This window comes from Planococcus citri, chromosome 3, assembly GCF_950023065.1.
Source record: "Planococcus citri chromosome 3, ihPlaCitr1.1, whole genome shotgun sequence".
Taxonomy (NCBI): domain Eukaryota; kingdom Metazoa; phylum Arthropoda; class Insecta; order Hemiptera; family Pseudococcidae; genus Planococcus; species Planococcus citri.
Genome location: NC_088679.1, coordinates 71,168,357 through 71,451,653, shown reverse-complemented (window position 1 = coordinate 71,451,653; position 283,297 = coordinate 71,168,357). Strand labels below are relative to the sequence as shown.

Here is a 283,297-nt window from a genome sequence, read left to right as displayed (position 1 = left end):
ACCATGAGGGTACTGATCAATGGTATGATTTTGGACCTTTTTCATCTATTTGGGGTCATATTATGCCCCTCCAAAAAAATGACCTTTCTGTAGAAATGAGATTGGAAGGTTGAATCATGCGAAAGGCACTTTGGGTACATCCTCTCAATATACTGCGAGAATTTGGACCCTCTAGGTCAATTTGGAGAGGCTGTAGGCTGTCTGAAAAATTGAAAAATGAGTAAAATAGACCAAAAATCCACTTTTTGACCCTGGAGAGAGGTCAAATAGGGTTGGAAGGTTGAAACCTGCAATAATCCCTCATGGGACACTCTCTCATTATATGCTGAAAATTTGGACCTTCTAGATCAATTTTAGGGGTGGGGAGGGGGTCAAAAATTGGGGTCAAATGTGGGTTTTCCCACCTTAAACGGAGTGGGGATGACCTAGGAAGCTGAAATTTGGATATGTTGATCACAATGGAAACACTGACCAGTAGTATGATTTTGGACTCTTTTCATCTATTTGGGGTCATATTATGCCCCTCCAAAAAAATGACCTTTCTGTAATTTTCAACTTTGACCCTTCAAACTAGAGGGATCAATTCTAGGTCCTAAAAAAACCCTATTCCCCAAGTTTGAGTTGATTTGATCAATTAGAGCAGGTTCCAGGTCATAAAATTTAAAAATCTCAATCGTGCTGAAACTTATAAAAATAAATAAATAAATATATACAACTATATAAAAACTGACACACCGGGAATCGCCTAGTTTGAGCTCAAAATGTCGAGAACTATTAAAATGTTTGACCCCAGACCTTTTTATCCAAAGTTGGGCCTACCGCAATAGCCATCATTTTTTACAAAAATTTGGCTAAAAAACATGCATCCTTGAAAATTACAATGTAAAGGATGACTTGATACGAGACGTACCTAAGATGGCCCGGTAGGCTATAAACTTTTTCTTTCGACAACAGTTTGTCAGTTTGTCTTTTATTACGGAGTAGGAGAGAATCGTTAAGGATGAATTAAGATCGTAAAATTACTTCAACGGTCAAAAATCAAGAATCAGAGCGACGTAAATGGAAAATCATTGCAAGAGGTTAAAATTTGACGGGTTCAAATTCTCAGCCACTGAACTTGAAATATTGAAGCTGGAGGCTCCAGATTAAGTTCAAAAATGGTAGAAATCGACTCTAGAATCGGCTTGAGAATAGAAACTAATTTTCAAACTTTTCACCTATAGGTAATTTATTTTTTTATTTTTTTGATGAAAAATCGGCGTACAAAAGGCTAGGAAAACCTTTAATCATAGATTGAAAAATGAACTCTAGTACTCTCTAAATTTAAAGCAGTCAAATTTCACTGCTTAGCAGTCACGACATTTTGCCTTTTTAAAGCAGTAGTTTTTTTTACTACAAAACAGTGAAAAAAACTACTGCTTTAAAAAGGCAAAATGTCGTGACTGCTAAGCAGTGAAATTGACTGTTTCAAATTTAGAGAGTAGGTAACTGAAAATTTGGTTCTGAGATATGTGCAAGACGAATTTAAAACTGACTCACTGTTATCCTTCGGCCAACATTTGGAATTCCTGATATCGCCGACTCCCCCGACATAATTTTCGTCACAAAAACATCCGGTATTATTGACGAATTGAACGCATTTGTGATCGCAAATATCATTTTTTGAGTCGCATTCTTCGAAATGATACCGCACATGAAACAATAAATTGATATGTAGGTAAATTACGTACATCTAAAATAAAATATGTAGGTACCTACCAAATAAGCTATATCGAGTCGAAAAAATATGCGTTTTTTATATTTACCTACCTTGACATAAAGCATCGAATTCTGAACAACACAAAGGTCCATCAGGAGTCTTGAAACAAGCTATTTGAGAAGCTTTTAGAGTATTATCGTTGGAATATCCGTCTGCAAAAAGATTTTGATCAAGTATACTTTTAAAAAAAGTATCAACTAGGTACCTAAGACCAAGGTGTCTAAACGATCCTTGTACAGTATTCCTGAGTTGATACATATACGTATCTACCTACGTACCTCTACCTACACGTAGGTGGACGATTATTAGCTCTTATAAGGTTACTCACCATTTAAACAGCCGCTTTTTTCATCAGAACAATCGAAGCAATTACAGAAACCGTCACAAGTGAGATTGAAATCCAAACATCTTAATCCATCGTCACATAAATATTTTCCTTTACCTAACGAGCAATCTTTCACGTTGACTTCATCACCTGATAAAAAGGAAATAATGTTAGATTTTTGAATGGTTTCTAGAAAGGAATTTCAATATTTTTACTGATTTACCGCAGTTGTATTCGTCGCCGATTTTAGAACAATCATGAAGGGTATTACATCGAACTGTAGCATTCTTACAATCAATGAAAGACATACGGCCACCGTAACCATTCGAAAACGATTTTCCGCAGTTGAATTCCCCCACGCCACAGTTTTCCTTTAATCAGAATAGGTATAGTTATGAAAATAGGTACATAAAAGAAACCGCAGCTCAGCTGTAAGTGCAATTAACCTTATTCGTGCAGGGGGTAAACAATGTTCATATTATTTCATGAAATTGGAAAAAGTTAATGTCCAACAAAAAAACGAGTTTTTCTTGAATTTTTAGTTCTGCGATTTTTTCAATTTTAAAGCAGACAAAAAGGTTTTAAGGGTGGAGAGGAACTTTATGAAGGCATTTTTATTTATCTATAGCCATCTAGGTATCGATAAATAGGTACACAAGCTACAAAATCACCGCGACATTACAATCTCATTTGAATTTCGAAAGACTATCTTGTGCTGAAATTTGGATCGAATTAAATTCCAAGAGAAATCCTCGAAAAACAGCACAGTCTGACCCGCCTCCCCGCCACCAAAATTTCAGCGGTCCAATTTGATTTTTTGATGAAATTTGACAATCATTTTCGGCGATTTATTAGTACTTATTCAGTAAACGTGAGATGATGATTAGTCCTGAAACCAATATAAAGTCCTCAAAACCAAAGTTCACTATTTCGAGCCATTGGAAGCCTCCAGCTGAAAAATCAATTGGGGTAGGTAAAATTTTGGTCAAGGAGGTTTCAGAACTCGTCATGCTTTCTCAAAAAAAAAAAAATCATGTTCCTCGTTCCTGTTCATATCGAAGGCCGGAAGGCGAACACCGCCATTTCCTTTGTATTTTTAAACAATGGTGTCCGACCACGTGGCTGTTTTTGTTGCTGCGGCCTTCATTACTTTATATAGATCTATAATTAAATTTACTTTATCACAACTGGATTCATCACTGGTACCAGTAAACGTCGAGCTACCAACACAGTCGATTTCTCCATCACAAATTAATTGATTGCTGATGTACGTTCCATTTGGACAACGGAAGGTTTTGTATTCCAAATCAACGCAGTGTACCTGTTTTCAGCATAAAACGAAGTCACTTGATGCAAGGAATACAAAGTACTTACTTACATATAGGAAAACTGAGTCAAATGACAAATTAGACCGAGTGGATATAATCAAACGTTTCTATAAAGTTCAAACTTACCTCGACAAAAGTGCAAATTAAGATGAATATTAGCTTTGAAACGCGCTTCATTTCTCACAGAATTACACACGCGAAAAATACTAAAATCATGCTTAAAATTTAGTAATCACGAACATAGGTCTCTACTTTGGGAACTGACAATTTGACAGTTGGACTGAACAGGGTAGGAACAAATTTTGCTACAAGAAAATGTTGATCCTCCAGTGCCACGTCCTCAAATTCAAGTGATGATGACTGCTGAACTGCCTCTAAACGTTTCAAGCATAGACTATAGAGTTATTATCTTGATTACAAAAAGAAATTCTCTCCACTAATGGAGCTTTTTATCAAAAACTTGAAAAAAATTCAATTCTTGACGAACTTTTAAAAGTTTAAAATAAATATTAAAATTTGGTAATATACCTAATTTGATGTGGAAAGCTAAAATTAGTTTATATTCTACTTTGATCTGAGGCTGACCTTCTGAATCCATTTTTTTTGGATAAAATGGCCTGAAAAAAAGGACCCGAATGTAATTAAAAACCTATAATCAAGTATAAGGTTAAGGCCTCAAAAGGAAATCACTCCAAATTTGATCAGAAATGCAATTTTTGGAAAGAGCAGGGTCCGAAATCCGCATAAACAAAATTTCAGTGCTCAGATTTTATTTTTTGATTGTTGACAAATTTTTAAAACTCCAAATATGGCGATTTTATTCCACAATTTTCAGCCGTGCTGGAGCCTCCGGCATCCTTTTTGGTTATTCCAGAAACATGTTTTTTTTTTGTCGAGAGAATTTTTCTCTTTGAAACAACAAAGTTTAGGTAATATGTACTAATACTCGTAAGTCTTATAGCCTATAATTATAGGTATGATTGGGAGCTCCTTGACGGACCTTGACTATTATTGATAGGTAAATTTCTAGGTAGGTTGGTGCCAGGCAGCTAAGAACTCAAAATGGATATTTTCAAATTACAAAAATTACTTCTAACGAAATAAAATAAATACTCACATACTCAATTTTACTATCTCATAGGTTTATTTTTGAAACAACTGAGATCTTCAATATCAATCTACAGTCATCGACAAATGTTCCCCAATAAACTAAATGGTTAGCTACTATCACAGTTTAAAAGCCATTATTTTCCAAAAATCAAACTTTATTTCAAATCAGTCGCCTACCTATGGGACCCTTTTATTCGATTTTGTCTCAAAAAATGAAAAATTTGTCGTTTTTCAGCAGATTTACCTACATTGAAAAGTCCGACTTTTTCGATAAAAATATGCTAAAAAGTTTCATTTTTTTTGCCAAAAATCATTAAAAACTGTTGATTTTTGCAAAATTTCCTAAAAACCGCATTTCCCCCCAAAATTGCTTTTAAGTCTCGTTTTCCCGTCAAAATTATCAAAATGTTTCTTTCATTTCAGAAATTGAAAAAAAATAAAAAATTTTCATTTTTATGTTAAAAATCAATTTTTGAGATTTTTTTCAATTGAAAATAGGTGGAAGACATTTTTTTTCAATTTTTGACATGAAAGAAACATTTTGATAATTTTGACAAAAAAAAAACTAAAAAGAAACCTGTAAAGCAATTTTGGAAAATAAATGAGGCTTTTTGTGATTTTTTTTTGCAAAAAACGACAATTTTTAATGATTTTCGGCAAAAAAATTGAAATTTTCATCATATTTTTTTGATCGAAAAAGTGGTACTAATATGGTATTATGATCTAAAATGAGAATTATTTTTAGCTGAATCGGAATAAAATAGGTTTTTGGGGGAAAAAGCTAGAGTTCCTGCTAGCAGAGTGCAAAATCGCTAGACTTCCCACTAATAGCTAGATTGAAAATATCTGGCGATTTTCCTGAACCAAAATCGCTAGGAATAGCTTGAAAATCGCTAAAACGGCAACACTGAAAGTAGGTATGGTTCAAGTTGCGAATGGTTGAGAATTGATACCTCCCTATAAATTATAATTATTTCAAAGCTCGAAAAAAAATGGTGAAGAGTATTGTAATTAAAGGCCACAGCCTAAAATAGACAACTTGCGTTAATGACTTAAGAGTTAAGACATAGGTATTGATCAAATTGATGTATTCAAATAGGTAACACTATTTTAATCGAAGATGGTGAATCAAAGGTCATCACACATCAGATATATTATATTCCCTATAGGTACCTAGGTACTTGTAATATTTGTGAATAAAGTGTTTACTGCTCAGCATCCACGAATATTTACATCATTAAGATGGAGCTAAGATTATTATAAATGATGTTTATTAGACACCACTTACCAACACTGTCCATATTTTCTGCCTCTTTCACGGGTGTCCCTAATACCAAACACGGCGGCAGAAATGTAATACACAAAGCTCTTTTTCAACGAGAAGCATTATCGATGCCACGGAAGACCGATTAAAATGCCCAAATGTACCATAATAATTAAAAACAATTACTTTAATATTACGTTATCAGCACAATTTATCCACTTAGTAAAGTGGACAAAAAATGGGAAAGAGGGGAAGAGGGGGACCTCTCCTGCCTATACATCTGTATGATTTTACTCATATAGTTAACCTAGCACCAACAAGCTGGATATATCGAAGCAAAGTGAAGATGCTCTCATACACCAAACACCGTGATGGTATACATAGCTTGGTGCGCGAGCGGAAGTCATAATAGTTCCCACTTACCTACACTTCCAGTTACAGGGTGCCCAGAAATATCGGGTACCCCTAAAAAAGTTTTCTAACTAAATACTTTGGTTGGTCACAGTGAATGATAATAATGATAACACATGATTGGTTGTTGGACTGGAGAGATAACATTCCACCAATCATATATGCATCTATTTCACGTTGCCAACCTACATTTTTAATGAAACACTTTCTTAGGGGTACCCGATATTTCTGGGCACCCTGTACGTATAGAGAGAATTATACAAATAACTACTAATGTAGAGAGGCCATATCTCACCATATCAACATTACTTTAGGTATTGGAAAAATTTCAAAATTTATTCAATTATCAATTAAGGATTAATATTCTTATTGTTACCTACAAATTAAAAAGAAAATTATACAATAAGTACATAAAAAAGCTAATATTAAAGACCTAGGTAAGATAAGTAGGTACAGTTGGGAAAATTACTAGAAAATGAGTACTTAGGTACTTATTAATTTTTTAAAAAAATATTTTTGAATAAAGAATTCAAACCATGAGAATGAAAATGTTGAATAAGTAAAGAGAAATGCTGTTTTTTGGCTAAATATGAGACAATTTTTCGACACTAATAAATGTGAATATAATCTCAAATGACTGTGACCATAAAATTTTTTGGTCGAGGGGTGCTCTTTTAAATAGTCTTGTCCTGTCAATTCCAAGTACATATTTAGTTTCAATTAATTCGAGCGGTTCAGTTCCTCTGGAACTGGAAGTAGTTGTCATAAGGGAGAGTTGTTCAGACAGAGATGAGTAAATTTTTTGTATTCAGGAATATTAGGTGGTATGTACCTAAAGAGGTGAAATTCTTGAAGCAGCAGACCTTTAATCAAATTGTCAGTTTCGATAAAGTAATCGGTCAGATGATTTTAAAACATATCAGAATTGTAATTATTGAGATAACGCCGGAGTAGAAACCCGCACATGACAACGATACTCGAAATTTTCAACGTTTCTGTTCTGATGTTGGAACCCGTATTGTAGATCTTAGTTGGTCTCATAAATGTAGTCTCATTCAAGCACGTGTAGTTCAACAAACCTTTACTCAAAGACGGACGAGTTAAGCATAATCCAGCGCAAGATGCTGGACAAGGATTCCGAATCTGTAAGAACCGAAAACAATAAAATTTTAGTATTCAATTTGTAAGTCGATATTGTTAAATGTTAGGTAAAATATTGTGCTTGTGCTACTGAAACTTGCTCGGTACCTACTTTTGTAAATTGAAGGTGGGGATTATACACGTATAACATTTTTGGCCTGTATTCGCTACCTTTCCTAAATTTGTAATTTTCCCCGTATTTTTTTGGAACCGGAAACCGCGCCGCAAGAGTATTAGTTCTATTTTCTATACTGCAGATTCTTCTATCAAAAGTTCCATCCGGGTCCGGCACAATGAAAAAAAATTCTTCTTCATAATAAATGCCCATGTCCCAATACAAGTAATCTGAACCATGAGTAAATTCTGATTCCCAGTAATATAGTTTGAACTTCAGTGGCCTAACCTGTAAAGTCATACGTCACTACGTCAGACATGTAATAGGTATTATTTCACGCAGATTTATAATTTCCTTCCTTCGAAATGCTTGAAATATTTACAATTTTATCGAGATACTTACTTATCATACTTTAACTAGGTATACCTACCTCTTTCTTTCCTCCGTTAAAATTTACAGAATGTATAATATTATCATCATAATGCGTACGCCAGTATATTCTTTCAGTCAGCTCATCAACTGTCATCATATCTAGTTTAAGATAGTTTGTTTTCAATAAAGTAGGACTGAAATTAAATATTGAAATCTGATCTGATCCATCCATTGAAGACTTCATTAGTTTCGAACGATCATCCGAAACCCAGAACATTAATCTGTAATGAAATCAAGTTGGTGATGAATTAATGATAGACATTTATAGGTAGGTACTACTTAGGTAGCTAAGGATGGCGGTTTCCGAGCATTTCCCCGAATACATTTTATCGAATGGAAAAACCCCGAATTGACATTTTTCCAATGACCAATTTTTCCGAATCCATCCATTCCGAACACCATTATCTAATGCGCAAAATTGGATAGAATAAGTTCAGTTTTATTATGTAGGTATCAATATTATTTTTATTCATTAATTTTTTTTCACGCAAATAAATTGCGAAAAATACCAGTTTTTTTTTTATGTTGGTCAAACTTCTTGAAGAGTCTAGTTTTTTTGTACACATTACAAAAAAAAACTTTACTTATTTAAAATCAAAATTGCCAAAAAGTTTGTCTTTTTTTTGTCATAAAAAATCCGTTTTACTAACCCAAGTCGAGAGGCCAGATTGATGAATTGCGCTCCGCCAGATTTCATCTGCTCACATATACGACAGTCATTCGAACAAACTAATATGAAGTTGTACGTGGCGAAATATATATTATGAGTGATCCAATCGACAGCAAGTGAATTGATTTTTGTAGAAATTTCTTCTGCAGATGATGCATAAAAATCAACAGAATGAGCAAAAAATGAACGAAACAAAAAAATGATAATGATAACTTAAAAAAGTGATACAATACCAGTTCCGACTTTCATGATTTCGTGAGTTTCGTTCTTGGTAATGGACGTTTTGAATACGGACGTATACGGAACTGCATCTTTAATAGTAATAGTTTGATTCTCTTTACCGGGAGGAGCATCCGGGTAGCTGTGTACATGATAAACATGATCTTGAAATGCAGTAAGCGCAGTTGCCCAAAAACCAAAATTGTCGGGGTAATTTTTAACCGTGAAATTCGTATTGGTAAAAAGATTTAATGCTTGAATGTGGTTATCTGACAAGAACACCAACAGCTTCTCCTTTGCAGCTGAGAAAAAATATATGGATACCAATTTTTTTATTAAATCTGGGTGCATCACTGACTTTGCGATAACATTTTCAAAATACATTTATTCAATTACCTCCATTTAAAGATTTCTAAATTAGGTAAGGTATGGGTTTTAAAGCACTTGGGCATGATTTAACGATTAAAATTTCAATTCGATTTCAATGAGCTAAGTTATTGAAATACGTTACTTACCGTTATTGCTTGGAAAACATTCGGCATTCTTGGTACCAGGAACTCCTACATAATTTTCATCACAGATGCATCCAGTTTTATTTCCTAATTGAACGCATTTGTGGGCACAAATTTCGTTCGAGTCACATTCTTTGGATAAAAAAAAAAGAAAAAGAAAGGAAGAAAAGATAAGTATGTAGAAATAGGGGCAAAACAAACACCTACAAAATGAATTCGATGCGACATAACCCAAGTTTAATTAAATTAATTATTATTCGGTAGGTTAAATAGGTACCTTGACACGTGGAATCAAATTCTGAACAACAAATAGGTCCTTTGGGAGTGTTGAAACAAGCCTGATGAGAAGCCTCCATTGAGATTAAGTCTGCGTATCCATCTGTATAATCAGATTTTCCTCCGTAAGGACGAAATATGAACCAGGATAAGGTTTAAGGTACAAACAATAGATAAGTAATTGTAATACAAGTACTTAGGTACTCGAACTTGCCATGTGAGCATCCGCTTTTTTCATCGGAGCAATCAAAACAATTACAAACACCATCGCAAGTGTGACTAAAATCCAAGCATCTTAATCCATCCTGGCATAAATATTTTCCATTACGTAATTCACAGTCGTAGGTGTCAACTTCATCACCTGCGAACAAAATAATAAGTAGAATGAGAATCTGACTCGCGTGATTTTCAATTCCATAAGACGCCATGGTAATTTTAATTTTGTTCATTCTCTAATGAAATACAAACTGCACAATACGTAGTTTGCTAACTGTGACATAAAATCGATGAAAAACGACCACGAAATCGAAAAGCACATATACATTATACAAGTATACCTAGTTTCCGACATTCATCGATCTTTTTTTGGATTTTTGGAGGCCTCAAATGTGAAATTTGGTGATAGCTTTTGAAAATTATAATTTTAAGAGGCTAAAAAATGGAGGTGTTTTGTAAAAAGATTATTTTTTGGCTTTTAAACTTGATTTTTTTTTTAGAAATTTTCATCTTGATCCAGATTAAAGAAAAGAAAACAAGCCCGAGCGAAGGCGAGGGCAAAAGCAAAAGCTTTCAAAAATTTATGTTTTGAAAAATAAAAAATTTCTGAATGTTCCCAGTTAATACTTCAATATTCAATTGGTAGGTAACTAGGTATTGTAATGACTACCAGATTAATTGATAAATAACACTTTCAATTAATAAACTTTAATTAACAAAGCACAAACTTATGAAAAAGGTATAAGTATAAGATTAGCATAGGTGAAACTATTAGGAAGACTGATCAAATGATCCAATGTTTAGGTAGTATTTATATGGAACTTTTGGGTGAAGGGCTTTCAAGTAGCGTTGACAATAAGTGATCGGAGCTGATACATAAGTTGCAACTTGCAAGTTATTAAAGAGTTGGATTATAGCATAATCTATTTGAAGCGCCGTATGTACGTTTTACTGGAGTTGGCTTTGGTGTATAGGCATGAGCGGATTGCTTATAGTTCAGACAGTTTATGGCTCAGTCAGTTTATGGTTTAGGTGGTTTATCAATTGGATCATTTGCGGATATTATGGAATAAGTTCAATTGGATCATTTGCGGATATTTTCGTCATTACAGTATTCATGTTGAAATTCAAGTTGAAATTTTTAAAATTTTCACTTTTCTTCAATTCAGACCTTCTTGGTAACTGCCGAGTAAGAATCGCCCATTTGCCAGCTTTTTTCCAATTCCCGAACGTCTAGGGTGGGTGGGAACCTCCTCTCCCAACCTTTTCACCCCGTGTTATTTATTTCAAAAATTAAAAAATTAATTTTTTCCCAGCTCATTTACTTACCGCAGTTTTCTTCATCTATCGCATCATCGCATTCTGGTCTCGTATTGCATCGAGCAGTAACATTTATGCATTTGTTAAAAGTACAGCTCAACTTTCCTGGGCCACAACGAACCTTTCAATAAAATTACATATTCAAAATAGAATAAGTTCACGATTTCATATGTACATAAATTAAGAAAACGAAACGAACGTAATCATTAAGGCCTTCATCTGAAGTATTCGAGCTTATTGCTTTACCTACTACATTCCCTCTGCGTATCTACATTTGAGGAGGTTAGTGACAAAGTTAGACAAACGCCACTTCCAAAAAAATCGAGTTAGGTATTGATTCTTATATAGGATTTTTAACGCTCTTTTCATTGCCGAGGTCCGTTACTTAAAAAATAGTTCATAAAAGGGTACAAAACTCAGTCAAAGTTTTGCCTCAAAAACTTTGAACGCGTATTTCACCCTTTTATGGACTATTTTGTGAGAAACGGACCTCGGCAATGAAAAGAGCATTAAAAATCCCGTAAGAGTCAATACCCAACTTCATCCACACTTCACAGTAAGGTAGAAAATTCAGCGCTGCATATTTTTGTACTAGATAAAAAACCTCAATTTTCTCGAAACTAACTTCATGGCGTTTGTCTAACTTTGTCACCAACCTCCTCATTTTCAAACACTTGCACTGGTAGATATGCGAATTCGCCCTCAAAAATCATCCAACTGTCCAGGAAATAAATCCGTCGACAAATATAATTTAATTAGGTAGGTATACATAAAAGAATCACTGAATGCCTCATTTATTTACCGTGTAGTGTGCACACAGTGAAGAATGCTCATCATTTCCGTCGTTGATACAATCTGTTTTGTTATCACAGACCAAATGGTCACTGATATACGTTCCATTACGACAACGAAAAGTTTTGTACTCCAAATCATTGCAGTAAATCTGGATAAAATGAAAAACACAGGCTGAAAAACGAATACTTTTACTATCTAAGTTAGTACCTACTTACTACATACATATAAATGTACAAGGTGGACAGAAATATCATGAACCCCTAAAAAAGTTTTCTGCTAAATATTTGTTTGTCACAGTGAATATGATAATAATGATAGCATATGATTGGTTGTTGGACTGAAATGATAACTTTCCACTAAATCTATTTCACGTCGCCAACCTATTTTTTTAATGAAACACTTTCTCTGGGGTTCACGATATTTTTCTGTCCACCCTGTATAACGGACAGTGGTGGTAGCTTGGAATTCTCCCGTGTGTAGCACCATCTGAATTTATTGAGTAAAAAAAAGTCCCAATTTTTTACGCGTGTAGCACCAGTTTTTAACCTTAAACTACTACCCCCCTCCCTCCCAAACTGAGCGTAACAATGTGGATTACAGTGATGGACTGGGTCGGTTTGGGGCCCCTGGCGGATGCACCGAATGGGAGGCCCCAAACATTTTTCTCTTCCCACTCAAGAATCTTTCTCGTTCTGTTTTTTTTTTACCCCAGGTTTGGAAACTTGAATGTGTGTTGTGCGATTTATTTTTGTTCTTGTCTTTCTATTCAATAGGTATTTATTAATAGCAAAAATATGAGATTTTTTCTTGGGGGGGGGGGCGGACAAAAAATTTACAATAAGAAAAAAATACCAATTTTACCGAATAAAATCCAAAATGACAGGTTTTCAAACAGAAACAAAAGATGAAACGACAATTTCGTCAATTGACATAATTCGCCTTTGGGCTTATGAAAAATTCATATTTTCCCTTTTGAATTCATGGAAGATTCAAAAATGGATTTTTTTGGTTTAGAGAAGAGATAGAAATTGACTCGAGTAAAGTGAAGGCAAAAGCTTTTAATAATTCGTATTTCGAGAGGTAAAAAAAACGATCTTTTTTGAAAATTTGTTCACTTTTTTAGCTCAAAATTTTAGAACTTGAATGAAGCTGTTGTTGAAAAATGTCAAATTTGAAAATGCAAAGCAAGCAGGCCCAGAGCGGAGTGAGAGCAAAAAGTGCGAATTTCACTATCTTATAACCTGAAAGGCTCTTTACAACTTTTTTATTCCCATAACAACTTTCTAAATCGTAGAGTAAGAAATGAAATTGATCAAAACAAAATTGTTTTTTTCAACGGACTATTCATCTCTGTAATGATTTTTATCGTTGCGATAATCTGAAAAAAAATTAAAATTAATTCACACTTCGTTCAATTTTCAAATAAAGCAGAAAGTCATAAACTCACAATAGGTAATTTTGTCCATTTATTTGAAGTAGGTAGGTACTATCGACCCTCTTGGTCAAAATTGGATTATGGCTCTTGACGCTTGAATTTTGAAAACGGATTTTGTCCTCTCATTTTTGAAGCTAGACAACACCTTCAAATAACATTTTTTTTTAGTCTACCCTGCAGTTGTATCCAAAGTATTTCTATCCACTAATCGGTCCAGGGCAATTTGAATTTTTTAGAGAAATTTAAAAACTCGCCGGAGGCTCCAAAAAAGGTCAAATCGAGACTGCTTTTGAATCGATAGGTATCGTGTAGATATAGGCATGCTAGGCGATATCTGGTCGAAAACCAATTCTCAAAAAATATATAAAAGCTTATATAAATTTCTATAATGCATGGTTTTAAAAAGAAGAATCATTTTATAGAAAAATTAATTCAAAAAGGAATCATTATAGTATGGATGGCCCTGATCTATTTTGTGATGCCCGTCTCAATTCATTTTTCAAGGGGAAGGCGGTATTCTACAAAATGAGTTATCGAAAATTATCAAAAAATGAACGAAATTCATAGCACTCTACTCACACCGACTGTTTAAACATTACTTATGTGAAGTTAAGACTTTAGCTTAAAAAAATTCGCAAATACTTACCTACCTACATAATGTTATTTATTAATCAATTATCGCATTAAGCCGTGCATATGTAACGAGTAGCCGGTAATAGCAGTGTAACAAACTTACCCAACTAATGCACAAGAACAAAACGATCGCAATTAGGTTAATTTTATCGCCCATTTTACTAATACCTAATTTATGAAAGTATATAAGCAGGCATTCAAGAAAAAAATGCTCTCATATTGCACAGAATGAAAACTTTTTCATCATTGGTACTTAAGGTTATTTATTTAAATTAACTTTTATGAACGTTTTCGCAGAATTATCATAATTACTCGCGAAAAAAGTATACCTATGAATTTTAAAATACGTCACCATTACGTGATAAGTATTCACTGAATCACTGATAAAAAAAATTCTGTTTAGGCTGAAATTGAATTAAGTTAATTTAATTTCAACCTAGAATTGAATTTCCACGTTTTCAGCGAATATACTTCCTTACAAAAAATACTAGTTTTTTTGGCGCAGGCGCGAAATGCATAATTACACCATACATGACTAAGTAGGTACCTACCTAACGCTAGTAGATGACGCATAAAAATAGTCGAGCTACAAATTTTTTAGTGGTGTAGAGCAGGGCGGCTGTTCCCGAAATATTTTTGCCTCCGCAATCGACATAATCGAACGCAATAAACGTAAAAGATAGCGTCGTTTGTGTCGCCAGAAAGCAACCGTGTTGGGCTTGGGCGTAATGTGCGTTATTTTAATTTTTGAGTAACAATTATGTTTATAAACCCTATTGACAATTTTACTAGCAGAATGCTAGCATTAGTAGCACCCACCTAGCATGAGTAGCAGGAAACTAGCATGATACTAGCGTTATGCTAGCATGAAATGAACTGGCATAACATGCTAGCAAAATGCCAGCTTATTACTAGCACGATACAAACTAGCAAGAAGTATGCTAGCAATGAGCTAGCTACACGCTAGCAACATAACTACCGAATGAAGCTAGCATTTCCCGCTAGCAAAATGCTATCATATATCTGATATGAGATGAGCTAGCACACTGCATGCTAGCAATATGCTAGTTAAACCCTTGCACCTTAATTACCAAGTGATGCTAGCACTTCATACTAGCATGATGCTATCATATCGCTAGCATGAGGTGAGCTAGCAAAATGTATGCGAGCAATGTGCTAGTTAAACCCTTGCCTCATAATTACCTAGTAATGCCAGTTGTCCCTGCTAGCATGATGCTATCATATTGCTAATGTGAGATTATCTAGCAAAATGTATGCTAGGGATATGCTAGTTAAAACCCAGCACCATAATTATCGAGTGATCCCAGCAGCTCCTGCTAGCAAAATTCTACCATAATACTAGCCTGAGATGAGCTAGCACAATGTATGCTAGCAACATGCTAGTTATATCCTAGCGTCATAATTACCGAGCGATGCTGGCAGTTTCTCCTAGCATTAAGCTACCATGTTGCTAGCATGATATGAGCTAGTAAAAAGTACGCTAGCCAGACACTAGTTAATCCTAGCAGAATACTAGCATGGTGCTAGCATGGAATCAACTAGCAGATTACCAGTTAGAATGGTGTTAGCACTTTGCCAGCAGACATTTTATTGAAAAATTCATCCTAGCATAGAACTGGTGTGGTGCTAGCATGAAGTGAAGTGGTGAACTAGCAAAAGATAGGCCAGCAATTTGCTGGTTTCATGCTAGCAGCATAACCACTGAGTAAAGCTAGCAGTCACTACTAGCATATTTCTAGTGCATTGCTAGCACCCTGTAATGGTGCTAGCATGAGGTGAACTAGCAAAAGGCATGCTAGCAATCTGCTAGTTACATGCTAGAAAGACAATCACTGGTAACTTGCACTAGTCTACTGCTAGCGCTATTCTCACATTGGTAAAGCTAGCAGTCAAAGTACTGGCATGGTGCTGGATTCTTGTTAAACGACTTCTTATCCAGGTGCTAGCAGTCAAGTGCTAGCATAATGCTAGCAACTTGCTAGCGTTGTTCTTTATCATGATACATTTAACTTCTCTTAGATGAAGTATGTAGTCAAATCGAATATAAGCTCAATGCAGTTTCTTGTTTAAATTAAGAAGAGTGAAGTTGGCAAACTAATCACTCAGTTTATACTAGCACAAGATGCTAGTGCAATGCTAGTTCTAAACTAGCATTGTAGGGCAATTGCCCATTTTTGGATATTTTTGGGAAACATACCATAATTAAAAATACCATATTCTTTTATAAAGAAATTAATACACTTCTAGCATTATACTTATTATACACATGCTAGCATAAGCTAGCAAAAAGCTAGCAAGATCATGCTAGCACCAGTAGCACCATTTTGAACACCTACACTAGCATATCTGCTAGCAAACGGATGCTAGCATAATGCTGGTCCTCCTGCTTGAATTATGCCAATTGTATGCCAGCATATGCTAGAAATATGCTAGCATGACTATGCTAGCATCAATAGCACCATTTTGAACACCTCTACTAGCATATCTGCTAGCAAACCATCGTTAGCATAATGCTAGAAAAATGCTGCTAGCGTGGTGCTAGTACCATTTTCCTAGCATTGTGCTAGCAACAGTTTGCTAGCAGATATGCTAGGAAAGGTGTTCAAAATGGTGCAACCAGTGCTAGCATGGTCATGCTAGCACTGTTGCTAGCATTCTGCCACTTGAAATTGTCAATAGGGAAAGCCCAATTAACAAATAAAATGTATATTTTTTTTCAAGATAACGCCAACAATTTGCAACGCTTATTACGTCGATTGCGGCGATTGCGGCGATTGCGGAGGCAAAAATATTTTGGGAATAGCCGCCCAGAGCACTGCACGAATGATTAAAAATACTCTGCGATGACACGTCGCCTTTGTATGATACAGATACATATGTATAAGTATACTCATAAATAGTCCTCTCGTACAGCAGGTTTATCGCGCCATCGTATTTTCGCCATCGTGATACATAGTATAATTATGTATTGCCGATGAGTTCGACGATGTACTCGGCGATTATCGTCGGCCAATTTTTCAGAATTGCCATGTGAAAATAAAAAAATCGCCCTGGAAGGCTCAAATATCAGCTTCAGCAGCTGAAAATTACACCGTGGGCTAGTCTTATCATATGTATTGAAATGCCCAAAGAATATTGAAGGTTTCGGTATGCGACCTGCGCCGATTATATTTGGCCAATTTTTCAAAGTTGCTTTTTGAAAATCGAAAAATTGCTCTGAAAAATCGAAATATCAACTTCTGCAGCTGAAAATGTTGTGGTAGACTATGTTCGATGTCCTCTATCCAATGGTGCAAGAATCATTTAAATCGGTGCATGTCACTGTGGGCAACTTCCTTGTCAGCAGCAATACAAAATTCTGAAAAGTTATTTAAAATTTTGTTATTTAGAGACGATGTGAATTCTGAAAATTTATTGAAAACTTTATGAAATTGTAGTAATGCGGAATTCGGGAAATTGATTTAAAATTTTTGTAAATTTTAAAACAATGCAAACTATGAAAAACAACTAGAAATTTCTTAATTTAGAGGCAATACAAGCTTAGAAATTATTCTGAAATTTTGTAATTTGAAAGATATGAAAACACTGAAAATTGAAAAACAATTATTTTGAAGCAATGAGAGTTTTGAAAATATTATTTGTGATGCGCTCTGTGAGAAGGTGACCAAAGTCGGAAAAGTAAATTCCGTGCTACAGCAAGAAACAGTTGAGAAATTGAAAAATGTCAAGTTTCAGGTTACACTGAAAACATTGTTCTAGACACTTTTAGTTTTCCGCATTTACCGGACGAACCGTACGTCCTAGCAAAAATCTGATGGCATTATGCTGAAAGAGAATTAAATTCTCTACAATTTCGTTTATGTGAAATCTTTGTAGGACGCTCGGTTTCCAAACTGCACGCCTTTAAAGTTTGAGTAAAAAAAAGTTGGTTTTTTTACTAAAAAAAAAGTTGCAGCAACATTTTTTTACTCTAACTTCAAAGGTGTACAGTTTTGAAACCAAGCGTCCTACAAAAATTTCACATAAATGAAATTGTAGAGAATTTAATTCTCTTTCAGCATAATGCCATCAGATTTTTGCTAGGACGTACGGTTCGTCCGGTAAATGCGGAAAACTAAAAGACTGAAAATTTTTCGATTTTTATTTCAGTGAGCTTTTATGAGCTTTTAGAAACTAATTTTTTTGGTTCAAACTCATCAAAATTTTCGTAAAGGATAGGGCTTTCACCCCCTGTATTTTTTTTTTTCAAAATTGTTAGCGGTATTGTTGTAGCGAGGTTTCGAAAAATGGTGTAATGTTGTGATTTTGCTGCTGTCCTAAACTAATTTGCATGCTACTGTATGCACTACTTTTGTATGTAATAGCGGTTATGCTAAGCATGCTTAGCTTTCTAGTTAAATTTCTTTCCCGCCAAGACCTTAATAATAAGTAGGTAGGTAGGTTCCTAATTCGCGAACAAAAAACAAGAACACAGATTTATTTCAATCAGCTATTTTATTCGATGTAATATTTCTACGCATACAAGTGTAAATTAAACCCTTGGATGAAGTTGATGGACGAAGTAAGCATAAATCAGAGCAAGATACTCCGTTGCATGGATTTGTAACCTGAAAAAAAAAAATGAAAATCGGTTTTTATGATTAAGTACATAAATATTTTAGGAAATTAAAAGAAAGTAAATTAATGGTTTTGGTCTTCGAGTAAGTATTCTTAAACAAATAAATAATAAAATGGTATCCAGAATGGCCAAACGGGCGTACAATAATATGCAACTTGCAAGATCAATATTCTGGTCATTCAAATTACCTACGTGTTCCTGTCAAAGAAATATCATTAATACCAATTTATATTTCTTGAATTCGGTTCGTTGTCCAGAAGGTTAATTTTTATCCATATCCTTTATAAGATAGTAAGTATACCTAAGTATATTAATTCATATAGGTATGGGAAGTTGAAATGTAAGTAGGTATTTGAAAGAAAATCTCGCAAACCTAATTTAGCCATAAGTACGAATAACCAACATACCTTACTTCGTTGAAGCAGGGAATTATAAGCGTACAAATATTTTACTGAAGAGGCATTTCTATCAACTGTAAGAATATCAAAATCATTCGATAGATTATCAAGTTCATCGATCCTTCTTTTGAAACGATAAATTGTATTGTGGCCAGCTCTAGTGTAGTACACAGTATTTTCAAATACAGCAAAAGTAAAACAATCTTTTTCGAGGGTGTATAAATTCCAAATACTCTGTAACATAATTACAAAATTTTACGAGAGGTTAAGTAGTATAAGTATACCTACGTATAATTATAATCAGCTAGGTACCTTTTGCACAAAAGAATTAGATAGGTAGGTATCTCTAACAACAGAGAAGAGAGATACATACCTACTTTACTTACCCATGCCAAATTCGAAAAAAATTTGAACCAGATAAAGCTACCAACATCGAAAGAGTAGCAATGCAAAAATGCATAATCACCCAAAATTTTAGCTTTTAGGTGCTGAATGCATTTCCCAATTCTTGATGAATTTTTTAAAACCCAATTTATCCCAAAAAAGAGAAAAAAAAACAAAATTTTACCAAGTTGACCAGAAAGGTTCTAAAATGATCTCCAGTTGATTTGGCATATCAAAAATAAGGCATAAACTTCATGAAACCACTTTCAATCGACTCAAAGGGTTGAAATTAGAGGCCAAAGTCAATTTTAATTTTTAGCTTTGGGTAAAATTTTGTGAAACTCGATCAACATTCAAAATTTGCCGGAGTTTCCAAAATTGTTCAAAACAGTTCAAAACCGTTTCCACTCAATTTGAAGAGTCTACATAGTCTACATTCGTTTCAGCTTTATAGGCTAATTCAGTGAGATTTTGATTTTTCCTATTTTTGGTACAAATTTGATTCTCATAAATTCACCAAAAATTTTAAAATCAATTTTAGCCACTAAAATTTTGGCTGATGATGCATTTTATTTAAGTACATACCTACTTTTTTGGTTTAGATTAGTCCGGTCCAAAGATTTATCTTCCGATTGGGATACCTTCATCATACATAGGTAGGTATGTAAATCAATTCAAAATCAAATTTTAATTAAGAAACCCTACTTGCTGAAAGCACCCTCTCTCCAATGCGACCATAGAAAAAATTTAGCTGAATCTCGGTAGGTATACCTCGGCAATGATAACTGAGAAGTATTTTATAAATTATTTTCCAACTCACTCTTGAACTAGGATGGATGTAGAAATTCATTGATTTTACATCCGCACCTTCATGCTCAGGTAACGAAAGATGAATCCAGTACAAATTATCAGTCAATTCATCAGCCATAGACGAAATTAATTTTGGACCGAGTTCTTTAACCAAGATACTCTCACTGCTTCCATCCATTGCAGCTTTCATTATGACGTCATTGTCGATCCAAAACATGAGACTAAAATCATAAGTAGGTACCTAGGTGAATTCATCTGTTCGCTGAATTTAGGCGAGAATCATTTCTTTTAAAATGAGTTCGTAGAATAAAAATAATTTTTAGCAAAGATTCTTGCATGAAAAAAAAAAAACAACAACAAAACACTCACCCAAATTTTGGAGCCAAACTAACCGAGGAACATGACGAAGTACAATTTTTAAGTTGAGTGCAAAATTCGCCATTATTAACGCAAACCGATAATGATGAATTAGTCGTGAAATAAATATTATTGGTGATCCAATCAACTGCTATTGATGTAACTTTTGAATCTAAAAATATAAGGTTAGGTAGTACTCGTAAGTAATACTCAATTATATGTAGTAATGAGTAAGATTAGAAAGAATGATTCTGTTGTACGAGAATGGTGATCGTTCTTCGTTTTCTTCCTTTTTTTTAAATGAATAGGTAGGTATTTCAGGTATTTGGATATTCCTTCTAATTAAATTAAATAAATGAAAATAAATACCTACTTAATTTTACTATCTCATATGTTTTTTTTGAAACCACCGAGATCTTCAATATTAATCCAAAGCCACCGACAAAAGTTGCACAATAAACGAAATGATGAGCTGCTGTCAGAGCTGTACAATCCACTCCAGTTTGCAGAGTAGATGTTTTGTTGCTGCTGAAGAAAAACATTTTTATTTCGTCATCGGTTGAATAAATTAGTAAGTTTTTGAACGACACTGAAAATTTGGGAAAATAAGTTACTTAGATACTTAATCGTTTCATGAAGGTCATTAAATTCGTAAAAGCAGATCAGTAGACTGTAAGCAAAGCAGTTAAGCACTAATAAGAAGGGGAATTGTTCATATCATGCGTTGCAACAAGCATCTAGGTATATAGGTCCTATCGAATATTTCAGATAGCTTTAAAAAAGTACCTACTTACTCACCGCTGTTATAACATTTATCATTATTCACTCCATTAACGCCACGAATGTGATAATTTTCATCATTTAAGCACCTGAAAGTCAAACTATTCCCATAGTAGAAGCATTTCTGACCACACGGATCATACGATAAGGTATCTTCAAACATACATACAACACATGCAAATTCATAAATTATTACTCATCACTCCTAATTTAATTAGGCTAGGTAGGTACTTAATAAAGTAGGTAGGTATTTATGATAAAAAAAAAAATTGAAAACAAGTTGATCGAGTCTTGGAAATGCTCACCTCTACATTTGAAATCAGCCTGAGAGTGTGAAAAACTTTTGTAAAAATCAGAAACTTTGTATATACCCGAAGAGCAACCATTTGAACATGCCTCGCAAAGGTATTCATCTGCAAGGACAAAATTTTCAATAAATTAATATTAAAATTAAAATCTATTTTAATATTAAATTTTGACCAATCACATTATTTTTATTTTTATTTTATTTTTTTTACCATATATGGAACAGCCATGCCATTCATCTGAGCAGTCGAAGCAATTACAGACTCCGTCGCAAATGAATTTGAAATCAAGACATTTCAATTTATCTTGACACAGGAATCTATTCTGTTGCAAATGACACTGTTCGATGTTGGTTTCGTGGCCTGGTTATGAAAAAATCAAAAATTCAATTTTTTAAATCACATTGTAAAATTTTAGCACCTGTTTAATTTATTAATTCGTCCTCCACTTACCACAGTGTAATTCATCTGATCCATCTAAGCAATCCTTTCTCGTATCACAACGAACTTTTATATCTTTGCACGAACCATCGCTTAGGCATTTGAATTTCGCTGTTCCACAACTGTACTAAAAATTAATTTATATCAGGTCACAAAACTGTTTGATCAGCATTTCGTCAATAAAGCTTTACTCTTATAATCAGTTAGGTATAGATACCAGGTCACATCCGTACGCTTCATCGCTGTCATCAGTACACTGCGAAAACCCATCACAAAATGAACCGCCATTCAGGTAAACCCGATCTTTTTCGCAAAATAAATTCGCTGGATCAAGATGACTTGAAAATACCTGGGACAAAGTAGACATAAATATTACATTATTAGTGTGCGTAGCACACTATTGGTTTCGTTCCGAAAGTTGAAAAATTCTTTGGCTCGAATGTTCTCTTAGAGGAATGGGCCGATTTTTTTGAATCTTTCGTAGGTAGGTGAGGCATAACTTGAGGGAGGGAATGTCGTAATTATAATTGCAATTACTCAATTAGCTTCTTGAGTAATTGCAATTAATTATGAAAATTTGTACCAAAAAAAGAATAAAAAAGGGAAAAGGGCCATATCAAAAGGGAAGCCGACAAAAGCGAAGCCGACTTTAAATTTTCAAAATTGAACAATGAGAAAGGTATCAAAAGCGGCGCCGACAGTCAGTTAAATTTCTAAATTTATGTAACTCCACAGGGGTGATTTTTCGGAAATTAAACAATGGGAAATGTTCTTACAACCCCATGCGGTGTTACATAAATTTGGAAATTTAACTGACTGTCGGCGCCGCTTTTGATACCTTTCTCATTGTTCAATTTTGAAAATTTAAAGTCGGCTTCACTTGTGTCGGCTTCCCTTTTGATATGGCCTTTCCCTTTGTGTTCGCTTATCTGCCGGTTTTTATTGAATTGAGCGAACACAACGGGTGGTAAAAATTTAATTTTGAAGAGCATGTTGCGGCTCCACGTGGAGCTAAACTTTAAATTTTCAAAATTGAACAATGAGAAAGGTATCAAAAGGGAAGCCGACATCGGTTTTAAAATGTAACACTGCAGGGGTCCTAAAATATTCTTATCTACAGTGTTATCTTTCCCATTGTTCAATTTTAGACTAGATGCCGAAAGCAGGTGGTTACCCTTTCGGAATGAAAACCCACCAGTCATTTGTGAAACACCTGCAGGTGTTTCATTTACACACGTAGATGCTGAAAGCAGGTGGTTACCCTTTCAGAATCAAAACCTCCAGTCATTTGTGATTTTGCTGTGCTCCCAAGAGGTTATCTCAATCTCTCAGTACTGCAGTGCTTATGCTTTCCTGATATATCGTGTTGTGCTCCGGAGCTTTCAGAATAGCATAGCATAGTGTATTCGGAATCGCGTTGTGCTTTTTTTTTCAAAATCGTGTTGTGCTTTTTTTTGAAATCGCGTTGTGCTTTTTTTTCAAAATCGAGTTTTTTTTTAAAATCACGTTGTGCTTTTTTTTCAAAGTTCGCGTTGCGCTTCTTTTTTAAAATCGCGTTGTGCTTTTTTTTTCAAAATCGAGTTGTTTTTTTTTAAAATCACATTGTGCTTTTTTTTCAAAGTTCACGTTGCGCTTCTTTTTTAAAATCGCGTTGTGCTTTTTTTTAAAAATTGTGTTGTGCTTTTTTTTCGAAATCTAGTGCTTTTCAATTCCTAAAATTTGCATTGTGTTTTTTTTCAAAGTTCGCGTTTGCTTCTTTTTCTGAAATTGCATGGTGCTTTTTTTCGAAAACGCGTTGTGCTTTTTTTCTAAAATTCGCGTTGTTTTTTTATTTTGAAGTTCGCGTTGTGCTTTTTTTTCAAAATCGCGTTGTGCTTTTTTTTCGAAATTGTGTGGTGCTTTTTTTCGAAATTGCGTTGTGATTCTTTTTGAAGTTCACATTGTGCTTTTTTTTTCAAAATCGCGTTGTGCTTTTTTTTAAAATCTCGTTGTGTTTTTTTTTCAAAATCGCGTTGTGCTTTTTTTCTAAAATGGTGTGGTGCTTTTTTTCAAAATTTTGTTGTGCCATGATTTTTGAAGTTCGCGTTGTGCTTTTTTTTCAAAGTTCGCATTGCGCTTTTTTTTAAAAATCACGTTGTGCTTTTTTTTCAAAATTCGCGTTGTGCTTTTTTTTTTAAAATCGCGTTGTGCTTTTTTTTTAAATCTCGTGGTGCTTTTTTTTTCAAAATCGCGTTATGCTTTTTTTCCAAAATGGTGTGGTGCTTTTTTTTCAAAATTTTGTTGTGCCTTTTTTTTGAAGTTCGCGTTGTGCTTTCTTTTCAAAGTTTGCGTTGGGCTTTTTTTTTAAAAATCACATTGTGCTTTTTTTCCAAAATTCCCCTTGTCCTTTTTTTAAAAAAAAATTGCGTTGTGCTTTTTTTCTAAAATTTGCGTTGTGCTTTTTTCCCTAAAATTTGCGTTGTGTTCTTTTTTTTTGAAGTTCGCGTTGTGCTTTTTTTTTCAAAATCGCATTGTGCTTTTTTTCAAAATTTTGTTGTGCCTTTTTTTTCAAAGTTCGCGTTGCGCTTTTTTTTCAAAATCACGTGCTTTTTTTCCAAAATTTGCGTTGTTTTTTTTTTTAAAATCACGTGCTTTTTTTCCAAAATTTGCGTTGTTTTTTTTTTAAAAAATCGCGTTGTGCTTTTTTTCTAAAATTCGCGTTGTGCTTTTTTTTAAAATCTCGTTGTGCTTTTTTTTCAAAATTGCGTTATGCTTTTTTTCCAAAATCGCATTATGCTTTTTTTCCAAAATGGTGTGGTGCTTTTTTTCAAAATTTTGTTGTGCCTTTTTTTTCAAAGTTCGCGTTGCGCTTTTTTTTAAAAATCACCTGCTTTTTTTCCAAAATTTGCGTTGTTTTTTTTTTTTTTTTAAAATCGCGTTGTGCTTTTTTTCTAAAATTCGCGTTGTGCTTTTTTTCCTAAAATTCGCGTTGTGTTCTTTTTTTTTGAAGTTCTCGTCGTGCTTTTTTTTAAAAATCGCGTTGTGCTTCTAGTTCTGAAATTGCGTGGTGCTTTTTTTGAAATCGCGTTGTGCTTTTTTTTCAAAATCGCGTTGTGCGTTTTTTTTCAAAATAGCTCTGTGCTTTTTTTCCAAAATTTGCTTTGTGCTTTTTTTCAATGTTTGCGTTGTGCTTTTTAAAATGAAAATTGCGTTGTTTTTTTTTGAAATCGCATTGTGTTTTTTTCCAACGCTCGAGTTGTTTTTTTTCAACGTTCACATTGTGCTTTTTTTTCTGAAATTGTATTGTACTTTTTTTTCCAAAATTGCGTGGTGTTTTTTTTTCAAAATCGCGTTCAAAATCTTGTTGTGCTTTTTTTTTGAAGTTTGCGTTGTGCTTTTTTTCGACGTTTGCATTGTGCTTTTTTTTTGAAATAGCGTTGTGCTTTTTTTCGAAATCGCGGTGTTTTTTTTCCAAAATCCGCATTGTGCTTTTTTAAAAAGTTGGCCTTGTGCTTTTTTCAGAATTCACGTTGAGCTTTTTTTCAAAGTTTGCATTGTGCTTTTTTTTCAAAATCGCGTTGTGCCTTTTTTTTCAAAATCATGTTGTGCTTTTTTTTCCTAGTCCTCATTGTGCTTTTTTTTTTTGAAGTTCACGTTGTGCTTTTTTTCCAAAATCGTGTTGTGCTTTTTTTTCAAAATCATGTTTTTTTTCAAAATCGCATTGTGCTTTTTTTTGAAATCGCGTTGTGCTTTTTTTCAAAGGTCGCTTTTTTTTCAAAATCGCGTTGTGCTTTTTTCCGAAATTGTGTTGTGCTTTTTTTCCAAAATTGCGTGGTGCTTTTTTTTCAAAATCGTGTTCAAAATCGCGTTGTGCTTTTTTTTTGAAGTTCGCGTTCTGTTTTTTTTTCAACATTTGCGTTGTGCTTTTTTTTCCGAAGTCGCATTGTGCTTTTTTTCAAAGTTGGCCTTGTGCTTTTTTGAGAATTCGCGTTGATCTTTTTTCAAAGTTCGCACTGTGCTTTTTTTCAAAATTGCGTTGTGCTTTTTTTTTCAAAATTGTGTTGTGCTTTTTTTTCGAAATCGCGTTGTGCTTTTTTTAAACTAAAATTCGCGTTGTGCCTTTTTTCAAAATCGCGTTGTGCTTTTTTTAAAATCATCATTGCGTTCTGCTTTCAAAATCCCAATTGCTTTTTTCCAAAGTTGCTTTGTGCTTTTTTTGAAAATCGTATTGTGCTTTTTTTCTCGAAATCACGTTGTGCGTTTTTTTTAAAATCATGATTGCGTTCTGCTTTCAAAATCCCAATCGCTTTTTTTCAATGTTGCATTGTGCTTTTTTTGAAAATCGTGATGTGCTTTTTTTTCATAATCGTATTGTGATTTTTTTTTAAATCATGATTGCGTTCTGCTTTCAAAATTCCAATCGTTTTTTTTAAAAAGTTGCGTTATGCTTTTTTTTCAAAATCGTATTTTGATTTTTTTCGGAATCTTGTTCTATTTTTGAAATTTGCGTTGTGATTTTTTTCTAAATCGCATTGTGCTTATTATTTTGAAGTCGCATTGTGCTTTTTTCGAAGTTGCGCCTTTTTTTGAAATTTTGTTATGCTTCTTTTCCAAAATTGCATTGCGCTTTCCAAACTAAAGAAGCTACGCACACTGTTACAGCTGCGCTTGGCGCAGCTGTCTAGTTTAAAGGTTTTTTTTTCAGTTGGTAGGTAGGGCAACCTTTGAGACCAAAAACTGCAGTGAGACAATCTATCTCGAATAAATATTTTTTTTTTCGAACATTACTCAGTATTCATCCTTTGTAAATTATGTGTTCCGAAAAAGGAAATAACAGGTAGAATATTTTGGCTCACTCTGTAAGGAGCAGATATGCCCTCCGTAGAGAGGTAGGACAATAACCTCTCGTCGGAGGTTATATTGTAACCCCTCTTTCGAAGAAGTTTAACGTACTTCTCCTACATTTCTGGAGCCCAAGGTAACGTGTACGAATATCTCCGAGCGTAGGTCGCTCCATTGCTCCAAGCTCGGATACATATCCTTGAACTTTTGCCTATATAACCCATTGCACAGACCATCTCGAGGATTCTGATTTTTGGCGAAAAACTTAGTGTAATGAATCTCTGACAGTCTGCTTCATAGTACGGGCACCGAACGCTGTATCGTTTCAAAATCGCAAAAGAGTGCAACCGGCAAGATATAAAAATTTGGCAATATATAGTCGAAAGTAGACCTTTCCCCGATCCCGAAACCACCATTACATTTTTGAGATCGGATTGCAAAACCATTTCAGGGGTTCCCAAAGTTGTGAAAATTGTCTATTTTTTTCCTACATATTTTGGCTTATGAGTCTTCACAGAATATAGGTAGGGAACGATTCTGGGCTTAAAACACTCGTAAAGGACCACCCTTCAAATAGCTACTCATAAAAAACCTCGCTCAGTGATTCTCAACCCTTCAGTGGTTCCCAAAAAGGGAATTTTCGAAATTTCTTTTTTCAAGTCGCGCGATCAATCGAGTATTACTCGGAGGGTAATTGCGCAGCTGAAAAATGATCTCAGTAAAAAGTTTGGGCATTTCATGAGGATTTCAAATATGGGTCAGTTTTTGCCCTAGCGTTGATAGGGGTTGAAATAAGAGGGGTTGAAGGGGAAAAAACATGGTTTTATGCAATAACAAAAAATTTCTAATTTCGTTTTGTACAAGCTTATATCGTTTCTTATACTTAATATATTGTAATTTCTTACCCCTGTGAGTGATTTCGTCACTTTCATCCCCTAAATTCCGTGAAACATGAAATTTTTCAAATTGAAAAAAAATCTGAAAATTGAAAATTCATCATTCTGTTTGAGTATACATAGCCGGATAGCGTTGAAATGCCCTTTACCTTTATTTTTACCAAAGAGCATCCCCCTCAATTTTGAAACAATGCTATAGATCGACGATATTGGCGTGGTTTTAAAATACTTCGAACCTTGAGATCAGAAATTTCCCAAAATCCGAAATTCATTCTGCAAACTAATTTCAATACGTTACAAAGTCGACAGCAGGTGAATTTCAAATCGGTTTGGAGCCTCCGTCGACTTTTTGAAAATTACTGGAGCCTCCAGCAGATTTTTGAAACTGGAAATTTCCCAAAATTTCATCAAATGGAGATGGAAATTTTGATTTTTTCCCTCATTTTTGGCCTAAATTGGATTTTCAAAAATTCACCAAAAATCGAAAAACGCACTTTAGCACTTGAAATTTTGACAGGTGATAAATTTTTGCTTGATCTTTCGATCTACCTTTGTACAGTTTAAAAAATGTTGTGCAAGTCCTATGTTGGAACACAAAATCTGCGATTTCGGCTGACCTATCAATCAGAATGGCCGCCATTTTGTAAGTAAGGCCACTTTTTTTTTTTAGTACAAGGGATAGAAATGTTCCTTAGAACTCCCCCTTTAAGAAAAAAGTTGCCCCGGAGCATCGCCGGGGGGTGCAATTTATCCTTAAGTGGGCTCCCCGACTGTTTTCGATTTTTGGTGAATTTTTGAAAATCCAATTTAGGCCAAAAATGAGGGAAAAAACAAAATTTTACCAAATTGATCAAGAAAGCTGAAATTTGGGATATACCCTATTTTCGACATGCCAAATCGATTGGAAACTGTTTCAAACCGTGTTGAGCAGTTCTGGAGTCTCCAGCAGATTTTTGAAACTCGAAATTCCCACAAAATTTCATCAAATGGAGTTGGAAAGCCGAAATTGATTCTGCACCCTAATTTCAATACGCTACGAAGTCAGCATCAGGGGGATTTCAAGTCGTTTTGGAGCATCCATCGATTTTTTGAAAATTACTGGAGGCTCCATCAGATTTTTGAAACTTTAAATTTTCACAGAATTTCATCAAATGGAGATGGAAAGCTGAAATTTACTCTACACTCCAATTTTAACACCCTCTGAAGACGACTTCAGGTGGGTTCAAATCATTTTGGAGCCTCCATCGACTGTTTTAAAATTACTGGAGCCTCCAGCAGATTTTTGAAACTTGAAATTCCCGAAAAATGTTACCAAATGGAGTGGGCAAGCTGAAATTTACTTCGCAAACTAATTTCAATACGATATGAAGTCTACTACATGGTGGTTTCAAATGGGTTTGAAGCTTCCAGCTACTTCTTGGGAATTTCAATTTTCCAAAAAACACCATACGACCTCTCAAAAAGTGGGTGGAGGCTCCAAAACGACTTGAAATCCACCAGCAGACGACTTCGTAACGTATTGAAATTAGTTTGCAGAATGAATTTCGGATTTTGGGAAATTTCTGATCTCAAGGTTCGAAGTATTTTAAAACCACGCCAATATCGTCGATCTATAGCATTGTTTCAAAATTGAGGGGGATGCTCTTTGGTAAAAATAAAGGTAAAGGGCATTTCAACGCTATCCGGCTATGTATACTCAAACAGAATGATGAATTTTCAATTTTCAGATTTTTTTTCAATTTGAAAAATTTCATGTTTCACGGAATTTAGGGGATGAAAGTGACGAAATCACTCACAGGGGTAAGAAATTACAATATATTAAGTATAAGAAACGATATAAGCTTGTACAAAACGAAATTAGAAATTTTTTGTTATTGCATAAAACCATGTTTTTTCCCCTTCAACCCCTCTTATTTCAACCCCTATCAACGCTAGGGCAAAAACTGACCCATATTTGAAATCCTCATGAAATGCCCAAACTTTTTACTGAGATCATTTTTCAGCTGCGCAATTACCCTCCGAGTAATACTCGATTGATCGCGCGACTTGAAAAAAGAAATTTCGAAAATTCCCTTTTTGGGAACCACTGAAGGGTTGAGAATCACTGAGCGAGGTTTTTTATGAGTAGCTATTTGAAGGGTGGTCCTTTACGAGTGTTTTAAGCCCAGAATCGTTTCCCTACCTATATTCTGTGAAGACTCATAAGCCAAAATATGTAGGAAAAAAATAGACAATTTTCACAACTTTGGGAACCCCTGAAATGGTTTTGCAATCCGATCTCAAAAATGTAATGGTGGTTTCGGGATCGGGGAAAGGTCTACTTTCGACTATATATTGCCAAATTTTTATATCTTGCCGGTTGCACTCTTTTTGGAATTTTCGTTTCGGTGCCCGTACTATCACAGGCTGGACTTAGAAATATTTTCCAAAAAGTGAAATGTAACGTAAAATCTCTCACTAAGTATGAGCCCCCTTAAGGATGGTTCTGTGCTTTGTTTCGGTAATCGCGAGTGCTAATTCGATGTTCGGTTCCTACCCTCAGTAAATTATTGCCGATTAATCCCTTAAGGATCTAATCCGCTAGCTTTTTGATGTAACCCACTGCGAGGTTAAATTGTATTTGAACATTAATCACGTTAATGTCGATTGATTAATGGAATTTTGGAGAAGACCTCATTCGATCCGGATCTTGAGGAATTCGACCCCTGGCAATGTGTATCTAAAACCAATACCCTGCGATGTGCTTAGTATTAGTAGCACCCCGATGAGCAGGGAATGTGTACAGTGTTGAGGCAGAAGATGTACCCTAAATCCTGTCTGGGTTGCGTTCGCCCGATCAAATTAAGGTAAAATGAATCATCCCCTTTATTTGATATGCTTAATCTTATTTAAGTTTTAACTAACTTTTTGAGAAATAACTATAACTACAAAATCTGCTTAACTACTAGTTTAGTGTAGCATTAGGTTAATTTTAATTATGCCTATTTTAAATTAATTATGACTTCGAACCCCATAATTAATACAAGTCCTCAATTGTTTTATAACCAACATTATAATTTATAGAACAATTGTCTCGTGTTTTATTTCCACATGTTAATAAGAAATTGTATGTGTATAAAGGGTATTCGTATCGATCAGTACAAGCACCTATTGAGCTAGCATGGTGCCTGAAAATAATCCCTTAGGAATATTTATCAGAAAATCTCTAGGTAGAAAGTATTATTATAAACCCACCAGATTGTCTTTCTCATCTACCTCACCTAACCCCGATCTATCCGAGTATCACTCTATCAACTTAAGATATATTTTATGTTGGGTAAAAGAAATTTCACCTTGAATTGACTTTTTTTTTTTTTTTTTTTTTTTTTTTTAGAATCCTAAAATTGTAAATAGGTAAGAAAAAAAATTTATGAAAAAAAAACAGGTCAAGGTAAATTTATCTCAAATAATTTGTTCAGAGCAAAAATATCTTTACTATGATTATTTCAATAAGTTTGGACATGTTTCGAGAAGTGGGTAAAGTACCCAGTAGATACCATATGGGTGCTTATAATTATTTCTCTATTAATTTTTTTTTCACATTTCCCAAAAATCTAGATACAATATTTTGGGGAAATATCAGTAAAAAAATACATTTTAGCGAATAACTACGTAAATTCCTTAGATAGATAGGTACCTAAGTATATTACCTGCTTATATTATTACCAATCAAATAAAATTACAGAAGGAATAATTTCATTACTCACCCCAATATCAGCGACGAAAAAATCGAAGAAAATCAGCCATTTCACGACATTGGAACTGAACATTTCATTCAACACGAACCGATGATTTCTTTTACAGAAATTCATAAACTGTACCTACTATTCGTAATGAAAAAGTTTCAAGAACCTCTAAAAACAAATCGTTAGGTAGGTACTTGAATGATTAGATATCTCGCCGAATAATTAGTGCCAATAAGTAAACATTGATATAAAATCTATACAACGAAATGGCTTCATCGTCATAAGTAGGTATTATTATCTCATCCGAAAAATTACAAGAAATCCATGTAATCTTATACGATGAAATATTAGAGTGATTCATTCATTTATTTCAGTCACTTCGTCTTTTGAAGATGGCGGAATCATAACATGACATCCATTTCTCAGATTTGGGTCTCAGCTTCTGAAACGGTGGAATTTTCCACGAATCCAGGCTATAACCAGATAATCGTAAGCAAGGGAACTACGTACATATGTAGATAATGCTGCAAAAATAATTAATCGATCGTAAAATTTATTATCGACTCGTTAAAAAAAACTTTGACGTCATTTTCTCACGATTTAGAATCAATTTGTATTAAGCTTACTTGCAAATTAGGTAATTCAATTGTTCTAATCGCAAAAGAATGGTCAGAATAGAACACGAGAGTAATTGTGTATAATAAGCAGGTACACAGCTTCGTGATTGAAGTTCGATTATTACCGCAGGAATTTTCAGAATTTGAAAAAAAGAGAGATGAGGGGAGAAGAGGTGAATTTTCATTGTAAATTAATAATGATTTAAAAAAAAACACACGCGTGATCTGAGTGTTGGCGTTTACTATTAATTGGTTATGAGAACGATTAAAGAGTGCAGATGGAAATGTGTTATCAGGTATATTAGTAGGTCTAGGTACGATTTATGGGTATATACATACACAATATACAGTATAGGTACACTGTACAGATTGTTGAATATAAACACGATCAATTAACATTCATATGCATTTAATTTAGGTATTTAAAAATTACGAACACAATAAATGAAGAACCTAAAAAGGTCTAAGTAGATAATTAAATATAATTTCGGTACTGAAAACATTCGACCAAAATGTGATCTTCCTCCCAACATTCCTGAACCTACTTTTTAGAATTGTCATCATAAAAAAAAATATAAAGTCGTTCATAATCTTAAAGAATCGCGAATATTACATAAATTAGAACAAAAAATACAAAACAAAATACAAAAGAACTCAATTCAAATTTTCAAGAATTCTGCCCTATGCTACTATAGTGATAATAATTGCTGTTATCTAGCTCGTAATGGGTGTCACTGGGTCCACTAGGTGTCGTCCTTAGATCTTCTAGTACAGGTTGAGTGTCGTTTCTGGGCTCACCAGGTCTCGTCCTTAGATCTTCTAATACAGGCATCAGTCTCTTGAATAAAAAGTAACCGAATACAATGATAAATAACGTTGATAGGCTCAATAAAATAATTATTACTAATAGTAACGGTAACAGCCAAGTATCGAGCAAGGTTCTTGTACTCGAAGCACTATCGTTTTCATCTCCAGACTGTAAAACAGTTTGAGGTTTTTTTGGTTTCGAATTTGAAATTTTATTAGACCTGGATCTCTTATTATGAGTGTGTTTCGCCGTGAAATGTTGTTCTTCGTTTAACAAAACTTCAGCTGAAATTGGTGGAATCTTCATTTGACACCAAAAAGGCTCAGTAATACTCGTATTTGACCAGTCGGTAGTATTCTCGCAAATAATACAGGAGTGATTTAGACCTCTTGAATGGGAGGCTGGCTTTTGCAGACATAAATCAAAACAGAAAGATTCGTTACACGGATTCGGTATCTGAAAATGTAATTAATTTCGAATTATTTTAAATTATTTTAAGTATGTGGCGATATTAAAAAAAAAAAAAAAAATAGACGATTCTGACATTTGAACTCTTACCTTTGTACGTTGAAGCAAAGGATTGTAAACGAATATGTTTTTTATAGTTGAATCTAGATCGGTAATATAAATTTCAGACGATCGACGAACTTTTTTTGCGACAAAGATGCTGCCATTGTCGCGTATTGAAAAAAATACGCTGTTTTCGAAAATTGAAAATGATGCGATATTTTCGTACGAATTTGGTGACCATTTCTGATTCTGTAGAAAATTAATTAAGTCGATAAGAAAGTATTGTCTTATGGTCATAGGTTAGTCTGATTAAATTTTAATGATGAAATATAGGCATAATTAATAGGTAAGGTACCTACTTGGCTACTTACTATTTTTTTATGATCAGGATATGCAAAATTAAATAATTTCATGAACTGGATTTCCTTTTCGTATGAATTGAACCAATAAATGCTGTTTGTCGGTTCGTCGACTTGTAGTAGAGAAATTGGAGACGAGTCTTTGAATATTTCGCTTATTCTGACGCCGTCCATGGTTGATTTAAAAATTCGATTATTTTCAATCCAAAACATCCACCTGCGGACAAATATTCCCAAAGCGAAGTTATAGATATGGGATGAATAATGATTGGACTCTTACAATAAAGTACAAAAAATAAGAACCCAAAATTTTACCTGATAATTCTGAAAAGAAGTTTTGAAAATTTTCCAAAAATAAATTTTTGGTTTCCAAGTCAATTTTTTACCCCATTTGATATCTACCTGAATCTGATATGGACGAAAATCAGTTTTTCTGCTATTTCAACCTCCAAGAGCGATATGTTTTAATGTATCGAGATTTTCTTGGGTTACCAGCAGATAAAAAAAAATGCAACATGAGCTATAAATAGGTAGGTACCTATTATAGCTTGCTTTTCCCAGAAACCCCATTTTCGTATATCTACACACTTCGATGCTAAAGAGTGTAAGTAGTTCCCTTATTAGAATGATAAATACGAGTAAATAATTCGTGACTGTAACTATGTAGGTAGGTACCTATATACTCACCCAAATCTTGGCGCTAAAATGATGGAATATACTTCTGCAGATCTTGATAGTAACCGTGAGCAAATTTTGCCACCCTCATCACATACGAATATAGAAGATAACGCCGAGAAATAAATGTTTGATGTAAGCCAATCTGCTGATAAAGATTCTACTATCGAATCTGAACAAAAATAAGCTGGATTGATTAGGACTTCAGAGGCAATTGATGCGATGTAATATAGCAGAGATTTAATATCAGACTACCACCTACGTAATGTAGATGAGATAAATACGGGACCATATAAGTAAATATATTTTACTCACCTAATTTGAGCAACTGGTTGACTGTTTTATTTTCTGAACTAATTGAAGTCTTGAAAATTTGCCCAGTTTTGTTGCTAGTGGTTGCAAAATAAACGTTGAATTGAGACGCGGATATCGCTGTACAGTTGACACTTTGTTGAAGAACGTATGTTAAATTTGTGGTCAAATTCAACACCTTTATTTGATTTGAGGTTGAATAAATCAAAATATTTTCATATTGAACTGCAATAAACATAAAATAATAATGATAGGTAGGTATAGATAAAATTCATACTTCGCGATGAATTTCTTACACATGAAATTCTAGGATACAGGGTCTCCAATAATATCGGGCATAGTTATGTATGTAGTTGGTGAGCATTTTCAAAGCCATATTACATAAATGTACCAACCTACCTTGATTCGATGCTGCTAACTCATGAAAATTCTCGCCAACTATGCCCTCTATATTATTGGGGACCTTGAAAGCAGAAGTAGGTACCTACTTATTTCCATATTCAGCTTACCGTCATTGTAACACTTCCCATAGTGATTGGATTTTGTTTCGGACGTTTCGGATTTGTAATTCTCATCACAAAGGCACCTTTCTTGGTTGGAATGCGGCTTATACTGGATGCATTTGTGCTCACAGCGAGTCTGTGGATTGCTGCATCCTGCAACAATAATATAAAAACGAAATTAAAAAAAAAATCTGCTGAAGTGTAGTTAGTAGCCTAGTAGGTAGGTACTTATTTGTGATAGAAAAACAATGACATGGGAAAATGAAATGATTGCGTAAATTTTGTTAGAAAACATCAAGTTCTTTCGAAGGCTGTGAATACTTATATGTATCTATAAAAACAGGTAAGTGTATCCCAGAAATGGGCTATAATAAATGTACCTCACCTACCTACACCTCTTTTTATACTTACAAGTGAGCGTTTTGAAATCACTCTCCGACTACGGGGTTTTCATTGTTTCATAAAACATGTTTTTTTTTTTTTTTAGAGAAAAATGAATTACCTAATGTAAATAATTCTTTTAATTTAACTCTCTCACAATTATCAACAACTATTGATTTATGATCATTCTGGAGGCTCCAGCAAATTTCTAATTTTCTCTGAAAATTTAAAATCACACTGGAAGGATTTAAAATGAACTTTGCCACCGATAACTTTGGTCATCAGTGCTTATTGAGTACCCTCTTGACCGTTTTAAGGGTAGAGGCACCAAATATGGACCACTTTTTTTTGCAGGATTGCCACTTGAAAACTATAGTGGGTAGAAACCTCCACAAAGGCTTAAAATGAAGTTCCATCCTTCCACTAACACTGTACAAAACTTCAGGGGTGAAGGTCAACTTTAAATATGTTTTTTCTATTGTTGAGTGATGAGTGTCAAAATGACAGTTTGAAATTTTGGACGCCTAATATGGACCTTGGACCACCTATAAAATTTCAAAATAAACATACTTTCACATTTTTAAAAGGTCATATTTATTTGAAGAAATGGACAAAAACACTTATTCTCAGCAGTTCAGGTTTATTTTGAATATATTTTTTTAAATTGTTGAATGATGAGTGTCAAAATGACAGCTCAAAATTTTGGACACCTCATATGGACCACCTAAAGAATAATTTCAAAATAAACATATTTTTACGTTTCAAAACATCATTATTTATTAGTAGAAATGAACAAAAAAAAGTTTTTCAAGCATTCCCCTACTCAGCAGCTGTAAAAAATGAGTAAAAAATTCAATATCACAGGTGGTCCATTAGGGTGGCCCTTAAAAAAAATTTCGGAATTTTTTTTGGGACACCCCCTAGTTTGGTGCTGTTTTATGAGAAAATAACGTACACAAATTTTTAGCTCAATCAATGCATATTAACTCGTGCCGCACGCCCCTTTTTGAAATGTAAGCATCAGACGCGCGAGTTCAGGATTTCTCCACGATAACGCGTGGGGAATTAGACTCCTTGTACCCCGGTCCTTTATCTCTTACATGTTGTAAGTTGGTTGTTGATTCCAGGTAGTTTATCAAGTTCTTTATTGGGTGTATGCATGCATAGGAGGGAAGAGGGATATGCCCTTGAAGATCAGTGTTTGGTTTTTCCCACTATAGAGATCAGTTTGCTGCCAAAAATTGCCAAATAGGCCTAGTACTATTACTTTTTGTCCATTATTCCCAAAAAGGCTTGAAGTCCATTCTGTTAATTTAGCATAAAAAAAAATGTTGCTACATAAAAAGTTTCGCTTTTGAGCTGAGAATTGCTACGAAGTCCTGCTTTTTCCTGAAATTAGTGTCGCAGTATCGGTTTCTATCAAAATGGCAAAAAAGCTCGCATTTTACCAAAATTATGTAGAATTTTCTTTTTTTGCCAAAATCTGCTAAGAATTGTGATGTTTTTTGCATCAAAAAGCTCCCACTCTTTTCCAATAAATTGTTCTAATGTGCAGTTTTTTTGCAAAAAATCCCTAACTAACAAGCCATTTTTTTGCTGAAATAATATTCAAAAGTCTCACTATTATTCTCAGAAATCACAAAATTTTCAATTTTTAATCCAAAATTGCCAAAAAATACCTCCTTGGCAGTACCTAATTGCCAAAGAGTCTCACTTTTTCCTAAAATTATTGAGTTTCATTCTGACATTTTGATTAAAAGCGAAAAGTTCTAGTTTTTTTGGTGATTTTTTTGTGCATTAAAATGTATTGCACATGTTTTGTCACTTTTTTGGTTACTTTTTCGAGTTTTTTGGGTTACTAATAAATGAATGCTGGATTGGCCTTTTTTTTTTGGAAAAAATGAGTACGAGCCCTGCAATTTAAAAAAAGTATTGATTAAATTTTAAAAATAATTGCTGATATTAGAAAAACCCATTCTTTTGAAGTAGGTAGTTCTATTTTTTGAATTATAAATTTTCCAAAACGCTTGCTTTCAGTTCGCTTGAGCCATTCAAATTGAAAAATTATATAAAATAATACATAAAATCAAAAAAAAAATCGAATTAGTATTGTATTTTTTTTTTCAAACAGTATCACTCCCTTTTTTAAAATTTTTATACCCATCGATTGGGTTAAAATCATGAGTTTTGTCTCAAGAATTACAAATATTGTCGGCAAAATGACATGAACACCTCACCCCACACAGCATGACTTTGATCATCCTCTAGTTAGGACAAACACGAACGTTTAAGATTGAAAAAACAAGTTGAAGTTGAGGCGCGTTAATAGCCTAGGCAAATAGCGGGAAAAAATGGGTGAACCCAGACATAATTGGGATCAAAGTTTTTTTTTGCGGATATTGTCTAGGATGGTGTGGTGAACAACATACTAAAAGCCCCCGCCCCTACCCCTAGAGCTAATCCCCCCACAGTGGATCAAAGCCCCCATAATCAGTTTTTTGAAAAAAAATTCTGAAATGTCAACTTTTGAGTAAAATGAGCACTGATTATTTAATCTCCTCTCAAATACCTATCAAATAGCTATCAACCAACTCCCTAGCCCCAAAGGGGGTGGCGCTACGACCCCTAAAAGTGATGTGATTTCAATAAGTTCACATTTCATGACTTTGGGACTTGGAACCTGTTCTAATCGATCAAATAAAGTCAAACTTGGGAAATGAGATTCTTTTGGGACATAAAGTCAACCCCTAGGGTGGGGAGGGTCAAATTCGAAAATTACGGAAAGGTCATTTTTTTGGAGGGGCATAATATGGCCCCAAATGGATGAAAATGGTCCAAAATTGTATCATTGGTCAGTACTCCCATTGTGATCAACATATCCAAATTTCAGCTTCCTAGGTCATCCCCACTTCTTTTAAGGAGGAAAAAACCGAAAATAGGGGTAAAATGAGGGGTTTTTTACCTTAATTCCGCCTTAAATGGGGCGGGGATGACCTAGGAAGCTGAAATTAGGATATGTTGATCACAGTGGGAGTACTGACCAATGATACAATTTTGGACCATTTTCATCCATTTGGGGCCATATTATGCCCCTCCAAAAAAATGACCTTTCCGTAATTTTCGAATTTGACCCTCCCCACCCTAGGGGTTGACTTTATGTCCCAAAAGAATCTCATTTCCCAAGTTTGACTTTATTTGATCGATTAGAACAGGTTCCAAGTCCCAAAGTCATGAAATGTGAACTTATTGAAATCACATCACTTTTAGGGGTCGTAGCGCCACCCCCTTTGGGGCTAGGGAGTTGGTTGATAGCTCATTTGATAGGTATTTGAGAGGAGATTAAATAATCAGTGCTCATTTTACTCAAAAGTTGACATTTCAGAATTTTTTGTCAAAAAACTGATTTTGGGGGGCTTTGATCCACTGTGGGGGGATTAGCTCTAGGGGTAGGGGCGGGGGCTTTTAGTATGTTGTTCACCACACCATCCTAGACAATATTCACCAAAAAAACCTTTGATCCCAATTATGTCCGGGTCAAATTGCATTTTGCCAAGGCTATAATGTAAGTTTCGTTTGCCACGGGTCTGTAGTGGAATAGTACTGAGCTCGCGCGCGTGATGCTATCATTACAAAAAGTGGTGTGCGACACAGGTAAATATGCATCGATGGAGTTGAAATTTTTTATGCGTTATTTTCTCATAGAGTGGCACCAAACTAGGGGGTGTCCCGAAAAAAATTCAAAATTTTTTTTCCCACCAAGTATAAATAAGGGCCACCCTAGTGGTCCATATTAGCGCACCCTATAAAAAAAAACTTTGCACCAAAAATTTCTGTGCGTATCCTCATTTTTAGCAAAAACTGATCACTCCAGCAGAAACTACATCCTTTTTTGATATTATAAACATCAATGACATTTAGAAAATTACACCATATACCTATATATTTTAATAAAAGTTGAAAAACACACTAAAAAAAATTTTCAGTGTCTCAAAATAGTTTTTTGTAAATTTCTCAGCAAGTTTTGACTTTACAGTTGTAATTTTTGTCTCATTCGTTTTTTTGGTGAAAAATACATCAGAATACATTATTTCCTGACAGATTGCGCTAATTACCAATGAGAACACGTGCTGGTCCATATTGCGGACTGGTCCATAATTGGTGCTCTTACCCTTATGTGTTTAATGAGGAATCCTGGGAGTGTGAGTTCAAAAATTAATATTGTTGATCCACATTTTGTACAAATTTTATAAAAAAGTGAAAAAAAAACAAAACGATCACTCTACTCAAAAGATAGTCTCAATTTGATTTTTTTGGAGCCTCCAATGAATTTTCAAACTTCAGAAATTTAAAATTGCTCATGGAAGGGTCAAAAATTAAATTTAGCTTCTACATATGTATATGTTTGGTCAATGCTTATTGAATACTTTCTCCACTGTTTTAGCCTTTAGGCGATTTTGTGATATTTCAGGAGTGTGAATTTAAAAATGAATTTAAAAATGAATTTTTGATATTTGTAGGTAAGTATCACTCTACTCGAAAGCAATCTCAATTTAACTTTTTCGGAGCCTCTAGCAAGTTTTTTGGTTACTGCTTACAGGGCATCCTCTTATTCTTTTTGATTGTGTAGTTTTTTAGAGATTTGACTTTTTCCACTCTTTTTCTGGAATTTATAAATTGATCAAAAGAGTTTCAGCAATCAGCACTGATCAACTTTATAGGCGCTAAACTTAATTTTCAATCTTTCCAGATCGGTTTAAAGAAAATTTAAAAATTTCCGGAGGCTTCATAGAAAGGCCCAAAACAGTTCAATAGAAGGAATCACGTATATTCACATTGGTTTGCTTCACTCAAAAAGTTGATGTTTTATAAATAAAGTTCAAAAATCACCCTTGAAACAAATTTTTAAAAGTTTTTGGAATCTTAAAAAGTTTACCAAAAATTCAAAAATGAACTTCAGCATTTATTTCGTTTACGAGAGTTTTAGAACATGCTCTTTTGATTCAGTTTGATTTCATTCAAATCAGAGAGTGTGAATGGAAAAGGTTTCCTTAGGTATGATTTGAGAAATTAGAAGAAATTGCTTAAGCACTCAAGTTGAAGAAAACCACCAATACAATCTTCATTATGAAAAAATAACGGTTTCATTCGTATAAATTCGAAAATTTTGCCAGCCTACATTGGGATTTGGGATATTCCTTAGAATTTTCCAACTTCAACGTAATTCAATTAAAAATGTTACTGAAAAACAAAACAAAACAGTTCGAAATTCTCATCTTACCTGCACAATTTTGATCTGAAACAAAGAGTGCTGTTTCGCTTATTAAAGAAATGTTGTTGGTTGACGTTGAAATACAGGCATGTGAACATTTTTGGCATAGATATTCATCTATAAAATTTGTTAACACAATAATTAAAACATAAATCTGCATAATAAGACTAAAGTAGGCTAGTAAAGTAGTGTACTTAGGTATCTGTAAATAGTGTTGGAAAAGTTAGAAACGATTAATGAGTAATACCGACCGTATTTGTAGCAACCGTTTTTTTCATCTGAACAGTCTAAACAATTGCACTCTCCATTGCACATGTATTTAAAATCAATACATTTAGATTCATCTTCGCAAGCAAATTTTCCATTCAGTTCAGTGCAGTTTTTCAAATTTGTTTCGCCTCCTGTGATAAAAAGATGACTCGATAGTGTCGTAAAAATACCCAGAAAATGTGCAAAAAATGAAGTTCAATTTCGTCTCTTAACAAATAGGTAAGATAGTCTAGATGAAGCATTTACACATTAAGTACCAGGTAACTGGGCAGATATTATGGATAAAAAAGATTATCAGGTACCTGCATAGGATTTATTTTACATAGGTACTTACCACAATTGAGCTCGTCCAAGCCATCCAGGCATTCCGGATTCGCATTGCACCTAACCTTGATTTTCATATAAGATGGTCCATTTCCACCACCGCATTTAAAATCTCCGGGATGATAAGACTGGTAAGAATCAAGATATAAATTCAAAAAAAAAATAAGAAAATCATATTCCACGAATGAAAATTGAAAACACAAATGGGTTGGGAAGGTACCTTACCTGGGGAGGTAGACATGCAAAGATTTAAGTACCTATTTAAATACATGTAATTACGTAATATGAAAGGTCTCACCTCATCGCATCCGACATTTTCATCGCTGTTATCGCCGCAGTCATCTTCACCATTACAAAACAGATCATTTCGAATATATTTTTCATTATTGAGACACCTAAAATGAGCTTCTTTTGGATTTCGACGTCTGCACTACAAAAAAATTCGGATATTAATTTTTGTGGATATCTTATAATAGTCCAATTTATGGAAGAATCACTTAAAACACGAACTATGTAGGTACCTATTTTATAAATAATAAAATTTTACCTGTGCTGTTGTTATTGCTAAAATAAGAATAACAATGCTACTGGGGAAAATCATATCGCGTAGGAAACTCGACGTCACAGAGGAGTTATTGATTAATGCAGTTTTTTTCAAACAATTTGCTAACTAATCAGTAATTAATAATTATACTTATAGGTAGTTGAAGTAACACTAGACACGAAGACACTCTGATATTACTCGTATGGAATGATTGAATACATGAATACCTTAACAAAAAGTCAGTAATAGCTTATATCTTCAACATCTTGACGCATACAGAGCTCATAGAAAAATCGTCTAATCGTCGCTCGTTGAAAAGGAAACGACAACCAAAAATTATCAATGATGATTTCAGGGCGACTTAGCTACTTAGTTATTATCTTAACGTTGTAAAGTAGCGTATCAACTTAGTTTCTTTTTTGATAAACACGATTTTACAATATCAGCTAAAAAAAAATAAATGAATAAGAAAGTAGGCCTTTGAAATTGACCGTGAAAATCGTATCATCGCAGCATATTTTTAAAAGCATAAACAGATATTTTTCAACAAATTACATAGATAAAATTTGTAGGTATTTAAAACATACACACTGCATAATTTTTTGCTCACTGAAATAGTATGAGAGGCAGAATATAAATATTCACTTTATTCATTCATTCGGTATCTTCAATTCAAAGAAGCGTGTCTAACATACTCGTTATAGTATGTATAGGTACTCGTATTTCACGTACAATAATACATACGTATCGCAACATTCGTATCGTATTTATCTACTGTCTATTCAGCACAATTTGTGATCAGCGTATAAGTATTTCTACTCGAGCATTAATTGAATGAAAAAAAATTACAAATGAATGAAAGCTAGATAGACATAGTTTTATCAAAAGCTTTGTATATTTGGAATTGGCCCACACAAGTGACAAATTCATGTATAGGTAGATAGGTGTTTCAAAATAATACAAATTTGTACCTAAATTGCAATCCGAAATCTATAGATCAATTGGAATATTATAAAATTCACAAATCACCATCCCCATACAATGCCTCGCGAATGCCATCATCGCTCTCGATTATTTTTCTCTTGTAACGCAGAAAAAATAAGAGAACTCCGAGATTCGTGTTCAGCACATAAAAATGGACCAGTAGGTACCTAAGTATACCAAAATTCAGCTTTCTACCTCACTTTTCCCAATGGAATGCTAATTTTCTTGGACTATAATTCGCAGCAAACCATCGAATGTTACTTGGTTGCAAATTATAATTAGCCTTTTTGCAAAATTCGATCAGCTAAAATAGTTCAATTTTTTTACGGTTTACAACTTTTGTTTCAAGCTTTTTTCACTATCTCTAATTTTTAAGTGATTGTCAAAAACTGGTTGCTAAATGCGACCCAGCAATGAACCAGTTTCAAAATGTGATTAGACAGAATTGTGTAATTTTTCACGCCCTACAACTTTTGTTTCAAGCTTTTTTCTCGATCTCCAATTTTTAAGTAATTTTTGATCATTGGTGGTAACTATATCCTGTAGCCTGTGTAGCTTCGGCTACACACGAGCAGATTTCGTGTGTAGCATGCTACACATGGCACAAAAATTAAGAGTGCAATAATTAGTCAATGAAATAATTTTGGACATTCTTAAAAAATTTCTCAATTAAAAAAAATCATTTTCGCACAACTAGGTTTCCTTTTCAAGAATACCTAAACAATTCGTCAAGTATTACGTATTAAATGGATCCTCAATGAATGAATTTCCGAAAATGGAACAAGAAGTTCATTTTTTTAAATTAGAAAATAAGACTTACCTACTCATATTACCTATAGTCGGGGAGCCCGCTTGAAGATCTATTGTACCCCTCTCCGTCGGTCCTCCGGGACACCTTTTTTCTTAAAGTGGGAGTCCTAAGGAACATTTCTAGCCCTTCTACTCGAAAAAAGTGGCCCTACTTACAAAATGGCGGCCATTGTGATTGACAGGTCAGCTGAAATCGCAGATTTTGCGTTCCAATATAGGACTTGCACAAAATTTTTCAAACCCTACAAAGGTAGATCAAAAGATCTTGCAAACATTTATCACCTGTAAAAATTTCAAGTGCTACAGTGCCTTTTTACATTTTTGGAGAATTTTTGAAAATCAAATTTAGGCCAAAAATGAGGGAAAAAATCAAAATTTTACCAAATTGACCAAGAAAGCTGAAATTTGGGATATACCCTATTTTTGACCTGTCAAATCGATTGGAAACTGTTTCAAACTGTTTTGAGCAGTTCTGGAGCCTCCAGCAGATTTTTGAAACTCGAAATTCCCACAAAATTTCACCAAATGGAGTTGGATAACCGAAATTTACTCTGCAAACTAATTTCAATACGCTACGAAGTACTGCAGGTGAATTTCAAGTCGTTTTGGATCCTCTAGCGACTTTTTAAAAATCCCTGAAGCCACCAGCAGATTTTTGAAACAAACACTCACTGGTTTCAAACAGTGTCTGTCACTACCACTGGTTTTAAACAGTGCCTGTCACTACCATCGCTTTCAAACAGTGTCTGTCACTTACACTGGTTTTGAAGAATGTCTGTAACTACCACTGGTTTTAAACAGTGTTTGTCACTACCACTGGTTTTAACCAGTGTCTGTCACTGCCACTGGTTTCAAAGGTTGTCTGTAACTACCACTGGTTTTAAACAGTGTTTGTCACTACCACTAGTTTCAACCAGTGTCTGTCTCCACCACTGGTTTTCAACAGTGTCAGTCACTACCACGGTTTTTAAACAGTGCCTGTCACTACAACTGGTTTTAAACAGTGTCTGTCACTACCACTGGTTTCAAAGGGTGCCTGTAACTACCACTGGTTTTAAACAGTGTTTGTCACTACCACTGGTTTTAACCAGTGTCTGTCTCTCCCACTGGTTTTAACCAGTGTCTGTCACTACCACTGTTTTTAAACAGTGCCTGTCACTACCACTGGTTTCAAAGGGTGTATGTCTGTCACTACCACTGGTTTCAAGAAGTGTCTGTCACAAACACTGTTTTTAAACTGTGTTTATCTTTCTCCCACTGGTTTTAACCAGTGTCTGTCACTATACCACTGTTTTTAAACAGTTTCTGTCTCTCCCACTGGTTTTAACCAGTGTCTGTCATTACCACTATTTTTAAACGGGGTCTGTCACTGCCACTGGTTTTAAACAGTGTCTGTCACCGCCACTGGTTTTAAACAGTGTCTGTCTCTCCCACTGGTTTTAAACAGTGTCTGTCACCTACCACTGTTTTTAAACAGTGTCTGCCACTACCACTGGTTTTAAACAGTGTCTGTCACTACCACTGGTTTTGAAGGGTGTCTGTAACTACCACTGGTTTTAAACAGTGTTTGTCACTACCAGGGTTGTAAGGTAATTTATGTCGGTAAATTACGGGGGTATTTCACCGTATTTTACGGTATTTTACCAAAAGTTTATTACTGTATTTTACCGTAAATTACCAAAAAGCATTTTTTTGCCACATTATTTGAAAGTTGAAAGGATGAATCAACAGCTGAAGATGATTGGCATCAAAATTCACAATTAATTTGCATCAACGCTAATGATAATTGATACATGCTACATATAAACAGGAAAATATCTTGAAAATTACCGAACAATTGCCAGAAAAGTATTCACAATTGGACTAGTGAATTGAATTGGTCAAAAATCAGAAAAAATTGCATCAAATCGTGAAAACATGTTGAAATGTCATTAAAATGTACTTCAAAATCATTAAATTTTGGTTACTTCAATCATTTTATTTAAAAATTAAAATAACCAAATTGGTCAATTTTTTATTTTTTGACAATGTTGAATGATTTTAAATTTTAATTTTAATCCATGCATGGTTATTGGTTATACAATTAATTTTTCCCCATTGGCATTGGCCATCTTTCATCACTTTTTAGTTTTTACTTTTTAGTAATTTTCAGTAACTTCAATGTTTTTCAATTTCAAGTGTTGTTAATGTAATTTTTAATTTTAACCCTTTTATAGTTTCATATTGTTTTCAAATTTCAAGCAGAAAATTATTGAAATTTCCACCCATTACATAATATACAATAATTCTATATGTTTGAACTTTTGAAGGTTTGAAGTTTGAACACTATAAGTTCATTATATTCAAGTTGGTAAAATACGGTAAAATACCGTATTTTACCGTATTTTACCACCGTATTTTACCAGCGAATAAATTACGGTAATTTAACAACCCTGGTCACTACCACTGGTTTTGAAGGGTGTCTGTAACTACCACTGGTTTTAAACAACGTGTTTGTCACTACCACTGGTTTTAAATAGTGTCTGTCACAAACACTGTTTTTAAACTGTGTTTATCTTTCCGTCACTGGTTTTATATAGTGTCTGTCACAAACACTGGTCTTACACATGCTCTGTTACAAACACTCACTGGTTTCAAACAGTGTCTGTCACTACCACTGGTCTTAAACAGTGTCTGTCAATATCACTGGTTTTAAACAGTGTCTGTCACCACCACTGGTTTTAAACAGTGTCTGTCGCTACCACTGGTTTGAAAGGGTGTCTGTAACTGCCACTGGTTTCAACCAGTGCCTGTCACTGCCACTGGTTTCAAAGGGTGTCTGTCACAAACACTGTTTTTAAACTGTGTTTATCTTTCCGTCACTGGTTTTATATAGTGTCTGTCACTACCACTGGTTTTAAACAGTGTCTGTCACAAACACTGGTATTACACATGCTCTGTTACAAACACTCACTGGTTTCAAACAGTGTCTGTCACTACCACTGGTTTTAAACAGTGCCTGTCACTACCATCGCTTTCAAACAGTGTCTGTCACTACACTGGTTTTAAACAGTGTTTGTCACTACCACTGGTTTTAACCAGTGTCTGCCACTGCCACTGGTTTCAAACAGTGGCTGTCACTACCACTGGTTTTAAACAGTTACTGTCACTACCACTGGTTTCAAGGAGTGTCTTTTGCTACCGCTGGTTTTAAACATTTTCAGTCAATATCACTGGTTTCAAACAGTGTTTGTCACTACCACTGGTTTTCAACAGTGTCTGTCACTACCACTGATTTTAAAAAGTGTCTGTCACTACCACTGGTTTTAAAAAGTGTCTATCACATAAACTGCTTTTGAACGATGTCAGTTTTGGAAAAACGATTGTAAAAATGCCAAAATAGAATTAAAAGCATATTAACTCGGATTAAACATCCCGCATCTTTTCAGATCAATTTGGACTATTTACAAAAATCTTTTTCTGTGAGTTCAATTTTTTCTAAAACAATAGTAACAATATGTTTAAAAATCCTCTGGAGGCTCTAGAACGCTTCAGAACTAACTGTGATACTTACTATCTGGTGATGTCACAATTAGAGTGCTTAGGCTGGATAGGACCTTTTCAGCTTTCTACATCAATGCGTTCGTAAACAATGATCAAACTTTTCATGATTATTCTAGGAAAACTAATTTTGAAAATAGGTATGTGTTAAATTGGTTGAAATGGTTGCAAAGACATTACCTATCTAACAAGGAAAATATTCAAACTCTCAGATATTTGGAAAGAACATTATTTTCAAAAAAGCTCAAAATTTGAACTTTTAGCCAACCAATTTTTTTTTGATTTTTACAAAATTTCGTAAATATCAAAATGACTGAAAAATTGATGCGAATTCGTTTCTAATATTTTTCGATCGTATTGAAGCTTTTAACTCATAATACTAATTTTCCCTAGAAATTTAATCCAACCTTTCTAATACTTATCAAACTTGATCCAATTGATGAGGAATGCCGAAATTTGAGTTACACCTAATTTTCAACTAAGTACTTCAGTCAATTAAAGCAGTTTCAAACCATTGTGAAGCCGTTGACGAGTTTTTGAGTCTTACACTTACAATTTTCGAAAAATTTCATTCAGGTGAAAGGTCTACGTATGTACAATTGAACTCCTGTAAATTTCGGTTAACCGTTAATTTTTCTGAGCCTTTATGCCAGTTCGAATCCATACCCAGCGGAAAATGACTGGGTTGTGTATAAAAGTACCTACTTTTTACTCGTAGCACAATTTGTGATCAGTGTATAAGTAGGTATTTCTACTCGAGCATTAATTGCATGAAAAAAAAAATCACAAATGAATGAAAGCCAGATAGACATAATTTTATCAAAAGCATTGTATATTTGGAATTGGCCCTCACAAGTGACAAATTCATGTAGATAGGTGTTTCGAAATAATACAAATTTGTTCCTATAAATTACAATCCGAAATCTATAGATCAATTGGAATATTATAAACTTCACAAATCACCATCCCCATACAATGCCTCGCGAATGCAATCATCGTTCTCGATTATTTTTCTCTTATAACGCAGATAAAATAAGAGAACTCCTGCACCAGCTGCAATACCAATCAGAGTCAGACCAATCATGACAAGGTATCTTGCAATAGACACTGTTTCGGTTTTCGATGAAGAATTTTTTCTAATCCACGATGGAGGAGGATTATAAACATCATAGACTTCTCGCTTTTTTGCAGTTGCATCCGGAATAGTGTTTGATGCTGAATCTATATTGCTTGCGCAAATAAACTTATGATCGTATTTAGTGAGATTGCCGCATGCGCAAGCCCAATTTAAACCTATGAATGGTGAAAAAGGCTTTAGCAGGCATAATGAACATGATGTTTCATTGCATGGATTTGGTATCTGAAAAAGAAAGTCTATTTGATGAGCTCCATCTTTATTAAATTAGCAGATAGGTAGGTTGGAAGGTACCTATAAATAAATATGTATACCTTGGTGCGCTGTAACAGACGATTGTAAACATATATAATTTTTATAGCAGTTGCATTTTGATCAATAAGTATGCTTCGGGAATTCGTGTACTGCTTCATATTGTCGCTGTGAAAAATTTCATTGGTGTCTTCCAAAGTGAAGTATACGACATTTTCGAATTCATCAAAATCGACTAACTCCTTTCCATCGAAGTTGCCTCGTATCAGAAACTTGAAAAAAAAACATCACAATATACTTAGTTGGGAATTTAAAAAAAAATTAGAGAGAGAAATCCAAGCATCCGGACTTCGGCTTTATCATACCTAACCAAAAAGGTACCTTCCTAAACTACTAACATAGGTATGTTGAAAACCAACCTGTGTGTGCATGTTTGAGTATAATCTCGACCAAGTTACCAACGGAAATGGCAATTCATGCGCCAAAAACACACTTTCTTTTGCTTCATCTATCGCAAATAGCAGCCGCGAATAATTAAAAAAATTAATCCGTTCGAACATTTCTGTAACTCTACTGAAATTTTCTTCCTTTGATCCATCCATGGCAGAGCGATATAATGTGGTATCTTCGTTCCAGAACATCAAACTGCTTGAAAAACAAAATAATTAGAAGTGATAGGTATTTTGAGAGCTAGGTACATACAAATATGCACCTAGAAATACAATACGTAGTTGAAATTGAAACACTAAAAAAGTGGTCTGGAGTCAAAGAAACAATTATCAACTTACCCTAATTTAGGGGCCAGTTTGAGGTGGCAATTTGAGCAGGATCTCAACTTCGCGCAAGTTTGACCATTATTCGAACAAACTGATATCGACTCTTCAGTTGTGAAATAGATATTACCCGTAATCCAGTCAACATCCATTGATAAAATTGGATAGTCTAATATCACAGCACTTCGTAAGCTCTTTAATATTTTATTTAGTCTATCACTCTACATGTATACCTACTCATGTTAGTAAAAACTTTCGATTTGATGTGCTCAAGTCGACGCAGTCCCGTAGCAAAAAACCCCTAATGCTGGCCAGAGCCTCACCTGGTTGATCTGGTCAAGTTTTATTGATAAAAATATCTTTTAATTTCTTATTTTTCAAAAAAAAAAAAAAAAATGGTCACAAAATTGATATTTGAAAAATTTAATTTTTTTCCAACTATTTTTTCCCCAGACAAAATTATAACTTTTTTTCTGAAAATTGTCATCCTCACTTCATTCATGTACATTTTTTTGCATTTGTTCTTTCTTACAAGGGAATCAAAAAAAAGAAAAAAATTCAGGGGTCTAAAAATAAATTTTTGTGAATTGGACGTTAAAAAAATTGCGAACATTATTCGGTAAAAATCACGAAAATTATTTCTAAAATTATCATCAACTCATCCGAACAAAATTTTACCATTTCTGAGCATTCTGGAGTCTCAAGCTCAATTTTAAATTTCTACAGAATTTTAAATTTTCTCCAAAAGGCAGGCGTGGAAATCAATTTTGGTAGCTAAAAATTGAATTGTGGCTTATCCTATAGATCTGTGGAAAGAATTTATCCACATTCGAGCTGATTTCCAAGTGGACTTCTCAAGTGCATTTTTTTTATCAAAAAATTTATGAAGAAAAAATTCAAAAAATCATAACTTCTCTATTCGCAATAAAATGTTCAAAATTAGGTTTTATTTAAAAATTTTTGTTAAAAAATGAAAATTGAGAAAATGTTGATAAAAAAATGTGACATTTTCGACATTTTTTCAAAGACTAGGTACCTACCTATTTTTTTGTTTGGGGGTCCGAAGGAAGCCTTTTTTAAAAAAAATAAATAAACAAAAAAATATCAGTAATTTTTCACAGTTTTGAATTTTTTTATTAATTTGTTTCAACTTGAATGAGATGTTCATTCAATGGTACCTAGTTTAAATTTGATGATATGGAAGTACTAAAGTCATCAGGAGACCTCTTTAAACCAAAAGAAAATCGAACAAAAAACATAATCATCTAAAAATTTGAAATTTTTTCCACGTCTTGTTGAAGTCATTTGGCCATAATTTCTTGTTAGGCTCCATAGAAGTTGAAAAAAAAAGGTAAACGACCCAACCTAGTGAAAAGTTGACTGGCTGCGTGTCTGTGTCAACAACTTTAATACAGTACTTACCTATGAAACAATGATTTTTGAGCTTTGAAAATTTTTTACAAACATCAAGTGAAAAGGTAGATAGGTATATACATAAGGTATACATATAATATGAAACTGAGAAATTACCAGAGTCAACAATCATTTTCGTTTGATTAGAAATAATCGATGTTTTGAAAATGAACCCAATATTATTGGAAAATGTCGCATAATATATGTAATCGTGAGCAGCGGCTAAAGCTGTACAGTCAACGTTACTTCGAAAGGTAATCGTAGTATTAGATGTAAAGTTGTACAATTTAATTTCGTCTGTAGTCGAATAAAGGATCGCATTTTCGTAGGATACTGAAAAAGAATAAAATAGGAGATATATTAAGAAATGGTAGCGCAAATGTGGATGAAATAATTTGTACTAAAGGTAGGGCTAATTGAAAAAATTCTATCAAGAATCGACTACGAGTACTTACAAGTAAAAATAAAAATCAATATTATTTTATCGGAGCAAAGAGCAGACTTACCATTGCTCTTACATGACGTTTCCAGAGTGTAATTGTTCAATGGATATGACTGGTAATTTTCGTCGCAAACGCATCGTTCTTTTGACTGTTCAATTGATAGGCATTTTTGATCACACGAATGCGAAAACTCACATCCTTTGATTTTTTTTAATGAACATGAAACATATAGTTAAGTGTATTGTGTATTGATACCTCATCTTTTGATAAAATAGGTACCTAATATTTTTTAGCCTTATTCATGGTAACAGAATTTTCATGATAGGTATCTACCTTTACAAGGTGAAAGAATAATTTCCTTCGATGGAGCTGTACTAAATTTATGAGCTTCGTGCGTCGTCGAGCGGCAAGTGTCAGAACACTTGTCGCATATATAGTTATCTGAAATAAAAAACGAGGTGATTTTAATAGAAAATTGAATCTAGCTTTCGATATTTTCATGCTAGGTATAAGATAGAGGTACCTGGTGCTTTTCTGCACGTTTCTCTTTTCTTTCGATTTTCCTTTGGGGTCATTCCATGTCAACTCAACCAAAAAAAGGCGATTTTGAAAGTCATGTCTTTCAATTTCGCTCAAACTTTTTTTTACAATACATACACACCCAGTAAGTAAGAACCCTGTAATAGGGAGAATTGTAATAGATGGCGATGGTAGAAAGTAGCTAATTACTTTTTAGGGTAATTACCTTTGTCTAGCGGCTCATAAAAAGTGAATCTAATAATTATTCCCTAGCGGGGGAATAATTGCCAGATACCTAACTAGCTCTGGAGGCAGGCTCTTTCTATTAACTTCTCCCATCCATTTATAAAAGTTGAGCTTTACGTATGAAATAATAAAACTCGAAAGAACATGTATAGATAGCCTATATTCAATCAATACATCTATACACGTAAATTATACAAATCAAGTATGCCAAAGAGAGATTTATATAAGAGAAAAATATTAGATGAACAAATATCTAATTATGAAGCAAAACACTCAACATTTGATGACCTGTAGCCATGATTGGTCATCAATTAAGGTAATGATATTGGTATGAACATAGGCACGAAATAGTTATACCTATTCACTATTAGTTAGTCGTAATAATAATTAAATTAAATTATTAAAAGGAGTTAACCGCAGTGGAGGACGAACTCCACGAGTAAGCTTTTTTCATTACTTACCCAAAACTGTTCACGTTAAATTATCTCTCCTGTGGACTCACCAATACTAGGTCCGATCGATAATTCTAAAAGTCTGAGGAATACCTTTTGAAACGAGATCACAATCGCATGTCCGGATAATGGGACGTGATCCAAAATACCGTAATAACGATTTTATCGAGACGATACATCTCACGATTTACATTACGTTAATAAGACACAAATTCACACCAAACAAGCGGGTAATAATTAAAATTAAGAGAAAAGAAGGATACTAATACTCATAATTATATGGAACGATATGAATAATCGTTAGCTGACGAGAAGTTCTACCCTGGCCAGACGTAAAAGATCAAGTGAGAATCGAGCGCGATTCGCATAGAGACAAGCCCTATGCGAATCTGGAAAAGTCCTTGACAAAAGTCAAATTTCACACCACGGTAGTGTACTGGTTTTTCATATGAAAAACCAGTATAACGAAAAGTTACATTAATAACCGCGAGTATAGTGGGTATTGATTATAGTGGGTATGATAATACCCACGATACGTGGTTAAGGCATTCCTGCTCCTCACAACCCCGCAATTAGTTTGGTCCCAGCCCCCCTCAGGGAAAGGGTGGGGGGGGCTTCCATTATTTTCACATTGTCTCAAGGTACTCAATTTCAGCAGCCCATTGCTCCAAAACTATGATACTTTGATCAAAACTGATATCACAGTTTGAAAAGACATTGCATTTAGAACTTTTTAAGCATTTTGAAATTTTTAAAAGTTGAAAGTTGAACTGTCAAATTGAAAGTACAAATTTAAAAATGGCGCAGTAAGTGGGAGCTACGATTTAAAATTTTAAAAAAATTTCCATTGGTGTACTTTTTGATGCTTTTTCGAAATATTCAAGTTTCGAGATGGGATCTTTTGATGGAGGGGGAGCACCCCCACCACCAATTTTGAGCGACACTTTCAAAAGAAAATCTGTGCCATGTGATATATCGAATTCTATGTTTTTGGTGACGCTGAACACGAATATGACGTCAGATTTGTGATAGGACCCCATCCACGGCCCCCAGCACCTCCCCAAAGGGGGTAAAAGTTCAAAAAAGTGTTTTGTTCGTGTGGCACATGGAATAGTATGTTTTTGGTGAAGCTGATCACAAATATGACGTCAAATTTGTGATTCAACTTCATCCACGGCCCCCAGCACCACCCTAAAGGGGGTGACCCCCTCCCAAAAAAAATGGTTACATTCGTGTGGCACATGAAATAGTATGTTTTCGATATCGCTGAACACGAATATTGCCTTAGTTTTTCGAATCAACTTCACCCATGGCCCCTTGAACCTCCCCCAATAGGTAAAAGTCAAAAAAATTGTTGGGGGCCGTGGATGGGGTCCTATCACAAATCTGACGTCATATTCGTGTTCAGCGTCACCAAAAACATAGAATTCGATATATCACATGGCCCAGATTTTCTTTTGAAAGTGCCGCCCAAAATTGGGGGTGAGAGTGCTCCCCCTCCATCAAAAGATCCCATCTCGAAACTTGAATATTTCGAAAAAGGATCAAAAGGTACACCAATGGAAATTTTTTCAAAATTTTAAATAGTAGCTCCCACTTACAGCGCCATTTTTAAATTTGAACTTTCAATTTGAAAGTTCATCTTTCAACTTTTGAAAATTTCAAAATGCTTAAAAAGTTTCAAATGCAATGCCCTTCCGAACTGTGAAAATCAGTTTTGATCAAAGTATCATAGTTTTGGAGCAATGGGCTGCTGAAGTTGAGTACCTCGAGACAATGTGAAAATAATGGAAGCCCCCCACCCGCCCCCTGAGGGGACTGGGACCAAACTAATTGCGGCGTTCTTACTTACTGGGTGGGCATATATTGTAAAAAAAAAATTAAGCGAAATCGAAAGACATGACTCAAAAACGTTGGTTGAGTTGACATGGAATGACCCTTTGTGCAGTTTAAAATTTTGTTCTGTTTTAAGGTTTCCACTTCCTTATAAGATTAAAAAAGAAAAATACAGAAAAAGTAAAATTGTTCAAAATTCCTTTCACGTTTTTTTTTTTAGAAAATGTTATTCTTTCAAAGGCTTCCGTCTTATTAATTTTTCAGGCGCTTTAAGAATTTTCAAACACAATTTTTATAAAATGTCAAGTTGTTGTATTTTATACCCCTGTAACCTTAATCTGATCTGCAACCATTAGGTACAACAAGATGACTTCGGTTGCATATTCATTACTCACTCACTGAAAAGAACTGCATAATTTAATTTTTCGAGTATATAGGTAAAGGTATACTTGGATATTTTTGTGAACCTAATTAAATACACTCTTTCTTTTCTTGGAGCTATTTGAAATTTCCGCAAATATATATATGGACCTAAGTATCCTCGACGTCACCATACATAAACAGTACCTTTTGGTCACCAGGCTTTTAAATGCCTCCGGAGGTGTATTTACTTCATATTTGTAACCAGCACAGTTGTTATAGTGCTTATACTCTTTTCCCCACTTGATTTACTTGCTTTAAGCTTATACAAAAAAAATTTACGAGAATGGTACCAATTTGCCTCCGATTATAAACTGATCTCTTCCGTGACTTTGTGTATTTAAAAAGATATTGACTATACCAAATTGTCACCTGCTGCCTTGCCTAATAGATTGCAACTGCGCTGGCTACGAATACGAAAATATAACACAACTGGAAGCATTTAAAAAGCGGTGACCAAAAGGTACTGTTTATATACGGTGACGTCGAGGGTATGTCGGTGTTGATGGAACAAAAATTTTAAAATCTGTATACAGTAGGTGTATACATGACCTTTTCGTCACCGGACAAACTTTTGCCCTTTTACGTTTCAGGGGAAAACAAACCGTTTGGACTTGGTATACACAGGGAAACGTCTTCGTCACCGGCAAAACGCCTCCGTCGCCGAATTCGGTGACCAAGAGAACGCGTGAGTATATAAAAGGTGACGTAGAGGTACCGTTTGCATATCTATACTTATATACCTAAGTACCTGAGATTGAAAAACGAGACATAAAAATACATGTAAATGTATACTTTCATTACCATATTTAGAACAACCAGTCCGTTCGTCAGAACAATCCGCGCAGTTACAAGAATCATCGCAAACATGTTTGAAGTCGATACATTTTGATTCATCGTCACAAAAAAAGCTACCTTCGCGCGATGGACATTCGTCTGTATCGATTTCGTCACCTGGAAAATAGCATTTCTATAATTAGATAGGCACATACAAAACTGCTCTGTTACTGAATAATAGGAACCTAGATAGGTACCTACCTTTCTAATTTGATGGGTATATTGTTGATTTACTTACCACAGTTTCGTTCATCAGAACCATCGGTACAATCATTTTTATTATCGCAGCGAACCCTTATATTTAAACATGTTCCATCTGTACACTTGAATTTGCGACTGCCACATTTTGCCTGCGTACGAGTAGTTAAAATCTCATTAGCTTAAACGAGTAAAAAATCGTTTTCAATTTCGAGTCACTTTAAATTATTAAAAACACACAAAAAAAATCAAAATTCATGCCACAGTGTTCAAAATTCAAATTAGTAGGTAGGTATGGTACTGGTACTTACATATATTATGTTTCTAAACATCTACATATATGCCTGGGTATTTCAAGTAAGTACACTTTGAAGTAAGCTTACCCTATCACATCCGTAACTTTCATCATCTCCATTTGAACAGTCAGAATTGCCATCGCAAAAGGAGCCATCAAAAAGGTAGTTACCATCTTGGCATCGAAAATGACACGGTAATGTTGAAACAGAAACCTGGAAAAAGTATTTTTCGATTCTATTGAGATGTAGAAATCATGACGTAAATTAGGGAAAATAGATGAGTAAATTTTCGTATCAATCATCTCACCTCACAGATGAGGTAAACAAGAGATAAAATGGAAATGAACAAAAACCGGACCATGCTCATAAATGAAAATTTCCTAAGAATGTTCAAAAACACAATTTTATTATAACATTTAGGTAGTGCATATGTATTTTAGTCTTTCAAATACCTAGGTATCTAAAATACGTAAATAATATTAAAATTAAAATCTCATGCTAAAATAACCTTCCCCTTTCACTTTCACGTAGGTACCTATTCATTTTTACCTACTCATCCCTCCGAGTCTCTCAAAAGTTTCCTTTTATTTACCTACCTATACTCATTTTTAAACCATTTTTAAAAACTTCGTGGAATGCACATTTTCGAATCTTTTGTCACGGCATTTTTATCATCGAATAAGTACATACAAATTTAATCACTAAAAAATTAAGAAAAATGAAGATTTACTTACTTCTCCTACCAATGACATTTAATTGACTGGTATAAAATAATGTAAGAAACCAACGTGTTTTTTTGGCGACTCTGCTTAACAACTGACACAGTAAAATAAGTATTTTAACAAACCGGTAGTCATCTATATTTTTAGTTTTTGCTATTTGTGAAAAGTTGCATCCGTTTGAATTGATAATCTAGAGATAATGTCACTCGATTACATTCTTTTATTTAATATCAGCGATGGATTCGTCATGAAAACAGATATTCCTATCATCGATTCTCTCGTCGACTAATGTGATTAAGTATTTTTTATTAAAAGTTGCAATCTTTTGAATCATCATAAACTTTTTCAGCTAATTTTCGGTGCTCAAAAAGGTATCAGCACTGATTTTTACCAAATCTCCAAAAAGCTCCTTCCACAATAGATCCACAGAATGGCAAAGTTCCATAAGCGTATCATTTTGTAGTTTTACAGTCAAAAATTTGAGCAACCTTATACCTATCTCTGCAAATTCACTCTGAGAACTGCGGTTTGCGCCATTCGTCATCTCTCATCGAGGTCTAAAAATCGCCGACCACAGGTGCCATAAATTCAGATTTACTGTCTTCCTGACCTTTTTGATCGATGCATGCGTAAATTTTCAAAATTCTTTTCCATCAGTTCAAACACTAACGATCATTACTGTATAAAAAAATCCTTGTTGTCGAACATTTCAACGTAAAAAGCTTAGATTAAGAGTGGTCTATTTTTGTTTGACTGCTAAAATCAATTTTGATGGTCTTTTTGAGGTGAATACTTGTAGCCTCATTTTAGAGACTCCCAGAAATACTTGTAAACTTACTCATCAATAGTGGGACACCAGTAAAGTAAGTATGTACCTACATGATAAGAAATGAAGGAAGATAATATACAGGGTGGCCCAGAAAAACCTTTCACATTTGTTTTGCTCACTACTCCGAGAAAAAAACACCTAGAGAAATGATTAAAAAACGAAAATAAAGTAGAGACATGCCAGTTACAGACCATATATTCAAATCAACTTTACGAGTCCCAGGTCAAAAATTTGGCCACCAAGATGTTTTTCATCTTTTTCACACATTTGCCCAGACGTTTTTTAGAATTATTGAACATGTTTGTCAAAATTTCTTGACCGATGAGGCCACATTCACTAATAATATTGTCCTGGAGGTCATTTAGGGTCCCTGGATTAATTTTATGCACCTAGGATTTGAGTAAGCCCCATACAAAGAAGTCACAATCTCATAAATCTGATAATCTTGGCAGCCAGTGATTTTCAGCGTTGCGTGAGATTATTCAGTAAGGGAAATGTTTACAATCGTTTTATCAACTGAAGGATGGTTGTATCGTATTGTTAGCCGAATATTTTCGCTTGCTCAGCAGTTTTGGAACGAGAACCTGTGTAAACATCGCGCAATCTGATCTCCATTCCCCGTTCCCTCAAAAACACATGGTCCCCATAACCGGTATTGAAGCCACGCCCATCCAGACAGACAACTTGGTGGAATGGTAAACGCGGTTTCCTATAGCCAAGGCATGCTAACTTATGTTCTGATGCATGTTTGTCTTCATGGTGAAGTGGATGCCTGTGCAGAGTGCTTTTATTGTAAAGGCATCTTACCAAAATAATGACTGCATTAAAATTTTGGTAAAACGCCTTTATGATAACAGCGAGCTGCACAAGCGTCCACTTCTCTACAACAAAAAACATACACTGCAACATAATTCGGCATCCATTGGCTACCTGAAGCTGTGTTTACCATTCCTCTAACCCTTACGGGACACGAATAAATGGTTACCAAAGTGTGAAAGGTTTTTCTGGGCCACCCTGTATAATGATCACAACTTGCTTCTCAAAAAATATAATGACATGCAGTCGGTAAACTGTATTGTATTACTATTACAAAAAGGTAAAAGTAAACTATCGATAGGTATATTACAAAATAAAATAGTTTTAATTTGCACTCGTAAATTTTTTTTTTGTTACCCATCCCACAAAGTTGTCGATTTTTAGTTTAATTCTCCAAAATTTCAGTCCTTCAACTTCGTATTATAAGTCGTGCCGAAAATCCACTACTTAGTTCAAAAAACATTTTTTAATCCAATTTATTCAAAAAGATTTTCATTTTTGACATTAGAATTTGTCCAAATATCTTGCCTTTTCAAGAAAAAACTTCCCCAGGTTCTTCAAGCTTTTTTTTTGGCCATCTTGGGCCTAATTTAGAACCTGTCAAGATGGAGAAAATGAAAAAATAAAAAAATAATGAAATAAGTAAATAAATAAAGTCAGATGTTCTTTTTGGAAATTTTTTATTTTTGATCAGATAAGAATTTATGTACCTAGATTATTGTAAATGTGAAGTTTACAAACCAAACAAAAAGGGCCCCGAAGGATATTTTTCCTTGAAAAGGTAGTTATGGATTTTGACCAGAAATAATAAATTTTCAAACAAGAAATTCCAACACGTATCTACCTATCTGATCAAAAATAAAAAATTTCCAAAAAGAACATCTGACTTTATTTATTTACTTATTTCATTATTTTTTCATTTTTTCATTTTCTCCATCTTGACAGGTTCTAAATTAGGCCCAAGGTGGCCAAAAAAAAGCTTGAAGAACCTGGGGAAGTTTTTTCTTGAAAAGGCAAGATATTTGGACAAATTCTAATGTCAAAAATGAAAATCTTTTTGAATAAATTGGATTAAAAAATATTTTTTGAACTAAGTAGAAAAAATTCAAATTTTTATTCATTTTTTTTTTTCAAATTTAGGAGCTTTATACAAGAGAACCAAAATAGCTCGAGAGATTCAGAAAAGTCTTTTCTCGAAAGGGTGATTATTAAGAAAAATTTTGAGACAAAAATAGAGGATTTTTGAATGAATTAAGTCCTTACCTACATTTTTTTTTTCATTTTTCAATGAAGGGAAGTTCGGCACAACTTGTTTTGAACTAATGAAAATTAAAAAATATGGAATTAATTCATCAGCTGTAGAGGATAGATTCTAAGCTGATACAAAACTGTATAGATCAATAAAAGAACAATTGATTTAGATCAAATAAATCTTTTTTGATTTCAACTAAAACTTCATGTAAAGTAACTTTCGTAAGTCAGAAAATTACGTAGGTTAAAGTGCAATTTTTTTTGAGAAAATTTCAAAATTTGTGCAAAATGATTTGCAAGTTTCAATAAAAACATTTTGGTAAAAAAAAAAAAAATGTTGCTCACAATTTCAGAATTAAGTACCTACTTAGTACTTACTTAACACAGTTTATTTTAAGTCAGGAGTAAATTAAAAAATTGAAAAAAAATTGTTTGATAGATACGAAACAGCTTATTTTAATAATTTATCAACGATTTTTGCCTGTCTGTCCATTTCCATCGCAGCTTTCTCCGTCTTAGTATTTAGTTCATCTAATAATTTATTCTGTGAATCCAATTCATCGCCCAAACCAACAGCTAGACCTTCATTACATGAAAAAAAAATCAATTAATATATGTACATAAGTAGGTAGGTACTTACATTATTATTAATATTCCAAGACATTCAACCAATCAATAATAATTCAAAATATTCACCCTTACCTTTGAGTGCTTCCAAACCATTGTTAATTTTATTCAAATGACAGTTCACAGCATCATTGAAATTATCCACCTCGTCGAAACTTCTACTGCGATAAGAGACACATTCAACGCCAGAATCTTCCGATACTAGATAGGCAAATAAAATGTATGCCAATACTAATTACTCATTACAAAATTTACCACTTACATAAGCGGAAATAGGCCAATATACCTACCTTCAATTTTATCAATGCCGTCGTCATCATCATCGTCATCTTTTCGTTGAACTTCACTTGGAATTTCACGAGACTTTCGGTTAAATTTATAAGTCACTTTGCTAGCCTTACCAGAAACATAGTTCTTCATACCACCGAAAAAACTCTGAAATACGATATGAATAGAGAATTAATAAAACCCTACATTTGCTTTGCTTCTGCTCAATATCTCATTAAAAAAATTGAGAAAATAGAGAAAAGGAAACACGTTGATGTAGGTAATAATTACCGATACTGATCTGATATGTCTTTTACTGGTACGTAAATCGTCATCGATTTCATTCAAACAACAGTTAGTCCTTTCTAGTTGCTCTCGTTGATGATGCAATTCCTGAAATTATAATTATTCAAAAAAAGTAGGTATAAATTGAAAAGTCAAATTGATACAAATAGGTAAGTGTAATTTGTGGAACTTTGAGCCAAAAGTTAAAGATAATAAAATAAATGGACAGGATATTCATCTTATTTGACAAATTTAGAATTTTCGTGCATGTTTTTTCAGTAGGTAAGTTTTTATCTTCTAAAACACCTACTTAAAGTCTTTGATACCACATTAGAAAAAAATCAATACATGGACTCTTTTTTTTGAGCTCTTCAACAACCAAATAGGTACCTACCTAGTCGTAATATTATATGTAGGTATTTACTTTAAATGTTAATACCTAGATAGGTATGGTACTTACTTTAGCTGTAGCAGCTCCAGTTTCCATCGAATGTTCAACCATACATTCAGAATTTTTCAAAGACTCCAAAATTTGACTCTCATGTTTTGCTATCCTTTCACCGATCACCTGGACATCTTTACTACATGAAGAATAAGTTGTCGCAGCGGTGTCAGTTTTTTCGCATAATTCACTCTGGGCACACCTCGATATTTTACCGCTACCTCCATCGCCATTAACTTCATAAACAGCGGAAAATTTCGAGTGAAAAGATAACCGACGCACTTTACTCATAATGAACCAAAATTTTCACTTTTTTTTCAAATTATAAAAAACTCATTTTATAAAAAACTAACTCTCGCTAGAAACGAACTGTTGTATTTTTTACCGCGGTGAACTGCAGATAACGAGTTCGAATAACATCAACTTGTATCATTTATCGCTATAAATCGTGACGATTTAGATAGGTACTCGGTAGTTCCTATGAGTAATACTTTGATATCTTTTTTTTCTTTTCGAAATGATATATATAAATTGCAAATACTTTAGAGATGAGGTACCTAGTCATATTCGTACGGTTCGTACGAGTGTATATTTTTGTTCAATTTCGGAGTAAAGATGGCTAAGGCGTTTATAGATATTAATTCTGTTCAATTAGGTAGTATATATAAATGATCATGTTTTGAAAAAAAAGTTAGGTTTTCCCATTTCTTAATGATTATTCTCAGTAATCACATTTCCTGTAGTTTCTTTTTCTTTCCAGATTTTTAATATAAGTTTGAATGTACCCAAGAATATTAATTATTGGGAGCCTACCAACCTAACCGATCTTCTAGAGTCAAAAACTAATTTTTTACGAGTTCCTTAAAATTTCCATAAGAATCTGGAATTTTCAAAAAATGGCAGGAGGCTCCAAAACGGCTTGAAACCACCTTCAATTAACTGAACATGGTAAAATTAGGGTAGAATGTAAATTTTAGCTTTTCAACCATATTTTGCAGAAATTATTTGAAGTGTCAAAAATCTGCTGGAGGCTCCAGAAACTTCTTAAAACGGTTCAAAACAGTTTTCAATCGAATCGAGTGGTTTGAAATAAAATAACTTATATAAAATTTCAGCTTTTTAGTTCAATTTGGAAAAATTTTGATTTTTTTTGCATTTCTGACTCAAATTTTATTTTTAAAAATTCACGAAAAATTGAAAAATGTAATTTAGCTTTTTAAATTTTGGCTAGTGATGTATTTTTGAAGGTATCCACCTACTTATGTTAATTCGATTCAGTGTTGCTGGATTCAAAAATATTTCTGTTCGATCGAATACGTCTTGTTGGAGGTGAAATGAAAAAAAAAATAAAAAAAAATGATGAATTGGTATCAAAGAAGTCGTCAAAGTCCAAAGTATAAGTATCGGGCTCTATTTTTTCATATTCTCTCCACCTGAAAAAAAGGACTTAAATGGTTCCAATTTTCAATTTAAAAAAAATTAAAAACGTTTGGAAGTATACGAGTACATAGATGAGCCAAGGATTCGTGTAATTTTTTGATGATTTCAAAACCGTAAGATACACTCTTCATCATTTCTCCGAATAAACTATAAAAAAACGGACGACGACCCTCCCCCCTCTTTCCTCCTTCGGTCTCATTATCAGCTGGTGCAGTATGTATAAATAATGTACTCTTATGAGTGACTATTTATACCGACTAATCTATTCAGTACCTCTACCTACCTAGTACCTACTATATGACTGAAACGGAAACAAATGGAAGAATATTTATCAATGCTTCGATGCTTGTCAACGTTATCATTATCAATAACTTCTTCCTGTTTTGAATTATTACCTAATTACTGTTGATATCCAATCAGTTCTCGATAATTTTCTGCAAATTTCCTTTTTTTTGGTGGGTGACATCTTTTTTCTCAAGCTGAGGTCACATTTTCGGAGACAATTCGATGATGCAGAACAAATAACTCAAGTAAAGTACTTCCTAATAACTTAAATTTTTAGGAAAAAAAGAATGAAATCCTGAATGGACATCTGGTTTGACTATACTGTAGGTATTTTTCCATAATTCCTCGAGGCTCGAAAACACTTGAAAATACTCGTAAAATAAAACTCTTTCATGATAAATGCAATTTTTTTTTTTTTTTAATAGGTACATCAAGACTAAATTTATATGTAATATGAAAAATAATGATAATTTTTAGAGATAAGCTGCATCTATCTACCAGGAAAACTTGATGAGAATCCATTGCAAGAAATGAGTCAACCAGTGCTGGAAGTTATAAAAAAACAGGCACTGATTGGAATATTACGTGGAAAATATCGAGGTGACAGTGGCAGCTTATCTACATCAGATAATGCTTCGAAAAACTGCATAAAATTAAATTAAATTATGTGGTCAGGTCACCAAGGTGACTTATCAGGATTACTACTACTAACATTCATTTGACCACTTCTGCCAGAAAAGCATTTTCGAATCACATGATAAACTGCAACTCCTGCTAAAAATGCGAATAAAATTGAATACAGCACAGGATAGTTCAATATGAATTCTATGTCACTATCGGATTCAGGTTGGTCGATGGGATTATTACACCAGAATGTAGAACTGTTTGATTTCACGGAATTGCAGAAGCAAGTGTGATTCAAGCCTCTAGGAGTTAATGGACGAAGTAAACACAATCCAGAACATGATCCTTGACAGGGGTTGGGGATCTGGAAATGAAAGAAGCAGATTTTTATATACAAGTTGATTGTACGTATTTGATGCCTGAATTTTCATCTTATTGAAATTTTTTTAGTAGGTAGTAAAAAAATTCCAAGGGTTTGAAATTTGTATTCATTTTTAAATTACTCAACAATTTCTCAAAATTGATTTATGCCCTTTCAGATTCAGAATTGTATACCCAAGTATATTTTTTTATATTAAACAGATTTTAAGTTGTTTTTTTTTTTGAAATTGAAATTTTTAAAAATTTGCTGGAGGCTTCAAAACGGCTTGAAACTACTCCCATCGACTTAGCAAGATGAAATTAGGGTAAGTATTAAGTAAATTTTTACTTTCCAACTTCATTGTGTAAAATTTTGTGGAAATTTCAACTTTCAAAAATTTGTTGGAGGCTCTAGAACTCCTTAAAATAGCTCGAAATAGTTCTCAATCGATTTGAAAGGACAAAAATTAGATACCTACATACCAAATCTCAGTTTTCGAGATAAATTTTTTTGAAATTTGAAATTTTCCCCACTTCTAATTTTGGCTGATGATGTATTTTTTCATCATCTTCCGACTTGTATAGTTTTATATTTTTCCAGTTTGGATACCTCCCTTGTAACTTAAAAGTTTGACGTACCAAGTATTTAACTAGTAGGTACCTTGGTACGTTGTAGAAGAGGATTATAAGCGAATACGTATTTCACAGAAGCTGCACTTTTATCGACAATATGGACTCCGGAATTATTGAATTTTTCCGCACTATGAATCGTACTAGTGCGGGTGCTGAAGAACGTCATTTTTTCAAAAACGCTGAAGGCAAAAATATTCCACGGAAGCCAAAGCCCCGATATCCATTCCTATAATAAAGTAAGATCTACATTATTGCATCTCAAAATAATCGTAAAATTGAGTCCGAAAAACATACAACAGACATGTAGGTACCTACCTTTTTATTTTTACCATTAAATTGAACAGATTTTATCGAAAACTGAACATCAGTTTCCAGCCAATAAACGCGTTCAGTCAATTCATCGACTACTAAAGAAGTAGGATATCGTAGATCTTCGCCTACCAAAACTCGTTCACCAGAACCATCCATTGCAGATCTGAAAATTTTAGATTCTTCGTGCTCGTTGCGTGAACTTATCGTCCAAAACATGAATCTGAAAATATTGTTTTGATCCTGTCACTCATTTATAGCTATTGAACTACCTACGTTGAAATTTTCGTCGAGACCGAAAAGAACACCACCTCGAATAGAAAAATAATCACTTACCCAAATCTAGGAGCCAAACCAACATGATAGGAATCACCCAACGATAAAGATTTCATTTTCATGCAAATTTTACCATCGTTGGTACAAACCGAAAGAGATAAATTGGTGGTAAAATAAATGTTTCCTGTAATCCAATCTACTCCGATCGAATAAATAGTACGAGAATCTAAAAAAAGAAACAAAAAACATCGTGAAATATTTTTCCATGTTGGCAGATAAAAATTCAAGAATTTTATTTCAATTTTAGTAGGTAGGTACCTGATTTCACAATTTCGATCAATTCATCGCTATTTTGGGAAATTTTCAAGATATATGCGGTATTATTTCGACGTACTGCACAATACACGTAATTATGGGCAGCAGTCAACGATAAGCAATTTAATTTGTCTTCGATCACAGTTGTGATATTGGTGGTGAGGTTGAAAGCTTTTATTTGATTCGTAGTAGAATACAGAAGAACATTTTCATGCGATACTTGAGAAAGGAAAAAAAAAGAACGAAAGATACTTAGTATTTTAGTTTTACGAGATTTGATCTACCTATCAAATCTATTCGTTCGTTTTTTGTCATTGATAGGCAGGTACTACGTACTTACCATTACTCCAACAATAACTATTGAACGTAATTTCATCTCTCGAAGTTTGATAATTTTCATCGCACAAGCATCGTTCCTTGTTGAAAAATCGAACACATTTTTGATCACATTTGTTATTCGGATCACAGGGTAAGATCTCTGATGAAGAATTATCAATTCAAAAAATTAAAAGTACGATTTAAGATAGGTAATAATAATTTGGGTACATGAGTATTTTTGTACATGAAGTATGAGCACCTACCTTGGCATATAGGACTACTTTCGTGTTCCTCTGTTGAACAACAAGCACATTGAGGACCATCTGGAGTGGGTAGGCAAGGCTGGGAGCATGTGTTACAGAAGTTTTCATCTGGAAAATTCAATTCAATTTACATCTAATTAATACTAGAACAGTTGGGAATGTTTTTTTTTTAGGTAGATATAAAATTGGAGTTGTGAAATATTTACTATGTTTCAAGCAATCGGTACTTTCATCCGAACAATCATAACAGTTACAATCGTTATCGCATGTGAAATTGAAATCAATACATTTGAGTCCATCTTGGCAGAGAAATTTACCCCTGGTGATCGTACAATCAGCCGTTACCACATCTTTGCCTGTGTAAATTAATTCAAAAATAAATAAATGAGGTGCAAGAATTATACAAAATGCGTTCCATAGCACTCTGCATAACTGAAGAGAAGAGTAAAATTAATTAATCCACATTTACAAATATATTAATCATACGTACCACAATTCATCTCATCTGAGCCATCGCCACATTCTGGGACATTGTTGCAACGACTCGTAGCATTCAAGCATCTATTTCTGTTGCAATTACAAGCAAACGATCCAGGACGACAGGTACCCTGAAAACATTCAGGAAGTAGGTATTTAGTTAATTTTTAAAATTCTTAGACAGATAGCAACCAATTAATTAATATATTGTTTGGTTGGTAGGTATATGCAATAATTACCCGGTTGCAGTCGCTGTATTCGTCACTGGAATCACCACATTGGTTCACACCATCACAAATGAAATCATTACGTAAATAGAAACCATTACTGCATAAAAAATTCTTTGGGTGTGGACTAATGCTGAAGATCTATCAAAAAATTCATAAAATATTTTTCAAATTAGAAAAATACGCTGGGATTAAAGTCAATAAGTAGGTACCTAATTAAATTATTAAAAAAAATCAAAATCAGTTATCCGATCTTTTAACTTTCATGGAAAGAAATTCTTATATTACCTCATCGAGTCCACCAACAATCAGAATAATCACAAAATAATACTTCATGATCTAGACCGTATAGGTATAGGTATAGGTATACCTAACACTTAATTCAAGATTTGTTCAATGAAAAAAAATTAATTAATACTGTTGAAATCAGAAACACGAACTAGGTAAATGACAAATTACAGGAACTCTTCCACATAGAAAGGTTTCGAACTCACTAATCAATATTGTCTCAACGTTCACGTTAGTATATTTGTACCTAGTAGGCAGATTAACTCAACAATCAATGGCCCATTTTGAAACATTAGAATAGGTAACAAAAATGTCATTCTTCGATTTCCAATTATAAACAGAAAACACATTTTGTTTGATTAAAAAGTATGCAGCAATTAGGTATACCTATTCGGAAAAAAAAAACGAAAATAATATTTAGTTTAAGTAGGTAGGTACAATGCAATCATACTTCTTTGTTAATGGTTGATTGTTTTTAGATAGGTGACGTACTTTAAAGCTACCTTTGACATTGCTGATGAGTGCAATAAACGCGGCAGATACCTACCAGGTAGCATGTTAAAAATTGAACAATAGCCTAGATGGCACTCAATGAAATATTATACGCGATTTCATTGTACCAAGTTATGAATTTATAAATATCTACATAAACTTAATGAAATACAGATACACCTACTTGAAGTATTAATTCGTCACATTATTCGGCCAACGAGCAGAAGATGAGATGCAATTCCGAAGATTCCTGGTAAAATTTCACATGAAAACGAGTAGGTGGAAGTAAAAAAATAACGAGTTTGACCACCTGAGACAAGTCATATTTTTCTTAAAAATTAGACAGAGCTTATTTAAAAAAATCAATGTTAGGTACATGAAAATCTACCTATGCAATAGAAATTCATCTTTTCAATAATTTTCAGGTTCACTTTTTTCTAAAGTAGCGTTCTGTAATCATCCCCCTCCTCCCCCCCCCCAATATAGAAATTTATTAAGACACAAAAAAGGGAACAAATTTCAGAATTTTAAATTGAATTTTAAATTTTAATTTCCTTTTTTTTAATTTTCAGTTTTTGATTTAATTTTCTGTTTTTAATTTCATATTCTTTCTATTTGAATTTCAGCTAGTTTTTGATTTGAGTTTCAGAATTTATAATTTCTTTAAATTTTGTTTCATACTGTCAATTTTTAAATTCATTTTCATATTTTTTAATCGAAGTTTTATGGTGTTTGATTCTTTTTTTCAAAATATTCGATTTCATTCACAGTTTTCGATTTCAATTTTAGTTTCATTTGTATGATTTCGTCTTTAAAATACTGTATTTTTTTCAGTTTTTGATTTGATTACCTATTTTCACTTTTCAGCTTTCAATTTTAATTTTCGCTTTTCAGGTCATTTCCTGTAGGTAAGGTAATTGATTTCATTTACAGTTTACTTTGGGAATTCAAAAATTTAATCCTTTCTGCTTTTGATTCAATTTTTACTTTCTCAGAAATTTCAGTTTTATTCACAACTTTTGATTCTATCATCCAAATTTTGTTTTCAGTTCTGGATTTTAGTTTTAGTTTTTTATTTCATTTTCATTTTTTTTTTAAATTCATTCTCATTCATTTTTTGATGAATTTCATTTACAGTTTTTGATTCTGGTTCAAGGCTTTCAGAATTTTAGATTTCATTTTCGTTTTTCAATTTATTGTTGATCCATCTTTTTAAAATTCTCAATTTTATTTTCAGTTTTTGATTTTAATTTTTTAGTTTTTGTTTTAATTTTTGATTTTTGATTATGTTCTAAAATTTCGAGTTTCATTTTCACTTTTCGATTTCAGTTTTAGTTTTGATCTCATCTTTGAGATTTCATTTTCAAGTTTTAATTTCATTTTCAACGTTTCATTTTTGATACAACTTTTAGTTAGGTACTTACCTAATTAGAATTTTCAAATTTAATTTTTGGTTTTTGATTTAAATTTTAGTAGCTGCTAAGTATTTCAAGTTCATTATTCTCAATTTTCCAGTTCTTAGACAAATTTTTTGTTTTCAGTTTTTAATATCATTTCAAGTTTTCGATTCAGATTTTTTATTTTATTTTCAGTTTTTCATTCAATTCAGAACTTTACATTTTTTTAATTTTACGCATACCTTGGGCACATATACGTATCATCTTTTTCACTCAGTGGCCAGTTTTAGATTTCATTTTCAAACTTTGAGTTCAGTTTTCAAAATCTTGAGTTTCGTTTTCAAGTTTATTTTCAGAGTTTTTGGTATAATTTTTAATTCTTGGTTTCATTTGAAAGTCTTTGTTTTCAGATCGTTCAAAGATTTTCAACTTCATTAAGTATTAGGTACCTAATTAGGTTTCAAGTTAATTTTCTGAGGTTTTGATTTAATTTACACTCGATTTTATTTTTTACCTATAATATATCTCACCAGCTAGGTAGGTTAGGTTTCTCAGTCAACACTTTTGACAAAAAGTTTCATGGTTAGAAAATTAAAAAATATAATATTTAATAAAAAGGGAATAGGTACAGGAACAACAAATATGAATTATAGTATTTATACTTAATAGGCCTATTTTAATTATTTTTTACAAAAAATGTCTTAGGTATCTATTCACTTCACATTTGTCTATAATTCAGTATCCATATACTCAGTCAAAGGCATCTGTTCCTCGGCATCTCCATTACGGTTCCAATTCACCACTCTATCAAAATACCTATACAAAACCCTCCTTCGAAAAATGAAATAAATCGAAAAGATGGCTAAGACGATCAGGAAACTGAATATTATAACTAATGAGATCACTTTTAACCATTTGAATCTTCCTTCTGATTGTGGTGATCGAATTTCATACTCGAAATCTGTTTCAAATCGCCATTTAACGTGAGCTGAAGGATTATTACACCAGTGTTTTCTGCTCGAAGATGTCATGTTATCACACATGCATGTAAAATCGATTAATCCTTTTGAAGAAGATGGTCGAAGTAGGCATAGACCTTTGCAGCCTGAATTCTTGCAAGGATTTGAGATATGTGAAAACTGAAAAATGAACAAAAGGTGTAAGTATATTCTTTAATCCTCAATAGATAAGAGTCAGTATTCGTTTTTGGAGACTCAAGTAGATATTCAATAGTTCAGGAAATAGGAGATAGTCATTTTAATATAGGCAAATAAGTAAGTAGGTATGTAAAATAGTACTCACTCTATTGCTTTGTAAAACAGGGTTAAAGGCATATAAATATTTTACAGAAGTTGCATTTTTGTCATGGATGAGTTTCGTATCGGTTTCAAAATTTAATCCAATGTAGTTTTTGCTTTCTTCTGTCCAAAACAAATTGCCTTCGAATTTATTTATGGTGAAAATATGTACCTGCGATCCTACAAACAACGACTGAAACGGACATTTTCATGTTAGCATTTAATTTTATATTCTGTTTAGTGTTATATGTATTAATCATAAATTATCTCGGCAAATGAATTTAAAATTAAGTACCCTCCAATTTTTGCCATTAAACTGTATGGTATGAATTTCGCCAAGATCAGAATCCATCCAGTAAACCTTCTCTGATAATTCATCAACAGTCAACGCTATCGGATGACGTAGATTTCTCCCGTATAAAACTCTTTCATTAGATCCATCCATTGATGCTTTCATGATTCGAGAATGTTGATACCAGTGTTGTACAGATCCTAATGAATAAAATAAAAACCTATAAAAATCATTTTGTATTATTCTAGGTATCAGTATGATGAGATTATTAAGGTAGATAAATATTGAAATAAGAAGGTACCCTGTACGCGGAGCTACACTGAGATGGCACGAATCAGACACAATTAAAGATTTGAGTTCGGCGCAAAATTCTTCTTCTTTGGAACATACACCAAGAGACTGATCGGTTGAGAAATATATGTTACCAGTGATCCAATCAACATCGATGGAAAATATTATTGGCGAATCTGTAAATAGGTGAAATTGAGAAACCTTTAATCCATATTCTTCTATGTACTTAAAAATTAATAGGTAGGTACTTCGGCACCAAACTCCAACATACTTACATGTCTCAATGGTCAGATCCGTCTCACCAGTAACCATCGATGTTTTATGTACATAACCCGTGTTCTTGTCAGCTGTACCATAATAAAAATAATCACCAGCTGCGGCCAAACCTTTACACTCGACATCTTTCCGGAGCACAAATGCCCCATTGGCGGTAAAATTGAACAGTTTTATTTCATTATTGGTAGAATACAGAAGAAGATTTTCGTAAGATACTGAAAAAACAATTCAGAATGCAATAAAATACCTATCCAATCTGCTGAGAACCATGTAAAAACACTGTTACCATCGCTTATGCATTTTTCTCCCTTGGTGTTGGGCACCCCTAGATAATTTTCTCTGCACGAGCATCGGTCTATTCCTTCATACAAGACGCATTTTTGATCACAATGATTATGTTCACCACATTCTTTGAGTTCTAAAGAAAAATTCAAAGTTTATTTTGAAAGAAATGTGAGAGATGAAGTGGAGAATTTTATGTGAGGATTGTTTTACGTTCACATAATAAGCTGGGGTCAGTGGGGTCGCGAGTATAGTTGTGACATAAACACAACGAGCCATGCGGAGAAGGAAGGCAGAAATGATCGCACGTTCGACATAGAGCTTCGTCTGCAAATCGATTCTCAGGTTAATTTGTTTACCATTTTACAATCATCTTACTTTGAAAAAGTGCCATTACACTGGAAAGCAAACACCAAACACTTACTATATTCCCAACACATGTCACTTTCATCCGAACAGTCGTCGCAATTGCATTCATCGTTGCATGTATCCAATAAATCGATGCATTTTCGCTTATCTTTGCACAAGTATTGGCCATTGTGGACTGAACAGGGGACTAAATCTGTTTGAATAACATCCATAAAATAAAAAAAGGTTGATAGGTAAATCAAGTAGGTAGGTGCCTACATAATACCTTGGCTAATCTCATACACAAAAATACTACAGTATTACCACAAGTTACTACACTGGCCTACTTGTCCAAGCCAAGCTTTTTAAAACCCTTTTTCAAAGAAATCATCTCGGTATTGCTAGGACCATTGCTTTAGTTTCAAAGGATACATTTACACAGTCTCGCCATAAGTTCTGACCCTACTTTAAACGCTTCCAACACAAAAACGAAATTTTAAAAACGTAAATTGATTATATATTCGGAAAGTAGATGAAAAAATCTTTAATTTGACTGTATTTAGCTGCAACATGCTGCTCAAGGCGCTTAACAAAACGGGAATGGCAGATGAAACGACAGAAGCCCCACATACGCAAAAAACCAAAAAAAAATTGATCCAAAATTTTTTTTGAAATTTTTTTATACGCATCAAATTTTTTTCACTAAAACAATAATTCTGTGCTCCAGGATCACCAAATTACTATTTTAGTAAAAAAAAATTGATGCGCATAAAAAAAAATCAAAAAAAATTTTCGGTCAATTTTTTTTTTGGTTTTTTGCGTACGTGGGGCTTCTGTCGTTTCATCTGTCATTGCCGTTTTGTTAAGCGCCTTGAGCAGCATGTTGCAGCTAAATACAGTCAAATTGAAGATTTTTTCATCTACTTTCCGAATATATAATCACTTTTACGTTTTTAAAATTTCGTTTTTGTATTAGAAGCGTTTAAAGTAGGGTCAGAACTTATGGCAAGACTGTGTAATACAATGGATAACTATATGCACCTATTTGCTACCTTGTCTGCTCAATATTTAAAATTATTCGTTTTAATCGATAGTCAAAAAAATGTTTTATCATTTTTCAAATATAGGTACACATATGTACTTTGTAACACATTAAGAAGTTGAACATGTTTTAAGTCCGTACCTAAAACAAAATTGTATGTAGAATTAAATTCGTTCACTTTTAAGCAAAAGATATATTCAGGTAATTTTACCTTGTCTCATCGGTGAATATTTGTAGCTCTGTCCACCGACATGTCTGTTTTCTTCACCAGGTAGGCAAAATCTATGTACAAAACATGGAATGATTTAATCTCATCTCCAAAATTCTGAAAGTAGCTTAGAAATTATACATTAGCACAATGTTGAAATATTTACGTTGGAAGATTCTTCGCAGACTTCGAATATACGACATAAAATAGACAAAATATCACTAAAAATCTCATCGATATACTGATTAAGTGTCAAAATTTTTGTAAAAGTTTGATATTTTTTTCAAACATAAATAAGTTGAATTGATACCTAAAAATTATTCAATTGAACACGTCTTGAAAATTCTTATAGATACAACTAGATCGTTGTATTTTTAAGATCAAAATGATGAAGATCATATTTCAACACCAATATTGATTACCTACCATAATTATTATGGTAATTTTACGTCTTAGGTATCAAAATCAAATTGAGGTAGGTTTATCTCACACAAGTCGAAAACGAACCATACAAACTTTTAAACTTGATTTTACATATTATCTGATATTGAACCTTTAAATAGATGTATGTACTCGGTTAGTTGATTACTTTTTAATTTAAGAGGAAATTATTCAATTTTACTATCATTTTTTATCTCAAAATATTAAATTTCAGTTTCCTGGTACAGATCAATGTTCGAGCGATTTGCAGTAGAGTGGATCATTATTTCATTTTGGATTTTCAGATGCGATTAGTAGGATATATAAAGTTGTATTTGGTGGAAACGTATCTTTGATGACACCTATTAAAACTGTAAACTATTCATAGACACGAGATCTGAAGGTGAAGAATTGAAAAAATACATGTACATAAGTATATGATTAATTGATTATGCGGTATATTTTTTAGCAATACATTCGAGGTGGATCACGAAAAAAAAAGTCACAGGATTTCGACCAAATTCAGCGAAGACTTTTATTACGTGAGATATATGACTATGAAAAAATTACCTATAATTTCTCGCTTCAGCCCATACCTAATCTGATTTGGGACAAATAAACCAGGTCTAAAAGGTAGGAGAGTATTTGTATTTGAGATTCGACGATCAAACTACATATATACCTATCTTTAGGACTGTAATTTTTCGAAGTGGTTTTCAACTCCAAAATATCCCCCTCCCCAAAAAATATAAAAATTTTTTAGGACACGTAAAAAAAAAGTGAATAAGCAAACAAATTTCAGAATTTTAAATTGAATTTTCAATTTTAATTTCCTTTTTTTCAATTTTCAGTTTTTGATTTAATTTTCTGAATTTTAAATTTCATGTTCAGTTTTTATTTCAATTTTCCAATTTTATTTTCTCAGTTACTGATCAAATTTATGAAATTAATAATTTGATTTTCGGAGTTTTGATTGTATTTTCTGTTTTTAATTGAAGGGTTCCTTTCCAAGTCGGCCTAAGTCCATTTTTATCATTTTTGAGTTAGCAGCGCCATCTGCTGGTACAGGTCGGTTAACACCTTTATCACCTTGTCCCAACACCTGGCGTTACTTTTTTCGCTCAGGAGCGCTGTTTTGCCCGCTCGAAAAAACAGCTGATTATTCCAAAGTGGCCTAAATCATACATTTTTTAAGAATTTGTATACAAGTGCGGTTGTGCCGGTTTTTTTTTCAAGTTTTTCAACGATTTTCGAGAGACGAAATTTGAAGGTGCTTCGAATGAAATTGTTTCAGAAATGTATTAAATTAATGATTCGTGAATTTTTTTTTTGAAAAAACGCGTTTTTCAGCTCTTTTTCGAAATTTTTAACATCAGATAATTCCAAATGGGCCTAAGTCCACTTTTTCTGACTGTTTGACGCGCTCTGGAGCTGAAAATACGCAAAATTAAAAAAATACCAATACGGTACTTTAAAGCAGAAAGATCAAGCTTCACAACCATATAATCACATCATTTATTATTGAAGCAAAAGGGCGAGAAAAACACTTATTTGTGTTTTTCTCGAAACGAAAAAAATGGACTTAGGCCGACTTGGAAAGGAACCCTTCAATTTCACATTCTTTCTATTTGAATTTCAGCTAGTTTTTGATTCGAGTTTCAGAATTTATAATTTCATTTTCAGTTTCAAATTTTGTTTTCAGTTTTGAATTTAAATTTTAAATTTTGTTTCATACCTACTGTCAATTTTTAAATTCATTTTCATATTTTTTAATGGAAGTTTTATCATGTTTGATTGTTTTTTTTTCAAAATATTCGATTTCGTTCGCAGTTTTCGATTTCAATTTTAGTTTCAACTTTCATTTCATTTGTATGATTTTCATCTTTAAAATACTGTCTTTTTTTCTGTTTTTGATTTTATTATCCCTCATAGAAAATCACTACTAATGATTTCAAAAAACTACTAGCGTTTTTGAAAAAGTTACTAGCGATGCCGAAAAAGTTACTAGCGCTTGTACTGACGCTACTAACGACCAACTCGACGCTACTAGCGACCAACTCGACGCTACTAGCGACCAACTCGACGCTACTAGCGACCAACTCGACGCTACTAGCGACCAACTCGATGCTACTAGCGACCAACTCGACGCTACTAGCGACCAACTCGACGCAACTAGCAACCAACTCGATGCTACTAGCGACCTACTCGACACTACTAGCGACTGACTCGAGGCTACTAGCGACCAAATAAACACTACTAGTGACCAGCTCGACACTACTAGCAACCAACTCGACACTACTAGCGATCAGCTCAGCACTACTAGCGACTGACTTGATGTTGCTAGCAAATGATTTAATGCTACTAATGACCATGCCAACAATACTAAGATGAAGCGGACACTACCAAGAACTGATGCTACTAACATGCTACCATTTAACATTTCAATTTTTTGCCTAATTGATTGTGAAACTATAGAAATTACATATATCCTAAAAAAAAATGAAGAATTGTCAATTGTCAGGAGCTTTTGTTGTGGCTTGCTGAGTTGTTCGGGGCCCATTTATATTTTTAAAATTCGGATGGGGAGGGGAGGGGAGAGGAACGGAAAAAATTCCATGATTTTTGGGAATAAAGCCTAAATTCCAGTTGAAAAATGAAAAAAAATTTGAGGTACCAGCCCCCTCGGAGGGGGAGAGGAGGGGAGAGGAACGAAAAAAAGTACATTTTTGCGAATAAATCCTAAATTCCAGTCAAAAAATGAAAAAAATTTTTCGAGGTACCAGCCCCCTTGGAGGGGGGGACAAGGGTAAGAGGACGAGGAAGGGTCCATTTTCGCAAAGAAATATCGAATACCTGTGTATGATATCCATTTAATTTTTATCTAGAAATATTAACACACCAAAAACTCAGTTTTAATTTTTTTTTAAAATCATCAAACTTGAAATTTTTTAAAGTCCAGAGTGCTAAAAAGTGCATATAAATGTTTCAAACACCTCATCTTCCAATTTCCTCAGTGGCCTAGTTGGTTAGGCAGGTGACATAGAGAGTGAGAGGTTGCAGGTTCAAATCCCACCCCAGGGACGACATTTTTTTTGATTTTCAAAATTTTTTGGGGAGAATTCGTTGTTCTAGGAGGGTCTACGAGTAAATAGCTGACATTAACTTGTTTTTGCCATGATTTTCAGTGCAAAATGCTTAAATTTGCGCGTGTCACTACTATTGACAAACGTTATTAGTCATTAGTAACGTCTGTCAGTAGTAGTGACGCTAAGTACTTGCCGAAAAAGTTACTAGTGTTTTTTTTTTTTAGTAATGACGCTAGTAGTGATTTTCTATGAGGGATATTTTCTGCATTTTTCAGCTTTCAATTTTAATTTTCGCTTTTCAGGTCATTTCCTGTAGGTACATAAGGTAATTGATTTCATTTACATTTTACTTTGGGAATTCAAACATTTAATCCTTTCTGTTTCTGATTCAATTTTTACTTTCTCATAAATTTCAATTTTATTTAAGTACAACTTTTGATTCTATCATCCAAATTTTGTTTTCAGTTCTGGATTTTAGTTTTAGTTTTAGTTTTTTATTTCATTTACATTTTTTTTCAAAATTCTTTTTCATTCGTTTTTTGATGGGCTTAGAAAGAATTTTAACACTTTTGATTTCATTTTCAGTTTTTGATTCTGGCTCAAAGGCTTACAGAATTTTCAATTTCATTTTCGTTTTTCAATTGTTGATTCATCTTTTTAAAATTCACAATTTTATTTTCAGTGTTTGATTTTAATTTTTTGGTTTTTGCTTCAATTTTTGGTTTTTGATTCTGTTCTAAAATTTCGAGTTTCATTTTCACTTTTCAATTTCAGTTTCAGTTTTGAAACTTTTGATCTCATCTTTGGGATTTCATTTTCAGGTTTTAATTTCATTTTTAATGTTTCATTTTTGATACAACTTTAGGTATTAGAACTTTCAAAATTAATTCTTGGTTTTTGTTTTGATTTCAATTTTAGTAGCTATTTCAAGTTCATTATTCTCCATTTTCCAATTTTTAGACAAATTTGAAAATTTTTTGTTTTCAGTTTTTTGTATCATTTTAAGTTTTTAATTTAGATTTTTTATTTTATTTTCAGTTTTTCATTCAATTCAGAACTTTACATTTTTTAATTTTATGCATACCTTGGGCACATACTTATCATCTTTTTCACTCAGTGGCCAGTTTTTGATTTCTTTTTCAAACTTTTAGTTTAGTTTTCAAGTTTATTTTCAGAATTTTTGGTATAATTTTTAATTTTTGATTTCATTTGAAGTCTTTAATTTTAGGCTTTGTTTTCAGATCGTTCAAAGATTTTCAACTTCATTAAGTATTAGGTACCTAATTAGGTTTCAAGTTTATTTTTTGAGGTTTTGATTTAATTTTCACTTGATTTTATTTTTTACCTATAACATATCTCACCAGGTAGGTAAGTAAGTTTTCTCACCATCAGTCAACACTTTTGATGAAAAGTTTCATAGTTAGAAAATTAAAAAAATATGACATTTAATAAAAAGTGAATAGGTATAGGAACAAAACAAATGAATTATGGTATACTTAGACCTATTTTAATATAATTTTTTACAAAAAAATGTCTTACGTATCTATTCACTCCACATCTGTCTATAATTCGCTATCCATATACTCAGTCAAAGGCATCTGTTCCTCAGCATCTCCATTACGGTTCCAATTCATCACCCTATCAAAATACCTATGCAAAACCCTCCTTCGAAAAATGAAATAAATAGAAAAGATGGCCAAGACGATCAGGAAACTGAATATTATAACTAATGAGATCACTTTTAACCATTTGAATCTTCCTTCTGATTGTGGTGATCGAATTTCATACTCGAAATCTGTTTCGAATCGCCATTTAACGTGAGCGGACGGATTATTACACCAGTGTTTTCTGCTCGAAGATGTCATGTTATCACACATGCATGTAAAATCGATTAATCCTTTTGAAGAAGATGGTCGAAGTAGGCATAGACCTTTGCAGCCTGAATTCTTGCAAGGATTTGAGATCTGTGAAAAATGAACAAAAGGTGTAAGTTTTCTTTAATCCTCATTAGATAAGAGTAGATACAGGCAGGTAGGTACCTATTCTTTTTTGGAGACTTGAGTGAAATATGAGATAATCATTTGAACGTAGGCGGATAAGTAAGTAAGTAAGTATGTAATGTAGTAGATATATACTCACTCTATTGCGTTGTAAAACAGGGTTAAAAGCATATAAATATTTTATGGAAGTTGCATTTTTGTCATGGATAAGTTTCATATTCGTATTGGTTTCAAAATTTAATCCAATGGTGTTTTTACTTTCTTCTGACCAAAATAAATTGCCTTCGAATTTATTTATGGTGAAAATATGTACCTGCGAACCTACAAACAACGTCTGAAATGGAAATTTCATGTTAGCATTTAATTTGATATTCTGTTTAGAGTTACCTAATGGTCATACTAATCATAAATTTTCTATAGGTAAACGAATTTAAAATGAAGTACCCTCCAATTTTTGCCATCAAACTGTATAGATTGAATTTCACCGAGATCAGAATCCATCCAGTAAACCTTCTCTGATAATTCATCAACAGTCAACGCTATCGGACGACGTAAATTTCTCATGTACAAAATTCTCTCATTGGATCCATCCATTGATGCTTTCATGATTCGAGAATGTTGATACCAATGTTGTATAGGTCCTAACGAATAAAATAAAAACCTATAAAAATCATTTTGTATTACTTTAGGTATCAGTATGATGAGCTCATTAAGGTAGATAAGATATTGAAATAGGATTAGGAAGGTACCCTGAATGTGGAGCTACACTGAGATGGCAAGAATCAGACACAATTAAAGATTTGAGTTCGGCGCAAAATTCTTCTTCTTTGGAACATACACCAAGTGACTGATCAGTTGAGAAATATATGTTACCAGTGATCCAATCAACATCGATAGAAAATATTATCGGTGAATCTGTAAATAGGTAGGTAAAATTGAGCAACCTTCAATCCACATTCCAAAGCTGCTTAAAAACGTATAGGTAGGTACCTTGGCACCAAAGATACCTATTTACTTAGGTATAGGTAAACTTCAACACACTTACATGTCTCAATGGTCAGATCCGTCTCACCAGTAACCATCGATGTTTTATGTACATAACCCGTGTTCTTATCAGCTGTACCATAATAGAAATAATCACCAGCTGCGGCCAAACCTTTACACTCGACATCTTTCCGGATCACAAATGCCCCATTGGCGGTAAAATTGAACAGTTTTATTTCATTATTGGTAGAATACAAAAGAAGATTTTCGTAAGATACTGAAAAAAAAAAACAATTCAAAATGTAATAAAATACTTATCAAATCGTCTGAGAACCATGTAAAAACACTGTTACCATCACTTATGCATTTTTGTCCCTTGGTATTGGGCTTCCCTCGATAATTTTCTCTGCACGAGCATCGTTCTCTTCCTTCATACAAGACGCATTTTTGATCACAATGATTATATGGATCACATTCTTGGAGTTCTAGAGAAAGATTCAAAGTTTATTTCGAAAGAAATGTGAGAGATGAGGTGAAGAATTTTATGTGAGGATTGTTTTACGTTCACATAATACGCTGATTTCGCTACTAGTATAGTTGTTACATAAGCATAACGAGCCATGCGGAGAAGGAAGGCACAAATAATCGCACGTTCGACATAGATCATCATCTGCAAATCGATTCTTAGGTTAATTTGTTTACCATTTTGCAATCATCTTACTTTGAAAAAGTGCCATTAGCCATTACACTGGAAAGCAAACACTTACTATATTCCCAACACATGTCACTTTCATCTGAACAGTCATAGCAATCGCATTTGTCGTTGCATGTATGCAATAAATCGATGCATTTTCGCTTATCTTTGCACAAGAATTGGCCATTGTGGACTGAACAGGCGACTAAATCTGTTTGAATAACATCCATAAAATAAAAAATGATTGATAGGTAAATCAAATAGGTTATAGCTGGGTACCTACATAATACCTTAGCTAATTCCATACACAAAAATACTACAGTATTACCACAAGTTACTACACTGGCCTACTTGCCCAAGTCAAGCTTTTTAAAACCCTTTTTAAAAAATAATCTCGGTATTGCTAGGACCATTGCTTTAGTTTCAAAGGATACATTTAATACAATTGATAACTATATATGCACCTATTTGCTACCTTGTCTGCTCAATAGGTATTTAAAATTATTCGTTTTAATCAAAATTCAAAAAAATGTTTTATCAACTTTCAAATATAGGTACACATACTTTGTAACACATTAAGAAGTTGAACATTTTTTAAGTCTGTACCTAAAACAAAATTGTAGAATTAAATTGGTTCACTTTTAAGCGAAATATATTTAGGTAATTTTACCTTGTCTCATCGGTGAATATTCGTAATTCTGTCCCCTGACATGTTTGTTTTCTTCGTCAGGTCGGTAAAATCTATGTAAAACATGGAATGATTTAATCTCATTTCCAGAATTCTGAAAGTAGCTTAGAAATTATACATTAGCATAATGTTGAAATATTTACGTAGGAAGATTCTTCGCAGACTCCGAATATACGACACAATATAGACAAAATATCACTAAAAATCTCATCGATATATTGATAAGTGTCAAAATTTTTGTAAAAGTTTGATAGTTTTTTCAAACATAAATAAGTTGAATTGATACCAAAAAATTATTCAATTGGACACGTCTTGAAAATTCTTATAGATGCAACTAGATCGTTGTATTTTTAAGATCAAAATGATGAAGATCATATTTCAACACCAATATTGATTACCATAATTATTATGGTAATTTTACGTCTTATCAAAATCAAATTGAGGTGGGTTTATCTCACACAAGTCGAAAACGAACCATACAAACTTTTAAACTTAATTTTATTATCAGATATTGAACCTTTAAATAGATGTAAGTATGTACTCGGTTAGTCGATTATTTTTAATTCAAGAGGAAATTATTCAATTTTACCATCATTTTTTATCTCTCTCAAATTATTAAATTTCGGTTTCCTGGTACAGATCAATGTTCGAGTGATTTTCAGTAGAGTGGATAATCATTTCATTTTGGATTTTCAGATGCGATTAAAAATTGAAAAAATATATATGATTATGTGGTATATTTTTAGCAATGAATACATTTGAGGTGGATCATGAAAAAAAAAAAAAAAAAAGTCAGAGCATTTCGATCAAATTCAGCGAAGACCTTTATTTTGATTTGAAAGTCCCTCAGAAAAATTTTTAGTTCCAAAGGTGCCCCATGGATGTGAGATATGACTCTGAAAAAGTTACCTACGTATAATCTCTCGCTACAGCCCATTCCCCCATTCCTTATCTGATTTAGGAAAAATAAATCAGGTCTAAAAGATAGGAGGGTATTTGTATTTGAGATTCGACGATCAAATTATCTTCAGGACTGTAATTTTTCGAAATGGTTTTTGACTGAAAATGAATTTTTTCTGACAAATTTGGTCAAAATCTTCCAAAAGTTTTTTTTTTTTTTTTTTTGCAAACTAGGTAGATATACTATCTACTTTAAAATAAATTGCATCATAATAATATGCTATATTTTTACATACACATGACAAAAAAAAATTATTCTCGAAAATATGATAACGACTACCCTATGAAGGAATATATCTCTCTAAGCAAGTGGAGTTCAAACTGTTTGACGAAGATGGACGTAACACGCATAGATCATCGTCTGATTCATTGCATGGATTCGTTGAACAGGGATTCATCATCTGAAATTGAAATAAAAGATGTAAGATTATAAGTATATGTACCGAAGTATTTAAATTTCGGTAGGTCTAGGTACTCGTTGGTGTTTTCTTTTTGTTTTTTTGTAGAGTGTCTTATGTGGCAATTTTTTTTTTTGTAGGCTCTGGATTCTGCACTTAAGATGGGTAAGTTCAATGAACCAATAAACACTTACTTTGGCAATCTTATTCTGAAGAGGATTATACGCATACAGCCACTCGATTGAAAGTGTTTTGACATCCGCATAAAATGGAGTAAATTCTTGCGAGCCTTCCAAGCTGGTAATTTTATTGTCTTGATTTTTAGCGAAGAGTACTTTGTTTTGGAGAACTGTGATGGATGCTGTTGAATTATTTCCTCCGTGTTCCACAGATTTTATCTGGAAATATAATATTTAAGCTATGATATATCGTGCTTATTGATATGTTGGCTTATATAGCTAGCTCATAACACCAGCATTGTAACGCCCTGCTTCACTGTTTTCAAAATGATCCTCAGATTAATTAATAGGTATTATTGACTCACTAGTTGATCAGATCCTCCAGTATATCGAATAGAATGTATTTTATTTTCTTGCTTTTCCAACCAGTACAATGTTTCAGTTGATTCATCTACTGTTAACGAAACAGGATCAGAGAAAGTTCCATCGACTGCGATATCTTCTTCTGTTCCGTCCATACCGGCTTTATAAATGAATTTTTTATCACCCTGAGAAGCTCTTCGCGTAAAAAATAACATTCTGCGAATGTACGAGTAGGTAAGCATTACTTATTTATGTACTTTTCATCAATTAAATTTACCTAAGTACTTAAATATACCATAAATACTTGCATACACCTGCCAGCCTATCAGGAAAATTATGCTGTTTTGATATGTATTATGAATACGTAGCTAAGTACAAATATTTAAATGAAACTAACCCTGATCTGGGAGCCAAAGCAACGTTGCTTGCATCACGAGACATCAGAATATGCTCGCAGCTTTTTTTATGCTCACGTGTACAAACCAAAACCGCTCTTTCGGTTGAAAAATATATGTTATTCGTGATGTAATCAATGGAGACTGAAGTGATGGGCTCATCTAAAGAATATAATGAGAATTAAAATCATTTCAAGATAGATACATAATTAGATATAATTACTGGAGCTCTAAACTTCAGTGAATCGACATTTTCGTTGAGAAATCAATCTCAAGAATTTCTGAATTTGTTCAAAGTAATATCTACTTTATTTCAATGTAGTAGGTAACAAAGGATTTAAAAAAAAAAAAAAAACTTTATAGAATTATTTGTACTTGCGCCTAGCATAACAGAATTGAAATTACAAAATGTGTAAGTAGATTAGTTTGCCGATCCTGGAAATTGAAGGAGCAAAATTATAGGTCCATCATTTTTCATAGTTTCGAAAAACACACAAAAAAATCCTTCAATTTTGGAAGGTACGAGTATAATCTCAAAATTGAAGGGACTACGATTGATTAAAACTTTTCAGTTATTCTGCTTACAGTAGGTAGCCTTTCTTTGAAGAAAACCCTTCCTATTGTCCCCCCCCTTCCAATTTGATTGTTCTTTGATTTTTTTTAACGTTCTGGGGACCTTATAAATGGGGATCAATATTGTTTTGAAGGGTCCGAGACATTTTTTAGAAAGTGATCGGATTATTAACTAGAATTGGGAGATCCAAAAAGGTTTAAAAAGAAAATAATTTAATTTTGAGAAATTTCGACACAGAATGAAAAATTTTCAAAAACTTTTCAGTCATCAAATTTTATTTACTCCATATAATAATATATCTTTTTTTTAAAATCGATTTTTGAACCCTGGGGACACCGAGAAATAGCAAAGTAAATCAAGTCCAAAAAAAAAAAAAAAAAACTGAAAAATTGAAATTTGTTCATATCAGCTCAGATGTATTTAGCAAGAGATGATAGGAAATTTCCCACGAAACGTTTCTGAAAATTTCTGGGAATTTTCAAATCCATTAATTTTTTGTGGAAATTTTTGATGAATGAAAGTTTGTTGTAAATAGCAAGTTTTGAATTGAAAGAATTTTTTAAATGTCATTTTCAAATTCCAACTGACATTTCTTCAAACTAAGTATGGACCACCTCATATTTTGATTTTTCCTTGAGAAATGAATTATTTAGAAAAATTTTATTGGCAACAATGAGACATTTTTGGGTGAATTGGATTTTTTTTTTTAATTTAAAGAGCAAGGCTCTTATAGGACAAGTTTTTAAAACTTGAATCAAAACAAAAAAAAAATATGAAATGTTTTCCCCATAAAATTACTTAGGTACTTCTCTACAATAATTTCATTATGTTTTTCATTTTTAATCCAGTTTTAGTTTTTTACAATTTTTTTTTACAATTTTTTCGTCATGAATTTGTAAAAATTCGCAGTCCCCATAAATGTCCAGAAACTAACCGTGTGAAATTTCCTATCATATCTAGCTATATACCCACCTACGCTGATATGAACAAATTTTCAGTTTTCAGTTTTGTTTTTTGGAGTTGATTTACTTGGGTTTTATAAAAAAGAAAAAAATTAACAAATCGAATCACCATTTGGCATAATGCACCATTTTGAATACCTACAAAGTAAAGTAAAACCTACTCCATTGCAAGACTTCACTCGTGTTTTTAGAACTGATCGAGATCTTATAAAGGCGTCTACTGTCGTCTTGATATTTTGTAAAATAGATATAATCGTGTGCGGCTGTTAAAGTGGCAACTTCTACCAGATTTTCAATTATATTGAGGTGATTTGTTGTTAAATTCAGAACCTTGATTCTGCTCGGTGTCGAATAAACGAGTAAATGTCCATGAGGCACTGGAATTTCATAATACATCAATTAAAATAAAGTAAAATAAAGGTTATACCTACAGACAGATCAAGTTGTGGTGATGAGAATTTCGAAAGAAGTAGGTACCTAGATACCTACATTTTGAAAATTTCAACTTTATTTGTTGTCGGTACTGTACTTACGAGTAAGTTAAATAAAATACTAACCAGTTTTTGTACAATTTTCACCCTCATCAGAACAATCGAAGCAGTTGCAATTATCATCACACGTGTATTCCAAGTCTAGACATTTGAGTTTATCATAGCAAAGAAATTTTCTCTCGTGGAAATGACAATCATTAATTCTGACTTCGTTTCCTGCAGAAAATTTTGGCAATATTAAAATTTGGAATAGGTACATATATTTATCAAATCTTATATCTAAGGTACCTAATATAGAATTAAACAAAATGTAGGTACTAATAACAGGTCATATCCTAGTTACCACAACGGTGTTCATCAGAACCATCTGCGCAATCTTTGATCGTATTGCAATAAGCAGTAAAATTCAAGCAAGTTCTATCTCCCACGCATTTGAATTTTCCAGGTCCACAAATCTAAAATGGTTTTTGAATATTCAACTTGAAATTTAATATGCTCACTATACGTTGTTCTGAATCTTATTAATTGTAAAAAAACATTTTACTTTGTCACAAGCACTGAATTCATCACTTCTATCCCTTTCGCCACAATCAGTGTTATTTCCATTACAAATAGATTTACCAGAGATGTACTTTCCATTAGCACAACGAAAGGTTTTCAAATTGTTCAAATTGGCATAGTTTATCTAAATAGATGATAATTCAGATGATGTATCCATTTTTCAGATTAGATACCTACAATTTATTATAAATTATTGATCATAATATATTACTGTGTTGAGAGACTTACGTACATCTGCTATTGCCAAAAGAAATGAAAAAACAACACAAATATTTTCCCAAATCATGGCAACATTCAAAATAAAAAATCAAATCTGTAATTCACTCGACAAAAAAAGTAGGTCGGAGTAAACTTTTACAAGATACAATATTATTATTTCTGTTATTTAAATGTTTAAATACAAACTCCGCATCCGCTTGGACCTTCTGTATGGTGATAAATACAATAAGATAAGTAGGCTCTAAAATACTGTTATCAAAAAATTATCGACGATGACAGCATGAAAATGAAACATTCAGTTTTTAATAAAATCCCACAACGAAATAATAAGCACTCTATTTCTCATGTAGTAAAATTTTATTTCAATTTAAAAAAAAAAAATTGATAAAAAAAATTTACATTTCCATGTCATCTTGTATTCTCATTTTTCTCCTAAAACTTCGACTACGATAACATTTCTGAAAAACGAAACAAACAACTATACCAAAAGTCGCAGTACTTATCCCTAAAATAAAACCCAACACTCCACTGGCAATCAAATGATAATCAATCTGAGGTGAGCCAGATGCTGAAGCAGATTCTGTAGCTAGAGAGAAATTCGCAGGTGTAGGCGCTTTTCTTAATGAAATAGACCCATTGTCACAGTCGAGATATCGTTCGGTTGCTGAAGACTGAACCTCCTCTTTATTATTTTGAATCAATAAGTTCGAATTCGCCACAGAATATGATTTCTTCTTGTTACACCAGTAATTTTCATTGGTTGAGGTGAAATTTTCACATAAGCATGTGAAACCTGGTGATCCAGAATGTAATACACATAATCCGAAGCAGGGTGAAGTTTCACAAGGATTTGAAGCCTAAACGATGAAGAAGAAGATGAAGTGAAGGTAAAAATCTATAGTTACCTACTTATTCATCGTTTTATTTAGGTAGGAATTGATAATAACGTACTGAATCAGCGTAATGTGAATGAGGGTCAAAAGCGTGTAAAAATTTTACATCGTTGGTGCTACTGTCTTGCCAGAAATGACTCCATAAAGGAAACCGCCACTCGAAGCCATTACGCCCAAATGTGAAAAACAAGTTCTCTTCCAGTACGGCGAAGAATTTGTACGCTCGATTTTCAGTTTTCAATAATCTCTCCTATTTCATATAATTATTCAAATTATAATTAGGTAGGTACATAAAAAGAGGTTCAAAATATATTAGCATAATGATACCTACTTCTCTTCCAGATCCGAAAAATGAAACAGAATGCAATATCTGTTCTTCTATCTCCAACCAGTAAACTTTTGCACTAGATTCGTCAACTGTTAGAGAAATAAACTCGTGGAAACTTTCATCCAGTAAGATGATTTCATCCGATCCATCCATGCTGGATTTCATTATTATGCGTTTGTCTTCGCTGGTCATTTTACTGGTGTAAAACATCCACCTGTTGAGCACATTTCAGTTAAAAATGTGTATTAAAAAGAGTTCTAATGAGTACTTCTTGTGATATTTTAGGATAAAAACAAATCCACAAAAACCACTTTTGGATAATTTTGTCGATTTTACAAACTGAAAAGTTTTATTGTTCAGGTATTTGTTACACCTAATTGACTTTTTTTTCCAAATTTTAATTATTTTCAAGGATATAAGATTGAGAAATTCGCTCTCATCTTTTTAAATTTGGCGAAACTCACTCAAAAGGTTGCTTTGGATGCAAAACCATCTCCATTTTATGGGGATTGGCGTATGTTCAAATAGGTATATTCAAAATTCAATACTTTTTTTTCAGTTGGAGGGATTGGTTCAGAAATTTTGAAATTTTCACCAAACCCATTTTTAGGTTTTTGGGGGAGGAGAAAGGGGGTATAAAATTTCAAAAATTCGTAGAAAAAGTGAAGAGGGAGCCTATTCTAAAGTTTTTTTATTTAAAAAAAAAAACAGATTTCAAGGTTACCTTACATAATATATTTTTTGGAACTGAAAAGTGGACTTAGTATTTTTCGTAGTTTTAGGTAATGTTTAAACCTTTCAAAGTCAACTTTTTCGAAAAAATTCAAATTTTGAGTCACATAAGTAATTTACAGAAGCAGAAAAAATTTTAATCCAAAGGATGAAAACTTCTATTTTTTGCCTAAATTTCTCCAAACAAAATAAAAACTTCTAATAACACAAAAAATTCTTCTCCGAATCCCTTCATCAAACGAATGACGAGGACTAAGGGAACTTTTTCCCCTTTAAAATGTATGAAAAATTTTTCAAAATATGTTTACACGATTTCAATTTCTGAATTTTAAAAATTTTTTAATTGGGGGGGGGGGTGAGCTTTATACAAGGGTACTAAGATTGTGTGAAGGGCCAAGGAAGTTTAAGAGGTTTTTTCTTGATAAAACAGTTATTTAGAACATTTCTGACCACAAATGAACTTTTTTTTTTTTTTAATTTTCAGACTTATTTTTTTTAAATATTTATTTGAATTGGAAAGAAGGGGATGGAATTCGGCCTCCACACAAAGGGTTCAACATTTCTTGAGGGCTCACTGGCTCAGTTTAAAAGACAAGGGAGGCTAATCCTGGAAAAAGGAATTACATACTTATTTAGAAAAACTCTGTTTCAGAAATACAATTTTTTTACATCAATAGGATTTTTTGATTTTTTTTTGAGATCTAATTTCAAAGTGAAGAGCCTAAATTTGCAGACAAATTTTAAAAAACAAATTGGTATCTATCAATAACTTGGGAGGTGGGAACGAAAAAAAATTGCAAAAATGATTTTCACAAGTGAGTACATACTTTATCCGTATAAAATAATGAGCCACCTAAATGACCGTATCTAAGCAGACCTGAGGCTTGAGAATCAAAAATTTCTCGTTTTCGTGCATTTTAACGTAGGTACCTGCGTTGCTCAAAATTTAATTTGTTTTCAAAGATGTTGACTTCGATGGTCTAAATAGAATAAAAGCTACAAAATTATGTTTTTTATGGGTTTCAATTTTTTGATCATGTTGAACCGACTTTTGAGCTCCAAGAAAGTACACATATGTTATAGGTACTTATGTACCTTGTGGTATAACTAAATTATTGAAAAAATTTTGTGATGGGCACCCTTTCCAATTCTTTGGCGAAAATTTGAAATTTACTACCCCCTCCCCTTCTCACTACCCTCAGAAAATACAAACGTGGGATTTTTTTATGATTGGGTATTTCATGTCACACAAAATTTTAGGGTCATCCCCTCCAGAGTTAAAAAACATTGAATGGTCATATTATTCGAGTTGAGGTGGGGGAAAGGGTCGATTCAAAATTTTTTGCGATGATTTTACATCAAAAACAACTTTTTGAATCAGTTTCACAAAATTTGAAGAGGTGGTGCGGATTTCACCACCTTACCCTAGAAGGCTGAAATATTTTCATTTCGATACCTAATGGTTATGGTAAGTTTTTTTTTACGAATGAAATTCTTACAAGGCTGTTCTGAAATGTAGACACAACTAACAAATTATAAATGAATTCTCCTTTCCATCCAATAGGATCATGCGTCTTATAATATTAAACTTGTAAAATCTTACTGGTTATTCGGAGACAATGCAACATCGTCCGTATCACAACATTTCAATTCAGCACAAATTTTTCCATCGTTGGAGCAAACTGATAAAGAAGAGTCTGCGGTAAAATAAACATTATTTGTGATCCAATCAACTGCAATGGAAGTGACTTGCGAATCTAATAAATTTACAAATCGAATAAAACATTTTACCTTCCATTTTTTATACTTAAAACCTTATGGTATCTTCTTAACAAACCTACTTAACTTACCAATTTTAAGTACTTCATCAGTTTGTCCCGATTCGATGGAAGTTCTGAATACGTGTCCTGCATCGTTTTTGACAATTGCATGATAAATATGATCTCGAGCACCTGCCAAAGCAGTACTATCGACTCCATTTTGAATAACTTGATGAGTACCGTTAGCCAAAAACCAAGCTTTTATTTTGGTCACTGTTGAATAAATTAAAACGTAATTGATTCCTTCTGCAATAGGAATCGATGAGGTTTTCTGTGTCGTAGTTTTGATATTTGATTCCGTCGTTGGTGAGTTGAATTTCTCTGATGTTGTTAACACACTTTCAGGTAATCCTGTTGATGAATGAGAGGTGCTTTTTGATGAGGAACCTTCGCCTGATATGGTTGTAGTTTCAACGTACCCTGTTGTTGAAGTTTCTGCGTTGGGCGTGGTTTGAGAAAATCCTGAAGTTGATTTGTTTTCTGAGCCTAGGTCACTTGTAGTTGGAATAAATTCTGTTGTAAGATCAGTTTCGTGTGTAGTTGATGTTTGAATCAGTGAATTTGTAGTGGAAGGTTCATTTTCCTGAAGTGAATATTTTTCATCTGTGTTGCACCAGTTATTATCATCAGTAGGGGCGAAGTTTTCGCAGAAACATGTGACATTCAAACCAGCATACGATGAGTACGATGGAGATGACCGTATCAGGCAAATTCCAGTGCAGGATGACTCTTCGCAGGGATTCTTCGTCTAAATAGGTAGGTATAAGGTATTGATTAAATATAGTGAAGTTAACTACATATACCTACGTAGATATGTTAGACTGAGACTTATGCCTATATCCGGAAACTCGTTATGTAAGAGTATTTAACCCTTCTATTTTGGGTAACACTGAATGGTACAGGCGCAAAAGAGGTTTAGCAGCATCTTTGGCGACTGGACCAATTCGCAGTTCTTCAACGGTTGTCCGCAAATTGTCAAGTGAATGTGCCTTTTAAGTTTGTGACCTCCGGGCCCAAGTTAAAAGTATTTTGTTAGCTATAGTTTTCGTATTTAAGTGATCCCTCCCAGTTTTGTATAAAATGTCCCTTTTTCGCACGAGTATGTGGTTATTTATCGAATATTTACGTGTTGTATCTGAGTGAATTGATTATTCAAATATATCGAATTTGACACATAACTGTGTATTTATTGTGTTAAAGTATTATTCATCGTGTGTATTTTGAGTTCTGTTCGGTGAAGTGTAATTACATACATCGAACAAATTGATAACAGAGAACTAAACGATAGCACAGTGAAACATCTAATGGTTGTTGATGCAAAAATCGGTGGTGAGTTGAGTGAGATTTAGTCAAAATTGCCCCACTCCTACGTTTGTGTAGTCTTTGTTTCTTATCAGTTGATAGCCTGTCGGCATGCTGAAATATTTTGAGGAAAAAAGAGGAGGCTGGCAAGTTATGTGCATAAAATTAAACAACAAGTCTGCTGGTCGTTTTGAAATGTGACGCTGAGTGACTGTTTTATTGCCCTTTAGAAATCGTTATTTTACTTGTAGCGAGTTTTTGGTCCCTTTGAATAGGTATATCGCGTACCGCGATATGTAAGTATATTTGACTACTCGATGACAAACGTATCACATTCTGGCACCAACCAGCACACAAATTTCTAAAGCAAGAAGTCGTTACTTCTGATACAGGTATAGTTTTTACCAGACCCTGTTACTTGGTCACAGTCAATTTTTTGCGATAAAATCTGGACCTCGTGCTGGCCTGGCCATGATTTATTGGACTACCGTTCACATCATATTGTTGGCGCTGGTACTTGGTTGGCGATTGGCGTTCCGTGGTCCATTGATTGGATTGGTTTCCGCCGTTGAAGAACTGCGAATTGGTCCAGTCACCAAAGATGCTGCTAAACCTCTTTCCCGACTGTACCATTCAGTGTTACCCGAAATAGAAGGGTTAGATACTCTTACATAACGAGTTTCCGGATATAGGCAGAAGTCTCAGTCTAACATATGCCCCAGCGTGAGTTTACTCAGCGATCAGTGAACCAGCTAAGCAACCTAAAATCATTTAAGAAACCTAAATTTGTCTTACTTGATATGTGTGCTGTAGTAGATCTGGATTGTAAACATACAAATGTCTTATGGCACTAGTTGAATTATCCTGATGCTCTGCGTATGGTGAAAGTGCTGCCAAACTATTATAAAAAGAATTATTTCGATGTTTTGCGAAATAGAATGAATTTTGAAGGACAGCTAAGTATGAAAATTTCTCTTCTCCCAAATAATGAATCTGAAATTTAATTAGATTTGGGTATTGAAAGCTAACACGAACGTCTGTGTATGATAGATGAGATCCTAAATGTAATCATTTGCATAGCATATGTGTACTAACTTGTCTATTGGATCCATCAAATGAAATTGAGTGCAGCTTTCCTTCAGTGATTTCCAACCAATACAATATCCCTGTTAATTCATCAGTTGTCATGGAAACTGGGTTTAAGAAACTTTCATCAGGTAATAGAACTTCTTCATTGGATCCATCCATGTTGGATTTCATAATGAATTGGTCATTTTCATCAATCAGTGTGTCAACCATATGTGTATACGAGTAAAACATCCAACTATGCATACCAATTATATTTTCATGAAAGCAGATTAAGTAGAGCTATTTGCTCTTGATGTGCGGATTCATTTATCAAAACTATTCAGGTATTCGAGAGGCAATTCGTCATTTTAATGTAGCCTACCTACTTGAATTATACTGGTGTTAATAGAGTTGTTGCAAGGTTGTGAGGCCTGTAAAGAGGTCTAACAAGGGAGATACCTCAACTAACAAATTTTTCTCAACTGGACAAAGTTAAATCGAAAGATCAGATCAGCCCAATTTTCGATTCTCAGAGCCGATTGGAAACAGTTTTGAACTATTTTAAACAGCGTTGCATGAAGCCTTGAAGCCCCCAGTAGATTTTTTAGCGTTGAAATTTCCATTAAATTAAAACCAAAGAAATTGAAAAGGCTAAAAGTTACTTTAAAGTCAAGTGCCTAAATATGAACATTACCTCGAAGTAGCCAGTTTGGTGTTCAAACGGAAAAATTAAGAGCCAAGTGAGGATTTGGTAAGATCGATAATTTGTAAGGAAAGGTTAAACATTACTGCACTAATAAAAAATGATTGCAATGCAATCCAAAAAATTTCCCAGCGAGTCAAGTTTAAACCATGTTAAATTCTGAGCTGAAAAATTTCAACAATTTTGTCATTTCTATTGTTAAGAGAGATGAAATGTTCAAATATGAATTACTCGTCCTAAAAATCAGCCTAAAATTTAATGGTTCAAAGTGCATTTATTGATTTGTAGAGTAAATTTTCAAAAAGTTGAATCTGAGCCAAAAAATGAAAAAAAAATGAAAATTTATCCAAGATGATCTAAAAAGTTGAAAAGTATGGGGTCAAAGAGGGCAGATTGCCTCGGGCCCACGCTTTCTGGAGGGCTCAGAAAAAGAAGGACCTGCGATGAAAGAAAACCATGTATTTTTACTTCTCAAAAAACAAATTTTCGAAAGCTTTTGGCTTCGCTTTTCTCGGACTTCTTTTCTTTTTTAAGTATTTTTAAAAATTGAAATTAAAAAAAAATATATCATTCAACTTTTAAAATTTTAAAGTGAAAAAATGAACTTCTCGCATAAAAAGTATTTTTATGCCCATGCCCCTCAAAATACAAATTTTCAAAAGCTTTCGCCTTCACATGGGCCTGTTCTCAATAACACCCTAAAAAAAATCTTTCAAATTCTAAAATCAAATAAAGTCAAAAAATAAACTCGTTGTATGGAAAAACATAGGTTTTAGTTCTCTCAAAATACAAATCTCCAAAAACTGTTAACCTTGCTTCACTTGGGCTAATAGGTTTAGGTATACCTATGTTTAAAATAAAAATATATTTGGATCCCCAAAATTCCAAAATAAGAAATTAAAATGTTTATACTTAAGTCATGTGAATATGATATCAATCGGCAAAATGTGTATTTTCCCCCTGTATCAGTTCCATAATTTTCAGTTGAACCCCCTCCCCCTCTCTTCAATCAAAAAGCCTCAATTTAGGGTTTTCCCTGGAAATCGAACCAAATGATATTTTCCGCGGGCCCGCATTGGCTTTGACGGACTTGTCTAGATAGGTATAGTATAAGTATTCCATGAGGGGGAAAAAGACTAGGAATGCTCGTACTTACCCGAATTTGGGAGCAAGGACAACATTATTCACACCGCAGCACATCAACTGAACACAAATCTGACTATTATTCGAACATACAGATATGGAATTGCTGTTCGTGAAATAAACATTCTCTGTGACCCAGTCAACAGATACAGATGTGATTCGTGAATCTAATGAATCAAGTAGTTGAACAAAATTTCATGAATAAGTTAATTTCGAAAATATGAAATTACTAATTAGTAATCTGATAAAAGAAACCTTATATGTAGGTATTGCTTACCCAGTTCAACAATTTTTTCTGAAATTCCGCCATCAATCGGGGTCTTATAAATTCTTCCTTTATTGTTGAGAAGACTCGCGTAATACAAATAACCACGAGCACCAGTCAAAGCTGTGCAATAGACACCATTTTGAATGATTTCCATCCTACTATTTGCAAAATCATCGGATTTTATTCTGGTTACCGTTGAGTAGAATAAAATAGTTTTCAACCAAGCTGAAAACATTGAGTTGAATAGGTACCGTTTTTCATTTCATCGAAAAGCTATCTCATTTTTTTAGGTATCAAGTAGGTAGGTAGATACGCGTACCCTTTTGTAGACATTTTTGGCCATTAGTATTTGGCATCTCGTAGTAACCATCATTGCAAAGGCATCGTTCGAAGTTCCTAAATCGAATACAATGTTGATCGCAATCAAGTCTTTGAATACAAGTTTGGATTTCTATAAAATAGCCATCAAAAATGAATAAGAATGTATAGGTACTTCGATGACTTGAACTTGGCTAAATTATTCAAAAGACATAACAGAATGGTGCAAGATACCTATCTACTCGTACCTTTACATAATGGACTAGATTCATAAGCACTCGAATTGCAAACACATTGAGGCCCATCTGGAGTTGGTAAGCAAGATCTAGTACAAGAACTGCAAGATTCACTATCTGTGGAAAATTTCCATTCTGGTACAAATAAATCAAGAACTTGCCTACTATATAAAAGCTTATTATACGGACCTAGTCTGTCACAATTTTCACCGCTTTCGTCCGAACAATCTGTACAGTGGCACCTGCCATCACAAGTATATGAAAAATCCAAACACGCCAGTTCATTTTTGCAAAGGAATTTTCCTTGATTTAATGTACAATCTTGAGGTTGAACTTGAATACGAGATTGTTGAGCTGAATAACATTATCGAGAAACGAAAGAATAAATCCACGATAAGGAAGTGTAGGTGAGTAACAATAGGTTGTTGTTTGTTGTTGTTTTTTTTTGTTATAAAAATCAATATGAATTATGCAATCAATCATAATGGTTCAATTATTACCGCAATTTTGTTCGTCAGATTGATCCTGGCAATCTAGAATCCCATTACAGCGAACTTTTATATCCATGCATGATCCATCTTGGCACGTGAATTTAGCTCTTCGGCAAGATCTCTAAAAATATTCATAATAATATCAAAAGAAATTGCACCAGTAGATAGATACCTACCTACTTATAAATTTTAAATGGTTCTATTTGATGAGAAAACATATCGGTTTACCCTTGTGCATCCGTAACCTTCATCACTGTTATCATCGCAATCATTCTGGCCATTACAGAATCGTATATCAGAAATTTCTTTGCCACTGTTGCATCGAAAGGCCCCAATTTCTGTCTGAAAAATTGAATGAAAATGTTGAAGATGTCTACTCTACTACTATATTTCATTACCACAGTGCCTCGTGATGAAAATAGTGAGTAAGGTTATGAAGTATAGGTAAAAGTATACTTGGTTTGGATTGATAGATATTCACACTTTGAGAAGAAATTTTGATAATCAACTCCAAATTTAAAAATGTAGACTTCTAAAAAATAAAGCTGAAAAGAAAAACTTTTTACGAGAAGAAAAGATCTTTCGAAAAAAAACTGTTTCAAAAATCTCTTGTTGATAGGTAGGTAATTTTGAAAATTATTTTTGAATAAATGCAAGTATCAAGTATGCCTGCATTTATGCACAATATTAGATAGGTAATACATTTTTTGGATTTCAAATTCCAGAATGGATTGTTGTTGGACTTGTGTGAGAAGTAGATATCTTGAAGGGAGGGAAGTTTACAGAATGCCAAATTGATGTGATAAACATTAAACTACCAACTACCAACAACTTAAGTACCTAGGTACCTATTTCGCAATTAGGTACCAACTTAAAAAAAAAGGGATGATATAAAAACCATAATGGTGACTTATAGGTAGGTACCTACTTATTACTCTTACTTATAAGGTGCCTATTCCATTGAAACAAGGAATGAAATGAGAGTAAGAAAACTTTAACAATTCAGAAAAGTTACTTACCCTTGAAACAGCACAAATTAAGAAAAATAGTTTCACAATATTCACATACTTCATTTCAAACTTTTGTACACGAAATTTTAATGAAGTGACCAAATAATAACGGTTCTAAGCATATAAGTAAACATTCTTTAATCAGGGAGTAACGGTCAAGTGAGAATAAAAATTAAATCCGATGCAGATATCTCCAAATTTTCCCATCTCCATCGTGTGTATTGTCTACTGAAAGAATATGAGTAATCTGTATGCATTTACTTGGTTATCTTTGAATAACACCATTGTTATCATTACGATAGTAAGTAATTCGCGCTTCCTCACGAATCCATATCATATAACGATGACATTGGCAGTAATTATGTTTGAAACTGTACGCCTACGAATAATCATAACTGAAAGCTTCATCAATCGTTGAAAAGAAAAGTGAAAATTAGGAGTAGGTGAGCTGATGATACCTATACCTACGAGTTCTACGAGTAAAGGAGGAGAGTTCATTCTGATCAAATTCAAAATTAACAAATTTAGAAAAAGTAAAATTGAATTTTCTTGGAAAACTGCGATATTGGTAGTTTTTATTTTCTCGGAAAGAAAAATGTTTTCAATGAATTTTTTTTTATTGTATGGATAAAAGGGAGAGTTTGGGAGCACAACAATATCCAAACTAATAAAGAAAATAAAAATGGAGAAAATTTTGTCCACAATGTTAAAATTTATCGATTTCTAAATTTCAAAAATATGGAGAATTGGAGATATGTAGGTACTTAATCAGATTTTTATACTCAAGAAGAACAAATGAAAAACAACGAAAACTAAACAAGAAAAATTTTTATTTAAATTTAATTTTATTACAGAAACAAGAACCGTAAAAATTAACTAAGTAGGTACCTATAAGCATTAATATTAAAATATAAATTATCTGCCAACGCAATTAATGTAAGTACCTACAACCTACATAGCCTATTTATTGTATATCCATTAACTCGGCGATCTCCACCCGTTTATGACTTCTCTTCGAATACACTTTTCCCACAATTAAGTACGAAACAATAACACCTAATATCAAAACAACAACACCTAATATCAAAGCAACACCCGACATGAAACCTAAACTTAAAATTAGGTCAAATTTTGAATTTTGCTCAGGTGCTGTTGAATAAGAAACCATAGGAACTGAAGAATCATTGGACATATGCGCATCATTTTTAGCGCCATGAGTGGAATTTCGAATTGGTTCACCTGACATTTCATCTTCGTTTCTAATTTTAGTGCCAGACAAAGTTTGTTTGTTTGGAGAGGTAAATTCAGCATTTAAATTCGATCCAAGATTCCCGATTGGTTGGGTAGAAGTAGAATGGCGGTGACACCAATGAATACCAGTTGTGGAAGAATAATTCTGACACATACACGTGTAATTCAATTGATTTGTTGATGAAATAGGACGCAGTAAACATAGACCATCGCACGATGCATTCTTGCAAGGATTCTCTGTCTGAATATTAAAAAAAATAATCTATAGATATCGACATAATATAATCATAATTTTTACTTAAGGATGAATAACTAAGTAAAATTTGGATACCTGTATCATGTATGTAATTTGTTACCTATAGGTAATATCTATAATAATCAAGTTTTGCACTTTGCTTACATTACTCGTGTTTATTTGTCGTACATGAAGATTATACGCATACAAGTGTATTATAGCATTTGTTTCTAAATCGGTGTAAAAGTCTCTAATGACCTTGTGGTGATTATCATGCAATGCGTAAATTATGTTGCTATGGTTGGGCTTGGAAAAGTATAGCTGATTGTCAAGTACAGTGAACGATGATGAGAATATTTCCTTACTCTCTAAATGATATGTCTGCAAATCACAATTATATAAATTAATGCTTGATAAAAACAAATTTTACAAGTGGAAAAAAATGTTGGAAATTTAAAAAAAAAAATTTTAGATCTTGACAAATACGAAAATTAAAAAAAAAAACTGTGAGATTAGGTAAATTCTTTTAGAATAGGTACTTAGTACCTAGTGCACATAGACTAATGAATTAGGTACTGACCTACTTGCAGGCACTTACTTTCAATTGCAATTGCATGCTTATTTCTGCGCCTGGCTCAAGAAGTGAGATGGAATACAGAGAATTTGTGCTCAATTCATATACATATAAAGTCTTCTTTTTTTCATTTATTGCTAAAGAAAGAGGATGAACAAAACTCGCATCTATGAGAATATTTTTTTCTGAACCATCCATATTTGATTTTATAACGTTTCTTTCGTTTTGAAAATCTGATTTTTCAGTGTAGTACATTTGCCTGCAAAGGTATGATAAATAAAAACAGTTATAATGAATTGAAATTGAACGAAAAATAAATAAAAAATTAAATATTTATCGGAATGAACATAAAAACTGAAAAAATTCCAACGTATTAACTTAATGAATAACCTACTCAGAGAAAAGCGAGAAAATGTTAAAAGAAAATGAGTGGCGGCTTCTGTGTATAATTAGTCTATAAAATATTCTCTTGAACTAACCCAAAGTTGGGGAAAATAACAACATTGTCTGCATCGTTACAGCATTCAAGTTCAACACAGAGTTTACCATCATTATTGCACACTGATAGAGATCCATTACTCGTGAAATATACACTTTGAGTAATCCAATCAACGGACAAAGAAGTAATAGAAGAAGCTGTAACAGAAAATTACTTAGTACTTAGCTAAACATGATCACCTATGTCAGAACATTTTAGGACAACGTTAGTCTCATTTTTAAAGCAACTTGTGAAACCCTTGTCTTACTCTTATAGGTGAATGGCCTATCATATGCTTATAGGTACTTAATTTCTACCTACCTACCTACCTATCTATAGATATAGGGGTTTTCTGATTTGGAAATCTGCTAAAACGAGACTACAAGAATTTGATACGAATGTCTATTCATTCCTCTTACTCGTGACTCAAAAAGTTTAATTTAAGGAACTTCTTCTCTCATTCTCTCATGATTCAAGAAAAAAGTCAAAAATTACAAATATGTATTTCCAAGTTTACAACCAAAGTAAAATGACTTTTTTCTACTCGTTTTTCCGAAACATCATTTTCCAAAATTTTATGTAGGTACCTACCTAGTCAATGTATATGAAATCACAGAATGATGGACAGTAGGAATAAATAAGCACACTCCTTAATTTTTTTACACTTTGAGTCCACTGTTGCTTGTGTGAGTAAGTAGGTAGATACCTATCAAACGAATTCAATATTTCAGATAGACCTATTTTATAACATGTCTAAAGAGGAAGAGGAAAAGTATGGTACTCTCTCCTCACATTTACTATTAGGTACATATTTAGATAGGTACCGACCTACCTTTATTACTTAGTGGCTTTCTATGAAATTAGGTACATATTTTGAATTTTTGACATACCTACCTGATTCGATGATCGGATCGGCTTTTCCACCTTGGATACGAGTTTTAAAAATATATGATCTGTCATTATGAAAACGTGCGTAATATATATGATTATTTGCACCAGTCAGGGCTGTTTGATGATTAAATTCAGTTTGGATGATTTGAACTTTTTTACTGGTCATGTTGATTGCTTTAATTTTTGAGATGGTCGAATAAATCAGCACATTATCCTGCCATTCTGTGCCGTTATACAGCAGAAAAAGTTACTACTGTTATTTGAGCAGAGAAGCACATGTATACTACCATGCATGCAAACAAATTAATCTGTACCCACCATTGCTTCTGCATTCTTTATTATATGGGTAGTCGTAGTGGTGCACATCGTGAAAACCTTCTGAACACCAACACTGCATTTTACCATTATAAATATAACAATACTGATCACAATTGGTATAATGATCGCAATGTCTAATTTCTGTAAAAACAACGAATAGCATTGTTCCACTTGAATATACATAAGTTTGCAACACGTAGGTCATTTATATGTAAATATCGCGTACCTCGACTGCAGAACTGACTCGATTCGTTTGTATTGTTCGGATCACAAGCACATTGAGGGCCATCGGGAGTAGGTAAGCAAAAAAGTGGACATGAACGACAAAAATCGGAATCTAAATCATATGTAATAATTATACATCATTGTCCGATCAAAAAATTCATGTATACCTTGTATGGTAACACTTGATGAAATAAAATGTAAAAATAATCATGCACTTTCCAAATTTATAGCAGTTATCAATATTTTCATCCGAACAATCGAAGCAATTGCACACACCATCGCACGTGTAAATATAATCAAGGCATTTCAATTTATCATGGCATAAATATTTTCCTTTGTCGAGTGAGCAATTAACAATGTCATTTTCGCCACCTGAAAACAATTAAGAAGAATTCAATAACTAATACACTAATAATATAGGTGTGGACCTAACTTTTATAATGTAAGAAAGTAAGAAACGTATTGATCTAGCTGCATGCGCTCAATCCAGTGCCTACCTCATAAGATACCTACAATACATACCTACCTGCCGACAGTGTCATACGACTCGTAAAAACTACCTACATAGCGGTGTTCTACGTTCCGAGTGTAGTTCAACTCACCTCGTGTAACCCCGCCTTTTGTTGATAGTTTTGGCTACGCACCTACCTACCAGCAATATGAGAATTACAACGTAAAAACTTAAATGAAAAAAAAAATCGGAATGAAGTGGATTCTGAAAGTTAATGACCCGGCGAACATTGTGCTGCAAAAAAAAAGTTTCTAGCTCCCCTCGGTTCCACTCCAAATGAGGGGTCAAAAAAAGTGGGAACTGGAAATTACAATATTTTTGAAAAAAAATGAACTCGTTATAGAATCTACCAAAAAAAGGAAGAAAAATGGCGTTTTCAAATTTTTTCTACCCCCCTCCAATTTATCTCCCACTTGTTATATGAGTTATTGAATGCGGGGGGGAGGGGGTGAAAATATGAAAAATTCAAATGGGATGAACTCGATATTTACATAGTTTCACCTGGGGACTACAATGTCGTTTTCTAATTATTTCTATGTTCTTCCATTCACCCCCTCCCCCCGAATTTGATTTTTCAAAAATTAGAGGGGGATAAATTGGAGGGGGTAGAAAAATTTTTAACACGGCGTCGTACTCCCCGAGTGGTACTGTGTCAATATCGAGTTCATACCATTTGAATTTTTCATATTTTGACCCCCTCCCCCCGCATTCAATAATTCATATAACAAGTGGGAGATAAATTGGAGGGGGGTAGAAAAAATTTGAAAACGCCATTTTTCTTCCTTTTTTTGGTAGATTCAATAACGAGTTCATTTTTTTCAAAAATATTGTAATTTCCAGTTCCCACTTTTTTTGACCCCTCATTTGGAGTGGAACCGAGGGGAGCTAGAAACTTTTTTTTTGCAGCACAATGTTCGCCGGGTCATTAACTTTCAGAATCCACTTCATTCCGATTTTTTTTTTTCATTTAAGTTTTTACGTTGTAATTCTCATATTGCTGGTAGGTAGGTGCGTAGCCGAAACTATCAACAAAAGGCGGGGTTACACGAGGTGAGTTGAACTACACTCGGAACGTAGAACATCGCTATGTAGGTAGTTTTTACGAGTCGCATGACACTGTCGGCAGGTTAAAAAATCATGTATAGGTTCATGAGATCCAACTGAATTGGATTAAAATTGTTGCAAAATGTGAGTACTTTATACAAAGTTAACCGGATAAAACGCCGCGGCGCAGGATATTTGACATGTTTTTGGAGGGTGTTTTAAAAATTGAAATGCAAAATTTCAAAATTAGAGGTAATATTATTCTTTTTGCCTAATTTGAATATACCCAAAGTCTTTAAATGTGTCAAAAAAAACAACAAACAAAAATACTTATTGTACTCGTAGGTAACTAGGTAGGTAGGTACCTTATTGATACCACGTAAAACTCATCGTATTACCGCAATTTAATTCGTCAGATTGATCAGCACAGTCAGCAATTGTGTTGCAACGATGGGTTATATTTATACACGCTCCATCAGAAGAGCATTTGAATGTTCCGTTGTTACAAGACCACTTGACATAAAAATAATACATTGCAATAATACCTGCTAGTAAGTACCTAATATAAAAATTTACAAGAGTTTAAATTGAATACTTACCCTATCACACCCAAACGATTCGTCACTGTAGTCTCTGTCTCCACTTCTACAATTGTTGTTACCATCACAAAAATAATCTCCTGGTATGTATTTTCCATTATTGCATCGGAAATTCTTGTAATCTGGTGGCTTTAATACTTTTCCATCCAAGAAAATCTGAATCAAAAATAACTTATGTTGAAAAAAAAATTGTTTTCATTTGCATTATAGGCTATACCTATCAGCACATCTGTTTGGTAAAATTATTTAATAGATACCTACGTTCTGCGTGTCATGAATTGTACAATTGAAGCATGTGTTTCCAAAACGCACTAAGTCCAAAAAAATATTGATAAGAAATTCATGGTACTTAGTACAATTTGAAAACGTAGAAGTGGACCAAATTGGCTGATTTTTTGATATGTTCTAGCCAAGACCCTCAGACACAACATATCAAAAAATCAGCCATTTTGGGCCGCAACTTTATGCTAGATGGCCTTGCAACCTCAGAATCTTTGAAAATGGGCTTAGTGCGTTTTGGAAACACATGCTTCAATTAAATAATAAAAATATTACCTACTTACCTCAAACATCATCCAAACAAACAGGAAAATAATTACTTTATGAACACAAGCCGCCATTTTATAACCACAAAAGCTTTGGAAACAACTGAACGTAGGTAAGTAATAAAAAAAGGATTAAAAGTTGAAGCTATAAGATGAATCTTTATAACGTACTTTACAAAAATGCTACAATAACTGCATAAAAAAGAAAAATTCAAAAGATTTACAAATTACACTAGGCAACAATTTTTGACCTTTTTTTTGTGTTCGGGTTGAAAATGGGCTTAATCGATAGTTTAGACCCTAAAACAAAAAACAGAGTGGGGATTTTCAATTTGAGTTGTTTTTGTAGTCAGGAGAGATGATCAAAGTTGCAAAAATGGCCGTTTTTGCCCTATTTCACAAGTTTGTGGAGACATCAGTATGATGTTTCAAAAAAAACCAAGGTCATATTCGGATTCTACGCACTTTTTTAAGTAAACAATTTCACCGGATTTTTGATTTTCGAAGTTTCAAGCGCATACGGAAGATTTTTGTTTGTAACATATTTTTAAAACTCGGAGCGCGCGACGCTGGCGTTACTCCACCACGTAATCGTGGCTCGGAACCGTGTTCGCGCGGGCGAGGCTCTCGCTTCAAGTTTTAAAATATGTTACAAACAAAAATCTTCCGTATGCGCTTGAAACTTCGAAAATCAAAAATCCGGTGAAAGTGTTTACTTAAAAAAGTGCGTAGAATCCGAATATGACCTTGGTTTTTTTTGAAACATAATACTGATGTCTCCACAAACTTGTGAAATAGGGCAAAAACGGCCATTTTTGCAACTTTGATCATCTCTCCTGAATACAAAAACAACTCAAATTGAAAATCCCCACTCTGTTTTTTGTTTTAGGGTCTAAACTATCGATTAAGCCCATTTTCAACCCGAACACAAATATGCCGTTGCCTAGTGTTATTTATGGCAACATTATGTATTCGTAAATTTGATAATCTACATAACTCTTAGCAAGAGAAAAATATTCTAAGCTGAAAATAATAGCTATACCTGATTCTTAATAAAACAAACTAAGCGATGCTGTTATCGTTGCATAAATAATTGATAACTATTTCCTTCCTGAGATAAATGGAGTGCAGAGTGCAGATTTTTATGCTCTTTTGTTGTTTTTTTTTTCATTTAAGACGATACACATCAAGTTAATCTTCGCAACTCACGACTTTTCGGGTCGAATGTGCACAATTTTATTTTGAATTAAGATGCATAAAATAACATACGAGTATTTTAGACTCTTTATTATGTGAATATTTTGACATATTTTTGTCCATTTTCGAAGATGTTTTTTAAATGTTTGACAATCTACTTTCAAAAACAATTCTTGTTACCAAAAATAGAAAATAATATGGAAAATACTTCAAAATTTGAGAAAAAAAAACTAAAGTAATGGAACTCATAATTTTCAAATTTTTCCGATAAAATGCTTCATTTTTTATGTTTTTTGTTCAGTTATTTCTTAAATAATTTGAGTTTCTTCAAATTCAAAGAGAGAATAATGGGTGCAATTTATCGTTACTTTAAAAAAGGGGGTTAGCACGATAACAGTAGTGGGTTATCACGATAAGTAAGTATTCACGATGAAAAAGAGGATTGCACGATAAAAAAGCGTATGTCACAATAAAAAAATGTATTGCACGATTTCTTAAAAAACGAACGATAAATTAGGTGGTATCCACGATATATATGATAGTAAGAACAATAAAAAATAAACAATTTCCACGAGAAGTTTTTGGCAGAATAAACGATAAATAAGTGAAGTCCACGATAAATAAGTGATGTCCACGATAAATAAGTGATATCCACGATAAATAAGGATAAATGAACGACAAAAAGTATAAGATTTTTGCGAGTGAATATAAAATGAAGTGTTCTAGTAGGTACCTATTTCAATGAAGCTTTACGAGATAACGCCGGATGACCTCGTTTATGTTTTTGACCCAATGGGATGGATTTTGCTGCCAAGGGAGAGTTGAAATTTGGTAAATTTTCACCTGAGCCTAATACTTTTTCTCAAAATGTCCCGATTCTCCCCTAATTGGACTTGAAAAAATCAATTATGAAAAATTTTATTTTTTTACCTATTCGATGGCCTTTACACCCCCCCTCCTTCTGGAGCCCCATTTTGGTTTCAAACCAAAATAACGTCAAAAATGAATTCTGGAGCTCAAAAAACGTACGTATCAATATCCTACTCGACTTTTTCATAAATTTACCCCTTTGCACCCCTTCTGGGGCCCCTTTCGGGTTTAGAACCAAAATAATGTCAAAAATGCATTCTGGAGCCCAAAAAACGTACATATCAATACTCTGCCACTCGACTTTTCCAGAATATTTACCCCTTTGCACCCTCCTCCTGGGGCCCCCATTTGAGGTTCGAACCAAAATAACGACAAAAATGAATTCAGCGCCTCAAAATACCTGTGTATCAAAAAGATTGACGTCCAAATTTGCATTCATTTCTGAAATATGATTTTTGACGCCCTCAAAAAGGAATCTGTCCCACAGTGTGCTAGCGTTTTCTTCTGTCAATGAAAAATATCGTGCTAATCAATGAAAAATATCGTGTTTATCAATGAAAATTATCGGACTGACAACCTTTTTCAATGGTTGAAAAATGCAGTGCTTACCACCTAAACTACCGTTACTATGTCATGTTTTATCGTTCAAATGGTTATCGTGCTAACCACCTTTTTTATCGTTCGATTATATATTTCCCGAGAATAATCCAAAAATAAGCATAGGTACTTCGTTACCCTATGTAGGTATAGGTACTTTAAAAAATCCTTTTCATTGATAGGTACTTACATAGATTGATATTATATTGATTTTACATATTTTACATATTCTGCTCCATAAAACCATACACCTAGATATGTATTTTGTCCAAAATAAATGCATTTTTATGTGCATATTTCAAAGTTTTTTAGTGCATACGTAAAAATCCGCACTTGAAGGTTATAAATGAATTAAATATGTAGGTATGTAATGAACCATTGCAAAAGACAGCAATAAAAAATCTTACTCGACTAAATGGTTCATAAATGAGTAAAAAGACACATATTATGTATACTTAGTTGAATCGTTAAAGTATGCATACACGTATACTAGCAAGTATCAAGGTACCTACTTACTGTAATAGGTTGGTAAAATATTAATAAGATGATCGAAATTTTGATTATTGATGCCAAAAGATAGGCAGAAATTTGAAATTGAAAGCAACATACAAAATCTCAACACACCTTAGAACCACACAAGCAATGCGAATTGAAGGAGTAATACCTACCTATATTCAAGTTCTTACTCCACGGTAGTCCACTGTAGGCATAGGTAATAGGTAACGTATTTTTAATAAACATCTCTTAAAATTTTGAACAATTTTAATGCTATCACAGATAGAATTACATATATCACCTCAAATCTATAACTCGACTTGATTGGTTATCTCAACCCGTTCGATAGATTTGTTAAATCTACAATAATTTCGTAAAGAGCCATAATATTCAGACCAGCTCTGTTTTCTACTCATAAAATGAACTCCAAAAGCTAACAGACTTAAAATAAACACAACCATCAGCACAGCAGATACCATAAACACCCCGTGAGTTTCTTCAGTCTGGCTCTTCAACAATAACGGTTCGTTTTCACCAGCTTCTGCATCCTTTACACCCTCCATCACATTAGGATTACTTTGTTGATGAAAATCATTGCACCAGTTTTGATCACTTTTCAAGGCCAAATTCTGGCAAACGCAAACGTAATTCGAGGTATTCATCGATGATGGCCCACGTATCAAACATAAGCCATTACACGACGTCTTTGAACAAGGATTCTGCAACCAGACATTTGAAAAAATTCGTCGTCAATTTTCGTCCTTGCTCAACATGTGAGATGAAAATTGAGGTAAGTAAGGTACCTATACAATACATCGAAGAATTGTCTTTAATATCTTTACCTTGCTTAAAGCGTTCCATTGAGAATTATAAGCGTATAGATTTCTAATGGCAAAAGTAACGTTGTTATCAACCAATCGTGTCGCGTTACTGTCAGAATATGTGATTATTCTAACCGGAGAATACTTTCCAACTGGAGGGGAACGTCTGTTTTCATTCGCGGAGTCGTAAATTTGATATGAAAAATCAACAATTACTGGTCCAGCTTCGCGATCTTTTTTAATGTATTTTGCATAACGTTCGACGTTCTCGACTCTGTAGATTTCATTATCCCATAATTTCGTGAAAAATAATTCACTATCCAAGACAGTGAAATACTTCAAGACGCCGTGATATTTTATCGATCGTAACTGAAATGAGCAGATGATAATATTTAGATGTTGGTTCGTATTTTAACTACACTTAAGTAAGTAGATAAGTATACTATGTAATAAGATACATTCGAAACTTGAAACTCACATCTCCATATTCTTCGTCGAACGATAATGACCAAATTTCATGTTCCTCCAGTTGTGACCAGTACAACTTTCGAGTCGATTCGTCAACTGCTAAAGGAGTAAAATGAGCGAAACCACCATCTACCAGATAATCTTCGTTTGAACCATCCATTGCAGACTTCATAATGAATTTTTCATCTTGGTAATCAGATTTTTTCATGTAAAACATCAATCTGTAAGTTTTTTTTTTTTTTTTTAGAAGTGTGCAACAATGTTTGATTAAAATTTCATAAATCCGAAGACAAGAGCATTTCACCCATTCCATTTTACCCCGGAATACACGGACCTGGGAATATTTATTCAAATATTTTTTCCCCAGCCAATTCTAGATGAGTTTAAAACATGCTTTCATGCTTACCCAAATTTCGGAGCCAAAGCAACATGTCTCACGTTACAGCATTTCAACTGCATACAAATCTTGACATCGCTTGAACAAACTGCTAACGACGTATTTGTGGTAAAATACAGATTGCCAGTAATGTAGTCTAATGCCATTGACACGATGGAAGATTCTGTCAAAAATTATGTAAAATAAGTCGATCATTCGCATAAGTAAATATCAAAATTCCAATATTCAAATTAGAAATCCTTACTCGAACGAATCACCTTTGTTGTAGCCCCTGATGAAATGGAAGTTTTATAAATTGTTTTTCTATCGCTGTCATCGTAGGTTGTGTAATACAGATGATCACGTGTGCCTGCAATATCGCCGCACTGCACTTTTTTCTTGGTGAATATATTTTCACCGGAAGTCATGTTGACGATTTTTATCGCAGTCGAAGTCGAATAGGCTAATAAATTATCGTAGGATACTGCAAAAAAAAAAAAAAAAAAAAAATGAACAAAAATAATGGAAAATGCTCATAAAGGAGGAAATTTTCAAATTAAGAAAATTCAAAACGAAAAACAAATGAATACCTTTACCTACCTTTACTTACGCATATAAAACCTGAACTACTGCGCACCTCAGTAAATATGTAGTTTTCATAACACGAGCAGAACATTTTACTTCTAAATTGAAGGCACCTTTGGCTACAAGTATGCTCCTTTTTACATGGTTCAATTTCTGTAATAATTGAATTATTGAAAGTGTTTGCCAAATGGCTCATTTTCAGATAGGGTAAAGTCGCCAGTAGTTGAACAGATTTTTGATACTTTTTGATAAAAAACAATCTACAGCTCAAGTTGATATTTTTTTGAAAACTTTCGTAAGTACATCTAAAAGAACACAGTTTTCCTTACATTTTGATTTGTGTTTCACATTCGTAAGTGCATTTTTAAGATTTTTACGATCATTTCAAAACGTGTCCAAAAAACCCCAGTAATTGACACTCGGCTTATCAAGCATGAAAATGTGATTATGAATCAATCAAAAGTAGTTAGAAAGAAAGTATATCTCATTAGCTTTCAAATGGTATAATAACCATCTCAAAATGTTCAAAATTGTTTGATAGAAAAATAATTGTAAAACACTTTGCAAAATGTTCATGGTGAAAATAAAAGTTAATAAAACGCAAAAAGTATGACTGATAATCATCACCTAACTCACGGCCAATAATAAGCGAGGTATGAATTAATTTTTAGTGCAATCAGTGTTTTCAATAATCACACTGGGACACCAAAATGACGATTTTTGTGACGTAGGTGTCAACTACTGGATCATGTCAACTACTGGTGACTTTACCCTAGCTATTCGTTGCAAGAATATTTAATGGATAGGTAATTAGATATTTTTAGAAATTAGATAGGTATCTATTATCTAAGCTACAAACCTTTGCATAAATTCTTCATTTCAGGATTTTTTGGATCACAAAAGCACATAGGACCATTCGGGGTATTGAAGTAAGAATTAGGACACTTGTCCAGTAATTTGTTATCTATTAAAAACAACCAAAATATAAGATACCAATTCCAATATCATACTTTCATACTTCTTAGTTCATACCGTTCATCATTTTTTTCTTTCTCGCAATTTTTGATCAACAATATTTTAAATATGCCAGAGAATTTTGACCAAATTCATTGAAGATTTTAATTTCGAGTAGAAAGCCATTCAAATAAATTTTAAGGTTCGCTTGAAACGGAGATATCTATATATGGTTCCTCAGAGAGGGAAGATATTCTCAAGAAAACGAGAAAAATGTTGCTAAAAACATCAATTTTCTTAGTTCTCTTGAAGTTGGCAATAATGGCTAAAAAATCGGCATCAATGCATTCCAGAGTATTTTTTAATTTCTCCAATTTCAGAAATTATATCTTCCCATGTTTTTGCCTTGATAATACGAAATAACTATTTCAGAAGAAAAATTTTTAAAACACAATTTTGCCCAAAAATAAGCAATTTGAAAATCTTTAACCACTCAGTATAGAACCTTGAAAGTGGTCTGGGATTTTGATCGAAACGACCTAGGATCGACGTAGAATCTCAAATACTATGTTTTGGAACTCGGGCATTTTCTCCAAAGTAGGTTGGGTAGGAGCTAGAGCGAAAAAAACACAAATTTTTCCAATATGTCTTATCTTTGAGGACCCATGTGGTATATTCTCTCCAAGAGGCACCTCCTGACCTCCTGGTCTAAAATTTTTTCTGAGTGACTTTCTACTCAAAATGAGGATCTGTACATTTGGGAAATAATCGTTTGCGCTTTAAATCGTTTGCGCTTCCCATTATTCTTATCCGGAAGCGCAAACGATGTATTTTTTTCAATCGTTTGCGCTTTTTAATATTATAATTTCGTCAGTGTAGCCAGGGTTCCCAAACTTGTTAGTAACATTTAGACATCCTACTGGAAGATATACACGTACAGATTGAAGAAATCCAAATTGAAACTGCAATTAAAATTCGCGATATCTCGAATGGTAGGCAGTTCAAAACAAATGACATCAAAAGACCAAAAAAAACTTGTTAACATTTTGGATATATTTTTGGAATACCAAGAAAACCGAATGTCTCGTCTTGAATTCATGAAAAGAGTTTGTTAGGTACTGTAATAGGGCTTCTGATATTAAATGATTAAATTTTGTTAGTACCTAGTCTACGATTAAGAACTTTTAAATCAAATTTTGATTTCTTGTTTTAAAACATGTACATAAGTACTTATTTTCATATTTTTAACCAATTTTCTATACGTTTATCGAAGTTTTAAATTTTTTATCGAATTTTGATTCGCTCTTTTTTATATTCTCGCGTTTTTAATGGATTATTTTTATACCTACTCGTTGTGATTGTTGCACTTTTTTAATTAGTAAACACAGAACTGTTTTTATGAATTTATATTTTGCTTGTTATGAGTTATGACATATTTTCGCATTTTTAAGCGATTTTTTTGTAGTTTTTCAGCATTGTTTCAAAATGTTGGTAAGAATTTAAGTAGGTATCGTTTTTTCCTTCAAAAAAGCACCACTACAGAAAAATGCTAAAACATTCAAAAATAATTCTCAAAAAATTAATATTTAAATGCTGTTTTGGGAACCCTGGCTACACTGACAAACTTATAAAAAGCGCAAACGATTGAAAACAATACATCGTTTGCGCTTCCGGATGAGAACAATGGGAAGCGCAAACGATTTAAAGCGCAAACAGTTAACAGCCCTGAATTTAGGGTCATTCCATGTCAACTCAACCAAAAAAAGGCGATTTTGAAAGTCATGTCTTTCGATTTCGCTCAAATTTTTTTTACAATATATACCCATCCAGTAAGTAAAAACACCGAAATTGATTTGGTCCTAGACCCCTAAGGGGGCGGGTGGGGGGGTTTCCATTATTTTCACATTGTCTCGAGGTACTCTACTTCGGCAGCCCATTCCTCCAAAACTATGATTAGATGTTGCTTTTTCGAAATATTCAAGATTCGAGATGGGATCTCTTAGTGGAGGCAAAGAACCCCTACCCCCAATTTTGGGCAAAACATTTGAAAAAAAACCTGGGGCATGTGATATATTGAATTGTATGTTATTGGTGACTCTAAATACGAATATGACGTCAGATTTTTGATAGGACCCCATCCATGGCCCCCAGCACCTCTCCAAAGGGGGTGACCCCCCAAGAAATGGTTACATTCGTGTGACACATGAAATAGTATGTTTTCGATATCGCTGAACACGAATATAGCCATAGTTTTTTAAATCGACTTCACCTATGGCCCCCAGAACCTCTCCCAATAGGTAAAATTCCAAAAAAAATTATTGAGGGCCGTGGATGGGGTCAAATCAAAAATCTGACGTAATATTCGTGTTCAGCGTCACCAAAAACGTACTATTCCATGTGTCGCATGAATAAAACACTTTTTTGAACTTTTACCACCTTAGGGGAGGTTCTGGGGGCGGCCGTGGATGGGGTCCTATCAAAAATCTGACGTCATATTCGTATTCAGCGTCACCAATAACATAGAATTCTATACATCACATGCCCCAGATTTTCTTTCGAAAGTTTCTCCCAAAATTGAGGGTGGGGGTGGGAGTGCTCCCTCTCCATTAAGAGATTACATCTCGAAACTTGAATATTTCGAAAAAGCACTAAAAGGTACATCGGAAATTTTTTCAAAATTTTAAATGGTAGCTCCCACTTATAGCGCCATTTTGAAATTTGAACTTTCAATTTGAAAATTCAACTTTCAACTTTTGAAAATTTCAAAATAATTCTTAAAAAGTTTTAAATGCAATGCTCTTTCGAACTGTGAAATCAGTTTTGATCAAAGTATCATAGTTTTGGAGGAATAGGCTGCTGACGTTGAGTACCTCGAGACAATGTGAAAATAATGGAAGCCCCCACTCGCCCCCTGAAGGGGCTAGGACCAAACTAATTGCGGGGTTCTTACTTACTGGATGGGTGTATATAGTAAAAAAAATTTGAGGGAAATCGAAAGACATGACTTTCAAAATCGCCTTTTTAATGGTTGAGTTGACATAGAGTGACCCTTTAGTCAAAATTCTTGTATGTACATACCTACCTACATTTTTTTTCCACAATCCAGATCGTTGTAAGTAAGTTCTAAAACTGAATAATAACTCAAAAGACAGTATTACTTACTAATCGATGTGCAATTATCATTTTCATCCGAGCAATCGAAACAGTTGCATTCGCCATCGCAAGTCTTCTCTAAATTCAAACATCTCAACTTATCATGACATAAAAATTTTCCATCAGCCAACGAACAATTTCCAACATTTATTTCATCTCCTGTAACATACAAGCATGAAGTAAATACTTGATGATGATTCCTATGAGAGGCCACAGTGATGAAGAATTTACTCACCACAGTTCAATTCATCGGATCCATCTGAACACTCTTTAATCGTATTACAACGAGCAGATACACTCACACATGATTGAGTCTCACATGTGAATTGACCTTTTCCGCATTCCTATAGGTTTTGAAAAATATATACAGTAGGTATGTGAGTAAGTAGGTAAGGTGCAATTGGTGATAACATTGCACCAATCATATGCATCTATTTCACGTAGCCAACCTATATTTTTAATAATAAACTTTCTTGGGGCTCACGATATTTTTAGACACCCTGTAGAGCATGATTTGTCACTAATAGATTGCAAAAAACATAATTTTCCTTTACCATTTCATCGCATCCATATGAATTATGACTTCCATCGTGGCAATAGGAGTCTACACGGTCAATATGTCCAGTACTCAAAAACTGTCTCCATATTGTTCCATAAGTCGCATCACCTGCACAAAAGTCATCGCTAGAGATGTAGTTTCCATCACTGCAACGGAAATGCCTCTCTGGAAGAATGGAATGAGTTGAGTTTCGCAAAGGAGGCAACGGGCGTACCAGGCGCAGCGATGGCTGTGGGTACAGCCCTGAATACGCCTGAAACATACAGTGTGGTCAATGAAGTGTGAGAGTGGAAGGCACTTCAGATTTGGAATGGATGCAACCAAGTTTCACCACGAACAAATTTTCATAATGGTGCTGCCTTCATTGAAAATGGAAGGGGCAAATCACATGCTTAAAAAATTGGGAGCCAGAATTCGTATTATTGATCACAGGGTGTGCAGTAAATATGTAAAAAAATAACCAAAATTTAATCAATGATCTAAAAAATCAATTGTTAGTAAGAAAGTGGGCACTTTTTTATGACAACATTTTGCTTGTGTATACTTATAGGTAGTACATATTTGAGTGCAAATTTTTCAAAATAGATACCTGTATATTCTTTGTGATGGACATTTCAATAGTTTTAGTGGTTTTTTAGTTGGATTTTTTTTAGAAATTTTGAGAAATTATGCCAACTTTTACACTGTTATTAAAGAAACAAATTTTTAGGATATTATTGTATGGTCATGCTAAAAGGTACTTACTTAGGTACATAGGTACATATTTCTACGATTCAATATTTACCTGAATGATCAAGCAGCTTGAAACTATAACTTGATAAATATTCAAATTAATCATGTTAAAATATAAATTCTAAACATTGAAAAAAAAACTACTCGCGGAAACCAACCGAAATTCTGTTCGTCAGATCGGAGAATTCCAGCATCATTGATTATACGTACTTAGCTGGACGATAGAACGTGAATGAATAACATCTGATATGAAAATCTTGTCGTATTTGCAGTACATCGTAAAACGTGATATCTGCTTGAAAAACATACCTATACCTACCTATCATTAAAGGAAACAGGTACACGCCGCGCACCGGTACACATGTATCCATCTCTCACTCCAGCTAAGTTGATTCATCAATATTTGGGCACCTTGAAACGTTTATTCACCTGTAGCTGTATAATCTAGGTATAGGTGAGGATGTTACAAATCTACGCTTATTTAATAACAGTAAGTAGGTATTTACAATTTGTAACGCAATTAATGGTTAGAACCTAGTTATTTTCATTTTCTTAAAATTGCGAATGAATCATGCAGAAAAGGAGAAAATTTATCGAGAAAAATTCTTCCGGAAATACCTCATTATGTTAAATTTGAGAAGAGATTGCCAAGAGTGTTAAACGATACTCCTGCTTCTTCCAACGATAATTAATATTTTGTGTCCAATTTTAATCAGTCTATCTAACAAATTTCTTAGTATAGGTAAGTACCTACCTATTTATGTATCTACCGAAAATTTGGTCCGAATCAACTCGGCATCGAGATGAGTCTCACCTTGAAAAACTAGTTATCCGCGAAGATTTTCCATCTCTTCTTCTCTTTTCGATATATGTTTTTTCTTTCAAGAAACAAACAAACAAAACGTGTTTAAGGTTACAGGTTTTCTTAGCACGTTATCTGCACCATGTGACATCGTTTCTCATTTTTAACTTTATGAAAGGGAAGGTGTAAGTATGTGAAAAATTGATAACTCGAAACGTAAAACAATTCATCGTTCTTTGAATTCTTGACGATTCAAAAAACTAGTTTTCATGACTTCAGCATTTTTAGTTTTCCCGGAAATTATAATACTTTTTTAAGACAGTCATTAATAAGGCCCGAGAGCGAAGCGTGATGGGTGAAAGCTCCTGAAAATTCACAATTCTTCATTTTTTTCAGTAGGTACATAATTTTTATGATATGTTCAAAAGAACCAATTTTTGCAAAAATCAGAAATTATTTCTGAAATTTTCTGTGAAAAATAGGTCATTTTTTGATATACTTATCAGCAAATTAGGTTGGAATTCTAGTACCACAACATTATTTTTGATCAGAGTAGGTAGGAGAGGTTGATTTTTTTACACTTGAATTTTTGCCATGAGAAAAGAAATGAAGAATGATCTGGCCCGGGTGAAGGGAGGGCGAAAGCTTTTGAAAATTTGTAATTCAAGAAGTAAAAAGAAAAACCTATGGTTTTTGGCGAAATTCTTTGATTTTCCCAGGTTACACAGCTTCTTCCCATTTCCCAACTTTACCCAAACTTCACAACTACTCAACTTTTCCAACTTACCCGAAAATTCCAAAATTTTCCTCAACATTTTTCTGTCTGGGGGGAGGGGTTTTGGTATTTTTGAATGATTCGATTCACAGTCATTTTCCCGGATCCAAATTCCCGACCGAGCAAAGCGAAGGCGTGAGCTGTGATGGTTCGTAAAAGCGCCATGTTTACCCAGGCGAGCAGCCAGAGTGAAGCGAGGGCGCGAGCCGAGGGTTGGGGCTGCTCTTTATATCTTTATCTTATCTTTTCCAACTTCTTAGCAAGTCATCGGCTAATCGCTGATTGCAAGAGAGTTTTTGCATTTCTTAAACACTCCAAATTAATTTCAATTTTTTATGATGCATTTTTCAAATTGTTTTTCATAATTTTTCCAATTTATAGGAAACAATATTTTTATTAAAATATCAAATCAATTTCTTATTAAGTATATTTGTGATGCGCTCTGTGAAATAGGACCACAAGTCGGAAAATAAAATTGTTCAGTACATTAAAATAATCGAATTGTGATGACAAATATCAATTTTCAAGTTTTGTTATATTTTGAAAGAACACACTTCTAAGAATTTGTGTACAAATTTTCAGCGGAAAATATTGGTTAGTTCGTCTCAGGGATGGAAGAGCCTTGAATTCAGGGCTCCTGCTCTTGGCTCTGGCTCAGCTCCCCGCAAGTTTCAGCTCTGGCTCGCTCTTGGCTCTTGGCTCTTTTTCTTTACATGAGCTCTTTGGCTCCTCACTCCCTCCTCAATTCTTTCTGACTCCGCTCTTTGACTCTCGGCTCTCTCTTCCAATTTCTCAGCTCCCACTCCAGCTCCAGCTCTGGCTCTTGGCTCTTTAAATTAGAGTTCAAAATTCGTGAAAAACAATGAAAAAAATGAAAATACACTGCATTTATTTTCATTTCATTTCTCAATGAGGAAAAAACTTGGAAATTCTTTATTTTCTTCACAAATGTGAGTTAAAAGTTGAATTTTTGATAAAATTGTGCGCATTTTTAAACTTTTTTCTCTACTTTTAGGGAGCCAAAGAGCCTGAAAAATGTTGTGGGCTCCCACTTGGCTCTGGCTCTTTCCAGGTTAAAGACTCCTTATGATGATGGCTCTCTTGAGTAAAATAAGGAGCTCTTTTGCAAGAGAGCTCTTGATGTTTTTCTGCCCTTTCATTTATTTGGCTCTTGGCTCTGGGTCTACCTCCTCAAAAAATCCGGCCCTTTCAGACTCTGGCTCCGGCTCGCTCCTGGCTCTTCCATCCCTGGTTCGTCTGTAATTATGTGTTATAAAAGCGCATATCAGATTTTTATAAAGGATCACAAGTCAGGAATCACGTTTTGGTGATGTTTTTCTGCTCTTTCCTGTTATTTATGTTAGTTTCACAATAAAATTAGTTGTATACCATTAGAAAACCCATTTTTGGAAATGTTTATGGTGGCTGGGTGATGGAGGTGACAGTTTGGCACGCTGGAGGTCTCGGGTTCGAGTACAGCTGCTGGCAAAAATTGTAAAAAAATTTTTTCACTCATTTCTGTTTCAAGTCATGAGTTTTTGTAAAATTATCACTTTTTCCACATTTTTACGTTTTTTTCCAAATTTCTTGTGTCATTTTCCTACTTTTGTGAGTAATGAATTTATGCATGCCTTGCATAATATCAGAACCATTGATCCATATAACGTATTTTTTTTTTTACAGCATCGCATGGTACCTAGGATACACATATTAAAATTTCAGATCGATATGTAAAGTGGTTTTGAAGTAAAAAAATAATATGTGCTCGGAAATGCAAAAAAACTTTGAACTGATTTTTCTCAAAAAGCATTTTTTCAAAATTAAAACTTTGAGGCGCCATGTCTCAGGTATTTTTCAACCAATTTTCGATATTTTTATCTCAAAATGTTTGGAATGAAGTCCTCTAATAATTAAGCAAAAAAAAATCAATTTTGATTTTTCCGACTTGTGGTCCTGTTTGGCTGTTTCACAGAGCGCATCACATTTATTCATTTGACATAAACAAAGCATTACCTAATAATACTTAGGTACTTGTATCTAAATGGGTACTAATACAAAACAAGCTATCAGCTATTCGCTGATTGCAAAAGAGTTTTTGCATTTACATTTGCTCATTGGGTGATCGAATGCTCTATGCTTTTGAATGTTTCTTCAACAAATCTTGATGGTATGATCAATATAATCTCACCTCAGACATTTACCATCAACTTGAGAATTGATTTTTCTGAATTTACTGTTTCAATTCTTATATTGATTCTTAGAAAGATGCCCGATTTTCATAAAATTTCCGACGACTTTTATATCAATATAGGTAAGTATTATAAATAATTTAATTTTAAATTGAATTCGGAATTTAGAAACAAACATAAACACAGCCAATTATTTTTGCATATTGCTTAACATTTTAAAAATCTGATCGCTGATTGGCTTATAGATGAAATAGTTACTTACTACTCACTGATTGGATAATGTATTATTGATGAAAGTACGATGACGACAATGAAAAAGTGATTGCAATTGAGTTTTTTTGCTAATAAAAAATTAATTGAATTCTACTTAATTGCAAAGTGCGTACAAATTATTCACAAATTTTTCACATCCTCAAGATACCATGTTGAGAGGGCATGAAAATATGCAGGGATCATCTTATAAAAGTAGGCACATTAGTACATACCTAGTAAATAGCTAAGTTATTGGAAAATTTGCGATGTTGGGGTTAGTATTTTCAAGATTTTCCCCCTCCTACTAAAATTGGTTTACTTCGCCCCCACGCAATGGGCATACCCGTACGGAAAAAAACCATGGTTGACTATACGAAAAATCATAGTATAGTAACTATAGTATTTTCGCGACTATAGTTACTATAGTAAATCATAGTATAGTATAGTTCAGTGTAGTACCAAAATTTTAGGTAAAAAATTGCGTTAAAACACTGATAATGGAATGTCCATTGATAAATTGCGTATTTTCAGGCATTGTAAGCTAATAAAATTTCAAAAAAATGAAAAAAAAATTTCAAAAAATTGTGGCCCTACCGGGGCTCGATCCACCGACCCACACATCACGCAACATACGTTTGTTTTATCGTCCGTCTAACCCACTCGGCCAAGTCGCTACTTATGGAGAGAGGGTTTATTTGTGTATATATTCTATACTTTTAGCCTTTTAGGTCTGGACTTAGTAAATTTTCAACTTTTTGATTTTTTTTTTTTTTTTTTTTTTTTTTTTAATGATACGTTTTTGAAAGTTGATAAAAATTATTTTGAATACCATATGATGAATAGTTTTAGATAAATTAAATAAGTGATTTATTTGGGTATGTAATATGAATTATTAGGCTGCACTTGGAAAAAAAACTCAGCTAAAATTTTGGTATAGTGTGATGATTTTTTTTTAAAAATTAATTTCATTTTTCCAAAATACCCGATGAAAATGTTTTAATATTTTAATTTTCATCTTTAAAATTTTTTACACTTGCAGGTTTATGGAGCAAAGTCCTTCAAAAACCTACAAAAAAATGATCGGATCTGAATTTGGATAGGTATAAAATGTGTGTCGATTTTTTTCCAACAAATTGTGTCATAAATACTCATGTCCTCAAATAAAAAAACGTGTTCCTCTTTAAATTTAAAAAAAAATGATTTTCACTGTAATTTTTACAAAATTTTCGCGAAATTCTTATTTTATAGGTAGTTACTATAGTTGACTACGAAAATTTTCATAGTTAGTATTGTTGACTATGAAAATTTTTGTAGTTTCTATAGTTGACTACAACTTACTATGTTGACCACAAAAATTTATCGTAGTAACTATAGTTCACTATGAAAATTTTTGTAGTTACTATAGTTGACTAAGATGTACTATAGTTGACTACAAAAATTTGCATGGTAACTATAGTTGACTTTAGTCAACCATAGTATTTTTCCGTACGGGTATGCTAAATAAAGAATGAGAAACAAGAACATTCAAAAATATGATGTAGATAAGTAGTTACCTATCTACTTATTTATTTTTAAATAACTAAATACATATAAATGCTCCGAGATTTCATACAGATAGCATATCAGTATACAAATACCTAGTAAACCTTAACATTTTGAATAGGTAATTATAATTTCTATCACAGATAAAATAAGATCACATCAAATCTACAACTCTACTTGATTGGTTATATCAACGCGTTCGATAGATTTGTTAAATCTACAATAATTTCGTAAAGAATCATAATATTCAGGCCAGCTCTGTTTTCTACTCATAAAATGAACTCCGAACGCTAACAGACTTAAAATAAACACAGCCATCAGCACAGCAGATACCATAAACACCCCATGAGTTTCTTCACTCTGGCTCTTCAACAATAACGGTTCGTTTTCACCAGCTTCTGCATCCCTTAAATCCTCCATCGCGATAGGATTACTTCGTTGATGAAAATCGTTGCACCAGTTTTGATCACTTTTCAAGGCCAAATTCTCGCAAACGCAAACGAAATTGGAGGTATTCATCGATGATGGCCCACGTATCAAACATAAGCCGTTACACGACGTCTTCGAACAAGGATTCTACATGACATTTGAAAAACATTATCGTCAATTTTCTTCCTCGCTTTATACATGAGATGAAAATGGGAAATTGAATGAAGTAAGTTTACACTGAAAAATTGCCTTGTATATACCTTACCTATTACCTACCTTGTTTAAAGCGTTCCATTGACGATTGTAAGCGAATAGATTCTTAATGGCAAAAGTAACGTTGTTATCAACCAATCGTGTCGCGTTACTGTCAGATAACGTGATTACTGTAGTACGTGGAGAATATATTTTTCCAGCTGGAGACCCGACGAAATGTCTGTTTTCGTCGAAAATTCCATCTGAAGAATCAATAATTGCGTATCCAAATTCGCGATATTTCTTAATGTATTTTGCATAACGTTCGACGTTCTGGACTCTGTAGATTTCATTATCACCAAATTTCGTGAAAAATAATTCGCTATCTAGGACAGTGAAATAATTCAAGTAGCCGTGATATCTGATCGATCGTAACTGAAATGAGCAGATGATAAGAGGTGTTAGTCGTGTTTTAACTAGGTAGGTACCTATAGTACCTGACATACCTATATCGTACTTCCCAGTAAATGTACATTTATCTAGGTACCTATACATTAAATACTTAGATACAAACTCACATCTGCACGTTCTTCATCGAACGAGAGTGACCAAATTTCATTTCCTTCCTGTTGTGACCAGTATAATTTTCGAGTCGATTCGTCAACTGCTAACGGAGTAAAATGACGGAAACCACCATCTACCATATAATCTTCATTTGAACCATCCATTGCAGACTTCATAATGAATTTATCATCTTGGTAATCGGATTTTTTCACGTAAAACATCAATCTGCATAGATAAGTAATTATAAGTTTAGGTATAGGTATGTAGGTATAGGTATGTAGGTATATATATACGAACAGCTGAGTTTGAGCCGAGTTTTAAATAGTGTGAATAATTGTGAAGATGAAATCGAGAGAAGAGTGAGGAACGAGGGTTGGCTTGGCTCCTATCTTGAACGTTCAAATTAGGTATACTAATACAATCCTCAACAATAAGCTGAATCGTTCTAATTCAATAGTCTTTTATTGACCAAAAAATTGAGTTTTTGTACATTTTGGCATCTTTTAAACTTCGTCAGAAAGACAGGAATGTTTTACTACTGTTAAATAATTGGTTTTTATCAGTTTAATATTGTTATTTTGTAATTGCGAATCCGCGTTTTAATTAGTTTCTTGTTATAATTATACCATATTGAACGCCTCATGATAGGCCGCATCTACATTAGAAAAATTTCAAAAAAAATCGGTCCATACATTTAAGAGAACTTTCAACTTTCAGACTGAAAGTAATAGTTTAATGACGCCCTAAATTGTTATAGGGTTTCACGAGAAAAACTTCTTCAATCACGTTAGTAAAAATGAATCGTGCTAGGGAGCACGTCTCTCCCCCCTCCCCCAATCTCAAAATATGAAAGAAATCAGAAAAATTGAAATTTTTATTTTTTTTTCACATCATAATCCTTGAATTTGATCTATTTTCATTAGAAATACTATTAAATATTTTATGGACCTGTCTACATGATGAAAAGGTGGAACCTGGAACTTGTCTCCTTCCCCAGAAAATGAAAAAAAAATGAATAATATTACATTTTTTTCTTCCATATTTTAATTCTCGGATTTGGTCGATCTTCATCAGAAAAGCACTACCTATGTCAGACCTTTAAAAACTTGTAGACAAAAAGAATTTCTGAATTTTGACATTGAGAAACATTGAAGTGGATGTTTTGTAATAAAATTATGTCAAATTTTCACAGAAGACTTATTGACGTTCTGATACTTTGTAATGTATGTAAGACTTGAAAACTTGGAAAAAATCGTCAAGAATCCCTATCAATGAGATTTAATTTTCAAGTTTGAAGCAAAAAAAAACATATCCATGACTTGAAACTATCTTTGCAGAGGAGACTTCACCTCCATTCCAAAAAAAAAAATCAACTTTGTGGAACTCTATCATCTAATGTAGGTGGTGAGCATTGTAGAGGGGACTGAGAAAAAGTTTTTCTGGAAAGAAGAATTATCTAGAAGCATTCTGCACAGAGATGAAAAATTTTCACCTAATTACGAGTACCTATAGACATCAATTTTCATATTTCTCAATATTCTTCAATTTTGGTGGTCTCATAAAAATGGACCACCATTATTTGGAGGACAAAAGTGTGCTTTTCTTGAAAAAGTGGTTATCTAAAAGTACTCTGCTCAGAAATGAAACATTATCAAAAAATTTGTATAGGTACTTAATATGAATTTTTCATTGTTTTTGGTGATTTTTTTCAACTTCGAGGGGCTTCAAAGGTAACCAACATGATTTGGGAGACCGGGGGGGGGGAAGGTTTTTCTTGAAAAGGTGCTTATTCAGAAAGATTCTACACATAAATAAAAAATTTTCAAAAAATTTCTACAGACATCAATTTATAATAATCATTTTTTTTATTTTTCCCAAATTTGATGCACTCCATGCAAGAGAGCCAAAATCATTTGGGGTTCCAACAATGGTTTTTTCTTGAAAATGGGGTTATGTAGAACAATTCTAATGTGGACATAAGATATTTTCATCAAATTTTCCATAACTTTGATTTATTATCATTTTTTGTGATTTTTTTCAACTTTGAGGGGCTCCTTACTAGGGGGCCAATATGGTTTGAAGGGTCGGGGAAATTTTTTTCTTAAAAAGGAGATTATTTAGAAACATTCTGGCGCAGAAACAAAAAATTTTCATGAATAGAACTTTTTTTGATTTTTTTTTATTTTTTCCCCACTTAGGGGGCTACCGGCACCACTTTTTCACAGATAGGGGAAAAATAAAAAATAGGAAATCATTTTCTCACCTGAGGTCATGTTTTTGGGGGGTGGGAGCTACAAAATTCCAACTTTTCAAAATAATAAGGAGCACCCCAGAATATGAAGTCCAAAGTCTTCAAAGATATGATAAAGGAGGAGGAGTGAGGCGTATTGATCAAGGAAATTACAGGGTTTAGGTAGTGCTATAATAAAACATTTTCCACGAAAACTCAATTTCAGGACAATCTACCCCCTCCCCCAAATGGGACCTTTATAAGAGTCCAAGGGGGTTCGATTCATATGAAAACGACACCCATATTGTTAGCCTTTTTCAGATCCAAAATTAGGCGGTGAGGTGCCTATGAGTCCAAAATAAGCGTTTTGAGAAATCATGCATTTTCTACGCCATTTCAAGGTTCTCGTGAAAAATTTCCGAACTTCAATCACGATACTTCTATTTATTTTGTTGACATAATGCTATGACATGACACAAAAAACACATTTTAAAAAGTTTTTTGAGTTTTTGAAGAAGACTCACCTGGAGAAATATTTGAAAAAAAATGACCAAGAATAGTACTCACCTTAAGATATATGTATACCTCCCCCCCTCGGTGCAAAAAATTTCGAACAAATTCATGTGGATAGACTCGTACTGCTTTCTGTACTTATTTTGGGTAAAATATTTTTCATTCAAAACTCGTTGAAGTGTAATTTCTTTTCCGAAAAATATGCTTTTTCGTCATTGTGGACAAGGGAGTGTGGTAGGAGGAAAATTTTCGGGTTTACAATTTTTTTCAGAGGTGTGCAACAATGTTCAATCAAAATTTTCACCTATTTGACTCGGGAATACCCTTTGAAAAATTATAGCTTTATTTTCAAACATTTTGTCACCAAGTTGACTTTTTCAGCTCATAAAACATTTTTACGTATTTGAAAATATTCACTTGAACATTTTTTCCCCAGCCAATTTTTGACAAGTTTAAAACATGCTTCAGTGCTTACCCAAATTTTGGAGCCAAAGCAACATATCTCACGTTACAGCATTTCAACTGCAAACAAATTTTGCCATCGCTTGAACAAACTGATAACGACGTATTTGTGGTAAAATACAGATTGTCAGTGATGTAGTCTACTGCCAATGAAACGATGGTAGACTCTGTCGAAAATTATGTAAGATAAGCCGATCATTCGCATAGGTATATATCAAAATTCCAATATTCAAATTAGAAATCCTTACTCGATCGAATCACCTTCGTTGTAGCTCCAGATGAAATAGCAGTTTTATAAATTGATTTTCTATCACTGTCGTCGTAAGTTGTGTAATACAGATGGTCACGTGTGCCTGCGACTTCGTCACACTGCACTTTCTTCTTGGTGAATATATTTTCACCGGAAGTCATGTTGACGATTTTTATCGCAGTCGAAGTCGCATACGCTAATAAATTATCGTAGGATACTGCAAAAAAAAAAAAAAAAAAAAAATTTAATAAAATAAAAACCACGGAAAATGCCTTCACTCCCTATCTACTTACTTGTAGATAGGACCGAGGCTGAGGAACATTTTTAAATTAAGAAAATTCAAAACGAAAAACAAATGAATATCTTTACCTACCTTTACTTACGCATATAAAACCTGAACTACTGCGCACCTCAGTAAATGTGTAGTTGTCATAACACGAGCAGAACATTTTACTTCTAAATTGAAAGCACCTTTGGCTACAAGAATTCTCTTTTCTACATGGTTCAACTTCTGCAAATTGAACATCGAAAGTGTTTGCCGATTGGCTCATTGTCAGTTAGGTATTCGTTCCAAGAATATTTAATGGGTAATTATTTTTAGAATTTGATAGGTAGGTATGTAAGCTACACGTACTACTAACCTTTGCATAAATTCTTCATTTCAGGTTTGTTTGGATCACACAAGCACATAGGACCACTCGGGGTGTTGAAGTAAGAATTGGGACACTTGTCTAGCAATTCGTAATCTATCGTATAAAAAAACAACCAAATAAGATATCAATATAATGTACACTACCTATCTAGGTACATCTTATCGTTCAATATTTTTTTTTCTCGCAATTGTGGACCAACAATTTTTTTTAAGCCGGTAAATTTTGACCAAATTCATTGAATATTTTAATTTTTTTCTAAGCTATTTTCAATTGAAAATTAGGATCTCTATCACTGAATTTAGTCAAAATCTCTGTATTAAGTACCTACATTTTTTTTTTCGTGATCCAGATCAACTTACATCTAGAACTAAATATGTAATAATTCAAAAGTATTCCTTACTAATCGATGTGCAATTATCACTTTCATCCGAGCAGTCGAAACAATTGCATTCGTAATCGCAAGTCTTCTCTAAATTCAAACATCTTAACTTATCATGACATAAAAATTTCCCACTAGCCAATGAACAATTTCCAACATTTATTTCATCTCCTGTAACATGTTTTAAGCATAAAGTAAATACTCGATGGCGATTCCAGAGAGAGACCACATTGATGAAGGATTTACTCACCGCAGTTCAATTCATCAGATCCATCTGAGCAATCTTTAATCGTATTACAACGAGCTGATATACTCAAACACGATTCATTATCACATTTGAATTTACTTCTGCCGCACATCTATAAATACAAAGGTTTTGAAAAATACATATGGTAGGTACGTAAGTAAGTAGGTAAGGTGCATAGGTACGTTCTAAAAAGAAATCAAATATTTTCCTCTCAATTTACGTTATAAAAAAAAAGAATTGAAAATTCGAAAGCTAAAACCTGAATGCCAAAGATTTTTGGGAGCTGAAAGCTATAGCCATTTGAAAGTTTTACCATTTCATCGCATCCATGAGAATTATGACTTCCATCACGACAAAACGACTGTACACTTATAGTACGTTCAGGACTCATGATGATCGTATATACTGGTCCATTAGTCAGATTACCTGCACAAAAGTCATCGCTAGAGATGTAGTTTCCATCCTTGCAACGGAAATGTCTCTCTGGATGAATAGGAAAAGATGAGTTCCGTAATGGGTACGTCGACGCTGTCGCTGGGTTCCACGACTCGTCGGCGTCGACCCACCCAGACGAAAACAGCTTTGAATACACCTGGAACATACAATGCGTTCAATGAGGTTTGTGAGTGGAAGGCAATAAGGTTCAGTTTTGGGATGGATACAACCGAGTTTTGCTATGAACCAATTTTCATAATGGCGTTGCCTACATATGGAAATTGAAAGGGGCAAAATCACATTCTTGAAAAACTAGAGTCAGAATTCGTTTTTGATCACAGACTGCTCAGTACATAGAAATTTGAAAAAGGACCGAAATTTGAGAAATGATCTAAAAAATGAATTGTCTTTCAAAAAGTAAACGACGTTTTCATCACATTGCTCACAAGGAAACTACCCACGGTGTGACATGAGCCAAAATTATAGCTGCTGAAGTTCACGGAGGGATAAGTTAGGGGGGTTTAAATATCGAAAAATACACAAAAATACACTGCAAAAAATATAAAAATTGAAATCGCCGCGATCTGCGTGTAACACCTTGGGGGGGGGGGTGAATTTTTCCCCACCCCCTAATTTTGGGCGAAACTTTCGAAAGAAAATCAGGGGCATGTGATATATCGAATTGCATGTTTTTGGTGACGCTGAATACGAATATGACGTCAGATTTTTGATTGGACCCCATCCACGGCCCCCAGAACCTCCCCAAAGGGAGTAAAAGTTCAAGAAAGTGTTTTTTTCGTGCGACACATGAAATAGTATGTTTTTTGTGACGCTGAATTCGAATATGACGTCAGATTTTTGATTGGACCCCATCCACGGCCCCCAGCACCTCCCCAAAGGGGTAAAAGTTCAAAAAAGTGTTTTGTTTGTGCGACACATGAAATAGTATGTTTTTTGTGACGCTGAATTCGAATATGATGTCAGATTTTTGATTGGTCAAGTCTTTTCGATCCGCGTGGGTAACACATTGAGGATGAATTGTTCCCCATCCCTTAATTTTGGGCAAAACTATCGAAATAAAATCTGGGGCATGTGATATATCGAATTCTATGTTTTTGGAGACGCTGAACATGAATATGACGTCAGATTTCTGATTGGACCCTGCCCACGGCCCCCCGCATGTTCCCAAAGGGGGTAAAAGTTCAAAAAAGTGTTTTGTTTGTGCGACACATGAAATATAGGTAGTATGTTTTTTATGACGCTGAATTCGAATATGATGTCAGATTTTTGATTGGACAAGTCTTTTCGATCCACGTGGATAACACATTGAGGATGAATTTTTCCCCACCCCATAATTTTGGGCGAAACTATCGAAATGAAATCTGGGGCATGTGATATATCGAATTCTATGTTTTTGGTGACGCTGAATACGAATATGACGTCAGATTTTTGATTGGACCCCATCCACTGCCCCCAGAACCTCCCCAAAAATGTCAAAGTCCAAAAAAGTGTTTTGTTCGTGCAACACATGAAATACTTAGTACATATGTTTTTTGTGACGCTGAATTCGAATATGATGTCAGATTTTTGATTGGATATGTCGCTGCGATCCGTGTGTAACACCTTGGGATGAATTTTTCACTTATTGAAAAGAATTTAAAAAATTAAAAATCAAAATAACTCGTCATCCTATTTGCTTTGCAGCTAATTTTTTTTTTATCATGAACCATAGTCGATATATGATGTCCAAGGGTGGACAAGTCGCCTAGATTCGCTTGTGACACACGAGGGAAAACACTTTTTTGAACTTTTACCCCTTTGGGGAATGGGGTGCAACCAAAAATCTGACGTCATATTCGTGTTCAGCGTCGCCAAAAACATAAAATTCGATAAATCACATGCCCCAGATTTTCTTTCGATAGTTTCACCCAAAATTATGGGGTGGGGAAAAATTCATCCTCAATGTATTACCCACGCAGATCGAAAAGACTTGTCCAATCAAAAATCTGACGTCATATTCGTATTCAGCGTCACCAAAAACATGCAATTCGATATATCACATGCCCCTAATTTTCTTTCAAAAGTTTCGCCCAAAATTAGGGGGTGGGGAAAAATTCACACCCCAAGGTGTTACACGCAGATCGCGGCGACTTGTCCACCATAAGGCGTCACATATCAATGGTACACCGTGGCCAATAAATTAGCTGCTGAAGTAAACAGGGTGCCGAATGATTTCAATTTTTATATTTTTTGCAGTGTATTTTTGTGTATTTTTGTGATTTTGCGATATTCAAACATCCCTAACTTTTCCCCTCGTGAACTTCAGCAGCTAAAATTTCGGCTCATAATATATTTTTTGATGCTCTATCCTCCTGTGAACAAATTTTTTCGATCAGCGCGTCACAACTTGGGTAGTTCCCTTGTGAGTACTTCAGAGCAATCGAAAAAAAAAAGTTCTATGTATTATGGAACATGCTTTTTTTGTCGGATTTTTTTAAATTAGGTACCTTTTTGTATACATATTTATTATTATTATTATTATTATTTTAGCTATTTTCAGATATTATTGTAACTTTTACACTGTTATTATACAAACATGCTTTGAGGATATTCTGAATAAATTTATATTCTACGATTCAATATTTACCTGAAGTATCCAGCAACTTGAAACTAACACTTGATAAATATTCAAACTAATCATGTTAAAATTTAAATTCAAAACATTGAAAAACAAACTACTCGCGGAAACTAACCGAAACTCGGTTCGTCATATCACTTTAAAAGCGAACGGAGAATTCCAGCATCATTGATTATACGTACCTAGCCGGACGATAGAACGCGAATGAATAACATCTGATATGAAAATCTTGTCGTATTTGCAGTAGGTACATCTTAAAACGTGATATCTGCTTGAAAAACATATCCACCTAACTACTTACCTATCATTAAAGGAAACAGGTACACGCCGCGCACTGGTACACAATACACATGTATCTATCTGTCTCTCTCCATCTACATAACTCGATTCATCAATATTTGGGCACCTTGAAACGTTTATTCACCTGTAGCTGTATATAATCTAGGTATAGGTGAGGTATGCTACACATCTACGCGTATTTTATAACAGTATGTACAATTTGTAACATAATTAATGGTTAGAACCTAGTTATTTTTTATTTTCTTAAAATTGCGAATGAATCATACAGAAAAGGAGAAAATTTATCGAGAAAAATTCGTCCGGAAATACCTCATCGTGTTAAATTTGAGAAGAGATTGTCGATAGTGTTCTATGTTAAACGATACTCGTTGCTTCTTCCAAGGATAATTAATGTATCTTGTGTACAAATTTAATCAGTTTAGCTAACAAATTTCTTAGTAAGTACTTATGTAGGTAGGTAGGTAGGTACCGAAAATTCAGTCTGAATCAACTCGCAATCGAGATGGAGTCTGACCTTGAAAAACCAGTTATACGCGATGATTTTTCATCTCTTCTTCTTTTTTCGATTTATTTTTTTCTTTTTTTCTTTCTCGAGAAACAAACAACAAAACGTGTTTACAGGTTTTCTTAGCACGTTCGTTATCAACACCATGTGACATTGTTTCTCATTTTTCACTTCATGAAAGGGAAGGGGTAGCCTGTAAGTTCCATATAGCATGGAAATGTTTGAATTACGAGTAAGTAAACAATAGAGAGAGATGGGGGATTTTCACTCATGCTCCTGAGGTTTGGGGCCTCACAGACCAACATGTGGTAGATATTTTTTTTACATTGTTTTTATTTTCAAATGAGTTACCGATACAGAAATACCTACTCTTAATAATGATTAACAATTACCTTTTAAACATACTTAATTACCTATTTTCTGCTAATTATAAAAATGAAAATTAAGGAAGAAAAACCTCAGAACTTGAGCGTTCTACACTTTACTAATATGAACAGATTTTTTGAATGAGATTTATTAGTCAAGATGAAGCGGGGAATAAAACCTAAACACAAAAATTAGGGTACCTATCTATAAATCGAATTTCATTATGGAGGTCTAATCATTCACCTATCTGTACCTACTTGGATATTTAATATAGGTAGGTATTATATTTAAATATTATTACCTACCTAAAACTAAGACAAAACAGATGGCAATCTATATCTATCAACTCAGCTAGTAATTCCCACTTGTCGATGAAATCTGTTCGAGGACACCTTTTCAAAACTGAAAGGTGCAGTTGAAGTACCACAACCCTCACAACTTTCTTGGCAATGAATATCCCCATCTGAGCAATCGAAGCAATGACATCTTTCATCGCATTCGTAGTTGTTATCGAGACATCTAAGCATCTTTGTTGGTAAGTAGTAAGTACCTACAGTTAGATACTGAATTACTGATACACTTAATTAGAGCAAAAAATACACAATATCATCCTCACTTTGGACTCTTTTCCAAGAGGAAAGATCTAGCGAGATGAATGAAGCAGCGTTGAGTAGTGAAAAATAAGGGCTTTCAAAAACGACCTTGAAAAGTGCAGACCCATGCACAGGGTGTCCACAAATTGGAAAACCGGTTTGGTCAAAAAATTCAAACTGGTTTTTATTGACGCAATGCATTGTACACACTAAAGCGACAAAAACGTGATATGAATTTTTTGAAACCGCGGTTCATTAATTTGCAACCACTTAACAAAAAATACACAAAAATTGTAGATAGAGAAAAAAGCTCGAAACAAAAGTTGTACGGTGTGAAAAATTACACAATTCTGTTCAATCACATTTTGAAGCCGGTTCTTGGTTCGCATTTAGTAACCAGTTTTTGACAATCACTTGAAAATTAATAGATAAAGATACCTAGAGAAAAAAACTTGAAACAAAAGTTGTAGAGCGTGAAAAATTGAAGCAATTTTGCTGACCGGATTTTGAAAATGGCTAATTAATTTGCAATCGGGTAACTTTCGGCGGCTTGCTACGAATTAATGAACTGGTTTCAAAATCTGATTAGCGAAAATAGTTCAATTCTTCACACTCTACAACTTACAGTTTCAAACTTTTTTCTCTATCTCTCAATTTTTAGGCGATTGTCAAAAACTGGTTGCTAAATGCGAACCAATGAACGGTTTCAAAAGTTTCAAAATGTGATTGAACATGTGTAATTTTTTACGCCCTACAATTTTTTTTTCAAGCTTTTTTCTCGATCGCCTATTTTTAGCTAATTTTTGATAACTGGTTGCAAATTAATGAACCGGTTTCAAAATATGATCAGCGAAATGGTTCAATTTTTCACGCTCTACAGCTTTTGTTTCAATTTTTTTCTCCATCTCCAATTTTTAGGTGATTGTCAAAAACTACTTGCTGAATGCAAATCAATGAACCAGTTTCAAAATGTGATTAGACAGAATTCTGTAATTTTTCACTCTTTACAACTTTTGTTTCAAGCTTTTTTCTCTATCTACAATTTTTGTGTATTTTTTGTTAAGTGGTTGCAAATTAATGAGCCGGTTTCAAAAAATTCATATCACGTTTTTGTCGCCTTGGTGTGTAGAATACATTGCGCCAATAAAAATCTGTTTGAATTTTTTGACCAAAAAAGTTGTCTAGTGTTATTTATGTACTTACCTACTTGGATATCGATGAATATTTTATGTACTTAAATTTTATCACCTAAAACAAAGACAAAAAAGATGGCAAATCAACACGCCCTCATACTGAAGTAGTCACACAAGCACATCTACTGTATATCCATCAACTCAGTGATTGCCACTTGTCGATGAAATCTGTTCGAGGACACTTTTTCAAAAATAAAATACAAAACAATAACGCCTAATATCAGGGCAACGCCCGACATGAAACCCAAAATTATATCAGATTTTGATGAATATTGCTCCGGTGCCGTTGAAGTAGAATCCATAGAACTTGGATGATCATATTTTTGTGTTGATACAGATCCTACATATTCTTTAATGTTTCGAGAAGAATTTTTAAATGCTCGAGTTGCCATTCCATTTTCAGCTCTTCTGGTAACTGGAGAGAATTGTTCGTTTATCGGTAGTTTTTCAGCTTCGTTTGATTCGGCAGAATCACTATTACACCAACGAGTGCCATTTGTGGAGGAATCATTCTGACACATACACGTGTAATTTAATCGATTTGTCGATGGAATTGGACGTAGTAAGCATAGGCCATAGCATGATACATTCTCGCAAGGATTCTTAGTCTAAACATCAAAAACAGGTTACGAAATTAAAATCATCACCTATTAATTATTCCTTTACTAGCTGTACATGTCAAAAATCATTGCAATGAAACGAAAAATTAATCTACTAACAGGTATCTATGTATGTACATAGGTATGTACCTACACCTACACAGTTGAAATACTTACTTACATTATTTTTACTTAACCGCTGAAAACAAGGATTATAGGCGTATAAGTTTGTTACAGTGTTTGCTTCCAAGTCTGTATGAAATTCCGATATCGTATACATGTTGCGTTCAATTTCGGTATCAATAGCTGAGTAATAGTATATTACTTAACTGTTCGGTAAAGTGCGTGAATACCAACGAGTGTGATTTTTGCAGCGCGAGCCGAAGGCGAGCGTTGCAAAGCACACGAGTTGGTGTTCACGTACATTTGCCGAATCGTTGAGTAATATGTTTTACTTAATTAGTATAGGTAAAGCTCTCAGTGCCTCACTGTTTAAAACAAGGCAGTTGTCTTTAAGTCACTATGCGTACAAAATTACACAAAAATGTAAAAAAAATTACAATTGTAGTTCTTTAATTATTTATCTAAATGGCAACCCTGCTTTACATTCGAAGCGTGTTTTTCAGTAGATAGAAAAGATAACGTACGTACATGTGGTAGTGATTTTGATTTCTTGAATATGAATTTCTTTCTTCTTATTCGTTTAATTTTGAAATAAAGCAATGGGTGTTTGATTTTTATCTATCAGAAAATGAATTCCGTTTTGTTTTAGTTTATTTATTCACAAAATCAATTTCGATTTTTAGTATTTACATTAAAATGTGAAGTGATGATAACAAAGTGATGTGAATTTTACTGAAGTACGTAGTAGTTTAGTTATGTACTCGTACATACAATTTATTCTTCAAAAAAGAATTTTAAAACATGGTTACTTGATATCTTTTGAACACAAATTTCATCGAATACCTTCGAATGAACTGGCTGAAAGTAGATTACAGATTTACGTACATGTGATTTCTTACTTCTTTGAGTGAATTTTACTTCGTTTAGTTCGTTTAGTTTTGAAATAAATCGTGGATGTTCAATTTCTATCTAGGTATCAGAAAATGAATTTTGTTTTGTTTATAATGTGATGATAACAAAGTGATGTGAATTTTACCAAAGTACTTATATACTCATATTATGTATTACCGTTTATTCTCGAAATTAGTTACACTTCACTTGATCATTCTCAATGTGTGTTTTGTTTGTAAATCAACTCTCCCAAGGAATTATCAACAGGTACTGTGGTCTATGATGTTCTTACTTTGAAAAAATTATTCATAAAAGAATTTAACAACGTAACTTGATATCTTTTGAAAGTTGAAACTAAATTTCATCGAATATGTACGAATATGAGGAATGAACTGGCCCAAATCCTTAATCATAGTATTGAAAGTACAGAAGAATATTTAATTTAATAGTTCAGTTAGAATAGATTCGCTCAAAAACGTCTGAAAAATGTTATAAAGATTCACTAATCGCCATTTTATGCATACTCACATAGGTATTGTTGATATTACGGTTGTGTCACTGATAAACTCGCGTCAGTACCGTACTGCTGAAAGTAGCCGGTAAAGTGTAACAATACCGCTCTGAAAACAGTGCGGTACTGAGAGTTTTACCTATACCTATTAAGTAAATAACGTTGTCATGATTGAGGTTTGAGAAAAATACCCGGTTATCAAATGCAGCGAAAGACGAGAACGATCGACCAACTACTGAGATGAAATCATACTTCTGTGAATCACAGTTATATAAATTCAGTAGGCTGGTATCAACTTGAAGTGTTTTTTACCTATTGTTAAATACTTACTCTGAATTGAAGCTGCATGCTCACTTCTTTATTGGACTCAAGAAGCAAGATGGAATAGAGTAAATTAGTGCTTAATTCGTATAAATATAAAGTCTTCTTTTCTTGATTTATCGCTAAAGAAATAGGATGAACAAAATTTGCATCGACTAGAAAATCCTTCTCTGAACCATCCATGTTTGATTTCATTATATTTCTTTCGTTTTTAAAAATCGATTTTTTCGAGAAGTACATTTGTCTGTTCAAATCAGATAACTAAGTGATTACTTTGCTTTGAAATAAAGGTTGAAAAATTTTCAATTGAAAAGACATTGAAAAATTCAGATGAATAGGTACTTTACAGCGAATAGGGAATTAATAGGAATGTGCATTATTTTTTAAAAAATTAACTGAACCTAATAATTAATAAACACATAATATCTGCACCTACATTAAGTAAGTACCTACCTATTTATGTCTTTGAAATAACAACAAAAACTAACCCAAAGTCAGGGACCAGAGCAACATTATCTGCATCGTCACAGCATTCCAGTTGAGCACAAACTTTTCCATCATTAGTGCAAACTGACAATGATCCGTTACTTGTAAAATATATATTTTCGGTAATCCAATCAACAGACAAAGAAGTAATAGAAGAACCTAAAACAAATATTTACATTAGTGTTAACCAAGTAGGCACTGTCTTCGTAAAATAAAATGCTGACGTACTTGATTGAATGATCAGATTTGTCTCTCCATTATTGATGGAAGTTTTGAAAATACATAATCGTTTGTGATAAAAGCTTGTATAATACGCGTAATTATTAGCGCCAGTTAGAACAAAAATGCTACTCGCATGATTAAATCCACGTTGGATGGTTCGAGCTTCTTTCGGGTACGTCAAATTCAATGATTTGATTTTTGATACACTTGAGTAAAGCAATGCGCTTCCAAGCCATTCTGTAAGATAAAAATAGGAAAAAGCCAGCTTAATATTTAGCTTTTGAAAGATAAATATAGGTAGGTACATCAGATGTTGACACATTGGAAAACATATACAAGGGGTCTGAGTCTGACGAGTCGATGGAAATCAGAGACGTGACGAAGTTGAGAAATTCTAAAAAGCTGTTTTAAAAGGGCAACTTTTATACGTTGTAAAGATTACATATATTCTTTCGAGCGAAGTGAACAAATGTGAATCATTTTTTCACATTCAACAACTGCTAGTTTTGAACCTTCTGGAGTATCCAGCAATTCGATCGATTTTCTTCGAAAATTTCAAATCACTGAGAAAGGGCCAAAAATAAAATTAAGCACACGGGTAATTCTCAGAAAAAGGGTCGATTTTGATATGCATAATTTTGAAAAACGAAAATCATTTTTTTGGAAAATTTCAAGTGGGAATCATTTGTATATGTGTCCCAGATCCCTTTTCTAGTGTTGGCCTCAATTTGGGGTATAAAATCAAATGTACACCAATGAAAGGAGGGTCTAAAAACCTCAATACCATGTGTGAAATGTGTGCGGGGTCATTCTTGAATGGACCAAAAAAAAAAAAAAAAATCATGCTAAAACCGTTGAGAAATTTGCCATGTACACGAATTTTCCCTTTTTCTGAGAATTACCCACCTATATATGTAAATTTAATGGAAGCTTATTAGGAACCTCTTCGTCTGTTTTTAAGTGGTTGTCCCAATATTCCAGGAGCAGTGGCGGATTTAAGGATTTAGGCCCAGGGGGAAAATTGCAAAAAAGGGCCCAAAGTTGAATTATCAAGTGAAATATTGTGTAACAGGTTTGCTAGGGTGCTGAGTTTAAAAATGTGCTCCATGCTTCATTCTTGTCTTTAACCCTTGCATTTGCATTTTTCATTTATGCTGTGAGTATTATGAGTATAAATATTTCTGAAATTGTTCTGTTATGTTTAATTTTCATATTCATAACATTATCAAAAGGAGCATCTTGAATGGCCCGAACGAAGCGAGGGCAAAAGTTTTTGATTTTGGAAAATTTGTGTTTTGAAAAGTACTTGAAACAACATCAATTTTAATGGAAGAATTCGGTTTTTCTTATCTCGACATTTTTCAAATTCAATCGGTTCTGAGGCGTGACGGAAGTGGTTTGTCCAGGGGGAGAGACGCTGAAATTCTCCCAACTTTTTACCCCATATTCCTCCCTCTCATTCTCTCCCGGATTTTTCCAGCTATCATTAATTTTCAACTTTATTTTCACAAACCAAACGCCTCCCAAAAAAAAACACACAAAAGAGGTACTTAGATATCAAGAAAAAGGTGCGATTTTTTGATTGTGTATTTTAGTATACCAACTTTGCAATAGAACAATTCAATTTTTTGTAATTACGAGCTTCGTATTTGAAAATTTAAAACTAAGTATTCAACAGACTTGCTGAAAAAATTTTTGATTTGCCCGAGCGAAGCGAGGGCGAAAGCTTTAGAAAATATACAATTTTGGAGGTATAAAAAAATAATTTTTAATGTAAAAAATTTCAACGCCAAAGTTCTGTGCTTTTTATGGAATTTTAAAATGAATTTTCTCACTTTCTTTCGCTATTTCGTGCTATATTTGTAGAGAAATTTTGCACTGTTTTTGTTGTTTCGCACTTTTTCACACCGATACCAACCCTGTATTGATTTGGTTATGTTTATTGAATTTCTGAATTAAGTTTCTCATTCTTCAAAATGTATGAAAAATTGCTTAGCAGAATTTAAATCTGCCCGAGCGAAGCGAGGGCAAAAGCTTTGAAACAGTTGATGTTTTGAAAAGTTGAATAACTGACGCCAGAAGTTGATTTTCATAGCTTCAACACTTAAAAATTTCAACATTAGTTTGGCAAAAGCTGTGAAAAATTGATGAATAGAAACGTAAAACAACATCATTCTTGAAGATGCAAAAAACTGATTTTAATGGCTTCAGCATTTTTAGTTTTCAGGAAATTATAATAAATGTTCAAAAAAACATGAATAAGACCCGAGCGAAGCGAGGGCGAAAGCCCCTGAAAATTCACAATTCTTCATTTTTTTGGGACATTTATATGCTCAAAACAACCTATATGTTTGCAAAAATCAAAAATTGTATCCGAATTTTCTGCAAAAAATATGCCGTTTTCTGATATTTCAGAAAAAATTGGGAGTTTCTGACAGTTTAGATTTGAATGCATTGGATTTTTGTATTAAAATTTGTAGTAAAATAACATTATTTTTGATGTCAGTAGGAGAAGTCAATTTTGTTACTCTTGAACTTTGGTCAGAGAAAAGAAATGAAGAACGATCTGGCTCGAGCAAAGCGAGGGTGAAAGTGAGAATTTGGTTTTTTTGATTTCAACTTTTCCTAAATTTCATCAATGGTTTTTTTTTAATTTTAAGCGGAAAGAAGGAAATCAAATTGGCCCGAGCGAAGCGAGGGCAAAAGCTTTTGAAAAAAAATAAGGATTTTGAGAATGGAATTTTTCACGAGCCCTCGTCGGGCTTTCAAATAAGCTCGGGCCCGCGGGGGAAATCCCCTTTGTCTCCTCAGTGCACAGGTCTGGAAATACGCAGAATGTGTTATATGAATTACACGATGAAAACTCCAAATCATAATAAGAAGAAACTCATAAAAGTATTTTGTATTTTCGAGCTAGTAGGTACTAGGTAGGTATAGAGGTACTCCTCTATTTTATTGGATTATGTCTGTGTTATTAAATCAGCAAAAATGACATCGCTAATTACATACCTAGGTCGTTCATTCTGCAATAAAAAACTATCATTTGAATTACTTTTGTGGGGCCCAAATGTACCTTGGGGGCCCATTTTCCCTTGGGGCCCAGGGGGCTACTGCCCCTTTCGCCGCTTATTAAATCCGCCACTGTCCAGGAGTGTGAGTTCGCGTGTAGTTTTCACCTTTTTCGCACATTTTGATTATTAAAAAACACCGTTTACAATACAAAACTTTAATGAGAGTAAATTCTAAATTAATACATGAGCGTGAGACGAGTTTTGGTCTGCTCAGAGACCATTTTAAATCACGAATGAGAGAGAATCGTCGCAACATGTAGAAGATAACTAGGAAGAGATGCGTCATACAAACATAAAGAGGGGTGATAAATAAGTATACAAGAGTCAAAATTGCGTCGTAAATTTAATATACAATTGACCATACTTTTATGGAACTTTGTGGCGCTCTCGTCAGAGTCTCATGACGTTTTATTTCAATGAGCTCAAGGGTATTGAGGCGATGACCTTTTTCCGCAATATGTAGAATTTGTATTCCTGAGTCAGGTGAAAAGTTGTGGCCAGAATTAATGAGATGATCAGCAAAATTACTTTTTCCCAGATGATTATTTATCCAAGCTGCTAAGTGTTCATTTAACCTTATTTTGAAGCTTCTCCCTGTTTGGTCAATATAGGTAGCTGAGCAATTGTTGCAGGATAGTCTAGCTATAAACACCACTTTTGTCCATTTTGGGGATTTCATCTTTGGCATTACACAATAACAACCCTAGGGAATTTGTTGAAGAGTAGGCAATCTGAATATCATCGTCACCATTATGTTTGAACACCTGAACCAATTTTGATGTTGAATTTGCATGGAAATTGAATTTTTTGAATTTTGCTTCCTTTTTGGTGCAGTGTTGATCAAAGTAGTGTTGACGGTGAGTAATTTTTCGAACCGTATAAAATTCACAATGGAAGTAGGTGGAAATACGCTGAATTTTCTTGACCTCACCATTTCGTTACATGAAAACCAATGTAGATATGACGTTTATAGAAAACCAACCTACACTGACATCTTAATTCAAAGCACATCAGCTCACCACCACTCTCATCAAACTTCTGGTATACAATACATGATACATCACCTTCTAAATACTCCATTTTCCACAACCAAGACCTACAAAAAAGAGCTCAACACTATCATCCACATTGCCCAGAATAATGGTTACCCAAAAACGCTGGTTTTCAAATTGCTAAATTGTATACGGTTCGAAAAATTACTCACCGTCAACACTACTTTGATCAACACTGCACCAAAAAGGAAGAAAAATTCAAAAAATTCAATTTCCATGCAAATTCAACATCAAAATTGGTTCAGGTGTTCAAACATAATGGTGACGATGACATTCAGATTGCCTGCACTTCAACAAATTCCCTAGGGTTGTTATTGTGTAATGCCAAAGATAAAATCCCCAAAATGGACAAAAGTGGTGTTTATAGCTAGACTATCCTGCAACAATTGCTCACCTACCTATATTGGCCAAACAGGGAGAAGCTTCAAAAAAAGGTTAAATGAACACTTAGCAGCTTGGAAAAATAATCATCTGGGAAAAAGTAATTTTGCTGATCATCTCATTAATTCTGGCCACAACTTTTTACCTGACTCAGGAATACAAATACTACATATTGCGGAAAAAGGTCATCTCCTCAGTACCCTTGAGCTCATCGAAATAAAACGTCACAAGAGCGGCACAAAGTTCCATAAATGGTCAATGATGTTTCACCTAACAGTGCTATCAATTCACTTCTACCTATTCTGAATCACCCCCTACCTGTATATTAAATTTACGACGCAATTTTGACTCTTGTATACTTATTTATCTCCCCTCTTTATGTTTGTATGACGCATCTCTTCCTAGTTATCTTCTACATGATATGACGATTCTCTCTCATTCGTGATTGAAAATGGTCTCTGAGCAGAGGCAGCAGACCAAAACGCGTCTCACGCTCATGTATTAATTTAGAATTTACTCTCATTAAAGTTTTGTATCGTAAAAGGTGTTTTTTTTAATAAAGTGTGAGTTCATAAAATTTATTTTTCAACTAATTTGTAGATAAGGTAACTTTCAGGAAATGTAAAAAATCACATTTTCAATGAAGATGTAAGTAGGTATGCGACATTCGTCATCGTTTGATGTCCTTTACATCCATGCAAAATATTAAAAGAGAATTGATGCCATATCGTACAATTTGTGTTTGATTTGGCATGGATCATCCATTCAGAAGTACTTAAATGTCGAAAACATGGCACCTGTTCAAGTTTCAGTGCCTATTGTTTTTCGGAATTTTTATATCCTTAGATATCTAGACCTACCATTGCTCCTACATTTGGGATGCGGATTTCTGGAGCCAGGCACCTCATGAAAATCTTCAAAACACAAACATCTCGTTCTGTGACGGTACACAGAACAACTTTGTTCACAATGCTGCAAACCAGTGCAATCTTCAATTTCTGTAAAAAATAAAATAAACATTGTAGGTACCTACTATAAAATGTATTTTTAAAATTTTTTATTGCAAGTACGCAATAAGTAGGTACGTAGATGTGAATTACTATATTTGATTGTACGTATAACGTACGCAACTAACGCATATATTATTACATACAAATAGCATACCTTGACTAATGTTTTTACAAAATTCGGTAGATTTGTAATTTGCCAAATTGCAAGGACACTGTGGCCCAATAGGGGTTGGTAAACAAAAATTTAAACACGGACGGCATGAATTAGTATCTGTGAATTCGGTATAAAAAAAAACAATATAAAATAATCGTTTACCCATTCTAAGTATTCAAATTTGTATTTACCCATGGGATGATTCCCATGTTATAAAACATAAGTAACTACTTGATTCATCTCGAGCATAATAATATGTGCATAGACCTATCTATTTATCTACTTATTACCTGTTTCATTGCAATGGCCATTTTCATCTGAGCAATCGAAGCAGTGACATATACCATCGCAAGTGTAGTTGTAATCGAGACATTTAAGTTTGTCCGTGCATAAAAACTTTCCTTTGTACAGTGAGCAATCTTTAATGTTAGTTTCATCGCCCACTGAAAATTCAGGAAAATTCAATTCCTGCAATTTGCAAAGTGACATATGACACGTTGTAGGTAAATAATTAGGTATCTAGTAGGTATCTGCTGATATAAGAGAGAAAAAAATACGCAATGTCCTTCGTTTGGACTCTTTTCTATCGGTAACTTGGAAAATTCCACCATAAAGAAGTTCAGGAAATCTTCTGCGTGAGATTAAAACTTTAGCAAACGGCAAAATCGGTACCTAAACCTGAAATATCCTTCAGTGAATCATAAATACTTGATACAGTAAGTAGGTACATATTACCGCAGTTCAATTCATCTGAATGATCGGCACAGTCATAAATGGTGTTACAACGCCTAGTTATATCCAAGCATACTGAGTCAGAGGAACAAGTGAATTTACCTGGCCCGCAGTGTTCCTTAATTAACATAAATTAACATCAGTAGGGTGTCTATTTTCATACAAAGGAGCACCGGGTGCTACCTTGATATAAAGTTGGCGCATTTCATGCAACTCAAACGTAAAATTGAATAGTTTACAAGACATACTCTACTACATCCAAAAGATTCGTCGCTGTCATCACAATCGTTATGGTCACCATCACAAAAATAACTATTTTTAATGTATTTTCCATTATTGCATCGAAAATTCTGGTATAAAAGTTGCTCAGCTTCCGCACTCGGGAAAATCTGAACCACAAAACGATATTTAGGCATATTATTTTTATTTGGAACGATTGAATAACTTATTTTACATAATTCTCTGTTCATGTGAAGATGTGAGTTAAACACAATAGGTAAGCATAGATAAGTCAGTAGGTAAGTAGGTACTTAAGTACATACCTATACGCTTGTGTTTTTATGTGATGTTAATCGAATTGTAATTCCTTACCTCAGCAGCAATCCAAATGAGCAGGACGGCAATTAATTCACAAATACGAGCCGCCATTTTGTATGTCCAGAAGTTTTGGGAAAACAGAGATCAAATAAAAGTTAAAAACTATTAAATTTTCATAACTAAATTGGCAAAGTGTTTATACTTAATTAGGCAGATGATACAACAGTATACATATATCTGGTATGTAACAAACGTTCATATAGCGAGAAACTATTTATTTCACGCGATAGGTAGGTATATTCTCCGCCAAGTAAAACAAAAAGGATGTTGTTATCTTGCTAAAAATTGATATTTGTTTCCAAAGATAAATATTGATAAATCATTGCAAGAAAGATAATCAAATAACGAGCAATTCCAAAGTATGCGAGTACTCGGCTATTTGAAAACAAATCAAAGAACAATAATTTAAAATCAATAATGTAATTGTATAGGTAAGTAAGTCAATAAAATCACATTAGGTAATAAATTACGTCTCCACTCGATCGCACATATTCACTTGTTCCAAAGACCTATTAGATCTCCAATTCCGCAGAGTTCTAGAATACTCAGACAAGCTTCGTTTTCTAAACACAAAATAAACTCCCAATACTACCAGCCCCAATACAAATGCGGAAACCAATACAACAGTTACAATAAACGCCTTCTGATTTCCTGCAGACTGGCTCTTCAACACGAGCGGTTCATTTTTACGAGTATCTGCATCATTCGAGTACTCGGCAGCTGCAGGATTATTTTCTTGATAAGATTCATCGCACCAGTTCTGACCATTTTTCTTATTCAGGTCATCACAAATGCAAACCCAATCGTCATCGTTTGGTGATAATTTCGCTCGTATCAAACATAAGCCATTACAGGATACTTTCGAACAAGGATTCTGCAAATAAAAATTTAAAATTGCTCATATTTTCAATTTTGCCATAAATAATGTACGTAAGTTGGTAGGCACAAAAATTACCTTGCTAGAAGCCTGCCATGTGGGATTATAAGCGTATAGATCTTTAATGGTGAAAGTGACGTTTCTATCAACCAATCGCGTCGCGTTATTGTCATACAGTGAGATTCCTTCTAACGAAGCCACAGTTGAAGGATAATAATCATACATCGATGTCGGTTGAGTTTTACCTTTAATGGAACTTTTAGATGCAACTTTAGTAGAGGGTATTATTGATACATGGGGTACATATCTAACTGAAAATGGACTAGAATAAGAGGATAGATATGGATCATTCATTGAGGGGGAACCATAGGATGGGAACATGTAGCTAGAGCCGTAGCCGAAATATGGTGTTAATGCACCGAAATATGATTTTTTGAAATATTTTGTGTAACGTTCGATATTCTGAATTCGGTAGATTTCGTTATCTCGTAATTTCGTGAAAAATAGCTCGCTATCTAGCACTGAAAAATATCTCAAGATTCCGTGATACTTGATTGACCGCAACTGAAAATTAAACAAATTGCAAGATGTTACATTAAGGTGGATGGTGAAAAAAACCTCAAGATTCAAGATTTTAAACAAATTTTTCGAAGACCTAAACGCTACATAGAAAAAAATGTCAGCATTGTCAGCTCCGGAGGTGCCTTCTTAGGAAAGATAATTATTACTTATGAGTCCTTAAAGAGAAGGAATTTTTGAAAAATCGAGGTTTTTTCGCTCTAGACCCAACCAAACCTGTTTCGGGAAAAGTTGAATGGTTTCAAAAGATGGCACATACCTACTTCAGATTCTGAGGTGACCTAAGCCATTGCATTTAAAATACAAGACGCGTACTTTTAAAATTCTATGGAGTGGTTGGAAATTTGAAAATCACTCCAGAAATTTTGAAGTAATATTTTTTAGGTTTTTTGAAATTTCTCATAATGACCAAAAAAATTGGCACCACTGCGTTCCAAAATACTTCCCTAGCTTCATAAATGATATCGTTCGATGTTTGGCTTAATTAATGTGCAATATTTGAGTGAAAATTATTTTTAAAACGCGAATTTACCCAAAAAATAAGCGATTTGCAAAATTTTCAATCGCTCAGTAAAACCCTTGGATTTTGATCACAATCGCTTAGGTCGTCGCAAAATCTCAAATACTATCTTTTGAAACCAGAGTATTTTTTCTAAAACAGGTTGTGCTTAGACTGGAACGAAAAAAACACGATTTTTTTCGAAATTGTCTCCTCTTTTCAGTGGCGTAGCCAAGGGGGGGGCGAAGGGGGCCATGGCCCCCCCTTGCGAGCGAAAATTTGTAAGAAAACATGCAAAAATGGACGTTTTTTCGTTGTTTGGACCCATTTTTTCTAAAAAATTTCGCTCTCACTTCGCTCGAGCAATAATTTTGCCTTCTTCTTCATGAAATCACCACACATCACAATAGATTTTCAAAAAATTACCCCTGATTTCGATTTTTCATGCCTAAAAATCTGGTTTTGCTCCCTCCTTGAGAAAATCCTGGCTACGCCACTGCCTCTTTTAGGAGCTATACCTCCCCTCCGAGTGCACTTCGAAGCTGAAACTTTTTCTGGGATACGTTCAATTCACAATGAAGGTTTTCACTAAAACTAAGACCTGTAACTTACTTCATTTGGTCCTTCATCGTACGATATTGACCAAATTTCACTTTCCTCGCTCTGCACCCAGTACAACTTTCGGGTAGATTCGTCGACTGCCAAAGCGGTAAAATGACTAAAACCGCCATCCACCATGTAATCTTCATTTGAACCGTCCATTGAAGATTTCATAATGAATTTATCATCTTGGTAATCAGATTTTTTCATGTAAAACATTAGCCTATGTAAACAAAACGCGTATACGTAGATTTAAAATTCATTCGATCGAACATCGAGTCACATGCTAGAAAAAAAGAGCTTACAAAGGAACCTTTTGAACTCACGGTCTTTGATTCAAAAGAAGCTAAGCTAGATTGAAGAAGCATGTTCTGAAACCCCAGTAACCAAAACTTCAAGATGTAAAATTCATTTTTGATTTTTACCTGGGCGAGTTTTTGGAAAACTAAGAAAAGGGCGATTAGTTTTGGGCCATTTTTGAAGCCTGCGGTGATTTTTGATTGATGTAGGTCAGCTAATATCGCAGATTTTGCTTTCTAACATGAGACTCACATGGAAATTTTTGAGCTGTACAAAGCTAGATCGAAAAATCATGCAAAAATACATCACTAGCAAAAATTTCAGATGCTCGAGTGCATTTTTCGATTTTTGGTGAATTTTTGAAAATCAAATTTTTGGGTATAAAAATGTAGCGGTAGAAATGATCACTTTTTCCACTATAGGCGGTAGAAAATGAACGTTTCTACGTAATTCTACAAGGTATTTGTGACGTCATACATATTTTATTAAGGTATTCGCGTGACATCAGCCGCTGGAAATATTTGCGACTCATCAACCCTTCCGCGATACCACCACCAATTTATTACCGCCAATAAGACCTATGTGACGCAAGACCTATGTGACGCGCGCCGTTATGTCCCTACTTTCGCATCAAATATCCATCATCCCCGCTACTTTTACATTGAACTTTCCCCCTTATAAGCTCCTGCACAAGCATTTTTTCCTCAGTTGTTAGTTCCAACCAACCATCTTGCTAGCTGATCAAGTTGTTGTACGCATTCCTCCACGCGCTTTCGACTTCTTGCTGCCCAGTTGAATACCTCGGTGACCAAGACCTCAAAATACCAATTTATGCTGCGGATACGCTTTCTATGGACACATGGAACTTATCCCATTCATCATGGACCAACATATCAAGTCACACCTTACGCGTTCTTATATCTCCACCATATTGTGGGATATAAGTCATGAAGGATCATAAATGAGGAACCGTGGAATGTAACTAGCACTCAGGCGTCGGGGTTAAAAGCTTGTCAGTAGACACAGCAATCCAGAGAACGCGATGTCCTTAACCAAGACCCCAACAGGGTGTTGCATATGAGCTTTTCAGTTTTGGGCTCAATATGCAACTAAAAACGTTGAAAGCCTGCCATCATCTAACGCATTCGATTTATTACGTTTTCTATTAGAAGTTTATAATTATCATTTAATTATAGAAGTCTCATTCATGTATACGATTTGAGTAACCTGTGATATTACGAGTTTACGTTATCAATACATGAATTTATTATTTGGCTAATTGATGTCATAATTTCCTTCGTACGCTTTAACCCTGAGAAGATCTACCATCAGGGCTTCCTACCTGAACAACTTATGACGTTTTCTATTATTTTATGACTTTGCGCTTCACGATATCAAGTTCCCCGTTAAATCGTGTATTTGTTACGGTTCACGAGGCTCCTTAGGAAAGAGTCAGAGGACATAATGTTGGTGGATAATTGCGTTTATGCAAAGAAATGCAATTATATCGAGAATCACCAAAAGTAATGTGTTCGATTTTGAGATGTGTTCCTCACATTTTGGACGCGGACGTGTGCATTTTACGAGTACAACCATAGACAACGAGAGAAAATGCGCTTAATTACTTTCTCCCCCTACAAAAATGAGAAAAAAAATCATAATTTAACAAATTAACATAAAAGGTTGAAATTTAGGATAAACCTTAATTTTTACCAGTCAAATTGATTAGAAACGGTTTTGAACCATTTTGAGCAGTTCTAAAAGTCTTCAGGAGGTTTTTAATTTTAAAAAATCAACATTTTGACAACTCCAGTCAAAAAGCAAAACTTTTGCTGTGAGATCGTTTCGAATTTTTTGCAAAAAAAAACGACAATTTTCAGTCATTTTTTTGGAAATAAAATTTTTTCATTTTTGATCATTTTTGGCAAAATAATAAGGTTTTTGGTAATTTATAATCAACAAAATTTTTTTTACGAATTTTGTTAAAAAATTAAGGTTTTTGTCAATTTTTTACAAAATGCAAAACTTTTGACAATTTTAACAAAAAACAGCTCTTATTGGCAACTACTTGCAAAAAATAAAACTTTATCTCAATTTTTTTGTTAAAACCGCAAGACTCTTGGAATTATGTATGGAAAAAAGTGGGACTTTTGGTTTTTTTGGCCCAAAACCTTGAGAACTTTATAAAATAATATTAATCATACAGGTCTTTCGGGTAAACGGATTCGCGATAAAAAAAAATCGGGATTTTGTCATTCGGGTAAACGTATTTCGGGGAAGTGGATTCGGGAAAATAAACCACCTGCTGTCGACTTTCATTTATGGGGTTTGGAAATTAGAGTGCACAGTCAGTTTCGATTTTCTAACTTCATTTTTGATGAAATTTGTAAATAGTGTAGATTGAATTGCCGATTTCGAATTTCATTTAGTAAATTTTTGTAGAAATTTCAGCTTTCAAAAACCTGCTGGGGACTGTACAGAACTTCCAAACGATTCAAAACCATTTCAAATCGATTTGACAAGTCGAAAATAGAGTGTAATTTCAAATGTCAATTTTCTAGCTCAACATTTTTTTTATCATGTTTGGTCCAAAGGTTTCCAAAAATTCACCAAAAATCAAAAATAGGGCGCAACAGTTCCCAGATTTTAGCCTTCTAGGTCAATATGGAAAAATTTTGATTTCTTTCTCCTTTCTAGCCCAAATTTGATTTCCAAAAATTCACCAAAAATCGAAAATAGGGAGCGGGCGTATCCCATATTACAGCTTTCTAGATCAATATGACGAATTTTTAATTTTTCCCTCATTTTTGGCTCAAATTTCATTTTCAAAAATTTACCAAAAATTGAAAAATGCACTTTACTTTAGCACCTTGAAATTTTTGCTAATGACTCGTATTTTTCCATTGCTTTTTCGATCAAAGCTTTCGTTCAAAAATTGTTGGATGCCCACTTCAAGAAAACATTATCGCAGCTATGATTCGGTGGGGGTGAGAAGTGCAATCAATCCATGTCATATGCTAGATTGACTATTATTTTTGGTTAGGAGGTTTCAGAACATGCTCGTTCGATCTAACTTGATTTCGTTCATATCGCAGAGTATTTTTAGTAGTTCAACTTACCCAGATTTTGGAGCCAAAGCAACGTATCTCACGTTACAGCATTTCAACTGCGTACAAATCTGGCCATCGTTTGAACAAACAGATAACGATGTATTTGTAGTAAAATACACATTACCAGTTACATAGTCCACAGCAAATGAAACTATAGAAGAGTCTGTACAACATAAAAAGTGTTAGTCATTTACATATTATATTCTTCGTGGGAAAATTTCAACATTTAACGTAAGATTGAAAGTTTATCAAATGACATTGGAAATGCTTACTCGATTGAATCACATTAGTTGTCTTTCCAGACGAGATGGAAGTTCTATAAATTGTTTTTCTATCACTATAGTCATAGGATGTATAATACAGGTGATCACGGATGCCCACGACATCACCGCATTGCACTTTCTTTTTGATGAATATATTTTCTCCGGATGTCAAGTTGACAATTTTTATCTGATTTGAAGTCGAATACGCTAATAAATTATTGTAAGATGCTGTAAACGAAAAAAAAAAATGATTATTCTTAACTCGAGATGATTTTTGAATATGAAAAAATCTCAGAATTAAAAATACTCGAGTACCTGTAGGTATATTATTTGCTTACCTTTACTCGCGCATACAAATCCTGAGGCACCAGATATATCGATGAACGAGTAGTCGTCATAACACGAGCAAGAAATTTTATTCCTCCACTGACGACACCTTTGATTACAAACATTTGATTGTGCACATGGTTTAATTTCTGTAAATTGAATATCATGAAAATATGAGAATTTTTTGTTGTAGACGTTGTAATAAGTGACAATGATTTTTGGTAAATAAATATTAATTGAATACTTCAAAACATTATCTAACCATCGCATAATTTTTTCATTTCAGGATTGTCGGTATCACAAAAGCATTTTGGACCATTTGGAGTAGTGAAATAAGACAGAGGACATTTGTTCATCAATTCAGCATCTGTCAAAAAAAAAATAAAGTAAAATGATTTATTTTATTTTTTTAATTCCTTCATCTATCTACCTATATTTATTGGATGATATACAAGAGTAGGTGTATCTAATAATGAAGCTTATTAAATTAATTTACCGTGACTCGTGCAATTTTCTTTTTCATCCGAGCAATCAAAACAATTACATTCTTGATTGCAGGTGTACTCTAAATCCAAGCATCTTAAATTATCGTGACATAGAAATTTTCCAGCAGCCAATGAACAATTCTGAACATTTATTTCGTCTCCTGTAATTTAAGGGTATGATGAAAACAATAAATATTTTTCAATTAGGTAAAATATCACCGTGAAAAAAATTTCACTCGCCGCAATTTAATTCATCAGATCCATCGGAACAATCTTTCTTTGTATTACAACGGGTAGATATATCCACACATGTTCCATTTTCACACTTGAAGTAACCTTTCCCGCATTCCTATAGGTGTGTGCATTTAAACATTTTTGTAATAAAAAAATTAAAACTCTGCACCAAAATTTGAATTTTCTTACAGGTACTTACATATTTGTCGCATCCATACGTACGATCGCTTCCATCGTCACAGGTTTCAAAACGTTCACCAGTCCATGGATTTATCGCTTCAGGTTCATAAAGAGGACAAAAATTGCTACCAGAGATGTATTCTCCATCATTACAGCGGAAATGTTTATTTGGAGGCGCGCTTTGATCGGGAGGTTTAATTGACTGCGGAATCACCATCTATAAACAGTTGTCTCTGTTTAGATTAATTTGTAAAAAACTTGAAAATTTTCTATGAGCACAAAAATTAAACATTATCTATTAGACGTTTGAAAAACCCGCCAATGGCATTTACTGTCATGATACAACCTAAACCAATATTTTTTAAATAGGAAAATACAGTAATGCCTGTACTAAAAAATGAAATCGAATTGATTAAAAAACTGGGATGCAAAATATTCTCAACGTTCGCATTTTTGGCATAAGATATAATCAAACAATTTTCGGAAAATTTTGAACGCATTATCAAGTATCCAACATGATTAAGTATATCGAATGATACTTACAAGATTACTACTTATTTTACTCAAGATTGCAGCTCTATCTTTTGGATCCAGTTCATCACAGCATAATCTACCGATGCACAAAAAAACTAAAACTAGACGAAAATTAACATTAACCATAATGAAATTTAAACAATAAAACCACTCGATTTTTTTCTTTAGAAAATCGCCGAGATCTTATTCACATATCACATGACTGAGCAGTGAGCAAGAGCGGAATTCATAGGTATAATGCCATTATACTGATTATCAGCTCGGTAGAATACTAATGGATCAGCATAAAAATCCGATATGAAAATTTATCGTAGTTGCAATAAACTTAAAATTTGCTTAGAAGACATAATTATCAAAGGAAGTGCATATCGTATACATATGTAGGTACACACTTTCGTTTCTGTTTATTTCATTAACGTCCGGCAAAAATGATTAAAATACCCCATTAATTTCCTAGAAGTGTTTATTATTTATGTGCAAACGTACACTACATATGTAGGTAGATTATTTTTTGTATACAGCCACGCGTACTTTATATCAGTATGATTTGCAATGTATCTAATTGATCGGTCGATAGCAATTAGATAGGTGATAGGTGGGTATATAAGACTCATTTATCTAAACGAAAGAAAAATATTACATGAATGTGATACAGACGAAAAAAAAGTTTATCACAAAAAAATTCTCACAGTAACATAGAGCACTATTTCCCTCCAACCATAACCTTGTACCTAAATATAAACCTAACATAAAGGAACCTTTAGCTTTGGCTCGTCGAAAGAACATGTCATCGACACCTCAGAGAAAAATTTTAAGCTATAGAAATTTGATTTTTCGATCTGGATGAAAAACTGAAAATTGGATTGTGTTCCAAAGTGAACTACCCAAATTGATTGCAATCATTTTCAAGCAGATTTGGAGCCCGTAGCAAAAATTTGAAATAACTGGAGAAAAGGCAACTGTCGCTGGAGGTTTCAAATTGACTCGAACTTGGTCTTGATTGATTTTCAGGGGGGAGGGGGGGGGGTAGTTAGGTCAACTTCTTTTGAGTAATTCTTTGTAAAAATTGGCGATTTTGGAATTTTTCACTAATTCAAAAATTTTAACACAAGAAAAAAATAATTCAGCTCGATCGATTTACAGGGTGTTCCGGGAATCGTTTGCCAAAATTCAACTGTAGATAGGTAGTACTCGAAGAGACGAACAAAAAACGTTATTAGGACTGGTTGCCTATCTTGTGAATTGAAGGAGCCACGTGCTTCGCAAAACTAGAAATTTACTAATTTTGAAAAATTCATTAAAAATAAGGAAATGTTTGAATCCTTTAAATCATGCCCATAATCCATTTCCATAGTACTCGAGTAGAGAACAAAAAATATTATTGGGCATGAAAGATTGCCTACCTTCAAAATTAAAGGGGCGAACTTGTTTCAAAATTTGCAAATTGGGATGCTTCAATTTAAAACTTTCAAATTGTGTTTCCGCCTTCAATTTTGAAGATAGGCAATTTGTTATAAGAATATTTTTTGTTCCTCCATTTCAGCACTGTGGGTTACTGAAGTCATTTCAATGAAGCAAACATTTTTTTACCATCTGTAAATTGAAGAAGCTACACCATTTTTTGGCCATAGGTAAATGGACCAATTTTGAAAAATTCCCCAAAAATGAGAAAATGTTTGGGTTACTCAAGTGACTTGACCAACTCATAGTATTTGAGTGGACAAACATAAAAAGTTATTATGCCAGATTGCCTATCTTCAAAATTAAAGGGGAAAACACAATTTGAAAATTAAAAATTTTTAAAATCCAGGGCACCACAAATTTGGAAATTTTGAATCAAGTTTGCCCCTTCAATTTTGAAGATAGGCAATCTGTCATAATAATATTTTTTGTTCTCTACTCGAGTACTATGGATTGTGGGCATCATTTAAGTGAGGAGCTCATTGCAAAAGTAGCCCTTGTCACATGAAATTTTAGACACGTTTTACTCGATTGCACCTATTGCCAACTGCGGAGATCATGTTGTAATGATGAAATGACCGTCAAGTTAGTCTACCCTGAGTAGCCCTGAGAGGAATTGCTTTATAGAGTTTACATTCGTGATACTGGGTACGCTCAAGGGAGAGCTTTGGAGATTGCATAGGTTCATGTGACAAGGGCTACTTTTGCAATGAGCTCCTCAAGTGATTCAAACATTTCCTTATTTTTGATGAATTTTTCAAAATTAGTAAATTTCTAGTTTTGAGAAGCACGGGGCTCCTTTAATTCACTAGATAGGCAACCAGTCCTAATAACGTTGTTTGTTCGTCTCCTCGAGCACTATCTACAGTTGAATTTTGGCAGACGATTCCTGGAACACCCCTAGAGTACCCGTAGATGTGTTTTAAAAGTTGCGTTGTAAGACTTGTTGCCTACGTAGTGTACTCGTAGGGGTGATTTAATTAACATACTTAGTATTCGGTTTGCCTGAAACGTAGGTACATTATTGTTTTGGAAATTGAAGGAACCGGTACCTTGATGTGCAACGAGCGAAAAAGTTCTCTTTAAAAATAGTCTATCTCTCTATAAAATTTAAAAAGTTGAAAAAATTGAATTAGATTTTGAAAAAAAAAAAAAAAAATTCTCTGGAAGTTTTTGACAGTTTAAATCTATTGAATTTGAAGGAGAAATCAGTTTACGAAATTGACTATCTTTGAAACTGAAGGAGATCAGAAGAGGCATCATAATAAATTATTGAAATTTTGAGGTGTCATGAAAAATTCATTTGCTTAAAGTGCCTTTCTTTAATTTTAGAGAGATAGACCATTTCATAAAAGGACCTCTTTAGTTCACTTTAAAAACTTAAACTAGAAACCATGCTCAAAAATTTTGTTTTTGAAAATTTATTAACTCTTGTCAACTCGTTGCCAACTTGCCCTATATCAATGTCCAAAGGTTTTCAGATTACCCCTTCGAGCGCACTGCTTAGGCAAAGTATCGTTCAGATCAGCGGACGACGCGACACTTATAAACCTTCCCTTCCATTCTATTATGAATTAAAAATTTCAACCATTCAATTTCAATTGACTCAGGGTAAGCATATAGTTTATGTTTTCATCTTGAAACAGAGTTGGGAAAAATGGCGAAAAATGTGATCATGCACTGCTCAAAAAAGTAATTTAGCTTAAATGCGAATTACGAATCATCGATTCTGAAAAAATATTTGAATCGCGCAATGTTTGAATATACTTATTGAAAAATAAAGTTTGGAAAATTTAAAAGATGTGGAAAAAACGAATAGAAATAAAATTACGAGTATTGAAAATTATTACTAGGAAGTGTTACTTTAGTAAAATTGAAGAAAACTTGGGTAAGCAGATCCTTACAACGTTTAAATGTATTAAAATGACATAAAAATGACTAGGTATAAATAAAGTTTTAAAAAACAACAACAATAGGTAATTATAAACTACAAGAAATTGATAGAACATTTCGGAATTTCAACAAAAAAATTGATCATTGATCGAATATCATCAATAAAGTGAAATGAAATGTAGCAAAAATCACATGAAGTAGGTAGGCACTTACCAGAAAGATCTTACCTTAATATTATTACAAGATAAGCACCTTTGAATAGCCAAAAATTGATGGAATTTTAATGAAATTGAGGCAATAAATTTTGCAACAATTGCTTAAAACATCCTTTAAAGCTTATGAAATATCTAGAATGATTTTTCATCACTTCATTTTCTGCTTAGGTGTACCTATACTGCTAGAATATTATACTTTTTTATTTTTTTAAATTTCGTTACCTACATATTTAGAAAAAAAAACAAAACTGAAATTCTGCTGGTTGGTAGACACTTATTTTTTTTTTTGCAAGACTATCGCAGGACGTTTCGTATTTTTATGACACCAAAAATTCAAACGAGGAACTTTTCATAGCCTGAAATCCTCCCCAGATTGAATAAAAATAAATAATTCTCGAATTAAAAATAAATTTTCACTGCAATCCCACTCGACATAGCTACCTACCAAAATATAACATTTAATTTTCAACAACATCTTTAAAGTTCCATTTGCTCGCAAATATTTACTTCCCGGTCACGTTTACTCCTATAAGTATTTCGTCGAATAATTAAATAAACAGCAAGAATACTGAAAGCAAAAGCCAAACAAGACATAATACTAAAAACACTCATCGAGGTATAATGTTCACTAAAAGAAGGCTCGACTGTTGGTGAACGAAATGCAGAAATGGTAGAAGCCTCTGATAAAGTGAAGGTGTCTTTTACTGATTGTGAGGTAGAAGAAATTGAAGATGAACTGGTCGACGACGACTCAATTTGTGAAGATGAACTGGTCGACGACTCAATTTGGGCTGAAGTTGTCGTAATTAGCTTAGATTCCGGGACCGATCCAGTGGGTTGATGATTACACCAACGGTTACCAGTAGTCGTGGGGATTGAATTTTCACACATGCAAGTGTAGTTCAATCCATCTTTTGTAGAAGGTGTTGAACGAAGTAGGCATAAACCTTTGCAGGAGTCGTACGTGCAGAGATCTGGTCTCTAAACATGAAAAAATCGGATTCAGTTCAGAGAAATACGTTGTTTTTTAGGTAAGCAAAATCTTGTTGAATACTCGAGTAGGTAATTTACTCGACAGAAATGTAAAAATTTGAATTAGAAGATATGATACGTACTCTGTGATTATAATGCATGACGTCATTATAAGCATACAAATATTTCAAGTTATTCGCATCTCCATCGGTGTAAAAATGAGTGAAATTAATAAAGCTCGAGTTTTCTGAGCTGAATATCTCGTTGCTGTGATTCCTAACGAAGAACGATTGACGTTCCAGAATTGAAAAATGAGGTGAAAAATTCCATTCTGATAGTATGTATCGATTCCATTTCTAAAACAAAATTTATAATGGTCATAAAAATTTGTAATTGCGTTGAAAATTTACATCTACGAATAGGCGAGCTTTTAAAATCACGAAATATGGCGTGATATTTTAGGCTTACTTGTTTATTATTCCCATCAAATCCGACTGAATGTAGCAATTGTGTTTGTATTTCGAACCAATACACCCTTTCAGCCCATTCATCAGCAGTCAAAGTGATTGGATAATGGAAACTCATATCGAGCAGAATACTTTCATTTGATCCATCCATATTCGACTTCATAATCAATTGTTCATTATCTCCGATTTCATTATGAGTGTAAAACATCCACCTAATGAAGTATTTCTTAGTAGGTAATCCATAAATCAAAACATTCTCAAAATAAATATTTTATTTTACTAACCCAAATTTTGGAGCTACAGCAACATAATCAACCGTGCAGCATTTCAATTGAGCATAAATTCGACGACGCCGCTTTTTTGAGCAAACAAATAAAGATTTATTACTGGTGAAGTACAAATTATCTGTTATCCAATCAGCAGCGAGAGATGTAATGGGAGAATCTGTACAAGTGAATTTTGATATTATACTTATTACATACATAGATAACAGTACTTTCAAATTTTTTTTTTTATTCTCTCAAAATTCAAATTATGTACCCCATTTTTAAAAATCAGATATAGGTGGGTAGGTACCTACCTAATTGAATAACATCGTAGGTAAGTCTACTGTGCATTGAAGTCTCCATTATGTTTCCTTTATTATCATGATACGTTGCATAATATAAAGTATCTTTTGCAGCAGTCAAAGTTGTAAAACTGGTTTCATTTTGAACAATTTCATAAGAGTGTACGGTTGGAGCTTTATAGCCATTGATAACCAATTTTTTTATTTTGCTTGTCGTCGAATAAAGTAACACAATATTTAACCATACTGCAAACACAAACACAAACGATTATTAAAAAAAAAAAAAAAAAAAAAAAGATTGCAATGAAACGCGATTCTTTTCTTATCAGAGTCATTATGATAATGCAATTAAAAATAATCAAATATACAAACCATCGCTTCGACATTTAACCCCATCGATGTCTTGTACTTCGTGATAATTTTCGAAACATGAACATAACGTCGAGTTCTTATAACGACTGCACTGTTGGCTACAGGATGAGCTGCCGGTACAATTTTCGATTTCTAGATTCGAAACATTTTACAAAAAAAAACAATTTTTTTGGCATCAAGTAAATAAAATTATAGTTTTGATTTGATTTATGAATACCTAGTCAGAAGCCAAAAATGACCAACTCACCTCTACATAATTTACTCATCTCATATTCTTTAGAATCACATACACATTGAGGACCATTTGGTGTAGGTAAACAAAAATGACGACATTTGCGACACGTTTGACTATCTAGATTAGAAAATATTGATCAAAAATTCATTTCAACAACAACAATGGAACCAAATTATCTACTCACCGAATTTTGAGCAATGATCAGATTCATCCGAGCAATCCAAACAGTTACATACTTCGTCACATGTGTAATTCAAATCGAGGCATTTTAATTTGTCTCGGCAAAGGAACTTTCCATTGTGCAAAGTACAATTGTCAATTTGTGTTTCATCTCCTGCTCATGACAAACATTACTAAGTATCAAGTATACCTAAAGTTTGATTTGCATCGTATTTTTAGGATTGGTAGGTACTTATTCTTTGCAGCCTACACCATAGTTACTTTCAAAATTACTTAGGTAAAAAAAAAACAACAAAAAAAACAACAATAGGTACCTATTGATAAAATTATTCAAGATGATAAAACTAGGTAGGTAAGTACATTGAACATTTTTACCACAATTCACTTCATCAGAACCGTCTGGGCAGTCTGTAATTGTATTACAACGACCAGTTATGTCTATACATGGACCACTGGAGAAACATTTGAATTTTGCGCTACCACAGTATTCCTAAACAATAATAGAATTTAATTGGACTAGGTAATTGTTCAGAATTTTTTTTTTAATAGAAAAGTTGAATGGGAAAGCACAATAATTACCTACATCTAGAACCCAGAACGATTTAACACTCAAAATTTCACCCCCCCCCCCCTAATAAGTTGTATTAAGGAACGGGATAGGACCTCAACTGTCTGAAAAAATTTTAAACTGGACAAAGCTGAGTGGAAAGACTGTGAAAAAATATCTAATCAAAATTTCAGACACTCGAGTGCATTTTTAAATTCTTGGTGAATTTTTGAGAGTTGAATTTGTGTTAAAAAAGGAAAAAAAATCAAAATTTCAAAGCTGGAATTTGATATGTATCCTTTTGATTTTGAAATGTTGGCCTCGAAACAAAAACTTATCACATTACTTGGAGTTTTGTGCTCGAAATTCCGTTTTTGTGAAACTAAATTTAGATTTTGGGGTCTAATGAATCAGTGCCCTCGAAAACCTATTTTCATTTCGATATATTTTCACATAGGCTGAATTCAGTAATAAAAGCTAGGAACCTTTAGAGATATTTCTGAGGTACATAGATTTATCAAATCGAAGTATAAGAATTGCTTCAAAATGATTTTTCGTGGGACAAATATGTAGGTATCTACCTTGTACTCATTTATTAAGACCATGCCAAAAGTAAAAACTGCTCTACAGAATGCTTACCTATAGGCTACGTTGAAAAGTCTAACGAGGGAGGTTTCCCAATTTCCAACTAAACCCCACGAAGCCAAATAAAAAGAGCGTGCAAAAATATATCATCAGCTCAAAGAGTGAATTTTTTAATATTTAGGAAATTATTAAAAACCAAACTTGGCCCAAAAATTGCGAAAAAATTCAACCGAAATTTGGTACCTACATATTATAACTCGCCGAATGGATTGAAAGTCGTGCGAACCATATTTTAGCAATTTTTTAAAGTGTGGAAACTTCACTCAATAAGTTTGGAAAACTAAAATTTACTTTGTACCCTGCTTTCAACGTTCTGAGTCAGCGACGAGTCGATTGAAAGTGATTTCAAGCCATTCTAGTACCTCCAACCATAGTTATCAAAATCCAGCTAATAAAAGTAAGGAAATCCTATATTTTAAAATGACCTTTCCCTCACCCCCACTTCCACCCCGCTCTTTGAATATTGACGGAATTTTGATAAATAATTTCAAATACAAATTTGTACCCAATTTTATTAAGAATCACTTAGGTACCTAATTTAAAATTGTTGAATAAAAAATTGGTTGATAAATTTTTTTATCATGCATGTGATGTATGTAATTCTTAAAAAATGTTTACTCTTATACAGTTAATTTTATTTAATGAAACCAGAGGGCCATACTTTTTTAAATCCTGGACGAGCTTTAAAGTCCTACCTACTTTCCGAATTAATCAAAATTTGATCAACTTATAGGCTATTAGAGTTCAATACCTATCCTAATAAATTTAATTATATTTTTAAACCCCATGTTTTTCAGTTGCAAATAGAAGAGCCTATAAGGAGAAATTTGAAAAAAAATGCCCAACTTTTCAATACATCTTATCCTGGAATATTTAGCCTTTGAATGCAACCGAATACCACTTTTAAAAACTTTAGATGAATATGTTGCCTAGATTGCGAATTCAAGGAGCAAATATCATTACTTTATGGTACCGATGTACCCATTTGGGTACTTGCTTACCTTGTTGCATCCAAAACCTTCATCACTCAAATCGCCACAATCTTTCATGTCGTCATCGCAGAACCATCTATTGTCAATATATTTGCCATTATTGCATCGAAAATTTCTAGGGAACACTTGCAGCTGTTGCTCATCACCACAAACAACCTACATTGACATTTTATACAACACATCTCAGGATTCATAGCATACCTTGGCTAGTATTTTGTAAAACTATTCGAGACATTAGAATATACATACGATCACTTACCTCAATAACCATCCAAGTAAGAAATAGGCTCACTACCTTATTCATTTTGTGATTGTGTCTGATTAACAAGTTTTTGTTAAAAACTAATTTCAAGTTTAAAAAAAAACTAAAACATTTGAATAAGGGGTCAGGTTTCTGTAAAATTACAAAACCAGTTCAAAATTATGATTTTAATTTTAAAATAGATAAATATTCACTTATTGTACTCGTAAGTATGTAAATCCTACACAATATATGGTACTCGTCTATCAAACTGCGTTAATGTTAATTGTTTCAAACAAAAAATATGCACAATCCGAGCCAAGATAGGTACTTTTTTTACTCTCTAGATAACGTACTATCGGATCGGAACCATTTGGCAGTTCATTATCCTATTCATTGATAGTGTATAAGTCTGTAGTCATGATAGAAACATGCATTTCCTCCTTATTAATTACATTGCGACAATAATTTGATTTTTCGTTTATTAGGGAGAGAATATCTGCTACATTATCTCTGGCTCACTCATCCCTCAGTGGACAAACTAGCGATTCTTTTCCTTAATAACGAAAAATACATAATCTAAGCTTAACTAGTGAGATATAAATGATTTTCAACGATTTTAAGTAACTTCCTTCACGTAAAAATTCGTTCAAAATCACATTAGATAAGTATACCTTTGTTACCTAGTTGAATACCTACCTAATCAATTAAATTGCCCTGTTTTCGTTATCATTTATTATTATAAAAAAAAGTGTATCATGTAATTTGAAAAATTATTCTAGAAATAAAAAAATACTACGAGACAAAAACTGTTTAAATCAGTCGTCATCATGTGCATCCAATGATGAATTCCCTCTTCCATGTTGCCATTTCAGGGTTATTCAAACTTGGCTTCAACTTCAATACACCCTATAAGAAAAAAACAATATATGTACTTAGGTACCTTTATAGTATTATGGGTAGGGTACCTGCCTACATATAAAATACACAAAAACCACTACACAAAACACTCACCTTACTCATTCATGCAAAACTTGTAAACTACATAATATTTTAATTTGTTAAAAAAAGCATCGAGCTTACCATCAATCTTTCCCAGAATGGCGATGTATTTACAGCGATATGGTAATTCAGTTTTACACTTGTTCTTTTCAAGTTGCCCGAATGTAGTATTGAGAGACTGGCCACTGCCTTCGTGTTGCAGTTTGAAGATCGCTTGCTGATTCTTATAATCGTGGGCAAAAATATCCGCGCACCCAGTCATCTCGTGAGCTTCACCGCTTATGGGGAAAAGAGGTTTTTCGACTGTGATGTATCTTTGTTTGTATTTAATGTACAGAGCTGCGGCACGAAGAACGATGGCAAAATACGCTTCCGATGCGTTGTAATTTATTGCAGCAATATCTGTTTTCTTCCGGTTAGGCACTTGGGGGACAATTTTGTATTTATGGAGAACATAAAAATTCGAAAATGCTTTCTCTAATTTTTCTGAGCGTAATTCTTCGTTGAATAAAAATTCGTCAAATGCGATCGCCAAGTCATTATACGAATGCCCAAAATGATCGTTGTAATGCCTGTATAATAATTCCGAAAAGTAATCAGAAATCTCTTGATTTGGGAATCGGAAATAATTCTGTGATTTTTCGGATTCGTACCGACTCAAGTAACCGGTTGATATAAATAACGAGAGGATTTCATTGGCTAAAGATGAATAAACATTCATTGAAGTATCATTAGATAACGTTATTATTTCTAAACGTTGTAATTCTTGCAGGGAAAAGACTAACTTGTAATTTGGTATTTCGACATATTTCACCGATTCGGAAATCAGTAGCGACTGCAGTTTGTTAAAAATTGAAGGTACTGCAATAAATCGCTTGAGCGTTTCTATCATCATTTCAGTCCCGGTCCAATACGCTACTGGAGACAAATCCTCCTTCAAATGGTTCAAGTGGTTGATAATACTAAACGTGTTATAAAAATGGTGAAATCCATTCTTAGATTTAGATGCTGGGACTGAATATCCATCGTAATATTTTTCTATGACATGTCTTTTGTCTTCAGTCAGATTGTACAAGTCGAAAAGCAAACTAGCCTCTGCTCTTGAAATTCCATAATACGCGGTTATTCGGGGTGAAAACATGTCGTAGTATGTAAGAAAATTGAGAGTACTTCCTACAGCAAGATTTATCCTCAAGATTCCAGTGAGAATAGCCATATGATAGTTATTTATATTGCCAGTTATTGATTTACTATAGAAGCTCAGACAGAAATATTCTATTTTGTCTTTCAAATCTTTTGAAAAATCTCTCCCATAAAGATATAACTGTGTGAAAATCGAGTCATACTCGTCGATTAATATGACCACTTTGGTGGAAAACTTTTTCACTAAAATTTCGGATAACATTCTTATCGATTGTTTCAATCCATCAGAACGGAATTTGTTTGCCAGCATATTCTCAAAAAATTCACGCCGAAAAGTAACCTCCTCGCAATCATTACGTTCATGGCATGTTTGTTGTCTCTCAAGTAAATATACCAGCAAATACTCGTGATCACGGAATACACCATGGATACACGTATAAAAGCTCGTCAGAAACTCTTCGAATGTTTGGCTCGAGTGAACCTGTATTCCTTTAAAACTCACGTAAATAACAGGATACTGGGCTGCATGATGCTGGACGATTTCGTTACGATTAGAAATAAATGGAGGCGGTTTAAATTCAACCTTATCATCATCGCACGTCAAATCGCCTGCACTAAAAAACTGATAGCTATCAGTTAAATTTCGAGGAACGATTGTATTATTAGGATACAACTGTACCTGTAGGAAAAATCGAATCATTTGCAGATTGTGGGATTTGCCGAATCTTCTAGCGTGGGTGATTACATATACGTCGCGCCTCACTATAGTGTCGTGAATGAACTTTAATAGAAATTCCGTCTTATCCACGTATAATTTAGTGCCGCACAAAAAATCTTTAAAGGATGTAAAATTTGCGGTAGGTATATCGGGCTTGGTTGGATTTCTAACACATATTCGAGCGTCTTCCGCATCAACGATCACATTTAAGAAAAATAACATCAGGAATAATACACATTGAAATGAAATAAAACGGATGAAACAGTTTAAACGCGCCATCTTTACACTTCGGTTCACGAACTTGATACGGTGTAGCTCACGAATAAGTAAGTAGGTACCTACTCGTACCTATAGTTGAAGATTGACATGTAATGCGAAGACAAATCAATTCTCGAATGATCGGTAAATTTTTAAATTCACGGGTAATTCTAATAAAACTTTACAAAAATCATGTACTGGATAGTTTATTAGATTTCAATTGATTATAATGATTACAAAAAGTTCAATTAAATGATAGATGAAACAGATTATGGATTGAAAAATTCATCCAATTTGTATCGATAGTTTCGTATAATCACTATCACTATTCACTTATTTAATAGATTGAAAAAAAAAAATCAGTAGATGAATATACTTATATGCACCAATTTATCAATTTTGTAGGTACCTAATTTAAAATCTATCCAGCAAATTTGAAGAGTTTTCATACTAATCCGACGTACGGAGAATTATCATTTGATTAAAGAATTTTTTGATTAAAATTCGACGGATCTATGGTCATTGCGCAGTATTTAGGTATTTCTAAATATTAAAAATATATTTAAAATGAACGTTGTTTTCTTCTGTGATTTCCAATAAGGTAAATTTTTGGAAAGAGGTTACAAAACATTCCTAAGACTATACCTACCCAGAAAATCTGAAAATATTTCAACAAACATCGCACTCAACTTTTGTGAAATGATGATTATTTTCATAATTTACAACAACTTAGGTACCTTAGGTATATACATAAAAGTAAAAATGTCAGATAATTTCCACTTCTGAAAAATTTATATTGAACACGTTGAGTACCTATAACCTAGAACTGTCGAGTCTTTCAATCCAGAAAAAAAAACTGCTTAATATTAAGATTCAGCTTTCAAACCTACCTTTACTGTTTTCAAATAATGTATTTTATGAATTCACATATATACCTACTTGTAGAAGAAGAAATTGTCGAATGAGAAATCTGAACCCAGGTTCGCTTTCAGAATGTCGATTTACCTCATATACTTATACTTAATACACACACTTTACGCAATCATTCTGCATAAAATTAAAAAAATTAATTAAGTATTTGCCTGTATTTTTGCAGTAGATTATATACCTGATATAGGTACCATATCTATTACTTACCTATTGTTTTTGGCAACTTAATTTTACTCAGGGTCGTTGTGATCCGGATCACATTTGAGTGCCCTGTATCCGTGATCCGGATCATTTTCTGCAGTAAGGAATTGTGATCCATGATCCGGATCATTATACCACAACGATTCGTGATCATTTTCTCACTGATCATATTTTTTCACCAGAATGCTGCATTGCTGCATGTTTTTGCTTTGAAAATTTGATTTTATTAAAAATTAATGGAGTTGAACTCAATTTGTTGGATATCCACCTAATGATAACGAATAATTGGTTTTTCGCTAGGATGCTTAGTTTTTGATTTTTTGACAAAAAACTACAACTTTTTGAAAAATTTGCAAACTGAGTTTCATAAAAATCAATCTGGAGGCGAAAAGAAGCTTCCTACGAAAAAATTACACACGACCAAAATGGTAGAGAACTGAATTTCCAATCGACCTAATGTCATTAGTTTTTTTCTAGGATGCTTAGTTTTTGATTTATTGACAAAAAACTAAAACTTTTTGAAGTGTGAAAATTTCATTTTTCAATTTCTGCAAATTTGCAAGCTGAGGCTGACTTTTTCCCACCCCTCTATAATGTGTTATTGCAATTTTTTGGAAATAAAATGGAGACTACTTTGTTTTTCAAGTTTTTGTTCAATCTTTGATTTGAAAAAAAAAAACAATTTAGTACCTTATAATACAATTTTCTTGAAATGATCCGAAAAATGATCCGTGAAACTTGACCCGGATCATTTTTTTCTGGAGTGATTCGTGATTCGGATCACAAATTTTTCAATGATTCGTGATCCGTGATTCGGATCAAATTTCCGTGATCCGCAACAACCCTGATTTTACTTATTATTCCAAATTGTTTTTAAAAAGGAGGAACTTATCGATAAGGCCCCTTTTTTGGCACCAAACAGTTATCGACTGAATCACTCTTAAAATGTTGTAATAAATGCTTCAAATACGAATCCGTGGTTAGTTAACCCAAAATGATCATTTTTTTGGCCTCCAGGGGTCCTCAAAGTTGCGAATAAAAAAATAATTTTCGGAACCACTGAGTATCATTTTCAAAAACTTTTTAAGCGTAAAATATCAGTTTGAACCAGTTACACATTATACAAGGCAATTTTTCCATTTTCGACCCGGGGGGGCAATTGGGAGGGAGGGGTAATTTTTGGAAAATTTTGGAACCACCATTTTGAACCTACCCCTTTGAACCCAGCTAAAAAGCTTTTTACAGTTGATTAAGATCTGTAAGACCTCCATCCCACCAAATTTTGAGCTCAATAAAATGCTGCGCTGGTACTCAAAAATCCAATTTTCCGATTTTTCGTAATTTGGATATTTTAGGAATCCCTGTAAAACTAGCATCACAAGCCAGTGTTTCATTAGTTTTAAGATTTTTTTTGTTCCTCAAGTTATCAGTCATTTACGATTTCGTTTTTCATTTTGGTTATAAACAGCAAAAAATAAATAAACAAGAAACTGAATCTATAATAAGTATGTTTTATTTTTGTATTTCAATCCAAAAATTTTACAGAAATATAGCAATTTTAGGGTAATTCTCAAAAAAAGGTCAATTTTGATGTGCATAATTTTGAAAAACAAAAATAATTTTTTTGGATAATTTCAAGTGGGAATCATTTGTATGTATATGTGTCCCAGATCCCTTTTGTAGTGTTGGCCTCAATTCAATCCCCCCCACTGTGGAACTGGACTCCGACCCCCCTAAAACGGCGATAATTAGGATTCGACCCTCATCGATGTGTAATATGTCGATTGATATGTTTTCGAGGTCGTAGAATTCGAATCTGGAGTTATTTTTTATGTAGAGGTGAAGGGTGAGGCGCGAAGAGGGGGAAAATGTCAAATTTTGCTTATATTATCGTGTAATATGTCGATACCTATATGTTTTTCAGACTGCAGAGTTCGAATCTGGACTTATTTTTTTGGTAGGGGTAGAGGTGAGGCGTGGGGAGGGAGAAAATGTCAAATTTTGCTTGTATTATTGTGTAATGTGTCGACTAGCGGGATAAAAGTAAAGCTGTCTGAAATTTGGCCAAGTCGAAGGACAAATGGGCGCTGGACAAGCCGAAGGACAATCTCAACGTTTTTTCGTTTCTAGCCTTACCTATTGGACATTATTCGATTTTTAACATGTAATAAATGTGTACTTATCATGTAGAATAACTTCCCTTTCTCAATTATTGTTTTTGGCGGGTTCATCAGGGTAAATAAAAAGGCAAGCCGAAGGACACAGATTTTGCGAAATATCAAAACATCACAGATAAGTACGATTAGAACGAGCTGTAATGCAGTTTTTTAAAAAAACGGTGCGGGGTAACATTTCTATGAGAACAGTGAACCAGTGCGCCAAGTCGAAGGACATTTGGGGTATAAAATCGAATGTACACCAATGAAAGGAGGGGCTAAAAATCTCAATACCACATGTGAAATGTGTGAGGGGTGATCATTGAATGGACCAAAAAAACAAAAACAAAATTCATGCTAAAACCTTTGAGAAATTTGCCATGTACACGATTTTTACATTTTTTTGAGAATTACCCGAATACCTACTTGATCTATTAATCTTTGTCTTTGTCCTCTTTTTGTTATCAAATGCTTTATTAGAACCAATTATCAATCGTAATTTGTATATTAAATAGAATTAAGCCTATAGATCTAAGTTTTTAAAAAATCAAAGAACTTGTAAATAACCTTTTTAGGTTAGGAATAAAAATAAACGGTAGAAAAAAAATTTATTATTATAAAAAGAAGTGTATCATGCAATTTGACAAATTATTCTAGAACTAAAAAATACTACGAAACAAAAACTATTTAAATCAGTCTTGTTTCGAGTGCGGTGATTTTTGGCGAGTAAACTGATGACGTCATCATGTGTAAATCCATTGATGAATTCCCTGTTCCATGTTGCCATTTCAGGGTTCAAACTTGGCTTCAACTTCAATAGATAAGTATAAAGGTACACTAGGAATAGTTAAAACACTTGATTGTTTTTAATAGTTTCTGGTTTTGTTTCAGGGTTGAATTAGGCCATACGTGAGAAAGCAGTATTGAGGGGGGGGGGACTAAGTACCTACTTTCACTTTAGGTTTAACAGTACTTGTTTGTTGTCTTTAGTTTGTTGAGTGTCCGATCGGAAACACGTAAATTATCCAAAGATCATTTGAGTCAGGAGGCGGATATTTGTACGGCACCAGCACCCAACCTTTGTAATCCTGTATTCCTTGGTTTTCCTTCGGTTTAATATCGTTGCCTCTTCGTCCTGAGAGTCAACCGCTATTCGGAACGATTCTTTTTTCAGATATGTACTTGGCAAATTTTTTGAGGACGTCAAGGTCACCTTCTTGAGTGCAATTGATTTTGATAATGTAGTTGGGACTGAAACCAGTGCATTTTTATCGTATATTTACAATTGATATGATTTGTTCGGAAATAGAAGATGAGAAGATGCGTTAAGGAAGTCTCTCTAAGCACACAATCCATCGTTCTTATTGATAAAAAACTATCGTTGATTAGATCACCCGTCGATGATTTGGTGTATATTCATCATTTTATCGGAAAATGTGAGGTGTAACTGTACCTTAAGTCTTCAAATACCGAATATGTTTGCTTCTGCCTTTAGGTCGATTTGCAATTTTGCCCCGAATTGTAGGTACTTATCCCTTACCATATTTCATTATTAGGGAAACACACCACAAGCTCGTCCGTCCTTTTATCGTTGCTATCAATAATGGTTAAAATTAGTTAAATAACTGTAGGTGAACATCTCTATACGGGCAATGGTATTGTTTCCTTTAAAACTTATTATTCATTAAGTATCTATAGTTGATTTTGTGATTCGCGAAAATACTTCGTATCGGACACATCCTAATTGAATTTTATAACAACTAAGTAGGTATGTAGTACATCTTATACGAGATTTAAAAAATTTAGTCGTACAATTGGTCAACGTTGAACTCTCTTAACGAAAATCTGCCACGAATAATCTATAGTACTCGTATACAGCATTGAAAAGGGCATTCTTATCGCGAAGATGTAGGAGCGAAATCAGTATCACATAATCATATCGTCGCAAGATCTCGCTAATTAGATCGGAACTATCCGATTAGGTAACCTTAATTAATGCTCGGATGAATTACTTTTTGGTTGATTAATAACAACGATGATATAGGAATGTAATCTGCAGCGTCTACTATGTATACAGATTCGGCGATTCGAAATCGTGAAAAACGCTCAAAAAAGACTGTTGGCGATTTGAGATTTTTTGGTGATATTTGATCAAATCACTATACAGATCCAAACTCCACAAAATAATGAGGAAAAAATACAAGTTTTTCAATTTCTTGCTTCTAAAACTGGAAACCTGATAAATACGTTTCAGACTCCAGAACGGTCTGAATAAACCCATTTATACCTACATCACTACTTCTTTGATATTTCTTTGTTCAGTTCACAAATTTTTTGATTAAATTGGAATAGGCTACCTACTTCGGTAGGTACCTATTTGAAATACAATTGTAATTCATGAATAATCCTGTCATTAAATAAATATTTGAAAATATCTCGATATGTACTTAGTTACCTACGAGTATATCCTACATAAATATAATCAAAACATTTTTTGCAAAAAATTTCATTTTTTAAAATCAAATTTTTGAAAAACCAAAATACTTAAGTTATGAAAGAAAAATCACTTTTACAAGAAAACACTATATTTATTATTAGAAAAAATGCGACGGCCGTTTCAGTACAATAACGTACCATCTTCAAGGCAAGAGAACGAGTGATAAAGTTAACATAATATTCGTCGAGAGCTTAAAAATTACGTGGAGTGCTTAGGATTTAGGGAGGGGGTAGGTACATTAGTTTGTGTAGGTGGGAGGCTGCATAGTAGGTTACATTGGACACTGGTTGGAGCTTTTACGACGTCATTGAGGACATTGTAATTGCTTTCAATGTGTCTGAATATTTCGAAATCTTCGAGCGCATCTAGGCGTTTTCCTTTATTTTCCACATGGAGGATTTTGAAGTCAAAGTTGGAAGAGTGGTTTCTGGAGAGTAGGTGGTCGGCGAATGTAGAAGTTCCTGGCTTTTTATTTTTCTAAGCAGCGAGATGTTCGTTGATGCGGACTTTGAAATCTCGACCAGTCTGCCCAATGTAGATAGCTTTACATGTGCTACACTCTAGCTTATAGACTCCATTTTTTCAATCCCTAGGTATTCTATCTTTATTATTACAGAGAAAATTAGCGATAGTGTTTTTAGATTTAAAGGCAAACTTTACAGGTTTTTCGAGATTTAAGTATTTAAGCTTATTATTTAAGGAGTTCGTAAGTTTACAGGTAATAGGGCCATTATAGGTAAATTTTTTCCAGATTATACGCGTATTAGTACAGTGGAACCTCAATAACTCGAAACTCTTTAACTCAAAAACCTCTATTAGCCGAACTAACCTCCATTCCCCTTGAAATCTCCATAACACTCAATGTTAACTTGACTCGGATAAGTCGAAATTTACTACACAAACCAGTCATAACTCGAAGCTAAAATTTTACCAAAAATAGCAAGAAAGCCTCTAAGTATAAGTCGTACGTTGTCGAGAGTTTACCTCTATAACTCGAATATTTTTCAATTCACACTTCCATCTTTTGTTCACTTACATATCTAAGTTGTAACTCCAAGCTAAATTTTTGCCAAAAATAGTGAACACTTACAGATTTCTCAATTCATTAATTTCGTAAGACCTCTATAACTCGAACGCTTTCAAAATCTAACCTGCATAACTCGAAACTGATTATCTCGAAAACCTCTATAAGCCGAATGAATGACCATTCCCCTTGAATTTCAAGTTATCGAGGTTCCACCGTATTACCATCATCGCGGAAAGTCGTCACCTTCGCCTTAAATAGCGCATTTTTCCTCCTATACAGAAGTTTTTGGACCATTTTTGGGGGGTAGCCATTATTTTTAGCGATTTCGCGAATGGTACGAAGTTCTTTTTGGAAATTAGGCTTAGACAGGGGTATACTGAGAAGGCGATCTACAAGATAGCGTAGTCCAGCCTGCTTGTGGTTAGGATGGTGCACAGAATCGCAGTTGATTAGAATATCTGAGTAGGTAGGTTTTCGAAATATGTCTAAGCTGAGTTTACCATAGTCAATTGATATAGTGATGTCTAGAAAGTTGATACTAGTACCGCCTACCTCTAACGTGAACTTTATTGGATCAAATATCGAGTTTATATACTTATACGTTACTTAAGTTAATTTAGATATTTACATGTGTGTAACTGGGAAATTGTCATAGTCATGCGAATTCACTCGTTCAGTGAAATGATATCGGCGCTGAGCGAGCTCGAGACTACTCGGCTTCCTTTTTTTGCATAAAAGGTATCCACTCAGCACAAGTGCCCCCAAAATGATCGCACAAAATACCAATAAGCCTGGATGAATAACATTCCAATGTTCTGGTTCGGTGGCATTGATCTGGTCCAAAGATTGATCAGAAGAGGAGGTTAGAAAGCCAGAATTTATTAAAGATGAAGCAGTAGATCCTTCTGATGATGTTTCCGGAATGCTAGAAGTAGACCTGTAGCACGAATACGGATTCGTCGTCGAATTAGAAGATCTGCATAGACAGCTATAACCCAAACCAGTTGTCGAGTTCATTGATCGCAGCAAACATAGTCCAGTGCATGGGGTTTCAAGCTCTAAACAGGGGTTCTTAAATCACAAAACGCACACAATTAAAAAAATTTGAATGCATTAATTCTTTTACATGCTCCTACCTAACTCATTAATTCTCAACAGAATTCAATTTTACTTAATAGGTACATAGATACGAGTAACGAGTAATACATATCTTTACCTACCTTATGATTACCCTGTTGGATAGGATTATATGCGTGCAATTGTTGTACACTGAACGTGAGATTTCCTTCGAACAGACGTTCCCCAGAATTGGAACTAGGGCTGCGTAATCCAGAAGAATCGAAATTCGAATGATATCTTGTAATTTTGGAATTTTCATCGACAGATTTGGTGAAGTTTTCCTTGTTTTCTAAAATATAGATTTGATTATCGCGAGCCTTCGTGAAAAATATTCTGCTATCGAGGGCTGCAATGGATACTACAATTCCAAGGTATTCTGATGTTCTAATCTGCAAGATAGGTAACTTACGTATTATTTATATTTCTATGAGTAAGTGTATAGTATATTTTTTTATTCGTCTGGCGTCTCTTACTTCATTATCGCCTCCATAGAAAGACGCAGAGAGTAATTTTCTATTGTCAGTTTCCGAGTCCAACCAATACACCCTTCTTATTGACTCGTCAATCGCCAAGACAGTAGGAAAACGGAAGCTTCCATCAATCAGTGCATCTTCATCTGATCCATCCATATTGGATCTCATGACCAACCATTCACCTTGCCGAGAACTTTCTTTTGTGTAGAACATCCACCTACATATTATACAATGAGTTCATTAAGTAGGGATTTGAATACCGATTCAATGTACTTACTCGTATTTAGGTATCCTAATGGAATAAGGCATCTACCCAGTTCATGAAAAACTTACCCATAACTTGGAGCCAAAGCAACATAATTCACATTACAGCATTTCATTTGCATACAAATTCGATTTCTAATATCATTCGAGCAAACAAACAGGCTGGTATTTGTAGTGAAATAGAAATTATCTGTGATGTAATCAATAGCAATCGAATTGATGGGAGAATCTACCATAAACAATTGTAATTTTAAGTGCTGTGTACCTATTATTTTTCAGATGCCTCCACTTTCATCATAAAAATACTTAGCTATAGGTACTTACCTAATAAAATGTTCAGTTTTATTTCGGTAGTCTTTTTCGTAGAGGACGAATGCTTGAAGATACTTGTGTTGCTATTCGAATATGTCGTGTAGTAAATATAATCATGAGCAGCCGTCAAAGTAGCACATTCCGTTGATTTTTGCATGATTGTGTCCTTTCCAGTAGTCAAATTTAATAATTTTATCTGCGTCGTCGTCGAATAAACCAATAAATTTTGCGATGATACTGCATAAAAAATGCATGAAAAATTATATTCCATTTTCAATAAAAACTAGACAGCTAAGCTTTGCTTAGCTGCAAAGTGTGCTTAGCTGCAAAGTGTGCGTAGCTAGCTGCCTTTTCTACAGCTATAACCGTTACATCTAGGTAGTGCATAGTGAATCAACCATGTCACAGTAATGAGAATTTTTGAAACTCTCACTACTTCAAAATAATAATTGTTTTTCAGTGTTTTCATATTTTCCAAATTACAATAGGTATTTCAGAATAATTTATAAGCTTCTATTGCTTCTAAATTAAGAAATTTCCAGTTGTTTTTCATAGTTTGCATTGTTTTAAAATTTACAAAATTTCAAATCAATTTCCCGAATTCCACATCGCTACCATTTCATAAAGTTTTCAATAAATTTTCAGAATTTTGCATTGCTGCTGAGTTAGGAAATTTGCAATCAATTTTTAGAATTCACATTGCCTCTAAATAATAGTCAAATTTTGAATAATTTTTCAGAATTCTTATTGTCTTTAAATTAAAAAATTTCAAATTCAATTTTCAAGTTCATATTGTCCACAAATTGTAAAACGTTTACTCAATTTTTGGAATTCACATTGCCTCCAATTTTTCAGAATTCTCATCTTCTTCATAAATATTACAATACTTATTTCATATAATTTTCAAGTTCACATTATCTGCAACTTACAGAACTTTTAATCAATTTTTGGAATTCTCAGCGTCTCTAAATACAAATTTTCATATTATTTTTTTTTAGAATTTCCATTGTCTTCAAATTTATAAATTTTCAAACCAATTTTCAGAACTTGCTTTTTATTCTAAATTAAGAATTAAATCTTATAAAATATGTTAAGAATTTGAATTGCCTCTAAATTACACGAAAAAAAATATGGGTAATTTTTACAAAAAAATTCAACTAAATACTGGTATTTAGCACAATTAAATTAAGTACCAGATCCCATTCAATAATTTTTACTGTAATCGTATAGTAAAAATTATCATTTTAATAAATTTTGCTATAGGTACCAATAGTAAAAATTATTTTGTTTTAATAATTTTTACTAAATCATGATAATAAAAATTATGTGTTTCAATTGTACAAAAATTAGTTTAATTACTCATTTTGAAGTAATTTTTAAATTATAAGTAAAAAGTTGAAAATTATTCATGTCAAGGTAATTCTTACTATACTTATGGCTATAGGTAGACAAAAAATTAATGAAATGAAGTTTTAGTTAGAAAATGATATCATAATTCATAACTCAATTTCAGCATTATTTTTGCCCCATTATCATGTACTACATAGGTAACTCCAAAGCATTTACCTATCCAATTTTCCTACGAAAAATCTGTCACCTACCTACTTACCTCACGGGGATTCCAACCTGGGTCTCTAAATTTCCTATTCCTACCTACATGCCCTAACCACTCAGCCACGAATTCACTACGAGGGTTAGGGCATTAAAATAATATATTTGTTTGGTAAACGCCACACCAAACCACTCCCACTTGGAATTTACAGCTAACAGACCGGGGTGTAACAGGGTACAATGAAACACAGCTGGTGATGGAACAGACTGGGGGTATAGCAGGGTACAATGAGCGGCAGGTGTTCTACAAGTCCCCTTTTCCCTTTTTTAGGATTTAATGCATTAAAATAATGAACTAAAATTGCAATTACTCAGCAATTACCCATCCGAATTGAATGAAAATAAATCTATACCCTCCGCCTTAATGATTCTCAAATGGTGTCCAATAGGTACGAAAAACGGTTGGATAGCTTAAGAGAACATTCATTGTAATTGAAATTTCAATTTTTCAAAGCGAAACCAATAGTGTGCTACGCACACTAAAAAAAATAGGTATAACATGCGCTATTGTGCCCTTCTCCCCAGCTAAAGTGGTCATATATGTACTTTGGTATTTAACTGGAAAAATTAAGATTAGGAGGCATGTAGGAATTTTGGTAAGTTTTATAAAGGGAATTGTTTTGATGGCCAAGTTGAGCATTTATTCTACTTTATTCAAAAGTGTCAACATATCTGTCTGGAACCATATTGTTGTAAAGGAAGGTATCCCAAACAACAGATGAAAGAGATTTTGAACTGGACAAAGCTAAACCCAAAGAGCATACAAAAATATACGAGTATCACCCCTCACCAGCTTGACATTCAAAAACCAAAGCGCACTTGTGATTTTTGATAAATTTTAAAAAATCAAATCTGGACCGAATTTTTTTTAAAAATTGCTTTAAACGAGTATTCACAAATCTTACCATTACTTCGACACCTGAAACCATTTCCACCAGTAGGAATCTTAATGTAGCCATCAAAACACGAACATATCGCTCTATTTTTATACTGAGTGCACTTCTGATCACAAATATGTTCGTTGGTACAGTTCTCTAGATAACTGAATTGTATGAATCCTAAAAAAATAACCAGTTAGAAATGAAGGTAAGTATTACCTATTTAACTTATATCTACATTATGTTATGTATACTATCAAGACGTATAAGCGTTTGCATACTTGGTCCTAGACAACGAGCGCCACGTGCAGTTGGAAAATAAAAATGAGGACAATCGAAGATCTTCTGGTGGTCTACAAAATAATTGAAATTGAAATTAATAATAAAAAATAATATGTACTTAATACGAGTAACAATGAGAAAAAATTGACTGATGAATTATTTTCGTAATTTAAGTACCGTAACAATAATCTTTTAGAATCTTGAATACTTGCCTACTTTGGAACAGTTTCCATACTCATCAGAGCAATCGAAGCAGTTACAATAGCCATCGCACACGTACTCCAAATTCAAGCATCTTTTGTTATCATCGCATCTAAAATTATCTTCATATTCACAATTTGTTGATTCAACAGGAGCATTTACATCTAAATACGGAAAATAAATCAGATTTCTTTTGAAAACTATTTACCTACTTAACAAACCGTTAACATTTTCAAAACCTATCCTACTGAATGAGAATATAGGTACTTATTCCATCTGCTTACTCTCAGCAAGTTCGATATTAACTTCATCGTCAGAACAATCAGCGCATTGACAATATTCCTCGCATAGGAAATGTATACTTAAGCATTTTTGAACGCTACAGATGAATTTTCCTTCTGACCGCGTTGAATTTCTGGTAAAAATATCTTCTAAAGTTGACATGAAACCAACAAGTGGATCGTTTGTCTCGTTATTTCCCTCAGGAGGGCAGTATTTTGCCATAAACACGTCAGAGGTAATATCTGCATCTATACAAGAATTACTGGTAGGACAAAGGTGCTTTCCAGTACCGCAAACTCTCTAGACAATAATTCATAAATGATTAATTAATTTACGATTTTTACTTAGGTACTTACATGATGCGTGAACAAACTGTAAAGAATTCACGTATATGTATTTATGATTATTGTTAATGAGCTTACTCTTGTTGAGTTGCAAGTGCTTGGTTCATCACTCCCATCAGGGCATTGTGGATAGCCATCGCAGTATTGATCACTTTCAATATATTCACCACTATCGCAGCAAAAAGTTTTACTAGGAAGTTGAGTATAACTGAGCTGAAATTTTAAAGCATGATTATTGGACAATTAGCGTAGGTATTTCTTTTTTTAAACATTTTCAGTAGGTACCTACTTCAAATTGAATACCTATACGAGTATCTGTCGATCTGTTTTTGTATCAATAACCTATGTAGTTTAATAACATGGCAAAATTTATTTAAATAGGAACGAAACTTACCTGAATACTGATGTACAAAATCGTTAAACTATTTCTGAAGTTTAACCCAACCATTTTCATCAACAGCGGGGCCAATTATGCATTCGACAATAATTTAAAAAAATCACTATCTATCAAAAATTAAACCTATTTTTGTTTCTAACCAATCGACTTTCGACTATAATCAACTCTCATACTACTCCAACGAGCAATATTTAACCGAAATATTAGGTACATAAATTTCATACATAACTTCAGTAAAACAATCTCGCAGTACCCATACTGAATTCATAATGATCTTGAATAAATTTTGTATTCGTAGGAAAGAACGATGTAGATATGCTTGCGATAAAGTAGTGATGTTCCTGTTATGACGTCTATGCAACACACGCATTTATACATACATGTATATTTTCACTATGAAAGTGGTCAAAACAACATTTATTATGCAAAATTTTCTCACACATTTGATGGTGTAATTTCCAGATATTATACCTATGTTGTAAGGATGCTGTGTAGCGTAGCCGAGGGCGGGGCTGGATGGCATGGCCTTCTTGAAAAAAAAGAAATACCCGACTATCTTTTTGAACCATATTAGACCATAGATATAGGTATTTTATTTTTATCTGAAAAATAGAAGGTACCTATGTGTAGGGTTGAGGAAGTGGTTGGAAGGTCTAAACACCCAAAAAGCACATCTAGGGCACTTTCTAATTCAGTAAAAATAATAGAAATCAGTGTTTAAACTACGATAATATCAACTTCCCGAAATGAATTTCACCATTACTGACCATTCTGGATCTGGTGGAGCTCTTCTCTAGAATTCTAAAATGTCTCCAAATGGTAATGGAAATTAATTTGGGCAGCTGAGATCAAGTTGTGGCTAAAATTCTCGATCTGTTCAACGAATTTTGAAAAATTCAAAGGATCCAAAAGGATAGAGGGGAGGGAGGGTCATAATTTTCAGAAAAATGAACAAAAACTAGACAGCTGCGCTCAGCTGTAACAGTGTGCGGTGTGCGTAGCCTATTTAATATTTTGTTAAGAAAGTACAACCCAATTTAAAAAAAAAAACAACACAATTTTGGGGTTTGAAAGCAGAACGCGATTTTGATTTTGAAAGTACAACGTGGTTTGGAAAAAGCACAACGCTATTTTGAAAAAAATGCAATTTGGATTTCAAAAGCATAACCCAAAGCACAACGCGATTTTGAAAAAAAAGCACAATGTGATTTTGAAAAAAAAGCACAACAAGATTTTGAAAAAAAACAACACAACCTTGAAAAAAAGCAAAACGCGATTTTGAAAAAAAAGCACAATGCAAATTTGAAAAAAGGCACTGCAAGATTTTAAAAAAAGCACACTGCAATTTTTTAAAAAAAGCACAACACAATTTTGAACAAAAAGTACAACACAGTTTTTAAAACAAAGCACAACACAATTTTTTTTAAAAAAAAAACATACAAAACTCAATTTTAAAAAAGCACAACACAATTTCAAAAATAAAAACGTGATTTTGATTAAAAAAAAAGCACAATGCGATTTCAAAAAAAGCACAACACGATTTTGAAAAAAAAAAAACACAAGGTGATTCTGAATACACTATATGCTATTTTGAAAGCTCCAGAGCACAACGACTCCATAAGCACTTCAGTACTGAGAGAACCTCTTGGGAGCACAGCAAAATCACAAATGACTGGTAAGATTTGATTTAGAAAGGGTAACCACCTGCCAGGGCTGCATACCAATAAACATAAACGGTATTGGTTCCAGGTATTGGTATTTAGCATACAGTTCCCAAAATGGTATTGGTATTTCGGTATTCTCCAATACAGAGATCGAATTTTGGTATTCTGGTATTGGTATTTTATTATGTTGTGGAGTTTTTTTGGGTATCTGGTATTGGTATTGGTATTGTAAGTACCAATATAATACCAAATAAAAACTGTGTTTATAGGCCAGAATTAACAAAGTTTTTACAATTTTTTTAGAAATTACACTTTTTTTCTATTTAAACATCTCAATTTGCGGGTTCAAGGTTCATCATTATCACTTAAGAGCTTTTCAATATGAGTAATTTATTAGTTATTTTATTTATAATTTTGTAATCAATCAAAAAATTCAAAATACCACAAAATACCAATACCAAACCAAAATATACCATTGAAAATTATTTTGGTATTGGTATTTTGGTTTTAATACCCTTTCAAAAACTTTATCGGTATTTTGTAAATTGGTACTTCATCTGTCTGCTAATTGGTATTGGTAAAATGGTATTTGTAAATTTTTTCAAAATTTGCCAGTAGGTATTGCCGGTATTGGTATTTTGGTACTTATATCGGTATGCAGCCCTGCCACCTGCTATCGTTGTCTAGGTACCTACTGAACTTGTGTAAATGAAACACCTGCAGGTGTTCTAAACACATTTCTCAAAATTGAACAATGGAAAAAATTTTATAACCCCTGTGGTGTAACATTTAGGTATAGTGAGACAGAAAAGTGAATACAATGGATCATTGAATATCAATAGGTGGCAAATCACTTTGATTTATAACTTTTAGAATATAACCAAATTTGAAATTTTTGAAATTGAACAATGGGAGCGATAACAACACTGTAGATAAGAAATTTCTAAATTTATGTAACACCACAGGGGTTGTAACTTGTAAAATCTTTTCCATTGTTCAATTTTGAAAAATGAATTTGAAAATTGAACAATAAGCTACAAAAGATTTTACAACCCCTGTGGTGTTACATAAATTTTGAAATTTAACTGACATCGGCTTTGCTTTTGTCGGCTTCAGTTTTGATATGGCCCTTTTTCCTTTTTACCGACTTTTCCCACGAAAAGTGAAGGTATTGTATTTGTCATGAAGGTTCGGGATTTGGGTGGGGGTGGGTTTTCTTGACGTTTTGGAGTGTGCTGATCACGATAAGATGTATGGCACCAAACGAGATAAGTTTATATACATATGTATATATAGCCGCATACAGGTAAACTCATAACGTTTTGTATAAACAGCAATCTCAAGACCCCTCTGTAACTTCGTTGCTGTGCATACGCTCGACGCGTCACCCCATAGGCCTGATAGTACTCGATGTTAGGCCGCGTTATATTCGTTAACTTGATTTTTAGGTCACCTGTGGAAAGGTATTTCATTGCCAAAACATCAATTTTTCAGAAAAGCTTTTTTTTTAAAGTCTCATAAAGCATCCTACAGAAAAATAACCAGCTCTGAGCAGAAAGGAAATTTAATTCTCTACAATTTCCTTCATTGCATTTTTTTCCTAGGATGCATACTTTTCCCATAAAATCAATGTTTAGATTGAAAAACACGAAAATTTGGACCTGTATAATCAACTTAAAATTAAAATTCAGCAGTCAAAAATTTATTTTAGACGATTTTTGACCACGCCATGTGAAAGAGGACATCTTCAACCACCAAAATCACCAAAAAGAACGTAAAAAACGTAAAAAATGATTCTTGGCAATAAAAACCTTTTCCTCATATCCTCATACCTGTTAATTAGGCTATGTACTCATTTGAAAATTGAGTCAAAAGTGAAATTGTATAAACAGCAATCTCACGTCCCTGCTCAAACTTTGCCAGTAGACTCCCCACACCTTGTAGATTCATATGGCACCTCATCGAAAAGTCACGTCCTAAAAAGGTTACGAGTTTGTCAAAACGTTATGAGTTTGCTGGTTAATCTATAAAAAAGTTACGAGTTTACCCCCTAGAATATTTATGTATGTATTTATTTATATATCAATTTATGTACAAATTTGTGTCACGCTGAACTCAAAAGCTCCGAACTTCAAGTCGAAACTGATGATGGCAAAATATTGCTGTGATACTGAACTAGAGAAATTTTTAATTTGGTCGAAATCGATTCAGCCGTTTACGAGATATGAACGTTTAAGTGTGTTTCAACGTTATGGATAAGCTGAAATATTTGTAAACCCTTATATCTCGAAAATAGCTCCTTCCCAACGAACTGATGGGGTGGTTAGGGTGTGTAGATTGAAGATTTGTGCGCCGGAGGTCGGGAGATCGAATCCCGCGTGAGTCAAGAGATGAAAATTTTTTGTCGATTTTTTTACTGATTTTTTTTTTAAATTTCATCCTTTTAATTTTTTTAATATTACCTTAATAATTTTTTGCAATCAAAAATCAAAATTTTTCAAAATTTCTAGTATTGGAATCGCGAATTGCAAATCAATAGTTATTTTTGGCGAATAACTGGTTGTAATACTCGTTTAAAAAAAACGTAAAGTTTTTGGTGAATAGCTAGTAACTTTTCATAATTTTTTTTTGGTATATTAAGTACCTAAATAATTTTTTTGCAATCAAAAATCAAAATTTTTCAAAATTTCTAGTATTGGAATCGCGAATTGCAAGTCAATAGTTATTTTTGGCGAATAACTGGTAATTTTTGTTTTAAAAAAACGTAAAGTTTTTGGTAATTGGCCAGTAAATTTTGATAATTTTTTTTGGTAAATTAATAGTAATTTTCAGTAAATAAAATAATTAGTTATTTTTGGTGAATTACTTGTAATTTTTGGTAAAAAACACATAACTTTAGCTGATTACAGGTAACTTTTGATAATTTTTTTGAAATAAATTACTGGTGCTTTTTGGTAATTGTACCGGTAGTTTTTAGTAAATTACCAATGATTTTTGGTAAATTACCAGTATTTTTTGGTAAATTACTCGTAATTCTTGGTTGGTAAATTTCTGGTAATTCTTGGTTGGTAAATTACTAGTAATTCTTCGTTGGTAAATTACTGGTAATTCTTGGTTGGTAATTTACTGGTAATTCTCGGTTGGTAATTTACTGGTAATTCTTGGTAAATTAAATTTCTGGTAATTCTTGGTTGGTAAATTGCCAGTATTTTTTGGTAAATTACTCGTAAGTCTTAGTTGGTAAATTTCTGGTAATTCTTCGTTGGTAAATTCCTGGTAATTCTTCGTTGGTAAATTACTGGTGATTCTTGGTTGGTAATTTACTGGTAATTCTTGGTAAATTACCAGTACCAGCAATTCTTAGTAAATTACCGGTAATTTTTGAAAATTACCAATGTGTGCCAGGGAAAAGTCGGTTGATCTTGCGCGCTGCGCAAGATTTTTTTTATTATTTTAATTACTCAAGAAGCTACTTGAGTAATTACAATTATAATTACAGCGTTGAATGTCTCAAGTTAGACCACATCGATGTAAGGAAATTTCAAAAAATTGGCCCATTCATCTAAGAGAACATTCATTCCAAAGAATTTTTCCACTTTTAGACCAAAACTAATAGTGTGCGTAGTGCTAAGAAGGTCAAAAAATGCAACTTTGGAATCGTATTTTCTAGGGACATGCAGAGTTCCTTGAAATTTGAATGTGATTTAAAGTCAGTGTATGCCTAGAAGGGTATTTTTTAGGCCCAAAATTTTCAAACAATTATCCAAAAATGGTCGAAAAATGTGATTAGGCAACTAGTACAACTTTAGGAATCATATTTTCCAATCAAAAGTCCAGTTTCCTGAAGATTGGGCTTGATTTTGAGTCTCTGCATCCGAAAGTTTACTTGGAGAGGGGTCACAATAATTTTCAAAAAATTGTATAAAAAAGGTCGAAAAATACGATTGAGTAGCTACAACTTTGGGAATCGTCTTTTCTAGTGACAAGTAGAGTTTTCTGGAGTTTCAGTGGGAATTTTGAGTCTATGCATCCAAAATGGTAGTTTTTGCATCCTAGATTTTCAAAAAAACTACCCAAAAATGGACGAAAAGTGCGATTGAGCTGCTCCAATTTTTAGATTCGGTCTGAAACTCGGCAGTATGTAATATATATAAGCAACTCTTGATAAAATTTATTCACCTAGGTAAAAAAATACATTTTCTTCAAACAATTTCATTAAAAAAAATAATATATAAAAATAATAATGAATATTAGGTAATAAAAATAGATACTTATAGTTACTCTACAAAGTCAAGGGAGATCAACTCATCGTTTTGAGAAAAATTTTAGGAAATCAACAATTCAAAATATGAAAAAAAAGAAGGAGGACTTAAGAAAATCAATGTACTTATACTTATGCAACTCATAAACCGTCTTGGAGATACAAATTCACTCGATCAGAAGAATGACGACGACGCTGAATGAAGTTCTGACGATTTTGCTTCCGTTTATCGTACACAAAGTATCCGCCGAATACAAGTGCCACCAGAACGATCACACCAAATATCAGCAATCCCGTGTGAGAATTCTGATTCTCTGTTTCTTTCCGATCAGAAGAGGTGGATTGACTGAGAGAATTTATCGCAGAAGCTGAAGATTCTTGCGATGATGTTACTAAAACACCGGAAGTAGAGCTGACACACAAATACGGATTCGTCAGCGAATTAGTAGAGTTGCATGGGCAGGAATAGCCTAGATCATTTGTCGAATCGGTTGATCGCAGCAAACATAAACTAGAGCATGACGTTTTCAGCTGTGCACAAGGATTCTTCTTCTACAAACATAGAAACAAACATATTAAATATTTAGGTAGGTATTTTTAATACTACATAGGTATGCTCACCTTGCTCAAAGATTGACAATTTATAATCAAACCATTGGTACAGGCTTGGTAAGTAGATTCATAATGAGCCTAGGTACCTACCTTATGATTACGCTGTTGAGTAGGATTAAAAGCGTGGAGCTGTAGCACGCTAAAGGTGCGATCTCTTTCGAACAGACATTCACCAGGACGTGAACTACCACCATTGCATGTATCAATACCGGTAAGTTGTGGAGAAGATTCAAAATCAGAAGGATATTTCGTAACTTCAGCATCCTCATTGATTGATTTGACGAAGTGTTCCTTGTTTTCCAAGATGTAAATTTCATCATCCCGATACTTTGTGAAAAATATTCTGCTATTGAGGGCTGTAATGGATACCGGAATTCCAAGGTTTCCTGATGCTCTAATCTGCAAGAATTATTATGCGTTTATTTATAGGTTATTTTCAACATAAATGCTACTCTGGTGACCACAGTGAGTACCCCTTACTTCGCTTTTATCACCGTAAAAAGACGCAGATAGTATGGTTTTAGATCTAATTTCCGAGTCGAGCCAATACACCCTTCTTATTGACTCGTCAGTTGCTAAAGGAGTGGAAATACGAAAGCTTCCGTCAACCAATATAGTTTCATCTGATCCATCCATATTGGACCTCATGATCAGTCGCTCACCTGGTCGAGAGCTTGCTTTTGTGTAGAACATCAGCCTAATATTATTACAACAAAATCATTATTTTACGGCAAATTCACCTTAATGAGAAAATATGCATATTTATTGAAAAATTTTACCCATAACTCGGAGCCAAAGCGACATAATTCACATTACAACATTTGATTTGCATACAAATTCGATTTTCAGCGTTATTTGAACAGACGAACAGTGCAGTATTTGTAGTGAAATATAAATTTTCTGTGATGTAATCAACAGCAATCGAGCTGATGGGAGAATCTGCAAAAAAAATCAATTTAATTCGCATCTTTTTTTCCAAATACACGTATAAATCTTTAGTTCCATGATCATTGATGAGAAGGTATTTGAGAAAAAATATAAATAGGCAATCGTTTACCTACCTAATGAGTGGTTCAGTTTTATTTCGATGGTGTTGTTTGAAGAAAGCGAATGCTTGAAAATACTACTGGTATTACTCGAGTACGTTGTGTAGTAAATATAATCATGAGCAGCTGTTAAAACAGCACATTCCAATGGCTTTTTTATGACGGTGTCCTTTACAGTAGTCAGATTGAATACTTTTATTTGACTCGTCGTCGAATAAACAAGTAGGTCTTGCGAGGATACTGCACAAAAAAAATGTGTGAGAAATTCATGTTTTAAGTACATACATATAAATAAGTAAATAAATATATAAATAAATAAATAAAGTATTCGAGGGCACTGATTCTGATTCTGAAATTCATTTGAGTCTAAAATCGAAATTTACTTTTGCAAAGAACCAAGGTTTGGACCCAAAATCGGGAGTATTGAACTGTTGTCAACTAAGTAATAGTATTTTTCTGTACGAGTAGTGCCCTCAATAAAATACATTTTTTGATACCTGCGTTGATTTTTTTGAATTTTGAGGCTTTAAAGCCTTTATCTACACAAGGATGAGGAAAGATAAAATATGTGTCTTGAAATCAATCTGATCTCAGAATCGAAATCAGTGCCCTCGAAATGCCACATTTCAAAACTATCATGTTGGATTTTTCACTCGATTTTGCTTCTGTATTTTTGTAAACAGACAAATATCAAAATCAGAATCAACAGTTCAATGCCCATGTTGCATTTTTCGGAATTTTTGCACTCCTAGCAATGCCTCTATAGAAAGCGCAATTTGGGCTTTTTGGGGCGAAATGTGTACTTATCAGAATTAAAACCAGTGCTTTCAAAAGTTATATTTTGATCCTTACTCGTGTGGAATTACTCAAAATTTTTGTGTCTCACAAAGCTTCCTTTTGAGGGTGCGAGGGCTAAATTTTGATTTTTTTCGTTGAACTGATTTTGAGCCAAAACCGACATTTTCAAAATCTGTATTTTGATTTGTCGTATGTATGTGTATGAATATTTTTTCGATATTTTGAATTTTTCTCATTCTTCCCCCTCCTTTTGATTGGACTAAATTATTTCAAAATGATTGCACGACTCACTTTTTGTCTGGAATATGTTTTTTTTTTTCAGGGACAGGTGGGGGAGGGGAGTTTAATGGGAATTTCGAGAAGATCAGGCGCAACGAAAATTTTTGAACCGGATGGAAGAGAATCGATAGAATTGGCCAAAATTCATTTTTCGATGTTTGGTGAATTTTGGAAAAAATTCTTTGGACCAAAAATGGGAAAAAATCAGCATTTTACTGAATTGACCTGGAAAAGTGAAATTCAACTTGTACATTATTTTCGACCTCCAGAGTCAATTGGCGATCTCGAACTCTTCTGGAGCCTCCAGCGGATTTTCAGAAACTCCAGTTTTTGAAAAAAGTCTGTGAATAGGGTGAAAATGAAATTCAGCACCTATAAACTTGTGTTTATCATTTTCGCGACCCATTCGATGGATTTAGGGTCATTCCACGTCAATTGGACCAAGAAGTAGTAGGTGGTTTCGGCGATTTTTTTGAAATTTTTCCTGTGGAAAGACCTTCCGAAGGGATGACCAATTACTTAAATCGCAGCCCTCTAGCCCATTTTTAACGACAGCCAGGGGTTGTCAAAGTTTTCAGTGAACCTAAAATATCATCCATTTCAGCAGTGGATTACTCGATAACCGCGATACCTACCAAAATGGAACTTTTCCCCATAGTTAGAGGTTTTGAAAGGCTTTTTGGTGATATCATAAAAATCAGTGTTGCCACTTTTTTCGTACAAAAAATTAGCTCAAAAAGTTTCGAAACGTAGTTTTCATATCGTTCCGACTCTCAAAAATTCTGAAAAAAAATATATTATGGACAACTGTTCATGCTGAACAACATATTAGATTATTGGGATGGTAATTTGTCGCAAAGTCGATTTAAAAAATTGTTAAGTTTGCGAAAAAATTCGATTTTTTGATTTAAAACATTAAAAAAAGTTTTGATTGGTAAAGTTGACCCATTTGATCCCTATTTTTACGTATCCGCTGAAAAAGTTGAAAAAACCCCTTCACTCAGTGAAATTAACTCAATCAAAAAAAATCAAAATTCGAAAAAATTCAAAAAATAAACAAATTTCAATTTTTTTTGTGAGTGTGATTTTTATCAACTTTGTCATTAAATACGTCAGAAAGAGGTCAAAATAAGACAACAGAATAAATTTAAACTTTTTTTGATGTATGGAATTGAAAATTGAATTTTTTCGAATTTTGCTTTTTTTGTGATGAGTTCATTTTATCGAGTGAAAGGCGTTTTTCAACTTTTTCAACAGATACGTGAAAATAGGGGTCAAATGGGTCAAATTTACCAATCAAAACCTTTTTTTATGTTTTAAATCAAAAAATCGCATTTTTCCGCAAAGTTAAAATTTTTTTAAATCAACTTTGCGACAAGTTACCATCCCAATTATTTAATATGTTGTTCAGCATAAATAGTTGTCCATAATATATTTTTTCAGAATTTTTGAGAGTCGGAATGATATGAAAACTACGTTTCGAAACTTTTTAAGCTAATTTTTTGTACGAAAAAAAGTGGCAACACTGATTTTTATGATATCGCCAAAAAGCCTTTCAAAACCTCTAACTATGGGGAAAAGTTCCATTTTGGTAGGTATCGCGGTTATCGAATGATCCACTGCTCAAATGGATGATATTTTAGGTTCACTGAAAACTTTGACAGCACCTGGCTGTCGTTAAAAATGGGCTAGAGGGCTGCGATTTGCGCCATTGGTCATCCCTTCGGAAGGTCTTTCCACAGGAAAAATTTCTAAAAAATCGCCGAACCCACCTACCACGTTTCTTGGTTCAATTGACATGGAATGATCCTTAAGGTAAGCACTCATTTTAAAAGTTTTTTTGTTTTTGTTCAAAATTCAAATTCAAAATTTTGTCCAGCAATTATTGGGTAATTTTCTCAAAGAAACTGCTCTACGATTCAGAATAGTTCAAAATCATCACCAACTGACTGAGAAGGTGAAAACTTGGGAACAAACCAAATTTTAGATTTTGAACGATGAATTTTTCATTTTTTTTCAAAAATACTTAAGGAGACAATTTTGGATTTGAACCAACACGAAAAGATTTTGAAAATTTTAGCACAAATTGATCGAATGGTTCACAAAGATGGTAAGTTTGACGTGAGTTTGTTATAGGAACTGAATTTCATTTTCACTCTAACAATAAACAGCCTCCCCCCCCCCCCCCCCGAGAACTGAAGAATCCGAAAATACTTATGCTCTGAAGTCTCCAGAACGACTGGAAACCGTCACCAATCTACTCGGGAGATCAAAAATATGGTACAAACCGAATTCTAGCTTTCTTGATAAACTTGGCAGGAATTAGATTTTTCCCCATTTTTGACGCAAATTTGAATTTTTTTCAAAATTGACACAATTCTCAAAAATGAATTTCAGCCTTTGAAATTTTTGATGGTGGCGTCTTTTGGGACCCCTTCTATCGATTCGTTTCGGTGCAATTCAAAAATGTGTGCGCCGATGTGGATAAATACATATTTCCAGTTCCTTGTAAAGAATTTTTTTTTCAATTTAAAAAAATGTCCCATCATGATTTTAAAAAAAAATTTGGGTTTTATTCCTCTGAAATTTCAATAATTACCCGTTTATAATGATACAGGTATCTACCTATTTTCAGTTTATGTTTTTGGCTCAGTAAGCCAGTTAAAAGGGGGTGGGGAGGGTAACAATAGTCCTCAAAATGGTGCGACTGAATTGTTAAATAAAAGTATTGCAGGTACCTAAACCTATAGAAAAAATTGACTTTCTATTGTGTTCTTTTTTGAAAATATCAATTATGATGAACAAGAAGAGCTCACCTAGAAAAATTATACTTTTGACCTTTGAGCTTTTTATGCACGAAAAGTCAACTTAGGCTACTTATTCAAGAGTATTTCCTACCAACGCTGAATCTACGTAAGTAGGTACTTAATCATTATTGCAATGAGTCATTAAACTGTAATATACGTTGATAAAATAGGAAATATCTTTAATATACGAGTAAGAAAAATACACAACAACACAGATATGTAATTTATCAAGAATTAGTTAATTGCAACCACGCATATTTACTCCCACAATTCGGTATACCACTTGTTCGTTTGTGGGAAAATCCGCGAGAAATGCTTAAAAATTCCCGCGAGTGAATCTCACAATTATTCGTCAAAATATCACAAACTACTTTTGTTAAAAGATTGATACCAATGAGAAATTTACCCAGTTTTCAAAAATTCATCAATAATCGAAAAATCAATTTCTGCTGCAGCTAAAAATCAGGTTCTGGGGTGTAATATTTTCTGTTTCAATAAACCCTACCTATAACTCCCAGGTCGATTGGAGTCGACGGATTGCGAATATTTTCTTGTGATCATTTTTTTATACTCGTGTATTAGAGAATGATGCACGATGGTTTTAAACCAGCACTTACCATTACTTTGACACCTGAAACCATTTCCGGCGGCACTGGGTACTCTAATGTAATCATCGTAACACGAGCAAATGGCTCTTTTTCCATACAGAAAGCATTCCTGATCGCAAATATACTCGTTGGTACAGTTTTTCAGATCTTCGATTTCTATGAATCATAAAAATTAGAACCCTAATTTTAGTTATAATGTTAGCAATAAATTTCCAAACCATAAAAGACAGGTACTCAACCTGATTGCCTGTATGTACATTCGAGTTGATTGCAAAAAAAAAAAAAAAAAATGTAGGAGAATATTGATTAAATCCAGTGGAGACTCATTTTGCATTGGAAGTAACTCAGAACAACTTTTAGCTCCAGTAGGTCCCCTATCGGGGTAATGTACATCCTCAAAGACGGCACATTTTCTAAAAAAAATCGTGATTTTTTCGCTTTATTTCCTTCCCGACCTGTTTTGGGGCAAATGGTCCAGTTCCAAAAGATTTTTGGATAAATTTGTGTGTTAAAGGGGTTTTCTTCCCAAATGTTTTGCATTATAGCAAAAATATTGAATATGTTTCCTGAAACTGGGGAAATATTTTGGAATGCAGTGGTGCCAATTTTTTGTCCATCGTCGTAACTGGAGCGAAAAAAGCATGATTTTTTTCAAAAATGCCCCCTCATTGAGTACCTATATCTCCCATTTGGAGAAACCTTCAGAGCTAAAAATTTTTCTGAGCTTTTTCCAACTCAAAATGAAGGTTTCTGCCGAATTTTATCGAAATCCTCCGACTTTTTTAAATCTTAATTCACCTTAAAAGGCACATATTTGCACTCAGGTACTTACTTGAAGGCATACTTTCATGATTGTGGCCACTCTTTGACTCGAGACAACGTGCACCCCTTGGAGTTGGATAGTAAGAATGAGGACAATCGAAGAGCTTCTCGTGGTCTACAAAAAAATAAGAAAAAAAATTATTGGTAAGTAGGTTTAAATTTGTAAGACTCGAACGTCTCACCTAACTCACCTAAATCTGAGCATCCGTTTCCGCTATTCTCGTCCGAGCAATCCAAACAGTTACAATATCCATCACACACGTACTCTAAATTCAGGCACCTCTTGTTATCATCGCATAGAAAACTCCTTTCGGATGTACAATTTGAAAATTCACCTGTGGAAGATGACAACAAATCTTGGAAACTTCAAATAGGTGCTTCATTATTAACCTATCTTATTTTTAAAATACTTTTTACTTACCCTGATCGACAGGACCGGTACCAAATATAATTTCGTCAGAACAATCATAACAATCGCAATATCCGTCGCATACATGATGCACATTCATACAAACGTGACTGACATCATCACAATAAAACCTTCCTTCCTCTCGTATTGTTTCTCTAGTGAAAATATCCTCAATTTTCGAAAGTAAAAGAACAAAACCAGGAGTATCTTGGGAATGCGAATTATTTCCATCAGTTGGGCAATATCTCTCAATGTACAAGTCAGAGATTAGATCCGCATCTACGCACTGTTGACTTGTAGGACATAGGTATTTGCCAGGACCACAGACTCTCTATAAGCAATTTATAAGAAAATGGATTAACTCAACTCACGATTTTTACGTGATGATATACTGAGCATAATGTGGATGAACTTACCCTTGAAGAATTGCAAGTGTCTGGCTCATCGCTTCCATCAGGACATTGAGGATAGCCATCGCAGTATTCCTCATTTACAATATATTCGCCAGTTTTACAACTGAAAGTCTTATGAGGAAGGTCAGAAAAACAGATCTGTGAATTTAAAAACATCTTTATTAGCCAAAGGAAATATGTACCATAAACATGAGATAATGACACCTACTTATACTTGACATTGGATATGTATATTTATCTATTTTAATGTACCTATCATAGTTTAGGATTAATTTAAATAGGAACATAGGTATAAATCCCTTACCTGAATACTTATGCACAAAATTAATAAAATGTTGCTCTTTAACGCAATCATTATTTTCACGAACAAAAATTAAATATCACAGGTATAAATACGTAAACAACATAGAAAGATTGTCATTCATCGCACATTATGAATTTGTAAAAAAAAAAATCATTCAAAAACTACCTACACCTATTCCAAACACGAACTTGTTTTAAAATCAAAAAAATTCAACGTTCGACCACCGAACTCCTCTACTGGTCTTGTGATCAACGTTTGAACGGAACTTTTATCAACTTCACACTTATAAAACAATCTCAGTACGATATGATAAAATGTCTGAAGTATACGTATTTTTGTAGGAAAATACGTTATTGTTAGATAATGTGTGAGGGCGCGTACGGAAAGGGACCTACCGACCAAAAATTAAAAATTTTTTTTTTTCCTGAAATTGTTGTAGGAACTCGCCAATAACTCCTATTTCATCGAAATTTTTCGCTTCTAAGTGAACCATGACAGAATTCATAATCGAAAAAACTTGAATGCAGTGCATAATCTGACCGGTAGAGGTCATTGGAGGGCGTGTGTGAGTGTGTGGTAAAGTGTAGGACCTTCGAAGTTGGAATACCCCTACATAATCTTACAGTAACAACAAGAGAAATAACCGCGCGCAAAACTTTAAACGGCTCTCCTGTAAAATTTACGTTTTGGTCGGTAGGTCCCTTTCCGTATGCGCCCACACATGTATGCTTGTGATACGTATAAAGCAATGTTCCTGTTATGACGTCTGCCGATATCACACGCGCATAATGCATATATTATTTTCATTAAGTAAAGGGAATTTGTCAAAATATAAGATTTGGTAATTTTGCAAAATTTCCTCTCACAGATCATATGAAGAGTGATATTCCAAAACTCGCTTTGTCCATTTTCACAACTTTTCAGGAGAGAGGAAAAACAGTTTCCCTTTAAACGGGTAAATTGGCTTTTTAGGCGAGTTTAGCACTTTATTTGGGTGGATTTATGATGTAGGAGTGTAGGTATACACTTCATCCACTAAATACTGCTGAAAAAAATTTCAATAAAGATGGACAAAGCACGTTTTGGAACATCATTTTTTTTTTAATTTTTAGTGAATTGGCTATTTAGGTGAGTTTAACACCTCATTTTGGTAAGTTGATGATGTTGAAATGTGAGTTAATACTTCATCTACCAGGTACCACTGAAAACTCAACTTCGATAAAAATGGACAAAGCGAGTTTTGGAATATCACTCTTCATATGTAGACCGTGTAGTTCAGAGAAATGACAATAATTGTTTGAAAATCCATAACGTCAGATTTTCTAGTAAATTATCGACTTCGTGGTTGATTTTTTCATTCTTGTAAAATTTTGATTTCTCATCATGTTTTGTAGGGATTTTCGAATACGTTTGGCTTTTGTTCAACATAATGACATCTGTATGTAGCCTACTCGTATTTTATGTATCTATTTATTTTGTTGGTTGGTAAAAAATGCATACTTATCTCGTTTCTTTTTCTTTTTTTAGTGATAACATGATATCTACGTGATAAATCTGAAGAGCTAATGAACTCTACCTCCATTCACGAGGAGAAATTTACGCCTCTCACTTCATTCAGGAAGTCCCTTTACGGACTCATCTTCTCAAAACCAGATCAAAAATAGGTGAAAATGCACCACGTTTGCTGGAAGGTGCTGAAGAAGGATAGCTTGGTAAAACAAAAATATTTACAAGTACATAGGTATATACAGTAAAAGCCGCTTATTATTATAACGGTTAATGTTATAAATCGCTTTATGTTATTAAAATGGTTTGGTCCCGATCTTTTATATGTCATTACATTGAAATTCCATCGGTTATTGTAATTACTTAGAGCATCGGATAATGTTATAATTTTCAAGTAATTTTCAAGTGTTTTTCATATTTTTATGTAATTTTAATATGTTTTCAACATTTTTTCATCCAGTTTTTCCCCAATTTTTCTGAAATTTCAGACTTTTTTCTGATTGACATAATTTTTTAATACTTTTTCACAACTTTTTGAAGTTTCAACCCATTTTCAACACTTTTTCTCACAATTTTTGCAAAATTTTAGTTCAATGACTACTTTTTTAATAAAAAATTGACCATATAAAATTTTTTGGCAAAAAAATCACTTTTTTGTTCAATCGGTTTGTGTTATAAGTCGGTTAATGTTATTAAATTGGGCTGGGACAAACGTTATAACATTAAGCGGCTTTTACTGTACCTACTTATGTCTGACATGTGTGCAATTGACAGAAACAATCCTTTGAGACCCCAAAACAGATTTTGTAAGGCGACCTATCCCATAAACTGTGTAGCCCTATTTTTCATTTATTCTAGGGAAAGTCAGTCTAAAAAATATTATTTTGAAATATTTTCCAAATAAAATCAAAATAATGGTGAAATTGAGGTAGGAGACAGAAATGTGGTCTACATTTTATTTTCGACCTCTTGAATCGATTAGTTGTGGTGTCAAGTTATTTTGGGATCTTCAACAGAAATTCAATTTGAAAAAAAATTGATACTCGGCATCTAGGTACAAACTTTTGAATCAAGCGCCCGTCATCAGATTTTTTGAAGAAAAAATTATTCTGGCTAAAATTAAACATCCTTGAGCACTTTAATCTAAATAAATCTACCTGAATTGCTATATTTTTTTTTTAAATTGTAAGATCGCCGAAACATCGTCAATTTTGAATTTCCAAAAATTTGCCACAAATCAAAAAATTCATCAGAGCAACTGAAATTTTAATTGCCGGGGTTTCGAACCACGCCCTACCCTTTCCAAAAATCACATTTTGTTCAAATCAGAGGCAGACATTCCGATAGGTTTTCTTGTAAGCTTTGTATAGAAGTTTTTTCTTGGTTAAAACACGTTAAAAATATATCGAGAGGGGGAGGCTTTCTCCTTAGAATGACTAGTTTCAGAAAATATAATCAAGGATACTTCCATACCTTCAATACAGAAAATTAAAAATAGAAATTTATTTTTTCATAATTTGTCTTTTTATTTGCATTGCAGGTACCTATGGCACGGATCATATCAAAACGGATTTCCAAAGTTACAGCTTCATTGATGGAAAATTTTTTTTGCTCTTATTTACCCACCGCGAAAACTTTTTCCTACTGTGATTGAAAAAATTCCTCTTTCCATCTGTAGGTTCCATCACACTGTGACGCAATAGTATATTACAACACAGTAGACGAAAGTGAATGATTTCTTGTCGAGTGCGAAGATTGACGGAACGAGCCGAAGGCGAGTGGAGCCAACGCACGAAACAAGAATTCATTCACTTTTGACTACTATGTTGTAAGATATTCTTCATTATAAATGCTACGAAAAAATATAGCATTTTACTCCTGTTTACACACCGCGAAAATTTTTTCCTACTGTGATTGAAAAAATTCCTCTTTCCATCCCTAGGGATCTCTTTTCCATCACACTGTGACGGAAAAGAATTCATATTGACTAATATATTGTAAATTCTTTTCCATCACAGTGTGACGGAAAAGAATTTCTTTTCCATCTCTAGGGATGGAAAGAGGAATTTTTTCAATCACAGTAGGAAAAAGTGTATTTTCGCAGTGTGTAAACGGGGGTAGAATGCTACTGAGACCTTTTCTTTTCTATCCTCGAATTACCAAGATTAGTTGGTTCGTGAATTTATTTTGTTTTTCGTTAGATTTTGAATATTTGATTTTGTGAACCAAATTTATTCAGATGAGATTTCTCCTTCTTGGCTTTGTTTCCAAATTATTTTTAAGGAGAAGTATTTTTAGTTTCTTTTATTCGAGAATGATTATTGCTATTATTGAGAAGCTTATGTGGTGTGTTAGGGTTTGTTATTTATTCCTACATAAAATGATCCTACCTACCTGTTCTGAAATTCTCCTTATGATACCTATTTTCATACCTACTAACTTTTGATAGGTACTAGTTCAGAAATGAAACTGACAACCTCGTGTCTCAAAATTTATCCATTTTTAAATTGTAACACACCACAATGTTCTATAGTATATTACATGACAGGAGCGGAAAGTATGCGATTAACGAGTGCGAAGTTTAAGGAGCGAGGCGAAGCTGAGCAACTTAAATCGCACAAGTTAATCGCGTTACTGTCCAATCCTGTCGCGTATACTATTTTAATTTCATATGAGAGGAAAATAAACGCTGAAATTTTAAAAAATTGTTAATTTAGAATTTGTAAACATGTGCGGAAAAAAGTTACTTTCCTCCCTAGGGAGGAAAATAACTACTTTCCGCGCTTGTTTAGATAGACAGGTTAAAGACGTATTTTCCACCAACAAAACTATCTAGGAAACTACTCATTTTCCGATCATGTAAAATTAAAATTCTTTTCCGTCACAGTGTGATGGAAAAGAATTCACATTGACTAATATATTGTAAATTCTTTTCCATCACAGGGGAAGGAAAAGAATTTCTTTTCCATCCCTAGAGATGGAAAGAGGAATTTTTTCAATCACAGTAGGAAAAAGTGTATTTTCGCGGTGGGTAAACGGGGTTAAAATGCTACATTTTCGTAGCATGTATAATGAAAAATACATATTGGTTTTCTTCTATTTTTCCTCTTGTGCGGATTTTCATGAAGTTTTTCCAGAATTCTAAAAATTGGTACGATTACTGAGTTTCTCGTGAAATGTAAATTTTTTCATTGGAGAACTTTTGCACCTCGATCAAGGGTGAAGGGTGGGGTCCAATTTTAAATCAGCCCAAAAGAGCTGGTCTAAAAATGAAATTTTCGCGTTGAAAAAAATGTATTCGTCGAATATGTTCAAAACAAGATTTTGAGAAAAAATCCAACTTCCTGGGTATTGCGGATCAAATTTTAGCAATTTGGGTATTTTTCAAAAAAATCCTCCCCCCCCCAGGGTTAAAATTGAAAGTTAAAGTTGAAAAAAATTTAAATCGTGGTCTTGGATCAATTACATTACGGCATGTATCAAATACACTGATCATAACACTTTCATGATGTATAAATACATACGTGGGTAGGTATCAGAGAAACTTCAAAATTAGAACGACAAAACTTGCATGTAAAAACTTCCAGGATCCTTGGTCATTATAATTAGTCCTCCAGATTATACCCAAAGCCATTCGTTGATTCGTAACGTAGGTAAGTACGTAGAATGTTATTCTGAAATCTTGCAAATTAGTTAAGCCAAAACATCGAAAAATATCAAGTGATGCTGATTTTTTGGCCATCTTTTCCAATTTCAAAACGCTGAAAAAAATTGATCCAGTTTTTGACTGTTTTTCTGGATTTTTTGAAATTTTCTATAGTGAGCAAAAAATTGGCACTCTGCATTCCAAAATAATTAGGTACCTACTCACTTTCAGAAATTATATCTTTCGATGTTTTGGCGCAATTAATGGGAAATATTTCGGAAGAATGAATTTTCAAAACACAAATTTATCCAAAAATAAGAGATTTGCAAAAATTTTCAACCGCTAAGTAGAAGCCTAAAAGTGATCTTGGATTTTAACAAAAATGGCCTAGGTTGACGTAGAATCTCAAACATTATCTTTTGAAACCAGGTCATTTTTCCCGAAACAGGTTTGGCTGGGGGGAAGAAATAAAGTCCAATGTAAGAAGAAACTTTAATGAAATAACAAAAAAATATTTCATAAACTTTATACAGTTTATACATAGAAGTAAGTAGGTATTATTGAAGTACCTATAGTGATTAGAATTAGGTACCCTTATTAAGTATAATTTCGCAATTTTTTCTGTCGCAAATGATCGTAAAATCGAACAATATTAAATAAAACCATTGGGGGAAAAAATTTCCATAAGACTGGTGTACGACTCTATACAAAGTGAAAGTTTAAATTTATACACCAAAATTTGTAGATAGCCAAGTAACTTGTAGTTTGTTTAAAGTTCGTTCTGATCATAATCATTTGTGTGGTCATAATGACTCCTAAACCATGTTCTAGCATTAAAACTCGTATATGGATTCCTACGTCTGTTATACCAGACGTATAATCCGAATGCTGCCACAATCAATATAATTATTACAGAAAAGATCTGCCAAAAGCTACTTCCTGACTTCTGTTCCTGTTCGCTTTTTTGACCTTCTTCTTGAGGAGAATGATCTTGTGATGGTTGTGTAGAACTTCCATTAAGTTTAGGTGTCGTAGTTATTATTGTACTCACTGTAGTATTTGCAGTTGTAAAGGGAGTTTTTGGGGTTGGAGTAGGTTTCGGTTTGGATTTTTTAGTTTCAAATTCATTCACTGCGTGATTAAATAGTACCTATCAAAATGTAAATTAAATGAGTAATAAGTAATTTTTACACCTTACATAACAATAAATAAACGTAAATTCAACTATATGCGTACACCTATTACCTAGGTACCTACCTTGTTTCTATAGACATATAAATGTTTCGCTGTAATAAAGTATCCTACGCTGGGCTGTCCATCATGATACTGCGAACTTCCATTCAGATATCCGAAAACATTGAAACGACCATAATACGATTTTCGAATTGATTTGGTAAAATTTTGACGATTTTGCAAAGTGTAAATTCTGCCATCGTTTAACTTGGTGTAAAATACTTTGCTATCGTGGGCTGTGAGAGATACTACATTTTCGAGATGCTCGTACGTTCGAATCTGCATTGAAACCATATCTTAGTGGTTCCCATATTGCGGAGGGTAAGCTTACATAGATATGTAAATTAAAATGTATCTTCTTACTTCGCTGGTATCCCCGTTGAAAGGCACAGAAAACAAAGTACAACCATTTGCTTGCAACCAATATAATCTTTTAATCGATTCATCAGTCACTAAAAATTTAATAGAACTGTGGATTTCTTCAATCAAAGTTTCCTCCTCCGATGCAGTCATGTTATACTTGATAATGGACCATATGAGAGGGTCATTTTTCTTTGTATACGAGTAGAACATCAATCTAATTTCAGTGAGTCCAATGAATAGGTAAGTACATATTAGCTTAACCTCAGTAAAATTTAAAATATTATATTCAAGCAGATAGGTATTGTATAATTTTAATAAAAGTTACCCATAATTTGGAGCCGATGCGACGTGACTCACATTTTGAAATGAAAAACCAGCATTAGAGGAATTAGAAGGTTTATAATGCATTAAAGTTGATTTTGCGATAAAGTATAAATTTCTTCCAGAGTGATCAACAACCATTGAAGTAATGGGCGAATCTATTGAAAAATACAGCAAATCAGTAGATACCTCCATCGTCGTTTTCATTTGCGGAAAGAAAGATGAATAGGTAAGCGCGCCTAGGCGTCTGGTGCTAAATTTTCAAGTTGAATAATTTACCTGGATTACGACTGTAGGGTTCAATTTCTGTGGCATTCGTCGAAGAGAACGAGTATTTGGTAATTATTGCACTTCCGTTCGAATAAATTGCGTAGTACAAGTGATCAGTTGTTGCTGTCAAAGCAGTAATTTCAGCCGGGTTTAGGTACAGCTCATGAGACTTCCTAGTTGTCAAACTTAGATATTTCAGTTCAGTCGATGTTGCATAGATAATTACATCTTGCTCGAAATCTACGTGAAAAAAAGAAGAAAAAAAGAATGAATTCGACATAATTATAATACCTATCTTCACCTTGGAACTGGAATGGACGCACGAATACAATATAGGTACCTATTATTATTACAAATTGCCTATCATCCAAATTGAAGGGGTGATGAGTCGAAATACACATCTACCTACCTATAAATATAGGTATACGAGTATGTACTTATAAAATCTGACATATCGAGAATCATCTCCTTTAAGCTCAAGAGGTCGAGAAATAACAGAATTTGTTATCCTCTTCACACGTTTTTCGAAATTCGGGCTTGCCTTAATAGCCATTATTTTTTAACAAAAATTTGGCTAAAAAGTTCTGCTTGCCTTCCTTTAAAAATTAACGCCATTTTTCAAATCTACCATCTCAATTTCCCCGTCATCCAATCACAGACATGTTGAAAACTTATCTAATATTTTTCCTCTAAAAGTTGGGCTTCGATGAGAGAAAAAAGCGAGCCTTTTTAAATGAGTATTGCAACAAGGGCCCTGAAATCCATTTGCGCTGCTGTTAACATAATATAGACATAGGTATCTACCTTTATGTTGACATCTGAAACTATTTTCTCCGTCCGTTATTCTATAGTAGTTTTCATTGCATGAACACATTGCTCTCTTTTTATATAGAGTACATTTTTGATCACAAGTCTCATCACTTGAACAATTGTTGATGGGTGTAGATAGATCTATTGAGCAACAAAATAAAAATACTGTATCACCAAAATAAAAAGTATAGGTGCAATAATTGCATAGACAAATATTTTCATTATAGGTAAGTTAGGTACCTAAATTTTAGGTACTTATAAATACATATGGTATTAATACGTACGTACTTAAATTATCCAAGCACTTGGGACGTAATACAAAAGGTAAATATGAGCGACACTCTGCGAGCATATCATGATCTGTGAAGGAAAAAAATCAGTTACATCCATGTAGGTAGATACTTATTCAATTACTAGAATAGATAGACTACTAAGTATACATAATGTATAACATCTACCTAGGGTATTTACCATAGGTTTTTACACCGACAATTTTTCTAATTCAACTTATGAGCTTACCAACTGTTGAACAGGTTTCATTCTCATCAGAGCAATCCAAACAATTGCAATCTCCGTCGCAAACGTTTTCCCAGCTCAAGCATCTTCTTGTATCGTTACATAGAAAAGTTTCATTGTATGATGAACATTTGCCTTCATTATTATTTTCCTTTTGTTCTGCAAATATACTAATTCATTTGAATTCGTACCTAATTTAATTTTTAAAAAGATTGTGCTTCTGCTCTGGTCCCTACCCATTGTAGGATGGGTCGTTTTTGACTTTTTTTTTGAAAAATTAAAGGGCATTTGATAAAAATTTGCAGGGAGGGGGGCTCAAAACACTGTAGAAAAATTTTCAAATTAGTACCTATCTTGAACCTTCACTTTTCTAATGTTTTAAATTTAAAAATTTACATAGAAAATTAAAAAAAAGTTTTTCAATATTTTTTCCTCTTTTTAATTGATTACCTATAATACGTAAGTACCTATTTTTTGTGTATGATCCAAACCAGTTTTTGGTAATATGACGTTATGTCAATTGATTTTCTATAAAGGTGATCTCTAAGCTCCATGTTCTTGTTCATGTTTTTATTTAGGTCTAATGTTCTTATTTTCACACACAAATTTCATTTCCCAACAAAAACTACCTTCGAAGAGCAGCAGAATAAAGAATAAAACCTCAAAATGACGAACAATTTCAAAATTTAAAAAAAAAATAAAATACCTACCTACCTATGTATGGGTATTTTGCCGATTTTCTTTTGTGTCTGTTTACATTAGTTTTTATTCAGTATTAGGTATACTTACCTACAATTTTTAATGCGACAACAGAGTGACAAATTCAGTCAGAAGAGTTCAATATTCAATCAAAATTTTCAATACCTACTGTCAGGTAGTAGGTATAGGTAAGTTTGGAGATTAGGCTACGAGCATTGTTGGATAGGAAAAGAGAATCCCGCCATTTTATTTTAAGGAAATTACGACGATTATTTTTCTAATTTAAAGTTTTAAATTTACTCACTCTCAGAACTGTTGGATGAACTATTAAAACATTGGCGAACGTCATTGTGCATAAACTGAACCTTACATGTTGCATTTTCATTTGTACAATTGAATAAAATGTCTTGAGGCATATTCTTATAATTCTCTTTCTTCAAGTATTTATCATATACCACCGTATCAGAAATTCGATCCGCATCAATGCAAGGATGTGTAGAATTAGGACAGCGGAATTTCCCAGAGGTACCACAAACTTGCAGATGTGACTACATTAAGTACATACAAATTACTTACTTAGTAATAAAATACATATGTGCAAAACATGTATGTACGAGTAGGTACACCAGCGTCGTTACAATCTTTTTTTTGTTGATAATTAAGTAATTATCTGATTCCCGCCTCAGATTAGAATGGGACCAGAATTTTTGGAAAATTTCAGATGCTCAAATTGATTTTTTTTATTTTTGATAAATTTTTGATAAATTTTTGAAAATTTAAAATGGTTCCTTAGGATGCCCCTTGAGATGGTTCTTAAAAAAAATGTTGATTAAAATTTTAAATGAATGTTGTCAAAATTCTGTCAAAATTGAATAGGTAAAACATAATTAAAATTGCCTAAAAACATGCATACGTACAACACAAAAATTGATCAAATTTCATTATTCATTAATTTTCATAAACTTTGATCAAAAAGAAGATTTAAGTGTAACCCAAATAAAATGAATCGGGTAGGATTATGGTTAAAAATTCTAGATTAACAATTTTTATTATGGTTATAAATATGAAAATTTCGTTTATGATGATTATGGTTAAGATTGAGATTTTTGTCTCATTTTAACAGTTAAAATTCATTTTGGTTAAAAATTATGGTTAGGTTAACATCCCTACTTAATGGGTAGTCGAGGGGGGCGCATAAGGATCACTAGCACCCCCTGCCGATCTTCCGGGACAACTTTTTTCTTAAAGGGAGAGTCCTAAGGAACATTTCTAGCCCTTGTCCACAAAAAAAAAAAAAACAGTGGCCCTACTTACAAAACGACGGCCATTTTGATTGACAGGTCAGTCGAAATCGCAGATTTTGCGTTCCAACATGGGACTAGCACGACATTTTTTAAACCTTACAAAGGTAGATCGAAAGAGCAGGGAAAATTTATCGTCTGACAAAATTTCAAGTGTTTAAGTAGTGGCTTTTTCAATTTTTGGTGAATTTTTGAAAATCAAATTTAGGTCAAAACTGACCAAATTGACCTAGAAAGCTGAAATTTGGGATATACCCTGTTTTCGACCTGCCAAATCGATTGGAAATTGTTTCAAACTGTTTTGAGCAGTTTTGGAATCTCCAGCAGATTTTTGAAACTCGAAATTCTCACAAAATTTCATCAAATGGAGTTGGAAAGCAGAAATTAATTCTGCAAACCAATTTCAATACGTTTTGAAGTCGACTGCAGGTAAATTTCAAGTCGTTTTTGAGCCTCCGGCGTTTTTTTGAAAATTACTGGAGCCTCCAGTAGATTTTTGAAACTCGAAATTCCCACAAAATTTCATCAAATGGAGTTGGAAAGCAGAAATTAATTCTGCAAACCAATTTAAATACGCTGTGAAGTCGATTGCAGGTGAATTTTAACTCATTTCGGAGCCTCCAGTGATTTTTTGAAAATTACTGGAGCCTCCAGTAGATTTTTGAAATTTGAAATTCTCACAAAATTTCATCAAATGAAGTTGGAAAGCAAAAATTAATTCTGCAAACCAATTTCAATACGTTGTGAAGTCGACTGCAGGTAAATTTCAAGTCGTTTTTGAGCCTCCAGCGTTTTTTTGAAAATTACTGGAGCCTCCAGTAGATTTTTGAAACTCGAAATTCCCACAAAATTTCATCAAATGGGGTTAGCAAGCCGAAATTTACTCTGCAAACTAATTTTTACACCCTCTGAAGACGACTTCAGGCGGGTTCAAATAATTTTGGAACGTCCATGCAGTGACTTTTTGTAAAGTTTCATGGCGTTTTTAGGAAAATTGAAATTTTCAAAAAGTATTCAAAACCACTTGAAACCACCATGCAGTCGACTTCATATTATTGAATTGAAATTAGTTTGCAGAGTAAATTTCTAGCTTGCTTACCCCATTTGATGAAATTTTGTGGGAGTTTTGAGTTTCAAAAATCTACTGGAGGCTCCAAAACTACTTGAAATGTAGGTACCTGCAGTCGACTTCACAGCGTATTGAAATTAGTTTGCAGAATAGATTTCGGCTTTTCAACTCCATTTGATGAAATTTTGTGAGAATTTCGAGTTTCAAAAATCTGCTGGAGATTCCAAAACTGCTCAAAACAGTTTGAAACAATTTCCAATCGATTTGGCAGGTCGAAAACAGGGTATATCCCAAATTTCAGCTTTCTAGGTCAATTTGGTCAGTTTTGACCTAAATTTGATTTTCAAAAATTCACCAAAAATTGAAAAAGCCACTACTTAAACGCTTGAAATTTTGTCAGACGATAAATTTTCGCCTGCTCTTTCGATCTACCTTTGTAAGGTTTAAAAAATGTCGTGCTAGTCCTATGTTGAAACGCAAAATCTGCTATTTCGGCTGACCTGTCAATCAAAATGGCCGCCATTTTGTAAGTAGGGTCACTGTTTTTTTTTTGAGGACAAGGGCTAGAAATGTTCCTTAGGACTCTCCCTTTAAGAAAAAAGTTGTCCCAGAGCATCGGCAGGGGGTGCTAGTGATCCTTAGGCGCCCCCGACTAAGGTACGTTTCATTTGTCACACGTTTGCAATGGACAGTATAAATTCTAACAATAAGCTCGCGTGCCTGTGGCTTGCATTACAAAAATGAGTGAACAACACGATCAGTAAAAGTAAGCATGGATTGAGTTCAAATTTTTTATGCGTTATTTTCTCATGAAGTGGCACCAAACTAAGAGGGGGACCTCCAAAAAACCTACTTAAATAAATTCCACTAATGAGACATACCTCAGTGCAATGCGGTGGTTCATCACTCTTATCATCACAGTTAAAAACGCCATCACAAAACTGTTCGTTTGCTACGTATCTGCCATCTCTGCAACTAAAAGTTTTTCGCGGAAATCCGGTACTAGGAGTCTGAAATTATAAAGCCGTTCCATTAAGTAGATGGATTCTCAAAAGTAGAATAGGCTTATTTCTCGCTTATTGTTTAAGTATGTAGGTATGAATTGTATTCTTGAAATTTCTCATCTACGAATAGGTAGGTAAGTAAGTATGTCCAAAATACTGCATTTTATGTTTACAAGTTACACGACATATTTAACTAACAAAATTTATGAAGATTTTCAAGCGCCAACTTTAACATTCAATCATACCTAGGTACTCAAATGTATTTCTCCTAATACTTACATAAACGACAAACGTACATACCATAATGGAATTCGCTGGCTTATTACTTGAAGGGACATTACTACAATAAGATCCGGTAGTATTTGTAGGTACAGTAGTATTTGGAGATACGGTGGTAGTGTCATTGTCATGAGATACGGTAGGTTTAGGAGATATGGTGGTAGTGTCATTGTCATGAGATACGGTGGTAGTGTCATTGTCATGAGATACGATAGTATTTTGAGATTCGGCACAACAAATCTGAAATTGTAAAACAGTTCCATTATCTTACAAACTATCAGAAGTTAGAAGTACTCGTAGGTACTTAGGTATATAGGTACTTAATTATTTACCCCATAAGTGAATCATAGATATCAAAAAAGGATAAAATTTACTTACTTCAATGACCACGCCCAAAATGAGCAAAACGTTCCCAATATTCCGAATATTCATATTCAAATCGACACAGATCTTCAACAAACAATTAAAATTGTAATCATTATGCCACGTACTGTTTGAGAATTATGAATATGGTAGCAAAAAATCATGTAAAAATTCTCTCGTTCGAGTTATTTTGAAATCATGATGTAAATAGGAACTTCCCACTCGCGAACTTTTAAACGCTTTAAAATGAATTACTTCAACGTTAACAAGCAAATCATACCGGCATGTACTGATACGAAACCAACTTTCAATGCATAAGTATTTTTTATGACAAACGTTTAAAATATCTCTCTTTTTTTTCTAGCCTTCCTGTTTCAATGGTGCTTTGAAACGTGCCGTTGCGCTGTAAATGTAATCGCATCATTTTTTAGAAAATTTTTTATCAATATTTATAGGTACGTGGAAAATTAGTCATTTGATTTAGGTAGGTTACGTACATATACTCGTAGTTTTTTATCTTATCAAAATCTGCTCTAAACTTTGTGACATATGTCATAACTTTTTTTACACTTGGTTGATTACTACTGGTTCATTAAAATGAGAATTTTTTTAAAACATCAATTTTACCCAACTAATAATGTAAAAATTATACAAATATTCACTATTACGAATTTCGATGTACATGAGTCTGGTTAAGATGACCAGAAATCGAAAATTTTGATAAAATGAGTAGGTAGATTTTCTTGTAGAGGATTTACTTTGTTTGTGAGAAATATTGAGCAAAAAGTAGGAAGCTCGACTCGGGTTTTGATCCGGCAGTCTAGGTATGAGCAAGTAGGTAGGTACCTATAATTTTTCAAAAAATATTCAAATTGATTTTTTTTTTGAAAATGCGATAAAAGAATTTTTGAAATTGAGTTTCTTTGTCATAAAAAATAATAACGTCGGTATTTCTGGATGCTTTTACGATTATTCTTTGTTTGTTATAAAAAATGTTATGCCACAGAGAAACAAATAACATCAACCATCAGATACCTAAATATTAAATTTATTGTTGAAAAAGTTATCAATAGGCTTAGGCTAGGAGTACCTACCTACTTACATTAATTTACTCAATGGAAAAAAAACTACTTAGTTCCTTTTTGAAATAAATATTTATAGATGATTTTTTCAAAATATTATCTTCATAAATACTTAATCAAAACTCATCTTGATTAGGATCGTAAATTCGATCGTCTTGAGATCGCCTTGAATTATGAACTACCCCTCTGTAATATCTGTCGTAAACAAAATACATTCCACTAAGAACAGCCGACAGCACAATCAAAATCAAAAACGTCATCATAAATGGAAATCCGTCATCATCGCCATCAGCATCATTTGGTGTATTTATTTGAAGAGGAGACGCACCGCACCAATTATTACTCTTCGAAGGAGAGAAATCGTTACAAATGCAGTTAGAAAACAGGCTACCATAATATAGAGAAAACCTCGAAACACTACGCAATAAACATAGACCTTTGCATGAAGAATTGCACGGATTTTTGGCCTGTTTGATCAAAATATGTACGTGAAATTATAAAAAAAATAAATCACGAAAGTACAAACATGTAGGTAGGTACCTATTGTTCAATTTATAGTACCTACCTTGGCTGCAAGTTGTCGAATGGCATTATACGATTTGACATCTATAATGGAGATTGTGCCATCTGCATCTGTGTGCAGCGTGTAATTGTTATCCTGTAATGGTCGTTCGTAATAGTCGTAATAAGCTCTACCACTTTTTTCTTCAGCTGATTTCACAAAACGTTCGAGATTTTCCGCTTGGTAAATTTTATTATCACGCTGCGAGGTGTAGAATACAATTTCATCCAAAATAGTCAACGATTTCAAGGCATGATTAAATCTGATGTCACGTTTCTGGAAATGCATAATATGGTTTTATTAGTATGTACAACGAGAATTATAATCGCTATTTAAATAGACCAGTCGAAGTCTCTATCTCCCCCTCCCCCCTTCAAAATAGAGGAACAACATTTTACTTCTATGTCATACTGCTGATTCAACATCATACTTAGTACATCAAGATCATATTTTAGAGAAATTTTTTCTGATTGGGGTCATTGATTTCAAAGGTAAACAAACACTACATTGTTTTACAAACAAAGCTTGGTTCTGATTTATGTCAGCACCTGGTCGCCTTGTGAATAGAGTATGTATCTAATTTACTTATCAACTACCTACTTGCACAATGCTTCTTACATCAATAGTCTTATCGTGAAGAGAAATGGAATGTATTCTATTGCCTTCCAACCAATATAATCTATAAAATTCTTCATCAACCGCCACAGGAACGATATCCGGAAAAGAACCGTCAATGAAAACACTTTCATGATTTCCGTCCATGTAGGATCGCATCAACAATCGTTCGTTTGGTTTGTCAGAACTCTTCGTGTAAAACATCGTACTATAAAAATCCAGATATTCGAGTGAAATTAAAAGCTCCATCTAGTCAGCAATTACCCTATTGTAATTGTACAATACTTTAAGTTTGTTTTTGCAGCTTTATTCCTGTTTCATAAATTTCTGAAGGAGAATAGATAGATAAGTATAACACCTGACTCAATTTTAGATGTAAGTAGACCTAAGTATATGGTAGGTACTCTATGACTTTATTATAAACTTACCCATTTTTGGGATTCAGGACCACGTAAGATACATCGCAGCATTTCAGCTGGAGACAGATTTCTCCTCCCTTCGAGCAAACTGATAGAGACTCGTTGGTTGTAAAATATACATTTTCAGTGATGTAGTCGATAGCTATGGATATGATAGACGAATCTGTTGGAATGAAAAATTGTTAAATTTATCTAGTGCTTAGATATATTATCTTTGTCTATCTGGGTACCTATACTTCTTTAATTTTGAGTTCGATAAGTAAATAGGTAACAAAAAAAACACTCACTTAAATCTAATATTTTTCTATTTTTTTTAGAAGATCCGTAGTTAAGAATTTGGTAAATGCTTCTACTCTTATCGCGAAATATTGTGTAATAAATGGAGTTCCGAGAGGCTGCTAATATTTGAGTTTGTACATCATTTTTTATATAGTCGACTTGCTTTGTGGTCGCATTCAGAGCTTTAATTTGATTTGTTGTAGTATAAATCAATTCGGTTCCGTAAAATTCTGCAGAAAGAAAAAAAAAAATCTTTAAATTAAATGTTGGACTGTGGACATGATTTTTATTCTCATGAGTAAGTAGGTAATGGTATTCGAATAAGTAGATGAGCATGCAATTTCTTATGTACAGATCGTCTTCTGGGTTGATTTATTGAATTTTCGAACCAAAATTAATTAGTAAGCTATCCATAACTTACTTTTGCTCCGACATTTGAAACCATTTGATACAAGTACTTCCGTGAAGTCTTCGAAACACGAACAAAGAATTCTATTTTTGTACTGTGAGCATTTTTGATCACATCGATAACCTGATGTACAATTTTTTACTTCTGCAAATCAATAAATAGGTATCATAATATAAGTAGCTTGAATTAAGCATAATTAGGTATACCTTTCTATATTTTCAGTTTTTTGAATTTTTGCTCAACTGGGAAAACGCCGATTTGAGAATTTAAAATTTTCAAAACTTAGAGCACCTCAAATTTGAAAGTTTTTGAATAAAGTCAGCCCCTTCAATATTTTGAATGTCAGCAATCATTCATAATAATGATAAATAATATAGAGACTTAATACTGAGTCGTGAGGTAACGAGAGAGCATTCAGACTGATGTGTGATGCTTGCTAGCCACACTAAGTACACAACAATTGGGATTCGCACAGAGAGTTATGTACTTAGTGTGTTCCCTATTCACTTAATGTAATCAGCCACTGCTAGATTAACAATACTTACCCTGGCTAGGTGCGCAAATAGAGATTTTACCACAATTATTTATCATAAAAAAGTACACGAGGAATAAATACGCGATTATTTACTTGAACTTATATTACACAAATAAATACAGATGTAATCACGAGTATTACAAGGAAAAAACTTAACACAACTAAAAACTTAAACGAAATAAAGAAATAAACTAATATAAAAAACCTTTAACCGAGGGCCTGAGCTCTCCTGTATTTTAGGGTACCTTTAACTTGTCAATTCGCGACTCTTGTCGTTGTAGAACTGCGACGAGTTTAGGTAGCTAATTTGGCTAGCCAGCCAAATTAGCACCTTGACCACGCCTATTGTTACCAGAATGGTAAAGGGTTGATATACGATTATGCTTTGACGAATATATTGGTAGTGGCTTTAAGGCATATACTTCCTACTCTAACAATAATGTTTTTTGATCGTACATAGGGACATAATTTTGATGATCTGATTATTTTGAGAAGCGATATACTTATTGACAGGTCAATGACCTCAAGAGGCTAGACTGACAGATAGACAGACGACCTTGAGAGGCCAGACAGACGGATCAATGACCTCAATAAGCAAGCCATGCAGTCACACGACCTTGAAAGATCATTCGGACAGGTCAATGACCTTGGAATGTCAGACTGACAGACGAGCTTTGGAAGCCAGACAAACTGGTCAATGACCTTAAGAGGCTAGATACAAACAGGCAGACGATCTTAGAATCCACCCAGACAGGTCAATGACCTTTTAAAAGGCTCGGCAAATAAACAGACGACCTTGAAAGGCCAGACATGTGGGTCAATGACCTCAAGAGGGCAGACAGACAGTCAGACGACCTTGGAAAAGCCAGATTGACATGCAGGTCAATGACCTTGGGAAACCAGCCATGCAGCCAGACGACGTTGGGAAGCCATACTGACGGGTCAACGACCTTAAGAAAAATACATTTGAGACTTCTGGAACTTTGTCGTAAATTCGTGAAGAATTCTTAAGAGTAAGACCTACTTACCCAGACAAGTTGGAAAAAAAATTCAGATGAATTGAACACAATCAAGTTGATACCAAATTCTTGACATGAAGTAAAAAACATTACCCATGATTTAAAATTTTATTTGCAGAGGAGGCTATAACTTCATTGGGGGGGGGGTCATCACAATTCTTTACGTCAGAGAAGGTTTCAAACCAAATTAATTCCAAGCTCCTTTCCAAAAATTTTCAAAATTGGTTCTATTTACAATTTCGGACCTCAAACCGCAATTTTTACTAGGTAGCGATTAAATGAAAAATTGCTACTCACCTTTGCATAAATTCTGATATGCAGCATTGGACGAATTACACAAACAGATGGGCCCTGATGACAATGGAAGGGGATAGTACGCATTCGGGCATGAACTCAGCGACTGGTAATCTGCAAAAAAATAAAATAAAATAAAACATTTAGTTACATCAGGATTTAATTCGAACCCGAATACATTTGTTTAAGTAGGTAGGTACGAGTATCTACTTTCACGTACCTACTTGATGAAAAAAAATAACCACTCACCAATCTTGGTGCAATTTTCATTCTCATCAGAACAATCGAAACAATTGCAATACCCATCGCAAGTGTTTTCTAAACCGAGACATCTTAACTTATCCCTGCATAAAAATTTTCCATCTCCGAGTTCACAGTTCTGAACATTTATTAGATCCCCTGCATTAAACAGGAACCGTTGAATAAACTTATTTTTTCGCAAAAAAAATTTAATTTGTAAAATTATGTTCCGATGAAAATACCACAATTATCTTCGTCGAAATTATCAGCGCAGTCTTTACGTGTATCGCATAGCACTTTTGCATTTAAGCAGGTCGCATTTTTCGTTGAATTTGAATTAGGAACACAAGAAAATTGACCGGGTCCGCAGTTCCAAGTCTTACACGAGTTTGGCTCGTCACTACCATCGGAACAATCTTGAACAGTATCGCAAAGATCGTTGGATGCGACGTATTGCCCGCTTTTGCAACGAAATGTTTTACTCGGATTGGGTGGAAATCGTGTAAAACAGTAAACCTAAACAACATACATATTGTAGTTTTGTGACAGATATCCAGTCGAATGCAAGTATTGATCTAAAAGATATGCTATTTGAGATTCTGAGTCGACCTAGGCTATTGCCGTCAAAATCCAAGACCACTTTTAAGGTTCTACTGAACGAAAGTCTTGTTTTTTTGTCAATATTGCATACAAGGTTCTTTTTTTTATTGCCAAATTTTTCCAAGTTAAAAAGTGTCAAATTTCGAGGAAACGGTCAAAAAGTGCCAATTTTTGGTAAAATAGTCAAAAAGTGTCCACTTTTGGCACATTTGTCAAAAAGTGTGCATTTTTGGCAAAACTGTTGTAAAGTATCCATTCTTGGTAAAATTGTCAAAAAGGGCCAATTATTGCCAAGATAAAGATTGCCCAAAACATCCTGTTTTTGTCCAAGTTGTCAAAAAATTTGTTTTTTTTTTCTATTTTCAAAATTGTCAAAGAGTGTCAATTTTTGGAGAGTTGACAAAAAGTTGTAATGTCATGTTGATTTTTGCCTCGCCTAAGCCCAAAATAGGTCCCCTTTTCAAAAGACCAATTATAGAATTTGAAGGGGCAAAATTTTAAATTTCAAAATTTGAAGAAAAAAATTAAATTTATTAATAGGTATGGTTTCTGGGAAAACTTTTTAATATGGACAAAAAAGGTTCTGCGACATAATATTCTAGCTTAGAAAATTGAAGGAGCTATAGAAACATTTTTTCAAAGATGGACAATTTTGTTTAGAACATTTTTAGATTGCTCTCCAGTTCAGAACCGAAATTTATGATGGAACTAGCTAAATGAAATTCACCTGGAAATTCATTGTTTTTAATTTATTACATATCTGAATAATGTTAATGAATATACTTATTTGCATTCAAAGTAAATACCTACCTGATTAAACAAACACGCCAGGAAAACAAATTTAAAAACATTGACACAGGCTCCCATTTTGAATTAAAAACTTTAAAAAATTAAAATTATTCACGAGGAAAAAAAGAAACTTCAAAAAATTATTAAAACATGACAATGCTAAAGTAAATAATACAAAAATTATTTTAAAAACTACAAATTTCGATCATTTGAACAGGTTTTGTAGGTTGAAAGGGTACCTACGGTAAAACAATGAAACAATGGCATTTTGAAAAGGGTTTCTAACTAAAACACGATTTTTAATACATAGTTATGAACAATAAAGTGATGATAATACTTACACACAAAACATACCTCGTTCTTGATAAGTAGGTATAATTTCAGTTTCCGTTTCCGGATTTACAGACGCCTACGGTCTTAGAAATACTTATCATGACAGATTTCAGAGCAATGTCTGATTACAATCTGACCCTCGGATAATCATGCAGCATGCCGCTCTTTTTTTTTATTCTCAGAATGCATGAAAGAACAACTTAGTTACTCCTATTTATCTACATACTTATAGTGCTCGGATAAAGAATTTCAAAACACATACAAATGTACCTCACTGCAAAAAACGAAATAATTCAATATTAAGGTAGGTATAGTGAAAAATTTATTTATTTATTTTTGAAAAAATTCCCAATACTCCTAGGCGCCTACATCAATGTACTGAAATATCGACGAATCACAACTCATCTCGATTAGGATCGAAAATTCTATCATCTTGAGATCGGCTCGAATTGTAAAATACCCCTCTGTAATATTTGTCATAAATAAAATACATTCCACCAAGAATAGCCGCCAGCACAACCAAAATCAACAACGTCATCATAAAGGGAAATCCATCATCGTCGCCATCATTTGGTGTAGGATTTATTTGAAGAGAAGACGGCCCACACCAATGATTATCCTCTGAAGGAGAGAAATCGTCACAAGTACAGGTAGTCAACACGCTACCATATAACGCAGTATATCTCGGAGCACGCAATAAACATATACCACTGCATGAAGAACCGCATGGATTTTTAGCCTGATTAATCGAAAACATAAATTAGGTAATAAAAATTGAATCATGAAATTACAAATATCGTTCAATTTATATAGTAGGTACCTTGGCAGCAAGTTGTCGTACATAATTATACGCTTTGACATCTACAATCGAAATTGTGGATTCTGTATCGGTATGTAGCGTGTAATTGCTGTCCTCTAAACGTCGTTCATACTCGTAATAGTCGAAATACTCATCTCTTTTTTTGTCCGCCGATTTCACAAAACGTTCCAGATTTTCTTCCTGGTAAATTTTATTTTCACGCTGCGTAGCGTAAAACATAATTCCGTCCAAAACTGACAACGACTTATCCAAGGCATGATTGAATTGAACTTCCCGTTTCTGAAAAGTCATAAATCGATTATAAATAACAATACAATGTATCATTGTATTAAATATGTAATTTAATTATCCCAATGTGGAAAGGATCAGCAGCGATAGCTGCCCATCACATATTGATGTAGGTACCTACTCCAAGGGGTCAAATGTACTTATCTAAGTACCTAAGTATATCTTAAATTTTATTTACTTGATAAAAAGTATGTAAGTATACCTAACAAAGAAAAACAAATCCATCCGTAATAATCATCAATGATCATCATCAGCACCAACATGATTGAAAATTTTGAAATTTTAGTGGTGCCCAAATTAAAAATATGGGGATGAAAATTGATAGCAAAAGAATAAATGAGATAAGTTATGCAGACAAAAAATTAATACTTGCTGAAACATAAGTCAGATGCAAAAAATGCTGCATCAAATAACAGAGTGGGACTGAAATTATGGAATGAAAATAAGTGCAGGCAAAACAAAAGTTCTGAAGTTCGGGAAAAAAATGATGACCCGTGCCAGTTTTAAGGGGGGGTTTGGTTTTAGTGATCATCACCAGAGTTGGGGGTCCGAAACAATCCTGAAAGCAGAACCGATTAAATCCAGATTAAAATTCAATCCCGAAACAAAAATCGTTATTTTTCTTGATCCTGAAACTGAAAAAATCACGGAACTGATATAATTTTGAACCCAAAACAATCTTGGAACTGAAACAGAATCGTATTGGTTTCAGGATTTCAAATTTTTGATTTTTTCCATTTGATTGATCCTATTGACAAAAATTGTGTGTACAACATGCTGAAATGCATGCTTTTTTGCATATCACACGCATTCGTGAATTTGGACTTTTTCAAAAAATCACATGCTGTTCAGCCAGTGAATAGCATGCTTAAAAGTAAACTAAAAGTATGTACAAAAAGTGCGGAAATTTTAGTAGAAAAATTTCTCATAACTCACAGGCAATACTATCTACTGATTAATTGTGAATTTTAAGACATTCCAATAAATAATTTTTTCAAAAAAATGAAAAAAAAAATTGAATTCCGTTACTGCGTTGTGCCTTGTGCGGCTGCTTAACTCACTCGACCACCTCGCAGCTTATCAGACTAGAGGTTATTTTTGCATAAATGTTATTAATTTTTGGACTTGGAAAAATTTTTACTTAATGGTGCATTTTAGAAAATACTTTGGTTGCTAGATTGCTTCTGTTTAGCATGCGAAAATACACATTTTTAACGCGACAATGCACACTTTTACACCAGTCCACAATCACACATTGTTATGAATGCTTTTAAGCATGACTTTGTCAATAGGGTTGTGATAAATTGTCATTAAATATACATCATTTATCATCATTCATTCAGATTATAATAAAAATTATTCGACAAATTGAGCAAAATATGCATTTAAAACATTAAACTACGGTAATTACACCATCAGATTCTTCATGTCAAAATCTCCCATTTTTTTAGACCGCTTGGAGGTCCTTTGTAGGGTTCATTAGTCAATTTGGGCTCAAAATTAGATGAATTGAAATGAAAATCCCTAAACCAATTCATCCCGGAAACCAAAACAAGAATCCCAAAACTGAAATGAAAATTGAAGACAAATCCCAAAAGAAATCCAATCCCCAAATGAATAAATTTCGATACCAAAACTAAAATCCAATCCCAATATCGTTTCCGAACCACAGCTCCGGATGATCCTGAAACCAGAACTGATTAAATCCCAATTCTAATCTAATCCCAATTCTAATCTAATCCCAAAACCCATCTTGAAACTGAAATCGTTATTTCTCTTGATCCTGAAACCAAAAAAATCTCGGAACCAATATAATTTTGAACCCAACATAGTCCTGAAACTGAAACAAAACCATTACAGTTTCGGGATTTCAATTTTTTGATTTTCATTTTTTCCTCTGATTCTATTCTGATAAATTGTCATTTTACATCATTTATCATCATTCATTCAGATTAAGTACAATAGAAATTACTTGAGGAATGAGGAATTAAACAAAATAATGCATTTAAAACAATAAACCAATAAGTAATTACACCATCGGATTCCCCATGTTAAAATCGCCAATTTTTTTAGACCCCTTGCAGGGTCTATTAGTCAATTTGGGCTTAAGATTGGTTGAATATGAAAATCCCCAAACTAGAACCGATTCATCCTGGAACCAAAACAATTTTTTCAATTCCAAAACCAAAATAAAAATTTAGAAGAACAAAACTAAAACAAATCCAATCCTCAATTTGTATAAATTTTGATCCTGAAATTGTTTTTGACCCACAGCTCTGTAGAAATATCATGTACCGGTGTACCCCTAAAAAAGTTTTCTGCCAAATGTTTCAGTTGATCAGGGTGAATGATACCTGTAATACTTAATGATAGCACATGATTGGTTATTGGATTGAGGTGATGATATTCCACCAATCATATGCATCTATTTCACGTTGCTAACCTACATATATTTAATATTATCAATAAAAAACTTTCTTTGGGGTTCACAATGTTTCTGTGCACCCTGTAGACACACAAAACCTCCTGTTAGTATGCAATGCATTCGGTAAAAACAATTAAAATCTTCAATTTCATTTTGAAAATAACTTTTGGAATATTATGCAAAAAAAAGAGACTGAAGTAGGTTAGTGTTTGTTTTGTATATAAGTACCTAGTGTTATTTTGAAAATAGAATTACCAATTTTATCAATTGAGGGGTTTTTCATGGAAAAGGAGCCTTGATCAATTTTTTTTTCTTTTTACTGATCTTCACAAGTTTAAAATGGACTTGACATTTTTTTCTATAAGCAAAAATTTTCCAATTCGTTTTTTTTTTATGATAGAACACTTCAATATCACTGAAAATTTTTGTGATTTAAGGGAATTAGGTAATAAAAGATTTTCTAAATACATTCAGAATTGTAAAAATCAGACAAACAAAAAAAAATTGACTAAGGCCCCTTTCCCAAGGAACCCCTCAAATAGGAAATTCTAGCATTTAGAAGCTCTGATAAACAATGATATTTGTAGCAGAGATCTCAAAGAAATCAAGAAGAAACTGGCATGGTTCAAACTGCATTCAACAACTCACCTAATAGGTACCTACACACAGAGTTCCTGATAATCAAACAATGAACTTGAGCCTCAGAAAGGGGATTATGCATTGTTATGTATGGACAGTTCTAATGTAGATATATTCTTATGAAACATGGACCAGCAGCCACCAGGGAAGAATGTGAAAAGAAAATGGCAACCTTTGAAAGATGGTAAGTAAGGTTCTGATCAGCTTCTGACCCTTACCCTTGGGTCTTGTGAATACAGGGTACCTATAGTAATTTACTCGTTAACTACGTTCACAACGCTTCTTACTTTGATAGTCTTATCATGCAAAGAAATTGAATGTATTTTGTTGCCTTCCAACCAATACAATCTATAAAATTCTTCATCAACCGCAATTGGAGTGATATCTGGGAAAGAACCATCGACATAGATGGTTTCTCGGGATCCATCCATGTTGGCTCGCATCAAAAATCGTTCGTTTGGTTTGTCAGCAAGTTTAGTGTAAAACATTGTCCTGTAAATCCAAATTTCCAAGTGAAATACATATGTACAAAAACTGCATTATAAGTGTTTCAGCACTTTAACTGCAGTTACATAATATACGTACTTTGCTGTTACGTACGTTACTAGGTAGGTACGTAGATACAATACAAACTTACCCATTTTTGGGATTCAAGACCACGTAAGACACATTGCAGCATATCAACTGCAGACAGATTTCTCCTTTTTTCGAGCAAACTGATAAAGACCCGTTGCTTGTAAAATACACATTTTCAGTAATGTAGTCTACAGCGATAGATACAATGGGTGAATCTGTCGACATTAGAATAGATACAGGTAAGTAAAATGAAATAGAAATACTTATCCACACATACATCTGGTCTTGATCTAGTTTTGACTTCGATGGAGTAACACTCACTTGAATCTAACATCTTCTGAGCGCTGTACGTGTCCTTTGAGATTCGGTAGATACTTTTACTCATATCGCGATACGTTGTGTAATAAACGGTATCCAAGGCAGCTGCTAATACTTGAGTTTGTACATCCTTTTTTATAACTATCGTTCTTTTTGTTGTCGCATTTAGAGATTTTATTTGATTAGATGTAGAATAAATCAACCTGGTTCCGTAGTGTTCTGAGAAAAATGTTAATTGAATGTCAAACATGATCTTAACCAGTAGGTAGGTAGGTACTCGAATAGATACATATCTAAGAAGATGAACATGCAACCTTTTAGGTAGACAGATCGATGAGTAATTGGTGAATTGATTGAATGACTATTCTGATGGGTTTTTGAAGATTTGAAAATTCCAGCAAGATGCAAAGAATGAATTTAAACCAAAATAGCTCACTCTCTAAATTTAAAGCAGTCAAATTTCACTGCTTAGCAGTCACGACATTTTGCCTTTTTAAAGCAGTAGTTTTTTTCACTGTTTTGCAGCAAAAAAAACTACTGCTTTAAAAAGGCAAAATGTCGTGACTGCTAAGCAGTGAAATTGACTGTTTCAAATTTAGAGAGCAATGTCTAATTTTAAAGTCATTTTCTGATTCAGCATTTGCACAAGTAGGTACGAGCTTTTATCATCGTCATTCATTCATTTACCCATGTAAATGAAACCAGGTTTAAGTATCTATATCTTATCTAGGTACTTCAAGTAGGTACTTACGTTTGCTTCGACATTTGAAACCATTTGATACCGCTACTTCAACATAGTCTTCAAAACACGAACATAAGATTCTATTTTTATACTTTGAGCATCGTTGGTCGCAGCGACTCTCCGATGTACAATCTTTTACTTCTGCAAATGAATAAGGATAGCCCAATTAAAACATACCATGGGTAGTGGGTACCTATCTAACTTCATAACTTTCTATTTGTGTTTAAAATAAGAGTAAGGTACCTACTCATTTTTTTTCACAAATATTTTCAAAATAAGCCAATTTTTAAAAAATAAAACAATTATATTTTAATTTTTTTGGTAAGAAACGTCTTATGAATTCAATTCGTTTTATTTTTTCAAATTTTTACATCTTCGACCACCGTGGAAAGTTTAAATTTTGAATATTTTCAGAACTGTTTCCTTACATGAATTTAATATCTCCGAAACTAAACTGAAAAGTACCAAAAAATATGTTACTCACCTTTACATAAATTCTGTGAAACGCCACTGGATGAATTACACAAACAAATGGCACCTGATGATAATGGTAGGGGGTAGTAAGCATGCGGACATCTATTCAGTGGCTGGTAGTCTGCAAAAAAATATCAACTACCTATTTAAATTTCATCATTAAAAAGTACATAGGTAAAACACGATTAAGTGGTCATTTAGCTTACCAATTTTAGTACAATTGTCATTCTCATCAGAACAATCGAGGCATTGACAAACAGCATCGCAAGTATACTCTATCCCGAGACATCTTGATTTATCCTTGCATAAAAATTTCCCATCGCCGATTTGACAGTTCTGCACATTTATTAGATCTCCTGCATTAAATAAGACAGGTAAACGTCGAATAAACTTATTCTTTCGCCTCAAAAAAAATCAAATTTGTAAAATTAAGTATGTTCTTGTGAAAATACCGCAATTTTCTTCATCGAAGTTATTGGCACAGTCTTTACGTGTATCACATAGAACTTTTGCATTTAAGCATGTCGCTGTCGCTGTCGCATTTGTAGTTGAATTCGAATAAGGAATACAAGAAAATTGACCCGGTCCGCAATTCCATGTCTTACACGAGCTTGGCTCATCGCTTCCGTCGGTACAATCTTGAGTATCGTCGCACAATTCACCGGTTGCGACGAATTGTCCGTTATTGCAACGTAATGTTCTAGTCGGACAAGGGTATCGTCCATATGAAAAACAGTATATCTACAACAAGGTTATAGTTTAGTAGCGTCAAGTTATCATTGTTGACTGTGAACTGGTTGGGGTGAAAAAATATCCATCTGGGCGAAATTTGAATGGATCTCAGTTTGTTAGCTGTGTTGATACAATTCCAATTATTAGACCATTCTGAGCATAACCGGTTGTTCACAACAGTTTTGAAGTCAGCACTATAGACTAATAGGTAGGCACATTTGTGGTCAGTTAGATGGTGGGGGAATTTTTTTTCACTTTTCTGGCAAAATATACCCACCTAATGAAAGTAGATATTTTTAAAATGTAAAAATCCTTTTTTTGAATTTTTAACAATAGGTATCTATGTTTTGCTAAAAATGACAATCTTTAAAAAATATTTCATTCTCAAAAAAAAAAAAATCAGGGGCCATAAATGAGAATTTTTCCAAAATTTCAACTCACCTGCTTCATACATTTTCTCAATTAAAAATTAAACTAATTTTTATTAAAAAGCTTTAATTTTTATAGGGTTTTAAAAATGGTAACACTGATTTTTTCATCATACGTGGATAGTCTTTTATAATAGTAGGTAGATAGAATAAATTGTTCAAAAAAAAAAAGTTTTTACCCACAGCAGTCAGAATGGGAGCCATCCACACACTTGAAATTTTCAAACGACACCTTTTTGTCAAATTTTAAATGCTCATTTCTCTGTCAACAAAAATCGCAAAGACTTCCGGTTTGCGTCAATTGTCATCGCGTTTGGTGGTCACAACACAGATGAAAAATATTTAAAAAATCGATGGCCCATCGTGTAATTTTTTTTTACGATTTGACACGATGGAACTGCCCACAGCTTTACATGGCATTCTACGAAAATCTAGAATAGGTATCATAGCTAACTAAATTATCACTGGTGACTCCAGAACGGCTTGAAATCACCTTCAGTCGACCCAATTTATTATAATTATTAGTAGGTATACAAATAAGTAATAAATACCTACCTGATTAAACAAACACGTCAAGAAAATTACTTTCAAAACATTCACATAAGCTCCCATTATAAATTTAAGGCCTTCAAAAATAAAAACTATTCTCGAAAAAAATAATAATAAAATGCCAAAAAACTATAACAACATCAAGATTGGGAAATATTGTAACATCCCTACAATTAGTACCCACTGACTATAGCTTTAAATGAAACTGATTTAAAAACAGCACATTTCGATTACCCAGTTGAACAGATTTCGTGAGTTGAAAGATACTAGGTATCTACTACATATATGGTAAAACAATGATATATGGGAAGGGTAATTTCCCCAAAAAAAATTAATCAGTACGAATGTAAAAGCGACAATATTATACACTTGAAATATACCTCGTTCTTGATAATATTAGTTTCCGTTTCCTGATTTGCAAACGCCCACAAAGCGGTCGATCTTACTTATCATGACAGATTTCTGAGCGAGGTCTGGTTCAAAGTCAACCCTCGGAATACCAATACAGTTTTCTGTAGATAACTTCCATCTATATGTACTTATGTATTTTGAAACAAACGAATCTTTCCATTGCAGTTGATAAGATAGGTAAGTAAGTAAACATAATGCGATTCCGTTAGATTCTAAAATTCTATAATATTTCATTAGGTATATTCGATCTTTCAACGAACGAAATACAATTTTGAAATCAGCTAAGTTCAAGTCAAGGTCATCTTCACTCGAACCTCTCCATGCTCCAATCAACGCCAAACCAATAAGCCTGAATACCAATGAATATAGCCCGATGAAATAGGCGACTTAGCCCGGTCTCCAGATTTTGAAACTAACCAGTGTGCATTGTTCTTCATGGTCGAAAACCCATGTGATGAAATTTTCAGAGGCCCAAATCACCTCTCACCCTTTCAAAAGGGGGTGAAATTGCAATTTCAATTAAAAATTTCCAACTGTGCCACTGACAGATTTTAACTGAATTTTTTCAAACTTGCAGGAATATTGGACACTATACTGCAAGGATTCTTCAGCATCATTCCACATCAATTCGACCAAGAAGTGGTAGGTGAGTTCTGCAATTTTTTTGGAAATTTTTCCTCTGGAAAGACATTCCGAAGGGACGACCAATGGCGCAAATCGCAGCCCTCTAGCCCATTTTTAATGGCAGCTAGGGGGTGTCAAAGTTTTCAGTGAACCTGAAATAGCATCCATTTCAGCAGTGGATTACTCGATGACCGTGATACCTACCAAAATGGAACTTTTCCCAATAGATAGAGATTTTTAAAGGCTTCTTGGTGATATCATAAAAATCAGTGTTGCCACTTTTTTTCTTACAAAAAAGTGTCTCAAAAAGTTTCAAAACGTAGTTTTCATATCGTTCCGACTCTCAAAAATTCTGAAAAAAATGTATTATGGACAACTTTTTATGCTGAACAACTTATTAAAAAATTGGGATGGCACTATGTCGCAAAGTCGATTTAAAAAAATTCAAAGTTTGCGAAAAAACGCAATTTTTTTATTTAAAACATGAAAAAAAGTTTTGATTGGTAAAGTTGACCCATTCGACCCCTATTTTTACGTATCTGATGAAAAAGTTGAAAACCCCCTTTCACTCGATGAAATAAACTCCTAACAAAAATATCAAAATTTGAAAAAATTCAATTTTCGATTTCAAACATCAAAAAAAGTTTGAATTTATTCAGCTGTCTTATTTTGACCTCTTTCTGGCGTATTTTATGAAAAAGATGATAAAAATATAAATACATTCAAAGCAAAAAAAAATTAAAATTCGTTCATTTCTCGAAGTTTTTCGAATTTTGATTTTTTTGTGATGAGTTTATTCCATCAAGTGAAAAAGTTTTTTCAACTTTTTCAACGGATACATAAAAATATGCATGAAATGGGTATACTTTACCAGACAGAATTTTTTTTCATGTTTTAAATCAAAAAATTGCTTTTTTTCGCAAACTTTAAATTTTTTTAAATCGACTTTGCGACATAAGTGCCATCCCAATTTTTTAATAAGTTGTTCAGCATAAAAAGTTGTCCATAATATTTTTTTTTTCAGAATTTTTGAGAGTCGGAACGATATGAAAACTACGTTTTGAAACTTTTTGAGACAATTTTTTGTACGAAAAAAAGTGGCAACACTGATAATTATGATATCACCTAAATATCACCAAAAAACATTTTAAAACCAAGACACTATACAATAAACCGCACCTTCAACGCAAGTTTATAAATTTTTCCTAAACGATTCAAATTCCTCCATTTTGGGAACCCCTAAACCAGCTTTGGATCACCCAACCCGTCAAAATTCATGTACTTAGGTATAGCATTTTTTTTACGAGTAAAGTTTCAAAGAAATTAAAAATTTCCGATTTTTTTTCATTTTCATCGAAGTAGGTAAGTACCTACCTAAGGGAGTAGATAATTTTCTTATGTACGTATTTGTGGAAAAACGCTCTCATCGCTCGCTGGTAAAAAATCAAATAGGTACTTTTGATCGCCCTAAAATTGAAATATTTATGATTTATTTCGAGTGGATGTTAGTCTATAATTATGTAAGTACATTAGTTGAATTTTGACAGGGGTTCCCAAAATAGCGAGATTGAATTTTTTTGTAAGAATTGTAAAACATGGAAATATATTTTGGTCCAAATACTTGATGGTGTTGCTGGGCACTTTTTAACATGGAATTGCTTGAAAAAAAATCGATCAAAATTGGCCAAGTTGGCTGAAAAAGTCGCGATAAAAATCAATTTTTATTGGCATCTTTGAAGGTCTTAAAATCAATTACATGAGAAATTCTGAAAATATAGATACACATTTTACATCTTTATGAGATATATGTACTTACCATATACCTATCCTTTTGCATAATTTCACATCTAAAAGAATTTACCGAAAGTGTCGTTCAAAAGTTGAAAGTGCGCATTTTACCATGCAGATGAGCGGAAAAAAATTTCAAAAAAAATCCAATAAATAACCCTTGATAGTGTGTAACATCCCCACAAGTTGAAAACAATTTGGTTGAAATGAAAATGAGTCAAAGTTGAAAATTTCAACTGAAATTACAATTTCACTATTTTCGAAGGGATTAGAATTGATTTGGTTATCTAAAAAATTTATCATGAAGGGTTTCAGACCATAAAGAACAACTTCCACTGGTTGTTTCAAAATTTGATGATGAGGCCATTTATGCTCATTTTATAGTTGCCAATCGACCAATGCGCCCATGACACTAATTTGATTAACAAACAACTTGTTGGATTATCGTCATTTTGACTCATTTATGAATACAATTAATGAGTGTGGTTAGATGTATGCTATTCTGGAAATAGAACACTGCTGTAGAAGACATTTAAATTACTGCGATTATTATACATAACTTATATTATTTTAATTTTAAAAAATCAACATCAAAATTCATCTTGATTAGGATCGTAAATTCTATCATCTTGAGATCTTCTCGAATTATAAAACACTCCTCTGTAATATTTGTCGTAAATAAAATACATTCCACCCAAAACAGCCGCCAGCACAATCAAAATCAACAACGTCATCATAAATGGAAATCCATCATCATCGCCATCAGCATCATTTGGTGTAGGATTTATTTGAATAGAGGACGACCCGCACCACTGATTATCTTTCGAAGGAGAGAAATCGTCACAAGTGCAGTTAGTCAACAGCTGGCTACTATAATACCAATAATAGGAATAGCTCGGAGCACGCAATAAACATAGACCTTTGCATGAAGAAGTGCACGGATTTTTAGCCTGATCAATCAAATACGTAAATTAATAAAAATAGGTACATAAATCACGAAAATACAAATATCAGCCAATTTATATGATACCTGGGCGGCCTTTTGTCGAATGGAATTATACGCTTTGATATCTACGATCGAGATTGTGGCTTCTGTATCAGTATACAGTGTGTAATTCTCATCTTGTGGTCGTCGATCATAATATGCGTACCCTCTTTCATTTTTTTCATCCGCAGGTTTCACAAAACGTTCGAGATTTTCTTCCAAGTAAATTTTATTGTCACGCTGTGTGCTGTAAAATATAATTTCGTCTAAAATCGCCAATGACCTCAAGGTGGGATTGAATTTGATATCGCGTTTCTGAAAAGTCATAAATCGTCCATTAGTATAGCGTATCGCTGAATTAATTTGTAAGAGGGTAGGTCAGTATACCAGGGTGGGTCGACTTGGACTTTTTATTTGGAAAATTAGAGGAGAGATTCGATAAAAAGTTGTAAATTACTTTTACAACGCTTCTTACTTCGATAGTTTTATCGTGCAAAGAAATTGAATGCAGTCTGCTGCCTTCCAACCAATATAATCTATAAAATTCTTCATCAACAGCCACTGGTACAATATTGGAAAAAGACCCGTCGATAAAGACACTTTCTCGGGATCCATCCATGCTTGATTTCATTAACAATCGTTCGTTCGGTTTGTCAGATTTTTTAGTGTAAAACATCGACCTATAAATCCAGAGACCCGATTGAATATTACAAACAAAACACATTAAAATGTACCCACGAGTAGTTAGAAAAATACAAAGATTTATACACAGGAAATTATAGGGAGCTGCCTAGGGTTATTTGGGGGTAGGGGGTGATTTTTTCTGCTCATTTTATAAAATAATGTACTTTAAAAAAATGAAAATTTGTGGAACCATTTTAAAGAAATGTTGTTCAAAACAAGGTAAAAATACAAAAATCTCTTAGAGGCTCCTTGTCCACTCAAACCTGATTTGAGTTAGTTTGGGAACATCAGTAATATCAACTTCGATTGGATTCAATTTTAATATTATTCACAAGTCAAACTAAAATTCTCACGATGTGCTAAATTTTAAAAAAAAATCAAATTCAGGAACTGAAATTTGACATTATTACAAAATCAAAGTTTTTGGATGCACAAAAATTTTATTGGAAAGCCTTTTTTTCTAGATTTACATCCATCAAAATTCAAAATTACTCAAGTAACTATTTGAAAAAGCAATTGTGAAAAATGGAAAAAATTCTGGTAGGTACCTACATAATTTTTTTGAAGCAGGAGAAACAATTTTAACTGAGTCTGCCTACGGTAAAGACAAATATCTTCTCTTCCACGCAGGAAGAAATTATTGAAGAAATGGCTTTCTGAAGGAGTGGAGAGAATGTGCCATCTCCAGCTTTAACTGCAGGAATGAATATTATAAACTCACCCATTTTTGGGATTCAGGACCACGTAAGACACATTGCAGCATATCAACTGCTGACAGATTTCTGCTTTTTTCGAGCAAACTGATAAAGACTCGTTGGTTGTGAAATAAAAATTATCAGTGATGTAGTCTACAGCGATAGATGTGATGGGCGAATCTGTTTAAATTGAAATAACCATACTCGAAAAATAAAATAAAAATAGGTAGGCACTTCAAATATTTATACATAGGTAGGTAGGTATCTTGTACCTTCGTAGTTCGTAATGCTTCATGTATTTTGAGCTCAATTAAATAAAGTGACACTCACTTGAATCTAGTATCTTTTCAGGTTCGCCAGTGTACAACCATTTGTTTGAAGATCGGTAGATGCTTTTACTCATATCACGATACGTTGTGTAATAAACGGCATCCGAGGAAGATGCTAATATTTGTGTTTGTACATCCTTTTTTATAACCATCGTTCTTTTTGTTGTCGCATTCAGATATTTTATTTGATTAGCTGTAGAATAAATCAACACGGTTCCGTAGTATTCTGCGAAAAATGTTTTTCAAATGTCGAACATGATTTTGATCAGTAGGTAAGTATTCAAATAGGTACCTATCTAAGAAGATGAGCATGATACCTCTTAGATAGGCAACTCGATGAAATAACTGGTGAATGGATTAAATTACACTTTTGTATGTGTTAAGAAATTTGAAAAGTTCAGTAAGATACAAAGAATGGATCATTTTTTACTATTATAGCTCAATGTTCAATAACATAGCTAGGTATTTTATGATTCAGTAATACATACATAGGTGGGTAGGTAGGTAGGTACTAGTTTATGCTTACGTTTGCTTCGGCATTTGAAACCATTGGATACCGCTACTTCAGTATAGTTTTCGAAACACGAACATAAAATTCTATTTTTATACTTTGAGCATTGTTGGTCACATCGATTTTCTGACGTACAATCTTTTACCTCTGCAAATCAATAAGAGAGCCGAATTATAACTTTCCCAAGGTAGGTTTCATACTGCTTAATATTTTGTCTCATAAATATGTTCAAAGTAAGCTCCACATTTACCCACTTAGAGGGGCATATGATATGGTGCAATATGCCTTCACCTCTTAGGTGGTTATCATCATATATATTAAAAGATGTTTAAGTTGTCGAAAACGTGAAAAACCTGGTGACAATCCGCCAGCCTCTCCTACTGAACCGATTTTGCTCAATTTTTTTTTAAAATGTTCCTTATCACATGTAGATGTGTTATGAAACATTTAGAATTAAAAATTATTTAGTCTGAGCACAAAAAATTTAAAAAATGCATTTTTTGAACAATTTTATCTTCGATCTTTGGCCGAATATTTTAATTTGCTAGGCATTTTATTCAACATGGATTTCAAAATAGGGCTTTATAGGGTCGATGAAGTTGATTTTAGCATTTTATATTCACTGTAACCTCAAAATGAACCATCCAAACAGAATTTCTAAATGAACCCTCAATTTGGGGAGAGGGTGCAAAACGTGCACTTTCGAAAAATCCAATGTGGGTATTGAAATAGGGGTTGTTAGGGTCGCTAAAGTCGATTTTAGTATTCATATCTCCGCCTTAACCTCGATATAAGCCCAAAAAGGGGGCGATGCGAAACATAAAATTTAAAACATTCATCAGGATTAGAGATGTGCACTTTTCAGAAAAGTAATTTTGATGAAATGAAAAGTGAAAAGTTGTGAAAAGTGTGAAAAGTAAATCGTGGGAGTTTCATTTTAAAGCTCTGTGTAAGAGCTTCAAATTGATGTATTTTTTAGCCAGTCCAAAACACATAAAAAAACAAAATCATTTTTTTTCCACCTACTTAATCGAATAGTGGTGGTTTTGAGCCTTTCTAGAGCCACTAACATTTTTGGGGTTTTCAGTTTTGAAAAAATTGTCGTGAAAAAATTCAAAAATGGGTGCTGAATTGCGAAGGTGGAGGAGTGGAGAGAGTGAAACTTGATATTTGACTTCATCAATGAGGTCAGTGATCTCTGATGAGTAAATTGATTGGTCACATTTGAGGAGAAGGTGCAAAACGTGCAATTTCGAAAAATTCAATGTGGGTTTTATTTATCATCAATAGTAAACAAAATATCAAACTATCAAACGGATCTTCATGAAGTTTGGTTTATTTTCTTGGAAAACCTTCAAAAGTGCGGGTACGCAGTAGGAGGGAGGGGGGGGGTTCAACCGAAATTTGCAGAATAAAACGAAAGATGAGAAAACAATGCTGCCAGTTGACATTATAGGTAGGTCTTCTTATAGCCTATCATGACTGACTTATACAACATTTTCGTTTTCCCTGTTCAATTTTTAGAAGCCCCAAACATGGAATTTTTTTATTGTGTCAAAGAGAAACAATTAAGCCCGCGCGTAGTGAGGGAAGAAGCTTTCAAAATTTGTATTTTGATAGGTGAAAACACAATGTTTTTTACATTAGGAAGAGTTTGATTTTTTCGGTTTCAAAATCTTAGAATTTCAATGACGACTTTTTAAAAATTCTAAGTTTGTAAAAAAGGCAAGCAGACCCCGACGATCTGAGGGCAAAAGCTTTCAAAAATTGGTATTTTTATATGTGAAAAAGCTTTGTTTTTTTATGCGAGGAGTCGATTTTTTTGGTTTTAAAATTTTAGAATTCGAATGATGTTTTTTTAGAAATTTCAATGTCAAAAAAGAAAAGCAACATAGGTCTGAACGATGAATTTCAAAAAGTAAAAAACGTTTATTTTTTAAGTATGTGAGGAGTGCATTTTTTGATGCGTAAAATTTGCCAGATTTATCAAAATTTAATGGTTTTTTCAAAATTTGACAACTTTGGGGGGAGAATACACCCCCTTACTTTCTTTCCTCTCGATTTGTAGAGACAGTTCTTATTGAGGACATTTTGCAGCTGTTATTGGGAATTGAATGATGGTACCTTGATGCTCGGATTTTTGTCTCAGGCTAAAATGTTTAACATAACCACCTGAGCTCTGAGGGAAAATCTGAGGAGTGTACAATTCTTTACAAAAAATTGCCCACAAAATATATGAGGGGATTTGAGTATTAAGAAAATCCGGTCCTTTTGGATGCTCTATTTTCTTCAATGCACAAAGTAATGTTCAAAGCTAGACTAACTAAAGGCAATATGAATGTTGAAATATGGTGATAATTTTGAGGCTTGGTGCTAACATTTTCACGCAGGCGAGCAGCCCGAGCGAAGCGAGGGCACGAGCCGGGGGTTGGGGCCGCGGAGCGGCCCAGGGGGCAGAGCCCCCTAGTTCTAATAATACCTTGTAATAGTAGAAGGTATGGTAACATGGGAAATAGGGTGGTTCAAAGAACAATAGAAAAAATATTTTATATTTCAATTTTTTGAGCTTACCCCCTAGAAGTGTTCCATTAGGTCAGAAAACACTCGACAAAAAATTTCAGGTCAAAAAATAATATATTTTAGAGGTCACGCATGAGAGTTAAATGTTGAGAAGGTATTAATGCGCCGAGCAACAACTTCCCACGGTTGCGCGCCAGGGAACGCAGCGTTGCGTCCCCTCGTTGGATCGAAGCAGATTACAACACGTTATCCCCTCTATACAATGCATGATAAGTAAGTTTAGTCCTTGGTGAGGTTTTTAAGATGTTATTAACGATGAGTCGATGACAATTTTTCAATTCTGAAGATCACTGAAGGTGAAAATAGAAAAAAGTATGAGTATGAATTTGAGGTTGTATTATTCTATTATTTCTATTCTACTTTGAAACCAGAGGGAAACAATTTATGGGATAAATTTACGTTGAAATATGAATATTTTATAAGATTCAGCACTTCTAGTTGAATAGTTGATGTATTATTACTGTCAGGCGGGGTCGCTTTGATAAAAAAAAATGCTTTCTGCTCTGTACAGTGTAGAAAGATGTTTTCAAAAAAATTGCACCACTCAGTGTGTAAAGTACGTCAAAACGCACAAAATGACTTTTTTGTTTTTTGTGTTTTTTGTGGCTCAAAATTGCCCTCAAAGGCCGTATCAAAGTCACCCATGAGATGGGTCACTTTGATAGGGGTACTTTTTTTTCAAAAAATGATTTCTCATCACCTTTAGACCTACCATACAAAATTTCATCAATTTTGGCCGAGAGGAAGTCATCATATTATTGAAAAAGCGATATAAGCCCCTGTATTTCCTCAATTTTTATAAAAGTCAGTTTTTTAACAAAATTTCTAGATATTCAATAAAATACCTTTGCGACCTATCAAAATGGGATGAAATTTCACACTGAATCCAAAAATGGCATTGATTTTCACTTTAGTCTCAAAACTTGTATTTTTATCCTCAAAAATGAAAAATCAATAACATCCCCACTGAGAACAATGGGCCAAGGATCGGAGGCACCTCAACCTGGAAACTTGAAATTTTTGGAGATATTTCTCAAGGAGTGTAGCTTTACAATAGACTATCAGCCAATGTTCTATTACATATCTGAAAATACTATAACATCAACTTTTGTTGAGTGATGAAAAATCTTGAAAAATTACCACTTTAAAAAAACTCTATTAAAAGCAGGGACAAAAATAATTATTTACCAACTCAACACTGTTATCATATCAATTCACCATCAGTGTAACCACTTTGCCTGGAAAAAAATTTTAATTCGACGTTTTACTCGCTCCACAGATCAAAATGTGCAGAAAAATAAGCGTTATCAAAGTCACCTCGCAAAATCAAAGCGACCCCACCTGACGGTAACTATTATCAATTTAAGCGTTACTACTTAGTAAAAATGGAATTTTTTGATTTCTAAATTCCATAATTCAGGTTCAAATGAATTCCACAGCCGAAAAATCATAATCAATACTTTGGAATAGTTGTTTTAAAAACCCCCAAAAAATTGGTATCACTTAATAAGTTGTAGTGGGGATGCCATTCTCAATACAGTTGCATAGAATCAACCCCGTTGAGCTTTGTTGCGTTTCCCACAGCACAGTCATGGGGAGTATTGTGCTTTTGCATGCGCAGTCGTAGCTCTCAACATCAACGCTCGTGCACAACTTCTAAATATTATCATTTTTCAACAAAATTTTTATGGTGTCATTTTTTCATATGTAAAAAGGAACAAAATTAGGGGGTAAGACCTTAAGACTTTAAAAAAAATGTTACATGAACCACCCTAATGGGAAATTATATAGAGGACATACTGAAGGAGTGAAGGTTGATGCGGCATGCCCGGAAGACCAGCAACAAAATTTAAAAAACTCGACAAATTTGAGAAAAAACATACCTACCAAAAGAGGTAAATTCTCAATTTCTAAGAAAAACAATATTCTGGCTCTGCAGGTGTTAATGGTGCATTTAACATCTATTACATGTTAAGCTCTAAGAACCAGAACAGCAGGGGCAACAGAAATGCATGCAAACTGTTGCTGGTATCAAAAAGCTGTAACTGGTTTGAGCAACTATAGGAAGCAGTGATTACTGAACTCAGGGTTGTAAAAACCTGGCTAGTGATATATGAGCTACTTTGTAGATAGCAAGATAGCATAGAAAGCAACAGGAAACTACTATGTGAAAGCTCAAAACAACGTCAATTCCCCAGAATAATCGCTGGCATAAGCATTCGCCTCACCCTGTTAGGGTACCACTAAAATGCAATTTTCAATGTCCTGTAAAGGACATGGAACTACAACAACAACAGTAGGTAATACTGGCCTGTACAGAGATTCATCCCAGATTACTCGCAGATTGTTAACCCTGATTTATGAACTTACTAAAAGAGGCGTCTCCGTTGAGTGGACAGAAATCCAGCAGAAAGCTTTCGAAACGTTAAAAATTGAAATATCATATCTTGAAACCATTTTTGAAATTCTTGACGAATTCACGGCTTTTTCAGATGTTTTCACCAAATGAAGTTGTAAAGTCAAGATACACTCTGTATCTTAATTTCAACATGCCAACTCAACTAGAGGTTTCACATTGTGTTTCTCGGGAATAATAAATTCAGTGTTACTCACCTTTACATAAATTTTGCAAAGCGCTATTGGATGAATTACAAAAACAAATGGGGCCTGATGATAATGGTAAAGGATAGTAAGCATGCGGACATTTATTCAGTGACTGGTAATCTGCAATTAAAATTTCATTCAGTAAAAATTGAGTATCTAAACAGTCAGCCACGAGTGAGTAAGCAATGTACATATAATTACCAATTTTGGTGCAATTTTCATTCTCATCAGAACAATCGAGACAGTTACAACTGCCATCGCAAGTGTTTTCTATGCTCAGACATCTCAACTTATCGCTGCATAAGAATTTCCCATCACCAAGTTGGCAGTTCTGCACACTGGTTGCATCTCCTGCATTAAATAGATTAATATTAAAACTGAACTTGAATTCTTTTACCAAAAAAAAAAGAATAATGGATCTTGGTAAGATAAAAATGTTTTCAGATACCGCAATTTTCTTCATCGAAGTTATTGGCACAGTCTTTACGCGTATCACATAGAACTTTTGCATTCAAGCATTTCGCTGTCGTTGTCGCATTTGTCGTTGAATTCGAATAAGGAATACAAGAAAATTGACCGGGTCCGCAATTCCAAGACGTCTTACATGAGCTCGGTTCATCGCTTCCATCCGTACAATCTTGAATATCGTCGCACAAATCGCTGACTGCGACGTATTGTCCGTTGTTGCAACGGAGTGTTCTAGCCACATTTGGACCAGCGTATCGTGATGTGTAACAATAAATCTAAACAAAACGTTAAAATTCATTTTTTGAATCAAATTGTCTAATTTTACTTTATTTTTTGGGATTACTAAATAGCTACCTATTTCAAACACTCGCCCAACCCAAACTTTTTAAAGAAAAAAATATATAGTTATGTGGTAAATTTTGAAAATTTGATCAAAATGGTCGCGATGCCATGCTCATTTTTAAAATCAGAATTTGCAATGCAAGGGGTACCATCCCTTCTTAATTAGAGAAAAATAGGACAAAAATTCAAAGCCCTATGTACTTACATCGCCAAATTTTAAACCGTGCAAAGCTACTCGTAGATCAAAGAAGTAGGTATGCAAAAATATATCATCATTTAAAATTTCAGAGTGAAAAGGATACTTAATTCGATGCCAAATCAGCCAAAATTTGCACGAGGATGCCACCATTTTTTTTTTTTTCATATTTCGCATGTCGGTGGAGGTCATGAAACGATGAAAAATGGCACAAACTAAGGTATCCCTACGATTTTTTGTGAATGGAAGAGGAGGAGCATTTAAACGTTTTCAAAATGACTGCTAATCGAAATTTTCAAATGCACGGAGCGGTGGTTTCAGTACTGGTGCCAGGATTTTTCCTTGGAGGGGGATAATTGGGTCAGAACCAAACAATTTTGCCGTCTCATTTTATGGGTGGAGGGAGGGGGTAAAATTAAGCTTCTCGGAGAGCAGAAATCAAATAAATACAGTGGCATAGTCAGAATTTCCTCAAGGAGGAGGCAAAACCAGATTTTTAGGCATGAAAAATCGAAATTAGGAGTCATTTTCTGGAAACCTATCGTGATGTGTAGTAGTGGAGGCAAATTAGCATCATATTTGAATTAAAAAAACATTTTTGGCTACCCTAGCTTTTATGATGAAAAATTGTCAGGGGTGGTCCCCTGAATAATTCCTGAGAACTACCACCCCACAGACCCCCGGCTGATTTTTTTATGGGGGGTTGAACCCCCCAAAATGGGTTTTTTGTAGTTTTATCCTCAGGGGTTGATTTTACGTCGAAAATAGCTTTAGTTTTGTGTTCTACGTCAAATTTCCGATCTATTGATATATCAACTGTCTTTCTACCCCGAAGGGGGGTGAAGCTAGAACCATTCGAATGTGAGGGGTTTTCTAAAAAACACAAAAAAGCTATCGGCGCATAAGAGGGGTTAAATGGCCGCCGAGAGCGTTCGGATTGATACTAGCATGGAAGGTGGGTACTCTTGAGAAACTACCACGTGAAAAATTTCAGATCCACACCACCTCCCCTTTTTGGGGAACCCCCCTTTTCTGAAATTTCAATAGCACTTTTCTCAGCCCCATCTTGACCGATTTTGAAAATTTTTCAGTATGTAATGTATATCCTTGGTAGGTATCCCCACAAAAATTTTCAACCCCCTCTTCTCATATTTACCCCTCCAAACGGCGTAAAATATGTCTTAGCGAGGTTTGGGGGTAAAATGGGAATTTTGGGGGAAATAACTAGATATTAATAAAAAGGGTGTCGTTTTCTTATGATTCGACACCGCTGAGCACGAATATGACGTCAGATTTTTTGCTACACTCATCCAGCCCTTTCCAAAGCACTTAGACCCCTCAATTTTTACTATCGTTAAAAAACATAAAATGAGTTGAAAAACGCTATTTTGAGGGGTAAATATGAGGGGAAGGGGTTGAAAATTTTTGTGGGGATACCTACCAAGGATATACATTACATACTGAAAAATTTTCAAAATCGGTCAAGATGGAGCTGAGAAAAGTGCTATTGAAATTTCAGAAAAGGGGGGTTCCCCAAAAAGGGGAGGTGGTGTGGATCTGAAATTTTTCACGTGGTAGTTTCTCAATAGTACCCACCTTCCATGCTAGTATCAATCCGAACGCTCTCGGCGGCCATTTAACCCCTCTTATGCGCCGATAGCTTTTTTGTGTTTTTTAGAAAACCCCTCACATTCGAATGGTTCTAGCTCCACCCCCCTTCGGGGTAGAAAGACAGTTGATATATCAATAGATCGGAAATTTGACGTAGAACACAAAACTAAAGCTATTTTCGACGTAAAATCAACCCCTGAGGATAAACCTGCAAAAAACCCATTTTGGGGGGGTTCAACCCCCCATAAAAAAATTAGCCGGGGGTCTGTGGGGTGGTAGTTCTCAGGAATTATTCAGGGGACCACCCCTGACAATTTTTCATCATAAAAGCTTGGGTAGCCAAAAATGTTTTTTTCTTTTCTTATTTGCCTCCACTATAGTGATTATATTATAAAAATGAAGGCAAGATTACTGTGAGAGCGAAAATTTGTAGAAAAAATGGGTCTGAACAACAAAAAAAACGTTCACTTTTGCATGTTTCATTTCAAATTTTCGTTCGCAAGGGAGGACAATGGCCCCCTTCACTCCCTGGCCACGCCACTGAATAAATATGTCATTTATGTATTTATTTTATTTTTAAAAAGGAGGGACCTCAGTGACTGAAATTTGCCTGCAAAGTATTACCTATTCAAAGTAAATCGTGTACGAATATATGTACTTATAATGTGGGCTGATGAGAAGAAAAAAAAGGCTTCTTGTTCTCAAAAAAGATGAAAAAAATGAACATCGGTTTGTAATCGGCACCCATCTCAGTGAAACAAGAGCGCAAAAATGCTTGGAAAATTCCCACTTTATAGTATCAAAATTTTTTCCAAAAAACTGGTCCCTTGGGGGGGGGGGATTATCACCCAAATCCCCCCCCCCCTTAAATCCGGCATTGGGTGGTTTTAATCAACTTCGAGGTTTGAACTTTTTGAACATTTTATTATTCTCAGATGAAACAACGGATTTAAAGTTCTGAAAAAATTCTCAAAAATAGCCATTTTCATGTAGAACAACATATCAAAAAACTGCGATAGTTTTTTTCGATATTTTTCAGGAAATCCATTCATTGAACCTATATTATGGCTAAAATACGAGCCTTTATAGCCTAAGATGCTGTACATGGCTCATAAAATGAATAATAATGACTTACCTGATTAAACAAACACGCTAACAAAATTAATTTCAAAACATTTACACCATCCCCCATTATGAATCTGATGCCTTCAAAAATTAAAAATTATTCGCGAAAAAAAAAAGGAAATACTAAATAACTATAACAATATTAAAACTGAGGAATCTTTAAACATTCATGTAACTATAAGTAGGTACTAACTAATGTGATAACATTATAAGTACTTAAACAAATATACATAGTTCAAAAACTACAAATTATCATCACTTGAATAGGTTTCGTGGGTATGCATGGAAAACCATAATGATATGTTGAATGGTAGATACATAGATAAATTTCTCAAAAAACACAATTTTTAATAATCAGAAAGCGACAATAAATTTACCCATGGAATTACCTCGTTCTTGATAATGTTCGTATCCGTTTCCGGATTTGCGAACGCCTACATAGTGTTACTCATCTTATCATGACAGATTTCTGAGTGAGGTCTGATTTCAAGCAATCCTCATCTGAAAACCAATGCACTTCTCTTCGATGAACGTCGCGTAATGCATCGAGACAAACGAATTTATCTATTACAGTCGATAACTATACGTACATGAGTAGGAGTGTGGTTAGATTCGAAAATTTCAAAATATGTACGAAGCAAAGATTATTTCAAATAGATTATTTCGTAATATTTCCAAAAAAAAAAAAAAACGAAAATAAAACATTGTACTGACACAATATTTTGAAGCATAAAAATAATTATGTACTTAGATACTTACATATTTTAGAGTGAATCGGAAAAAAATCAGCAGATTTTGACCAAATTTAACACAGACCTTTATTCTGAGCTGAAAACTACTCACGTCAGAAAAAGTGTTAATTACAGAGGTGCCCCTGGAGGGAAGAAATGGATCCTCAAAGAGGGAGCATACCTATTTGAAAAAATTGTGGTTTTTTCACTCCTGTCACTACCCAACCTGTTTTGAGAAAAATGGCCCAGTCCCAAATGAAAGTATACATTTGAGATTCTGAGACGATCTACGCTATTTCTGTTCAAAATTCAAGTCCACTTTTAAGGTTCTATTCAGTGGTTGAAAATTTGTAGATCGCTTATTTTTGGATAAATTCGTGTTTTGAAAATATTTGCCAACTTGAAAAAAATGTTGTAAGATTTATTTTAAAATGCTACTTATATTTTTCAAATTTGAACAATTTTTCAAGCAAGTGTTGCCAAGCTTATCTCAATTTTGGTGAAATAGAATAATTGGGTAATTTTCTATCATATTTTATGCTCAATCGCTCATCCTTCTGTCTTAATGGTAGGTACTTTATGTGTTTTTTTTTTTTTAATTTTTACCAAATACCTATTCCCATTTGATGACATTCGATTAAGTAAGTAATTTCGTTGAAATTTTCAATTTTCTACGAAATTTTCACGAAATTTTGTATATTGTACAAGCACTTGTAGTTTTTCAAAAATATTTTTAGGTAAATTTTGACATTGTTTTGTTTGGATGGATGATGGATGATTTGGAGAATTTTTAACTTTCAGTACCACTTTTTAACATAAGCTGATCTCTCGTTTGTGATAGAGGAAGTATTCCAGTCTCTTCAAATAGCTTGGACTAATTTCAACTGCAGTTTTTCAATTTCAAAGAAATTAAACATTTCCGTTTTTTTTTCTCATTCTCATCAAAGTAGGTGTACCTACCTAAGTGAGAAGGTAAGATATTTTTCTTACAAATTTGCGTGCGGGAAAACTCTCTCAACACAGGTAAAATATTTTAATTTTGGAAAAAATCAAAATTCATCTTGACTAGGATCCAAAATTTGGTCGTCTTGAGACCGTCTCGAATAAAATTATAAAATACTCCTTTGTAATTGAACATAGATAAAAGAGTCAGCGAAAATTTTCATTGCTAAATATAGCCGTTTATTGAAAGGAACAAACGAAAAATTAAAACTAGGTAATTTTAAAAACATGGCTAATACAATACATTATTATATCGAATTAACGTAAACGTGTGTCTAACTAGAACGACTAAAAAGTGCCAGAGGATCGCGTACCGTATGAAAAAAAAAGGCATGGGGCTTCATATACCAATTGCGAGGTAGTTAGGAGGCCCGCATAAGGATCTATTGCACCCCCTCTCCCCGTTGATCCCCCGGGACGACTTTTTTCTTAAAGGGGTAGTCCTAAGGAACATTTCACCTTTGTCCTAAAAAAAGTGGCCCTACTTACAAAATTACGGCCATTTTGATTGACAGGCCAGCCGAAACCGCAGATTTTGCGTTCCAACACAGGACTTGCACAAACATTTTTAAGCCGTACAAAGGCAGATCGAAAAAGCAGGCAAACATTCATCACCTGTCAAAATTTCAAGTGCTAAAGTGCGTTTTTCGATTTTTGGTGAATTTTTGAAAATCAAATTTAGGTAGGCCAAAAATGAGGGAGAAAAAATCAAAATTTTACCAAATGGACCTAGAAAGCTGAAATTTTGGATATACCTACTCTATTTTCGACTTGTCAAATCGATTGGAAACAGTTTCAAACCGTTGTGAGCAGTTCTGGAGCCTCCAGCAGATTTTTGGAACTCGAAATTTCCTTAACATTTTATCAAATGGAGTTGGAAAGCCGAAATTCATTCCGTAAACTAATTTCAATACCCTAGGAAGTCAATTGTAGGTGGATTTGAAGTCGTTTTGGAGCCTCCAGCGACTCCTTGAACATCACTATAGGTATAGAGTCTCCAGCAGATTTTTGAAACTTGAAATTTCCCCAAAATTTCATCAAATGGAGATGGAAACCCGAAATTTACTCTGCACTCCAATTTTAACACCCTCTGAAGACGACTTCAGGTGGGTTCACGTCATTTTGGAGGCTCCAGCGACTTTTTGAAAATTACTGAAGTCTCTCACAGGTTTTTGAAACTTGAATTTTCACATCATTTTATCACATTAAAGTTGGCAAGCCGAAATTTACCTCGCAAACTAATTTCAATACGATATCAACTCGACTGCATGGTGGTTTCAAATGGTTTTGATGCTTCCAGCTACTTTCTGGAAACTTGAATTTTTCAAAAAACGTCATAAAACCTTTCAAAAAGTCACTGGAGGCTTCAAAACAACTTGAAATCCACCTACAGTCGACTTTGTAGCATATTGAAATTAATTTGCAGAATGAATTTCGGCTTTCCATCTCCATTTTTGATGAAATTTTGGGGAAATTTCAAGTTTAGAAAATCTACTGGAGGCTCCAGTGATTTTCAAAAAGTTGCTGCAGGCTCTCGTCGTCGTCGTAGTCGCGCTCCTTTACAGGAGATAGCGTATATGTCCATCTATATTAGCCGGTATCTAGCGTATCTAATTGTTTCTTTCAGGGTCTTGCAGGGGGAGTTGGCCGGTGAGTTTGTTGTTAACAGTTCCGATCGTTTCCTCCCTCTCGTCGATCTTCCTTGGATTTTCCCCTATACTGCTAGCATGAAAATACCGTTTTCTCATATTTTATGAGCTAAATACTTTAGCTTTCTGTTTTTGATGTCTTCAACTACGACTTTCCGCTCCTCTCCTATTCTTGCTAGTATGTACTTCCTTGTTGGTAATGAAGTCCTTCCATGAGATCCGTAGTAACCTTCGATAGCACCACATCTCAAAAGCGGATACTTTCTTCTCGCATTCTGCACTCATGGTCCATGTTTCGCAGGAATACTTCAGAACGGTCCATACGTAGCATCGCATAATTCTCTTCCTCAGATCAATACTCATTGTTCGATTTCCCAGCACATTGGCAAGGTTGTTGAAAGCGGTCTTTGCCATTCCAATCCGTGATTTAATTTCTTTATGATCTCTACCATCGTTGTTTATCAGTGCTCCAAGGTACCTGAATTGCTTTACATTTTCAATTTCTTGTGATCCGATGTTGATTTTGACCTCTTTATCATCTCCTTTCGTAAATCTCATCACCTTGGTCTTGCCTGCATTTATTTTCATTCCATATTTTAATCCAGCACTGTTGATTTGGTTGATCATTTTCTGCATCTGCACCTCTCTTTATTCCACATCCGTTCTCCGAGTACTCAGTTCCAATCTTGATGTTAGTGCTTTGCTCCCAGTACAGGTTCTTGATTATTTGCAGGTCTTTGTTATCGATATTGTATTTGAGTACTTTAGAGTCAAACCCAGAATTCTCCAAATTTTTCAAAAATGAGGTTATGATCGTTTTGGGTACAGTTAGTAGGTACGCATCGATTGCCATTCTCCGTTTTTACCTATCTGACACAATGACGCAGTCAGGGGGGGTCCAAAGTACCGGGTCCGAGTCCAACTCCGAAAAATGTCCAAAATTTTCAAAAATGAGATTATGGTCGTTTTGGGAACAGTTAGTAGGTACGCATCAATTGCCATTCAACATTTTACCCCATTCGATACCATGATGGTTAGGGGGTCCAAAGTACCAGGTTTGAGTCAAACTTTGAAAAAAATACTTCAAAAAAAATTTTTTTTTCATTTCAGTCGACTATAAACAACCTTGAGATACTTTCAACGGACTTGAATCTAGAATTATCCCTCATTTTATCATGCATTTTCGTGTATTTTCGATATTTTTTACAGACTTGGAGTCAAAACCAGAATTCTCCAAAATGGTATCGTGAATTACTGCTATGGAAAGACTCGAAAAAATTTTTTTTTTGTCAATTCAATTGTTACCCGAAGCACTATACATAGGCGAGATCAAAAACCTGCTACTACTAATTCCCACCTTTCATCAGTTTTTTGCGTTTTTCTCAAAATAGTGAAAAGTGGAGAATTCTGGGTTTGACTCTAAAGTACTCATTTTTCCAGGATCTCCAACATCTTCTCATGGTTGACACGATCAAATGCTTTTTCATAATCGACGAAGCAAGCAATGATTTCCCTATTTGCATTCAGTGCTCTTTGAATGATCACTTTCAGCAGGGCAATTGCGTCTCTCGTCCCTTTTTTTTGCTACAAAAAGCCATATTGTGTTTCGCTTAGATTTTCATCTATCTTCTTCTCAATTCTGGCATTTATGATGGAGAGTAGTAGCTTCAGTGCGTGGCTCATCAGTGCGATGGTTCTATATTCAGAGCATTTTTGCGAGTTGTTCTTTTTAGGTAATGGTACAAAATTTACTGCTTTGAAGTCCTTAGGCAGAGTGCCTTCATCGTATATTTTGTTTATTATCTTCAGCAGCTCATTTTCATACTATGGTGTTAAATGTTTGATCAAGTATGCTGGTATGAGATCTTCTCCCACTGCTTTGTGGTTTCTGGCTCGCTTCACAGCATTCCTCAGCTCCCACATTTCAATTCGTGGTGCCTCTTCTGTGGATGAAACTGCAATTTGAGCCGGACGTGTATCATCTCCATACAGTTCTTGTATGTAGCTGATCCAGACCTCTTCAGTTTCTTGATTGGTAACACAGTACTTTCCGTCTTTTCCTCGCATATATGGGACTTAAAATCCATCTGCAATTGACTTCATAGCGTATTGAAATTAGTTTGCGGAATGAATTTCGGCTCTTCAACATTTGATGAAATTTTGTGGAAATTTCGAGTTCCAAAAATCTGCTAGAGACTCCAGAACTGCTCAAAACGGTTAATAACAGTTTTCAATGGATTTGATAGGTCGAAAATAGGGTACCTATATCCCAAATTTCAGCTTTCTAGATCAATTTGGTGTAATTTTGATTTTTTCTCTCATTTTTGGCCTAAATTTGTTTTTCAAAAATTCACCAAAAATCGAAAACGGCACTTCACTTGACAGGTGATGAATGTTTGCCTGCTCTTTCGATCTACCTTTGTACCGTTTAAAAAATTTTGTGTAAGTCCTATGTTGAAACGTGCTGTTTCGACTGGCCTAGCTGTCAATCAAAATGGCCGTCGTTTTGTAAGTAGTGCCACTTTTTTTCAGGACAGGGGCTCGAAATGTTCCTTAGGACTCCCCCTTTAAGCAAAAAGTCGTACCGGAGGATTTATGGGAGGGGGGTTACAATAGATCCTTATGAGGGCCCCCGACTAAGACTGATTGAAAGCGGTAAACACGCTTCTAATTTCTTACGCAAAAAATGGCGTAATTACTGTTACTTAGGTAAGTGTTAACGGTAATATTTTTGGTAAATAAAATACATTCCTCCAAGAACAGCCGCCAACACAATCAAAATCAACAACGTCATCATAAATGGAAACCCATCATCATCATCATCAATTACGATGCAATTATCGTTCTCCTCAGAACAATCGAAACAATTACAACTAGCATCGCAAGTGTTTTCTTCGTTGAGACATCTTAATTTATCTCTGCATAAAAATTTCCCATCACCAAGTTGGCAGTCCTGCACATTTGTGAGATTTCCTGCATTAAAACAGATAAATCCCCAAGCATTAAAACAGAGCCAGAATTACTTTATTAAAAAAAAAAAAGTAAAATAAAAATGTATTTAAATACCGCAATTTTCTTCATCGAAGTTATTTGCACAGTCTTTCCGTGTATCACATAGAACTTCTGCACTTAAGCAAGTCGCCGTTGATGTCGCATTTGTCGTTGAATTCGAGTAAGGAATACAGGAAAATTGACCGGGTCCGCAGTTCCAAGACGTCTTACATGAGCTCGGTTCATCGCTTCCATCGGTACAATCTTTAATATCGTTGCACAAATCACTGACTGCGACAAATTGTCCGTTGTTGCAACGGAGAGTTTTATCCCCATGTTCACCATAAATCTAAACAAAATGTTAACATTCATTTTAAATCAAATTGTCAAGTTTTACACTTCGACTTCTGGGATTACTATGGTGTTTCATACGCCCACCAAAACCTCAATTTTTTTGAGGAAAAAATGTATGAGAATTATTTAATTTTGAAAATTCGATCAAAATGGTCGCGGAAATAATCTTCAAACTACCTACTTACTTAGTTTAAAATGTCACGATAAATTTTAAAAATCAGAATTACCAATGCAAAGGCCACTCCCCCCCCCTAATTAGAGGAGTTTTTTGGGTGGAGTGGAGTAGAGTGGGGAAGGGGGACTGACTGAAAATTTACCCTCCGGCATGAGAAAAAAAATGTCAATTTTACTGAATAAAATGGCGAGTTTTTAAGATCTTAAATACAAATAAAAAAATGAAATTGCAATTTTACCGATTGATAATGATACTCACATTAATTAGATGTTCCTCATTAAAAAAATCGTTATTTTCATTTTTGAATTTACGGAAGCTTTCGAAAATTTGGGTTTCAAGAGGTAAAACAATGTTTGGAATTTTTTAAAAGGTAAGTATGTAGTTATTTTGATCCAAAATTATAGAGTTTGAATAATGAGTTTTTCAAATTTTGAAAATGATAGAGAAGTTATTAAACTACATATGTATTTCGAAACTATTTGATAAATATTGTTTATATTCGAGACTTTGTGACAATTTTTTGGCCTCAATAAAGTAAACATTTTAGTAATTTCTGACGAAAAAGTCAATTCTTGGAAAAATAAAACGAGACTGACAATAGTTTAACCAAAGGAATGGTTTTCTGAAAGTTGCTGGCATTAAAAAGCGAGATACTTGGACAAATTTTTTTAAAAAATTAAAAATTCTAAATTTTCTGAAAAAACGACCATTTTTAAACTTTTTTTTTCAAGCGAGTTTTTTTTTACGATTTTTGGCAAACAGCAGGATTTTGACAATTTTGGCGTAAAAAAGAATAATTTTGGTAAAAATTAGCCATTTTTAAGAATAAGAAATTAAAGTAGGTAAGTACATTTTTCTTTTAAATGTTTGGGAAAAAATAAAACTTTTTGGAATTTTTTTGCATTAATGGCCAAAAAAATGATTCTTTTTTGCATCTATGTTGAAAATGGAAAAAACTTTTTGATCATTTTGACATTTTTTTTTAGGCAAAAAAGCGGAATTTTTAGGTAATTTTCAGAAAAGCAAAATGAATATTTCTTGTTTTTTTTTTTTTTTTTTTTTTTGTCAAAAAGTGACATTTTTTGGCAAGAAACGAGGTGTCTAGGTACCTACCTATTTTTTCACTCCATAATTTTAAAACTTGAATATTGGGAGTTGAAAATTTCGATTATGAAATAAAAGAAAAGCAAACAGGTCCGAGCCATGTTTAAATAGAATGAAAATAGTAGGTATATTTTTGGTTTAAACATAGGACCCCCTTGCCCCTGGGTGTTTCGGGGCCTCCTACTGATCCCCAGTCAACATCATTGTCCAGTCCGCCACTGTAAATGAAGATAACTTACCTGATTGAACAAACACGCTAACAAAATTAATTTCAAAACATTTACACCGTCCTCCATTATAAATCGAATGCCTTCAAAAATTAAAAATTATTCGCGAAGAAAAAAAGAAAACGAATAATTATAACAATATTGAAACTGAGAATTCTTTAAACATTCTTCTAACTATGTGATAACATTAAGTAGATACTTATAAGGTACTTTAATAGTTTGTTTGGACAATAGTAGCAATACAAAAAAAAATACAATAAAAACGAGCTTAATTAATTGGAAAAAGGTATAATTTCACCATAACGTACACATAACGCACATACATGTAGGTACAGAAAATATTGAAAAAACAACGAGGAGAATGAAGCTTAGTGCAACTAGGCACAGTACCAACGTTATAATTAGACAATAACCGAACGTAAACGAAATAAGGCGAGAATTAAACGAGATAAATATACATACAATGTTGCAGATAAACTGCTAATTCGTGTTTTGAAAATTTTTTCTGCGCAAATGTTTCGCGTTAATTTGGCAAGAAATACTGAAAGATATTATTCTTGAAACTGAGGAAATAAGTAGGTACCTATTTTGCAATGCAGTGGTGTCAGTTTTCTTGTCATTACTGCCAACTTGAAAAAATCGAAAAAATATTGTAAGATTTATTTTGAAATGGTTTACCTACTCAACTTTCAAATTTGAACGATTTCTTAAGCAATTGTTTACAAGCTTATCTCAATGTAATTTTTAATACTTAACTTTTAAAGTACCCACGTAAGTATGTATTTTTAAGAGATTTTCAGCTTAATTATTTGTCCTAACAATGGCAAAAAAGAAAAAGAATCCAGCTTAACAAAAAATCATAGCATTAAATTCCCTGCCCCGATATAAAGAAACAAACAGTTGTACTAAATTTATATGATCACATCGGTGTATTGGAAAATATGAACAATAATCTTTGAAAAGAATAATTTAATCTCAAAATACTTTGGTACAATTTAAATTTTTATACAATTTCTACACTTTACCTACTTTGCTGACTTATCCATCGTAGTCATTCATAATTCCGCCCGAACCATCACGTTTACTTTGCTGCCATCCTCGTAACGTTGCGAAATACTGATACCAGTTTTTTTTCAGAAACACAAAATAACCCACCACCCCTCCGATACCTAAGATAACAAATGCTAACAAGATCACCATCACAAGGGAAATGCCACTTTTTGCAACTGGTGCACGATAATTTGAACACATTGGATCATCATTAGTTTGAGTAGTATTATCACAGACGCAAGAATAGGTCAAAGTGGCAGCGGAATATGAAGAGATGGCAGGTTTGGTGAGACATATGCCACGACAGGATGATTTTTGGCAAGGATTCTGAAAAAAAAATATCGAAATTATTCCTCCTCCTCGTCTTTTAACTTAAATATGCCTATACGATTCATTTTCAACAATTTTATCCATAAAGACAACATTTTTTCAAAAAAAAAATCTTATAGAAAAGGAATTTTTTAAAATTAATTTTCAAAAAATGTGAAATTGAACTAATGTTTTTTAATGTCACGTCATGATTCTTTGCTAAAATTCAAATCGAAAAATACCTACCGTATCACTACGTTGCAATAAATAATTATATCCGTATAAAAATTTCGTAGTTGATGTGCTGTTATCGCGAAAAAATGCATTCGAATCATCATTCGTGTTCCTCAAATCGCGGAGCTCTTTCGTATGATAAATATCATTTCTTTGGTCAATTATGAAGAATGTGTCGTTGGTGAGAACAGTCAAACTTCTCACTTTGCGCGTATCCACAGACTAGAAATGACACAAATGTTACAAAAAAAAATAAAATATAAAAAAAATACAGTTAATTATAAGTATACCTATATACTTAGATATTGTATGTACGTATAAACACCCTCAAAGTACGCATTACCTCTTTAAATTCAGCGTCGAAAGATATTCGCTCAACTTTAGCCTTGTAATAGCCGTCTGTGACAGCTAACAAATACAATTTGGATTCTGATTCGTCAACTGCGATGGAAACATCACCTCTGTACACATCGTCCGAAAAAATAGTTTCGTTCGATCCGTCCATGTTAGATTTCATTAATAGGACTGAATTGGCAGAATACATTGAATGCGCTTTCAAATAGAATACCCACCTACAGGAACATCAAGAGAAAAAAAATGAATAAAAGGACATTTTGTAAATTGGATTTGTCGATCAGGTCAAAACAGACCTAATCTGAGGGAATGTCCCGATTCTGTTCTGATCTAATCTAACCATGATCAGATGCAATTATTCTCCTCTGAGAAATCTTATGAACTCCAGTTCAGAATCGCTAGGTCAACTTGATGAAATTTTGAATTTTTTTCATTTTTTTCATTTTGGGTCCTAATTTGATTTTAAAAAATTTCACTAAAAATCGAAAAATGCATTTTGTTATCTGAAAATTTGGCCGATGATACACTTTTGCATGCTCTTTCTATCTAGTTTTTCTGGATTCAAAAATTTTTTGCGAGCTGAAAATCCCTCCTCGTTATTTTGCTGAGCTAGTGCTTATAGGATTGATCTGGACTGATGCAAAAGTTTCGTTTTAAATATATATATATTTAAGTAAAGAAAAGTGGATTTTATACCCTGATTTTGGAGCAAGAGCAACAGCACCTATATCGCAACATTTCAATAGCTTGCAAATTTGTCCATTATTCGTGCAAACTGTCAGTGAATTATTGCTCGTGTAGTATATGTTGTTTGTAATATAATCAATCGCAACTGAGATTATGGGTGAACCTAAATTAAAAAGAAACAGAAGCAAATAGGTACATTTTTAAGTTTAATGAATCAGAGTAAGCACCTTAGGTAGGTACAAAAACAATAGAAATTGAGCAAATGAGCATATTTTGTTAACTTACTCGTTTTAATTAACGTTTCAGATTTTGCATAAGCGGTAATCGACGATTTCGATATACTTCCATAATTATTCAAAAGTGTTGTCGCATAGTAAAGGTTATTATTCGCAGCGGTTAAAGCTGTACAATTGTGCACTTCATTTTGAACAATTATAGTGCTTTTGGAAGTAACATTCAGCATTTTTATCTTCAACATAGTCGCATACAAAACAGCATTTCCGTACCAGACTGCAACAAAAAGTAAAAGGCGATCAATAACGCACATGAGGAGTAATAGGCACCCATGTACTTCAAAAACCCCTCTGGGACGTTGGACATACGTGTTCTCACCTCAATATCTTGAAAGTGAGTTGAGGAAAAAATCTGTAACAAACTACTGTTGCTTAAAGACGCCCAAGAAACGATTTAATACATATAAGAAAAATTGGAGGGGGGATACAAAACCAATATTTGACGCGAGAAAGGGTTAAAGCAGTTTTTGTGACAAACACTGCTTAAAACCAGTGGTAGTGACAGACACTGTTTAAAATCAGTCTTTGTGACAGACACTACTAAAAACCAGTGGTAGTGACAGACACTACTTAAAACCAGTGGTAGTGACAGACACTGTTTAAAATCAGTGTTTGTGACAGACACTGTCGAAAACCAGAGCTGGTGACAGACACTGTCGAAAACCAGTGCTGGTGACAGACACTGTTTAAAACCCGTGTTTGTGACAGACACTGCTTAAAACCAGTGATAGTGACAGACACTGTTTAAAACCAGTGATAGTGACAGACACTGCTTAAAACCAGTGGTAGTGACAGACACTGTTTAAAATCAGTGTTTGTGACAGACACTGTTTAAGATCAGTGTTTGTGACAGACACTGTTTAAAACCATTGGTAGTGACAGACACTGATTAAAACCAGTGTTTGTGACAGACACTCCATAAAACCAGTGACAGTGACAGACACTGCTTAAAACCAGTGGTAGTGACAGACACTGTTTAAAATCAGTGTTTGTGACAGACACGGTTTAAGATCAGTGTTTGTGACCAACACTGTTTAAAATCAGTTTTTGTGACAGACACTGTTTAAAACCAGTGTTTGTGACAGACACTGCTTAAAACCAGTGTTTGTGACAGACACTGTTTAAAACCAGTGTTTGTGACAGACACTGTTTAAAACCCGTGTTTGTGACAGACACTGCTTAAAACCAGTAATAGTGACATACACTGTTTAAAACCAGAGTTTGTGACAGACACTGTCTAAAACCAGTGATAGTGACAGACACTGTTTAAAATCAGTGTTTGTGACAGACACTCCTTGAAACCAGTGATAGTGACAGACACTGCTTAAAACCAGTGATAGTGACAGACACTGCTTAAAACCAGTGGTAGTGACAGACACTGCTTAAAACCAGTGATAGTGACAGACACTGCTTAAAACCAGTGGTAGTGACAGACACTGTTTAAAATCAGTGTTTGTGACAGACACTGTTTAAGATCAGTGTTTGTGACAGACACTGTTTAAGATCAGTGTTTGTGACAGACACTGTTTAAAACCAGTGGTAGTGACAGACACTGCTTAAAACCAGTGTTTGTGACAGACACTCCTTAAAACCAGTGATAGTGACAGACACTGCTTAAAACCAGTGGTAGTGACAGACACTGTTTAAAATCAGTGTTTGTGACAGACACTGTTTAAGATCAGTGTTTGTGACTGACACTGTTTAAAAGCAGTGTTTGTGACAGACACTGTTTAAAACCAGTGTTTGTGACAGACACTGCTTAAAACCAGTGTTTGTGACAGACACTGCTTAAAACCCGTGTTTGTGACAGACACTGCTTAAAACCAGTAATAGTGACAGACGCTGTTTAAAACCAGTGTTTGTGACAGACACTGCTTAAAACCAGTGATAGTGACAGACACTGTTTAAAATCAGTGTTTGTGACAGACACTGTTGAAACCAGTGATAGTGACAGACACTGCTTAAAACCAGTGGTAGTGACAGACACTGCTTAAAACCTGTGGTAGTGACAGACACTGTTTAAAACCAGTGATAGTGACAGACACTGCTTAAAACCAGTGGTAGTGACAGACACTGTTTAAAATCAGTGTTTGTGACAGACACTGTTTAAGATCAGTGTTTGTGACAGACACTGTTTAAGATCAGTGTTTGTGACAGACACTGTTTAAAACCAGTGGTAGTGACAGACACTGCTTAAAACCAGTGTTTGTGACAGACACTCCTTAAAACCAGTGATAGTGACAGACACTGCTTAAAACCAGTGGTAGGGACTGACACTGTTTAAAATCAGTGTTTGTGACAGACACTGTTTAAGATCAGTGTTTGTGACCGACACTGTTTAAAAGCAGTGTTTGTGACAGACACTGTTTAAAACCAGTGGTAGTGACAGACACTGCTTAAAACCAGTGTTTGTGACAGACACTGCTTAAAACCCGTGTTTGTGACAGACACTGCTTAAAACCAGTAATAGTGACATACACTGTTTAAAACCAGTGTTTGTGACAGACACTGTCTAAAACCAGTGATAGTGACAGACACTGTTTAAAATCAGTGTTTGTGACAGACACTGTTTAAGATCAGTGTTTGTGACAGACACTGTTTAAAACCAGTCGTAGTGACAGACACTGTTTGAACTTATATTCCTAAATTATCAACGTGCCTAAATAACGCATTTAACCTATTTTAAAGCTTTAAAAATAAGAAAATCAGTTTTCCAAAACAGTCCTTGTTCACTTTTTGGAACTTTTCTAGAGAGACAAGTCACTGTTTAAAATCAGTCTTTGTGACAGACACTACTAAAAACCAGTGGTAGTGACAGACACTACTTAAAACCAGTGGTAGTGACAGACACTGTTTAAAATCAGTGTTTGTGACAGACACTGTCGAAAACCAGAGCTGGTGACAGACACTGTCGAAAACCAGTGTTTGTGACAGACACTGCTTAAAACCCGTGTTTGTGACAGACACTGCTTAAAACCAGTAATAGTGACAGACACTGTTTAAAACCAGTGTTTGTGACAGACACTGCTTAAAACCAGTGATAGTGACAGACACTGTTTAAAATCAGTGTTTGTGACAGACACTGTTGAAAACCAGTGTTTGTGACAGACACTGCTTAAAACCAGTGTTTGTGACAGACACTGTTTAAAACCAGTGTTTGTGACAGACACTGTTTAAAACCCGTGTTTGTGACAGACACTGCTTAAAACCAGTAATAGTGACATACACTGTTTAAAACCAGTGTTTGTGACAGACACTGTCTAAAACCAGTGATAGTGACAGACACTGTTTAAAATCAGTGTTTGTGACAGACACTTTTTAAAACCAGTGTTTGTGACAGACACTCCTTGAAACCAGTGATAGTGACAGACACTGCTTAAAACCAGTGATAGTGACAGACACTGCTTAAAACCAGTGGTAGTGACAGACACTGCTTAAAACCAGTGATAGTGACAGACACTGTTTAAAACCAGTGATAGTGACAGACACTGTTTAAAATCAGTGTTTGTGACAGACACTGTTTAAGATCAGTGTTTGTGACAGACACTGTTTAAGATCAGTGTTTGTGACAGACACTGTTTAAGATCAGTGTTTGTGACAGACACTGTTTAAAACCAGTGGTAGTGACAGACACTGCTTAAAACCAGTGTTTGTGACAGACACTCCTTAAAACCAGTGATAGTGACAGACACTGCTTAAAACCAGTGGTAGTGACAGACACTGTTTAAAATCAGTGTTTGTGACAGACACTGTTTAAGATCAGTGTTTGTGACTGACACTGTTTAAAAGCAGTGTTTGTGACAGACACTGTTTAAAACCAGTGTTTGTGACAGACACTGCTTAAAACCAGTGTTTGTGACAGACACTGCTTAAAACCCGTGTTTGTGACAGACACTGCTTAAAACCAGTAATAGTGACAGACACTGTTTAAAACCAGTGTTTGTGACAGACACTGCTTAAAACCAGTGATAGTGACAGACACTGTTTAAAATCAGTGTTTGTGACAGACACTGTTGAAAACCAGTGTTTGTGACAGACACTGTTTAAAATCAGTGTTTGTGACAGACACTGTTTAAGATCAGTGTTTGTGACAGACACTGTTTAAGATCAGTGTTTGTGACAGACACTGTTTAAAACCAGTGGTAGTGACAGACACTGCTTAAAACCAGTGTTTGTGACAGACACTGCTTAAAACCCGTGTTTGTGACAGACACTGCTTAAAACCAGTAATAGTGACATACACTGTTTAAAACCAGTGTTTGTGACAGACACTGTCTAAAACCAGTGATAGTGACAGACACTGTTTAAAATCAGTGTTTGTGACAGACACTGTTTAAGATCAGTGTTTGTGACAGACACTGTTTAAAACCAGTCGTAGTGACAGACACTGTTTGAACTTATATTCCTAAATTATCAACGTGCCTAAATAACGCATTTAACCTATTTTAAAGCTTTAAAAATAAGAAAATCAGTTTTCCAAAACAGTCCTTGTTCACTTTTTGGAACTTTTCTAGAGAGACAAAAAACTTAAAAACTTGTTCCTTCGGAATAGTCATCTTTGGAAAATTTTACAAACATTCATAACGTAGTTTAGAAGCTTGTAGCTCTTACACCTCCTTGAAACTAAAAGTACCTACATATCAACTATTTATGAAGTAATAATAAGCCATGTAATAAGCCTACTTTCAACTCAAACAAAACGTGCTTGGTTCTGTTTATTGTTCAAAATCCAAAGAAGCTGTATTTTTTTTTTTTTTTTTAGTGTGCGTAGCACACTATTGGTTTCGTTCCGAAAGTTGAAAAATTCTTTGGCTCGAATGTTCTCTTAGAGGAATGGGCCGATTTTTTTGAATCTTTCGTAGGTAGGTGAGGCATAACTTGAGGGAGGGAATGTCGTAATTATAATTGCAATTACTCAATTAGCTTCTTGAGTAATTGCAATTAATTACGAAAATTTGTACCAAAAAAAGAATAAAAAAGGGAAAAGGGCCATATCAAAAGGGAAGCCGACAAAAGCGAAGCCGACTTTAAATTTTCAAAATTGAACAATGAGAAAGGTATCAAAAGGGAAGCCGACATCGGTTTTAAAATGTAACACTGCAGGGGTCCTAAAATATTCTTATCTACAGTGTTATCTTTTCCATTGTTCAATTTTAGACTAGATGCCGAAAGCAGGTGGTTACCCTTTCGGAATGAAAACCCACCAGTCATTTGTGAAACACCTGCAGGTGTTTCATTTACACACGTAGATGCTGAAAGCAGGTGGTTACCCTTTCAGAATCAAAACCTCCAGTCATTTGTGATTTTGCTGTGCTCCCAAGAGGTTCTCTCAATCTCTCAGTACTGCAGTGCTTATGCTTTCCTGATATATCGCGTTGTGCTCCGGAGCTTTCAGAATAGCATAGCATAGTGTATTCGGAATCGCGTTGTGCTTTTTTTTGAAATCGCGTTGTGCTTTTTTTTCAAAATCGAGTTTTTTTTTAAAATCACGTTGTGCTTTTTTTTCGAAGTTCGCGTTGCGCTTCTTTTTTAAAATCGCGTTGTGCTTTTTTTCTAAAATTCGCGTTGTTTTTTTATTTTGAAGTTCGCGTTGTGCTTTTTTTTCGAAATTGTGTGGTGCTTTTTTTTGAAATTGCGTTGTTATTCTTTTTGAAGTTCACGTTGTGCTTTTTTTTTTAAAATCGCGTTGTGCTTTTTTTTAAATCGTGTTTTTTTTCAAAATCGCGTTATGCTTTTTTTCCAAAATGGTGTGGTGCTTTTTTTCAAAATTTTGTTGTGCCTTGATTTTTGAAGTTCGCGTTGTGCTTTTTTTTTCAAAGTTCGCGTTGCGCTTTTTTTTAAAAATCACGCTGTGCTTTTTTTCAAAATTCGCGTTGTGCTTTTTTTTTAAATCTCGTGGTGCTTTTTTTTTCAAAATCGCGTTATGCTTTTTTTCCAAAATTCCCGTTGTGCTTTTTTTAAAAAAAAAATCGCGTTGTGCTTTTTTTCTAAAATTTGCGTTGTGCTTTTTTCCCTAAAATTTGCGTTGTGTTCTTTTTTTTTGAAGTTCGCGTTGTGCTTTTTTTTCAAAATCGCGTTGTGCTTTGTTTTTAAAAAATCTCGTTGTGCTTTTTTTCCAAAATGATGTGGTGCTTTTTTTCAAAATTTTGTTGTGCCTTTTTTTTCAAAGTTCACGTTGCGCTTTTTTTTTAAAATCACGTGCTTTTTTTCCAAAATTTGCGTTGTTTTTTTTTTTTAAAAATCGCGTTGTGCTTTTTTTCTAAAATTCGCGTTGTGCTTTTTTTTTAAATCTCGTGCTTTTTTTTTCAAAATCGCGTTATGCTTTTTTTCCAAAATCGCGTTATGCTTTTTTTCCAAAATGGTGTGGTGCTTTTTTTCAAAATTTTGTTGTGCCTTTTTTTTCAAAGTTCGCGTTGCGCTTTTTTTTAAAAATCACCTGCTTTTTTTCCAAAATTTGCGTTTTTTTTTTTTTTTTAAAAATCGCGTTGTGCTTTTTTCCTAAAATTTGCGTTGTGTTCTTTTTTTTTGAAGTTCTCGTCGTGCTTTTCTTTAAAAATCGCGTTGTGCTTCTTTTTCTGAAATTGCGTGGTGCTTTTTTTTGAAATCTCGTTGTGCTTTTTTTCAAAATCGCGTTGTGCATTTTTTTTCAAAATCGCGTTCAAAATTTCGTTGTGCTTTTTTTTTGAAGTTCGCGTTGTGCTTTTTTTCGAAATCGCGGTGTTTTTTTTCCAAAATCCGCATTGTGCTTTTTTTAAAAGTTGGCCTTGTGCTTTTTTCAGAATTCACGTTGAGCTTTTTTTCAAAGTTTGCATTGTGCTTTTTTTTCAAAATCGCGATGTGCTTTTTTTTCACTAAAATTCGCGTTGTGCCTTTTTTTTCAAAATCGTGTTGTGCTTTTTTTTCGAAGTCCTCATTGTGCTTTTTTTTTTGAAGTTCACGTTGTGCTTTTTTTTCAAAATCATGTTTTTTTTCAAAATCACATTGTGCTTTTTTTTGAAATCGCGTTGTGCTTTTTTTCAAAGTTCGCTTTTTTTTCAAAATCGCGTTGTGCTTTTTTCTGAAATTGTGTTGTGCTTTTTTTCCAAAATTGCGTGGTGCTTTTTTTTCAAAATCTCGTTCAAAATCGCGTTGTGCTTTTTTTTTGAAGTTCGCGTTCTGTTTTTTTTTCAACATTTGCATTGTGCTTTTTTTTCCGAAGTCGCATTGTGCTTTTTTTCAAATTTGGCGTTGTGCTTTTTTGAGAATTCGCGTTGATCTTTTTTCAAAGTTCGCACTGTGCTTTTTTTTCAAAATTGTGTTGTGCTTTTTTTTCGAAATCGCGTTGTGCTTTTTTTAAACTAAAATTCGCGATGTGCCTTTTTTCAAAATCGCGTTGTGCTTTTTTTTAAATCATCATTGCGTTCTGCTTTCAAAATCCCAATTGCTTTTTTCCAAAGTTGCTTTGTGCTTTTTTTGAAAATCGTATTGTGCTTTTTTTCTCGAAATCACGTTGTGCGTTTTTTTTAAAATCATGATTGCGTTCTGCTTTCAAAATCCCAATCGCTTTTTTTCAAAGTTGCATTGTGCTTTTTTTGAAAATCGTGATGTGCTTTTTTTTCATAATCGTATTGTGATTTTTTTTTAAATCATGATTGCGTTCTGCTTTCAAAATTCCAATCGTTTTTTTTAAAAAAGTTGCGTTATGCTTTTTTTTCAAAATCGTATTTTGATTTTTTTCGGAATCTTGTTCTATTTTTGAAATTTGCGTTGTGATTTTTTTCTAAATCGCATTGTGCTTTTTTCGAAATTGCGCCTTTTTTTGAAATTTTGTTATGCTTCTTTTCCAAAATTGCGTTGCGCTTTCCAAACTAAAGAAGCTACGCACACTGTTACAGCTGCGCTAGCGCAGCTGTCTAGTTTTTTTTTTTTTTTCATTCGTCGTTTTGATATTTACATATAAAAAAATATGAGTTAAAAAAATGAAAAAAAAAATCAGTTACCATTATTCCTGCAATTGACACCATTCGAACCGTTGACTGGATGAAAACCTTCGAAACACGAGCATTGCGAGTTTGCTTTGAATTTTATGCAACGTTGTTCACAATTTGAATATCGAGCGCAAGGTCCAATATCTGAAAATCAAATGAAACACGAAAAGTTAGATGGGATGGAGTATAAACCTTCAAAGATAGGATGGTTTTTATTCAAGAATGAATCATGTTTTAAAATTCTTGTGATGAAAGAGTGGAAATAAAACAGATACCTACCTAGGTACAATATTACATCAGGTTTTGGTTCATGTATCAATTAATTTACACGACCTACTGTAAATCGATCGAAATTGTCAAACAAATGGTAAATCTAAATTTATGTTGAGTTTCATTTTTTTTTATGATACTTTTTTCAAAACTGAGAAATTAAAAAACCTTGCAAGATGTTATCGAAAAGGTCGAATTCAATATCAACCAATTTCTGAGTTGCCACCTGATCTACGAAATCACCTTATAAAGGATCCCAACAGGCAGAAAAAGTTTTGAACCAAACGAAGCTAAAATAAGTACATTATCAGTCATCACTCGAATATTGGGCTTAAGTGCAAATTAAAAAAAAATAAAATGTGATTTAAAAAATGAAAAAATAACTAAAATGTCATCAGGTTGACTTGATGGGAAGCTATTTACTCTCCGAATTGAATAGAAATTGTTCAGAACCGTTTTGAGTAGTTCTGCAGCCTCGAGCAAATTTTTGAATGATGAAACTTCCGCAAAATTTTACCTAAAGAAGTTGCAAAGCTAAAACTTATTTTATAGGTACCTACCTCAATTTCAATGTGTCGAGTTGAGCACATCTGCTTGAAAATTTTCCTCTGGATTTTTTTTTTTTTTTTTGAAAAAACTTGTAGATGGGAAGAATTTTGCTGGAAGAATTTTCTCTGAATCGTCTCTAGTGGATTTTTGAATTATTGAATTCTCCAAAGAAAGAAAGAAAGAAAGAAAGAAAGAAAGAAAGAAAGAAAGAGAGAGAAATCAAAATAAGTTAAGTAATTAAGTACGAGTTTAAACCAAAAACAACAATTCCTGAAATTTGAGCAAAAATTGATCAAATTGGTCACAAAGACGATATATTTAAATGTTCTGAATTTCACTTCAGGCTTTTTTGGCAATTTTTTCTATATTAGAACCCCAAAAATTCGCATAAAGTCTCCCAAAACGACTCGAAATCACCACAAATAAATTCGGGAGGTTGAATTATGGGTGGAAACTAAATCTTTCTGCTTTAATTTCATCATGGACATTTTTATTGAAAATTAATCATTGAATTTAAAAATCAACGAATAAAATTCGACTTGTTGGTAAAAGTATTTTTGCATATCTACCATCTTGAATTTTCTTGGTCTAAACCAAAAACGAGAATGACTGCGGTGTTGGATGATTGGAATTGCAATCTGCGTTTTTTTATTTTGATTACATGATTGATAATTGAAAAGAAAAATTAAATGAGTGAAAATTGAAGAGCGATTATCTTGCACAAAAAGTACACAGTGTTCCTTATACTTACTGCTACACATCGGGGTGGACTGGTTATCGTTTGAATCACACAAACATTGTGGACCATTTGCAGTAACAAAATATGCATTTGGGCATTTCTTCATAATACTCGAATCTAAAAATGAATAAATTTCACTCTTTGACAAGTTTGACAGACAGAGGGTGGATCAAAAAAAAAAGTTGAAGGATTTTAACCAAAATCAGTGGAGGTCTTCATGTACTTACTGGAGGGAAGACATGGATCTTCAAAGAAGGAGAATTTTCGAAAAATAATAGTGTTTTTTTTCGCTTTAACCCTTTCCTCACACTTGTTTTTGGAAAAAAAATTGCGCAGTTCCAAGTCTTCAAAATTCTATATCGATCTAGCTCATTGGTATCAAAATCCAAACTCATTTATAGGGTTCCACTGAGGGGTTGAAAATTTGAAAACCGTTCATTTTAGGATAAATTTGTGTTTTGAAAATATTTTCTTCTCGAATATTTCGTATTAATTATTCCAAAACATTGAAATCATATACATAATTTATGAAACTGGAGAAATATTTTTGAATACAGTGATGCCAATTTTTTTGTCATTATCAATTTCAAAAAATCTAGAAAAATGGACCATTTTTCCAAAACAGATTGACGAGTAAGGGCTAAAGTGAAAAAACCACGTCTCTCCCTTTGAAAATCCATATGTTTCCATCAGAGGCACCTTCGAAGCTAACAATTTTTCTGGGTGACTTTCAATTCAAGATGAAGAAGGTCTCCACTGAATTTAGGAAAAATCCTCCAACATGGACATTTTTTACGAGTATCTTACCAGTTTTTGAACAGTTGCTATTTTCATCAGAACAATCAAAACAATTACAATAACCATCACATGTTAAATCTAAATCCAGACACCTCAGCCCATCATGGCACAAAAATTTATCCGGGCTCGTGCAATTCTTCACATTGATTTGATCTCCTGCAAATCAGGCATAAATATTTGTACGTTATTTTATTACTATAGTCGGGTTTAAAAATCATAAAAAAGTAACCCAGACAGTCTCTTTACCACAATTCAACTCATCAGTGCCATCATCGCAATCTTTTATAGTATTACACCGTACAGTAACGTTCTTACATTGACTCGAGTCACATTGAAATTTTCCTCTATTACAGCCATACTGAAATTTATAATGTTAAATAGATAGGTACCTACATGAAATGATTCAATTGACGATTTCGAATAAAGATTTATATGTTATGTACATGCAATGGTACTCTCGAATTCGATCAAGACTATAGAAAAATTTTCTTACTCGTTTGCATGCTGTTGCAGCTACTCCAGTGCTTTCATCTTCCCTATTGTCGCAATCTTTATCGCCATCGCAAAACCACTCATTACGAATATATTTGCCATTATCGCAACGATACGTTTTATACAACATATCATTGTGGACCTGAAAATAAAAATTCATGCTAAGTACAGAGACAATAATATAGGTATGTAGGTAGTAGTAAATACACCCAACGATTATTTCGTGAGTAGAAGAATAAATAGTTACCTACCTGGCTAATTAAGCATGCGAGGAAAAATAAAATATACAGATTACTTCTGCTTCCCTCCATATTGAGCTTATCAAAGTCTCAAAAAAATTCAAATTTAAAACATGTAGGTAGGTGCTAAAAATGTATCATAATATTAAAATTCTTCAAACTTCACGAATAAAAAATATGGCATTGGCACAACAAAAATCATCACTGACCGATTGACAATGAAACTCGCGTATTCGGCAATCTACATACTCCTATTATCACATATCCCAGAGTATATTTTGTTATTTCGTTGTTGCCATCGATAGATAACAGAAACAAACAGACTCGAGGGAAAATGCGAAATACGTTGTAATTAAAAATATGACAATTTTTACCAATAGCTACATTGCAAGTATCGTTATCTGTAACAGTGTACGAAGTTCATTTTAGATAAGTACTGTATTGTTTTCCGTTTCCTTCGCAAACGCCTACAATTGTTATCTTTGGAAATGATTCGTTATCCACGTGCCCTTCTGAAAAATCGTCGCACTTCTTTTTTTTTCAATCAATGCAGTAGGGGATTTGGGATTTGGTGTTTAAAATCTCGAAATACACACTTCAATATGCGAGCTGGCTACACCTAATTATATAAATAGCGTTCGTTTCGAATGCACGAGTCTTATCGACAGAAATCTGACAGAAAAATTTCAAGATCACTAGAATGGGAAACATTTCAGTAGCTGGATTTTTATTTTTGGACAATTTGGTGATTTTTTGAAAATTCAGAATCCTATTTCTCACGAAAACCTGAGAAAAATGGTCAAATTGAGAGAGCTGAAAGAGCATAGCCAAGTATAGGAAATGAATCGACCCCTGGCTAAGATTTTGAAATTGACCTGTGGAAGATTATCATTGAGGTCCAAAGCCTTGGTGATCAAATTTTCAGAACGCTGGTTCATCCTCAACCCCTGTAAAAGAGGTGAAATTGAAACTTCTGTTGAAAATTTTCATCTTTGGTTATAATCAATTTTTTTTCAAATTTGTAGAGAAGCTGGAAACTATCATTGGGTCGTTTATGGAAATTTTTTAGAGTTTTTTTTTTTTTTAAATCACAAACAATATTTTATATTTACAGAGTGTCCAGTGAGAGTGGCAATACTTTGTATTTGGATACAAACTATACAAACGAATAGGTACCACAGAAAAAAAGTAAGTATGTGAAAGTGTTGCCTAACTTCAAAATTGAAGGGGAAAAACATTTTTCAAATCCAAGAGCCAAAATCTAATTTTGACCGCTTGGATCGAAAATTGATTGTTTCGTAAAATAAACAATACTTAATGAAATGATACATTTTTTTTAAAAAAAAGCCATCGGAATTCAAGAATTGTTAGTTTACCAGAAATTTCATAAAATATTTGCAAATTTTCAATTCCAATATTTTTTTTAATGTTTGACGGTAAGAAAAACATGATCACAACGGAATATGTTTGTTTTTCGACACTTTCTTTCTCGTATTAATTACTTAGGTATTCATTCTATTGAAAATTGCTTTACCAACAAATTTTTGCTTTTCACTTAATTTTTTATTTCATTTTTTCATTTTTTGTTTTTTTCAACAGTTATGGGATTTGTAAAAAGAAATCAACATTTCTGGAGGAAGGGAAGAAGGGAAGAAGGGGATACTGGAGATCTCGTCTTGAAAAGAGGGTGAGCTGTTTACAAGAATTTTGCAGCAAAAATTGTAAATTTTTAATAACTTAGGTAGGTAGAACGTTGTTCCCCATTTTTATGATTCTTTTGAAAAATGTTCACTATAATTTTACTTTTCTTTTTAACCTCATTTTTTGTTTTCAAATTCCTTTTTACATTTTTTCTCCAATATTTATGGGCTCTGTACAATGGAACTAAGGTTTCTGAGGTGGGAGGGAGAAGAAGGTAGCGTATGTATCCTTTTCTTGAAGAGAGGACTATCTACATTAGATGCATATTGGGACCTTGGTAGAGGAGAAGGTACAAATATGGACCCCCTGTAGCTTTTTGGTTTTAAAGGGTAAAAAAATTATCAACATTTTTTTTTGAGTATACCATTCGAAAGTCCAAAGACTCTAGTCAATACCACCTATAGTAAAAGGCCTGAGCGCTGAATCGTTATCACCTTCTGATGTCACACCTAAAGGGGACTCGATTGTGTTTACCATTTGAATTTTAACGTATGTTTAAATGGCGAATTCGTGAAATTGAGTTAAACTTTCGTTGAAAATATTATTAAAATGATGAAATTTTAATTAGTATTCGTTCTAAAATGTGGTATAGTGATGAAATATTGTTGTTTTCAATCATTGGTGGTGTTGGTTCACTTTCTTTTTGTACCTACAATTCGCAATCCGTTTGTGTTGTGTGATTTGAACAATATGTAGATATCAACTATCAAGTGAATTGAAAAATGAAAACTGATGTGTGTATGTGCTTGTGTTTTACTCTTTACTGGAATAATGTCAAATGTCATAGTGAAATGAATAGATGTGAACCATAAAATCAAAATCTACAATGCGTTTTAAATCTGCATATTGAGTACAACCATCCAATCCAACTACAAAGTACAATGGATAATCTAATCAAGATGAAGAAACCATCAACATCTCTAAACTGAAACCAATTAGCTGAAAGTGTTCTAGTCATTAATTTATCACTCAAAAGTTGGTTATCAATCACATTGCTGATGAAGAAACTGAACAGTTACCCCTGTCATGTGTGGTTTTTCTTTTTTTTTACCTGTAGTTGAGATGGAAATGGAATACATACTTCGGAATAGAGTTGATATCATTTAATTTTTGTGTGATTTTGACAAATTAACGAATCTTTGACGATTATTTCATTCTATTTCACCAGTGAGTGTTATAATATCCGCCAGAAGGTATAATTTTGTCAAGTTTATGTATAAGTTTCATCTTAGATGTTGAAAAACAGTGTTGTTTATAACCTAATTTTTTCATTTAAATCATTCCTACGTGATCATAAATTCATTATTCATGTAAATAAAATATGAAAAATGAAATTTTCACCAGATTTAATTTGTTTGAGTGCATTTTTCATTCATTTCTATAGTGTATTAAGATATGTGATACGTGAGTATATACCCCACTAGTGATGACGTCACAAAACAGCGCTCAGGCCTTTTACTATAGGTGGTATTGCTCTAGTATATTGTGTAAAAAAAATTATTTTTTTTGTTGAAAACTCACAGAGAAATTTGAAAGTTAGAAAAGTGACATAAAATGGTACAAATATGGACCTCCCTCAAAAAATGAATAAAAATTTCAGAAAATTGAACAAAAATTTATTTAAAGATGTTTTTCGATGCTTTGGACTTGTCTTCTTTATTAATAACACTTTTCTCAGTATTCTAAAAACCATTGAATCAAAATTGGATGAAAAAAAATTTAGGGGTCCATATTTATACCCATGCAAAAAATTGGCCAAGTTTATGAAAAATGAAAAAATCATGGTTCCATTTTCGACACTTTGGACTTGTCTTCTTTGTTAGTAACACTTTTCTCGACATTCTAAAAAATATTGAATCAGAATTAGGTAAAAAAATTTAGGGGCCCATATTTTATACCCATGCAAAAAATTGGCTCAGTTTATGAAAAATGAAAAAAATTATGAAAATCAGTTGAAGTACAGACAAATATGAAAGTATATTTTGAAAGTACACATTATAAGCTACTTACTTCGCTAATAATTTTTTTTCCAAACTTTATTTGAAGTTGATGAATTACTGAATGAAAAACTTGTAAAATTTTCCATTGGCAAGAAAATAATGCGCAAAAAAAAACAATTGCTGATGAGAGACACCCAAGTATGCATGGATCTGAAAAGTACATGGACCATCGATACTACACTACTTACTAGTATAATTTTTAGTACCCAGCATGACCATAGCGCTAGTGGTTGTACACTAAACCATGGGGGGGGGGTCCATAATTGTGCCTTCTCCTCTGCAATTTTTGAGGATCTAAAATGGAAACTTGACAAAAAGAAAGTTATTTTCTCATAGAATATAAAAATTTGAGGAGTCTAAGCATAAAAAAAGCAAAACCTCGATTTAATGTAGCCCTTGTTTAATCAGTTTCTATTTTTCCATAGAATTCAGATTAAGAAACGAACAAAAATGCATTTTCACTTTTCAGATTAAACTCCCTTCTATTTTTGAAAACTTCTATATAGGTAAGTAGGTAGGTAGGTAGGGAGGTACTTATGCTGTTTTAATTTGTTGAAAAAAAATTAACATTGAGTAGAAACTCTACATAAATTCAAAAATTGTTTCGGATGAGGATTTATTTTTAAAAAATTGATCATTCATTCAACTAACTACATATATTTTTCAAGTTGGTTTTTGAAAATTCATTTGAAAAATCAGAAAATGAACCTGCATCCAAAATTGTACATGAGTGGTCAAATAATGTCCTCTTATCTACTAAAAGTAACAAAATTACAAACGTAAAAAGAAAAACTCATCAACTTAATTAACTATATTTCACAGCGCATTTTGACATCATATAAAATAAGTTTATCGTTAATTGGCAATAAAAAATTTAAAAAAAAAAAAAAAACGTAAAAGGTACCTATTATTCAGACTAGACTATTTCTTTTGTTGAACCATCTCCACTTGTTCTTCAGGACTTGATTTCCAAATACTCAACATACTGTAATATCGACGCAAGTTACATTTATGATGACAAAGGAAAACACCACAGCCCACAATGGTCACAATGAGCAAAAGTATCAACATTTTGGTTAAAAAACTATCCAAGTCTAATTTAGAATTATTTTCGTTCGTAGGATGATTCTCATTAGAAAACCTCGAACTGTCCAAGATGCAGGTGTAATTTAAACTGGAATCTGTGAAGGATGTTGGACGAAGTAGACATAGACCAGGACACGAAGCTGTAGCACAGGGATTCTGTAAATAGGTACATATGATTATTATTCATAAATAGGTACCTAGGGATATAAATCCAAATTACATACAAGAATTTAATTTGGAATATAGAAAAATTGAAAATAGTTTACCTCATTAAAACGATGGAAGCGTTTATTGTGAGCATGTAATAAATTCAATTTCTTCGAGATCAGGTCACGAAAGTAAACTGTTCCAGCAGAGTCAGACATGTTGACGGAATTGTTGACGGAATATATAAGATTGCTGTTTTTCTCACTGAAGAATAATTTCTCATTTAAGGCTGAAATGGAAAGAATCTGGCCCCAGTGTAGATTCCGAGTCTACAAATTGCAAATTTTAATTATGTAAGTAGACATTTGAAATTAGACATTTCTTTGTTTTTATTATTATTATTATTATTATTATTATAACTTTTCACGATTTTAGCGATACTTACTTCTTTTTCAGATCCATCCAACGTCGTACATTCGAAGGTAACGTGAGTGAAATAATTTCCAGGTTGAACTAAACACAGAACTTTTTTCATTCGTTCATTGACTATTAAAGTCATCTTAAGATCACTAAATATGTCATCTACGAAAATACCCTCGTCTTCACCATCCATATTAGATTTCATGACGTGGTACTGAGAACCTTGCCCTTCTGAAGGATATGTTTTCATTGTATAGAACATAACCCTGTTTGCAACAAGTAGGATATTTTTCTTTATTCGTGCATTTCAAATTTATGAGCAAGTAGGTACCTAACTAGAATATGTATTTAGTAATAATGATAAAAATACCCAAATTTGGGAGCCAACACAACAGATCCAATTCCACAACATTTGAGTCTAGAGCAAATTCGACCACTATTATTTGTGCATACAAATAGCGATTCGTTCGCAATGAAATATATGTTATTGGTAATATAGTCCACTGAGATGGACGTAACAACCGAATCTAAACCAAAAAACAAAAAAAGTCTACAGTTTATCTAAGACGTATAATTACCTATGTATTATTCTTCAGCAAAACAAATTTTGTATTTTTGCCATCTGAAGAATGAAGAATGGATTAAAAGGGCAAAAAAAAGATTCAGAAACGCTTACCTTGTTCAAACAACTTTTCTCCTCTTCCTAGGTTAGAATTGATTGGAATTTTCAAAATGTAATTTTTGATCCCCTGCTGCGACGTTGCATAATAAACATGATCATGAGCTGCAGCCAAAGCTGTACAGTTGACTCCACTTGTCAGGGTAGATGTTCGATTTGTGGTCAAATTCAAAGATTTTATTCTGGTTATAGTCGAGTATAGAATTATATTTTCGAGTAATTCTAAACAAAATTAAAACATTGTCCTATAAATTTGAGTTTATAGACTGGTAATAAGTTCCATCTTGACCCTTATTTTTTACTACATTTTTTCAAAAACTGGAGAACATAAGTATCTGCTGAGGGCTCCATCTAATTGTAAGCATCTTAAAACTATCATAATTTCGTTCGGAAGGTCCAAGGTAGGGTACAAACGAATTCAAGCTTTAAGTATTTATTTAGGTACTCATTCGCAGAGTTTTTCATTCTTTTTTTTCAAAAATTATTGCTGGAGAAAATGTTAGATTTAAATCAGCACAAATTGATTTTGAAACACAGACAGTAGATATAAATTCACAGAATTTCATTTTGAACATGTTTATAGAATTTCTTCGAAAATTGGAGAATCTGAAAATCCGCTGGAAGCCTTATAATGACTAGAAACCATCACCAGTAAACTCAAAATGTCTAAAATAGAATATAATCCAAATTTCAGCATTTTACGTTCACTTGATAAATTTTTGATTTTTTTCATCTAAAAAAATAAGATTTTATGTAAAATCTCAAAAATATCCCAAAAATCGAGAAACGAATAGTTTCAGTAATTATTAATGATTGGATTAAAAAAGATTGTGATTGCACATGGTAAATTTTGCAATCCTGGTGAATTTCTTTTTTTTTTTTTTTTTTTTTTTACAAACCTAATCTCTCAAATCAGAAATATTCAACTTACCATTACTTTGACATTTATGACCATTACTATTAGGAACAGGATGATAATCTTCAAAGCATGAGCAGTATTTTTTACCTTTGAACATATGACAATTTTGATCGCATGGAGATGCCCCGGTACAATTTTGAATACCTAAAGGAAGGGAAAACTAAAGATAAATAATTCTCGCTCGGGTAATTCCGAATCATTAAAAAAATCTCAAAATTTAATTCCAAATTACCTGCACATATTTCCTTTAATTTACCATTACTGTAATTACAAGGGCATATAGGACCTTCAGGAGTGGAAATATAAGTAGATGGACATTCTTGAGCCACACTGTCTGCAATCGAAACGGTGCGTTATGATTAAAAACTTCACAATAATTTGGGAAAATATGGCACTTGATGAGATTTAAAAAAAAAAAAAAAAAAATACCATATTTTGTACAGTTGCTGTTTTCATCCGAGTCATCGAAACAGTTGAAATATCCATCGCAAGTGTTTTCCAGATCGAGACATCTTTTTTTATCGTGACACAAGAATTTTCCATCACTCAGGGAGCAATTTTCTGTATTCAGCTGATCTCCTGAAAAATTTTCAGCAGCATTTGAGCATCAATTTGTCTTCAAAACGTAATGCAGAAGATATTTTTGGACAAGTAGGTAGGTATTTATATTGAAAAATAATTTTTTTAATGCATATCGCTGCTTTGTTGTACACATTACCACAATTCCATTCATCGGATCCATCATTGCACTGGTTCTGTTTATCACATAGGTCGCTGGGCATTACACATTGGACTGCGTTAAAACATGTGAATCTTCTTTTGCCACAACCACCGCGCTAGAATTTCAAAATGACGTTAAGGCTAATATTTATTTTTTTTTGTAAGTATTTTATCCAAAAAAATAGGCATCACTTACCCAGTAACATCCTATGCCTTCGTCACTTCTATCTGGGCAGTCCATATCTCCATTACAATACAATTCGTAATTTATGTACTTTCCATTTTGGCAACGAAAAGTTCTATATTTGTCGTCATTGTTGGGAGCCTCTGTAGTACTCGAAGTGTTTGTAGCTGTCTGAAAAATGCACTCACACGAATTTAAATATTTATATTTTGTATTTTATTTAGTGTAAAATATTTGAACTGAAAATAGAAAATTTACCTGAACTATGGGATAAAAAACGAAAAACAATAATTTATAAATAATCACACGAGCCATTCTCTGATTCAATTATTTTACTGTTTCTTAAAATTATGAATTATACATCATAAAAAATGAATAAACAAACAAAACGAACGCGCACGAGCATTGAATCGACAAGTCTATAACTCGGTTTCAGTTCAACTGAGACATTCGAATGCATCTTAGGTGATAGACTCAAGTTCAAGAAATTCTAAACAGAACTGAACTGAGACACAATAAATGTTAAATCAATGCAACTATTTCTGAGAGATAAATAAATGGTCAAACTTAACGATATCTGTACTTACATTAATTAACAATATTAATTATAACGAGAGCTAAAGTAAACAAATAGGCGAAGTGGGTACCTACCTATTTAAAACTGTGTGAGAACTAAAGTTTGTCCTTATCATTTAATTGCTTTTTGTTGAAGTTTACACGGATTTGAAAAGAAATAGATAATGGGAGAGATAACTATACTTAACCAAAAATATCATGGAGCTATTATATAAAATGCAGTAGGAGATAAGTCACCACAGGAAGGGAATTTTCGTCACGTGGTGGACTTTGAAATGGCCAAGAGTGAAAACAAATCACCAAGATTAAATTGACAGTAAATTCTACGTGATAAAAACTGCAAAAGTTGCACTATGAAATGTAATATTTGATTTTCAGGGAGAAATTGTACTGTCCCTTGGTCCTCTTCCTACCTACTACTACGATTAACAATTTTTAAATTACCCATAACTAAAGGATGCTTAATTTGAATAATGCATAGTACGTGTTGAAAAACACTCATTGGTCTCCGTGTCATAAATTTAGTTCTATTTGGGTTACAAAATAATTTTTTCGTTTCTCTACAAAATATTTATACTACGAGTAAAATTATTTTACGATTTGAATTTTAAAATAGGTAAAATATTCATCTCTATTCCACCATCATTACGGATTACCGCGAATATTTTCTCCAACTGTAAATAAATTAATATTTATTACGTATAGTGATAACATAATAAGGTACCTACTTAATGAGTAGAAATTCATAATTGAGGAAGTCGTTAATCGTTGTTCCGAAATCAATTTCGTCAGATTTTATGGCATTTTTTTTTTTTTTTTTTGGAAAACTGGATACTCAAAAACTTGCCAGTGGCTCGAAAACGACTTGAAACAACTTCTAGTCGACTCCGTATGTTAAAACTAAGATGCAGAGTGAATTTCGACTTTAAAAATCTGATGGAGACATCAGGACTTCTCAAAACGGTTCGAAACCGTTTCCAATCGATTCAGGTAGGTGGTCAAAAGTAGGATGTAGGTATTCCAAACTTCATTTAAGCTATCCAGTTCAGTTTGGTGAGATTTTAATTTTGTCTCATTTGTTGAAAGATTTTTAAAAACTTCAAAATTCACCAAAAATGAAAAAAATTTCTTTATCAGCTAAAATAATTTGACTGATGATAAGTATATTTTTGTATGCTCTTTTGATCCAGGTTTGTCCTGTCCAAGCATTTTTGTGCGAGTTGGGAATTGGGATACCTTCCTTTAAAGTACAGCTGTGTACTTATTATTATTTAGGTATCAAGATCTTCATCAAAATCTATCAATTTTAATTGAAAATTTTTTTCTCATGCTAATAGTGATAAGTAAGTAGGTAATCCTTTAGGCAAACCTACCCTGCAATTGCAAGACTATAACATCAGTTGATTTCGAATCAGATGTTATACCATTATCTGCTTTGCAAGTGTAGATCCCGGAATCAGCATAAGTAGCGTTAAAAATTAAATAATTCGCCGATTTTGAATTCAAGCTTCGTTCAGTGCCGCCTACAAAACTCTAGAAAAAACATTAAAATTTAATTAAAATAAAGATACCTACCTACCAACTTCCCAATTAATTCGTTTACATGCGTCAAAGAATCGAACATTCAAACTTACTTTTTTCGACCAAAAAATTGTAGGGGTTGGGTATCCTCTGACAAGACAGGAAATATTTACTTGTTGTACTGTCAACTCTTCGACGACATGTATAGAATCAATGACAACTTTCTCTGAAATTTTGGTCGCAGTGAGATGAGATTGATGACTCGAATCTCTACCTGTAATTTTCTCATTTCCAGGTTGCGCAATAAATTTTTGCTGTTGTGTTGCGCTGGAGGTATTGCGTTTGGCTTCGTTATCTGTTGAAAATTCATCGTAATAATGTACTCGTGCGTACTTTCGTGAAGATGATGACATTAATAGCTACATACAACAATTTAAACGTAAGAGGAAGTTACATTTTTGGACCATTGAGAAGAAACACTACGCCAAATACAAGCCTCTCATTGAAAAATTTTCTTAATAATTTCAAAATTATTTTGATTTTTCAACAGGCGCGGACTGGGTCGGTTGAAGATCCCTGGTGGATGCACCGAATGGGGCCCCTCAAAATTTTACTCCTCACTTCCACAAAGATTCTTTCTCCTCCTTGTTCTTCTCTCAGGTTTGGATACTTGAATGCGAGTTGTACAATTTTTTTTTAAATTTTATTTACTTTTGCAAAAATAAATCTATCTGACAAGGGGGAAAATGGAGTTTTTTGTTCTTGGGAGGGGAGGAGGGTGTTGACTGAAAATTTGCCCACTAATATGAGAAAACAATGATACCAATTTTTCCGAATAAAATAGGTCCATTTCCCCAGAACGACCATTTTCAGGTAGGAGGGTGAAAGAGGTGTCAATGGTTTGTGCTTCGTTTGTGTTCTTTTGTGCACTTACTCTTTTTTTGTGCTCCCCCCGCCCTTCAATTTAAAAAAAAAGTTTTGGTCGACTCGGGGAAATGAAAATCGATGAAATCGACCACTTTGCATCAGGGGGATGAAAGTGGTGTCAATCGTTTGTGCTCTTTTGGGCACGTACTCTTTTTTTGGGCTCCCCCTTCCCCAATTTTGAAAAAATTGTCATGGGTCAGCCTGGGGAAATGAAAATGAACCACTTTGCGTTGGGGGGGGGGGGGTGAAAACGATGTCAATCATTTGTGCTTCGTTTGTGCTCTTTTGTGCATGTACCTACTCTTTATAATACAAGGCGCGGTTGAGAAGTAAAGATCCCTATTTTTTTCTCAATGAAGAAATCAACAGTTATGGGGATGTGCCAAACCATCAAATCGAAAAATCATTCAAACAGTTCAAAACAAAACTCTGCAAACAATCACGGGTGCAACCCTATTGACAAAATTATGCATAAAAACAGGCGTGTAGATGCGTAATGCGTGAAAGTCCAAAAAAACGCATGCAATTCAGCTAATTCAGCCTGCGAATAGCATGCGTAAAAGTAATGTTACAGCATGTAAAATAACAGGAAAATTGAAAAAAATTGTAAAAAATTTCTGCCCTGGGTGGGAATCAAACCTGGGACCTATGGTTTCCGACTTTCCGCGTTACCTAACCCACTCGGCCACTTCACCGCTTGCGAAGTGAAGAGTTATTTCCACATAAATGCTTCTGCGTTGTAAACTTAATAAATTTTTCTCAAGTCCAAAAAGTGCAAACGTTTATGGGGATAAACTCCGCTCTTTGCAAGCAGCGAAGTGGCTGAGTGGGTTAGGCAACGCGGATAAATCAATAGCGAAGTGGCTGAGTGGGTTAGGCAACGCGGATAAATCAATGTTGCGGGTCCCGGGTCCAATTCCCACCCAGGGCAAAAAATTTTTTACAATTTTTATTTCACTCGACATGCTATAAGGTTGCTTTTATGCATGATAATCGCAGGCAGAATCGCATGCTTTTTTTGAAAAAAGTCCAAATTCACGCATGCTTGTGCTATGCATAAAAGCATGCGTTTTAGCATGCTATCGCATAATTTTTGTCAATAGGGAAGATGGTTTCAGACCAACGAAGCACTACATAAAGATCTTGAAATAAAGTGGGTGCATGAAGTTGTTTGAGAATATGCAACAAAGCATGAGGAGCGACTTCATGGGCACATCAACCCAGAAGCTTTTCAAGTAATAGATACTAGTATGATGGTTAGGCGTCTTAAACGTCAAAAGCCTCATGACCTAGTGATGTAATATAACATGTTATGTATATAGCAGGGTGGTTCACTGGAACAAATCGGCACATGTTACTAAATAAAATTAAAGTTAAATGTATTACTTATTTCAGAAGTATCTTAAGATTGTAATATTAATAAACATGTCAAAAAAAAAAAAAAAAAAATGAAGAAATTAGATAAAGTAAAAAACTAATTTATTTTCAGAACCTACACTCTTTCAGCTATTTTTTGACGTAATTACTTGGGCGATTAACGCATTTAGTCACATCTTGACAAGAGTTTTTAAAATATACCTCCTCCAAAAAATTAGCATCCACAAAGTAGTTCGCGGTATCACCCAATTTTTGAAATTTGACAACAAACCCCCAACTGACATTCATCCACAGTTGACCCAGAGGTATGAGTATAAGTGCTGGTCTTTGGTCCGTGAAAGGGTCATAAAGTTGAAAGACAAAAAGGTGCCTGTCTCTTTGGGCTGGCAGATGCACTTGTGCTAAAATGGTCAGAAAAAATGTAAAAATCACTGTATCTAATTTGGAGGGTGATTAACTGGTGAATTAGACGCGTTATTTGCACTTATTCCCTACATTGCAGGGAAAAATAGCAATATTAATGGTATTTTATCCTACTAGTAAAATAAAGTGATTTTTGACGATTTTTGAGGTTTATTTCCCGAGCAAAGCGAGGGAAGTAATTAAAAATCGCCGAAAATCACTTTATTTGACTAGTTGAATAACATATTTTATCCAAACGTGTGAAGAAAACGCGTATTTGATCACTCGAGCGACTAGCGAGAGTGAATAAAGTAGCGTTTTATTCTACTAGTAGGATAAAAAATATGTTCCTAATGAGTTTGGACGGAAATTTTTAGTAGAAGTTATTTTAAAACTCGTCAAGATGTGACAAAATGTGTTAATCGCTCAAGTAATTACGTCAAAAAGTAGCTGAAAGAATGCAGTTTCTGAAAATATATTAGTTTTTTTACTTTATCTGATTTCTCCATTGAGAAAAAAATAGGGATCTTCACTTTTCTACCGTGCCTTGTATAATTTTTTTTGGACATATACTTTTGTATGTGGATTGGAGTTGACTTATGTACATCGATTTGCAACACTGGTTCTATCATATAAGTGAAAACATGAGAAATCTTTCCAAAAGGCGATATAAGTCAATTTACTTTTTCTGCCGCAGAAGAGCTGCAAACTTGAGTTATACCAATGAAACCAAGAGGTACATGTTGAGGTAGATCCAATACAACATGCAGGATAGGTGGCATACTCCAAGTGCATCACACCTTAGAATGGGCACTAAAAACATCATTTATCTCGAAATCATAATTTTTGACTTATTGCTTTTTGGAAAACTGTCCTTCAAATATTTTAAAATTCCATTTTAAAAATGAAAATATTCAAGTATTTTTTAAAAGAATGGGTGAAAGAGCTTCACTGAAGTTTTTCTGTACTTGCATGAGTGGGCTATGAAGGAAATGCTAGTGAAAAACGTGCTAGATAAAAAATGTGAGATACTTGCTCGCATTTTGCTAGAATCTAATTCCATGCAGAAAGCTAGCTGAAAAGTGAGGACAATCAGCTGATGTTTTTCTATTGTTGGATTGCAAAGTAAAAGCCAGATGAGAGAGACTAGAGATCTGCTAACATTTTGCTAGGATTAGATTGCTAGGTACATAAATGTAAGCAGATAAATACAAGCATATTGCTAGTGTAGAAAAGCAAGCAACTCCCTATCCATTAGTAAAACGCTAGCGTTCCTTCTAAATGCAAATTATAGTGCAATTGTGGCTTATCATATCCGTAATAAGTTGAAATTCATAACTTACTTTTAGTGGATTCCTCTGCTTGGGCGATTCCGCGAGCTACGCCGATAATAATGATTAAAACAGCACCAAACGTGTAAATCCTTGAGATCATTTTGAATAGGTACATACTAATGTTTAATTCACGTAGGTAGGAGGTACCTAATTCATAGACACATATAAAATGTCCTCACTTGATTTAAAAAACAATGGATGTTAATCGAAAACTACTAAGCAATTGCTCGTTGCACAATTCACAATTATTTAAGTCCCTTTCAAGATATTTGAATTCATGTAGTTATCAGTTTGGCGAAGAAGTTTTATCATTGTTATTCATTTCAACTGACGTAATTTAATTTAAAATACATTGCAGTCGTCCCATCGAACGGAAGTAAGTGGAAGTGGAAGTAGATAATACATATGTCATACACATATTGTTACATGTATGATGTACATATTTCCGTTAGTTACTCCTAAACACAGAATACAGTTCGATTTACGCAAAACAGCAATCCTCGATTCGGATCGAAACAACGGAACATGTCCTGACATGTCCCGAAACTCTTACAACCAAACCTTACAACAGTATAGGTAAGATTTATATTGGGATTTTTAATATAAACTTTTGAAAATTCACAAAACTCAACGTAACACTGATGACGATTTTTCTATTTTTTTCAGTAATTTTTATTATTGGAACAAAGCAAAAAAGCACGAATAGTTACGAGTTGTTTAATCCAACTTTCCATTTCGAAAACTTTCAGTAAAAGGTCATTTTGGAGTCTTTACCGAGCTTTTGGAAATTTCAAATTGCTGTAATTCTAGAAAAAATAAAACCACTAAACTTGGCCAGTCTTATATGGCTATTTTGAAGCTTCGAGTAGCAATGTGAATTTCTGCAGAAAATAAAACACATGCTGGAAACTTCGAAATCGCCCAAAAGCGCAATCATTTTTACGTCGAGACACATAAGCCAATACATTAACGAAAAATCCCACCCATTCGTAGAATGTCATTTTTAAAAATTTTATTTTTCTATTTTTTTTACAGAATTTACCTACATTTTTAAAGTTGTTCGGAAATTTAATTTCGAACTAGCTCGTCTTGAATTTTAGGGTAAGTTAAAGGTGCTCAAATGGCCAACTTGGTTTTTTCTTGGATAAATCCACCCATTGATGAAACTCACGTCGGTTGAGCAACTTAGGTACCGATGTACTTTTTAAAATTTGACCATTACTAGGCGTGAGATTTCATTTTTTAAGATCGCATGTGCCTTCTTTGAATTTGAAAAAATGCCAAATGTGGCCACCTAAATATGTCTTAAAGTGACCACTTGACAAATGAAGAATAGAATTTCCCCAAATTGACCTGGAAAGCTGAAGTTGAGCCGCCAAATTGATTGAGAGTGGTTTAAAACCTTCCTGTAGCCGCCAGTGACATTTTTGGACAAGTGTCATATGCACGTAAGAGCATAACGTAAAGAGTCTTTCAAGATAAGATAGTGAAATCGGAACTTTCTCCAATTTTGACGAAACTCGCCCAGAATCTTACTTTTGATGAAAAACCATTCCAAAAATTTTTTTGAGTTGACCGCTGTGAAGTGAAACGTAAAAAGTCAGGAGGTAGATTGTGGGTAGTAAATATTGCATTTAATATTCCAATAGGTACATTAAATTTACCTTCGAAATAAAAACCAATCGAGTTACCTACTTAGGTAAAGTAGTACAATATAACACTAATCCATGCAAGGTTCAAGTTTATCTAATATTCTGTCTCCTCGACTATTTCCACTCGTTCATTATGTTTACTCCATTTCCAAGTACTCACGGAGCCATAATATTGACGCAAACTTCTATTGTGAGACCACAAGTAGTAACTTCCAAAACCCAAAACAGCCACGATAATCAAAAGCATCAGAACTATTGCAAAAAAGTTATGACCTTGACGAGACTTTGAAGTTTTATGTAACTCGGCAGCTGTAAAACGTTCAGTCACTAAAAGCAAATTCATGATTAGAATACGATTGATTTTTGAATTTTTTCCTGTCGGATCAACACCACTAAAGTGAATTAGATGAGTAGGTACCTTTTTCCAAACGTTCGGGTGATGAGTAGGATTCAGAATTGGAATATGACTTGGTTGTCGAATGTTTGCTCGTCGTAGGAGTATCATTTCCATAAATAATATGATTTTCCATGCGGCAGGAATAAGTAAGAGTAAAATTTGATGATGAGATCGGACGAAGCAGGCATAACTCAGGGCATGATGTTGTGGCGCAGGGGTTCTGCAAATCGAGATGAGTAATATGAACAGGAATCATTTGGACTAAATTTGAAAAAGCTTACTTCACGGAAACTCTGAGAAAGTTTGTTGTGCGCGTACAAATATTTCAATATTCTGGAATCTTTTTCTTGAAAATAGTAGGAAGCTTCAGAGTCGCTGTTCGAGTAGGTGAAATTCTCGATCCTATTATAATATAACTTGTTATAATTTATCCTGGTGTAGAATACAGTTTTATCCATTAAGGTGATAGAAACTATTGGACTCAACGTGGTAGAACGTATCTGTGAAATTTTAATGATCAAGATTGAATAGGTACACATTTCATATTTTCACATGATTCGACATATACACAGGTATTGTCATCATCACTAGACACTTACAGGCATATGTATATTTCCACCATATCCATCAAATGTTACTGGTTTAAGTGCAAGAGTGCTTTCATCGCTATGAAAATTATCTTTTTTCATTAAATAGAAAACCATTTTTTTCACCTCGTCAACTGCCATAAGAATCTTAGAATCACTAAATATGTCATCCACGAGAATACTCTCGTCTTCGCCATCCATATTCGATTTCATAATATAGTATGATCCATCGTACTGTTCTTTCACGGTGTAGAACATCAACCTGTTTAAAATTTTTACTTTTACTAAAAAAGCTTTTTCATTAAATATGTTATCACCATGCCTACCTGCCTAAGTGCCTAGGTACCAGGCATAAATATACTTACCTAGCTACGTATGTGTAAGCAAATACAAGAGAAACCAGACCAGCAATTTAAAAGTGGGATATTTTTGAAAAAAACAAATGCTTGACTTCTTTTTTCATGAATAGATACTAAAACTTTATTTCGGCCTTCGATTTCAATTTTCAAAAATTTTAACAAAATCTTTTTCACAGCAAAATTTTATTGACCATTTCGGCATAAAAACAGAATTTTTTGGAACTTATCAAAAAAAGGTCTTTGCCTTTAATTTATTTTGGCAAAAACAGTTTTTTTTTTTTTGAAAACTACGAAAAAAATAAATTTTGGCATTTGGCAATAGGTACTTATAATTTGGCAATTTTGACAAAAACCAGAATTTTTCGCCAATTTTGGCAACAGGATTTTTTGAACATTTTGGCCAAAAGCTGGAGGTTTTTTTTTGGCAATTTTCACAAAAACAATTCTGGAAAAACGTTACAAGGACTTCGTTCTGTTTTAAGCCGAAATGGTCAATAAAATTTTGCTGTGAAAAAGATTTTGTTAAAGTTTTTGAAAATTGAAATTGAAATCGAAAAGTGTATTTTCTGCAATTACTGGTTTTGAGTTAGACTTCTGAACAATTTTTGGATAATTTGTCTACTCTTGGTATCTTTTTGTAAGTTTGACTTGATCGCGATATTTTCATTATGAAGGATTTTTTTTCACCAAGCATTGTGAAAACGTGTTTAAAATGAAAAGAATGTGAGAATTGTAACTGAATATTGCTCTGACCTCAATTTGAATTTTTGACTACCTACAATAAAGTTTTTTGGTCATTTCTGCAAAAAAATTTAGGACTTTTTTGATAAAGTCAAAAAAGGTATTTTTCAACAATTTTGGCAAAAAGCAGGACTTTTTTGGCAATTTTGACAAAAATTGAGATTTTTTAATAATTTCTTTAAAAAAATAAGCTACGCAGAGGACAAAGTGATCCTTGCAGGGACAGAAGCGCAGGTACAGAAGACGATCGACCAAATTAACAGTGCAGGATTAAAATACAGAATGTAAATAAACGCAGGCAAGACCAAATGGTGAGATTTCCAAAAGGAGATGATAAAGAGCTCAAAATCAACATCGGAACACAAGAAATTGAAAATGTAAACCAATTCAGATACCTTGGAGCGCTGATAAACAATGATGGTAGAGATCATTCGGACTGGTTTCGCATGTAGAGGACGCTAGTGCCCATACAACAATGACCATGCTAATTTCGATGTGAATGTCGACCCATCCACATCCGTCACTTTTGGATGCCACATGTCGATGTGAATTTCAACCCTGTGTCGAGCTAATTGTCGATGTAATTGTCGACTGATGTTGATCTACATTTGTGTCGACAATTGGCTCCACATAGGGTCGAAATTCACATCGACATGGGGCATCCAAAAGTGACGGATGTGGATGGATCGACATTCACATCAAAATTTATGTCGACCTCCTGCTTCATTAAGTTATAGAATATGAGTTTAAAAATTTTTAATTTTTTTTCCCAAAAATTATTTCCTCTGATGAGGCTATTGCTAGTGCTGAAAACAGCATCGATGCAAAGTCCACTTCTGAAGAAGTTCAGACGAAAAGTCTGTATAGTCAAAATGTTAAACAGAAATCCCTTATATCAAAGATGGTGCAATACTTTATCTTCGAGTACTAAACTAATCCATTTTCATGTCGACATGTCAATGTTAATGTTGATGTGAAATTCGACATCAACAAATACATCCACAATATCAACATCATATCATCTACATCTCCAAACTGCGGAAAAGTGAATAATTTCATCAATTCCCTAAAAAATTTGTTTTCCACATTGAACAAGATCATAATTTTTGAATGTTTACTAAAATTTTAAACACTGAAACAGAAATTTTAATTCTGAAAAATTGGTCGACATAGTTGTACATGTAAATTTTGAGCATCGAATTTTACATCTACATGTCAAGATGGCATGTCGAGGTATCAGAAATAATGAGAAAATTTCGAAAATTTTCATTTACCTGGCTTTTGTATGGACAGAAGATTCCTACTAAATAATTAATTGATCACTTTTCCATCATATGTTGGAAAAAAACGTAGTCGATGTAAATGTCGATGTCTACAATTGTTGTGCGGGTGTGTCCATTGTTCTAGAGTTCAGACGGGACTTTCTTCTTAACCCTTTCTTATCAGTCATATTTAACCAAAACGTTGGATTTACGAGTTAGAAATGAAAATATTATGCAATAATAATCGTAAAAATAATGTACAAGTACATCAAATTATTTTTTCAGTGTTAACCCTTGAAATTAATGCTTTCATAAACGCCAATAAGAAAAGCCCCGTCTGAAAAATGTAAACATTTTCTAGCTCACTAGTGCTATCTACGTGAGTGCCCAGCCCAAATAAAGAAATTAAATCACACATTGGAATGGCAAGAGCAGCTTTCAACAACCTTGCCAATGTGCTGGGAAATCAAATGATGAGGGTAGGTCTGAGGAAGAGAATTATGCGATGCTATGTATGGACCACTCTGAAGTATTCCTGTGAAAGATGGACCATGAGTGCAGAATGTGAGAAGAAAGTATCCGCTTTTGAGTTGTGGTGCTATCAAAGCAGCAAAGCCTACTACAGATCTCATGTAAGGACTTCATTACCAACAAGGAAGTATTAGCAAGAATAGGAGAGGAGCAGAAAGTTTTAGTTGAAGATATCAAAAACAGAAAGCTAAAGTATGTAACTCATAAAATACTAGAAAACAGTATTTTTATGCTAGTGGTGCAGGGGAAAATCTGAGGAAGAACAGTACAGGGAGGAAACAATCGGAGCTGTTAACAACAAACTCACTAGCCAACTCTCCCTGTAAGACCCTGAAAGAAACGATCAGATAAGCTAGAAACCGGCTAATAGGGCAAAACACTCTGATGTCACACAGTGTATAAGTGGTTGCGGATCTTGATTCCCCTTACATTCTGTAGGCTTCAAGCTGGTGATTTGTTCTGTCAAAGTGTCCAGTTTGCACTTTGATACGTCAGAACTTTCAAACTATCTCGAGGACCTTATTTTTTATGGCTATAAATTGTAGAGAATTTTGTCCTCTTTCCAATGGTACTAAATTTTTTGAAATCCGTGAATGTCTTCCTTGAGGAAATTGACTTAACGAGCCAAAAAAGGTAGCCAATTTAACATATTGTTCTGTCCACTTTGCACTTTGAGGTGGTAGGACTTTTAAACCATCTCGAGGACCCCATTATTTTATGGTTCCAAATTGTAGAGAATTTTGTCCTCTTTCCAATGGTACTAAATTTTTTGAAATCCTCAAAGGTCTTCCTGGAGAAAATTGACTTGACAAACTAAAAAAGGTAGCAAAATTCAACTTATTGTTCTGTCAACTTTGCACTTTGATGGGGCAGAACTTTTAAACCATCTCGAGGACCCCATTATTTTATGGTTCCAAATTGTAGAGAATTTTGTCCTCTTTCCAATGGTACTAAATTTTTTGAAATCCGCGGAAGTCTTCCTTGAGGAAATTGACTTTTAGCCAATTCAACATATTGTTCTGTCCACTTTGCACTTTGAGGTGGCAGAACTTTTAAACCATCTCGAAGACCCCCATTATTTTATGGCTCAAAATTGTAGAGAATTTAGTCCCCTTTCCAACGGTACTAGAGATTTTGAAATCCGCGAAAGTCTTCCTTGAGAAATTGACATAACGAGCTGAAAAGTAGACGTGAACAGCATTGTTTACAGCTATACTTGTAAGGTTTAGCCTATGATTCACATGGTGCATGTTTGCAACCTGAAATGCGCGTTTTGCCCTGTATAGATGGAAATATACGCTATCTCCTGTAAAGGAGTGCGACCACAACAATGATGACAAAACACATTTTTTGGTAATGTAAACAAACGGGTGCAATTTATTGTGTAAGGGAAATTTTAAGATACCTAATTACTTACCTACCCTCACCTGTCTTGTACCTTTCTCTCTCCCCCTCTGCTTGATGATTGGCTGTAGTCGAGGGGCCCGCATAATGATTTATTGCAACCCTCTCCCACGCTGATCCTCTGGGGCAACTTTTTTCCTAAAGGGGTACTCCTAAGGAAAGTTTCTAGCCCTTGTCCTAAAAAAAAGTGACCCTACTTACAAAATGGCGGCCATTTTGATTGTCAGTCAGCCGAAATCACAGATTTTGCGTTCCAACATAGGACATTGCATGACATTTTTTAAACCTTGGATTGAAAGAGCGGGCAAAAATTATTCATCTGACAAAATTTCAAGTGCTAAAATGCCTTTTTCGATTTTTGGTGAATTTTTGAAAATCAAATGTAGGCCAAAAATGAGGAGAAAAATCAAAATTTCACCAAATCAACCTTGAAAGCTGAAATTTGAGATATATCCTATTTTCGACCTGCCAAATCGGTTGGAAACTGTTTCAGCCCGTTTAGAGTAGTTCTGAAGCTCCCAGCAGATTTTTTAAACTTGAAATTTCCACAAAATTTCACCAAATGGAGTTGGAAAGACAAAATTCATTCTGCAAACTGATTTCAATACGCTACGAAGTCGGCTGCAGGTGGATTTAAAGTCGTTTTGGAGTCTCTAGCGACTTTTTGAAAATTACTGGAGCCTCCAGTAGATTTTTGAAACTACAAAATTTCATCAAATGGAGATGAGAAGTGGAAACTTACTCTGCACTCCAATTTTAGCACTCTTTGAAGACGACTTCGGGTAGTTTCAAGTCACGTTGGAGCCTCCAGCGACTTTTTAAACATTCCTGGAGTCTCCAGTAGATTTTTGAAACTTGAAATTTCAACAAAATTTCATCAAATGGTTGGGAAAAACAGTTTTTGTGATAAACCCTTCTATCCGGAGCTGTGGCGGTTTAATGTTTTCTTTTGTCAATTTTACCCCCACCACTATGATAAAAAATTTAAATATGAATGAAAAGTTATATCTACTTATTTACCCAAACGCAGGAGCCAGTGCCACATATCCCACATCACAACACTTGAGCGTGGAACAAATTGTACCATCATTTGTACAAACGAATAGTGATCCGTTGGCTATGTAGTATATATTACCAGTAATGTAATCAACCGCGATTGATGTAACGATTGAATCTAGGTATAAATGAAGAATATCTACATAAGTAGGTAGGTACATAATATAAGGTACACGCTGTTCAATATACAAAACCACCTCAGTATTCAAATAGGTAAGTAAACGTTATTGTTTATAGGTATAGGTACCTACGTATCTAAAGCTACTGCTTGATGAAAGTTTTAATCACAAACCTAAAACAATATCCAGAAATACTTACCAGTTTCGATCAATTTTTCTCCTTTTGCTTGATGCGAATCAGTGGGGATTTTTAATATATAATTTTTACCCGACTGAGACGTTGCGTAATAAACATGATCTTGAGCTGCAGCCAAAGCAGTACAATTGACTCCACTAGTAAGGATGGATGTTCGGTTCGTTGTCAGGTTTAGAGATTTTATATTTATTACAGTTGTATAGAAAATGATATTTTGAAAGTAATCTAAAGAAAACATAACTTAATGGTTGATTCAAATTCGATGTGAGAATTTCTCAAGTGCGTCTATTAACTAACTGCAATTTACATAGGTACATACGTACCACCATACTGTGATTTTTGTCTCCTATAGAAAATACCTACGTATAACTATTAATGTTTTACTATTTTTGATTTCCTATTGATTGGTTTCTAATTTGACTTTTTTCACCTTTTTCACCCCCTTTCCCAAAAACTTGACCATGTACGAATATGAGGCATGGAAAATATGTACTTCTGAAATCCCAAAGCACTTCTTCTCGAGTATTTTCATCCCCAACCCCGGAATCATAATAGACTGTACACAAGCGATATTTCTCCTTTGTTCTATGGAAAGTCATTGATACTATGTATAGTATACTCACTATTATCTCGGCATCGCCGAGCATTATTAGGATCTACATGGTAGCCTTCGTAGCAAGAGCAATAGTTGTATGTGTAGTATGAGTTTGAGCGTTCGAACGAATGACAATGATGTTCACAACTATATGACCCCGTACAGTTCCGTAAGCCTGCAAAAGGAAACACATTTATATAACGTATCATCAATCGTTCACTCACTTCCCCTTCTTAAGCTAGGTAGGGACTGTGGGGAGCTATTTTTAAAAAAATTTTCCAATTTAAGAAAGAATACCATCCAACTTACTTTCACATAATGAATTCGATTTGTTATTATTGCCGGTCGTACATGGGCATATAGGACCAGCAGGGGTATGAATAAAGCTGTGAGGACATTCCTTCGGTACGCTTTCTGAAATTGAGCCGGCAACACAAACGTGAAAAATATAAACATACTCGTAGGTAAGCTGAAAAGATACATGATATCTTATGAAAAGTGAATGAGTTCATTTACTGTAGTTTGTGCAGTTTTCATTTTCATCCGAACCATCGAAACAATTATCAGCTCCATCGCAAGTGTACTTCAAATCAAGACATCTTTTCCCATCATGGCATAGGAACTTTCCATCAGACAATGAACAATTCCCTACATCGAGTTGATCACCTGCAAAATGGTCAAAATTTTGGCTTTAATTCATCAATTTTTCACTAAATCGTCTAAGTAGGTATTAATTTTAGGGAAATATATAATCGCACGACAGAAAAGGGTGTACGAACGACAACAGCAAACGACAATAAAAGCTATTGTAGCGACAACTTAGGTCTTTACAACGACAGGTTTTCAACGACAAAATAATAAGTCAGCACAACTATTTTTAATTATTAATCACGACAACTTCTCCCGCCAAAAAAGTATGTCTAAGCGACAGAATAAAATTTTAAACGACAGAACAATGTACGAATAATTTCATATCAGAAAATACATGAAAAAGCGATGAATAAAATATTGGTTTGGGAAGCTAGCAAAAATCATTAAAAATTGCTCTAAAATTATTTCAAAAACTGTGCGACAATCTTCAAATGTGAAATGTGAGCTTCCTATGGACTTATTGAGATGGCAGTTTGCACAATAATATACCTTTGTGTTTTATGATAATGAGAATGTGTCAATTTTTCCACAAAAAAATGAAGTTCATGACACTTCATGACATTCATTTCCAAGAACATGGCGTGTGACATACAAGTGCAAGGACATTTGGTGTATAAAATCGAATGTATACCAATGAAAGGGGGACTACAAATATCAATACCATACCAAATGTAAGATGTGAGGGAGGTGATGCCTACATAGGCCAAAAAAAATCATGCTAAAACCGTTGAGAAATTTGCTGTGTACCTACACAAAATTTACCACTTTTTGAAAACTATCCACCTATCATTTTATGAAAATTTCTATTTTTTTTCCCCATTTCATTTGATTTCCAACTTTTTTGGTAAAAATAGGCGTGCTGATGGATTAAAATAAAAATAAAAATAGTCGTGTTGACAGATATTTCTGTCGTGATTTTTTCTTTATACTACTGTCGTTCAATTTATTTAACTGTCGTTCAATTGTTTATTTGTCGTGGACATTTTTTATCTGTCGTGCAAATATATGATTGTCGTTCAATTTTTTTTTCTGTCGTTCAATTTCTTTTTTGGACGGGCAATTCTTTCATTTGTCGGGCCTGTCGTTTCGACCACCTTTTCTGTCGTGCGATTCACCTATTCTGTCGTAATGATAAATCATGCCCTTAATTTTAGCACAGGTATTCCTGCACAGTAAAAAAAAAACCAGTTGTTGTTTCGAATTTATCATTCATTACCACAATTCAGTTCATCGGATCCATCGAAGCAATCGCTATTTTTATCGCACAGGACACTAGGACTCACGCAACGGATAATATCGGCACATGTGAATCTTCTTGGGCCACAATCACCGTACTGGAATTTAACAATGAGGTTAACGTATAGGATTAAGTAACATATAATTCATGGTCAATGGTTCCAAGATGACACAATTGAAAGAACTCAGCTTATATGGTGCTCTTGCGATAATTTGTTGAATTTTTTGGCATCGAAACAGAGTTGATGTTGTCGAAAAAACATCGTTTTTTTTTTAAACTGCGAATTTTCCGAAAAAATAAGTGAAATTTTCGATACCTAGGTACCTACCTACCTTTGTGCTTCAGAATTTTATAACAAATTCGTTTTTTTTTTTTTTTTTTTGTGAAATTGTACCAGCTCTACCTACTTATTTTAGTAAAATATAGAAAATTCAAGAAAACAACAATTAGAATGTCTACTTTAAGTATGTATGTAGGTATACTACTTGTAGGTACTCATTTTTTTTTTGTCATCTTGGAAGGAGCCCTGTTTCAAGTAAGATGACCAGAGGCCAGGAATTTCGAATGACTCGACTTGAAAACATGAAAGAAAAATTCAGTTTGTTGCAAATTAAAATCATTTTGCTAGAGATCCGTGGATACCTAATTCTACGAATAATAATGAAATGAATAATTGATACGTCATCGTGGAACCAGCGAATCGCTGACCTTAGGTACCAATATGGATTAGCAAAACAACGGTCGGCACCTCACTGAAGTAAACATTTTTTCTAGATTGGTAGGTAGGTGTCTATTTTATTTTAGGAAAAAAGTGATTAGTATTTACCCTGTGACACCCAGATGCTTCATCACTTCCGTCAATACAATCGATATCTCTATCACAAAACAAATTAGAACGTATATATTCTCCGCTACGGCAACGAAAAGTTTTGGGATACGAGAAACACATAGAAAAATCAACAGTCTGAAAATGGAGATGTTATTGAAATGAATAAATTAATTTTTTAAAAATCTAAGTATTTTATTAATAAGCTAACTAGTTAACAATTTACCTGTATCAAGAAGAATGAAGCAAATAATAGCGTATGAATATTTAGGCGGGCCATTGCTGGACTCAATAAGCTTTCAAAAAAAAAAAATTATGTCACTCGCAGAAAAAACCAATTTGGCAGACAAGAATTTAATAAACAAAAGACGTCCAAGAAAAGAAAAAGAAATATTAACCACGAAGCGAAACAACACATTATCTGAGTACGTAGCGATACACCACTGGCAACAATCAGCACTATTGAGATATTTTACTGGTTTGAAGATTTGTAAATTTGTATGAAGTAACGCAATTCAAGATGAAATTTTTATTTTTTGAACCGTATGAATAATATGTATTATTGTTTCCGCAGTGGTTTCCCGAAATTAGTCAGTTGTTGTGATAACTCAACAATCTCGCGTGGGATCGGTAAGAGATTGTCTTGCGAGTGAATCTAATCTTCAGTATAGTTTTTATTTTTTCGAACACGTAGGAGGTAAAAAAAATAAGATACCCATTTGTCATTGGATGCAAAAATTCAACCTCAACTCTTGTTTCAGCATCCGAGGGTAGTTTCAAGCCGTCCTGGAACATGCCAGTGACATTTTTGAAAATTCCAGGTTTTCATAAAGGAGTGGAAAAGCAGGGTGTTGTGATCCGGATCATTTTTCGTGATCCGTGATCCGGATCATTATACCATAACGATTCGTGATCTATGATCCGATTCAAAATTTTTCGCAGATCATTTTTTCACGGACCATTTTTTTTTCACCAGTAATGCTGCATTGCTGCATGTTTTTGCTTTGAAAATTCGATTTTATTAAAAATTATCGGGAAGTTGAACTCAATTTGTTGGATATTGACGTAAGGATAATGAATAAAATTTATGTTTTTGATATCAGGCATGCAAAACAAAAAGAAGTTAAACTAATGGAATCGTAAGATAAGGTACTTGATGCTTTAATACAGGGGTGGGCAAAAGTCAGCTTGCATCCTCAAAAATTGCGAATGTGTCAGTCATCACTACGAAAAAATTACACAGCACCAAAATTGTAGAGAATTAAATTTCTAATCGACCTAAAGTCATAAATTTTTTTCTAGGATGCTTGGTTTTTGATTCTTGTCAAAAAACCAAAAAATTTTGAATGAACTTTTGATGAAAATTGATCTGGAGGCGAAAGAAAGCGTCCAATGACCAAAATTGTAGAGAATTAAATTTACACTTCGACCTAATGTCATTGGTTTTTTGCTAGAATGCTCAGTTTTTGATTTTTTGACAAAAACCTAAAACTTTTTGAAATTATTTTTTGAAAAATTTGCAAACTGACAAGGGAAGCTCTTAAGGTATCCGCCTTCAATTTGAACGGGACCGCGATTTTTGGAAAGAGCATGTTCTAAAACCCTCAAATCCAAATTTTCAGCATCCCAAGTTCATTTTTCGATTTTTGGCGAATTTTTGAAAATCCAAAATTGACTATTTGGTGATTTATGGTTTTTTTTTTTTTTTTAAAAAAAAAGTAAGTACGTACTTGATCAGTAAAAATGTTCATAGTAAATCCTAAAACTGATATTAACCCCCCAAATCCAAATTTCGCCATTTCCAGCCATTCTGGAGCCTCCAGCGCTATTTTACAACTTCTTCAGAATTTTGAATCTGCTCCAGAAGGCGTGAATTCGAAGTTGGGCAGCTAAAAATCGAGATGTGTGTAATACTCGATCTGTTTAACAAGTTTATCCACATTTGAGTCGGTTTCAGAAGGGACACCTCAAGAGTGATTTTTTGACCAGTTTTTTTCAAATAAAAAATCCCAAAAAATCAAAAGTTTCCCGTTTGCGAGGACCTGTATTTTGTCCATAACTAACCTCCCGAAACCGAATTCCGCCATTACCCACCGATCTGGAGCCTCCAGCGCAACTTTTCAATTTCTCCACAATTTTTAATTTGCTCCAGAAGGCGTGAATTTGAAGTTGGGCAACTAAAAATCGAGTTGTGTGTTATACTCGATTTGTTTAACGAGTTTATCCACATTTGAGTCGGTTTTGGGTGGGACACCTCAAGAGTGGGGTTTTGACCAGCTTTTTTCATAATAAGAAATCCAAAAAAATCAAAATTTTACCGGTTGTGAGGAATTTTTTGAAATTTGCTCGAATCGCTGTATTTTGTCCAAAACACCCCCCCCCCCCCGGGAGGCTGAGTTCCGCTATTTCCAGCCATCCTGGAGCCTCCAGCGCGATTTTTAAATTTCTCCAGAATTTTTAATTTGCTCCAGAAGGCGTGAATATGAAATTGGGCAGCTAAAAATCGAGTTGTGTGTTATACCCGATCTGTTTAACGAGTTTATCCACATTTGAGTCGGTTTTGGGAGGGACACCTCAAGAGTGGTTTTTTGCCCATAAAAAGGTTCCTCTTGAAAAAAAAATCGTGTTTTTTTGTTGATTTTTTCAACTTTTTTGAGGGGATCCCGTACGGAAAAATACATACTATGGTTAACTATAGTATTTTCGCGAACTATAGTTAACTATAGTAAACATGAATTTTTTTTTCAATATTTTGGGCAATTTATTGGCTTACAATGAACAATTTATCAGTGCAATGATAAATTGTGTGTTTTCAGGCATTGTAAGCCAATAAAATGTCCAAAATATTGAAAAAAAATTCATGTTTACTATAGTTAACTATAGTCGCGAAAATACTATACAGTTAACCATAGTATTTTTCCGTACGGGATTTTTAGTAGAGAACCAATATCATTTGAGAGACCAAAGGAACTTTTTTCTTGAAAAGGTGCTTATTTAGAATTATTCATGCATATGAATGTGAAATTTTAAAAAAAATGTCTACAGGCATCAATTTTTCACTTTTTTTATTTTTCTCCAAATTTGGCGGGAATCTGATTCATTTTTCCATTTTTTTTTTTTTGTTGATCTTTTCAAATTTTTTAAAGGGCTTTATATTAGAAAACCAATATCATTTGAGAGACTGAGGGAACTTTTTTCTTGAAAAGATGCTTATTTTTTTATTTTTTTCATAACACATTATTTGCTGTCCAAATACCACCACCCCCCCTTTCTAACCAAAACTTCGTCTCGATTCGCGACCAAAAGTTTTTTCTCTGAAAAATGCACGAATCAGTTGAGAATAACGCAAGTCCCCCCTCCCCTAATACGACTTCTTCAGTGCTGAAAATGATGAATTGAATTCAAATGTTTGAATTTTTACTCATAGAAATCGAAATT

At 33.8% G+C, this 283,297-nt stretch overlaps 27 protein-coding genes across 41 annotated transcripts in view; all 27 read right to left on the bottom strand.

Moving 5' to 3' along the window:
- Positions 1-6,371, bottom strand: part of LOC135838860 (vitellogenin receptor-like) — a 10,121-nt gene extending 3,750 nt beyond the window's left edge. The window contains exons 1-8 of the mRNA XM_065354660.1: positions 5,811-6,371; positions 3,941-4,029; positions 3,539-3,786; positions 3,262-3,405; positions 2,308-2,455; positions 2,088-2,234; positions 1,810-1,911; positions 1,540-1,674 (exon numbers count right to left, since the gene is read on the bottom strand). Coding sequence (XP_065210732.1) covers positions 1,540-1,674; positions 1,810-1,911; positions 2,088-2,234; positions 2,308-2,455; positions 3,262-3,405; positions 3,539-3,589 — 727 coding nt within the window. The 5' untranslated portion in view covers positions 3,590-3,786; positions 3,941-4,029; positions 5,811-6,371. The remainder of the gene's footprint in view (positions 1-1,539; positions 1,675-1,809; positions 1,912-2,087; positions 2,235-2,307; positions 2,456-3,261; positions 3,406-3,538; positions 3,787-3,940; positions 4,030-5,810) is intronic.
- Positions 6,372-6,502: 131 nt separating this feature from the next.
- Positions 6,503-14,231, bottom strand: LOC135838865 (vitellogenin receptor Yl-like). 2 transcript variants are annotated; one of them, XM_065354668.1, is made up of 10 exons: positions 14,064-14,231; positions 11,900-12,040; positions 11,107-11,218; positions 9,563-9,922; positions 9,289-9,417; positions 8,788-9,075; positions 8,535-8,697; positions 7,883-8,105; positions 7,450-7,740; positions 6,503-7,340 (listed from the first exon to the last, which is right to left on the bottom strand). In XM_065354668.1, the coding sequence occupies exons 4-10, from the start codon at positions 9,639-9,641 to the stop codon at positions 7,107-7,109; spliced, it is 1,407 nt and encodes a 468-aa protein (XP_065210740.1). In that variant the 5' UTR covers positions 9,642-9,922; positions 11,107-11,218; positions 11,900-12,040; positions 14,064-14,231; the 3' UTR covers positions 6,503-7,106. The 2 variants fall into 2 exon arrangements, with proteins under 2 accessions (XP_065210740.1, XP_065210741.1); XM_065354669.1 differs by having other exon boundaries at positions 11,900-14,231.
- A 4,208-nt stretch (positions 14,232-18,439) lies between these two features.
- LOC135838862 (low-density lipoprotein receptor-related protein 1B-like) lies at positions 18,440-31,749 on the bottom strand. The gene is made up of 11 exons (XM_065354662.1): positions 31,538-31,749; positions 22,292-22,423; positions 22,087-22,201; positions 21,847-21,996; positions 21,634-21,741; positions 21,347-21,481; positions 20,922-21,137; positions 20,561-20,720; positions 20,202-20,412; positions 19,007-19,231; positions 18,440-18,588 (listed from the first exon to the last, which is right to left on the bottom strand). The coding sequence occupies exons 1-11, from the start codon at positions 31,640-31,642 to the stop codon at positions 18,463-18,465; spliced, it is 1,683 nt and encodes a 560-aa protein (XP_065210734.1). The 5' UTR covers positions 31,643-31,749; the 3' UTR covers positions 18,440-18,462.
- A 605-nt stretch (positions 31,750-32,354) lies between these two features.
- On the bottom strand, positions 32,355-42,589 carry LOC135838845 (low-density lipoprotein receptor-related protein 2-like). 2 transcript variants are annotated; one of them, XM_065354638.1, is made up of 12 exons: positions 42,092-42,589; positions 41,843-41,974; positions 41,555-41,672; positions 41,202-41,351; positions 40,960-41,067; positions 35,307-35,453; positions 34,801-35,022; positions 34,498-34,657; positions 33,823-34,027; positions 33,500-33,700; positions 33,162-33,397; positions 32,853-32,971 (listed from the first exon to the last, which is right to left on the bottom strand). In XM_065354638.1, exons 1-12 carry the CDS (start codon positions 42,143-42,145, stop codon positions 32,965-32,967), a joined length of 1,740 nt encoding a protein of 579 aa, XP_065210710.1. In that variant the 5' UTR covers positions 42,146-42,589; the 3' UTR covers positions 32,853-32,964. The 2 variants fall into 2 exon arrangements, with proteins under 2 accessions (XP_065210709.1, XP_065210710.1); XM_065354637.1 differs by having other exon boundaries at positions 32,355-33,397; positions 42,092-42,588.
- Positions 42,590-48,236: 5,647 nt separating this feature from the next.
- Positions 48,237-57,108, bottom strand: LOC135838853 (vitellogenin receptor-like). 4 transcript variants are annotated; one of them, XM_065354649.1, is made up of 12 exons: positions 56,977-57,108; positions 56,550-56,622; positions 56,330-56,455; positions 55,987-56,098; positions 55,716-55,865; positions 51,772-51,879; positions 51,502-51,636; positions 51,113-51,328; positions 49,598-49,751; positions 49,229-49,457; positions 48,872-49,081; positions 48,237-48,782 (listed from the first exon to the last, which is right to left on the bottom strand). In XM_065354649.1, exons 2-12 carry the CDS (start codon positions 56,607-56,609, stop codon positions 48,375-48,377), a joined length of 1,908 nt encoding a protein of 635 aa, XP_065210721.1. In that variant the 5' UTR covers positions 56,610-56,622; positions 56,977-57,108; the 3' UTR covers positions 48,237-48,374. The 4 variants fall into 4 exon arrangements, with proteins under 4 accessions (XP_065210721.1, XP_065210722.1, XP_065210723.1 ...); XM_065354650.1 differs by having other exon boundaries at positions 49,229-49,454; XM_065354651.1 differs by lacking the exon at positions 56,550-56,622 and having other exon boundaries at positions 56,977-57,083.
- Positions 57,109-58,850: 1,742 nt separating this feature from the next.
- On the bottom strand, positions 58,851-61,893 carry LOC135838867 (synaptosomal-associated protein 29-like). The gene is made up of 5 exons (XM_065354671.1): positions 61,500-61,893; positions 61,046-61,147; positions 60,778-60,922; positions 60,563-60,688; positions 58,851-60,442 (listed from the first exon to the last, which is right to left on the bottom strand). Exons 1-5 carry the CDS (start codon positions 61,770-61,772, stop codon positions 60,312-60,314), a joined length of 777 nt encoding a protein of 258 aa, XP_065210743.1. The 5' UTR covers positions 61,773-61,893; the 3' UTR covers positions 58,851-60,311.
- Positions 61,894-63,610: 1,717 nt separating this feature from the next.
- On the bottom strand, positions 63,611-67,509 carry LOC135838857 (low-density lipoprotein receptor-related protein 1B-like). Its single transcript, XM_065354655.1, has 11 exons — positions 67,297-67,509; positions 67,021-67,149; positions 66,795-66,912; positions 66,511-66,660; positions 66,305-66,412; positions 66,064-66,201; positions 65,727-65,942; positions 65,469-65,634; positions 65,139-65,355; positions 64,852-65,049; positions 63,611-64,194 (listed from the first exon to the last, which is right to left on the bottom strand). Exons 1-11 carry the CDS (start codon positions 67,342-67,344, stop codon positions 63,883-63,885), a joined length of 1,800 nt encoding a protein of 599 aa, XP_065210727.1. The 5' UTR covers positions 67,345-67,509; the 3' UTR covers positions 63,611-63,882.
- Positions 67,510-69,793: 2,284 nt separating this feature from the next.
- LOC135838859 (vitellogenin receptor-like) lies at positions 69,794-73,712 on the bottom strand. Its single transcript, XM_065354659.1, has 10 exons — positions 73,389-73,712; positions 73,226-73,296; positions 72,049-72,186; positions 71,838-71,951; positions 71,629-71,760; positions 71,342-71,557; positions 71,077-71,242; positions 70,779-70,995; positions 70,488-70,676; positions 69,794-70,324 (listed from the first exon to the last, which is right to left on the bottom strand). Exons 1-10 carry the CDS (start codon positions 73,454-73,456, stop codon positions 69,914-69,916), a joined length of 1,722 nt encoding a protein of 573 aa, XP_065210731.1. The 5' UTR covers positions 73,457-73,712; the 3' UTR covers positions 69,794-69,913.
- Positions 73,713-78,148: 4,436 nt separating this feature from the next.
- On the bottom strand, positions 78,149-81,464 carry LOC135838858 (vitellogenin receptor-like). Of its 2 annotated transcripts, XM_065354656.1 has the most exons (11): positions 81,238-81,464; positions 81,077-81,147; positions 80,971-81,012; positions 80,480-80,617; positions 80,275-80,382; positions 80,066-80,197; positions 79,774-79,989; positions 79,478-79,643; positions 79,173-79,389; positions 78,868-79,062; positions 78,149-78,692 (listed from the first exon to the last, which is right to left on the bottom strand). In XM_065354656.1, exons 1-11 carry the CDS (start codon positions 81,303-81,305, stop codon positions 78,291-78,293), a joined length of 1,755 nt encoding a protein of 584 aa, XP_065210728.1. In that variant the 5' UTR covers positions 81,306-81,464; the 3' UTR covers positions 78,149-78,290. The 2 variants fall into 2 exon arrangements, with proteins under 2 accessions (XP_065210728.1, XP_065210729.1); XM_065354657.1 differs by lacking the exon at positions 80,971-81,012.
- A 378-nt stretch (positions 81,465-81,842) lies between these two features.
- Positions 81,843-86,398, bottom strand: LOC135838866 (low-density lipoprotein receptor-related protein 1-like). Its single transcript, XM_065354670.1, has 9 exons — positions 86,210-86,398; positions 85,961-86,101; positions 85,760-85,871; positions 85,483-85,632; positions 85,087-85,302; positions 83,392-83,551; positions 82,997-83,210; positions 82,647-82,850; positions 81,843-82,455 (listed from the first exon to the last, which is right to left on the bottom strand). Exons 1-9 carry the CDS (start codon positions 86,261-86,263, stop codon positions 82,336-82,338), a joined length of 1,371 nt encoding a protein of 456 aa, XP_065210742.1. The 5' UTR covers positions 86,264-86,398; the 3' UTR covers positions 81,843-82,335.
- Positions 86,399-86,534: 136 nt separating this feature from the next.
- LOC135838838 (vitellogenin receptor-like) lies at positions 86,535-96,757 on the bottom strand. Its single transcript, XM_065354629.1, has 15 exons — positions 96,518-96,757; positions 95,727-95,840; positions 95,508-95,619; positions 95,197-95,361; positions 95,020-95,124; positions 94,773-94,904; positions 94,463-94,678; positions 94,199-94,352; positions 92,367-92,595; positions 92,067-92,264; positions 90,000-90,717; positions 89,753-89,906; positions 87,421-87,631; positions 87,148-87,339; positions 86,535-87,053 (listed from the first exon to the last, which is right to left on the bottom strand). Exons 1-15 carry the CDS (start codon positions 96,569-96,571, stop codon positions 86,592-86,594), a joined length of 3,216 nt encoding a protein of 1,071 aa, XP_065210701.1. The 5' UTR covers positions 96,572-96,757; the 3' UTR covers positions 86,535-86,591.
- A 570-nt stretch (positions 96,758-97,327) lies between these two features.
- LOC135838847 (vitellogenin receptor-like) lies at positions 97,328-104,205 on the bottom strand. The gene is made up of 11 exons (XM_065354640.1): positions 103,198-104,205; positions 102,635-102,790; positions 102,434-102,548; positions 100,701-100,852; positions 100,482-100,593; positions 100,256-100,396; positions 99,941-100,159; positions 99,048-99,204; positions 98,593-98,827; positions 98,160-98,375; positions 97,328-98,000 (listed from the first exon to the last, which is right to left on the bottom strand). The coding sequence occupies exons 1-11, from the start codon at positions 103,252-103,254 to the stop codon at positions 97,473-97,475; spliced, it is 2,088 nt and encodes a 695-aa protein (XP_065210712.1). The 5' UTR covers positions 103,255-104,205; the 3' UTR covers positions 97,328-97,472.
- A 2,382-nt stretch (positions 104,206-106,587) lies between these two features.
- On the bottom strand, positions 106,588-114,287 carry LOC135838844 (vitellogenin receptor-like). Its single transcript, XM_065354636.1, has 11 exons — positions 114,039-114,287; positions 113,250-113,507; positions 112,931-113,039; positions 112,705-112,854; positions 109,448-109,552; positions 108,604-108,741; positions 108,269-108,487; positions 108,034-108,187; positions 107,638-107,848; positions 107,181-107,528; positions 106,588-107,057 (listed from the first exon to the last, which is right to left on the bottom strand). Exons 1-11 carry the CDS (start codon positions 114,090-114,092, stop codon positions 106,647-106,649), a joined length of 2,157 nt encoding a protein of 718 aa, XP_065210708.1. The 5' UTR covers positions 114,093-114,287; the 3' UTR covers positions 106,588-106,646.
- Positions 114,288-119,527: 5,240 nt separating this feature from the next.
- Positions 119,528-128,732, bottom strand: LOC135838843 (vitellogenin receptor-like). Its single transcript, XM_065354635.1, has 11 exons — positions 128,548-128,732; positions 125,779-126,057; positions 125,469-125,577; positions 125,240-125,389; positions 124,828-124,932; positions 124,560-124,697; positions 124,185-124,403; positions 123,950-124,103; positions 120,746-120,956; positions 120,252-120,602; positions 119,528-120,122 (listed from the first exon to the last, which is right to left on the bottom strand). The coding sequence occupies exons 1-11, from the start codon at positions 128,599-128,601 to the stop codon at positions 119,712-119,714; spliced, it is 2,181 nt and encodes a 726-aa protein (XP_065210707.1). The 5' UTR covers positions 128,602-128,732; the 3' UTR covers positions 119,528-119,711.
- A 357-nt stretch (positions 128,733-129,089) lies between these two features.
- On the bottom strand, positions 129,090-141,898 carry LOC135838863 (vitellogenin receptor Yl-like). Of its 5 annotated transcripts, none has more exons than XM_065354665.1 (12): positions 141,640-141,898; positions 141,297-141,437; positions 141,052-141,166; positions 140,607-140,759; positions 140,317-140,433; positions 140,013-140,150; positions 134,655-134,885; positions 134,429-134,585; positions 133,950-134,184; positions 133,811-133,873; positions 132,272-132,400; positions 129,090-132,103 (listed from the first exon to the last, which is right to left on the bottom strand). In XM_065354665.1, the coding sequence occupies exons 1-11, from the start codon at positions 141,694-141,696 to the stop codon at positions 132,326-132,328; spliced, it is 1,482 nt and encodes a 493-aa protein (XP_065210737.1). In that variant the 5' UTR covers positions 141,697-141,898; the 3' UTR covers positions 129,090-132,103; positions 132,272-132,325. The 5 variants fall into 5 exon arrangements, with proteins under 5 accessions (XP_065210737.1, XP_065210736.1, XP_065210739.1 ...); XM_065354664.1 differs by having other exon boundaries at positions 132,276-132,400; XM_065354667.1 differs by having other exon boundaries at positions 132,272-132,346.
- Positions 141,899-142,049: 151 nt separating this feature from the next.
- On the bottom strand, positions 142,050-149,994 carry LOC135838839 (vitellogenin receptor-like). Its single transcript, XM_065354630.1, has 11 exons — positions 149,643-149,994; positions 149,119-149,316; positions 148,926-149,034; positions 148,697-148,846; positions 148,463-148,567; positions 148,212-148,349; positions 147,883-148,101; positions 147,620-147,773; positions 144,213-144,423; positions 142,601-143,086; positions 142,050-142,519 (listed from the first exon to the last, which is right to left on the bottom strand). The coding sequence occupies exons 1-11, from the start codon at positions 149,757-149,759 to the stop codon at positions 142,112-142,114; spliced, it is 2,295 nt and encodes a 764-aa protein (XP_065210702.1). The 5' UTR covers positions 149,760-149,994; the 3' UTR covers positions 142,050-142,111.
- Positions 149,995-152,700: 2,706 nt separating this feature from the next.
- LOC135838846 (low-density lipoprotein receptor-related protein 1B-like) lies at positions 152,701-161,758 on the bottom strand. 2 transcript variants are annotated; one of them, XM_065354639.1, is made up of 11 exons: positions 158,440-159,302; positions 158,190-158,336; positions 156,372-156,486; positions 156,001-156,150; positions 155,829-155,933; positions 155,582-155,713; positions 155,222-155,455; positions 154,926-155,085; positions 154,643-154,853; positions 154,318-154,530; positions 152,701-154,183 (listed from the first exon to the last, which is right to left on the bottom strand). In XM_065354639.1, the coding sequence occupies exons 1-11, from the start codon at positions 158,482-158,484 to the stop codon at positions 153,680-153,682; spliced, it is 2,016 nt and encodes a 671-aa protein (XP_065210711.1). In that variant the 5' UTR covers positions 158,485-159,302; the 3' UTR covers positions 152,701-153,679. The 2 variants fall into 2 exon arrangements, 1 of the variants encoding a protein (XP_065210711.1); XR_010557486.1 differs by lacking the exons at positions 152,701-154,183; positions 154,318-154,530; positions 154,643-154,853; ... (4 more) ...; positions 156,001-156,150; positions 156,372-156,486 and adding an exon at positions 159,505-161,758 and having other exon boundaries at positions 158,198-158,336; positions 158,440-159,330.
- Positions 161,759-168,902: 7,144 nt separating this feature from the next.
- Positions 168,903-174,798, bottom strand: LOC135838842 (low-density lipoprotein receptor-related protein 2-like). Its single transcript, XM_065354633.1, has 11 exons — positions 174,514-174,798; positions 174,198-174,332; positions 173,778-174,075; positions 173,505-173,657; positions 173,292-173,363; positions 173,038-173,190; positions 170,534-170,758; positions 170,279-170,438; positions 169,946-170,162; positions 169,574-169,861; positions 168,903-169,424 (listed from the first exon to the last, which is right to left on the bottom strand). Exons 1-11 carry the CDS (start codon positions 174,571-174,573, stop codon positions 168,978-168,980), a joined length of 2,208 nt encoding a protein of 735 aa, XP_065210705.1. The 5' UTR covers positions 174,574-174,798; the 3' UTR covers positions 168,903-168,977.
- A 5,538-nt stretch (positions 174,799-180,336) lies between these two features.
- LOC135838841 (low-density lipoprotein receptor-related protein 2-like) lies at positions 180,337-188,983 on the bottom strand. Its single transcript, XM_065354632.1, has 11 exons — positions 188,540-188,983; positions 188,239-188,373; positions 187,835-188,153; positions 187,605-187,748; positions 187,424-187,528; positions 186,601-186,747; positions 182,115-182,339; positions 181,833-181,992; positions 181,534-181,750; positions 181,144-181,452; positions 180,337-180,993 (listed from the first exon to the last, which is right to left on the bottom strand). Exons 1-11 carry the CDS (start codon positions 188,588-188,590, stop codon positions 180,583-180,585), a joined length of 2,223 nt encoding a protein of 740 aa, XP_065210704.1. The 5' UTR covers positions 188,591-188,983; the 3' UTR covers positions 180,337-180,582.
- A 5,186-nt stretch (positions 188,984-194,169) lies between these two features.
- LOC135838840 (low-density lipoprotein receptor-related protein 1-like) lies at positions 194,170-202,259 on the bottom strand. Its single transcript, XM_065354631.1, has 12 exons — positions 201,935-202,259; positions 201,578-201,796; positions 201,155-201,283; positions 198,208-198,451; positions 197,208-197,363; positions 196,977-197,048; positions 196,683-196,829; positions 195,888-196,118; positions 195,613-195,766; positions 195,288-195,501; positions 194,949-195,203; positions 194,170-194,841 (listed from the first exon to the last, which is right to left on the bottom strand). Exons 1-12 carry the CDS (start codon positions 201,986-201,988, stop codon positions 194,461-194,463), a joined length of 2,256 nt encoding a protein of 751 aa, XP_065210703.1. The 5' UTR covers positions 201,989-202,259; the 3' UTR covers positions 194,170-194,460.
- A 692-nt stretch (positions 202,260-202,951) lies between these two features.
- On the bottom strand, positions 202,952-209,277 carry LOC135838851 (low-density lipoprotein receptor-like). 3 transcript variants are annotated; one of them, XM_065354644.1, is made up of 10 exons: positions 208,784-209,277; positions 207,616-207,889; positions 207,383-207,532; positions 207,137-207,247; positions 205,298-205,429; positions 204,885-205,106; positions 204,607-204,760; positions 204,164-204,386; positions 203,567-203,839; positions 202,952-203,468 (listed from the first exon to the last, which is right to left on the bottom strand). In XM_065354644.1, exons 1-10 carry the CDS (start codon positions 208,838-208,840, stop codon positions 203,118-203,120), a joined length of 1,947 nt encoding a protein of 648 aa, XP_065210716.1. In that variant the 5' UTR covers positions 208,841-209,277; the 3' UTR covers positions 202,952-203,117. The 3 variants fall into 3 exon arrangements, with proteins under 3 accessions (XP_065210716.1, XP_065210717.1, XP_065210719.1); XM_065354645.1 differs by having other exon boundaries at positions 204,182-204,386; XM_065354647.1 differs by lacking the exon at positions 204,885-205,106.
- A 117-nt stretch (positions 209,278-209,394) lies between these two features.
- Positions 209,395-217,432, bottom strand: LOC135838852 (low-density lipoprotein receptor-related protein 2-like). Its single transcript, XM_065354648.1, has 10 exons — positions 217,093-217,432; positions 215,830-216,118; positions 215,584-215,733; positions 215,388-215,498; positions 214,913-215,044; positions 214,165-214,380; positions 213,905-214,058; positions 213,555-213,759; positions 209,916-210,194; positions 209,395-209,834 (listed from the first exon to the last, which is right to left on the bottom strand). Exons 1-10 carry the CDS (start codon positions 217,147-217,149, stop codon positions 209,490-209,492), a joined length of 1,938 nt encoding a protein of 645 aa, XP_065210720.1. The 5' UTR covers positions 217,150-217,432; the 3' UTR covers positions 209,395-209,489.
- Positions 217,433-219,823: 2,391 nt separating this feature from the next.
- LOC135838850 (low-density lipoprotein receptor-related protein 8-like) lies at positions 219,824-232,337 on the bottom strand. Its single transcript, XM_065354643.1, has 10 exons — positions 232,050-232,337; positions 228,746-229,040; positions 228,499-228,648; positions 228,307-228,417; positions 223,129-223,260; positions 222,604-222,828; positions 222,300-222,453; positions 221,370-221,574; positions 220,940-221,209; positions 219,824-220,859 (listed from the first exon to the last, which is right to left on the bottom strand). The coding sequence occupies exons 1-10, from the start codon at positions 232,104-232,106 to the stop codon at positions 220,500-220,502; spliced, it is 1,959 nt and encodes a 652-aa protein (XP_065210715.1). The 5' UTR covers positions 232,107-232,337; the 3' UTR covers positions 219,824-220,499.
- Positions 232,338-233,929: 1,592 nt separating this feature from the next.
- LOC135838868 (vitellogenin receptor-like) lies at positions 233,930-240,424 on the bottom strand. The gene is made up of 3 exons (XM_065354672.1): positions 240,285-240,424; positions 238,488-238,761; positions 233,930-238,394 (listed from the first exon to the last, which is right to left on the bottom strand). The coding sequence occupies exons 1-3, from the start codon at positions 240,339-240,341 to the stop codon at positions 238,138-238,140; spliced, it is 588 nt and encodes a 195-aa protein (XP_065210744.1). The 5' UTR covers positions 240,342-240,424; the 3' UTR covers positions 233,930-238,137.
- An 802-nt stretch (positions 240,425-241,226) lies between these two features.
- Positions 241,227-254,620, bottom strand: LOC135838855 (very low-density lipoprotein receptor-like). The gene is made up of 12 exons (XM_065354654.1): positions 254,463-254,620; positions 254,266-254,379; positions 254,016-254,156; positions 253,769-253,880; positions 253,532-253,678; positions 252,737-252,841; positions 251,179-251,310; positions 243,192-243,416; positions 242,916-243,069; positions 242,209-242,437; positions 241,878-242,087; positions 241,227-241,649 (listed from the first exon to the last, which is right to left on the bottom strand). Exons 2-12 carry the CDS (start codon positions 254,323-254,325, stop codon positions 241,311-241,313), a joined length of 1,854 nt encoding a protein of 617 aa, XP_065210726.1. The 5' UTR covers positions 254,326-254,379; positions 254,463-254,620; the 3' UTR covers positions 241,227-241,310.
- A 4,130-nt stretch (positions 254,621-258,750) lies between these two features.
- LOC135838861 (vitellogenin receptor-like) lies at positions 258,751-262,361 on the bottom strand. Its single transcript, XM_065354661.1, has 10 exons — positions 262,122-262,361; positions 261,924-262,041; positions 261,635-261,784; positions 261,438-261,539; positions 261,218-261,349; positions 260,284-260,508; positions 259,978-260,134; positions 259,633-259,873; positions 259,307-259,516; positions 258,751-259,196 (listed from the first exon to the last, which is right to left on the bottom strand). Exons 1-10 carry the CDS (start codon positions 262,164-262,166, stop codon positions 258,876-258,878), a joined length of 1,701 nt encoding a protein of 566 aa, XP_065210733.1. The 5' UTR covers positions 262,167-262,361; the 3' UTR covers positions 258,751-258,875.
- Positions 262,362-262,423: 62 nt separating this feature from the next.
- On the bottom strand, positions 262,424-280,415 carry LOC135838848 (very low-density lipoprotein receptor-like). Of its 2 annotated transcripts, none has more exons than XM_065354642.1 (15): positions 280,086-280,415; positions 279,860-279,997; positions 279,013-279,130; positions 277,662-277,811; positions 277,455-277,559; positions 277,174-277,320; positions 276,832-276,896; positions 276,554-276,567; positions 270,895-271,144; positions 270,577-270,795; positions 270,317-270,515; positions 268,256-270,225; positions 264,320-264,561; positions 264,059-264,218; positions 262,424-263,359 (listed from the first exon to the last, which is right to left on the bottom strand). In XM_065354642.1, exons 1-12 carry the CDS (start codon positions 280,137-280,139, stop codon positions 269,993-269,995), a joined length of 1,692 nt encoding a protein of 563 aa, XP_065210714.1. In that variant the 5' UTR covers positions 280,140-280,415; the 3' UTR covers positions 262,424-263,359; positions 264,059-264,218; positions 264,320-264,561; positions 268,256-269,992. The 2 variants fall into 2 exon arrangements, with proteins under 2 accessions (XP_065210714.1, XP_065210713.1); XM_065354641.1 differs by lacking the exon at positions 276,832-276,896 and adding an exon at positions 276,200-276,353 and having other exon boundaries at positions 276,554-276,775; positions 280,086-280,413.
- Between the last annotated feature and the right edge of the window lie 2,882 nt (positions 280,416-283,297).

Coding starts and splice junctions, on each gene's coding strand:
- LOC135838852 (XM_065354648.1), bottom strand. CDS start 217,149: ATGGGAGCTTATGTGAATGTTTTGAAAGTAATTTTCTTGACGTGTTTG. Junction 216,119..217,092: donor TGACGTGTTTGTTTAATCAG/GTAGGTATTTAT, acceptor ACCTTGTTGTAG/ATATACTGTTTTTCATATGG. Junction 213,760..213,904: donor GTCTTGAATCCCAAAAATGG/GTAAGTTTGTAT, acceptor TTGGATTTACAG/GACAATGTTTTACACTAAAC.
- LOC135838841 (XM_065354632.1), bottom strand. CDS start 188,590: ATGATTGCGTTAAAGAGCAACATTTTATTAATTTTGTGCATAAGTATT. Junction 187,749..187,834: donor TACCGGTCCTGTCGATCAGG/GTAAGTAAAAAG, acceptor CATCTTCCACAG/GTGAATTTTCAAATTGTACA. Junction 181,453..181,533: donor TTTACGGTGATAAAAGCGAA/GTAAGGGGTACT, acceptor TAATTCTTGCAG/ATTAGAGCATCAGGAAACCT.
- LOC135838839 (XM_065354630.1), bottom strand. CDS start 149,759: ATGGTTAATGTTAATTTTCGTCTAGTTTTAGTTTTTTTGTGCATCGGT. Junction 149,317..149,642: donor GTAAAATAAGTAGTAATCTT/GTAAGTATCATT, acceptor AACTGTTTATAG/ATGGTGATTCCGCAGTCAAT. Junction 149,035..149,118: donor CGTATGGATGCGACAAATAT/GTAAGTACCTGT, acceptor ACACACCTATAG/GAATGCGGGAAAGGTTACTT.
- LOC135838866 (XM_065354670.1), bottom strand. CDS start 86,263: ATGATTTGGGAAAATATTTGTGTTGTTTTTTCATTTCTTTTGGCAATA. Junction 83,211..83,391: donor GCTTTGGCTCCCAGATCAGG/GTTAGTTTCATT, acceptor GTACATTCGCAG/AATGTTATTTTTTACGCGAA. Junction 82,851..82,996: donor CTGGAGGATCTGATCAACTA/GTGAGTCAATAA, acceptor TTATATTTCCAG/ATAAAATCTGTGGAACACGG.
- LOC135838868 (XM_065354672.1), bottom strand. CDS start 240,341: ATGGAGGACGGTGTAAATGTTTTGAAATTAATTTTGTTAGCGTGTTTG. Junction 238,762..240,284: donor TAGCGTGTTTGTTCAATCAG/GTAAGTTATCTT, acceptor CATTTTGTTTAG/ATTTATGGTGAACATGGGGA. Junction 238,395..238,487: donor CTTCGATGAAGAAAATTGCG/GTATTTAAATAC, acceptor GTTTTAATGCAG/GAAATCTCACAAATGTGCAG.
- LOC135838853 (XM_065354649.1), bottom strand. CDS start 56,609: ATGAGCATGGTCCGGTTTTTGTTCATTTCCATTTTATCTCTTGTTTAC. Junction 56,456..56,549: donor TTGTTTACCTCATCTGTGAG/GTGAGATGATTG, acceptor TACTTTTTCCAG/GTTTCTGTTTCAACATTACC. Junction 51,329..51,501: donor AACGTCATGTAAGAGCAATG/GTAAGTCTGCTC, acceptor ATTCTTTTTCAG/TATCCTACGAAAATGCGATC.
- LOC135838844 (XM_065354636.1), bottom strand. CDS start 114,092: ATGATTAATTTGAATATTTATCAAGTTATAGTTTCAAGCTGCTTGATC. Junction 108,742..109,447: donor AATGAAGAATTTATGCAAAG/GTTTGTAGCTTA, acceptor CAATTATTACAG/AAATTGAACCATGTAAAAAG. Junction 108,488..108,603: donor TTTTATATGCGTAAGTAAAG/GTAGGTAAAGGT, acceptor TTTTTTTTGCAG/TATCCTACGATAATTTATTA.
- LOC135838861 (XM_065354661.1), bottom strand. CDS start 262,166: ATGGACTGCCCAGATAGAAGTGACGAAGGCATAGGATGTTACTGG. Junction 260,135..260,283: donor AGAAAAGTTGTTTGAACAAG/GTAAGCGTTTCT, acceptor TTTTTGGTTTAG/ATTCGGTTGTTACGTCCATC. Junction 259,197..259,306: donor GCTTCCATCGTTTTAATGAG/GTAAACTATTTT, acceptor ACCTATTTACAG/AATCCCTGTGCTACAGCTTC.
- LOC135838859 (XM_065354659.1), bottom strand. CDS start 73,456: ATGAGATTTTTAGTGATATTTTGTCTATTTTATGTCGTATATTCGAAG. Junction 71,761..71,837: donor CCCCAGCTTATTATGTGAAC/GTAAAACAATCC, acceptor ATTTTTCTTTAG/AACTCAAAGAATGTGGTGAA. Junction 70,677..70,778: donor TTAATGGCAAAAATTGGAGG/GTACTTAATTTT, acceptor TGTCCGTTTCAG/TCGTTGTTTGTAGGATCGCA.
- LOC135838851 (XM_065354644.1), bottom strand. CDS start 208,840: ATGGGAGCCTGTGTCAATGTTTTTAAATTTGTTTTCCTGGCGTGTTTG. Junction 207,890..208,783: donor TGGCGTGTTTGTTTAATCAG/GTAGGTATTTAC, acceptor TATGTTGTTTAG/GTTTACTGTTTTACACGATT. Junction 203,840..204,163: donor ATGTAAGAAGCATTGTGCAA/GTAGGTAGTTGA, acceptor ATGCATTTCCAG/AAACGTGACATCAGATTTAA.
- LOC135838842 (XM_065354633.1), bottom strand. CDS start 174,573: ATGAAAATGGTTGGGTTAAACTTCAGAAATAGTTTAACGATTTTGTAC. Junction 170,759..173,037: donor TTTCAGGTGTCGAAGTAATG/GTAAGATTTGTG, acceptor TTTTTTATGCAG/TATCATCGCAAAATTTATTG. Junction 169,425..169,573: donor TCCAACAGGGTAATCATAAG/GTAGGTAAAGAT, acceptor TTGTGATTTAAG/AACCCCTGTTTAGAGCTTGA.
- LOC135838848 (XM_065354641.1), bottom strand. CDS start 280,139: ATGGCCCGCCTAAATATTCATACGCTATTATTTGCTTCATTCTTCTTG. Junction 279,998..280,085: donor CTTCATTCTTCTTGATACAG/GTAAATTGTTAA, acceptor CTCCATTTTCAG/ACTGTTGATTTTTCTATGTG. Junction 276,354..276,553: donor AGAAAAATTGATCGAAACTG/GTAAGTATTTCT, acceptor ATTTATACCTAG/ATTCAATCGTTACATCAATC.
- LOC135838855 (XM_065354654.1), bottom strand. CDS start 254,325: ATGGAGGGAAGCAGAAGTAATCTGTATATTTTATTTTTCCTCGCATGC. Junction 243,070..243,191: donor TGAAACGTTAATTAAAACGA/GTAAGTTAACAA, acceptor TTTTTAATTTAG/GTTCACCCATAATCTCAGTT. Junction 242,088..242,208: donor TCGACGCTGAATTTAAAGAG/GTAATGCGTACT, acceptor TGTCATTTCTAG/TCTGTGGATACGCGCAAAGT.
- LOC135838843 (XM_065354635.1), bottom strand. CDS start 128,601: ATGATTAGTTTGAATATTTATCAAGTGTTAGTTTCAAGTTGCTGGATA. Junction 124,933..125,239: donor TGATAATTGCACATCGATTA/GTAAGGAATACT, acceptor TTTATACGATAG/ATTACGAATTGCTAGACAAG. Junction 120,123..120,251: donor AATGGAACGCTTTAAACAAG/GTAGGTAATAGG, acceptor AATGTCATGTAG/AATCCTTGTTCGAAGACGTC.
- LOC135838863 (XM_065354663.1), bottom strand. CDS start 141,696: ATGGCGGCTCGTATTTGTGAATTAATTGCCGTCCTGCTCATTTGGATT. Junction 140,151..140,316: donor TTGTAAAAACATTAGTCAAG/GTATGCTATTTG, acceptor TATTTTTTACAG/AAATTGAAGATTGCACTGGT. Junction 134,886..140,012: donor TCCCAAATGTAGGAGCAATG/GTAGGTCTAGAT, acceptor TTTATCTTACAG/AATGGCTTGGAAGCGCATTG.
- LOC135838865 (XM_065354669.1), bottom strand. CDS start 9,641: ATGGAGGCTTCTCATCAGGCTTGTTTCAACACTCCCAAAGGACCTATT. Junction 8,698..8,787: donor AATCATGAAAGTCGGAACTG/GTATTGTATCAC, acceptor CATCATCTGCAG/AAGAAATTTCTACAAAAATC. Junction 7,341..7,449: donor CCCACCTTCAATTTACAAAA/GTAGGTACCGAG, acceptor CGGTTCTTACAG/ATTCGGAATCCTTGTCCAGC.
- LOC135838850 (XM_065354643.1), bottom strand. CDS start 232,106: ATGGGGGATGGTGTAAATGTTTTGAAATTAATTTTGTTAGCGTGTTTG. Junction 228,649..228,745: donor CTTCGATGAAGAAAATTGCG/GTATCTGAAAAC, acceptor TATTTAATGCAG/GAGATGCAACCAGTGTGCAG. Junction 222,829..223,128: donor TTTCAAATGCCGAAGCAAAC/GTAAGCATAAAC, acceptor CATTTTTCGCAG/AATACTACGGAACCGTGTTG.
- LOC135838867 (XM_065354671.1), bottom strand. CDS start 61,772: ATGAGTAAAGTGCGTCGGTTATCTTTTCACTCGAAATTTTCCGCTGTT. Junction 60,689..60,777: donor CGGCATTGATAAAATTGAAG/GTAGGTATATTG, acceptor TTGCCTATCTAG/TATCGGAAGATTCTGGCGTT. Junction 60,443..60,562: donor TGGTTTGGAAGCACTCAAAG/GTAAGGGTGAAT, acceptor CATGTAATGAAG/GTCTAGCTGTTGGTTTGGGC.
- LOC135838838 (XM_065354629.1), bottom strand. CDS start 96,571: ATGAAGTATGTGAATATTGTGAAACTATTTTTCTTAATTTGTGCTGTT. Junction 95,841..96,517: donor TAATTTGTGCTGTTTCAAGG/GTAAGTAACTTT, acceptor TCAATTTTTCAG/ACAGAAATTGGGGCCTTTCG. Junction 95,620..95,726: donor AAGGTTACGGATGCACAAGG/GTAAACCGATAT, acceptor GAATATTTTTAG/AGATCTTGCCGAAGAGCTAA.
- LOC135838857 (XM_065354655.1), bottom strand. CDS start 67,344: ATGAAGTATTATTTTGTGATTATTCTGATTGTTGGTGGACTCGATGAG. Junction 66,202..66,304: donor AAGTAGTCCTATATGCCAAG/GTAGGTGCTCAT, acceptor ATTCTTCATCAG/AGATCTTACCCTGTGATCCG. Junction 65,635..65,726: donor GATCGAAATTGTGAAATCAG/GTACCTACCTAC, acceptor TTCTTTTTTTAG/ATTCTCGTACTATTTATTCG.
- LOC135838858 (XM_065354656.1), bottom strand. CDS start 81,305: ATGAGATTTTTAGTGATATTTTGTCTATATTGTGTCGTATATTCGGAG. Junction 79,390..79,477: donor AGTGTAGCTCCACATTCAGG/GTACCTTCCTAA, acceptor TGATTTTTATAG/GTTTTTATTTTATTCGTTAG. Junction 79,063..79,172: donor TTGATGGCAAAAATTGGAGG/GTACTTCATTTT, acceptor TTTCCATTTCAG/ACGTTGTTTGTAGGTTCGCA.
- LOC135838862 (XM_065354662.1), bottom strand. CDS start 31,642: ATGAATTTCTGTAAAAGAAATCATCGGTTCGTGTTGAATGAAATGTTC. Junction 22,202..22,291: donor AAGCGTACGGATGTGACCTG/GTATCTATACCT, acceptor ATTAATTTTTAG/TACAGTTGTGGAACAGCGAA. Junction 21,138..21,346: donor TGATAAATGTTATAACAGCG/GTGAGTAAGTAG, acceptor CCAAATTTTCAG/TGTCGTTCAAAAACTTACTA.
- LOC135838845 (XM_065354637.1), bottom strand. CDS start 42,145: ATGATTTTCCCCAGTAGCATTGTTATTCTTATTTTAGCAATAACAACA. Junction 41,352..41,554: donor CTTGGACGAGCTCAATTGTG/GTAAGTACCTAT, acceptor TTTTTATCACAG/GAGGCGAAACAAATTTGAAA. Junction 35,023..35,306: donor TGGGAAGTGTTACAATGACG/GTAAGCTGAATA, acceptor TGTTTATTGCAG/TTCAATATGAAAATATTTTG.
- LOC135838840 (XM_065354631.1), bottom strand. CDS start 201,988: ATGAATATTCGGAATATTGGGAACGTTTTGCTCATTTTGGGCGTGGTC. Junction 201,284..201,577: donor AGCCAGCGAATTCCATTATG/GTATGTACGTTT, acceptor TTATAATTTCAG/ACTCCTAGTACCGGATTTCC. Junction 194,842..194,948: donor TATATGTCTATAGAAACAAG/GTAGGTACCTAG, acceptor ACATTTTGATAG/GTACTATTTAATCACGCAGT.
- LOC135838846 (XM_065354639.1), bottom strand. CDS start 158,484: ATGAATAAGGTAGTGAGCCTATTTCTTACTTGGATGGTTATTGAG. Junction 158,337..158,439: donor TTACTTGGATGGTTATTGAG/GTAAGTGATCGT, acceptor ATGTCAATGTAG/GTTGTTTGTGGTGATGAGCA. Junction 155,086..155,221: donor CTACGATGTTATTCAATTAG/GTAGGTACCTAC, acceptor TCACTTGTACAG/ATTCTCCCATTACATCTCTC.
- LOC135838847 (XM_065354640.1), bottom strand. CDS start 103,254: ATGGCGGCTTGTGTTCATAAAGTAATTATTTTCCTGTTTGTTTGGATG. Junction 100,160..100,255: donor TAAAGAATGCAGAAGCAATG/GTGGGTACAGAT, acceptor ATAACGGCACAG/AATGGCAGGATAATGTGCTG. Junction 98,828..99,047: donor GTTATTTTCCCCAACTTTGG/GTTAGTTCAAGA, acceptor ATACCTTTGCAG/GCAAATGTACTACACTGAAA.